Below are 288,358 nucleotides of genomic sequence, written 5' to 3'. Positions count from 1 at the left end.
TAATATAGTTACTAAAATTCACTCCTACATAGATGTGAGGACCAAAAGACTTAGCAGATTTAGACAGTTTCGCAGAAGGGCTTTTATGGCTTTCGGTAGGTCTTGGACAAGAAAAGGGTGCTAAAGTCCAGAAGTATAACTTTCTAAATCCAAGGACACCCACAAGTCAAGTATTTTTCACTATGGTGGGACAACCACAGACACATCTCTCTCTTACCATACTGAAGAGTTTCTTGTGTATTTTTACTCCCTAATCTTGGTGGCATAATTTATTTAAAAATAAACTATGCAACCTTCAAAACTATCCAACCCTTTAAAAATAACTATCCAACTTTTTACTCTGTTCCTACGATTTGTTTAGAACACAGTGGGACTTGGTTTCGCTGCCATTCAGAGAGATTTGGACTCAGTGGAGAATTGGCCCAAGAGGAATCTTATGAAATTTAAAACAGGGAGAAATGCAAAGTCCAGCACCCAGCAAGGAACAACACCATCCAGCAGCAGTCCCATCCACCCCCTTGGCTGGAGACTGGCTAGCTGGAAAGCAGCTTTGCAGAGAAAGACTTCAAAGTCCTTGTGGATAAGAACAGGAGCCAGCAACATACCCTCGCAGCAAAGAAAGATGACCAGCCTCCTCAACTGAATTAGGCAGAGCATCGCCAGCAGATCGAGGGAAGGTGATCCTCCCCTGCTACTTGGCACTGTTGAGACTACACCTGGAGTACTGTGTTCAGCTTAACACAGACACAGACTTATTGTAAGGAGTACAGACAGAAACTAAGATGATTAAGGAAATAGAGCATCTTTCATATGAGGAGAGGCTGAGAGAGTTAGGACTCATCAGCCTGAAGAAAAAACGGTCAAGGGGGTCTTAGCATCAAAGTAACAGATGGATGAGAATGAAGAAGTAGTCAGAGTCTTCACAGCAGCGACCACTGAAAGAACAAATTTTTTAAAACACCAGAAACTCAACCTGAACACAGGATTTTTTTTTTTAATTTTTTTTTTTTTTTTAATCATGAAGGTGATCAAACGCTGTTACCATCAGACCAGGGAGTCTGTGAAGTCTTCATCCTTGGAGATACTCAGAACTTGGCTGGACAGGGTCCTGTACAAGCTCACTGCAGCTGATTTCACTTATGCACAGCAGCTGGACTAAGATCTCAAGAGGTCCCCTCCATCCTGAATAATTTTGTGATTCTGCAGCTTGGAACTAAAAGAGAATCACTCCTGACTGTGCCATAAAAGGCATCAACCTGCAGGTATGACTGTCAGCATTTACCAGAATCTGAAGCAGAACTTGGGGGCAAAAAGCCAGTATACAAGCACAATGTACCTTATTAACACACTTTCTAAGCAGCATCACTCTCAGTTGTACAATACAGCACAGTGCACTAGTGAAATCACTGTACATATAGCCTTACTGTTCTCTGTTTAACAGAGTTCTTGTAGTTACCTACTCCTCTTTTAATCTTTAGAGTACAGTTTGCACACAGTTATTAACTCTGACCATTTCATAATAAACACAGTCCTGCTTGTCTAAGTTGAAGTAAGTGTGTGTTTCAAAAATATGGTATTTGCAGTGCAAATAAGAGTATTGGTGGAGAAACTGCATGTTGCTGAACAATTAGCCTTCAGTAATTTCATCCTGTATTGCCACACACAGATGTTAAAGTTTCAGCTATCCTGAAATAGTTGTTGGTTAGTGTGCTTAACCTGCACACAGCAATATTTTGTATGGGATATGCACACTGCAGCACTAATTTAATAGTCCAAAAATAAATCTTGTTCTGGCTAGGTTTAAATACTATTCTAACATAGTTTTCAGTTGGTACTACTGTAACACAGTTTTTCAATTGCAGTTTCATCTGCAAGAGTAGAATCAAGCCCAAAGCATCAACAGTGCTACAATTCATTGTGTTTTAAAATTCTGGGCAGTGCTCTCTAAACAACAGCATACCTAGTGTTTAGTTTTGATGGTAAAATCAATGTAGATATTGACACACTTCTGTTACAGCCTTGCCTGTGGAGTGCAGTCCCCACTATGACAAGGCTGCAGCATAGCTTTAAACATGATAGACAGAAGCAAAGTTTAAAAGGTGTTAATGGAGAAGTTTGACACCTGACTGCACACATTATTCACAGACAAGGCTTTTAAATGTTCATCTAATCAGAAAGTCATGAATCACGTGCCTATCTCATACCATGAGATAGGTATTTAAACATTAAAGAAAAGCAAATTATGAATTCTGAGCATCAGAATCAACAGTCTGTATAAAACTGTACACAGTTGCTCTATTAATACCACTTGGGTTTTAACTTTCAGTGCATACTTTGATAAAAAGCTTTTCTGCTAAGTGCATAACCATCATGTCCAATCTTAAAACATTATCTATTTAATAACCAAAATACTACTTGGCAATAATAATGCTTACTGTTTCCACATTCTTTTCATGTTCAGTCTATTGAAATAAATTGCCATGAAAAAAAGCCAGATGATAAAGTTTGTTCTTACCAAGAGAAGATGCTCATCTACATAAAATTTTTTAATTGTGAAATGAAATTCATGAATCATTTCCCATTGCAGTTGCCTTTAGGGCACATTTTACCTTTACTATCTGCAGTGCTGCCTTCCTTGTAACTGCGCTAGCAAGCACAACCCCAGATACTCATTAGGCAAGTTGGGTCTGTGTAGACCCTATGTCTCACTGTAGAAGCACGTCAACAGCACAGAAGCAGAACCACCAGCTCCAATTGTGATCATAATGCTCTTGGGAACGCTGCAGAATGGTTCAAAATACCACATGTACTAAGTGGAGAGTGTTCACTGCACTTTGGAATATGTCAGGAAGTATCCTAATGATCAATATTTGAGCAATACTACCTGTCTGGGCCAGCCTGCTCAGGGTATTTTCTTCTGATAAAGGACATGAACAAAATAACATCTGGAGGTCTTTTACAGCCGCCACCCTCTTTTTCAAAAAATGATTGTCTGACTGGATGATTCACTCTTGTAATTTTTCTAGTAACTGGCAACTTTCTGTTGCCAATTACTTAAATATCAAAATAATATATTTGCCTGAAGCAATACAAAGCAATAAAAATAAGAGTTGGCAGTTATTACTTACATTACAAAAAATCTTGATCCAAAGCGTTCATCCAATTAGCAAAAAAAAATAAATTAGCTAAAAGGTACACTATGCAAAGTGTTTCATTCCGTTTTCATTTAGATTATACTTGTGCTCAAGTCCAAAACCAAGTAGTGAGAGTGTCAGAGATCCATTTCACAGATCCTGCCATCTGGCACAGGATCTCTTGGAAGAGTCACAGAAGAATTGTTCAAGCACCAGATGCTGTCAGGGGAGACAGACTACTTCTGTGAGGGGCATGGAGGGTAATAGAACAGCCAGATGGCAGGGCTTGCTGAGCTGGAAGACATCTTTTCCCAAGCACAGCCTCTAGACTAACAGCATTCAGGCTTTTTAGGTTTCACTTAACCAAAGCACCCATCCCAGACCGCCTATGCTCTGTACAAGTAGCCAGAGACACAAGAACTCAGCAGGAACTTCTGGGCTGGGGTGGTAAGAAAGTAAGGGAAATTAAGTTAATTTAGAGTAAATAATAAAGGTAACAGATAATTCCATTGCTGAGTCCATTAAGAGAAAGGGAAGGTTTGCTTACAAAAGGGATGCTGCTGCTGCAGGTGAAAGTAAGGAAAATATCATTTGTTACACGTACTGAAAAGAGGAAAGAAGAGGGGAAGGTTGCCTGGCAATGAAGAAAGGCAGGCAGCTGTTGCAGGGAGAAGAGAGAGTTGCCTGCTGCTTTCCAGCACAGGAGGCACGGACAACCAAAGCCCAGGCACACGAAGGCTTGTATCAATACTTTAGGAACCCAAGAAAATAATAGCTTCTTGGCTTTCCTAAATTCAGACTTCTTAAATAACTAGGGCAGCACAGTAACAGCAGATCAATAGAATGATGCAGCTGCTGCTAAGGAGCTTGCAATACACAATGCACATTTTGGGGATTTTACTTCAGACTAGTTCAAATCTGAGCCCTACATCAAATGTTTCCATTTCAGCAGTTCAAAGAAAAGATATTGTATAAATTTTTTGTTTCCAAAGAGCAGATATTTCAACTGGATACACTGGGAAGTACTTCATCATCCTTTCATCTGTCACATGTGATAATGTTAGGTGGCAGGGGCAGAGACAAGCATCTCCTTTAGAACAGTGCCACAGTATAAAACAAATTTTGCAGTAAAGATGTCCAGGAAACATCATGTATGACTCTTAAGGATTAAGCATCTTAATCTTGCAAGTTTTAGCAAAGCTGTATGGTTTGGGTTCTTTTTAATGGACTTGGGTTTTATAATTTTACTTTGAAATTTTGAAGAAGTGAATAGCCCTGCTGTTGCTTTATTTTACTGTTACAATCTTGCACTGAAATGCTGTTACCATTAATAATAAAGTTTCTATTTCCTTCCAAACTAAGAATTTTAGTTTTCTAATCTCAATTTTTACAGTATTATCAACAATTCTGCAAACACAGTGAACTTTCTGTTCTGACTAGGATACAGACATACCAGCACCATTGCAGAACTTGGCTAATTGACACTGAAATCATTTTCCCCTCAGCATCTCATGTAATAATTGGGTCTCCACTGAACATCATCATTAGCCATTGAGAAATGCTTTTTAACATGCATATGCAGTGAAATATGATGAGTAGTCTGGCACAATCATTTTCATAATTGAGTAGCTGTTAGGAATTCAATTTTCTTATATAGAAGCATAAAATTCTAGGAAGTTGCCGTAGTTCTCTACTTCAAACTCTTACTCTTGAGCCATCTGCAAATGAGATTGCTGAAACACTGAAGTACCATTACTATGGCAACACGGACTGTAATACTAACTAAAACCTGGTTCTCATAAGAAGCAATGTCAACCAGACATGCAGACAAACGCTCTGTTCTCCTAGAAGGGCTCCTAGGTTCCAGGCTTCTACCCAGCCAGCTTTAAATTCAGCTTTCTTGAATTCAATTAACCAAAACCCACATTCTGTATATACCCTCAGACATATTAGACTAAGGTACCAAAATAAGTTCTGAAGTACTGCAGAATTAATTTACATGCCACAAAGAATATATTTTAAAATAACAGTGTTTTCTTTAAAGACCACAACTGTGGAATATCAAAACGATGAAATAAAAAAGCTCAGCATGAAGTGGTGAGCTCGATTCCAAGCTTAAGATGAAGAATTCCTCACCACTTTTTCTTTCTTTCAAATATGATCCTGTGTGTTCACTCCTCCCAAATCTTCTTACAAGATGACAGACTAAGATCTGTATCTCCAGATCTGGCCAGACTCGGCATTCCCTAGAATGTGTTCCCTCACACACAGCACAGCACCAGTGGTGTTGTCATCAATCACAGATGCAGAGAAAAGAATACAGATATGCTTATTTCTAAACCTGATAGCTTCTTGATACTTGAAAAGACATAAATTACTCTACAAGTATCTTATAAATAGTGTTCACTTACAATGAAAGCATTAATAATTCCAATAGTATACAAAAAGAGCTATGCAGAAGACTATTTACCTATCCCAGGGTATGGGAAGGAAAAACTAATAGAATGAACAGTTCAAAACTCTGAGAGGCACAATAAATTTAAAAGCTATATAACACTGTTGGAGATCACTAAGACAATATGATCTTGCGAACTACAGCTGTGAATCCATGTGGATTCCTGTCCTCCATAGACACTTGCCCCAGGCTACTATATTTCTGAAAGGGAGTGTCTGTGTAGAGATTTACACATTAACTTCACTTGATTTTCAAAAACTGCTATTCATCATTGCATTATGTTTTCAATCAGGACAGTCAAAGAAGCTAAAATGCTTCAACTGAAGCCACTAAGTATTTGCTAACTTGATACTGATGTCGATTCCAGGGTGAAAAGTAGCCCAGAAATTAACGATCTTGGTCGACCAATTTCACAAGAATTTTGAAGAGAACACTATTTTTTTTCTCACTTTTAAAATTCTTTCTGATACTTGAAGTTTTACTAGACCTCTCTCTTTCTCTCTACTTATACCAAAAATATTGTATCGTAGTTTCTTCCCACTGAAAGACGCTGATAATATCTAGGGAGTGGGAAAGACAGAATAACTAGAACATAATTTGGATCGCTGGTAATTTTACTTGTATCTGACAGTTCAAGCAAAAAAAAAGAGTTTTGCTCCCACTTTATCCTTCAGTATGCCAGGATGAATGGATACCGTTAACAATAATAAAGTATTTTATCCAGCTAGGAAACAGCTATAGTTTAGAAAGCAAGACGTTCAATCCATGTAAAAAAACAACACAAATACACTGTGTTTCTTTGATATAGTGTGCAGTAGTAACTCTTGTTAGGCCTTAAGTGTTCTGCACGCATGAGCATGCGTAGGAATGTCTTGTTTCAAAATAAACATTAGAAACTTGAGTAATAAATATATAATTATCATCTGGATAAAATCAGATGCCTAAATCTTACTGCCTCTGAATATAATTGCAGTAATAAAAGTCTGCTGACTGATGAAGAAATGTACTATTTATGCTGCAGGGATTGCAAATCAACACTTTTTTATACCCAGTGAAAAAAATACAGTCTGCAACATAAAACTTCTTTGGTATATAAAATAATTCACCTTTGGACTGTAGTGATTAATCCTTTTGGCTTTCTTCTCCTGTATTATCTCTTTCCTATGATTTATATTATTATCATGATAATAAATTCATCAATTCAAGATAATACTTGGTCTGCACTGGATAAAACATGTTTACATAAAATCCACATTCATTGTCCTAAATCACATCTTTAAGATATCTTTCCTATATAGTAAAACTTTGTCTCAGTAAATTAGAGCAAATATTTCCAAACATGTCTACATAACACAACCCTCAGAAACCTCCTATCTTATTTTAAAATCATATCTTTAATCTTATTTTGCTCACTACATCCCTGGAGTGAACATTAAAAAGAAGGCCTATTTTAGAGTTGCCAAGTGGGGATATATCGTCTGAACTGCAAATTTAAATTTAAATGCTTTAGATCTTCTAGGAAGATTAAAAATGCAAGTACTGTTCTCATCTATATTTATGAAGTACTCGTTGATAGAGTTTCCAAATTCTGTCAGTAGGGGTAGAAGAGCCTTCTCTCGTTCAGAGATGGTGTGGATACTGCAATGCCTTTCCGGTTCTCAGCGAAGGAGTTGTGGGCAGTGGCCTATATTCAACTGGGACAGCTCATTTTTACATTAGCAATCTAATTTTACATTACATCACTTTTTAAGAAAATAGCAAGGAAATACACAGTTTACTATACTATTTTCTATTGTAAAATATGAAGCTTTACTTAAACGTCAGAAATCCAGCAATTAAGGTTTCTCTGTACAGTCTGTTTCTGAATACTTTTGCATAAAGTGTTTAAATACCATCTGAAGATTCACTTTTTCATCCCACAACAGTACTGTGTGGGAACAGCACTGACAAGTGCTGCAGACTACTAGGACTGATAAAATGACCATGGACTCCATGATGTACTCCACTTGTGCCACAAAATGCTAAGTTTGTTGCTGCTGCCCTGCTCCCAGATTTATTTTTTTTTTCTCCAATCTTCTGCAATGTTCATTCTTCTTGTCCTTTTTCTCCCCCTTCAATTGAAACATATGTCTACCCCTTATCCTCTCTTCTTGACACCACGTGCACAGGCTGAGAGGGATCGTGAGCACATGAAAATCATTCTACCCCATCTCAACTATTACACATTGTACAACAGCTCCAAATGGGTGTAATGAGCTGCAACATATTCCTTGGGAAAAATACGGAGAAAACACCCAAACAAAGTCATTGTAGTGTCTATTCAAGGGTTTCATGGAAGTGGCAGCCATAGGGAAAGCTGGAACCCAGGAACAATAAACCATGATGAGTAACATCTTCAAATTGCAGGGCTGTAACTTTCATTACTATCAACAGAGTGTGTACAAGAAGAGAATGTTTATATAGCAGCATCACTTGGCTAAATCTGGACCAATGCTTACAGGAATAGAGGAAAAGATATTCCTGAAAGAAGAATTTGATATAAAACCTAATTTATTTACTGTGTCTTCCAATCCCAGCTTAGCTCATGGCTCAGACTGGAATGAATCTCCATCAGCACGGACTCTCTACCAAGGACCCCTATGAGAGGACAGAAGCTAGGGCACTTCAGAGTGGCTGCGCAGGAGGTGGTGATCATCTGAACATACATAAGAACGTATGCCTAATGAACATAAAACCCAGATTTTTCTCACTTTTTGCAAAACACAACGGTAGGACAGTCTGTAAGTATTTGCTAAGTAAGCAAACAAACCACATAGCTCAAATCACACTGCATACAGAAAATCTGCTTTCATCTGCTATGAGAACTACATAAATAAGAACATTCCTTTCTTAACTGGACTACCATCTTTATGCATAGCCAAGAGAATTTTTCTGAATTTACCCAAAAGCTGGCTTTGTTTAAGTGAGCTTTTGGTCAGTTTTACATTCATCTTGTACTTACCTTAGTTACCAAATAAAGCCAAATCCTGGAGATAAAATAAATTTAGACTAAACACAATATGTAAGGATATCAACTTGCTTACAGTGCTCACGAAAGCTTGTAGAAATAAAAATCATGCTGCCACCAATGCTAAAATCATAGTAACAAAAAGAGCCCGCTGGACTAATATCATAGCAGTGGACTAGCCAGGACTAATTAACACCAAAGTACTCAATAATAAAGCTTGTGCCATAAATTATCACTCTCAGAGCTACTCTTCCCACTATTCCCGTCCCAAGTGAATCCGATCTTTCCCATCCCTAGTTATCCTGGCAAGTACTACCTTAAATACAGCTATATTGCTTCTAGAAAACACTTCTTCCAGTTTCCGTGGGTAACACACACACACACACACACAGTGTGAGATACAGTCATACACGCATTCTGGATAATTCCTTGCACATTTTCTAGAATCTATATCAAATATAAAATATTGATAGAGAATCTCTGGAATAAAGCTTTGATGGTTTCACCAGTGCTACTACTTTCTTAGGAGAAAAACTATTCTAAAAAAATTTCCTTTTCCATTTTTTCTGTGAAGAAAAAGCTATCGTAGGTCCACTCTGTTGCAGCACTTCAGTCTGCGATGAACTTTGATCTGAGGGGAGAGTGAACATCATTTTCAAAAGGCAACATTAAGAAAGAGCTTGAATTACAAAATAAGATATAACTGAATGCTAGTGAGATTTGCGCACACAAATGGAGGGGAAAACACGTTGCTTTTCAGTAATAACCCTAAACATTTCTGTATGTCTGTGTGTTTGAAAAGGTATTGCTCATGTACCACCTAACCAAGAATATGTAGGCAGTAATCAGGTGCTGAGCCAGTGAGCCTCCTAGTAGTCTCTCTTAATGCTGTAATATTAATTAGTACTAAATATGTTCTTGCTGAATAGAAGGGGAGAATAGCCTAATTCATACCACAAAGTATTAGAAGAGGAAAAATATCCAGCTAATTACATAACATTTTTTGCCAAACAGTGAAGAGCTGAGATGGGTAGGTACACAAAACAAACACACACTTCAGATGAGCTATATCAAGTCACTTACGCAAGACGGATAAAGGTACTAAAACCAACAGAGAAGGAAGGCAAAGGCAATAATGCTCACTTTAAGGAATAATTTTGCATGTAGAGTGCAAGAAGCTGGATGATCATTGTTTTCTGTTTCTAATTTCTGACTTTCTAAGTATGAAGAAGAAACATTATTGGCTACTGATTTTGTTCAGTGTTGAACATTCAAATCCATCTCTTTTAGAAAGAAACCAGTTCCAGTCTCTTATAGGCACAGTTACAAGGAGCTGTTGGTACATGAAATCATACCTGCTCTTTCACTAGATATACAAGCCCTGTTAACCACAAAAGCACCACTACAGCTGACAGAACTACCATACTTCTAAGCCTTTGCCATTGCTGTGTCTGACGCACAACCTCACTACAAAAATCTCTATTAGAATAATTAGAAACTTTCAGCAGCTACTTCTTTATACCACTGAATTTTATCCCTAGTCTCATTCTTGGGACAAACTATTTCAGCAAAGGGATTATATTGTTTAGAAAAATGAATTTATCAAAGTTACAGAAAGCCATGTTTTTCCAATTCATGCCTGCAAAAGTCCAGTGGCAAGGTATCCTGCAGCAAAACTTTTATCAGTTGGAAAGAGATGGAATTAAGGAAAATGAGGACATCATCTGAGTTCACTTGTTTAATAAGCTCTAAGAAAGATATAATGAACGTTGGTTGGGTGATTCTAGATAGTGAAGTGCACTTTTTTCAACCATGCAGAAAAAAAATGCAATGAACTTCAAGTCACCTAAGCTTTCAGTAGAATGTTAAAAAGCTAAGAGGCAGCACCTACAGATGACAACTAATCTTTTCTACATTTTAGATCTTTTGCAAAATTCACACAGAATTTGCAAAACTACTGTGACATTTGCCTTCTCTTCCTGTGACACATCACTAAGAGCGACTAATAAGTTAATCAGCAAAGTCTTACATTAATTTGATTTAATAAATGCATAGTTAGCTGTTATTTAGTAATAGAGGTAATTACTTAGAATTGGCTTTGGAGTAAACTTCAGTTAAGTGGAATTTTGACATACAAACAAATGTCTAATGGAACTTCAGAAGCTCCCAATGAGTGCAGTAAGTCACCCTAAAACGTTTTGAAGCTTTATAAACAAAGCACACTCATCTCCTCTTGAAAAGATTTAGAAACAGGAAATGCTGAAGACATTTCATATTATTCTGTAAAAAAAAAAAAAAAAAAACAACAAAACGCTCCATGCTATTTCTTCTAGATAAATTCTAGTTAAAATTATATTCAGAAGAAGAGTGTAGCAGGCATAGGTGAAGTACCTCCACTTTCAATATAATTTGCAAACAAGGATTTAGCATGGCTTTATGACAAGAGGTTTGAAATTCACCTTTGAGCTACATTGCATCGTGAGTCACCTCAGGGCAAACTATCTGTAAAACACCCGAATCAGATACAGAAGGCACTGACAAAATTCTCTATTAAATCAGGCACATAACTGGTACCAGGGAATGACTGCTGTTCAGAAGCAGGTCTTCACCTCTAACTTCAATCAGTAACAATTTAGCAGTTAAATCCTGTTTATGGCTCATATGGGTCTTCCACGATGACCTATGTAAAATCACGCTCTGTTTAGTTTTACTTCACCTTCTCTTGCGGGATCAAAAATCTGTATACAAATTTACTAATTTATACATACAGCGTTAATAGTCTGCCTTACTTACCTTTGTGTTCCTGAAAATGTGCATGTGAGAAAGCACAGGCTGGTGCACTAAGCTTCTCTTAAAGATGCATTTTCAGCACAGCAAAACAAAATGAACAAACAGTTTGGGAGAAAACATGTCACAAAATCCTTTCCTATCCTAAAATATCTTCCCTCTTAGACAACCATTCCCTAATGGGATTCTAATAATGTTTTTTTTTTTCTTTCCTGATGGATACTGTAACGCTTAAATAATGTTTTCAGCATAAAACATTTTACCTAGAACAAATATTTTATACTCCACTTGCATAATATGAAAATCTCCTGAAGTAAAACTTTCACTGGAAACAAGTTTCAATTCAAATTTTACAGATAATCAGATTTTACATACCAACCGCTATTGAAGAGGTTCTGAAAAATAAAAATCAGTAAGCTTTATATGCATTAGTATGCATTTATTTGAAAAATCAGTATTTCAGACTCTTTGCAGGAATGTATTAATAATTATTTTTGGTCATAATCATTTCAGTGTGTTTATTAGTCAGGAAGCAAAATAGCAGTTACATTCCCGTCTAATGCAAGCATCTGGACCACATGGATGGTTTTAAAAAAAACAAGAAATAAAAGCAAACTCTGAAACATCAGTATGTTTCAGTTTTTGCATCAGTATTTGCTTCAGTTTTTCTTCAGCACAGAGTACTAAGGGCACACTCCTCCCCTGCTACTGCCACTACTTTTAGGAAGAGAATTCAAGGCATTTCATCTCTAGTCTGGGTAACTGCATCATGCTTTGCCCAGTTATCCCATACCTAACTTAACTTTTGGAGGTTAAAGTCCTTGTTACGTCAGTATGTGACACATACATCTAGTAGAGGAGGAGGGGAAATGTTTTAATTAAAATTTCTTATGTACAAAATGAGGAAAAGGTGCATGTCACCAGCAGCCAGCAGGAGAAATGGAGCTTCACCTCGACCCAGATAGAGTGGTCCTTGAAAGTAATATTTACCTTTTTCAGGACGCTCTTCCTCCAACAGCAGAATCAAAAGAGGGAAGAAGGTTACCCTCAACTTCATAGGAAAAGGCACATGGTGTCGCTTTTGACAACAACAAGAATTTTGATTCATGAACACCATGAGCTCACAATGATAGCCACAGACTAAACTTTGTGCTTTGAACACTGCAAGTGCAGAGCACGCTTTGAGAACAAAAATCAAAGGCTGAACTATGGAACTGGTATTTGATCTAGTCAAAGGAAAGCTCTGAATCCATTTTACCTCATTTTGGATAACAGAAAAATGTCACAGGAGAGGGAGAGGCTTCTAAAAATGCACAGCTCAGGGAGCCAGTAGAAACAAAAGTTTGTGTGTAGTCAGCCTTACAAAGCATACTTTGTTTTACTGCTGTCATTTAAGCAAAGATCATACATTACCTATGTCTCTCAGATATTCTGCTAAAAGTTTTGCGTACATAATTTAAAACTTGGTCAGATAAATTTAAGCATAGAACACTGGAATTAAATACACAAGTGAGAGACACTTGAGTATGCATCTGCATAAGAATGGAAAAACTAAGTCAGGGAAAAAGTTGAAGGCAGAGGCTCTGCCAAAAATGAGCATTCATGCTGCTGCCAGTACCACACAGGTTGAATCAAATTCAAATATAAACAATCCCATTTTTAAAAAGATTCTGCTTGGTGGAAACTTGAGAGATCAAAACAGTTATAAATCAAGCAGATATATTTAAGCACATTGTGAAGTAATGGGCTCTGCCTCTCAATAGAAAGTATGACTTTTCTGAGCCAGTGGGAAACTACACTGTAAAGACTGGAATATTGAAAATATTATTTAGGAGGACTAATAAAAAATGGCTTAGGAAAACAACAGCTCAAAGAATGTTTTAAAATAAAATATAATTAGTTCAGACTGCGACTGCTGGGAAGTCTATAACAGTGACATTTTCCACCTTTTTTTAATCCAGGCATACGATAGGAAAATAACTTTCAAAAAATACTTCATTACAAAATTCAGATGAAAATCACTACCCGTGGAGGTCTCCTATGATCCACACGTCTTTCTCTGAATGACAGTATTATTCTTATGAAGTATAAAAATACCTCATTTGACCTCTGTTAACCCTAAATTCATACATTTCCACGTCTTGAAAGAATTTTGATAGTACAGTTTAATGTAACTTCAAATACTATGCATCTCACAGTCTTGAGATATGAGCATATCTTCCTACACAGATGTTCAAAAACATATTTCGATGAAAGCTAAAAAAAACATTTAGAGACTTAACACTAGCAAGATGGAATTTCCAAAAGATTTGATCCTGTTATCGTTAAATGTCAGAAAGTAAATACATCTCAGCAACCAGACGCAAGCAGCAGAATGCACTCATGAGATGTTCTGGCCTTATCTTTGGTGAAGAGAAATAACACGTATTAACACGTATTCATTGCCTCTAAGTAAATCAGTTTGCTTGTCTTTTGTTTGGTGGTTGGTTGGATTAGATGCTGCTTGCAGCAAAGTCTGTAACGTGCTTCTTGTGAACAGGGGTAAGCAAAGATGAAGGAGTAAGGGTATATTTGCACCTTTGAACATAGTAAAGTAATAAGTAACATGAGGCAAATGGCTGGATGGGAAACCATAGCTGACAAAGGCACAAGAGCACACTAGATAGATATGTTCATAGATATCAGGGGAGCTTGCACGAGAAGGTTCTCACATCGTTTGTCTTTAAAAACAGAGACATACAGGCAATGAAAACAATAATCACATAGCAAAAAGAAACACATTGAAGCGGAAAGATAGTCAGTATGCATGAAATACATTATACTAGAAACCTGAGAAGAGAAGATTCAGCTAGGACATGTGGTTGTGGCTGAAGAAAGAAGAGAAAAGCCTGTCCAGGCAAGACAAAAGTAGCAAACGTTTGCTGAATAACAAATCCAGGGTGGCCTGCCACAATAGGAGCAGGAAGATCCACAGAAGCATAGGACAATAAAAAGATGAAGGAGGAGAGGAGAGGAGAGGAGAGGAGAGGAGAGGAGAGGAGAGGAGAGGAGAGGAGAGGAGAGGAGAGGAGAGGAGAGGAGAGGAGAGGAGAGGAGAGGAGAGGAGAGGAGAGGAGAGGAGAGGAGAGGAGAGGAGAGGAGAGGAGAGGAGAGGAGAGGAGAGGAGAGGAGAGGAGAGGAGAGGAGAGGAGAGGAGAGGAGAGGAGAGGAGAGGAGAGGAGAGGAGAGGAGAGGAGAGGAGAGGAGAGGAGAGGAGAAGGGCTGGTTTTCTGTTCCAGTAAATAAAAAAAGAAGCAGGTCAAAATATAAGAAATCCTGCAACAAGAATCAGGTAGTGCAGGTAGACCTACATGAAAAGCCAAGATCCTGGCTTTTGAAACAGCCAGGATCAAAAGCCAAGAAAGAGGAAGGCAACCTTAGAGACTGATGGAGAAAACAAAAGACAATCAATTGCAGATGAGTGAGTGAGCAAGGAAATCAAACCATCACAAGAAGAAACAATGGTTTCTATTGTATTTTAAATTTAGGATATAGATCTGATCAAAACTAAGGAAAAGAGTCTGGGTTACATATATTGAATATAAAACGACAAAGGGACAGAAATGAATAATAAATAATGAAAAAATGAGGAAACTTGTTAAACAAAGTAAATGAGCAGCTAAGAGGATTGAATCCTCACAGGAAATATGGAAGCTCCTAAGGGCGACCATATCCAAAGTATAAAGCCAATCGATGCTGCCTGGAAGGCCTGGGGAGAAGGCACAAGGAAGAGCAGAAAGCGAGTGGTATGCTTAAACAGCAGGATAAGGAAGGTTGTTAGAACAACAAGGCATCCTTCAAAACTATGGAGGCATGCCCAGATAGAAGAAATAGAGAGAATCATAAATTTTGGCATAGTAAATATAAAAACACAGTGAGGCAAACAAAAAAGATTTTGAGGCACAACTAGTGAGCAGAATCAAAACCAGTAATAAATCTTCCCTCATGCATATCAGAAGCAGGAAGACTGCCAGGAAGTTTGTTGGGCGAACTGTCGACTAATGTATACAGTGATCACTCAGGAAAGACACAGCTATTGCAAGGAAACTAAATTAATTCTTTGAATTGGTGTGGGGAAGTTCACATGCTGGATCTCTTCTTTGTTAATAGCCAAATAACTTGCAAAACTGCAATTACTGTAGAAGAGGTATGGAAGAAATTAAAGAGAGGAATTAAAAAATCCTCTGGACTATATGGCATTCACCCAACAGTTCCGAACCTCAGTTCCTAACAGTGGTGTATAATCTCTAGTTTCAAAATTGCCTTAGTAAGCTCAACTAGGTGGTAGTAATTGCCAATTTAAAATAAGAAAAATCTGGAAAGATAGAGAGAACTACAGAATAGAAAGCTGTAAGCCTGTATTGGGCAATTTATCAAAAAATGAAATATTGGATAGTAATAGCGGACAGAAAGTTAAAGGTGATGGTAGAGTCAATGTGTCTTTCTTTTGAAGTTTTACTTTGCTGTCTTACTAGGTTTCTTCAAGAGAGTGGGTTGACTGAATTTACTGGGATTTCCAAGACTTTCAACAAAATTTCTTGCCAAAGGTTTTTAAGAAATATAAGGTGTCGTGATGCATGACAGAATTACTGACATGGATACATGCTTGCTCAAAGAAACAGAGTGGAGCAATTAGGAATATATGATCAGTTCTCTGAACAAAACCTGCATAGTTAGCTACGTGGGATCTGGTATAGGATATATATTGTTCAAGGCATTCATAAACAAACTGGAAAAATTAGTAAGCAATGATGCAATTTTCCTTATGGTACAACATTCATTACAATAGGGCTGACTGAAATGAAATTTAGAAAGACCACTCTAAACTGAGTAACTAAGCAATAAAATGATAATTAGAACAGGTTGTTCCAGATGACAGTCCAAGTACAGAAAGAAATAAAACACAACTGGTCTTCTAGTAAGAACGAGGGATGCAGAAAAACCTGCCTGCAGAAACTCTTAAATTACACAAAAATGTTACGTATTTTTGCAATATGATTAAATACAAAACCTACAAGGCAACAGAGAACACATATTTCAGAGAAGACTATTCTAGAGTAACATACTGATTATCTATATTAGCAGGCAAGCTAGCACTGACTGTATAAACTCCTGTTTTCAGAGTTGTTCAGTACTCCAGCCATAAAACTAAACTTTGCATTGAAACGTACCTGAAAAAAATCTGCCCTAATTTTTGCTAAAAAAAGTGCACCCAAGATACAAATGATCACTGTGAATCTAACACAACAACAAGCTGTTAACATTTTCAAAATGCCTCTTGAGCACACATAACAGTCTTAGCAAACTTCTTTTTTATTGTTGCTTTATGCATTCTGAGTTAAGCCAGAAAAAAAAAATATAGACTCTGCACTACAAGTGAGTATTTTGGTTGCCTGCTAAATAATGTCTCTGGAGGGGACAGCATGAAAGCAAGGTGAGAAGACTAATTTTTGATGCCCAGCTTAGACAGTGAAAGAGTACAAGCACTGCTTTAAGTCAGCAATTGCAGCACTAACAAATTGAAGTGCAACTGCCCACAAAAAGATACAATGGACTTCACAGGTTTCTGTTAGGCAAGCTAGCAATGGAAAAAAGAAGTTAAAAGGAGACTGATTGCAAACAAAATTTTGTGTCAAAATCCTTTCATCTTAAATGTTCATTCCCACTAAGAGATAGCAGGACAACATCAAAGCTTTCATAAGACAGGAAAGAAAGTCAGAAAAACTCATATTAACAGATTGGAAGATGCAACTCAATTTGATGCTCACAGTATTTGGTTTTGCAAATGGTTCCAGTTAAATATTTATTTCTTATCACATTCAACTATCTAGCATAATTAACACATAAACATCTTTCTAAATTGCTATACTGTACATTACATATTTTCCTTTCCTCTGGAGAGCTCAGCATTTCACCTTTTGAATCCACTTGGTCCTCAAAATTCCACTCTGTACTACTAAGCTACTTTAGAGTAATATATTTTCTACAATTAAAATAACCAAAAATGAAATAAGTGGCAACCTTCATTGCTAGAAAGGCTGAACTGGGCTACAAATGCTGACATTTTTGGCTGACAAAGTAATGGGAGAACTCTGATATCTCCAATAAGCTGAAGTAACTCTAAAAAGGTCATGTAAAGGGCAAGAAAAATTAATCTCGGTTTTCTGTGCATCTTGTTAAACTCCTAGAAGCTGCAAAAGCAGAGACAAATTGACAAACCTTCCAACCTTTCTCTGATAAAATCCTGCGGCTATTTAATGAAAACCTAAAAGGTTACCAATTACTTTTCTAACAGGCTTGTCTTCCTCAGACTGTGATTTTAGTACTGTACTATGAAGTTAGCTTGTGGAAATGCTTCATGCAAGTGCCTTAGGTAAATCTGCATAGTTGTAATAAATCCACTGCTCTACTACGTGTTTTGGCTAGGAAAGAAGAACTTGAGAAAAGGCAATAGAGAGAGAAAAGCAGAGAAGGAAAGAGAGAAAAAATGAGCAAGCAAATACAAGAGCATGTATGCATATATTCAAGGTAGACACACTAAAACCCTGAAAAAAAGAATAACAATCACAACTTGTTGATCAATATGATCCAGTATCAGGCTTCAGGTTGTCTACCAAAATCAGCGGCAGTTACAGGCAAGAGCCTGCGCTTTCCACAATGGTACACATTTCAAGCAAGAGAGATTTCCAGGCTTGGTGTTAAATAATTTAACAAATGTTTATGCCCTTTCCTGACTCAAAACCTAAAGTTTAACCAATATTTTAGTAAACCTGGAATGAATACAGTAATTTACTAATGTTCCAGAGATGTGATCTTTTTTTTAATTTCTTGCTTTGAATGGCACAGAAAAAAAAGATAGAGAAAGTTGGTTTGGTCAAACAGACCTCACTTCAAAATAAAAAGTCACTTAGGTGACTGAAATTACTGAAGACCTGAAAACTGAGGTATGCAAAATATAATGTATGAACTTTTTTATTCCAGAAATTCTATTACCATCTTTCAGGGCATTAAAAAGTGATATGGCCCATTCAGAATATTTTTGTTTATTAGCAATCTTACTGTTTTCATAAGAGCCACTCCCAAGAGAAAAAGATAATTTTATGCTTGATTTCTTGAGTATCCGGTTAACAGACTCCCCAATTCTGTATCTTTTATTCACTGAAAATTCGATTAAGAGTTACTTGTAGTTTTATTTTAAAAGTCAAGTGTTTGTAAACCTTTTTCATCATGTCAGTTCTACCTGTTGCAAAATATGCTATCATGACTGATCTCAAACAGTAATAATAATTAATTATTAAGGACAGGATAGTGTCTAGCCTTCATAAATATCAAACTCAGCTTTACTGGTGAATTACTTGCTAGACTTTTGTATGAAAAAGTTTACACGTGCCGATTTCTAGAAGCTCCCTCACCTAGAAAGTTTCAACCTAGATTTGGTTTCTCTCTCTGTCCCACATTCTGTGAGAGCAGGACCACTCTGGCTCATCACCAGTTCACCCAGTTTTCCTTGTTGAAAGAGTGAACATTGGATTTTGTCTCTTGAAAATACTAAACAGTGATTATTTGGCCTTAAGGACTTCTACAAATAGATTTAGGTTTTCATATTCATTGCAATCTATTCTGTCACTGTAGCTGAAATAAAACACCTTGAGAAGAGAGAAGTCTCCAGGCAGCACCTCAACCACCTTAACCAGACTGCAATCATTTGACCAATTCTATGCTGATCATTAAATGAATTAAGAAGAATGCAGGGGTCATGTAGGGCACGGCCCATTTGTTTTGAAGAGTGTTATCATACTCAAGAGTTTGTGATTTCACTTCATTTGTCCTTCACATTCATTAACTCGCTACTGTTTGCCAAACCACCTTCTGCTTTGTCACTTGGATGACCTCATTTGGGGTCCTGATCTCTGTTTTGAGAACACTGCCTTAATGTCTGCACATAATACTGTTTTTATGGGATCTTTGATGCAAAAGAAACCATAAATGTTTACCTTTTTGGTTTACCAAACCAGACAAAAAACACTTTGCACTCTTAATTACTTCTTGAGCCATCAAGATGGGCCTCTTGTCTTTGAAAAGCCTTTAATGACTAGAATATATGTCCAGTACGTTTGCATATGAAATCACTCACACTTCACCTTCCTTTTAGTTTCAAGCAACTTCATAACTATTATTCCATTGTGTCAATTATCTCTTCTAAGTGTATAGATTGTGATTTTTCTGGCTGTCAGCGAACAGTTCATTTATCTTAATTAAACAGCAGTTTCAGAGGCAAAAGAATTTGGGGCCACCTTCCTCCTGGCAAGTCCTAGCACATATTTGCTGTTCTGACTCAACATTTTGTCAGTGCCTCACTGAAGCTGGATTATTTAAAATTAATATGTCTACAACCAAGATATATTAGTATTACTTTCATATTTTAAGTCTTTCTCTGGCTTCCTACATCTGTCCATGCATGCTTTATTTTGGATGATAATAGTTTCTTTTTATTCTGTGTGAAAAGCAACAAAGTTATTACTGAAACTTCTAGATCAAGATTTCTATTATTCGTTATTGCTTACAAGCTTCTGAATTTGCACTCCCATATTAAGAAATGCTGCTTGTATTGTCTTTTTACGTAGGTTGACTATTTTTTGTTATTCAGTCATAAGACATAATTATTTTAAACAGGACAATATCACAAATAGAATAAACCAGTATTTTTTTTAAAACACCACTGAATCATATTTAAGTAGAGAATCATTAACTACCTAGGATATGTCTAAAGATAACGCATGTGTTTGTGTCATCAAGGCCCAAGTAGTATTATTACAATTACTACATTGCTCTGAGTACAGACCATCAAATAACTACCATATGCAACTGAAATTCCCTCCCAAATCTTACAGTTTGAATGACATAAACCAATGCTTTCGAGATTAACATATTTCCAGCCTTTCATGGATGCAATGTCTTGATGGTAGCTTTTATATTCTTTGGTTTCTTAGCAATCCTTAACACCCCTTTTAAGTAAAACTTTGTTTACTTCACAGTAACTTGGCTTCTTTTTATATCTCTTCCTCATAATACTCAGAATTTCTTTCCTGCATTACAGCCTACTAGACTAACTACTTTTAAAATGAAAACCTTATTCTGATATATAGTAACACCATACCAGTCATTGCTATTTTCAAGGCAAAGTACTCGTAAAAACAGACGGAATTTTGCTAAGTCCCATCAATACATGCCAATTATATCTTCTATAAAACCTAGATTTTTCTCCCCATTTTTAATTCACCTTGCTTATTAGCCATTTCCTTCAACTCATCTGAATAACCTTCAAAAGCAGGTTCAGACTCTAGAATTTAATGGATTCTCTTTTACCCCTTGCGCTTTGAATATGCAAACCATTTCTAACATTGTGGAAGTGTTTTAGAAAAGAAATGTCTTAAAAAAATATTTTCAGAAGTGAAATATATATCTACAAAATTTTCAGGATGCAAACTAGAGCTGTAATGAAGTGGATCCGATCTTTGTTATCAATACAAGTAACTTGGCATTCCACGCATGATTTTTATAAGAGAAATAACTATTTGCATACAAGTTGTGAACACGCACTCTTCTTAAGCAAATGGAAATTACAAAGCAAGTCATTTATACAATAAAGTTAAGCCTTTTCCTTTTAGTTTTCCAGATTACCTTCTCAGAATATCAAGTACTCGTGGAAGTATTTAATACCTTTTTCAAAATACCAAACAAACACTGCATTTAAGAAACAAAAATGAAGACTTAATATTTTTTCTTAGACCTTCATATCTTCTCCAAAGTTTCAAAAAATGTATTCCTAGGATCCAAAAGGATTTAACTTCCATTTCCAAAACATAAAAACCTCGTATATCTCAAAAATATTTATTTTAATAAATTTACTTTTCTAATGCAGACCCTTAAAAAGTGCCCCAATATTCCAATATTCTTTTATAACAACATATCATCACACCTACCAAATCATATAACCCTTCTAAATGTAAAATTATTTAATCTCAGTATTACCATGGTCAGGTACCAATAAATTCTTCATCCCTTACATTTTAGCTCTAGTTTTGAATTAGTAAAAGTGTGTATATCAAGCATGCATGTCTGGTAGTGATGATACAACTTGTCAGCTAGAGAGAAGCTCTGGGAAGTAATCTGTCATCACTTTTCCTAAAATAAACTATAGCTTTCAGAGACTTCTGGAAAGTGATACTGACAGAAGTTATTGCAACAACAGGCTGAGTATCCTGCATCACAGCAGCAGGTGCTTTTTGTGTTTCCACTTCCTCTGGATCCCCCATCATGCCTGTACAAAATCCACCTTTCCATTCCCAAGTGTGGAATTTACCTGTAGCTTCACATATTACCTAAAGGGTTGTACTAAAAGTAAACTCTCGAATCATGATCTTGGAATTTAAAAAAAAAAAACTAAAATCTGGTTTAAAGGTGTCTTTTCACTTAATAAATTGGTTTTGTTCACAGTTCCCCACTCCTCACTGTCCGAAGACCAGATATAAAGTTTGGGTTCAGTCATTTCTAGATTCATATGACAAGTCTTTCCACAGGTTCTTACCTAGAACTTTAGAACCTTACCAAAGAACTTGATAGGTACTTCATATATACATATATATATATATATATACACACATACACACACACACACACACACACACATGATACTGTATAACCCATTTGGTAGTCATCTATGTAAAACACTAACCATCAGGAACTCAGGACTATAGCCCCGTCATTGTAAGCAGGTCATGTTTTAAAACCATATTAAAACAAGATGGCTAGAAGTAATTCTATATGCTACTTTCCCCATGCTAATAAATGATGACTTTCTGCCTGCAGAAGCATTCTAGCTTTTCATTTTCAAGAAACGTAGGCAAGGTTCTGCTGCAATTCTCTTACTACCAAGGACCATGAATTTTAATTCATATCTCATATTTTTGTTATACATGTCTGTTATCAATAAAATCTTTTGGTGCCATTTTCACAAAAATCCTCCGAAGGTTATAAAAGTCTTTGGGTTTTTTTTCCCTAGTCAGCTTCATTAGATCTTGTTGTCAACATATGTATAATCGATCTATTGTCACATACGATCATACAAACACCTGATGAAGTTTAAGAGGAAAAAAATTTATTTACACCAAAGGAGTATTTGCAATGTTCATTTTTTCCATGATAATGTGCTTTTATGACCTCATAAAGCCAAGTTTCAACAGTTATTCAAATCATTCTTTCCAAAGGAAGCCTGAATTCTCCCTGGAAAAACTAGAATATGATAGTAGCAGAAAAAAAAGATTAAAAACAGCTATATACCCTCATGTGTTGCACAAACAAGTGACAAACTAATGCCATGTAGCAACATAACACTCATATAAAATAGTTATGTTGACATCAGAAGTCTAAAAGGATACATTGAGAGGTATTGATGCTCACAGTTCTTAATAACACCAATAGAATTGGGAGGAGATCAAGCCTTTGACAAGAAAAAGATATATAAGTATAGCTATGATTAGTCAGTTACATACAAACCCAAACACCTAACTCAATCTAAAAAAATCAGTTACGATTATGCTTATTCTTCTTTATTAAAATTTCCATGGGCTATTTAACTTCCTTCTTCCTTCACTGTGGAATAAGAAAGTTATGAAGCTGCAAAAACTACCTGTGCAGCAGAGGCAAGGCAGCCCACTTTTCTGGTTGGCAGAACATGTTTCCCAGGCAGAATGGCTTGATTAAACACGTTTTGTGAGTAAAAAGGGTGCTTAAGTGCTAACCCCTTTTTTGCTTCTAGCTGAGGCAATGTGGTGACATGGACACTGTTTCACAACCCATACGCCATGTTCTTTCTGTCACCTGAATACCAAGTGCTGTTTTGATGGGAAACATAAAATTCTGCAGAACCAGTGCTCAAATGTACTTTTACTCCTTTTTTTTTTTTTTAATGCTGCATAAAGCAAGTTTCAAAGCAAAAAAAGGAAAAAGGAAAAAGAAAAAAGGGCCCTGACATTTTCGCATGCTTCTAAAAAACATTTACCATGTATTTCTCTCTAATCAAAATGCTTTCATTTTTGCCTATAACTACAGGCTCTTCTGAATTTCGAACAAGAACAGGCAAGAGTCTTCCCAAGAAGTCTTTTTCCTGTCATATTTATTTCCCTTTGATTTTTTTTTAAATGAAGATTCTATCATTAATCATAGAAATCACAAAAGTAAATAATTTGCAGAGAGAAAGAGAATTACATACCCTGTCTTGGATAAGGAGACCATAAACCAGAATATTTTTCTTTTTCACGTCCCTCGCAAATTTCTTGATCTTACTTAGTTCTTCCATCCCAATGCTGAATGAAACATTTTCTGAAATATCCAAGTGCACCTGCAAAGGAACAAATATGGGAAAAAAATATTTTTCAGGACGTGTTATTTTAGACCGACAGTTTTTAATATCTTATTTTTGTGTTAACCAAACATAAAAATACAGGCTAGCAAAGGCTTTTCTTAGTTAGCTTCTATTACTATTGAACTCCACTGCTTATATATTTAGGGAGACGAAAATTATTTCTATTCAAACACAGTGAAACCAATAAGCCAAACACATCAGAAAACGATGTTCTAACTGCATATTAAAAGTATTTAATTAGATCGGAAAAAAACTCAAAATTTTTTTCTAAATGCTAATCTATGTTTCAGATTTGTTGTTTGTTTTTTCAATCAGGATAGTCAAGAAACACAAATATTTTCTTAAGCATCCTAAAGGATTTCAAACTGGAAGTGTATTCTTTAAATATTTATTTTGAATTTACCACCTTTCAGTATAGTATATTAGTTGGCTAAATTGGATTAATTTCAAGATAACACTTCAAGTTTAAAAAGCAGAAGTTACCTCAAAAGAAGGCATGGGTATGACTATCCTGAGCTCTTGGGCAAGGAATGGCAGGTCTCCATGCAGGGATACTGCACAAACATGATGGGTCTTAGAGGACCCGAGCTGGTATCTCCGGGGAGGTACTAACTAGGTCAGGGCTCTCTGCATCCTTGCTCAAGGCTTACACATTCCCACAGTTCAAATTAGTTTACATCACAAAGTTTCTATTAACTGTAAAAAAATCAAAATTAAGGATGACACTTTGTACCTATAAAGTTTAAACACCTACTAACAGCAAAAATACCTTTTCCCTTAAAAGAAATAGAAAATGTTTCTCTGGCTGAGTGATTCCATGTATGTATAACTTACAGGTAAGTACTACAGAGAGGTAGGAGTATAGAGGTAAGACTAGAGATCTTTGCATGGGAAAATTATTTCAAGTTCCCTTTGTACCTTATGATCAATTTATGCTGACAGATAATAATAGGCTTTTACTTATTTTCCTTGCAACACTTTTTTAAAAGCCGTTTACCATCTAAATGCATATTTACGAGCAATAAAGCTACCGTCTTCTACAACAAAGATTAATTTTCAAACATACATTATTCTGTTACTTTTAACACCAAACAAGGTGAAGTACTGCTCATTTACCACTATTTATAAGAAATGTTAAAAGCTGTTATTTTGAAAGAGCATGACCGAGCACCTACTTACCATTATCCTGCCCCATAGCATTAATAAGAGATTTTCCTCAAATTAACTTTTGTACCAAAATGCAAACACTGGCAACTACAAAGGAGAAGTACTAGCATTCCTTTCTTAATAACTATAAGTAATAAGAACAACGGCCTCAAGCTGCGTCGGGGGAAGTTTAGATTGGACATTAGGAAAAATTTCTTCAAGAACCGGAACAGGCTGCCCAGGGAGGTGGTTGAGTCACCATCCCTGAAGATGTTTAAAAGACAGGTAGATGAGGTGCTTGGGGATATGTTTTAGTAGTACACAAGAACGGTTAGAGCTGATAATCTCAAAGGTATTTTCCAACATAATCATTCTGTGATTCTACGAAAAATCAAAATCACATCTACTCAATTAGATACTTGCATCTACAAATGTGAACACATATTGCTCAGAAAAGTAATGTCAGTTTAAGAACATAATTATTCCAGTTATAGCAGAATTGGAGAAGATATTGGTTTGATCTAGCGAAAACATTGCGTATTTACCACTATACTTTGTATTCCTCCTGTAACATTAATCTCCCTTTTCCTGTTATGTTCAAATACAGTAGTCCAATTGCTGTTTCAGCTTACAGATGACACAAAAATAACTCCAGTCAGGCACCAGGATAAAGGACAGACATTGAATTTGTGGTAATTTATAGGAGCGAATATGCACAAAAGTCATTATGTCTGGTGCAAGCTCATCCTGACACTGGGGTAAGTCTCCCCAAGCTAGTTAAACACACAATCTGGCACAACAGTAATACCTGTCATTTTTACAACTGAAGAAGCTGAACAGTAGAAGGAAAAATAAAACTGACTCCCTTAATTATCAGATTGTTACGGAAAAGTTATAGGTGTCCTGAAATCAAAGCATAAACAAGAACTCTCCAATTACACAAAAGTCTACATTAGACCGGTCCTGATTATGAGGTTATAAAGGAAACAGCTGCTTCCCTCATTTATCCTTTCAGTTCTTCACTACAAGGAACAGTTTTACTTTCGAGAGTAGAAAAGAATGTTTCCTGTACAGGTAGAACCCAAAACCCATGCATTTAAATATTCCTTAAAATTTTGGGTCACGTTTGCCTGAGAAATATTAATGTGTCCTTTCACATCAAAAAAGAAGTGTTTTACAGGACCTTTCACTAACAATGCATGCAGGTTCTAAGTTAAATGAAGTAAATAATGAAGAATAAAGCTGAGGACGACACTACTCATAAACCTTAGTGAAGAGGACACTCAACATTGGATTTAATTGAAGACTTCTGAAGGAAGTTTCTATTCCCCAGCCATACCATCTGTAATGAGTTTTAGGGATTGGAAGTTTAAAGGACTTAAATAGTTCCCAGAGATTAATATGATACAATGATTTGTTTAGCTAATTCTTCAGTCAATTAAAACATACTTTCTAGTCCTCCTACTTTTTCCTTCTTGTATTTCTAAAAGACGGTGTGGTAACTCCATAAAATTTTAATGTGTAGCACAAAATACCTTTTTTATATTCAGGGTACTTCATTTTTTTAAGATACTTCTAACAAATATATATGTGTGTTTTTATAATGTTAGCAACTGCTTCCACCTACTTATATAGGACTTTTTTTTCCTCATTGTTTAGTTTTGGGAAATTTCAAGTAGTTGTCAGGAAAAAAATGATGGATTTGGAGAAGTCAAGGGAGTAAATGTTTCATTTTTACCTGAGGCTACTTTAAAAGGTGTTCACCCGAATAATTTGTGCATTCAGCAGGCTGCTCAAGCAAGTACAGAATCACAGAATCACAAGGTTGGAAAGGACCCATTGGATCATCGAGTCCAACCATTCCTAACACTCCCTAAACCATGTCCCTAAGCACTTCATCCACCCGTTCCTTAAACACCTCCAGGGAAGGCGACTCGACCACCTCCCTGGGCAGCCTGTTCCAGTACCCAATGACTCTTACTGTGAAGAATTTTTTTCTGATATCCAACCTGAACCTCCCCTGACGGAGCTTCAGGCCATTCCCTCTTGTCCTGTCCCCTGTCACTTGGGAGAAGAGGCCAGCTCCCTCCTCTCCACAACCTCCTTTCAGGTAGTTGTAGAGAGTAATAAGGTCTCCCCTCAGCCTCCTCTTCTCCAGGCTAAACAACCCCAGCTCTCTCAGCCGCTCCCCATAAGACTTGTTCTCCAGCCCCTTCACCAGCTTTGTTGCTCTTCTCTGGACACGCTCCAGAGCCTCAACATCCTTCTTGTGGTGAGGGGTCCAGAACTTAACACAGTATTCAAGGTGCGGTCTCACCAGTGCTGAGTACAGAGGGAGAATAACCTCCCTGGACCTGCTGGTGACCCCATTTCTGATACAAGCCAAGATGCCATTGGCCTTCTTGGCCACCTGGGCACACTGCTGGCTCATGTTCAGTCGGCTGTCAACCAGCACCCCCAGGTCCTTCTCTTCCGTGCAGCTCTCCAGCCATTCTTCCCCCAGTCTGTAGCGCTGCAACGCTACAGTCTGTACGCCGCTGTTAAAAATGGTGCCATATGCCCTAATGAGTTCAAGATCTAGTATTCTGGAAGCAAAGCCCAAGTTTCATGGTAAGGCTGTGTAAGCATTATTTGCATTCATATCTATTTCTCCTGAAATATTGTCCAGAATATTTACAGCTACAATTATAAAAACAAAGGTCTCAGTCCATGTCTCACACAAAAATTCAAGTCCAGGGTTGAAAGTAGCTATGAACTGGGCACAAAATAAGCATGCTTTTAACACTGGACTATAACCTAGTTGATTAACAATTCTAACTTTATCTGCACACCCCAAAAATATAACAGCAAGAAATGCATTTTTATATTCTTGATAAGGGGCTAATGAAAACATTCGCAGTCCAGAAAAGTGCATTGTAAACATCCATTAGCCTTGTAAACGGGCAACAGAATTGGAGTCATATCATTAATCTGATTACCAAAGGCAGAAATAATTTATCTTTGAAAATTTAGTAATATTGAAGCTCTACTCTGAACTTCCTCAGAAATACGGTCAAGGAAAAAAAAAAAACAGCCTAGAAATAAAGTACTATATATTTAAATTCACAAAATCACAGTAGCTAACTCCAAGACAAGAGCAATAGATTAGGATATAACAATACATTTGTAAAAGTAATAAATCTTCATGAGATCTCATTTATCTGTTAGATCAGCAAAGAAATTTCATTACTTAAGTTTCAGATTAAGCCTAAAATTGAGAAGTAAACAATCAGTTTTACCTCCAGATCACTAGACTACATACTTCAGAAACTATTCAGACCCCACGTAAAATAACCACTTATTTCTTTTTCAAGAGCTTCATATACGGAATCAGATTTTAGAATCACAGCATGTTGTGTTATTACTGGAGAGCATAATTAATACAGTCCAGAGGCATAGTCCTCGGTGACACATGGCATTAATGACTCATGCCACTCAATACCTCTCATTCTTACCTATTAATGCAGAAAACATAATGACAGAATTAATTGGATCTGGTTACACTGCACAGAGACTTTCAAATCTACTCATATTTTCTTCTTTTTAACAATCTGAGTAAAACACAAGTCATGTGCACCTTCAGCTGTAGTCCACATGAACTGTTAAATTACTCTGGCAGCAACATTCAAATAATCGAGGATTTCAGCCAAAAGTACACTTTAAAACTTTTGCCACATACCAAAATAGATTTTTCAGTCTTACATCTTAATAAGTAAAGTAGGTTTTAAAGTTATATTGCAAAGTACTTCAAAGTTAGGGTTTAATACTTAGACCAGAAAAGCAACAATAATTTTAAAACTCTGAATAAACCACACAGCATAGAAAAAAATAAAACCACTTAATTCCCCTCAACTGAGCATTCAATCAGAGTACATCATTTGCAGCATTCCCAGCAGAGATGGAGCACAACAGTAAAGCAGGAGTTAATAGTTCAATATGACTAGCCACAATGAGTCTTTTAAATAACTATATAACTAACAAATTGTCCTTACTAGTGTTGGTTTATTTCCTGACAGCATGCAATACATTTGCTGAAGTGCAAATGATGCTCTTTAAAGTGCAATTTACAGTTCAAATTTACAGTTTTATTTAGAGCTAGCAGCAGTTTAAGCCTAGTCTTACATTTAAAAAATATTTCATTAGATACATTCTGCAGGAACTTACAGGAGTTACCTACCGAAATAACGACAACTGGACATAAGAGAGGAATGTTTGATTTTTCCAACATATCCACTAGTTGCCGGGTTTCTCCAATGTCATACTTTTTATCCTAAATTAAGATAAATGTTTAGATTACTGAAAACATCAAACAACGATTTCATGAAAACGAAATTCAAAGATCTGCTATTCACTAAAAAAAGACACATCAGGTTGTTTTGTTTTGGGGGTGTTTGGTTGGTTTGTTTTAAGATATTTGTAATGCTTTGGTCTGGTAAAGTTATAGCTGTTTGAAAAAAAAAGAGATTAATAATATTACACTTAAGAAATATATACAGAACAAGCTTAGGGGTCTTGACTGGTCTCAGATACGGTTCATCTAAAACCTTACTGTTCCCATACAAAGACGCAAATACAGACTGCATGGTATGCATGTTTCTTAAATGGGAAACACTAATTTAGACCATGGCAGTAACGCACAGCTACATGACTACACATAGGACACAGCTCTCCTTGAGACAATTCATTGCAATACAATATCTCTGAAAGGAAATTCTGAATTACTTTCAGTTGCATTCATCTTGTTCAAGAATTCATGGCTGGTTTAACAACATACTGACAGAAGTGCAGAACCAGAAGAGAAAGAATGTACCAGTATCTCAAACACCTAGTTTGGTCCACATCAGAAACCAAAAATTGGAATGGATACACCAAGAGGACACAAATAAACAATTTATTATTCAAATACGTAATTATTATTTACCGTTACCAATAAATTTAAGTACAAAGCTAAACAAATGCGCCCTTACTACTTACATTTATGCAAACAAAACTGTAGCACTCTCCTGAAAAGTTGTTTTGTAGGTGGCTATCATTTTTGCTTAGAGACATTGATATAGCTTGAACCTGATTAGAAAAAAAAATATATATATATTACCATGTCAAAAACTTGACTTCAGCCTTAACTATCTGCTAAAGCTTCCACCATTTTGGCAGAGTTTGTTCATTCAAATGACTTAAAACCTGCAATTATTATTTCCACTAAAAGAATGAAAAATTTCTCAAATTTTCAGGTGACGCAACAGTGAAACATGGAGTCCAGCACCATGCAGTCTTCTGCAAGTTTATGCTGAAGCATACTGCCAGAGGGAGCCACTCTAAAACCAGCCCTGGATCTATCAGACACCAGCATTGCCACCTGTGTTAGGATGTTCAGCTGTTCCAGAGAAGAAAACACTTGTTCATATGATCAAGACGATCTAATGACTTTTGACCTCCAAGAAAAATCTCTATAACGTTCAAACACATATATACATTGTCTTCACGCAACTAACAAAATAAATGAAATATGAAGGACCAGATGCACAAGTATTCTAAGATTCTGCATATGACAAGACTCATGTAGAATTTCTCCTGAAAAGTGTTTCCTCACTGAATACTTTAAAATACTCTCTTCATCACAGAAATACTTATTTTGCCATCTTTAACAGTAGCTAAGAAATTACCTTACCCTAATTAAAATAAGAAGTGGATTCTACTACATTATCATCTCCAGGATTACCTAAAGTATAACAGCATAAAGTAAACCAGGCAGCAGGTGAATTTGTTCCCTAAGAGAAGAAAATAATTTTGAAGTCAATAAAAAAAATAACCTGAAAAAAAGGCAAGAAAATCGTCATGTTGTTTCTATTAAACCGGCAAACCTCACTGTTCCACTGCTCATATGAGCTTTATTTCCACCCAGAAGACATATTATGCATAGCAGCAAACAAAAAAGGAATCCACTGCTGTGTTCCCTCCAAATGTCACTTCCTCCACAATCTATCAGAAATACCCAAAACTTTTTAAAATGCTCTGTACTGTTATCTAAAGCTGTATTTGTTTATTACTGTTTTACCTGGGGAGCTAACTTCTTTGCAAAAAAGGAAGGTGGTTTGAAACCTGAAAGTTGATATTTATGTATTAAAAATTTTAGAAACATTTTGGGCTGAAAATTTGCTAATGCAACCCCAAATAGTTGACATTTAATCTTAAAGAGGTTTAAAAAATCACAGAAGGAAAGAATTGCTTAAAATACTTTTAAAATTCAATATTGCATAAAATTCAATATTGCAGGGCTCTTCTCGCTTAAACTTCTGCAGAAGTAAAACAAGATATCCCAGTACCTTCACAACCTCTCACATGCTTAGACAAAGAAGAACATACCACATGCCAGAGTCTTTTCAGAGGTAAATCGGACATGACTCAAGGGAGAAGGCCTGATTTTTTTTTTCCTTGAGATATTACAATGCTTAAGTATTCCAGAACATTTCAAAATTAATTTAGCATGTCAGAGTTTTGATTTAACTCGAACAATTCGACAAAGCAATACACTGAACCTTTGTTTTACAGACATATCGTCCAACAAAAATTAAATCAGATTACTCTCTTGGAAAAGTATGCAAAGCTGCAAAACTTGAAGTGTCAATACATCATCAATTAACTAGAACTACGTACATTTAACTTGCATAAAACAATTACCATGCTATACGGAATCAAATCTCTCTCACACAAGGTTATTGTGCTTCACCTGAGAAACCATAGGTTAGTAAATACATTCTTTCCAAGGTGCTTCAAATTTAGGAGTTCTGTATATTGCTAAGCTTAAAAATTAACTCTTAAAGATTTTACTGTTCAAAACCAAGAGACTCAATACATATTAATCTTGGTATATGTTGAACCTAAGGGTTCATAAAATGAATGACTAAGTCTGTTTCAAGGAACAATGCAAGACTGGGATCTTGACAGAGTTCTTCGGCAGCTGTCACTTTGCAGGAATGTTTTTGAAGTGTTGAATAGAAATTCAACAATAAATTTCATCAGGAGGAAAACCAAGATGGATCAAAAAATAAAAGAATAGTGCTAGAAATCAGGAACTGATTTTTTTTGATGGCTTCAGTCCCCCATTATCAGTAGGAATTCCTTGGTTTTATGCCCTCATTATCTCTTTTGTGACAGTTTTACGTGTGTTTTATTCAAATGCATGATAGGTTCGCATACCTGAGCAACCCAATAGTTCACTGGTTTCGCAAAGAAAATTTGGAAACATGTTGTAAATTTTAACAAAAGTTTGTGTCAGTCTGATTGGAGGTTGCTAAGTTTGGAGCTACAGTGTTGGGTGATCAAACATAACTCACTCATTGACTTTTCTCACTGGCTTTGAAGTGTTTCTCATGGCATTATAAAGTGGTTATATGAAAACATAACATATAGATATAGATAAGCAACACTTAAAGAAGTTCATTTTTCTAATATGGCTAAGTGATGTCTTCCTGGTAATTGCCAAATAGTTTAAATGGAGGGAAAAAGAAAAGGAAAAATGCAATGGATCTGGTATCAGTGAAATGGAAACAGACTTCTGCTCTATTATACAGCTATTCAACTCCGCTAGTGTTTTGCACTTTAAAATGTAGATATTTAATAGATATGATTTGCCATACTAAATATCACTTTTTTTGAAACAAAACCTGTTGTACTTACTTCTGTTTGGCTTCTCAGAGATTCATGAATGAGAAAACCTACTTTTGCAACAGGTTCCTTCACATCAGTAATAACACAAACTTGTTGTGATAGGCTGTCTGCAACCAAGAACACAACATTAGCACTTCATGCAAAGATAAATCAATCAAAATTACTAATCTGCTACATATCACCCTCAGTTCATACATTATTGTGTCTTGACAGAACCTTTTCAACAGCTGTAAATTTAATTCTAAGATGAATTATTTCAAGGCACAGTTAATATAACTACATAATTCATAAAACATACATCTCAAATATAAAGTTCATATTATATTTCATATGATTTTGTACAATCTGAAAACGTCAAATACAGCCTTATTTCCAAAGCATATTTAAATCCGAGACTTCTATGAAAAGGTATTTGTTCAGGTCCACGTTGCTGAAACTAGATGACAACCAATAAACTAATTTTTTGAAAACTTCATACCACTTACAATTTCAACAGATCACTAAATGCAGTGCCAACAACCCTGAGAAAGCAAAAACTACTCAGGAGAAAGCATAAATCCTCCTCCCAACAACATGCACTACACAATAGCCCCTCCAAAACGTATTGAAGATACTGTTCAGGAAGACAGCAGATGTAAGAGTTAACCTCCTTATCAAAAAAGTTACATAGTCAGTGACTACGATCTTGGCATGGGAAAGTTCTTAGATCTTTTACTAGTGGGGAAAAAAAAATATTTTTTATACCAAGAACAACAGTTTCAAGTTATTGCCTGATCTGCTCCATAAAGCAAGTACTTCAGAAAATAAGTATTTTGTCTTTTAATTGACTACAGCTTCAAGATTCAATGGGCATTTTCCTTTCTTTAAGCAAACAACTAAAAATAATCCAAGTCTGAAACTCTAGTTCAGTATTTTATTCTTTAGATGTTGAATTAATACACACACCAAAACATAAGATTTCCAAAGCCTTTGGGGTAGCCATTCCATTAAGTATCTAGAAATTTCATAAGTGTGAAGTTTAATTACATTTAAAGTAGACTTTAATGACACTTCACGGACAGAAATATACCAAACACCACCACAAAATAAATTGATAGTGAAAGACATAAAAGCAATTATTAAAAATGTGGCCTAAGCACTCTTAAAACAAGTCTGAATATAAAGATACAAATTTATTGCATGTGGAAAGGTTTTTTTAAAAATTACATACCACATAGTAAGTTGAATCAGATGTATTACTTAAGTAAACATCACACTTTCTATTGTCAACTCAAAGGCTTCTTTACAAAAATAGATACACAGACCTGAAAATTAATTTTAAATCTGCTGCAGAGTTAACGTTACTGGAAAGTGACTTGTGATTTTTAAACATTTTTTTATGAGCAGGTAAAGTGAGTTAACCACTGAAGATCCCAAAAGATAATTACAATGACTTTATGGATCATGAGCGTTTATTATGTCCGATATTTATAACATGACAATAAAAACAGTGATAGCAACTGGCTTTGTATTAAGTTAGCAAGGACGGGGCGGGAGAGAGGGGGAAGAGAAAGAGAGATAACAACAAACGTCTGCTGATAAACCATCACAACTAGATGAAAGCGAGAATTAAAAAAATGCATGGCCAGTTCTCATAGGACTGGAAATCACAGAATACCACAACTGTGGGAGAAATTATCTTCCCATAGATTCACTGAGCAAACAAATATACTGAACATGCATCAAAGTTGGCTTCTACTTAACACAGAATACGTTTATCGTCTAAAAAGTGGGTCAATGGAAACCATATTGAGTTAATTTCTTATCGGCAGAAACCAGTGTGTATACTGAAATCAGACAGCAAAAGCCACTTGAATTTAGTGCTGTACGCGGAATGTACATCGATTGCAGATACAAGATAGATGTATATATTAAACTAGACTGGCATATCAGATTTCAAGAACTTGGATTCTATGGAACTAAGTAATTTAATGAAGAAAGTCAGATTGGAGCCATTACAAAAATCCACATGTGGAAGAAGGCTGTGGAATAAACAAAGGCACTATAACTTACACTCAGACATTTCTGTTTAAAAATAAGTAGGTTATCAATATAAAGTGTCAAAAGTAACCTCACAAGAGGCTGCTCAAAGACTGCAGCTATGAAAGCCTGTCTCATTCCTCTCCCCAGCCTTCTTAAACCTCTAACTTCCTGTAACGTACATGAGAAAGGAGAGAAGACTAGCAAAGAAGCTACTAAGATGTGCAGGTTAAATTTAAAATTGAATGAATTGTGAAGAGATATATTTTTAATCTGGAAACAGAAGGCAATGTTATATGGGGAAAGTCTATTAATAAAGTAAGAAAAAAATGAAGTAATGATAATACACACATTGAAAAGATGCTGCATGCTTTTAAATAATCAATAAAATGAATAAAAGAAGCCTGGCAAATCATTGTTTATGAAATCATTACAGCAACAAAACAGTTCTGTTCTAGTTGAAGTTTAAAACTCAGTTTAAAAGTAAGAACTATTTCAGGTGGCCAAAAAATATACATATTAATTTAGACAGTCTCTCCCTTTGCTGTACTGTGGAAAGGAAGGCTGAGTAGAGCCTTCCTCCCCAAAACTGCCGCTGTCCCACCTCTGATAAGCTGATGGAGCTCTCCTTCACTCAGTGCAATTACTCTGGACTCAGTGAGCGGCAGCTGGAGTGCAGGCTTGTAACTCCACAGATTTCATAAATTCTGCTGTTAGTAAACCAAACCATGTGCAGCATTTCATTCCTGGTTTTCAGAAGTCTGTTTGGGTGAACTAAAGAGTCATTCTGGAAAAGCAGGTCATGGTCATGTCACAAAGAACTTTAATACTCAGCTAACAAAATCTTGATTTTCATTAGACCACTGGACAATTCAGACTGGAAGAGACTTTCAGAGGTCTCCAGTCCAAACCCCTGCTCAAACCAGGATCAGCCATGCGGTCAGGCCTGGTTGTTCCACCTGTTATTCCCTTGAAATAGCCTCTTGAAAACCTTTGAGTGCAGAGACTGCACAACCTTCCCAGGTAACCTGTTTGCTGCTCAATTGTCCTCACAGTGAAAGCATTTTTTCTTCTACGTAGTTGGAACTTCCCTTGGTTCTGTTTTTGCCTCTTACCTCTTGTCTTCTCATGATGCACCACTGTTCTACTTTTTTCCCTGCTTTCACACCACACCTTCCAATCAAAATATGTTGATTCATCTTCCTTTTCCATTACCTACTTTAAAAGTATTATTTCCCCGGAACCCCCCTCTACCCAATACATGTTTCCCATTTACTCTCAGCTTCTTCCCAGCTGTACCTGATTACAGAATACCCCTTCCCATACTTCATCCCATTCAATATCCGCTCAGAGCATATTTTTGCATAAAGTTAAAAATAGTTACAACTTTATACTGCCAAATTCTGTTAGGTTAAACATTAAATTTCTCCATCAGGAAAGGGGTAGAAATTTCCTTCATTAAAGATAAATTAGACATAGGATTTCAGAATTTCTTCCATTAAATCTCCTCTGTCCAGCAGAAAACTTACTCAATTTTCTGTCTTTCGTGCCCTTCCTGAAAGCCTTAGATCACATTATCATTCAGTAACAACTGTTATAGTCTTTATCCTAGGATCTCACACAAAATTATAAATTAATACGTGTGCATGTTCATGGAACTACCTTAGATTATCTATTAAGTGTACTCTAACAAATGACTTAAAAATTTACCCTGAAAAGCATGCCACAAACAACCAGCAATTAAAATAATACTTTATTTGAATGAAGATCATAATATCCTAGCTAATTAATACCATAAGAATAAAAATGCATCTGAATGGCAAACAGGTTTTAGCCTAAAGACGTAGTTTTTTTCCCTTAATTGCACATATATGTATATACATAAACTTGTTTTTGTAAACATACATTCATACCATGCTATTCTTGGTCTTTGATTACAATTGCTACTGTTTTGGAAGCACATCAAAACACTTTTGAAGTCTGAAGCAAATTCAAAATAGTAAATTAATTTATTGGAATTCCATTTTCACTTTCTACACAGCAATGGCATGACAGCTCTGGAAATTAAGTATGCTTCTCCCTCATATTTTCAGTATCTCATCACAGAGATGTTTCTACCAATGTAAACACAAGAAAAATTAAACAAGTGTTTAGTTCATTCACGCTCAACGGAATAAGCTGAAATTGTCATCGATATAACATAAGTGACCAAAAATACCTATCAAGTTTCTGTTTATTCATTCCATATTTCTCCATAGCCACAAAAACAAAAGCCAAATTTGACACTTCCTCAACTAACATTAGCATACAAGAGAGGATGATTTTTTGGTAGAAGACAAGGAAAGAGTTATTTTCACTTGACAATCCGCATTCAGAGGAGGATCACCCCACCTGTCAGTCTATTTTGTTGCCTTACAGCAGAAAATAGCTACTGGTTAATGAGAGTGCTCATGAAACTGCAGCCTACCTTGTGTAAGACCTCCGACCTTTGATACACAAGGCTTATGTCAACTTTTTTTTAATAAAAAGTCACATGGATTCTTCACATATCACAAAACCTAGTACGTAGCTCCCAACAGTCATAAACAAGTTGAAGGCACTACGATATTTCTCTTGGCACTTGCAAATCATAATTGTATCTATATATAGCCAAATGCAAGCGCAAGTATTCAGCCTGCAAGGGCACAGTCTTGTGATAAAGTGATTTAGAAGAAGGGCCTTTAAGAAAAGAAAAAGAAGAAGGAGGGAGAGTCAAATTCTAAGTTACAAAGGTCTATGGAGAAGCATCATTTAAAGTTTACATGTCAGAACGAGAGCTCAAAGAAACCTACCCCGAGGGCAGTAATCCTAACGAAAATTTTTCAGGATGTTTTGTATTAGCCTGATCTTAACTGCATTTCTAGATGAGTCAACCTTATTGTAAGAGGATGTTTTCTTACTTCAAGACTATTAAAAATAGGCATGTGCCACCTTGTCTGCATACTCTGTAAGTTCATACCTGCTTAACTAAAGAAAGGCATTAAATCTACTGTTTATAAAACAGATTATGTTAGGACTTAGACTTCCTAATACAGCTGCAAAAGTGACTTCAGGAAGTAAGCAAATTAATAAGACACATCTTAAGAAAATAGCCTCTAAAGATAACTAACTTGTTAGTCTATTTATATTGGCGAAATGTTTCTTTGTATTGCCTTGACTATGAAAGACAGATATACATATAAATATCTAAAGTAAAAAAATCTGTGCGTGCATGTATGTTTTTCTTATTTCCACCTGAGACAACTTTAGCAAGCTGAAATTTGACAGTTATTATGTCTCATGAGGCCAGCACTTAAAAAAACTAGCTGTGCTTCTATGAAACATTTAGGACCTGTTACTAAGGTAGAATTACATTTGTAATATAGCTGACTAAAGAAACAGTCTCATAATTACAATGACATGATTAACTGCATTTTTTCAGACATCATTTAATTGCCAAACACATAATAGCATAATATTTTTTCTTATATTTAATTTGACAAATTAAAGAATTATAATTTAATATAAGGAAAATAAACAGAAATACAAGAGTACCTCAAAATACACAGGATAGCAAAATAACATGTCAAACTGAACCACAAGAAACCTGTTCCTTAGAAGAACTGTGTAGAGGAAGTGTAACATAGTTTACAACTGTAACTATAATATTCTAGCATAAAAATGTAAGTATTTAAAGATCTGCTGAAGTTCATAATTCAAAGCAAAAAAACAGTACTATTTCAAACCAGAAAGGGGACAAGTGGGTGAACAATTCTCAACAAAACAAATATTTTTAATATAGCTTAAATGTGTTTCCTAAATAAAACTATTACATTAAGACAAATGGTATCTGTCGTACTCTGAAGTTGAACAAAACTAAGCTGATGTCACTAATAAATACAACTGTGGATGATGTGAAATTTGGAACTGTAGTCACAAAATTAAATGTATGTACTCAAATGTTCTTCATCACTTCTGAATTAATTTATTCAGTGACAAAATGTACATCCAGTAAAGTAAAATAGATTTCCCATAGATACCGCACAACCCGCAGAACTTAGCTATTATGACTTCTGTAAGAAAGAGACAACAATCGTGAGACTGAATGACGCAACGTGAGCATACAACAGGATGATGCTCAAGCGGTAAAAAATACATATTCCTGTTAAACATCCCTTCCTTTAAGTATGGCATGAACTGTGAATAAAATGCTTACCTAATATTAATTTACATGGCTCAACTGTCCTCTATAAAGTAAGTCACGTTATATAAACCTGAAGGTCTGTTATTTGAAGCCTTTTGAATGGCACAGGATAGGTAAGGCCCTCAAACTGCAGGCTTGGAGTGTCTATGATATCTATTCAAAACCCCATTAAAGATAATTAATTATGGAAGACAAATCTGTTATGGGGTGTCCTAATTAGTTATGGAGGACTCTCAGCACACTGTTTGCATAAGGAGAAAAGAATACACAAGGCTTTCCTTTCCTGAAATCATGCAATGCAGCAAAAACCAAATCTAAACTTCAAGGAACTTAAGTTACAGTTTTTCATACAGACCGGGCATAATAAAAGACCATCGTAGTTACTGAAGCAGATGTATTGTGTGCTGCCATAGTAACAGAACATTAGGTAAGTAAAGATCAAGTAAGGGATTAGCCTGATTAGCGTCCATGCAAGGCTTCATTTAAGCTACACAAACATTTATCATAACCAACAGCTGGAAAAGATTGTATCGGCTTCAGAGAAAACAAAAAAATGTGATAACATGATGAAATACACACAAAAAATGTATGTATAAACAGTATGAAGAGAATGACTGGTCATTTACAGCACTTTTGCTCCAGTTATAACAAGAAATAGGTGAATGTTCCTTCCCCTTGAATCAGTCACATCCTCATTTTCTACTCAAGCAGTTTTAGGGAAAGCTTCCCAAATAAGATCCTTGGAACGTATCTTATTTTTTAAATAAATTATAACTATTGTTCTTTAATGACTTATGAGATTAATGAAGCCATTATATACACAGGAACATGGGAATTCATTCACACAAAGGAAGCAGTATTGTTTCAGGTTTATAATTTATTGTATGAAATAACTTTGTATCACACAAAACTAGCATAAAGTACTAAAAAACAGTTTTAAGCAAAATGTCTCAAAATACTACAGATCATCTTGTTTTTCTTTTCATCAAGCAACACATTTTACATAACATGTCCATCCAGCTTTCTTCTTGCCCACTACAGAAGAATGTACCTAGTAAAGGATCAAATGAACTGCAAGAAGATGAACAAGAACTTTTTAAAAACATAAATCAGCACTAGTTTTGATTTTTGTTTTCCTTTAAAGTTTACACATCCTTAGTACATTCTGAAGGCCTTCTGATCTAAATAACTCTTAAATAATTCAGTAATACTGAATAATACGATTTAATAAATTGGGCTTTTTAAAAAAAGCACAGTCCGCAGTTAAATTTAAGGAAAATGGGAATGAAAATGGATCTACCTGATCCAGTAGTGGCTGATAAATTGCCATGAAAAATGAAGAACGCATATGGTAAATAAATATGGAAAAAAAACACAGGAAAAGGGGAAATAAGATCAAATCTAACACAGAACTGTTAGTTTGTTGAGATTTTTTTCCAAGCTGAATACTGAACCTTTAGTCATAATGAGATCAACATTCATTGAGTTGATTCATGGCTTTTACATAATTTTATGCTGGCATTACTGGCTTGACTGACAGAAGTACAATTCTTGTTACAGCAAATATTTACAAATATTTTAACAAAACAGCACATCCAAGCAGCTGAATCAGCTTTATAAGTTGCCTTACTAACACTACCATCACACAGAATTTTTCTTTGGCGGTCTTTACTATATAGATAATACTTAAAATCATAGATAATATTTAAAATTAAAAGATGACTGTACTGTAAAAGCATGCATACACTCTACTAGAAGTAAGAATTCAGTGAAAACTGTATAATGGGATCTATATTTAGACTAGGGAAAAAAAAGAACTTCAACCTTTCTTTATAATTACTTTTGCACTTCTCAAAGATTGAAAGTTTCCCTTTTTTGCATTGAACTATTATTCAAGGTAAAGTATTAGTTCCAATTCCTATTTATCAAACAGATAAAATCATTGCTTAATTTCATATCATACTACACCATTAAATTCCTCTTTTGCACAGTGGTTCATCCTATTAACTATTTTTTTGTCTTGTGAGTCATTTTGCTTATATGACAACCACAATAACAGTATTTGAGTTTAGTGTTCATTGCTTAGACCCCCGAGACTTCTCTTCTCCAAGCATCTGTAAGTCCAAGCCCTTGCAGCATCTCCCCATATGACAGATGTTTTACTCATTATCACGGCTTTTCACTCTGCTCTCTCCAGTATACCTAAGTCTCTGTTGCACAGGGGAGCCCACAATTAGATCCAACACTCCAGATGTGACCTCACCAGTGCTGTGCAGAGGGGATCACTTCCTTCAACTTGCTGGCAATGCTCTGCCTAGCATAGCCTAAGGGGGCTTTGGCCTTCTTTGCCATAAGTGTGCACTGCCAGCTCCTGTTCAACTTCTTGTCTACCAGGACTCCTCACGGTCTTCTCTGCAGAGCTGCCTTCCAGCTGGTCCGCCTGCTGCCTCTAATGTTATTGCTTTCCCATTTTGCATCTCCAATTGTTGAATTTCATGAGACTCCTTTTTATCCGTTTCTCAAGCCTGCCAAGGTCATTCTGAATGGCAGCACAACCACCTAGTCTACCAACTGCTCCTCCCAATTTTACAACATCTGTATACTTGCTGAGTGTGTGCTCTACCATATCATTCAGATCTTTACTGAAGATTTCAACTAGTATTGACCCCTAAGATCAGTTAGTGACTAGTGACTGGGCTTCAGCTGAAGTTTACTCTTGGAGCCTGGTAGGTCAGCCAGTTTTCAATCCACCTCACTGTTCACTTTTCTAGTCTGTACTTCATCAGTTTTTCAATGAGAAGTCATGGAATACAGTATCAAAAGCCTTGCTGAAATCATACAAACCATGTCCATTGCTCTCCTCTACCCATCAAGCTAGTCATTTCATTGTAGAAGACTATCAGGTTGGTGAGGAGTAATTTCCTCTTCGTAAATTCAAGCTGACTACTTCTCATCTTTAATATGTTTGGAAATCCTAAGCTTGAAACTTAGAGGATCATGGAACCTCTAAGAATCCTACCCAAAACAAGATGTTCAAAATTTCCATACCTCCAGCCACGGACAAGAGCCCAGTCCCTGTTTAAACCAGAACCTCCAAGATTTCCCAGCCCTAGCACCCTGATATGTGCCTGAAAAATTCAGTCAGGTAGTTCAAGAAATGCAAAATAGTATAAAGTATTTGTCCACTGTAATAACAAGAAACTTCAAACTTGTTGCATCCCTGGAGGTTTAGAGAAGCAGCATACATAACACCACAGTAATGTCTGAGCTCTGATCAAGCTGTCTAGCTTGTCTATGGTGACAGAGCTGAGTTCAGCATGGTCTAAGCTACCAAAACCAGAAGATAAAGCTGCGCTGGATCTTGTACCAACACATGAACCGCCAAAGTGAACAACTAGCCACTCATCATGCCCTAATAGGACATGGGTTTCGCACTATTTCTCTTAAATAGGAACCACAGCCTTTTCACTGGAAAGAAGGTTTTAATCCAAAGGGAAGTCCCTTTCTCTTCATCAGTTTCTGGGCTTCAAGGAGTCACGTAAGAGCTCTCTGAATCAGTGCCTATCAGTTTACAATAACCATCAGTATGCTCATTATAAGGCAATTAAGATTTCTTCCTTCCTACATTGCTTTTAGATTGAGTTGATCTAGATAAAGATTAAATCTAAACTTTATATTAAATTGCTACAAAATAACTGTTACCAGTACAGGAAAAGGTTAAAAGCCAGTTCAAAAAAGTATTTATAAACTAATGGAATATCTCAGTATCATATAATTGCTTGCTGCATGCAAAAGATTGAAAGGCCCTAAAGTGTTATTATTTCATTTCCCACATACCACTTAGATTAGGAAGATTGAACATATTCAGAATTGAACTGGAAATTTTAAAAAAAATTGTTTATTCCTTATAAAGCCATTCTAAATTAATCCTTGCTTGACTCTAAGATACACAGCTTTTTACAAAGATCTCTGTTCTCAGAGAATAAAAGTAAAGAACGCATAATATAAGTATTCCAGTGAACAAGCTAAACCAACTTGCCAAAGCACATTTTTATTCATCATAAAACTTGTCTTAAAGACACTTAAAACTATAGCACACAAGTTCTAAATTAGACTCAGGAATATGCAAACTGACAGCCACAAGGACAAACACATACCCTTAATAATCGACTCAGCTGCATACAGATCCCATTTGTAGGTCACCTAAAGGACAGACAAGTCTCATTAGATTTAGCACAGCAGGAAGGAATGTAAAACCAATAAAACAATGCCCTGAAGGCAATTTGTTACATTTAAAATACCATAAACAAATGGTAGCGTCAATTTCTTAATTCTGGTAAAATATCACTGGCAAGCCAAGAGAACAGAAATTGCAGAAATTACTTGAGACTCCAGAGAAATCTTTTTAAAAATACTTAGATCTGCTTAGAATTCATTCGAAACCTACAGTTATTTTCAACCCTTTGAAGAATCATAAAAACTTGATATTGCATCTATTCTCCCACATGTATTTTCATAATTCCTTAAAAAATGTATTTCTACTCTGTAAGTTTATTGTGAAACAAATTAATTTTTATAAGGCTTGTGATGATAAAAAAGACAGCCAGGGAGAGACCTCATTATTTCTTTTACTAATATAGGTGCATTTTTTCAGTAGTGCAAGACAATAACTGTTAATGAGAATCCAATTCATCAGTGGGAGTCAGTGATACTATAGCTCTGGCTTTGCATGAGCTTCCAGAGGATTAAAAACCATCAACATCTTCTTGAGGACATTAATCAGATCAAGTTAGATGGACAATAAGATGATTAATACTTGCTTAGAACTTGCAAAACACCCACCTTTCATGTCTGCCTTTGCACCCTTAAGAGGTTGACAACCCCAGTATTAGGCTTTGCAATAAAATGGCAGAAGACTAAAACTAGCACTTACCTTAGACACTAACAGTCTTTGCTAGCAATGTCTTCAAAATGACATACAGCAACATGGACTGATACAATAATTCCCATACATTTGCCTCTGGTTTTACTGTAACTTCCTTTTAGGTTAAATAAAATATTACTACATTTTCTGCATTTGTTTGTCCAAAGTCTGAGTAACATTTTTCTTTCTTTTTTGAAATGCACTGAATAGGATTCCAAAAGTTTCAGTGCTGGAAAGTAAACCTTACAGCATGAAAAGACCATTGTAGATATCAGCATTTCAGTCTCCAAGTAACCAGTTATTTGATTTTAACATAAGAATTCTTCTAACAGCTTTCCTTTCCATCTCCTAAATTGTGTATTGCAGTCAGATGAATAATATCACCTTTCTCATTACTCATCATTTCTCCAAGGAATTATAGCCCTTTAAAATAAAAAATTAACTTACTTCCCTACAACTTGTACTGAAGAAGAAGCAGCCAGAGAATGAATCTAGCCTGAGAAATCTTAGGTGTCCCAGTTTACATACTGTTGGGAGGAATCAATGTTTTGAACTTCACTTTAAGGATAAAGGATTACTGATTATCAATTTTGTTGCAAGGTTTCTTTCTAATTACCTGTTTCTAGATGGCTTTTACACAGAACTTCCAGTAAACCTGTAACAGATTACCACTTAAAAACTTTTCAAGAAACAAGACTACCTAAGCTGTGTCAAAAGTGTCCTCACATCCTCTAAGGTTCACAATTTCTGAGATACAAAACTATTTTTAATTAGTCTGAAGAAAGCACAGAAGAATAAAAAATTAAGAATAAGTTTTAAAATAAATTCTAAATCCTAAGCCAGATATCAGCAAATAATTTTTAATGTGGCATCCTAGAGGAAAAAAAAATATTAGCTAAGCCCATACCACACTACCTGAATATATTTCTTTCATAATCTTAGATCCTATAAGCTAATTTCAGATACAAGCTGCTATAAGCTTTATGAAACTAGTAAAGTCAGAGAGAAAAACCTTGCTAGCTACCACAAGTGACCCCATTTCTTACCAGTCAGGAAGGCAGTGACTGTCTGCTCCTCTTTTAATACTGAACAAGATGCTAAATCCAGTCAACGTTTCTATGAAGGTATGGACATCCATAATGTCTCTGGATATTCTCATGTTGATGAAGAGGTGTTCTTGCAATTTAGATGAGATTTATTCAAAAGGCAGGCAACCACAACAGAGAGCTTCTTGATTTAACTCTAGCCATTGACTGTTTTAGTGTTAATTCATTTACAACAACTTTTAAGGCCAGTTAACACAATAGTACTGTTCTGAGCAGCTATACTGCTTTGTTGTTTCAGTAAAGTGGACTTGCATTCTAGCCCAGCCGGAAGCAATTCAGATACAGCCAAACCAGGAAGAACATTTGGACTGCCATATTATACCAGTAAGTAAGATGGCCCTATCCACTCTTGCAGCCCAGGTGAGGTACAAAAATCACAGCAGAAAACTAAGCAGGAAAGATCATAGAATCATGATGTTAGAAAAGAACTTTGAGATTATCAAGTCCAACTGTACCTGTCTACTACCAAATCACATTCCTAAGATCTCCATCTACTTGCCCTTTAAATACCTTCAGGGATGGACACTCAACCACTTCCTTGGGCAGCCTATTCCAGTACTTGATAAGCCTCTTGGTGAAGAAGTTTTTCCTGGTGTCCAATCTGAACCTCCCCTGGCACAGCTTGTGGCCATTCCCTGTCCTCCTATCACTTGGGTGAAGAGACCAACACCCATCTCTCCACAACCTCCTTTCAGGCAGTTGTAGAGAGCAATGAGGTCTCCCCTCAGCCTCCTCTTCTCCACGCTAAACAACCCCAGTTCCCTCAGCTGCTCACAAGACTTGTTCTCCAGCCCCTTCACCAGCTTCATTGCTCTTCTCTGGACACGCTCCAGGACCTCAATGCCTTTCTTGTAGTGAGGGGCCTAAAACTGAACACAGTATTTGAGATGTGGCCTCATCAGTGTTGAGTACAGGGGAAGAATCACATCCCTGGTCCTGCTGCCCATGCTGTTACTGATATAAGCCAAGATGCTCTTGGCCTTCTTGGCCCCTGGGCACACTGCTGGCTCATGTTCAGTCGACTGTCAACCAACACCCCCAGGTCCTTCTCCTCCAGGCAGCTTGCCAGCCGCTCTTCCCCAACACTGTAGCACTGCACAGGGTTGTTGCACCCCAAGTGCAGGACTCTGCACTTGGCCTTGTTGAACCTCGTCCTGTTGACCTCAGCCCATTGATCCAGCCTGTTCAGAGCACTCTGTAGAGCCTCCCTGCCCTCAAGCAGATCGACACTCCCTCCCAGCTTAGTGTCATCCGTGAACTTAGTAAGGATGCATTCGATCCCCTCATCCAGGTCATTGATAAAGATATTGAACAGAGCTGGACCCAGCACTGAGCCCTGGGGGACACCACTTGTCATCAACCTCCAGCAGGATTTAACTCCATTCACCACTACACTTTGGGCGCAGCCATCCAGCCAGTTTTTAACCCAGCAGAGGATTCGCCTGTCCAGGCCAATGGCAGCCAGTTTCTCAAGCAGAATGCTGTGAGAAACAGTGTCAAAGGCTTTACTATCCACAGCCTTTCCCTCATCCACTAAGTGGGTCACCTTGTCATAGAACACAATCAGGTTAGCGTGTCAGATGACACACTGGCATTCTCTCTCACTTTGCAGAAGAGAGATCTTCTATATCTTCTACATTACCCGTTTCTATTCCTTTTATATGACATTACTAAGCTATGGACTTATCAAATTACCATTTGATCTTCTTTTCCATGCTCTTCTCTGAATGCTCTCTATTTATCAACAGCTGCACAAAGTATGAGGCCAGATCTGACCATAATACTCTAGAAGCACTTGTAATACTAGAATATCCCTTTTCTAATTTCGTTTTCTTGTTTCTGTATCTGTGGTTGACATAAGGTATTTTATCCACAGTGGAAATTTGCTATACTCTGTGATTCCTACACCACTTTCAAAGTTACTGCCTTCCTAGAACAATTCTCCAAATATGGCCTATACTATTTTTGTCTCTAAAAACTCTTCTTCATATTTGGTTGCAGCAAAAAGCATACCTTTTGCTTATATTGTTTGCCAAGCAATCCTTATCAATAGGTTACTTCCGATCAATCACACTTTTATTTACAAATCCTTAAATCTTTGTGTTGCCTGCAAACTTTATCAGACAAATGTTAAATAGGTTCAGGACAGTAATAGTTTCTGTAGAACTGCACATGGTGAGAATTATCTTTTGAAATATATCAGTTATCTAATTTTTAATGTATTTAATGAGGATGAGTATAATTACAGTTATCCTGCTTTTAATTAAGATGCCATGAAGTAATAAGTCAAATTTCTGCCAACCTCATATTGTATCATCACAACAATCTTAATCAGCCAAGACTATAATCCTATAAAAAAGGCTTGAAGTCAATTTGACAAAATAAGTAGATTCCATGTTGGTTGACATTAATTACATTATTCTCTTAACTCTTTATTAAGCTAGTTTTGCCTGTAGCAGTGCATCCTTTTTTTTGTTGATCAATATCGAACTCACAGACTTCTAACTACTCAAATTCTCTCTCTTCACATGACAACATTAATTTTCACTTTGCCCTCTTGAGCATAGAGTGTTCCACAAGTTTATCAATGTTATTGCTGCAATCCAGAATTTTGCTAGGCCAAGTACTAAAACTCAACACAAATACCTCATTATTATGGAATATGAAAACATCATCTGTTTATTTGGCAAAGGCAGAATAGCCTTACGTATTGAACATTTCTCTACATTTCTGTATATATACATTTCCTTAGTAAAGTCTCAAAATCATCAGACAAGGGATTGGTTGGTTGGTTTCCTATGTGCCCTTCTCTCTCAATTGTCAGGCTACAACTTTTCACTTCCCCAAAGTTACTTCCATTTAATATTCAATAGTCTTCTTTAAACTGATTCAGGCTGATGAACATTTCAGATTTACAGAATTGCTAAATTCAAAACTCTTTACTAAACAAATACAATCAAGTTATGATCACACATTGCACAAAATGCATTTTAGTTTAATAAGGAGTTTCCCTCTGTTATACTAAGTTATCATACAGGTGACCTTTGCATGGATATTTTTGTATTACTAGAAAATAAACTGTTGGTTTTAGAAATGGTGAGGATTTTTTGCTCTGTCATCATGAAGCCTTTAAAAGTGTACCAATCTTTTAAAAATGTTCTTACAGTGCACTTTTCATCTGCATTCTACACACATATATATATTACACTCCAACAACTGCATTCTTGTTACATGGTTTTATACTTTTAAGAGGATGTTGCCCCACAACATTTAAGGTAATTTTGTTCCAAAGGTGTCAAGCACAGAGAAAGTGAAAATGCAGTGTTGACAGTGTCATTCTGTTTCTTTTCTGACATTCTGATCCTAAATATATTATAAATAGGTATATAACAACTACATTTATAATAAATCTTATAAATATTTATTACACTGAAGTAATTTGAATGTTCCTGCCTGGTTGTTTTCACTACAAAGAATGATTTTGATTTTGTAATTTGCTACCAAAAGTAAACAAACTACGTCTTGCTTTAGCTCCACTGGTGACTTCAAAATGTTACTTTTTCTAATGCATTGTAAATAGACAGCTCTTGTCAGAATAATTCGACTTACTTCAAGAAGACAGTACATATGCACATCTAAGTAACTTTTTCCCACAGCTCTGGGTCACTTAATGGTGCGTGGGTTGTGCACCTAATAAATAAACTGAATTCTTACAAATATCAGGTCTTCTCACTAAAGACTGAAGATTCGCATAAGATGAAGTGTTTATAATATTTGGACTTCCACTGTTTGGAAACTGTTCTCCACCTGTTCATTGACTGCAATTTTTGTTCCACATCCTCTGAAACATCAACTGAAAAATGAGAACTGAAATAAACAATCCTTGATCAGGATGGAATATCTTTTTGCCTTATTGAAAAAATAAGACGGAAGCCATTGGAAGGACATCATTTACTGGTACATGAAATATAAATTATCTCAGGCTTGGAAGCCTTACAGAAAAAAAGCAACTACATACTACAAATTGCAATATTATGACAGCTAAGAGAAAGTTCTGCTTCTGAAAGATGATCAGTAACAAACAGCAATAGCTCCTAACAATTCCATAGGCAAATGTCACTTGAGAAAACTGTCAGTCTTCTGCACTTCATTAAACTGCACAGACTTAGTACAACTGCTTATTCAATAAGCTCAAGGGCACAACATTCATTTAGAGGGATCCTGAAAGGTTAGAGAAAGGGACTGACAGTGATCTTGTGAAATATAACACAAACACAGCATCCTGCATTTGCGACAGAATAACCCCACGTAGCAGTCCATGCTGATTCCAAAATATTCAAAACAGCTTTGCAGAAAAGGACCATCTGAACAGGAGTCAGCAGTATGTAGCAGTGCAGAAAACTGACTGGGCTGTATTAGTACGGAAGGAGATTTCATTACAGGGAATACAGGAATTGTTCCTCTGTATTTGGCGTTTTTCAGAACACACTGGAGTACTGTTTCTAGTTTTGGACTCCCCAGCATAACGTATGAGGAACAGGAGGAAACCCTGCACAGGGCTACTAAAATGACGTGAGAGAATTTAGCTTGTTCAGCCTGAAGTACAGAAGATGAAGGGTGGGGAAGAATTATAATTAACAGCCATAGAGAAAAGTAAACTGGACTTTCCTTGCAGATCCTTCTTGGCCTTTTATCCTTTCCTAGTGCAAGAGGCACCAAGGAAAATGCTGACCAAATACTATGAAAAAACAGTCTTCTCCATACAGGGGGATGTGCACTGGAATTGCTTTCCCCAGACAGTCTGTGAAATCTCTGGTTTTGGACATATTCAAAACTCAATGAGACAAGGCTCTGCACTACCATATCTAACTAACCTGACCCCACTTTCAGCAAGGTGTTGGACCAGATGATATCTAGATATATCTTTCAATCTTAATTATTCTTCCATTCTTGGACAAAAGACTACATTGCATCTGCTGGGCATCAGTAGTATCTATAGATAGTGAAGAACTAAATAAATATTATAAAGAACTCAACAAATATTATGACTGTATGTTGTTACCCTTCATCAATGTACCATGCTTTGCAATGAGAAAACCAAAACACCCAGCAAGCAATGTGATGTAAATATGCATGATAGAATCTGTCCCTTAGAAAACTGAATAGGAAAACAGACAATATTCTGTTTCAGAAATGTCCCCAGAAAGATACTCAAAGAAGTTGCTCTATGCAACCAATAGGTAAATTTTGCGACTAAACCGCACAGGAAATTTGCACTACAGATTCAGGAAATTACCTTTGTCTGTAAGACACACTGTCATATTATTAGGAATCATGTCCCACTGGAGGAAATCTGCTGTCAAAGACAGATGGAGTGATTTGAGCTGCTTCCACATTCTTCAATGTGGTAATGAATAAAATAAAAAAGAGAAAACACTTAAAAATTGCATGACAGGACAGCTACTGAGAAAGAATAATGCCCCACCATCCAAAACAATTAAATGGGATACTTTTAAGCAGTAGGGATGTATCCTTTGGCACTTGTACACACACCTACTTGTCAACTACCAGATTATCAGACAAGGAGAACAATGTTTAAAAAATGTTAAAAGATTGTTTCAAGAGGTCTTAAACATTACAGTTTTACTGAATGAAATGAACTGCTTTAAAATAAAACAGTTGTTAGACATGTATTTGGCATCACAGACAAAGTAATATCCAAAAGCAGAGGAAAATAGATAAAAGATACAGAGAGAGGAGGAGAAAGCTCATCTCATAAAAGAATGTTATTAGTTTTAGAAACCATGGATTTATAATTTTACAGATTTTCAGGTTACTGAAGTACCCAACTGGTTTTCCTACTTCCAGATAAACACTGTCTTCATTGATTATCTTGGTAACATCCACCCAAGTCTGTCTATAGCAATAAGCTCTAAAAAAAACCCTCATGATAATCCAAAAACAATTCTGAAACTTGGAGGAGAAAAGTCTAACTATTACAACTGAAAACACACCTGAATTTTTATAATAACATACAAATTTTATTAATTTTCAAAGATATATAAAAAATAGAGGTTATTACTGCCTTTACCTTCCAGAGGTCAGCTGTTCCTTCAACAAGTTTGGCATTTGTTTTACAGTATTTCAGAGCCAGATGTAAACATTCAGTTCCATAATCTAGGTCGTAGTCTGTACACTGTAGCAATTAAAAAAGAATAAATATTCTTAATTTAGTCTTACAGAAATCATATTTCTAAGCAATGACAGATTTTATTTCATTAATTAAACCTCACAACTCAACAGTCCTGTCTGGAATAATGCATGCTGTATTAGGTAGGTAGGTTCAGGATGGATCAGAAATAAAAAGTCCAAGAAGTTTATACCAAATTCTAGCTATCCAGCAAAGTGTTACAGAAGACAACAAACAATTTATAACCACAAATTATTTCAATTTAGTGCTTCAAGTATCTTGCTACATCTTTTTGTTGTTAACTAAATTAATGAGAAGTTACATGTATAAAAAAATAGTCATCAGCCTTCTGGTGACAAACTTTTAGAGTATAGGAACAAGTTAGTAACTTGTAGAAGCATGACACTTCTCAAATGCCTTGTCGGTTTTGGTTTTAGCAGCACCAAAAAGGGTAGTAGTAACTAAGACCTTCTGTATGCCTTACATGTTTCCCTCTACATTTTTTCTCCAGTTATCTGCACACAAAGTAGCAAAGTTGCACACTGCTCCATGAGCCTTCCGAATTAAAAAAAAAAAAATAAATATAAAACAGAAAAATGTTGTCCACTAATTAGTCATCTAGAAGAGGCATTCTTGTCTCAACACACCCTTCCCAAGCAGTCTGGCTTCTTACAGTTAGTGATTATAATACTCCTATTTATGGAAAACTGAGTAAGGAGCAGAATGTCTCCAGCCAAAACACAGGTAGGTACAAAAGCAGGAGCCAGAGGCTGGACTACCTCAAGATTAATTGGCCTGGTTAAAATAAAGTTCTAGTCTATTTTAATAGCGCTAAACTACCAGTCCACCTAGAAACATTAAAAACATGCAGCAAGGAAGGATAATTCAAGATGGGGTGTTTCATAGAAATGGATGGTAAGCCCACAGGCTGGATAGCCCAGTATCCAGTCTCTTTCCACTGTCAACACCTGCTAGACAGAATAATTAAGTAAGAACAAAGCAATCATATCTTCTGACTTTCCCAGAATACTCCCTTGGCCTCACATAAAGCTATTATCCTGGCTTAGGAAATCCCTAAATTCACAAGTCCCAAGGGGCATGTTGAACAAGAAGTGGCAGCCTTAACAGTCCTCAGTGAATCACAGCAATTGTGAACTGAGTACTCCATTCAGTTTTGGGACCCCCCAACATAACGAGGACATGGAGCAAGTTGGAACGGGTCCAGAGGAAGGCCACAAAGATGATGAGAGGGCTGAAGTACTTCTCCTGTGAAGACAGGCTGAGAGAATTGGGATTGTTCAGCGTGGAGAAGGGAAGGCTCCAGGCAGACCTCATAGCAGCCTTTCAGTACTTAAAGGGGCTGTACAAGAAAGCTGGAGAGGGACTTTTTACAAGGTCATGTAGTGATAGGACGAGAGGGAATGGCTTTAAATGGAAAGAGGGAAAATTTAGATTAGGTATAAATTTAGATTAGGTATAAGGAAGAAATTCTTCACCATGAGTTATGAGGCACTGGAACAGGTTGTCCAGAAAAGTCATGGATGCTCTGCTCCTGGAAGTGCTCAAGGCCAGGTTGGATAAGGCTTTCATCTACTCGAAGGTGTCTCTGCCCATGGCAGTGGTGGCGGAACTAGATAATCTTTAAGTTCCCTTCCAAATCAAACTATTCTATAATATTCTATAAGTAATCAAGATACAAGAAGAGTCAACAGAAAATATAACAGAATAGGGAACTCTAGGTCCAAAATACATAAAGTGGAGCGATCTCTCAAGTACAGAAGTTCAGAGATAATTTGCCAATGAAACCAGAAAGAGCTTACTGACTTAACGTTAAAGTCCAAATACTTATTGCCAAAATATTTCTTGTTTTGTTTTTAAGGAAAATTTTCTGGTAGAATGCAAACTATTTTCTACTAATACAAATAACATACAGATTAAAAAAAAAAAAATTTTTTGCCTCAGATGGGAAGAGAAAATTTCAGAAAAAAATATCTGTGAAAGAATTTCCTTTGAATTAAAATCAAGTTACATTTTAAAATATATGTGTAACAAACCATACTAGAACAAGACTAAGCAATTCCAACTTTTTAGCAAGGCATTAATTACAGATAATTAGTAGGGTGTGGAAAGTTCTATAAATGGGTTTAAGCATCTTGAGGGTATTTCTGGCTTCAAGGGATGAAATATGACACAAAGTAATAATTAAAAACATATTTCACTAACACTTGTACATCATGGCATTTACCACTCTAATTATCTATAATTTTTTAAACCTAAACATATTGTCACAATGTACTCTTCTCCAAGTCTGATACACTGATGTCAGAGGAGAAGGATCAAACAGAAGTACCAGCTCATGACCAGCCTACTTTATGTATTAACTGTATGCTAAACAGACCTACAGGTGAAATTTCAAAAACTTGAAAGCTTCTATATTGTTCTAAGAAATTCAGTTAACAAATTAAGCGTTATCAAGGAGTGCCTGTAATAAGAAGTTGTATAAACCTGCTGACCTAGGCATGCAAACATCCCATCCTAAGTCTTCCGATTGTATTTCATTGTCCATCCAGAGCCATTTTACATTACAACAATCTGTTCAAAACTCTTACTGTTTTCAAAGGCATTCTAATCAGTAGTTTTGAGGACCAACTTTTTGGTAGGTAGTTTTTCGTTTGTTTTCCAAGACTGGATGTTTGAATAAAGTGCTATGGATGGAGTGAGATCCAGATTTTAACATTACACCAATTCTTCTCCTGGCCCCTAGATCAGTTTGAAAATATTTTGATAAATAATATTACTTCCTGAAACACAAGCCATACTATTGTTCCTTAGTTGTAAACATGGAACTAGGAGTTAGAGAAAAGAGCAATTACACAGCCCCTATCTCCCTGGTACTTACTAGTAGTCCATAAGTGAACTCGTTTCCAAAATAATACTTTGAACAAGAAAAACTATAAAGCAGCAGCATTTAATATTAACAACTGCTTTTACTGTTAACATGCACTGTTGTAGCCCTACAATACACTACAATACACTGTTGTGTATCTTCACATTGATAAAGATTTTTAATGGATATATGGAAACTGGTAACTATACAGCCACTTTCTTAATTTTTCATTATTACATAGTTTCATAACAAGGAAACAATATTTTTTTATGTATTAACTGAAAGAAAAACTTCAGATTTGCTCCTTTACACAGGAAGGTTTAAAGCCTGTATAAGGCCAGTCTTTTACACAGCCAGTGGACAAAAAAGTGTAATCTTTAATACTTTTTCCATTGTCAGCAAAAAGTGTCTCCTTTTTCCTCTGCCATGTAAATCCATTGTAGAACAGTATCAGAACACTTGCAATTGACATGCATAACTAATTAACAATAGCAGAGCTTTATGATTTTTCCAAATCAAGTTTCCACTGCTGAAGTACCATAGTATATCAAGAATATTCATCGTCAGGAACATCTGACTAAATTAAAAAAGAAGCAGACACAAGCTCTTGCTGAACCTGAATTTGCCTTTTCTTACTGTAGTTTATAAAGATTTTTTATTTTTGCTGTATTGATTACTACGGAAACCAAAAAAATGCTTAATCTCCTAGAGGATTTACAGCAAGTCCTCAGCCTACACCAATACAACACAAAAATAAGAAATAACAGAAGCAGCAAAGAGAAGAAGGAAACACATGAACAAGAAGAGTGAGATTAATATGAGTTCAGGTAAGCTCGTCTCTGAAACAATTTCTTCTGTTGTTAATTATTAAAACTGCTGTGACAAACATCCAGATGCACTAGTGCTTTACAGTGAAGTCATGACCAAATTAAGCAAGCTCAGGTTTCTATAGACCTGCACCTACACCCTAAGGCCTCTCACTCCAGTAACTCCAAGTGCCCTCTCCGTACATGCCATGATTCTCCTGCACTCTACATCAGATCCCCTCAATACTTCTCGACTGCACACTGAAATATTTTTGTATTCAAGTTGCTTCTAAGTCCACTAAATACCCGTTGAAGAACTTATGCTAAAAAAAAAAAAATATTTACTTAGATTTAGGTTCACCATGGAATCATTACACTGAAATAAGGTAACTAGACAATTACAAAAGACTGCCATTTTCTAACTCTGACCTCAAAACAAAACAAAAGCTGAAGTATAATCACAAGACTAGATCCTAGTTCCAGCATCCTTAAATGACTGGATGAAAGAAAGATCAAGTTTTAAAATTCTTTGAGAAAGCAAAAAAGCTAAATTTTCAATTCTTAAATCCATGCCTTAAGATACTTGCAGATACCCTACAGGAATATTATGATAGGTTTGTATCATTGCCTCAAGTTGTACCAGGGGAAATTTAGATTGGATATTAGAAAAGCTTTCTTTAGCAAAAGGGTTATCAAGCACTGGAACAGGCTGCCCAGGGAAGTGGTTGACTAACGGTCCCTGGAGGTATTCGAAACATGTGTGGATGAGGTGCTTAGGGACATGATTTAGTGGTGGACTTGGCAGTGTTAGGTTTATAGTTTGACTTGACAATCTTTTCCAACCTACACGATTCTATGATTCAAGCCCACTCCTTAAGTCTTAACCTTATAATGTATGACAGAAAATACTGTCTGCTACTGTTTCTCTCTCTGCAAAAGGAGAACTCCAAACCAACTAGTCATTCTGTAAAAGAAGTACTCAACTTTACACTGAAATCACAAATCCACTAATATTATCTTTTTGAAAAGCCCTAATTCTGTTTGAAAATCAGATGGAAAGCCCTAACCCCTATGTAGCCAGAATAATCCATAATTCAGTCTTTCCAGAGAATGAGGTCTGCTATGTTCTCCTAGACAAATCATGATCAGCCTGTAGAGAGAGGGGAAGAAGTGCAGCTTTGCTATTAAGGAATAAAAACTTAATCATAACTGGAGGTGCTTTGCTGAGGAAAGAATGGCATTAGTAGGCATAAACAGGAATATGTCAAGGATTGCATCCACATTACCCATTCAGTGTGCACGAGAGGCTCTGTTTGGTGCAAGTCTTTCCTGCATCCCAACTCAGAATCATACAAAATACACTTAACTTCTGCTGGAGAACTCAAAGTCATTTCCCTTCTGTTATAATCAAGGTGAAAATTATATGCAAGGACTACCCTAGCAGTCAGGATTCAGCATGCATTGCATTCATATGACTGACAATTGGGATGAGTATCATTGCTGGTGAAGTTGCAGTTTACACGTACAATCCTGAAACAACACCAAATTTCCAAAAATCAGACCCTTCCCTCAGTCTTTCTCTTTGTGCCACACCAGTAGATATATTCTTAATGTTACTCCAACAAAGTCCACACAAACTAACATAATAAAAATGAGAATATAAACTAGGTGAGAATAAACAGTGGTACTGGTATGAAGATGAACTATCTGATGCAACTAGGAGCTAGCAATTAACCAGACTGACCTCATAAAATAGGCCTTGACCTCATAAAATAGGCCTTGAGCATGAGAAAGTATTGATTTTTCTGATAACAGAAAAGGGTACACAAGTAGTTTGGAGCACACAGCTGAACATGGAATTCCAGACCTCATATACAATTTCAGCTTTTTTTAAAAGTTATATTTCAGTTACAATGTCAAGAAGAAATCAGAAAATAATATTTTATGTGACAACAGCAGTCAAAATACTGTGTTAGGACTCATTGCTTACAGTTTAAAAATTATCTTGTATTTTGGAAAAATCATAGAAACACAGAATTGTTTGGGCTGGAAAAGACATCTAAAGGTCATCCAGTCCAACCTCTCTGCAATAAGAAGAGACATCGTCTACTACATTAGGCTGCTCGGAGTCCCATCCATCCTGACCTTGAATATTTCCAGGGATGGGGCCTTTACCATCTCTCTGGGCAAGTCGTTCCAGCATTTCAACACTCTCATTGTAAAAAATTTCTTACTTCTACTCTCTTCATTTTAAAACCATTACCCATTGTCCTATCACATCAGGCGAAAGTTTGCCCCTATCGCTCATTCCTACAGGCCTCCTTTAAGTACTGAAAGGCCATAATAATGTCTCATTAGAGCCTTCTCCAAGTTTAACAATCCCAATAGTCTCAGCCTTTCTCCATAGGAGAGGTGGTCCACCTCTCTGACCATTTTCGTGGCCCTCCACTGGACCCATTCCAACACGTTCATGTCTTTCCATGGACCCCATGGCTGGATGCCGTACTCCAGGTGGGGTCTCTCCAGAGCAAAGTAGAGGGGCAGAAACACCTTCCTCAACGTGATGGTCACACTTCTTTTGATGCAGTCCAGAATATAGTTGACCTTGTGGTCTGTCAGGTCATGTCCAGCTTTTCATCCACCAGTATCCTCAAGTCCTCTGCAAGGCTGCTCTCAATCCCTTCAAGTTCCAGCCTGTATTGATACCAGGGGTTACCCCAACCCATGTGCAGGACCTTGCACTTGGCCTTGTTGGACCTCATGAAGTTCACACGGGTCAATTTCTCAAGCTTGTCCAGGTCCCTCTGGACGGCATTGTGTCCCACAGGCACATCAACGGCACCACTCAGCTGGATGTTGTCTGCAAACTCTCTGAGGGTGCACTCAATACAACTGACTATGTCATTAATGAAGATTAATTGAACAGTACTTGGAAAAAAGTTAAATGGACAGGACAAAGACAAGAAAACCTTGTGCCAGTATAGACTAACCTAAATACCCTGTGGCTGTCTAAGAAAATGTGAGGAAGTGATTTTTCGTATTCTCCCAGTAAAGAGATTTGTAAGTTCATCCCATTGTAAAATTAAGCAACCAACAGAGAATTTAATCAGGCTTAGAAGCAGAGGTGAGTCAAACTCAGGCCAAGTTAGAATGTATGTTTTATTTTAATTTTTTTTATATTTTTGTAATTTTTTTTGTTGTTTTTTCTTGAAATTGTACAAGATAATAAATTGCCCATTTCCTTGTCTTTCAACACACTAAACTGCCAGTAGCTATGCGATTAAAAGCTGTAGCGTCACTACCTTTTTTTTTTGCTCTCTCCAAACAAGCAGCAGATGACAATTTATATGGGTGGTCTCTCATATGCTGAATACAGTGATTTTCACTCAGTATTCAGCATTTTTTAAGCCTGTGCCAAATATGGATCCAGTACAGGTATCAGGGTAAATCCAGTAATACTTACAACAATACTCTTCATAATCCAGTCTGATTTCCAACTTGGATAATTGCAGTGTGTCTCCCTAACATACACCCTCCAAGCCAAAATGCCTTTTCACTGCTACAGACATGCCAAGTTTCACCCAGACTGGAGCAGTTTCGCATTATTGCACCAAGCAGTTCCAAGGGATAATACGTGAATTCACAAAGTGCCTTGAGATCCTATAGGATGAAAAATGCCATAAAATGGAACTAATTATCACATAAACAAAAAAAAAAAACACCTTTTTTTTTTTTTTTCCCCCTTATGCGAGGCATTAGAATTTCTCCAAACATTCTTGTGGCAGAAATTAATTAGGGCAAGGTGGGGATCCATTCAATATCCTGGCTCTACCATTGCGCCAAGGAACTAATCAAATACAGAACTATCTAAACTAGCACACTTTTCTCAATAGACCACCAATCTAGCTTCGGGTTTTCAGTAAATGGAAGCATTATTGACAAAATTAATTTAGAATATTTATCTGAAAAGAATTCTGTAGAATTGGGTAGGTTTTATGCATAGGGAAGAAGAAGAAAAAAAAAATTTATTCCTCTAAATGTCCAGATCAAACTGCTTAAATAAAAAGATGACAAATGAAGTAACCATAAGATCTCTTTGGAAAACATCTCAGAACTACAACCTGAAGACTGTACAAATTAGGATATTCATTTAGGTGAGGGTGATAACCTCATATTTAGGCAATGACCTGTATGAATCAGCCTGAAGAGAAGCAAATCAAAATCTTCTGCAAAACCGCTTTATTAAAAACTAGGTCCATTGCAATATTGCATCAAAACCAGAAAATTCCCAATTTTCAGGAGGAATGAAATGGAACAGAACTCTGTTCTTCTGCAGCTCCAAAGAAATTATTTGTAATTGGGAATAAAACCAGACATAAAATCTTAGCCAAAAAGGACCACAACAATGAAAGGGCGCTGTTAATAAAGTAAAAACTTCTCAAGTAAAGAGAAACGAGATACTAGTTTTTCTTCCAAAATTTGGAAGCTGCACAGATTTCCTTGTCAAACAATCAGATCTAAAACCCTAATGAGCCATGGACAAATGAGCAGAAAGGCTTCCTTTGTTAGGTTATTTCATATGCTTAGATTGCACATGGAAAAACTCATAGATATTCCCCATCTTGATACAATTATACCTCCAATTAAAATCTGTATTATTATACCATCAAGGGAACTGGAGTAGGAATTTAAACAAACTGAAATAATCCATGCTAGTTCACTATTCAGTCAAGTAGGTTGACTTGGACCAACCAAGTAGATAGTAACACTAAAACTGTACTTACCTATTACATTTTATAGGCAGCTGGAAGTATGCTGCCTTTAGGACTCCATACAAAGAAAAGCACTAACTCGCAGTAGTGTCCTCATATAAGTAGTAGTTTACTATTACTTCAACTAGCTCTTTTCTAATTGTTGTATCACTTCTTGATTCAGTATTTCAGAAGAGAGTTGAATAAAATGAAGAAATTCCATAGACACAATGCAGAATTACGAAATGCAGAATTAGGAGTGCAGAATTAGGAAAAAAATAACAACTATGTTACACGACATGTACTTAGAAGGCCAGGACATATAACTGCAAAATAAAAAAGCAAAGTGGGTGACCAAATCTGTGGATGGTAGAAAAGGAAGTGGATCTCCATACACATATAAATCATATAGAAACTGCAAAAAACATTTAAAGACGAATGAGGCAAACTGATGATCCTCACAACATAATACACTTAAACAGTGTCCACCGCTTTTTAAGAACAAAAAAAGCACATTAGAGCTTATGATAAAATATCTTACCTACATTTTTCCATCTGTTAAAAACAATGATTATCTCTTTTTCAGTGTTTTTAAACTACAAAAGCAAACAGCTCTGACCCATACTACCAATTCATGATCGAATAACATCAGGCAAAAAAATTAAGTATCTTTTTTCCTCTAAGTGACTGTTTACAGAAGGAAAATATCAAGCTGTTCAGTCTTGCCATACTTACATGCCTTGGCTTGCACAAAGTTTAATATTTAGTGAATGTTAAAAAAAAAAAAAAAATGAGGTGCCTTGAATATTCAGATATCTTTAGTATTAGGAGGGAGGTGAGCAGTGTCTTTTTTCAGGATTCCAGCACTAGACTTAAGTGCCAAAATTCTGCCTTGTGTTTTGACCCTTTGGTCCTTTTTCTGAATATGACCCTTGCTCGCAAAGTTGCCAAGGTTTCAGTTAACAATTTGTCCGCTACTGTTCATTTAATCGCCTGTTGCTCCTGGCAATGTTAATTTGACAGACACTGATTTCTTTAACAAAGAATGAACCCACAGGAAAATCCCCAAATCAGTCTAGACATTTTGCCTCGAAGGACTTGCCTGACCTATGCCAAAATATTACTAAACTGCTACAGCTGACTCCACTTCCCCACTACAGAGGATGCTAAAATGCTTCACACATGTTTGAAGAAGAATCTCAGTAATGTTTGCCCTTTCAAAAAGCACATTAGAAGTTTACAGAATCCACATGGAATACACTCCCTATTATTTACATACAGGAAAGACAATACTCTGAGCAAATACTTCTACAATGGACCTAGCATTAGCCAACTTTCTTTCTTACTCTGGCAAAATTTTCCCTGAACATTCTCAAGGGGTTGTTAGACAAGAACAATTCAGAACAATTCATGAAGGCTTTGCTTTTACAAAAAAAAAAAGGTTTTCCTTTTCTTCTACTGAGGATCAAGTTGGATAGTTGACAGAATACCTCTTTTCCCCATCTCAACTCCATCTGAGGACATCTTGTAATGATAGTTTGGGAGTGGAAGAACATCTGCCTCCCAGAATTTAGCATCAAAGTATTTGTTTGATTCTCCCTGACACACTATTATTTTGCATCTTGTCATTACTATGCTTATATATAGCAGCTCTTTCCTATGCTGTAATCTCCCATAAGTAAATGTGATTGCTTATTATCCAAAAAGTGGGCAAAGTTGGCTATGAGCATATGTATTAATTCAGAGTAGTTCCAAAAAGTATTAGTCTTTACGTAGTTTCTACACAGATTAGATAGAATCCCTACGGTCATTCTGTTCCATGTGGCCATCTGTAAGAGTTGAGACATGCATCAGAGAAACATCTCTAAACATGTTGAATCTCATCCTCATTCAATAAATAGTCCTCCTTCCTGTTCCTTTTTTTATTCCTTTTTTATTTCAGCTTCGTTGTTCTGATTAGCTAAATATAAATTTCCGTCACCTACAAATCACTATCAACAGATGATTAAACTAACAACATATGCAATACAAACATGCCCACAGTCTTCCCAGGTACAGAAGACATTGAGGCTACTTGTAAAACAACATATTATCGGGAAAAAAATGTGTACCGAAATTATTTTTTTTAAATTAAGATTGTTTTTAACCTATCACTCTATCGTTAAATAGTGAGCAGATTTTGCCATGCCATCCACATGTGAAGGATTCCTGCAGAATAGCTTTCTAAGATGTCCCACCTTTTCTTCTGCTGTGAGTAGCCCTTCCCTCTTTCAAGGTCCTCGGCTTCACCAAACTGGTCACATTAGTGAACAATCCTATTATATCTCCAACATTCAGACTGACAACTCTCTAACCATCACATCAACTTCCCTAGGCTTTTTGATTACACCTCTGACACAGAAGCTAGTCAGGGTCTTCTACACACCAATCCCATTCTGCCTCCATTTTCAGTTGTTTCTCTGCCAGACCAGGAAAAGCAAAGCTTTTCAATTGTTCCTGCTGCCTTCCTTACTTTGGCAGATACATTGCAAATACACAATGCTCTAAGTTTGGGTACTTCAGCCTTTGCCTATTGCGGTTGTGTTACTTTGTATACTAATGTGACATGACACAACAAGATGCTTTGTGTTAAAGACAAAAGACCTCTGTGCCTTTCACAATGTGTCAGAAATAGGTATTACAGAAATCAGTCTCAGTCTACTCTGATTAAAGGAAAGAGGTAGTCTACCTGACTTCCTGATACTCTAATTCCTTAAAAGATACTGCTCCAGGGGAATGTTTGACTTCTAGTAAGTGAAGCGTTCCCCGCCCCTCCCAAGCTTACAGGATCATACTTCACATTTGCTTCTATTTAATTTAAAAAGCTGAACAGAAACATGAAACTACCTTAAGCAAAAATGAACAAGTCTGGTCTAAGGAATTTATCCTTTATTTGCTATCTTTGGAAAGAGTCGATTTTCAATTAACACACTTTTCTGATTTCTCTTAGGGCTGATAAGAACAGAAGAGAAACATGCATTTGCAAAGACCAGGAATTTAATTCTCATTAATCTAAAAAAACCAAAACAAATCCAACTGGCTAGTTTTGTCCCAGGTAGGTTAGAATTGCAGCAAATCATGGGTTCTTTGATTTTACAACTTTTCCACAAGCTTTACTACTTATCACAGATTTGCAATTTTTATTTAAATAGTTTATCTTGTCCTCTACTAATATTTACTAAAGGTTAGTGGTACAATTCATTACAATATGCAGGAGACAAGAACTCACAAATAAGGACATACCAGAATCAAGAGCACTGATGCAATATTACATTTATCCCCTTCCCACATTTATGTGGCCTTTTACCCAACATGCCAATGAAAAGCCCCTGGCTAAGGTAAAGCCTCCACCTGCGAGATACCACACACGGTATAAATACAGTTCTTTCTACACTTGCAATTCTTTTCGTCTGTTACTGGTCCATTTTGTGCCAAGCACACATCATACAAATAAAAGCTGTAAGAAGGCCTGTATAATTCATCCTTTTCTTGCCTCAGGGCCATCTCAATGCTAAATTCCAAAATCCTACTACAAAGTAAATGGCTGTTTTCCCATGCTTCATACAACCAACAGAACACAGCCATTTGCAACTGAAAGCATTAAGCAGAATTACATAGAGACAGGTGCCTCTATTTGGCAAAATTACATTAGCTGTAATAAATGAATAGGCATAAGTGCTCTATCTAATGACACGTAAGTCAGAGTAGTGATTCTTTTTAAGATCAAGACATCATTTTAGCTCCACTGGCTCTTGTGGGCTCTGAACAGTTGCTTAATTCCAATATTGACTGTAAATGGGTTTAGTCTGGTTTATGTGATGGCTAATATAGAGGCCAAGAGGTATCCTTAGTTACAAGTAAAATGTATAACGATGTAAGAGAAACTTTATAAAAGTGTTAAAATCAGTATCACTATTCTGGAGTGGAAGGAGTAGCTCTTCAGCAGTGGTCTTCTGATCTTGCTGCAATGGAGCAATTATCATTTGAGGTAGAAAAATACTGAAAAGCTTTCCCTTTCCTGCTGCACCTCCACTTACTTGCTGCATCACAGAAAGGCAGATACAAAATACTCCAATTTCTTCTTACACCAAGAAACAACAATGGTTCTCAAATCGCCTGCTTTGCCCCCAGTAAAAAAAAAAACCAACCAAAAAAAATAGGACACTAGTCTTTTTTCCCCTCTCTCCAGCATTAACACAGACATACTAAAAAAAAAAATAAGCTGTTTCCACTACTAACTGATGTTAAAACTGATGCATGATTTCCCCATCAGGATTAAGAAACATTATGGAATTGTGAGAGGAGGACCATCCCAAAGAACAGAAAATTTCAAGTCAATACATCTAGCAAAAGGAGATATGATTACTGGCAACAAGGAACCCTTTTGAAAATAATATAATGTATACCTTCACACAGAACCTAATTCTCCCAGGCAACACAAGCAAAAATTAGGAATACAGAAATTATTTCATAGAACACTTCAGAAGTAATGGATGGAATATTTAACCACGTTTCTGGCTAACTGACCAAACAAGACTCTACTTTGCTGTCACTTCAGTCAAACAGTTCTTCTTCTTTTTCCACAAAGTAGTTGTAAAAAAGAAAACTCAAAGACAGAAAAATCACATAAAAAAGACAAAAGTTCTGGGTTTAAACCTTCAAAAAGCCATGTTAAAGGGTGCCTAAACATCATATATGTGAGTAATGAAGAATGTTTGTTTTAATGAGCTCTCAAAGTCATTACAAAGACAATGGAGTGCATGCAATTCTTAAGTGAGAAAATTTAAATGGTTTCAACAGCACTACTGTAAAGCATAGAAGTTAATAGTTACGATGTTAGAAATCTTGACATCAGAATTAAATCAGAAAGTAACATATACCTCAGCAATTATATGTTTGGAATATATACGTTCTAGGCAACACGGAAGAGGTAAAGAGTGAAAACTAAATTGAGATCTGGCACACAAAATAAGAAGTGTAACAATGAAATGCATGCAAAAAAACTGACTGAACATCCTCAAAATCTGTGCTTGATTTTTGGCACCAAATATAAAGGGAATTTACTGTACTATGTACACATTTTAAGACAATATTGTAAACCAATCTTTGGCACTTGTTATATCTACTTCAATTAATTTTATGTAGAAGGCATGTATTTTCCCCTAAATCATTAATATCATTGTTTAATCAAGCAAGAAATGGATTTTTTTTTCCTACAGAAATTATTTTTAATTCAATAAAGATCATACTAAAGTATTTTTACATATTTTAACAGTCTTATAACTTATGCCTTTCTAGTTCTAAATACATTCAAAAGAGCAATAAATGGAGAAGGAGCGCTAGTCTGCTCTGCTCAGATTGGTGCCAGACAAGAAAAGAAAAAAGAAAGACTATAGACGGCAAACCTGTAATGATCAGAGAACTGACCTTTAATTGAATGTTGTAACTTAGGGATCAAGATACTCAGACATCTTACATTCAATAAAAAAAAACGGATCTGGAAGTACACTCTCCAAATCTACTCACACGAGACAATGCACTGAAATACAGATGGAGTTTAAAAGCAGTATTCCACATTACTCAGTGTAACTGTAAAGGCTGTTATCTGAAGCAATCATTCAAATGGACAGTTTCTTTCTAAGGAATGCACGTTTGACTGTTGTTTTTCCCCACACTGTTGTTGCATAAAGGTCACAACTGTATAAAATAAACAGGAATAGTATTGTGATTCCATGCCAAGTGGGCCAAAATTAATTCCATTCCTAACTTTGTGAATGACTCGCAACATGAGTAACGAATTTTTGGTTTGCTTTGTTAAACTGTGCAATGATACTTACCTACTTCACCAGGTTGCCGTGGGAACTAATAATGGGGATGTTAATACTTAGGAAGAATCAAGAGCTGCATCTATTCCTCCAAAAATCTGTCCTACAGTAGCTTGACTAAGTTTTTCAGGACACCAATTATCTTTTATATTTGTTTGTACAGTTCCCAGAACAATAGGGTCTTAATCCTTGACTTGGACAGCTAGGCACCATTGAAGCATAAATAATTCGGAAACAATGTGAGTTGAGAGGTTTAGCGAAGTGTTATCCTTTCCAGAGCTCCAAGGCACAGAGTATTTAAATTACCAGAATTTGGCCAATGCAAAGGGAACTGGGGACAAGGAACCATAGCCTTGGTTGCTCGCTAACAACTTTGGTGGCTTGTTCTTGAAAGAGCAGGGATACAAAAAGAAGACTGATGGAATGCATATGTGAGAAGAACACGCTATTAAGAGGGGCATGGGGACTGCAAATATAGTTGCCTTTTGAGCAAGGCATTGAGGGCAAAATCTTTTAATGTATTTGCCAGCTCCACTGTATCTGCAAACTAAGAGCAAACAAAGTAGGAAAAAATAGGGGGTTGTTTTTTGGTTGGGGTTTTTTTTTGAGGAACAATATAAACGTGCAATTTACCAAAAGAGATATACAAGAAGAAGAAAGAAACAGTTGTATAACTAACAGTAGCTGTTGTCTTTTGAGATGTGTACTACACACATGTATGGTGCCCTTATCACGAGTATATGCACTATATTCAAGCTAGAGTCTTTCACTTACAAGTTTCAGCTGTATGTTACCATCAACACCAAGAACATCCCCATTTCCCATTAGAAGTAAAAAGACAAGCTAATCCTATCCCTTGAGTAGTTCTTCATCTTAGACAGCCCTTCATCTTCAGCATCTAAGAGCAGCTTCAAGTACTAAGCATTATGAGTATGACACAGAATTTCTGCCAACATTTCAAAGTAAAACAATTACTGAACAACTCAGCCACTGTTTATTCTTCATCATCTGTCCATGCATTTGTTCTAGTGTTGGTGACTTCTAAGCTATATATTCTCCGAAGGTGGCTATCACTAATTTAATGGCTTGTTTACTCCAGAAAACAAAAACTGATGGGAAGCATGACTGTCAGCATTACTAGAGTGAAAAATAACTCCTTCCAAGTGACAAAAGAAGAAAAGCCCTGTTTTCAGTCACTCTGGAAGATACCTGCAGGACAGGCAATTTCCACAAAGTGACGAATGAAAAGGAAGCAGAATGATGAGACAAAAGCCCAGAATGTTTCCAGTAAACTGTGAATACAGGGTGGAACAAACAAAAGCAACCATTCAAAGGGATAAAAGGGTCTATTACGCTACCCACAATTTTTGCTTTTCTTAAGTAAAGATGACATTAAAGCAATATATTAGGAAAAAATGAGAACTACAACAGAGACTACGCAAATATTATTTTCAGGCACTAATCAACGTATGTGCAATACACACACAATGTAAAACAAATTAAACTTATTTACCTGGATGTAACAAGCTAATATTATCCCAATATTTTAGAACAGCCTGTATCCCACCATATTGTTATATATAAAGTCATTGTTACACTGTGCATCCAAAACTCCTTGTGACGCTCTCAGTCAACAATACGTACCCAATGTATTCATAACTTCAAACATATCAGCCCACTCATGTACATAATCTATTTAATGCATAGTAAAAAGTACAGCAAATCAGTCTTTCCGTTTAGATCACAGAATCATAGAATAGTTTGGGTTGGAAGGGACCCTAAAGATCATCCAGTTCCAACCTCCCTGACATGGGCAGGAATACCTCCTACTAGATCAGGCTGCCCAAGGCCCCATCCAGCCTGGCCTTGAATACCTCCGGGGATGGAGCAGCCTGTGCCAGTGCCTCACCACTCTCATGATGAAAATATTCTTCCTTATATCTAGTCTAAATCTGCCCCTCTCCAGTTTATATCCATTCCCCCTCATCCTATCACTACAAGCCTTTGTGAACAGTTTTCTGAACACCATCCTCCAGCTTTCTTGTAGCCCTCCTTCAGGTACTGGTCATTGTAGGATCTCCTCGGAGTCTTCTCTTCTCCAGGCTGAACAACTACAGGTCTCTCAGCCTGTCCTCATAGGGGAGGTGCTCCGGCCCTCTGATCATCTTTGTACCATTCCTCTGGACCTGTTCCAACAGCTCTATATTCTTCTCATGTTTAGAAATCAAGAACTGGACACAATACTCTAGGTGGGGTCTCACAGAGAAGAACAGAGGGGCAGAATCACCTCCCTTGCCCTGCTGGCCACAGTTCTTGTGATGCAGCCCAGGACACGGTTGGCCTTTGGGGCTGCGAGCACACATTGCCGGCTCATGTCAACCTTCTCATTGATCAGCACCCCCAGGTCCTTCTCTGCAGGGACGCTTTCAATCACATCATCCTCCATCCTGTAGTGAAATCACGTATTGTCCTGACCCAGGTGTAGGACCTTGCACTTGGCCTTGTTGAACCTCATGAGGTTCATACAGGCCCACTTCTCCAGTTTGTCCAGGTCCCTCTGGATGACATCCCATCCTTCCAGTGTGGCAACTGCACCACTCAGCTTGGTGTCATCTGCAAACTTGCTGAGGGTGCACTCAATCTTGCTGTCAATACCATTGATGAAGATATTAAACAACACTGGTCCCAGAACAGACTCCTGAGGGACACCACTCATCACGGATCTCCATCTGGACTTTAAGCCATTGACCACTACTCTCTGAATACGACTATCCAACCAGTTTTTTATCCACCAAACCGTCCACCAATCAAATCCATTTCTCCAATTCAGAGAGAAGGATGTTGTGGGGGACCATGTCAAAGGCTTTACAGAAGTCCAGATAGATCACATCCGTCGGTTTACCCGTGTCCACTGCTGTGGTTACCCCATCATAGAAAGCCACCAAGCTGGCCATACAGTACTTGCCCCTGGTGAAGCCATGCCAGCTGCCATTAATCACCTCCATGTCCTTCATGTGCTTTAGCATAGCTTCTAGGGGGATCTGCTCCATGATTCTCCCAGGCACAGAGGTGAGGGTGACAGGTCAGTAGTTCCCATAGTCATCTCTCCTACCCTTCTTAAAAGTGGGCACAATGTTGCCCTTCTTCCAGTCACCAGGGACTTCTCCTGATTGCCATGACTTTTCAGATATCATGGAGAGTGGCTTGGCAACCACATCTGCCAACTCCCTCAGGACTCTGGGATACATCTCATCAGGTCCCATAGACTTATACATATTCAGGTTCCTCAGGTGTTCGTGAACCCGATCCTCCTCTACTGTGGGAAGGGGTTTACCCCCCTGGTCACCACCTTGCTGTCCCATGACACAGGAGTGGTGAAGAGAGCAGCTATCAGTGAAGACTGAGGCAAAAAAGTGGTTAAGTACCTCAGCCTTCTCCTTGTCTGTTGATACAAGGTCACCATTCTCAGCCATAAGTGGGGGTACATTCTCTTTAACCTTCTTTTGATTGACGTATCTGTAGAAGCCTTTCTTGTTGGTCTTTACTTCCCTTGCCAAGTTCAGCTCCAGCTCTACCTTGGCATTCCTGACTTCATCCCTACACAACCAGGCAGTGTCCCTATACACTTTCCAGGTTAGATCCCTCACCTACCTTGTATTTGGCAGTTTGATAACGGAAATACTTGAATAGATCACAATGATAAAGCAGTGTCAGCAAAAGAATACAGAGAAGTAATATGCATAGTTTGATGCGGTCTGAAATAAATGCCGAATTTCTGTTTTTGAAAGAAAAGAAATAGTTCTTTCTTTTTTTAAATTAAATTAAGTGGAAAAAAGTCTTAGAAAGTTTCAAAGTCTTACCTGTTGGTATGCTTGATAGATTACATCAAATAAGAAAGCCTGAGGCATTTCACTTGCTCTGTACCTGGCACGTTCCAATGAGTGGTCTAAAAAGCCATCTGGAGCAGAGGCAATAACAGTAGAAACCAGAGGACGAATTGCTCCTGCTGCCTATGGAACAAGACACAATAAGAGGCCTAAATGTTATTAATATTCATGTATATCAGTGAGCCACAGTCAAAACAAGTATGAGCTTTCTCTACTTTATCTATCATACACCTCATAAAGCGACAGTTGTACTACTTAGCCTGTATGAGACTTTTTACATCAAAACAGCAACAGAAGAGCACATAAGAACACACTGAAGGTCAGTTTACAAAAAAACTAGTCTTTGATAAATGTCTACTGCAAATACACATATGGATCTAGCATGTCCATTTTTTCAGACCTTCTTATACATAGATACTACATGGTTTCTGCGAGGACAGTTCTAGGCACATTCATATACGAAACAGCAGGAGACACATTTGGGAGGTCTTGACAATCCACAACTTCTATCGTTTTCATAAATTTCCATTTTACTAAACTGCTCAGAAATAACCAACAAGAAAAATTTCAGAAAATTGAGATTGTTCCTCCATGTTAAATTCACCCTGTGAAAAACTGAACATCCACACTTACCAGTGAAGTCACTAGGAATGCAGTACACACCTCAGAAAGTATTCACTAACCAGCAGGATTGTGCCCTAGAATAAATACTCAAAAGTTTGTATTTCAGTTTTGGTTTTGCTTAGATCTGAAATCAATTATACATGTATCTTTGATCTTTTCACCTATATGTAGTATTACAGATCTATGACATCTCTGAAAGAGAGCTCTCCAAGCTGTATTTAGTCATTTTGATACAAGAAAATTACCCACACTTTATTAGTCATTTATCAAAAGCTCACAATTTTATATGGAGCTAAAGGCATTTGGAACAAGAGTTGTCCATACAATAACAAAGAAAAGGATGCAATGGTAGAACATTGCTTATGAAGTCACAGGGCAAAAAGCACGCTCCCTAACAAAGCTAACTACTGAGAATGGTGTCCTTACACTGTACTGTTTATCATCTATTTTTAAGAATAATTGAAAAGAATATCTGATGTTGTTACAAAACCTTTGGAATTATCCAGCATCTTAAATCAGTATACCCAGAAAAACACTCCTAATGGCAAATTCTGACCCTTTTCATTGCAATCACAGATGATCTTCTGAGGTCTAGTGAGCTTTGACACAGAAAAAAAGATAGGTATCTTATCACATAAAAAAGAGCACTGTTATTGTTGATTTCATTTATGTCCTGTTGGCAGATCCCTCCCTCATACATAAGAGACCTGCCCATTCTTCCAAGATTTCCGACCTCGCATAAGCACACAGTGGCAGAATGAGACACCAGAAGCACCAAGTCTTCTTTCTCTTAGAAGAGAAAGAACTGGTTGTCCTCCCTCCCCCTTTCACACTACTGAACAATAAAACAAAGAGGAATGCAGTCCGCATGTTGAGAATTTTATAAGCTCTAAAACAGCTTCTTAGTTCATTCTTTTATAGAATGAGGACAGAAATGTTAACCAATTTCTCATGCCCACAAAGTTCTGATAAACATGAGCTACCCAGGCAGGGAGAAGAGAGAGAGAAGATTCAAAGTATTCATGTGACAGAGAAATATCTGAACTACTTTCTCAAAATCTGAAGGCAATTTTTCTTTCTGATAAATGGGAAAAGATATCTATATATAAACACCACATGGAGGAAAAAACTACCATCCAAAGGCAAAAAATAGTAAAGAAAGATCAGCAAGAACCATGAAATCACAGAAATGTCTGTAAAGGATCTCAAGATATCACCTAGTCCACCTCTCTGTATTAGGCAGGATCAATCTTAATTCTGTCATAGAACAGACAAACTGACAAAACTAACACCACTAAAATTTTGGTAATAGGTCAGTGTATTAATGAGGAGTCAAACTTAACACATGTACTTTGAGGAAATGCGGGGCACAGCAGAAGTAGAGAGAACGAATTATCTGGAACTTGTCGCTTCTCTATTTCCAGGACATGGGTTATTACCTCTGTATCCCAGCTGCTGGGCATTTGGACTATGTTATTTGCCTCTGCCGTTATATTCTAATTAGTCACACACATACATAAAAATCATAAAATTAGAAGGTCATGGGAAAAGAGACAGAGCAGTATGCTAACCACAGCTTTTCTGTAATTAGTTAAGTCTTTTTTCTTTTTTTTTTTTTCCCCAAAACAGTTACCATACCAGAAAACCAGTAAGCAAAGGAGGACTTCCAATATTTTATTACGATTTTTAACAATCATGTCATGTTACATTTTAAGCATAAAACAGACCAACAGAATACAATGTGACTTGCATAACCAAATCTCACAACTGAAACACGCACTCTGAGGAACAAAAAACCAAACTGCAATTCAATAAAATTGAAATGCTCAGAATTATATTCTTAAAAGAGCTCTGAAACACATTGTTTTCTTGACATCTGGTTTATTGCACAATGAAAATTCATGAATGTCTGTATCTGTATCTGTGTTACAATACTGAACCACATCTCCTGCTCTGCTGAGGCCCAGCTCTTCCAGATGATTCAAGAAGATCTAATTCTAATAAATCCAAACACGTCATTTTTTTAACCCACCCCAGTTAACCTCTCAAGTAAATGAAAGCTTCATGGCACAAACAAAATGGCATTTTTCCAACAACTATAGGTTTGCTTTACCTTACTCCAGAAATGAGTGTGGCAGGCTTAAAGTTCCCCTCCATTTCAAAAGAAATTATAAGTTGGGCACAATAAGATGTCTTCTGCAGCAAGCCCACTCAAACTATACTTCACACTGACTAAAAAATGTGATATGTAATAAAAAAAAATAGATTTATAGCTGACTTCTGATCATGCAAGGGAGAGCTATTCTACCAATGTATTCAGTAACATGATAACTAGCAATCGCTTGATAAAGAAAAGCTTTTATTCCAAAAAAAAAAAGACAACTCAGCCCAGAACTGCTGTATGCTGTAAAAGCAGAACACAGCAGATTTCTTGTACCTGTTAAAGCCATGAAGTTTCTATTGCACAGAAAACGTTCACATGATGAGCAGTTGGGGTCCAAAAGCTGTGAATCCATGAGCTAGAGCATACTTGCTAAGGTACAGCATCAAGATAAAATCTTAAAATACGGAGGCAAGAAGGTACAGAAACTGGTTGGTTGTTCTGCACAGTACTGGCTCATCTTTCTGCAGGACCTTTCTCTGTCTCAGCACACACATACAGGCTCCCTGAATCAGGTGGTATGACCCAACAAAGGGCTGAGTTTACCACCTCGATGACACAAGAGCTACATTAGTTCTCAAGGCCACTCTCACACTGGGTGAAACTGGGATCCAGCAAAGGAAAACATTGGTCTGTGTATGCCCTGCATTGTTTTCCTATGGGACAAGAAGGCTGAGTCCCTAAACACGGGAAACCTTGTATCTGCAGTACTCCTGGCAACATACCTGCCAAACCCAAGCTGCCTTGCACCGACCTTGGCACTCGTGCTTCTACTTCCAAAACTGGCTAATAGGTATCTCCACTCATGGTGTAAACACATTCGGCACGTTCAAAATGAAGAACGGAGCTGTGAATTTTGTTCTTACATACAGACCAAAGTGAGGAACACTTTGAAGATGGATGGCTCGCTCAGCAGTAGTTCCTTCTGGTCAGCACAAGCATCACCCTTACTCAGCACAAAGCCTTTTCTGAATTCCATTCCAAGGAGTCTCGCAACGAACTGAATGGGGAATTTAGGTACTTAAGATGAGGCTACAGATTACATTTTTTAGTTCAGAAACTTTAACATTAGAGCCAATAATACAATACAGTACTACTGTACCTAAAGGGGCTGTCACTCCAATGACTCTAGGGTATAAGTGAAGAACACAATCATCATGCTCGTCTATGTCTATTCAGTTACAACATCACATATTTTATTCTTGCAAGGAATTTCCATGTTGTTTTTCTGGTTATAAATCAGTAACAAAGAACTACTTCCATATTAGTAAAGACAGTATATACTGAGTCTCAGATATTTGATTGTTATTTGTTCTAATTCGAGAAGCTTTGTTTTGCTATTTATGTTAGGAATGTACAGGTATTTGGCCCAACTTCCAGGCAAGAGGTTCAGATATGAATTTAAAAAATGGATCAAATAAAGAAAATCTGTCCTTATTTAAAATTACAATTACTTGTTAATGTCACTATAGTTTTACAGATCTTTTTTGCACTTTGAATTAGCTTACCACAAAATAGAAATCCTGTGAGTCTAAAGCAAGCGCTTGGGCTTATACTAACATTTCCCTACGCAGAGCACTCATTTTCCAGTTTCTAATAATTCTGACCCAGATCTCAAGTAGATTTGCTTGCAAAATTACACACAAAATGCATCATGCCTTTCCTGAATGCGAAATGGATAGTTAGTTAATGGATAGTTAAACTCAATTTCTTCAAATGTCCACTTTACAGCCTTCACTCCACTTCAAAGACAGTCAAACACTAGTTTGGGTGAACCTGGCACATCCAGGAAATACATAAACTCCCCTTCTTCGTGTATTTTGTTAAATAAATTAGCTCAACTGTCCATTTGTTCAAAACTGAACCAGCTTCTAGGTGCTTTTAGAAACAAAAGGTGCCTTTTACAAACCATTTTAAACAACACAAATCAAAAACATTTACAAGCAGGTTCTCAGTTTTGTATTAATTTTTTTTCCAAAATGGCATAAAGTATAGCATACATTCAAGATTTTAAGATTTTATAGGAACTGAGACAATGGTAGAGCATGGAATGCAACATGCAGGTCAGTATAATAGGGTATCTTAAGTATTTTCAATAGCTTCAAGGTGTAGTAATTCACCTTTCCACTAAACAGTAACACCGTATCTTTCTCAATTTATCATACTTTCATTCTGCCAAGAACTTGTTTAGATGGGTGTATTCAGTAAATACATAACCAGGGTGTGTTTTAAGATCAGAAAACACAGGCAGTCCAAGGCGAGTAAAATCCAAGCAGTATCAATAACACCTTTTACTACAAAATGAAGTATGAATGTTTAGGCCACAGAAGCCTACACATAACACACCAACCTGGCCAAGAGAATGCAGTACACCTTGTTTTTTACTGAATAATCATAAAACTGAAAATCTTCATATTAGTTTAAAATACCCAAACCCATTAAAATTTCCAAAAGGATTAAGTAGGGGTGAGATGGAGTTTATATCACAAGCAAGGAATTATTCAGGTTACAAATGCTTCCAACATACGGCGTATTATTCAGCCAGGACCAACATTCCACATCTAGAATGCAATCTACCAAGAACAAGTTATCAAAGAGCCAGAAGCTCCAACAGAGCATGAAAACCAACACATCCACATCACTGATCTGGTCATTTCTGGTTGCCAGAGTTGAAACAGAACAATGCTAAATAGCTGCAAAGCTCAACAAGTTGCATGATATGAACTAGGAAGAGGAAAAAAAAAAGTTACAGTGACACACAATGTCACAGTGGCACAAATATCTTACAAAAAAATACCACAACTACAATTCCTTTTGTTTTACAACAGTGTGGTAACAACCTCAGATGACCACAGATCTTGCAGGCCAGCATATTAAAACAAAAAAAAAGTATGCTATGTCTTTGGCACACCCCTGTCCCCAGTAATCCTCAAGGACTAATGCAGACCCACAAAGTTCACTTACACAGCCAATTTGCAACCCTGAGCTTCAAGTGAGTGGGAATCACAGCCTACAACTATGGAGTCTATTCCCAAATGAGCAGACTCTCCGACACCTCTAGCATGACTCCCTTCTACTTTGTAATTACACCACTTACCTTCTCCACTCATAGCCTCTCTCTTCCCCAAAATAAATCTTCCCTACACTTTCTGTCTTCTCAGCTGTCTAGCAGCACTAAGTAAATACACACTTTCTATCTTAATCATCCTAACTGCATTAGATTCAGTGTTAGAAACAGACCTGATGTCAAACACATACAAGCGTAACATTCTTATGAAGAATGTCCCTATTCTCATGTTTCTTCATGTTTTCTCAATATTCATATTTATTCATTTTAATTCTTTAATCAGAGTTATTTTGAACTCTCGTAAGCAAAATAGTAGGATCACAGAATCACAGAATCGTAGAATGCCAGGTTGGAGGGGACCTCAAGGATCATCTGGTCCAATCTTTTTAGCTGATACATAGTTTAAATGAGATGGCCCAGAACCCTGTTGAGCTGAGACTTAAAAGTGTCCAGCGTAGAAGAATCCATCCATCACTTCCCTGGGGAGATTATTCCAATGTTTAACTGTTCTCATGGTGAAAAATTTTCTTCTGGATGCCAATCGGAATCTCCTCAGGAGCAACTTATACCCATTACCCCTTGTCTTTTCTGCGTGACTCCTTCTAAAAAGGGAGTTTCGATCCTCCTGGTAGACACTCTATGTACTGTTACATGGTAGTAAGTTCTCTCCTAAGACTTCTCTCAAGGCTGAACAAACCCAGTTCTCTCAGCCTTACTTCATACGGTAGGTTTCCTAGTTCTCTAATCACCTTAGTGGCCCTTCTCTGGACCCTCTGCAACCTGTTTGCCTCTCTTTTGTATAGCACGGACCAAGACTTAGTCACCTTGCCTTAGAAAAAATAAACATGTTTTGCATATACACACTGGAAATAGAAGCATATTAGAAATACATTTTCATCACTTAAAAGTAGGTGACTTCTTCATATGCTGGAGATTGTGGGGCTAGTCAAATAGCAGGACAAATACATGCATCGTGGAACTCCATTAAAGTGAGTCTGGTAGAGGTGAATTTGCTAAATACACGAACAATTTTATCTTGCTTTTCCATGAAGAGAAGGATTTCCATTAGGACACTGTTGAGCTACATAACAAGAACAATCCATGTTAATTTAGAAAAGCTAGGTATATTAACAGTTTACAAATATGTCCTGGAATGTTTTTTATTTATATGTAAACAAACAATACTACAGGAAAAGTATTCTTTTGCACAGATCAAACTACTTGCCGTGAAGGGCATTCACAGCCAGCTACAGTATGAAAAAATACAGAAATAAACACAGTATCTGCAATGCACGAAACAGATAGAAGCATGTATTCCAATTCAGAGATCTGCACCCAAAATCAGCATGCTTCAACTGCATAGTAATTACCACTTAAGTTAGAAGAATTGTCTCTACTGAAAGATTTCTTATGTCAAGCTTACCATCCAGAATCTTCAAAGCAAAATTCAAAAACTCAATTATAAGATTAAAATATTTCACATATTTAAGATTATGCTCTTTTCAAGTCTTTTATATTGTATATATCTAATAAAACAGTGTCATATAACTATCTTTGTAAAATAAAGCAACTGGAGAATTTCTTCCAATGAGCATTCAAGGTATCACATTGAAATCTTGCATGTTTTTTCTTATGTTTCATTCTTTTCCTTTTCTGCATTTTCCATCAAGCTGTTGTCTATGGCTATGTTTTATCTTTTCAATAACTAAAAGCTTTAATTTAGAAGGAGTTCTATCATGCCAGTGCAAAGATGGAAGCATTTCTTCCTCCAACCTATAGAAATCCTGGCAAAACTATTCTATTTGGATGGAAAAGATTGAGGCATTGACACAGTAACAATACAAACTAGGAGCTACCACTCCTGTACAGAAGTACAGCTAACTACAACTTGGCTGTAGGTACAGAGTTTTCTAAACTTAGATGTGAGCACATGTTCAAGCCCAAACTAGCAGAACTTCCCAGCTGAAGTGATTCACCTCTGCATATAGCCCACAAACTTCATAATCTCATTCTGCAGCCAGAACCCATCTACCTGCCATACTGAAAGGCAAGGGGTTCAAGTAAAATTTGTCACCATCTCTCACCGTAACTCCTTCTGTTACACATTATGTCCCAAAACCTCTCCAAAGCAACACCCCAGCTAGGTACTTCTTGAAGAACTAGATATGGCATGCAGTCAGGACTATAGGACAGCCAGGATGACTCAGCAAAGAACAGCAGACCACAACAAAGGTAGAGGTACTCCCATTATCATGCAGAATCAGAAATCTGAGTCCAGGACGCATCATACTTTCACTCACACTCACACCTGGACTCTACCATGAAGCACAGACATAATTTGTGTAGCAGTGCTGGGGGGGGGACAGGATTCCTTGAACCTATTTGTTCTACTGACAAACAAGTACAATTCACAAGCTGGGCCATGATTCTATAAGAGATTCATGCTGAAGTAAAAAAGGTCACCTGCTTTCTGTCAGCTATTTTCCTGTTTATTAAAAAGAAAACCTAACTTCTTAAGTTACCTTATTTTGAATTTTACTGGGTAGGGAAACCCTCAAAATTCATAGCATCAAGGGCACACCATCTTTGATTCTCGTTAGTGAGAATAAAAATTTCTTCCATGCAGGCAGTATCATCATGCAGTCCAATTCCAGCTATGTTGATATATTTGAACCATCAGCATTAAATTGCCCAAGGACAGCACTGGTTGAAATGTTAAACAAGCCTGGTATAGCACAAATAATAAACTTAATAATCAGCCAGACAAAATGAAAGTTAATTAGAACAGATGTAAGGAGTTTTGAACACTATGAAAAAAAAGCTTGTCTGCTAAACTTCACCTAATTTCCTTAAAGTCTGGTCACCCAGCTGGCTAGGAGCAACAATCAAGCTAACTAGAATTGGTCAAATGTTAATCTTAAACCAGCATCAGGAAGGAAGAAGTTATAATTGTGTTTATTCCTAGCTGCAAAAAGAAAGGATGTTTAATCACAAATTTAATATACACTTCGATCCAATGTTAATGAGCTGACATGATGCTGTACATTGAACTGACTTCAAAGACAGAACATGTCTTAAACAAATATAATGTATATTTATGACACAGTTTAAGAAAACACTTCTTCTAATGAGGTCACCTTTATCAGAATGTATTATCGGAGTAATTGGGGATAGTACACGTACATCAAGACATGTCAAAGCCCCAATTAGCTTTAGCAAACTAAAGATTACCAATAATAGAAACTGCATTTCTTAATTATTTCGCATTAAGAAGAGTGTGACTAGTAGGTCCAGTGAGGTTATCTTCCCCCTCTAGTCTGCTCTGTTGAGCCCCCACCTGGAGTACTGTGTCCAGTTCAGGGCTCCCCAGTTCCAGAAAGACAACTAACTAGTGGAAAGAGTCCAGCAGAGGGCTATGAAGATGAGCAGGGGACTGGAGCACCTCTTTAATGAGGCAAGGCTGAGACCCCATGGTCTGTTTAGCCTGGAGAAGAGAAGACTGACAAGGGATCTTATCAATGCTTAAAAATATCTGAAGGACAAGTGTCAAGAGGATGAGAGGATGGAGTCAGACTTCTTTCAGGAGGGCTCAGTGACAGGACAAAGGGCAATGGGCACACACTGGAACAAAGGAAGTTCTACCTCAAGATGAGCAAAACATTCTTTACTGTGAGGGCAACAGAGAACTGAAACAGGCTGCCCAGAGAGACTGTGAAGTCTCCTTCTCTGGAGATATTCAAAATCTGCCTGGACACGTTGCTGTGTAACCTGCTGTGGGTAAATCTGATTTAGCAGATTTAGCAGAGGGGTTTAGACCCAATGATCTCCAGAGGCCCCTTCCAACCCCAACCATTCTGTGATTCTGTGATTAAGGTGTTGTTTTCTTCTTGACACATTTTTTAATAAAGTACTTTAAAGTTTGTACAAAGTCTGCATAATGCTACCAAAGATTCTGACCAAGTTTATGATCGTGACCACACATAGGTGGTGTAGTGCTAGGATAGTGCTTCAGGCTTTCTTACAATGCATTTAATCTTTTTAGTTGTCAACAACAGTTGGACATTATACACAATTATGATGGATTCTATAACATGTAAACTTCAGTCTAAGCAATTTTAACATTCCAAAGCAAACCACAGGGCCAGTATGCTACCAATAGTTTTCAATATTTTTAGAAATATTTTAAAGTATGCTACAGCTTCAAATTTTGGCATTCATTCAACATAAGATGAAAATAAGATGAGCTTCCAGCAGCATTTCTTCGTTCTAACTAGTGCTATAGTGCAAATCTAGATGTCAAAAATTAAAACACTTTTTGCTATAAAAAGTAATTAATCACAATAATATTTGCCTCTAAAACTAATAAAACTATATTTTATTTTGATCGCATAGTATTATCTAACATTAACAAGGAACAAAACAAATCTTAGAGTCAGCAAGCCATATTTCATACCCCAAATATTGATTTAGATTGCAAAAAGCTATCAGTCAGTGCACTGTGCCAAAGGGCTTTGCATATCACAGTAAGTCAATATAAACAGAAGTTAACATTTGTGTTCAGTGGAGTAGAAATCTTGTAGCTACGGCCATGGGAATTACAACTGCAGTTAAGCAGTTTTATTTTACATCCAGGAAGTCTACACCATTATAAAATCAACAATACCATGATGTGACAGCTACTGATCTACCGTCATTAAACACATAATTTTCATCACATCATTAAGAAGAAAAAAAAAATCATGGGTCGTGTAGGAAGACTCTTGCACAATTTAAACAACCAAATGCAAAACTGCAATGTTTTATTAATAACTCTTTCCCACACAGTCCTGAGCAACAAAATCCACAGGTACTATAATTTGTGGTTATGCATTTCTCTAAGCAACTCTGTGATTGCTTATCAAATGCCTTCTGAATTCACTCAGCTGCTTCCCTCAGAACTGCTCACGTCCTCTCCTTGCAGAAAACCTTGCACATGAGCTTCTTGCACTTACAGCCCATTAGATTGAAAACTTCAAGTCACCTCTTTAAACAAGCTTCATCCAAGACCTTCTCTGTTATCAAGGGCTTTGTAAAATGGATCATTATAATTTACCATGCAAGTTTGGCTCAAATAGTGACTCTAATACACGTATGTATCAATTTGATACCTCATGAATTCTGTTCTACATGCTCCAGTGCTCCTTAAGGCAGTTTTAGTTCTACCTGTACCACAACCCCTTTTGGAAACAGGATAAGCACAGAACCAGTCCAGCAAACCATTACAGCATATAAAACAGGCCAAGTTTGTTTTCAGAAGCTTCAACTAACCTGCAGGGCTGGTGCTGTTCCTGCTACAACCACCCAGATCACAAACTCAGCCAAAACGCAGCTGGGAGCATATCTGGATGAAAACTTAAGATATCTTATCAGTGTAATATTGGGGGAAAAAAGGAAAAACTCGAGGTGTGCATGCCTAATCCTTATCCAAGGAGATATGTCTAAGAGTCTATTCCGGATCTTGCCCTGTAGGAGTGGTTAGAATGATCCAAGGCCTTTACTCAGCTGTTCACACATGCTGGACAAGCTGAGATTGCCCTTATGTTAAGGAACAACTCCTTATTCCTCTGATCTGCTGCAGGAAGGAGAAATCAGAGTGACTAAATATACTTTGCTGAAGGCTGCCTCATTTCCCAAAATCTTTTTTTTTTTCAGATGAAGCATACAGATTTTAATTAGCAGGAAATCAACAGCATTGTCATATACATAGTTTCTCTAAGTCTAAAGGGGGTACATTTAAAAGACAATACATAAAAAATTACCTCAGCCATCACCTAAGTAAAGGAAGATATGTTCAAAACTTGTTCTCAGGATCACCTAATCTTATGTAACTAAAAGTAAGGCAAAAATTACTTCCAGAACCAAGAAAAAGTGTGGTATTAAGTCACCTTTTTAAACAGGATTAACTACTAGTTGTCGTAGGCACAGCTAGCTCTTAGCACAACACAGAAGTGCTACAAAGAAGAGAGATTACAACTTAAATTTCTTTCCATGATTTATGTATTTCAGTTGGCTGAGTTGCATCCTTCCTAATGAATGCAATGAATCATCTAAATCACTTAAACTGAGACTGGGAAATGACAGAGTTGTTTCTCCCTTTCCTAGTGCTTTCCCACCACCAAACACTATATCTTCTTAGGACTACGACTTAAAGTATTTGCTAACAATACATTAGTTCTCCATTCATCATAGGGAACAACTAAGAACTTGGCTAAAAAGGTTATAACTTTCTATGGGACCAATAATGCCATAACCTATGGAAACATCGGTATGTTTCCAATTGTTATCCATTACTACAGAGCTGAAAAACTAAATGTGTTGCATAACTATTTTCCATAGAGCAGCAAAACCACACTTCATTTCTCCACGCATTCAGTAAAGTTTCAGGGCTACTGAATTCTAATCTTCACAATAATGTGGCTCTTCAAATGTTGTTTTCTTCAAAAATTGCTATTAATATATTAACATCCCTACAATTCATGAACGTGCATTGGTACATTGACGTAAGTCAGAATCTCCTAAACTACAGAAATTATTCCATCAGTAGAATAACTGCCTTCTTGACAAGCTTTTATGTCATCAGTTCCTGATTCTGCTTTTGCACAAGTATCTGACAGGACAGCAGGAGCCCCCAAGCATACAATGAAAGCAGAACCTCTGAGAATAAAGACACAAGATGACTTCAGATCCCAGTGGATAAATATAAAGCAAAAGCCGTCTGTTACTAATGCAGTCTTTACAGCCGGCTAACATCAGGCTGAGTGTAACAAAGGCAACAAAGATCATAGGATCATAGAATTGTTTAGTTTGGAAGAGACCTTAAAGATCATCTAGTTCCAACCCCCCTGCCATGGGCAGGGACACCTCCCACTAGATCAGGCTGCCCAAGGCCCCATCCAAACTGGCCTTGAACACGTCCTTCAAAGCCCATCTAAGAAATGTAAAGAGCGTGGAAGAGATGAGTGGAACAAGATAGTGACTGGGAGACAACAAGCAGAAGGGATAGAAGAGCCTAGGTCCTCCTAACTGCTTTCATCATCACATATTGAAGTCCAGAAACAGGACAGCTTCCCAGATCTAAAATATCTTTTGTTCCGCAGTTCTCCTCCAGCTTCTATTTAAGCAAGGTTCCATCTGAAACGGACTACGACCTGTGATTTAAAATCAGACCCGCAGTGATGGACTCCTTACTTCCCTGTTTATCTGGAATTGCGAAATTACACACCAGCCTAGGGTATGCTGTAGGAATGAGGGTGTTTTTCTGTGTGTAAAATATTTCATGTATGGCAAAAATAAAAGAGATAAGAAGAAAATATAAAAAGGTAATTGCTTCTAAGTGAAAAAGAACAGAAAGCAGAACTGTTCCAGCACTGTGTTCTCGACTCAAGTATACCACAGCAGATCAGCCTATTAATCCATTAGTCCTCCTTCACCCTCAGTGGAGAAAAAGAGGCAGGTTTTAGATTGCCACCCACCATATTTTGCTAATATAACTCAACAATCACACATAAAGTATTTTACTTTGCTATGTAACTGGCGGGGAAAGAACAGCATCTGTATGGGTCCATGTTTTCTGCTCCGGTCTTCTGATACCATAAAACTGACAATCACAGCACTGAGACTGAGTAAACCCAGAGACAGGAAGAGACAGAGCATAATAAGCAGTGTTTCCTGCATGGGGGCATTATTTTGACCAACTATGTACGTGAATAGGAGTCCAAGAGACTGAGTAGCACTGTACATCTGTATCAGCATTTTGTTCATGTTTTTGCTAAAGCTCAGACTAAAGGAATGATGTTAGACAGCTTCCAGAAACCACCTTTTAAGAATGTCGTTTTGATTCAGTCCTCTCAAAGAAATAAACCATACTTTCATTTCTAGTTTATGTTAACTACAGAAAGAGTCTATGACCGTATGTGTCTTTTTTTAAAGAAACCTCAATAGCAGAACTGACAAGTCCTCCCCTCCCACCTTCCTGATATTTTTCTTGTAAGCAGTTTTCTTTTTAGTTGTGTTATTTAAAATGCAATGTTGGCGATGAGATACTGCTAGAGGCTTTGGACTGATGCCTTCTAAAGCTTCCATTTTTCCCAACTTTTACTAGCAATAAAGAATTTGTTTCTAGAAACATGTAATTTTAATTACAAAACTACCCCAAAAACATAAATGGAATTTAATTGGTTACAAAGTAATATTTTTCACATAATCAAGGGACTGTTTCAGGGATTCAAGGCATAATTTATTAGTTCTGGATAAGGTGCACAGTTTGATTCCTACAGGCAAATAACAAACTGATTAGTAAGCATAATAAAGCAGTTTATTTGTCTGACAATTGGCAGCCAGAAGTGCAATAAGTTACTTGATCAATTGCCATTTTAAAGAACACAAAAGCTTCTCATAATTATGCTATCTATACGGTATGCAGATGAATAACAGTATAGCATTACCCCTATTACGCTAGTGATTTAATATGATGTTGCTGCCAGGTTTTGTACCTTTCTACATAATGCAAAAGGAAGTAATTACTTTTTGTACTGAAAGATTGAAGAATTGACTCCCTCTTAGATATGCTAGGAATTTGACTATAGGAAGAACTACAGTGATAACTTCTTTCAATCAACTTTTATTCTGATTTTCAAAACCACACATGAGTTTTGAGAAACAGCCTTGGCTTTCAGTTATTTCTTAAAAATTCTGTAGCTTTCAAGTGAAGATAGCCACCTCTCTCTGGCAGGAAGATTTTTCCAATTTGTTACATAAAATGAAGTAGTTCTCATGTTCTTACTTTGTCATGTAACATAAATAGCCTTTCTCTGATGACCTAGCCTCACTGAATTCAGTCCGGCTAAGCCAACACAGGAAGCCAACAAATACCATGCATATTTCAGACAGACATTTTACAATGGAAAAGGCTAAGACAAAATGTATAAGATCACCTTTTTGAGATCAAATGATATTTCAGTGATCTAGGTAAGGAAAAATTTACCAGACAGAAGTTCATCTGAGCTAGAGTACACGGGCTTCACAAGGTCAATGGAAATTGCCTTTGTTCCCTACTGCTTTACTGAAAATGTTTTACATACAATTAAAAAGAAAATCAGGGGAAAAAAAACACATTAAAATCACACAAGTTTCAAGAAAATGTGGACAAGTTAAAAAACTTAAACACAAATTATATACCAGAACATGCAAAGACACCTAAACACAAACACATTCAGAAACCAGTTATTCTCATTTCAATTCAACATCAGTACAACTAATTCTATTCTTTTACTACTCTCAAAGAATTTAATTTAAAATAGATTTACAAAGGGAATCTGTTTCAAAGTCTTTGGCAAAGAATCAGTTCTCAAAAGCAACTTCGTACTATATAAGAATGGTCAAAAAGCTTCTTAAAATTCTAACAGAATTTAAGTTTTAACGACTGGAAATTTATGCTCTATATCACTGAAAACAATAGAGCAGTTTTTCTATTTTATTTCCATTTCTCATTAAACCAATCTACAAAAGCGCAGACCTACTAGTAAGATCAATATATTTAAATTACTAACAGAATATTCTGAGAGACCTTAGATAAAATATTTATTATGAAAATTAACAAGTCATACATTTCTCTTCAACACTATAAGCTTTCAAAAAGAAAAAAAGTGGAGGAGTGCTAAGGAAATACCACAATTAGGTTTTTCAACTCTTTATGCCACTGTCAGAGTTGTGAATCATCTGTCAATTAGCTTATCTTTTACCTCATTTCCTGAAGATGACAAGCAGCGGTAGATTTCCCTAGCCTTCTAATACCCAAACAATCTGCTGTCACTATGACTTCTAGCTCAAATCATCTCCTTCATGTAGGGAAGCATTCTAGTATCTTATTAGTGGAGAACTGAAGTACAAGGTAAAAACAGCAAACTATACAAACAAGCCCTTGGCTAAGTCGTGATTTCTTACATCTCTATCTCAGTCAGCCAGTTTATCCACCAGTTCCTCTTGTTGCTGATGCAGGCCTCGAATAACTCCACCATTCTACTTACATAACATAACTTCTTCCAACTCCCCCCCTTCACATACCGCTTTCTCAAAAATCTTTCCGGTTCCTATGAATATTCCCAGTCCTCAGACACAGCGATGACCAGGAGTATCTCCAACTTATGGTTGGAGGCTGCCCGTTCCACCTTTTTCCCAGAAATCTGTAATGTTTACAGATTCTAGAAAAAAATAGCATTAATACAAAGATAATTCTCTTGCCACTTATTCAGGATTTGCATATAAGTTTGAAATGAAAACATAAAGTTTACAAGTCAACCAATACAGCACTCTCTTTGGCTATTACTAGTAATCACTAACTGAACTACTTAAGCATTAGGTGAGAATTCTGCAAGGAAAAAAAGTTGAACCATCGTTATGTAGTCTACCTTTCAGTGAACAAATTGCCAGTTACCATTCCGTTACTGATTGTCTCTATGTTAATAATTATTTACCATAGCAAATAACGCCTGTGGCATTTAAAAACGCCTCCCTCTTCCATCTGACCTCTCTGCATAATAGGGATTTTGAATCTGTTGTTTAAAATACAACACACTAATACAATTGCTAGAAAAATCCTCATTTATCCATCCTCAATTTATACTGTACAGTACAAAGAACATTGTAGAGGTGTGTTGCTGTATAGTACATACCCCATGTTCTTTAGCAGCCATAACCACTTTTGAAAGAATGTCTTCTTCAACAAATGGCCTCACAGCATCATGGATAATCACTACTTCTGGTTTCTGGAGCAGCTGGTTGGAAAATTCATTCTCTGCAAATACTTTCAGTCCATTGAAAATTGACCGGTGACGAGTTATTCCACCTTTTACTATCGTAACTCTTTTGTGGCCATATTTTTCAACTATAGACTTCATTGTTTCAATATTTTCAGGAGATACCACCACAATAATATCAGATATCCAATTTATCCTAAAAGAAACAGAAAAAAAAAAAAAACCACAGAAAGTAGACATGAATAACTAAATAAAAGTACAGATATCCCCACGAAACAAAAAAAAAAAATCTTATCAGAAGAAACTCAAGAGGGTTAAATAAAGTATCTCTCAGTATACCATGTTTGCATGTGTGTATTAGCACTCCACCCCTAAAGGGAAAGCTACATGAGAGATCTCTACTGATACATGGATGTGGACCAAGTAACTGGAATTCTGGGAAGGGACTTGCTTCCAACAACCAGTTTGCAGAGGAAAGAAAGGAAAAAGAAAAAAAGCACCTTCTGATAACCTTTCAAAAAGCCTTCAAACATTCAAACGTTTCTTACTGCAGCCTCATTCCTGACTTCAGACATAACTTACATAATAAATCAATCAGCTACTGAGCTACTGTTATTCTAGCTTTCTCTAAATTCAGTCTCCAATAAACTGGGGGGTGGACCTGGAACACTCCATGTTCTACTGTGCAGTACACTGTGTACAAGTGAATAAGGATCAAGAAAAACTCTGAAACAAAGATCACTATCAAGACATGCACGAGCAGTAACTGACACATTGCTAATGCATCAAAACTGTGAGACTTGAATATTGACAGGAAACATTATACCTGTAGTTTGGAGAAAAATAAATAAATATATACACACACGAAGGTATCTGCTCTAGGAGGCTAGGAAAATGCAAAAACAAAGCTATGCTACATAAAGCTACTATAATATTAAGAGTATATTTTTAGAGAACTTCAAGCTTCTACTGTTGGTATCAGCCTAGCTCTACAACTGAGGGGTGATGTGGGAGGAGAATGACCCACACCCCACAGGATTCAAAACAGCCATAACTGAAGTTAGGCTTTAAGTCATGCTCATGTCAAAGGACTTAGGAAGACAAATTATAGTCACACGTGGCATACTGTATTTCAAAATAACAGAAATAACTATAATTCAAATCCATCTACTGGAATGTAGCATTTCCCAAGTGCTATGTAGAGAGCACAAAAGAGGATTTAGAAATGTTTTATTTCTGTGTCTCCACAGATGGCAGGACAGTTTTACAGCATAGCAGACAAGAAAGTGATCAGGTAAGCAATGATTACAAAAACAATTTAGCATTTACTATAGTAAAATTACTCATGGGTAGCCTACACATCCAACTACAAATGAAGAGAAGCAAGTATGGTATATTCTCTTAACCAAAACTAGTCAAGCTATTGAAGCTAATCTTGCAGACAGAAGACTGACTATAAAACTGAATACTTCCAGATAGAAAAATAAAGAGTAAGAAATCCACAGTTCAGAAATATACAGACTCAAGCTATTGATTTCTGCAATAACATATGAGAAGGCATTACTTAAGAACTATCCTTACTCCAAAAGTGAAGTCATCTGTGATACAAATAACTCCCCTAAAACTATGTGAAACAACAGAACACCTTCCACCTTCTTAATTTTTTTTGTAATTAACAGAACTCCATGGAAAATTATCTCAAAAAAAAAAAAAAAATGGAATTGCTATTAGAATTCTTCACAAGAAAATCTTTTTCCTTATGTTCTTTTTACTATTGACAAAGGCAGAAAATACAGCCAAACCAACATATTCTCAGCATTTTTTTAGTATTGAAGTTGTTCAAATGTAAAATCTGAAGCCATGTGGTTTCAAGTTTCATTTCAACTTGTCACTCAGCACAGGTTCATCGAAAGTTTTTCAAATATCTTAAATAAGCCCTGGCATAGTCTTACGTTTAGCCACAAAACTTAGCACCTCTGCATGACTTGAGCATTTCATAGAATTAGGGTAAACTAATTGGATTCATTTTAGTTCTTCTTTTGAATATTGGAAGTAAGTCATTTAAATAAGGCAAAATTCAAGAAGAGCTATTTCACATTAAATAAGAACTCTGCACTTCTGCTTGCAGAGACTATAGCCTTGCACAGTTCCCTGAGACGGAGGACGGGCTGCACATTCAATAGTGACCGTGGAAGCAAAGCACTGACATTTCCCATTATGGAGTCAAAAGAAAAAGATAAAGCATGTAGCACGCAGCATCTTTGAAGAAGAAGGGAAGAGAACAGAGGTACTGGCCAGCCTAGGACAAATCCCTGCACAGGGTGGGTGGATGGCTCAAGGCCTCCAGTGGCACAATACACCGAAAAGTGACAGGATGCGGTCACAGCTCCACCCTGTGTCTGGATAAACACATTTATAAACTTGAGTATGCCCTCCTTAAACCATAGTGGTCTAAAGTTCTATAATCAGAGCCAAGATTTAGAGATACAACCTACTTGTATAAGAGTATAACGATTAATTAGATACAAAAACAGCTTAGGCTTTGAAGCCTAACATGTTCCATCAGAACTAATTTATAAACTCATGAAAAGTACTAATTCAGTAAAGTATGCTGCAAATTATCATGAGTTATAACTAAGTCCCACACAGATGCTCATTCTTTTAAAGATCTACTTATGAAAATGTTGCAAAGTGTTTTAATGAAGTAGAAATACCATCAGTACATACTCAATCTGAAAGAAAAGGGATCTTTTTTTTCCTCCTTCAATTTGTCACACTTTTCTTCAAAAAAAAAAATTATACTAAAATAATAAACAGCTCAATAAACATTTTCCATTTTATAACTGTAATGTCAGATCAAGATACTGAAAGCTTCAGAAAGAATCAGCACAAGACATAAAAATATCAGAATACCATACCCCTATGTGCTTTAACAAGCATTAAATACAGAACTCCAGTCCTTCCATACAACATAGACTGTACTTCTAAAGTAGAAAATCAGGTCTGATGAAATGAAACGAAGTATTAATAACAACCCCAGTTATAACTCTACAACTGCCTTGGGGGGGGGGGGGGGGGGGGGGGGGGCCTCAATATTAGTAGAATATTAGCAGTCACTGCTGCGATGTCCATAGTAGTGTAAGAGATGATCTTCCACTGCTACAGAAACTCTTCAGAGTAATCATTATGTTGCTTTTGCTAATCTTATCATTCAAGCACCAAATGATGAAAAGAACTGTCAAGAACAAAGTGCATTTGCCGAATGCAAGCATAACTTCCTTTTGCTCCATAACAGCTTTGTTACAACTTTACTGCTATATGAAAAAACATATGACAATATTTGTCTTTTACAGTACAATAACAGAAGCAGGGATCTTTTAAGTATGAAAAGTATATAAAGGAAGGTTTGAGCATCTCATGTACAGAAGCCATTCATTTTTTTTTTTTTTCATGAAAGAAAGAGTTCCTTATCAGTCAAACAAGGTAACAAAGACATTTTCATAAAATTAAAACATGTAGATAGTTTGCTATGATTATTTTTCGCTCGTAAGCTGTTTCAAGAATAAGCTAATAATAAATGGACAAAAAGAATATCACACTAGATACATTTAACAAAACTGTAATTGTGTGACCTGCAGAACCAGTGAACATGCATCACACAAAGGGGAGAACTACACAAGAAACTACAACAGACACTTCCGAAGAGGGGATTCTTTGGAAGCTTCCCCCAGGTGATGCTTTTTTTAATATCAGGCCACCTGTTTTAAGAGACTACATTACAGCAAACACAGTAAACAAAGCTGTCTGAAACGTTTATGGAGAAAATTTATTCTGCCAATAAACATACTATCTCTGCTTTTCTCTTTCATAACTTCTTGCTATACTTTGAACAACTGGTGAAACATGAGCACACCAAGAATAGCAGCAGCTTACTTGTTCCACAATGATTTTTAAATCAACCTTTACCTTAGTCTGTCTGCCCTCCATAGCTTTAGCAAAATACATGTGCACATGTGCACGCAGCGCTGAGACTCCTCCGTCTCAGAAAATGAATTGTAAAGCATCTATTCTAAACAAACATACCTAAAAAAAAATTAAAACTAAGGAAGAACTCCACTAGACTGTACAGAAGCAAAAGGAAGGAATGCAATTCTACTTCTGTTCAACTTTATGCAAAAGCCTTGCATAGTTCAACAAAAGCAGAAACAAATCCAATGGGAAAAACAGACATTTAAGTTCTCCAACACGTTACAATTTTACCCCCAAGGCAGGACTGGATCGTCCTATCAGCACCACTGTAGTGGCAGTAAAAAACAATCATTTCTCCTCACCCTATTTTTTTCTCACCTTCTCTTCCTAAGGGCATCATCTTTGATTATTATTGGCAGGCCAACATTCTACATGCTGTCATCCTATGCAACAGGATGCACTGCTCATTCATTCATGTCTGCTCTTGCCTTGTCTTGCCAGTTTCTCCACATCAATACTGAAGATTTTCGCTACTTTCAGCCTAACAGTGTAAAAATATTACTCCTAATTTTTAAAAAGCACATGACAAGTAGCTGCAAATTCTTGATTTGTTCATCTATTCCTGTCTATATGTTGTTACATTTTTCTCCAGATTAAAAAAGCTATAAAATTGCTCCAGTAGCTGAGATAACTTCTACTGAACTAGTCATCACAGGCTCACCCATCAATGATTCATTTAACTACAGCAGGTAAACAATAAACTTTTAGGTAAACACACAACATGTGCCACTTCCAGGTGACACATTATGTGACAAAATGCAGGTCCTCAATATTACATATTTATGCACGCATTCACACAAAGTAAGAACAAGGTCCCTCCTTTGACAGTTTCAAAGTCAGAAGTAAAACTGTTAAGGAGCAAATTAAAGCTTTAGATTACATCTGCTCCCAGCTCCCCATACACAGATGTACCAGCCAACACTCCAATTCAGTAGAGATGGCAGAAACTTCTGCCTGTGAGAGAACTGGCACTAGTTACTGCACTTTTAAAGTTAAGTGAAAGCAATAGGATGTTACAATCAACTTGGGATCACGCGCCTGGTTGGACCGTACAATTAGAATTCAACCTTCTAATTTTTTGCAGCTTTAGGACATAAATATAATACTGTTGCTCAAAGAACTCTTATTTCCCAGAGCTTATTGGCAGCAGAAGTGAAAAAAAAAATCCTAAAATTTTAGATGAATAATGTTTTATTTTCCTATGAATATCACTTCCTTCGCAAACCTCACTTTGTTGCCTTTTCCAGGTCTCCAATCCTCTGAGGATATTATTCTTCTCTGTAGATTCCCATGACATTTTGGCAGAAATTAGAGCTGTGACAACCTTTGGATTGGAGGTTTTGCTTACTGATGCATTTAGCTTTGTGACTGGCTGCTGTTGAAAATTTAATAAAGAAAACAAGCAATATTTCTTTCATAAAGTAACAAGTGACCTGAGGGAAGCCTCTCTGGGTGGGAATGGAAAAAGAGTCCCAATTTTCATGTTGTATAAGTTTCCATGAGTTAGGAACTCTGGGACATGTTGGCAATTACACTTCTTTTCACCACCCTCTACTCCTCCCCATTTATATTCTCTCCAAAATCTAAAAGTTTGTTTTTCTGCAAGTCACTGCCAAACATCCAGAATACATCTGACACTCTGCTCCTACCTGCAGTGTTTCAAGTGACACTAAATACAAGACTTACAATATGTCAACATTTGACGATAATATATTAACTGTCAGTCACACGCCTAGAACTCAATTGTCTAATGAAAAGGAAAAAAGCTTGACTGCTAGGATATCCAATTACTTACATTGTTTGCTCCAACACAGAAAAATAAGTGTCACATATGCAGTCTCACACCATGTGAGCTATCAGCTTCTAGCCCAGTAACCCTCTCTTAAACAAAACCAAGTGGGCTTTGATGCTGCCTGCTGAGGCAGGGCATTCCACCATGGACTACTTTGGTGAAGCATCATGCAGCACTGTAGACCACAAAGTTCATCCTACTATGAAGAGCAGATCTTTTTTTTGAGGTCTCTGGACACTATTAAGACCACCTCCAATAGCTGTGGCAGAAGAGATCTTTTATCGAGGCCCTTGGATAGTGATGGCTGCCTCTGATGCCTATGGTGGGCTTGTAGCTCACCAAAATCAGCCGAAACAAAAAGCAGCTACTATTACAAAAAGTGGAATATTTTGATTTAAGCTAAAACAGAGTTACGTTCATTCAAGTAACTGTATTTTTTGAAAGTCAGACAGAATGTTCCTCTGATAACATTGGTTTCTTTCACCATGTTTTTTTCAAACAGTGTTTTTCCAGACAGTTACATCTTGTGTTCAGTATGATCTGTGCTGAACAGATGTCTCTTCTTCTATCATCACCTCCATTTGCAGTCTCTCCCCGTTTCAAATGCAAGGTCAGGCAGAAAGCTGGAGCCTCCTCCAAATTAGCAAGAGATCTGACTTGTGTGAAGTTCATAGTAACATCAGTCCTTGGAAAGTAGTAGAACATGCATAAGATTTCTGGGAAAATGTATATGCATGTATGTAAGTTGGAAATATATTCTGTAACCAGCTCTTACCTCGCTGCACAGCATTGATGGAGATCACTCCCTCATGGTTGACCAGGCCTGATAAAGGATGCTTGTTTTCTGAAACTCCAAAATAAGCCTTAAGAGAGCTTATTTGTATCACCCACCATTGTCACCTCAGGTACTCCCAGCATGGCCACCCCTCAAAGCATTCACTTGCATTCCAGTGGGATTCACGTCCCTCCCTGCCCAGTCAGTGTGGGTAGTGAGCACAGGAGCAGCTAGGGACACACTGACCTGGAGCGGTGTTGCTCTCAGCTGTGTCCAGGGAGAGGAAGCAGGCATTCTCCCCATCCCAGCCCAGCTCTGTCACTACCACCCCCAGCAGCTCTCCTCTCCACTCAGCTCTACTAGTTTCTTGAGGCTGTCTTGCTTTCCATTGCAGCCGGAGATCTGTTTTGAGGCCCTCAGCCTCAAAGCTTAAGGGCGTCTGTGACTGCAGTGGCTGCAATATTGAAAACATCAGTGAATCACAGAATCGTAGAATGGTTCGGGTTTGAATGGACCTTAAAGATCACCCAGTTCCAACCTTCCTGCAATAGGCAGGGACACCTCCCACTAGATCAGACTGCTCAAAGCCTCATCCAGCCTGGCCTTGAACACCTCCAGGGATAGGGCAGCCACAACTTCCTCGGGCAATCTGTGCCAGTGCCTCATCACGGAGAATTTCTTCCAAACGCCTCCTAACCTTCCCCCTTCCAATTTAAAGCCATTCCCCCTTGTCCTATCACTACATGCCCTTGCAAAGTCACTCCCCAGCTTTTCTCGTAGTGCTTCTTCAGGTACTGGAAGGCTGCTATAAGGCTCTCCTCAGAGCCTTCTCTTCTCCAGGCTGAACAACCCCAACCCTCTCAGCCTGTCCTCATAGCAGAGGTGCTCCATTCCTCTGATCATCTTTGTGGCCCTCTTCCAAACCTGTTCCAACAGTTCCATATCCTTCTTATACTGCGGATTCCAGAAATGCACACAGTACTCCAGGTGCGGTCTCACGAGAGCAGAGTAGAGGGGAAGAATCACCTCACTCAAACTGCTGGCCACGCTTCTTTTGATGCAGCTCAGGATACAGCTGGCTTTCTGGGCTGCAAGCGCACACTGCCGGCTCACTTCGAGCTTCTCATCGATCAGCACCCCTGAGTCCTTCCCTGTAGGGCTGCTCTCAATCACATCATTCCCCATCCTGTAATGAAATCAGGCATTGCCCTGACCCAGATGTAGGACCTTGACCTTGTTGAACCTCATGAGATCCGCATAAGCCCACTTCTCCAGTCTGTCCAGGTCCCTGTGGATGACATCCTGTCCTTCTGGTGTGACAACTGCACCACTCAGCTTGGTGTCATATGCAAACTTGCTAAGGGTGCATTCAATCTCGCTGTCTGTATCATTGCTGAATATATTAAACAGCACTGGTCCTCGTACGGACCCCTGGGAGGCACCACTTATCAAGTACAAAATTTAAGACTCATTTTGGACTTTTAGAAAGCAAGCATTGTTCATCAGAAGTGGGCAACATGAAGGAGTGATCTCCATCACTCCTGAGCAGCAAGACAAGAGCTGGTTATAGAATATATTTCCCACTTACACACGTCTATAACTGTTTCCACAATTCTTATGCATGTTCTACTACTTTCCAAGGACCAATTTTAATCTTACTATGAGCTTCACAACAATCAAATCTCCTGCTTATTTGGAGCTTTGGAGTCAGCTCTGTCTGACTTTGCATTTGAAACAGAGAGGGACTGCAAACAGAGATGATTATAGAAGAACAGACATCCTTTCTAAGGCCTGGGCAACGCGAGGTAGGGATCTCCATCAGTCCTGAGCAGCGAGACAAGAGCTGATTACAGAATACATTTCCCACTTCCATGCCCGTGTATAAATTTTCCCAGAATTTTTGTGCATATTCTGTTACTTCCCAAGAACTACTGTTAATGTTGTTACGAATTTCAAGACAGTCAAACGTTTTGCTGATTGGGAAGCGGCTCCAGCTCTGCACGACCTTGCATTTCAGACAGGGAAGGGCTGCAAGCAGAGGTGAACACCGGCTAAAAGAAAATATGAAACAGAAAAAGCAAGCATGCTCTTAGAGGGGCATTCTGTCTGACTTTCAAAACAAAACCACAATGACTTATATGAAACTCAGCCCCGTTCTCAAGCAGCTCAGGGCCGCCCCAGCTCCCTGCACTCGACGCTGCTCCTCGCCCCGCGGCGGGGCGGGGAAGGGCCCGCCCGCCTCGTTACCTCTCCATGGCCCGCACCGCGTAGCTGACGAGCGGCCTCCCTTGCAGGGCGCAGAACTGCTTGGGGGTGGCACCGCCCAGGCGCTCCCCACTCCCGCCCGCCGGCAGCACGGCGGCCACCGGCACCGCGGCGAGCCCGGCGTGGCGGCTCCCGCTGCCGGGATCCATCTGCGATCGCCCACCCGCCTTGTTTATTTGCCCGCAACGTCCGCGATCCATAGAATCCAGCGCGCGCCTGCCCGCCCCCAGCAGGCCCTGCTCCTCGCCCCCCAGCCCCCCGCGCTGCGCGAGACCCCGGGCAGGCACGCGGACGGGGCGGGACGGGATGGGGCGCCTCTACGGCGGCACGAGAAGGGCCCTTGAAGTGCCCGGCGCGCGGGGGATTCCGCCTCCGCCGCGCACGCGCCGGGCCTCTCCCACCGCTCCCGGGCGGTGCCGGCAGCGGGAGCGCGCGCGGCGGAGCGGCTGCGGAGCGGCACGGGGGCGCGCGCTGTGGGCTGTGCACTGCGAGCTGTGGGCTATGGGCTGTGCACTGCGAGCTGTGGGCTGAGCGCTGTGGGCTATGGGCTTAGCACTGTGGGCTGTAGGCTGAGCGCTATGGTCTATAGGCTGTGGGCTGTGTGCTGCGGGCTGTGCGCTATGGGCTGAGCACTATGGGTTGTAGGCTGCACGCTGTAAACTGTGGCCTGTGCCCTATGGGCTATAGGCTGAGCACTGTGAGCTATGGGTGGAGTACAATGGCTTATAGGCTGTGCACTGTGAGCTGTGCACTATGGGTTGCACACTGTGGTCTATAGACTGTGTGCTGTGGGCTGTGCGCTATGGGCTGAGCACTATGGGTTGTAGGCTGCACGCTGTAAACTGTGGGCTGTGTGCTATGGGCTGAGCATTGTGGGCTATAAGCTGCACACTGTAAGCTATGGGCTGTGCCCTATGGGCAGTAAGCTATGGGCTGCATGCTGCAAGCTGTGCAGGCCCATGGGCTGTGCACTCTGGGCTGTGGGCTGCAGGCTGTGCAAGGCTATGGGCTGTGCGCTAAGGGCTGTGTGCTATGCTCTATGGACTGTATGCTATGGGCTGCACGCTATGGGCTGTGCTCTGTGAGCTGAGTACTATGGGCTGTGTGGGGCCATGGGCTGTGCAGTATGGGCTACAGGGTTTGTGGGACTGGGCTACAGGCTGTGCGCTGCGTGCTCCGGGCTGTGCACTGTGGGCTATAGGCTGGGGGGGGGGTTGAACTGTGGGCTATGCTCTGTGTGCTCTGGGCTGTGTACTGTGGGCTATAGGCTGTGTGGGGCTGTGGGCTCAGGACTATGGGCCATGTGCTGTGTGCTGTGCACTATGGGCCGTACACTATGGGATATGGGCTGTGCCACCACTGCCAGGCAAGGCAGAGGGGCTGCAGCCTCTGCACAGCTCCCCTTGGGCTCCTCCGCTCAAGGCGGGATGCTCTCGCTCACTAAGGGAATAAAGACCTCGTGTTTGGAGCCGAGGGAAAGGTGGATCTGATACCAAAAATGCCAGCAAAATAAGTCTCATTTTTAAGTTTTAAAAAGCAAGCATCCTTTATTACAGTGCTGGACGTGAGATAATTTCACCAATCATACCTAACGAGACAAGACCTGGTTACAGAAAATATTTCCCATCTACATGTATATGTATAACATTTCCCAGAAATCTCATGCATATTCTATTATTTTCCAATTATTAATTTTAATGTTATTATAAACTTCACAACAGCCAAATCTCCTCTAATTGTGACAGTACCGGTACTCTGTCTGACTTTACGTTGTTTAGATAAGACTATAAACACACAGAAATGATTACAGAAGGCACATCTGTGCAGTATGTATTACACTTAACGCAAGGTGTTATCATTTCTCAAGAGAAAGTGTCTGGAAAAAAAGCCCCACAGTATTTGAAAACAAGGTGTCTGAAAAACTGCAACTTTCAAAAATACAGTTACTTAAATGGGACTTAGCTGAGGTTAGAAAACTGGTTCTACTTTAGCTCAGCTCAAACCAGGATATTCCACTTTAACCATAGTAACTACTGTTTGTATCAGGCTGAATGAACCATGTGCCTGTGACTTAATGCAAGCCCTGGCCGTGAGAGGACTGCTGCTCCACAGGCTGTCTGGAGACACCTGCTAAAATCTGGTGTCTGCTGCCCTTAATCCTCAAAGGGAGAGGTTGAAATAGTCAGTTCACAGGAAGAAGCTGGAGTTTTAGGCTCATCTACTGTGCTCTCATGAGACCTCACCTAGCGTCTTGCATACAGTTTTGGAGTCCTCTGCACAGGAAAGACATGGATCTGTTGAAGCGAGTCCAGAAGAGGCCACAAAGATGATCAGAGGGCTGAAGCACCTCCCGTATGAGAATAGGCTGAGAGAGCTGAGATTGTTTAGTCTAGAGGAGAGAAGGCTTTGAGGAGACCTTATTGCAGACCTTATTGCAGCCTTCCAGTACTTAAAGAGGAGCTGGAAAAGCTCGTGAGGAGCTTTTTATTGGAGACTGCAGTGATAAGACAAGGAGTAACAGTTTTAAGATGAAAGAGAGGAGATTGGTGTGGGGTCCACAGCAGGCTGAGGACCCCTGCTTAATGCACCCGGAAGGAGATCATGGGACGGGAAGTGGGCAGACAATATAGGACCATGCATGAAAGTAGTACTATCCATTCACAGATTGTTTATGTATAAGCTAATCCAATCATGCGGAGACGCGTGTGTTAATCAAGGGTATAAGAGGCGCGTGTAAGATCAAGCGCGGGGCCAGCCATGTAACTTCAATAAAGAAACTTGCTTCCACATCACCGTGTCATTTCTTGACAGCGACACATGTTGATGTTAGATTGCTCTGCAACATCCCACTTTTTCATGTTTTTTCCAGTGTGACAAACATTCTGAATGCCTGTCCCAGGTCTTTGTACTTCCGTTCATATAAGAACACAGACATTAATCTAGTCAATGGTAGATTATTTTCCAGGATTTTTTCTCATTTGTATTATTATAAAGAGCAGAATAAGGTCTTTTTTGTTACCAGGGCTCCTCCCGCTGTGTGGTGGTTGTAAGGGGTGGGTAAGTAGGACGTTCCTAAGTGTAAACACAACCTTCAGAACTATTTTCCTTCTTGACATTATAGTTTTGCACTTCTTCCCTTATTTCGACAGTCTGTTGTGCCTAGGATCTTCTTTCTTGCCCAGCCAGTGTTTCCCCACTTCATTTGTTTCATGCATAGTAATTTCTTCTGTGAAGGATTAAAAGGCAACAAAGACTGAGGAAAGAGGATCACATGCCAAAACTGGTTCTGTTCTTGTTCCGGAGCCCGTTTGCCTTATTATGCTAGGTGGGTGAAGCTTGATGTGAACAGAAGAAGTTATATTTGATGGATGCAGACTTTAGTGTCATCAAATATATTGCATATTTATGGTGAGATATGATGAGCCAGCCAAACAGCACTTTGAAGCTGCTTTTGGCTGCATTTGAACGTCAGATGGTTCAGAAGTTTTCATTCTTTCCACAGTCCCTATGGAGGCAAAAAGATTCTTGTCTTGCGTTGATAAAACCTGTTAGTGTTTGAAGAAGTCCTTCAGTGTAGATTCTTGTGGTCTTGGTTAGCTGAGCTTGTTACTGTAATTTCTCCTATTATTTTCTGGTTTCTTAGATAATTATACAGAAGGAAGAACATGTTTAACATCATTATCAATTTATGGTGTGTCTCAGCATGAGTTAAAATTGGGATTTTCAGTTTTACATCTTTTTAATATTCATTTGTTAGTAACAGGCAATGAAATGCAATAGCATCTTGTGAATACATAATTTACTTCAGTTCCATTAGATTTTACCTTTTTTATTGAATCAATCTAATAATTTGGATACTAGGCATATATGTGCATGGCCATATAAACATTTGAAGTGGGGTAAAAAGGAAGTTCACATATATTGGGAGAACAATTTTACACAGTTTTTTATTGGATAAGGAGAGGCAGAGGCAATATTTGCCTCAAAGCAAGTAAAGAGCAGGCTAATCCATCATTTCTGTGCAGAGGTAGAACATCTGAAACCACAGAAGTAGTTTGCAATTATGCAGTAAATATGCCAATCATATGTTTGAAAAGTGGGTTTTTTTCTTCTTTTATTGATGAAAGAAGATATGTACAAATTGGAATCAAATTACAGAAGTGAAATTCACCTGAAAATTTAACCAGTGAGGAAAAGGAAATCATCTGTTTCTGTGGCTGAAATCCTTAAGAGTATTTCCAGAGAACAATAAGTTATTGGAGTGCTAGAAATCATAGTGGAAGGTTTTTGTGAAAAATGAGTAAAAGAATAAATTTTTTTGGTTAAAAATTACAATTGAGTCTTCTATAGATGTGCTATAAATTAACAGAGAATTTGTCTGTCCCTTTATCAAAGTCATTTCTAAGCTCTTAAAGCAGTTTTTAATACAAGCAAAATAAGATTAATTTACCTTTTTTTGACCAGCACCAAGTTTCAATGTTGTATGTTTTAAGGGGAAGTGCATGCAGTCAAGGAACACTTGGCAAATTGAAGTGAATTGCAAAAGCAAAATTACCAAAGAAAGACAATACCTCCTAGTATGAAAGTGCAAGTTCTATAAAAGACAACATAAAGCTAAAAATACAAAAGACTTGAGTGCCATTCTTGCAGCTAATGTGGTATATGCAGCATTCTGAGCAGTGATGCAGACTTTTAGCCAGAAGCTTGTGTTTTCAGGATTGTATTTCACTAATTTTATCCAGATACATACTTTATTACTTCAGTAATGGCAAGCCTTAAAATGAACATCCAGAGCTGTGTGATAGCACTGTTCTATGCTTGTCATAATCTTTTACTTGTTGCCTGCGACTGAGACCTAATCAACCCTCCACGTAGTCCTCTTGGACTGATTTACATCTTCGCTGATTCGGTCTTTGTTGCACAGGAGCTGCCTCAGAGTATTTGTTCTGCAGTGGCAGTGGTTCCCGAGTCAGTATCATGTCATAGGGAACACATAGCTTAGGGCAGTATGATAGGTATTGGAATGTTGAAAAAGGCAAATCTGTTTTCCTTCCAAATCATAATTAACACCTTTGGGGAAACCTTATCTTATTTCATATGAGCCTATTTTATGTTGGGGTTTTTACAAATATGATTGCAAAGGGTTATTTCTTACTCTGAGATTCTGAGACGAAAGGTACTATAAACATGTGGAATACTTACATGAAGCGTTGTGCTGTTGGTTTGCTCCTATCGCCGTATAGAGCTGAGATCAAAAGAGCATGTATTCAGTAAGGGAGTTGTGCACATGCGTAACTTAAATGATGTAAATAGTTGACTAGCAAATATCAGGGTGCTAACATGCCGAATATACAGTGTGCACAGAATCACCTATAAATCAGATCCCTAAGGGGAATTCTGGCAGCTTTTGCCTTCATATGCAAATCTGCAAAGTATTTCTGATGTATGGGTTTAGTTTTTGAGAAAATAGTTGAACGAGCTGTAAACTTTAGTTAATAAAGTAGAAAATGAAGTAGAAGTGTTCCATGTTTTTTATTTTGTTAATAGTTGAGGGCTAGATAGAGAATATGAATGCTACAAATGTAAGTGTGATGGAAAAGGACTGTTTCCATAGTTGACTATCATTGTAGGTGAGTATTGAAAAACATGTTGAGTTTCACCTGTGTCATGCGTTTTATGTCACACATTTGGCATTGTTTTACATTATTTTGGTAGATAAATTTCTTCTAGAGTCTATGAATGTTAAATACACAGAGGAAGCATCTTGCTTATGTTCTGAGCAAGTGTTAGAGAAAAAAAATTGACAGAGCTTTAATTTGATGTTTCACATATTTTTTAAAGCTTCACCCTAAAATGTTATATTGTCCCTGGAGAGCACTTGCATTCTGTACTTGATGATCCTTTAGGCTACTCCTTTGGGGTATGAGAGGTTAGTTCTGAATTAATGAGTATTTTGTATGCACAATGTAAAAGAATTTAAAATTTAAAGGTAAGAGATTTGCCCCATAGGCTCTAATCCAGTAATTCATGAGAGTAAGAGTCCCTGACTGCAGCAGTTTTTGAGAAATTCAGAAAGGTTAAAGACTTGAAAAAAGTCTTCTACTGCTTTGGGGAGTGCTTTGGCAAGTAGATGATGAGGTGGAGGCCTCATGTAATTTTTCATTAGAAAATGGTTGGGTGGTCTTAAACACTTGGCTCTGGGAAAGTCTTCATAGGTTCTAGGCATGTTGCTGAGACATTAAATAAAGCTGAGGCTGGGTAGGCCTATCTTCTCAGCTTTAACCTCACTATTTGTTGTGCTGGTTTATAGGAATTGTGTTTCAGGGTGTTGTACTGTCACATTGCATTGTATGATGACCCTAACAAAGATTAAGACATGGAAGCTGAGGGACAGAAATCCAAGAGGCTTTTTTCCGATGTCGCTGTGATTTAGCAGCAGGCATCAGCCATTAAGAACGGTGCTCTATCATCTCAGTAAAAAAAAGAAAGGTTTAATTTATACTTTTCTGACAGGCATCCAGTTGTGTCTGGAGAAACACTTAACTTGGAGAAAAGACTAATGGTAATTTCCTTTTCCCAAAACAATTCAAAGCAGAGATGGTCTATGAACTGATTAAATATATAGTATTAAGCCACAGATGCCAGTGGTACAGAATGATAGGGTGAAACATTAGAGAATCCTTAGGACCTAAAGTTAGATTTTGAACGGAGTTGGGATTTTCACTGCTTTAAATCTTTTTGGTGTGTGCATATTGTCATGCCATATTTTATTGCTTTACCATGTTGTGTGTTATCTCCATGGAATATGAGACAAGTCACCAAACTTAAAGTGATTGAGAGAATCAGTTAATACCAATGTAAATTAGCAGATTTGATATAAATAGGAGTACAAGCTTTACTATTTATTACTACACTGAAAGTATTGCTCCTCTATCTCTTGTTATATTAATAATGGTCTTTTACTTTTAGATTGCCATAAATGTTATTTATTAGTCCCATGTCTGAAGAACATAGATGAATTCAGTTTGCCAGAGTTCATATAGGAGGGATTCCATCCATGTAAGGTTTTGCTTAATAAATGAAAACAGGTCCTAGCTATAACATCAGGGATTGAAATTCCAGCAGGTAAGACAAGATAGTATCCAACACAAAAAATGGAGTTTGTCTTCGTTGTACATCTGTATGGTACATATTAAACAAAACAGTTATGTGCAACTAGTTCATTTTTCTCTTCTTCTCTTGAATTTCTAGTGTTACATTTTAATCTTCTGGGCAGTTTGTAAGGGAAGTGTCTTAAAATGCAGCCTGCCTTGTGGAAAGGTTTGTGAATCTTTTGTTTCTTTCTGAACAGTTGATTTATAATTAGCAAAACCTGCAGGAAGGCAGTCCCTAAAAACAGTAGTGCTGTCGTAATTCTTTGCCTCATCCTTTGGTGGCTTGTCCAGTTCTAGCATGAAAATGTCAGATTAGAAAACCTCAATTCTTTTATCCTTTTCAGTTTTTAGAAAGATTGATGTTACGGATTTTTCCCAGCTGCAGCAATGTGGCTGCCTCTCTTCTAGCAATTATATAGAGACTCAGCCTGTTTAACATATACCACTGAGCAACCATTAAAGGTTAACCATTTTCCAACATACTAATCTAGCTGGATGCCAGCCAGCTACTTAATGAAAAATATTCTGTATGCTGTTACTGTTTCTGAGTAATGCAGTCCAACTCATCTTACTTTAAAAATTCTTCCTGATATTTACCTGTGCCGGTACACTTGTGTTTCTGCATACATTTTCTTCGCTACTGAGCACTTCAGAAAATGCATTAAGTAATGCATCGTGTTTCTGTGTGAACAGAATTGTGATACAAGTAGTATAACTACTGGGGGGGTGGGGGGAAAGAGTTTGGTTGTTCAGACACTGTGGGAAATAGGGTTTAGATTTTGCCAGAGCCAGAAATTTCGAAGTGGAGGACAGAAGCAGGCAGATTTGCAAGGGGCTGCTGTACTTGAGTAGATAAAGAGTACCACAAAGTACTGCATCCTTAAGTTAACACTTGATTAACCTAAGGAGTTTTTATGGGTAACACTCTGTTATTCTGTATATAACCTGTGTTCTTAATGGTCTTGTTCACAAAATAAGATTACTGTAACTTTATAAGGGTTTTATTTAGCCCACCACGACATTAAACTTCACAGACTGGTTTATGCTTTTACTAAGTTTCTTTGCAATTTCCTCAGCAATTGACTTTTCACTGGAGCTAAAAAAACAACTCAAATGTAGAACTCCTGTAGAACATGACTTTTCCTCCAGTAGTCAAAATTTTAAAATTATGCATCCAGTCATTCTAAAAAGAGGTTTAAAATATTTCTGCATCAAAAAGTAAGTGTGCTCTAGTAAGTATAGTTTGAAACACAGGTTTAAACAATGAGGCAATTATACACTGTTGTACAAACACTAAAACAGGGCAGTGGACAAGAAATAGACAAAGTAGTCAACAAAACATCTTTAGGTGATTTAATTGGTTTTTTTAACATAAGTAGATAGTAACAAATGTCACTTGTCAGTTTTTGATAGCAGTTGTCTTTGAAGTTTAGTAAAGAAAACTATATTACTGTTGCAGTGTATTCTGACTAAGGCCTCTTTTCCAGGGAGCTGATTTTTCTCCTCCTCCTTTACATTCATGAAGTATCATATTCCACAAATAGTCCTATTAAAGTCAGTGGTCCTGATTTTCATTGATATTAAAACATCCTCTGTATTTCTCTGTGGCCTGAACTCCAGCTAGGTAATGTTCCACAACCTCATTCTCTATAATATGTTATTTTCATGGCAAGTAGTTTGATGAGCGTTAATTAAGAATGAAGAGTATTTTCTTGTCATGGAAGTACTGTGAAAGGTAGATGTTTGAATATTAACCCAGTGGTAGGCGATATCAATTGTAAATCACACTTTTCTACTGTGTCAGTCCACATAACTCATACGATGAGTGAGCTGAAAGATTGGATCTCTTTCAGAAAGATACATGAGCAGGGTTTCAGTTGTGAGGGCGACGTTCAGGCAAAATTAACAAATTCAGTGACAGAATGTCTGCTTAACTCATAAATCTCTAGAGAATTTTCAGTTTTAGCCTGGAGCGATCTTTATATGTACGTCAATGAACTTAAAATCAAAGCCCTTGCCTGGCCTACGGGAAAGGAAGTGCATCATGAGAACAGGATACCTTCCAACACTAAGGATTCCTTATAATTTTCCACTGAACACCTCCAGGTTAATACTGTAGCAACGAGACCCTAAGAGTGGAATGTGATGAACAGTCTTTTCTTGATTAATGCTGTACTTCTTCAGAAAGAATATAAAGGTTAAGATTAGGGGGAATACAGTGATCTACTAGTAGGAATCTGTTGGGTATTTTGAAAGTTGTAATTCAAATGTCTGCTTAATTTCCAAGTAAATGCCTGAACTTGGATTATGTGGTTTTGATTCTGAGGCTGCTGGAAAGGAGAAAGCAATGAAAAAAAGGAACAAATAAACTTCTCAAAGGGCCTTTCTAGTCTAGACTGCAAGTATAAGGCCCTTCTGACTTCCACAGCCAATAATGTCTTAACAACACATACTGTCTACCACTGCCCCTATACAGCGTGCCTCTGAGTGCTACCATGCTCCCAAAACAATCAGCACATAGCTAGGTTTGTTTCTAGTGATGTCTAAGGAAAATCAATTTCCATTCATGATAAAGCAATTTACCCCTTAGATAGGGACAGTTTTCACCAATTTGAATGAAATTAAATAATGATGGCAGATGAACAGGTTATTTCTAATTTATTCACAGTATTTTTTCTAAGGAGCATGTATGAGAATTTATTAGGTTCTTTTTAAGATGTTTAAAATGCTTTTTAAGAAGCCCTTGGACTTGGTGATCTGCCCATATGATAGGATATTATTGAAAAAGTCAACCTCTGTATATTCTTAGTGTAATAAATCTGGACTATCTAGTGGTCTAATTGTGTAAAAACTTATGTGATCTGTCTCTGTACTGTACTTTTGAAAAACATTTATGTGCTTCTTTTATCTATCTGGCTTAGTATTTCAGGTGAAAACTAAGAAAAGTCTAGCCTGTTTGTCTTTCCTTTGTAATTCTGAAACAAACATAAGAAGATGTGTCATATTTAAAATTATTTCATTTTAAGCAGTACTGATTTTTTCATTGAGTCTTTGAAAAGCTTTGGTGAGATTCTCCACTGTAGATAAAAGAGCGATGGCCCATATCCTACTCACTGCTACTTTACATGTTGGAGACTCTCCATATAGAAAAAAATAGTTGGATGTACTCATATAATGCCTTATGTCTGGATTCTTGGATAGACTTCTGTGAGTTCACATATAAGAGGATGAAACAGAAGACAAATTGTATAGGCCAGGTTAAAGCATTCAGAGCTAGGAGATGAGTCACAGAGAATAACATTATTCCTTAAAAAAATTGAAGCTTAACATATTTCTAACACCGCTTTCCTGCAGTTCTTCCCCACAAAAGGCCAAAGTCGTGGCCAAAGTTGAAACCATGGCTAACTCAGGTGACACTTATGTCAGAGACTAATTATGTGAGACAAAGTTAAGTCGCTGGTGGTTGTAAATAATTACAACAAAGCTCCTACTGGCTTCCCTCATGTTCCCTTAAATATGCCAGACATAGAGATGGGCCCCATGGTCTTTCTATAGCATGTCCAGCAAAATTTCATGATGTCATCTTAATGGAAATAATAATTAGATTATTCTCTTTTAGGTAGTTCTATGTGAAAAAAACAAAGTAGGTGTTATGTCTATTGCTAGATGCAAATTTCTATTAAATGTGCATATTGTTCTTTTAGTCAAACTTCACTGACTGAAGAGTCATGAGCAAGCTAAGTTGTGTGGTTTTTTTCACCATTCTTATTTCTGGGAGTCAAACACAGAACAGGCAGGGCAACTTAACTGATGTGTGGTGACTATTGGCTTTGAAAATAATTTTGGTTAAATTTGCATCCATTATCTCAATCTTTTGTGCTATTATCATCTTGAAGAAGTAGCTGGAGAACAATTTAAAAATGGATAGATGTTTCACATTTGGAAATGATCTTTCTCTCATAAAATGGATTGAATGAGACTATAATGTCTGTTAAAATAAGAAACTAGCCTATCTGGACTGGACTGATATGCCTAGGGGCAACGTCATGCCTCCTCTCTCCCTGCTAGCTCCTTTATTCATTGTCTGTTCTCTTAAGCTTAAAAGAAGCAACTTTAAGATCAGATAATTCAAGTGTAAATGGTCTCTGATCTCATCATTCTGATATTTTCACAATCACAAAACCAAACTTGAAACAACTAGTTCATTAGTGCAATGTAATTTAACTGCACTGCTATGAACATCACTTAAAAATTAATCACATAAAAGATATGTATATATCTTTCTTACATATAGCAGATACTAAAGAGAATTGTGAAATTAGCTTTAAGGAAAAATCATTAACTTTTGTCGATAAAGTTTGGGATTCAGTAAGTCAAGTAGTAGGAGTGATTTTCAAGCAGTTCTACATTAACGACCAAGAACCATCTCTGCCAGGGACTTCATGATAGATCTTATGGAATTAAGGTGCAGAGCAGAATGAGATAGGAAAAGGTCAGAGAGAACATGTGTGAGACCTTATCAGGCAAGACTTTCATTACTGTCTTCTTGTGTAATCTTTTCTTTGGGTGCAAATGGGTTATAAAAGTTAATGATTTAAGAACAGCAGAATCCCATGATGAAATCTTGCCCATAGTATTTCAGTAAAGTTTGAAAGATTAAGAACAGGTGATTCATGGACTGTGTTGAAGGGTAGAGTGCTTAATATATATATTTCCTGATGCATTCTATAAGATTTGTGGATAATGTGCGGGAATTTATTGGCTCTATGGGAAAGATGAAACTGCATGTTATTCTCACCATTAGTCTTTGACTTGATCATCTCTAATGAAAAGAAAAAGATTTGTAGTGTCTTAGTAGCTTGTAAAACTACCTGAAAATACACCACTTCTACAATGTACAACTTGAGATTTGTTAAATAAGAACCTGGATTGGGCCACTAGTAAGCACCATCTGTTAAATGGCCACATAAGATTTTTTCATTAATGCTAAATATCATGGATAGATTTTTTTATACGAAATATTGTGCTCTCACTTTTTAAAATTAGATGTTGCGACTGATTAAATGTTGTGCATCTTCATACATAGTGTCAGACGATACAGTTTTTAGCAGTGTTTATTTTAAAAAAAAACCAACAAACCTTTTGAAAGGAATTCACCATATCTGTCTTTTGATTGCACACCTTTAAACAAAAATAATACAGAGTGGAGAATGAAAAAAACCCACAATTTTTATGTTGCTACTTCAAAATAACTCCTAAGTCTATGAATGTTCAAAATGAAAACATATTTACCAAGAATGCTAAAATGTCTATTTTACATTATCTACAAAATGTATGTTCTAATCCAGCCACAAATCATAGGAAAATACTGTGATACATGGGAAAAGCTATGAACATAAGAACATTTTGGAGGGAAATAACGCACATAAAAGCTCATTAAATAATTACAACAACAAATAAATAGTTTGTTCAGCTTTACTTTTTGATTGCTGCCATGGATATTTTGATTTTTGGTATACTGAGATGTGAGAAAGATCAGCATGCAAGGCATTTTTTTAGAATGAATCTGAAAGCAGTTACTAGATGTTGTATTTTTAAGCTGTTGTCAGAATTCATAAAACATGATATAGAAGGCAATAGATGTGATAACTGTTTTCATGAAAACAAACAGCAAAGCATCTTTTTACAAAATAGACTTCAATGAATGTTCATGGCAAACTTTCTTTGCCTCCATGGCTGGAGAAAATGTAAAAGTTTATCATGTGGTTTTGGAAGGCTTGTGTTATTCCCCATCTTGAGCATCAGGAGAATCACCCAAAAGGTCCATACGCTGAGAATGCCCCTTTTGAATTTGGCCAAAGCAATAAGCATGTAGTGTCAACTGAGAACACAGCAATGGCAGACTTGTCTTTAAGCAGTCAGAACGGTAAAGCAAATGGTTACAGGTGAGTTCAATTTTGGCACGAGGAGAGGGAGACGAGAGAGGAAAAAATGTCTGACTTCTAACTTGTACTGTGTTTGCTGGATTTACTGGCTCTTTTCCTCTCTTTGTGATGCTGGATAGGTTTGGCTTGAGAGGTTCCCTCAAAGTTGTGGCTGGACTCATTGTGCTGCCTGGTGTATCTCTTGCACTTGCAGGCTGTGACCACAGTTATTTTGTAGGTTCTTATACTTCCATCTTGACACTGGAGCTGGATCCTCTGGGTGCGTGTTTTGTCATTGACACATCTCCACTCTTGCGAGCTCCGCCTGCTCCAGTACTTGGTTCCATAACCTCCTCCAATCCAGTTGGGGAGCAGTGGCAAAGGGAGGCATTCACCAGCACACACCAGTTCCTTCAGTGGATTGATGCTGGTGCACTGGCCATCTGAAATGTACTTGGTGGATCTCAGTTCCCGACAGCCGACTTGAACACGATCTGCAGAATGCACAGAATAATATACACTGAATTTCAGAATGGAGAGATTTCCTTAACCAGTCATGTTCACATTAACATGCTGTGTTTTGCAGAAGTTAAAAGTAATCTTTACAGGACATCTCTTTACTGTTGTGTCCTCCGACACAAGGGCCTCAAGCACTGATGGTATCTCTGGGAATTACCACAGTATAAAGAAATCATAGTGATATGCACTTCAGCAGTTGTGGTAGAAGAGGCAATTTTATTCTCTATCCTTCTTCTCAGGGACATACCTTTTAGAAGAGAAAAAATGCCCCAAGGGAAGAAATGTTTCCTGCTTATTCTCAGTCTAGGGAATCTGCTATGATGATTACAACAATTATGTGGGATCATTAGCAAGAGGGAAAGTAGTGCTTTGGAAACTGTTTATAAGCTTTGAAATGAATTTCAAATACTGTGTTTCTTCTCATTCCACAGTTACAGTGGACTGAGTCTTCCATGAGTGCTGCTGCTCTGAACATGGATACTGCAAAAGTGATAACAACTGAAGTTACCAAGGAACGGTGTTCTGCACACAGAGTTTGAATGATTAGCAGTAGCGATTTCAGAGTGGTCGTTTGCCCTCAGGGCAACACCATCTTTGTATCTGTAGAAGTCTTTTATAATGTAACTAACAGAGAGTATGATGCAAATTCTCTCAGTCAACTGACACAGAATCAACATGCAGAGCTTGTCGTACAGGCATGTTTGTACCCGTCTGTATGAGCAGCTCTGCATCCTGCAATAAACACAACTGTTTATTTCAGTAATTACACTTTGAAATAAACGCCCACAGTGCGCTTAATTTTAATAAGCAATCTTTCCTGGCTATACTTTCCCTCTTTCTGAAGGACAATTACGGTGCAGATTCTACACACAATGCAATTAACTAACGCCTTTAAAATAGAAGTAATTACTAGAAACATTTCAGAGTGAATCATAAAAGACTTTGAAGGTACATCTACATATCACAGCTACAGGCTGCTTCTCTTTCTACTTGGATTTTTGGAAGGCAGTTCTGAACAGAGGCACTGACTTAAGATTATTTCACCCTGGCCCCAGTGTCTCAGGCTGGGCAGTCAGAGGGACTGTAAATCTGCAGACTGATCCGAGGGGCTGTTCACAGGGTTGTTCTCCTGCCTGCCTTGCAGAGAAAATTCAAGCTTGCCTTCCTGCAGCTGCACTGAAGAATGTACCTGGAAGCAGCTGGTCACAGATTTGATTTTGTCTCTCCTTCTGCTTTTTATGTCTTTCCTGTCTTTCTCCAGTGACAGCTCATTGACGATGAATGCCTACTGGGCTGCTCCAGTAATCTCATAATGATAAGATGTTTCCTGTGCTCTTAAACCTTTAGCATTCATAGAAGCTGACACACCTGGCTTAGCTGAAAGGTATCGGTGTCAATTTTGCCTTCACTTTCCAGGGATGACGCTATTTTTATCGAATCATTGTGGGTGGGTTGGTGTGTTTATGTGTGTGTATCTATTTGGATTTCTTTCAGTCGAAGGAGGCGGGCAGGGGAGGGAACAGATACATGGGGATCTGGAAAGCTTTTGCTGACTGTATGTATCTGACACACATACATAAAACCCGGCAGGAAAAGACTAGATACAGAAAGGCAAGTCAGAGCAGAGATCATAGGTAAATGATGAGCTGATTTGTTTACTTTTGCTGGAGGTGTTAAGCAGGTAAGTGCTACAACAGGAAGTAAAACTAAACAGCAGGAACAAAATTCTGAGGGTTTTTTATTGCATTTGAAAAGTAGCCCGGACACCTCCCCTGCCCACAGCGGGAGGGCGAGTTAAGAAAGCGAGCACTTTGCAAATGCCACTCAGTCCTTTATAACTCATAAAACCCAGCGTTCCTGGATGACCCTTGCTCGGGAAGTAACCTGCAAGGCTCTCCCCGGGGAGGGAGGCTCTCCCGAAGAGGCAGATCCCAACCGGGAGCCAGCAGCATCTTCCCTTTGCCCCGCAGTGCTGGTCCCTCTGACTGCAGGCACGGGCTGGGGGCGAAGGGGCTTCGGGACACGGTGGATACTCACTGTTACGGTCGGATCCAGCGCTGGTGTAGTGCCTGCCCCCATTCCTGGCTTGATTCAACGTGCTGTTGCTGCTGGGACTCGCTGCTGCGGGTTTCACGACGTGTGAATAAAGTATCTCTGTGGCATCGTTCTTGAAAGCTGAGCAGCTTTTGGTGAAGATGCCGGCTAGGAGAAAGCCGTAGAAGTGGATGGCAGGGAGAAGCATGGTTGGTTCAGTCTCTGTCTGGCAGAGCTCAATGAAATCTTTTTCTTATGCTTCGTCTGGGTAACTCCGAAATTGCTCTTGAACGTTTGCTTTATATAGTCGGAGAGGCTTGGCACTCATTCAGGTGTAAAGTTGTGGATAGCTTCAGAATGAAAACCCACAAAAGGGGTGGGATCCCTACATGAGGCTGCGAAGACCTTTTACCAATGGGAGAGAGGGCTGCAGTAAAGGAGGAGTTAGATGCACTAATTGCAGGATTCCTATTTGGGGCTTTTGAGGGCATCAGAAAACTCTTAAGCACCACAAAGCAGCATTCAGGCTGAGACCTAGAAGCTGCCGGCTCTGCCCTAACGTTCTGTACAGCCCTGTGTGCCCGGCGCTTTTGTGTGATGTGACTAACACAATGTCAGAATTGGTCTTGTCGTTCCTGTTATGCAAAGTTATGTCCCTTCTTCTCAAAAGTCACTTTCAGAAAGCTTGTCAGCTCCGTAAGGATGCAAAAGTTTATAGAACTCACGGAAAACTGCTACTTACACAAATGCTGCCTGCTATATAACAAGATCACTTAAAAAAAATATTATGAATAATTTAAAGCTGCCTCTAGATGCTTTAAATTATGCTGCTTTGATCAGCAAGGAGCACTGCTCTAGAAGCTACTTGTTTTAGGGGAATAATTGCTCCCTGGTATGCAGAGTTACAAGTATGTATTTCTGTATCACCATGCATGAAAAGCATCTCCTCTAGGCTCCTTAGTACAAATGTATTCATATTCATAGCCTCTCACTGTGCTCATTCACCAAACTTGTCTTTTTTATTTTTGTGCATTGCCTAGAGCATTCTTATATTTTTAATATAGTATTTTGTGTGATAAAGAAAACAAAGGGGAAAGAATAGTCCTTATTTTGACATACTATTGTACTGCATCACACACTTAGTTGATTTTACATAAAATTACATGGCTCAAATCCAAATACTAGTGTAATCGCGGTGGTGTCGGTAGGCTATTGCTTGTCTTCCTCGTGTTGAATGCTCTCTAGATTTTCATCATAAATAAAATAACGATGATCAGCAGTTAAAGCTATAGTGTTCTAATTAAAAGGAAATCTCTCTTGGGAAAAAGCACAACCACATTATGCAAAGATTAGACTCCAATCTCACTTACAGTCTTTGAGAATGGTTTGATACCGATAGAGCATCCTGGATTTTATTTGCTGTAATGAAAGTAAAAGTGGAACACATGTCAGTTACCTCTACTGTCAGCTACTCAGAGAAGACAACTGTCTCATCCTAGTCACAAGCAGATATTTGTCTGAACCACCAACGCTTCCCTCTTGCATCAGTAAGAAAATTACCCTGGATTTCAGCAGGAATAAGGACAAATCCACAGTAACTGCCAAACTGATAGCCTTTTCTTAAAAGACAGAGGAAAATCAGGAGTGTTGCAAGGTGAAGTGTTTTGCTGGCAGGGCTGTGTGTGTGGAAGTTGAGTTGATTGCCTGCATCTATTATGACTGGCCCAACCCAGTTCTGGAATAACAAGAATGTTGCAAGGCAGAGCGAGATCTTTCAGCACAGTAATGCATGGAGGAGTGGGATCACTGCTAACCTCTGACAAAGCTCCAAGTTCCATTCTTGTGGAATGTCTTATTTAACCACAAAAGCAAAGATGTGCTTTTCCCTTCCCTTTAAAAAAAGGTAAAAAATGAACTTTTTCTTAGGCAAAGTACCAAAGATGATGTGTACATTACAGGCCAGTGACATTTGAGCATTATTTTTCTTCAACAGCAGCCAACACAGGTAATACATTGTCTATGTTCAAGTCCTACTTCTTTTTTTCTCATATTCAGTGATCATACACATTTTCATTCATCTTACCTCTCCTGCGCTGAGCAGATGTAATTAAAAGCATGGGACCCATTTTCCATTTATCCACACTACCTGTGGATACCAGTCAGGGGACCTCTTCCCAGCTGAAGGATTTTCCCACATTAGATGAGGCTTGGGAAAGTCAGAAGTTTCCTTGAGAGCCGTTTTCTTTGAAATAAGGCATATAATCTTCTCACAGGAAAAATGTGTGAGACCTTGGAGTGGCTATAGGGCTGGGTCTGCAAGGAGTTTGCTAAGCCTCAACCCTTTTAGCTTTCAATGAAAGCTAAAAATCATACTTTCAAATTTGGACTATATGAAACCATTAAGTTTGTCACATACTCCTCTTGGTCTTGTCACTTACAGAAGGAAGACCTGGAGAGAAGCCTCTTACAGCCTTGAAAAGGAAAAGTTTGGCCCTGAATTTGCCACAGAAAAGATAATACAAACTACCTCATTTTTCTGTGCATAAACACTATTTTGATTTCATTTGTATTTTCCACTTGTTAAAAATATTGCATGAAAATTTCATTATTTCAGTTCCTTGGTCAGTACTGTCAACCTCCCTGCTTTGAAAGGTAAGAAGCACCTGAGGAGTTTATCTGTTAGTTTGATTTATACTTCGTTTGTCAAACCTAGAGCTTGCAGCCTTTCACTTTTTCATGAGTCTTCTTCAGCAAGATTAGAAGTCGGATGAGGGGAGGGGGTGCTGGTCTGCCACATCTGGTTATTCTTTCTGAGTGAACCTCACAATCAGAAGGTGTTTCCAAATTCTTAGCTTGGAATGGGTTCCTAGACTTAAAATATTTTTTGCTATCATTACATGGATGATTGTAGTAAGTCATAAAAGGTAAAGATAGAGAGATAGACCTGTGCAAGGTGTGGTCTGTCCTTATTCTAGTCAGAGTCGATGTCTTGTGTAGAACATTGCTCTGTACTTAATCTGTAATATTGGCCATAAGGAATATATTACACAAGGTCTTTGAAGTCTGCACTGGCTTCCTTTTTGCCTCTGGGCATAATTCAGGATGTTCTTATTGATCTATAAAACCCTCTACACTTTGAGTCCTAGGCAATAAATTCTCTATCCTTTATCTTCAATTACGACGCTTAAGATCAGCCAGGGCATACTGACTATACCTGAGAGTCTAGAGAGGTTTAATGCCCAGTGTGAAGGGCCCAGGAGACTGGATTTCACTGATCCTACGGATCCATGAGAGCTCCATTCTGAACAGAGGTCATTGTTTATTCAGATCCTTGAACAAGGACTGTGAGGAAGGCACAGGAATGAAACCCCTTAACCAGATTAATTTAAATGTTTGTACGTTTACCCAGGGATAAAGCACTACATTTAACTACACCTTTTTTTCAACTTAACTGTTTCTGGTATCTTAACAGCCTTGCTTCACTCTTAAGAGAGAATGGTATCTGGAGTTGTCCACACCTTATATCTTGCTTTCTCCATTTTCTGTGGTGGGAAAAGAAAATCACACTTCTCTCAATGGATGCAGAATAATACAAGGCACATGTTCTGTAAAGGTCCGTAAAGAGAATTCCCTTCTTCATGGTCATTTATAAGTCTGTCAGGATCCCATCCTCTGTGTTTCTTAGACACTATAATGATGTCCAAAGGGCAAAGTTTTGTGTGGAGTGCACACACCTGTCTAGCAGCACAAAACAGCCACAGGGAAAAGAAGGGTATGCACTGACAAGTACAAATGACTGCCAGAGAGCCTTGTCTTTACAACCCACATATTCACTGAGGATGCACAAAGTAAGAAGGAATTCCCAATTTTTCATAAAACTTGGGCCTGCCCAGGTTTAATAATTACAGGAAAAGGCCAGAAATAAAATGAAGACAGCACAGAAAGAAAGGTTCAAAGTTCATTTTTATATTTTTATTGTTAGTCCCAAAGAGAAGAGCATTAGAGCATTGCACTTCTGACTTGTTTCCAAAGGCAGATACTTTGAGAATAAGTACAGGCTCAGATAAATGACTGCAAAAAAAGTAACTGACATTTATTACTTTGCACCTTAAAACAGAAATGACTGTCAAGACATTTTCTGTTAAGCAATGAGCGTATTAGTAATGTACTTCAAAGCAACATAAAATGTGATTTGGAGCATGATAAGAGAACTTGTCTGAAAGTGAGGTAAAATTGTAATAAACACAACTGTTGGGAACTTGTAAGCTGTTGTGCAACAAGTTATCATAGTTTTAAAGAGAAAACATTTTATAGAACCAAGATACACCCGCTCTGCAAATTTTCAAACCAAACATATTTTGAATACTGAGGTTTTTCTACAGTAAGTGGTACTTTTAATGTTCTCAATAAATTACATTTGAGGGATTCAATGGAAAACATATATTCTCATTAGTGAGAATGACTAATTAGTTCTGATTTATGTCTTATTCATCTCCCTAAGATTTCGTATTGCAGTTTCATTTTTTTCTACTTGCTCTTATACATAATGTAGGCAGAATAATTTAGGTCAGGCTGTGGCTCCAAAGGAGGAAATTTATCACTGTTATTGAAAAAGACAGGAAATGGGAAAATATTTGAGTTTGTTCTGAAATTCTAGGAAAGTTTACAGTAGAGTGAAGAACTGTCTGCACTAATTATAATTGTCACCTCTTCTTGAGCATTTGCAGTAAGATTTTTAAGACCACATTGAAGACAATGTGGCTTATTATCATCCAAAACATGTTTTATGATTTTCTGAGTACGTTGAAGAAGGAAGCAAAACAAAACAGGGTTTTATAAATGAAAAAATATGAGAATAACTGTTTATTTGGGGTAACATTTTCAGAAACTCTTAGGTGACAAATGCAACACTTCTATTTTAAAGAGATTTAGGGCAATAAAGCAGGATTTTTTAATATACCTAGACGCTGAAGTCAACTGGACTTCAGTATCTACATACTTTATAAAATGTTGCCCTAAGGAGTGAAAGTCCTATTGATTTTCAGTGAGCCAGTCACTTAAATGCTTTTGAAAGTTTTACCCTCAGGTTAAAACTCTGAAACTCCTACTCAGTGTTAAGCAGGCAAAGGCCCATCAGTATACCCCAGTTGCAAATAAAATAGAAACTGAGTAAAGGTTTTGAAGTCTTTCTTGTTTCTTTATGTGTAATTAACTGAACTCTTAATATATCACTATGTTTCAGTAAACTGCTTTGTGTTTCTAATTACGTGGTCTGAAATGATTACAGTGTATTTAAAAAATGCACACTCTACAACAAACCAGCTAAGAAAATCTGGCATAGTTTCAGGATTTCCTAGGCAAACACTTGCCAAACCTGTTGTTAGATCCAAAGTCGTAATTTAAAAACAAGCCTACAAGGTATCTGGAAGAAGATCCCTCTTTCCTTCCTTCTGCTCCATCTCCCACCCCCTAACAAGGAAATTGATTTACCTTATCAAAACAGAGCAGTTACCTTCATTTGTCTCCTGGTAAGAAACCCATCCCTGCTATGTTCAGATTTTAGATTTGACAAGTGCAGATTCCTGTTACAGAAAAAAGTTACCTTCACCAGGAATATTAAGAGTCCAAGTTCTTCAATCAGATAAACAGGCACAACTCCCTGCTGAAATTAAGGAAGTACCTGAGGGCAAAACCTGGCCCCACATTAGAATTTTAATAATTGAAATACTGTGTAATCCTTTCCCTGCCAAGAGACAGAAACGGCCTATACTGCACCACAAATTCACAGATGTACATTGCACTTGGTATCAGGGTTTCACTTGTAATCCATGAGAATATCATCAAACAAAGAGCATACAGCTTATTTTACTAATATGAATCCATCCAGTATTATGGTGCGTTTGTACTGTACTGAAAATGTCTTAATTGCACATGTTGGATCTGCTGTAATCCAGCAAATGTTTCCCCAGTATCACTCCAAAAAGTTTTAAACACTGGGAATGCTAATTGAAGTGGAGATCTGTCTCTTTCTCAAAGGATCTATAAGTGTATCATGTGTTGGTTTCTACTCTCAGCTACTGATATTTCCTTCCTACCTGAAGTTAGTTTCAATCACTTAGTCCTCTTTTAGTCCCAAACTATTTTATGAAATCAATGAATGAGTCAGCTGAATGAAATTAAGACACAGAACCAAGTATCACCTGCCTACGCAAACACTACAGCTCGTTCCAGTCTTCCTTTCCAGCAATTTTAATTACCTTGAATTCACATGTAAAAGAAAATGTAACAGAAACAGCTGATAGATCCCTGCCAGTTGACGGTCTTCTCACTGGAATGCTCTAGATTGTCTTTTAAAAGACAATTGTATTTTTACTAAACTAAGCCTAGCATAACTTACTATGACTACAGTACAGCCTTAATTAATAAAGTGGCAAAATGCATACCAAGAGTCAAGTTTCCAAAATCCTAGGGTTAAGTGCTTAACAGTATTTTAGGCTTTTTTACAGTGAGAACATGTTGTTGACTCACATAAACAAAAATGTATTATCTAGGAACACATACACATTCAGTCCGGGGCTAAGACTGTGAAAAATGCTATTCCCATAAAGTTGGAGGTGGGAATGAATATTCAGGACATTCCACCCATTCTCCAGGTTCTGTGTAAGTTTTAATATCAAAACACTTCAGGGAAGAGCAAAGAAATTTGCAGCAGTAGGTGTTGGGATTCCAAAATCTCTTCTTCAGTCCAAGTCAGAAAAAAAAAAAAAAAAAAAATCCTCACATTCTGAGACTCCTTACAGGAGAAATTTCAGAGGAAAAAGAAATTCTAACCAGATGTTTGATATGCTCAGTTTTGATTTTTTTCTTTGATTAATAGTGGCGGTTTCTTTTAATAGTGGTGGTTCAACAGCAGCAGGATAATCCCTGCCTTAAGCAGACATTAGGTTTTAAAGGATTACTTATCTTATCTCCTCTAAGCTTAGAAGTCTCCAGTATGCCTTTATGGTAATAAGAAAATATTAGCTGCACTTGCTTAATCACAGAGTTTTAAGCAAAACCATCCTCTAGCCTGAAGTACAGTGGGATTCCAGTCTTCAGCTAATGTTCTATATCTATATGATCGCAACAGATTAGAATTTCAAATTAAAATGTCGTTAAATTAACATGACTACAAAACAACTTAACAATGAAGCTGCTGTTCAGCAGAGATAATCAGCAACGATGAATTTAAAATTACTACTTCTCCAAAGATTAAACTTTGCCTATACTGTTCATAACTGACCGTAATAGTCGTTCTTGTCACTACTGCACCTGACATCAGTGTCCAGAAACTGAATAGGGACCATAACGAGCCCAAGTCACTCCATATTCAAAGCCTTGTTGCTATTTATGTCTGTAATCTTTAGGCATCGAAGACATTGTTTTTCCAATGCAAAATATGATTGTTGTGGACAACATTTATTTTGAGACTTCTCTTTAGAGGATTACAAACTGGTTTAGATGACATATAAACAGTGTTCAAGAAAGGAAATGTCAGAACATTATGTTTGTTCCCTTGGACTTTGCAATTCTTCAAAGTTTTTCAGATGGCTGCTTTTCTAAAATGTATCCTAACATGGATACTTCATACAAATAAATCTTTCATAACTGTCAACATATGAATTTGTTTTTCAGGAGGAATATTTCCAACGGATTTTCACTCTGAGGAAAAACAGGATAGCACCCTTCTTTCTGGTAGCTTTCATCTAAAATGTAGCTCTCATTTTACACATTCATGCCTGCCTGTTTAGAACAACATAACTATTTTTACTGTAAATGGAAAATCCTGCAGGTGGAAAACCTCTGGCATGATTCCTCCCTGGTGGTAGCCAGATTGGCCTCCTGTAAATCCAGGAGCTGCATGTTTCCTCTTTAAGGCTGGATGCAGCAAGCCCCCTTTGTATAAACAGCCATTAAGAGATGGTGTTTGGGTGTGAGCCTCTGACACGCATAATTTTTTTCTAGTTACTTGCTACCTTTGCTACGTCTATGGAAGGCATCTTGCCTTCCAGATTCCGTTCAGAGTTTTGCATTCCAGATAATGATTTTCATCCACCTGTTGTGTAGCCAAATGGAATGATCATCCCATACTGACTCACTTCTTTACCTTTTCTGATGCAGCTCAGGCAAGCTGTTGGGACGTACAAGGTGTAATAACGACTGCCTGGCGTTTCCATGTCTGTCCACCTGGTTCCTCTGTGCAGGAAGAACCTTTAGCATCCAACAGAGGAGACAGAGGGTTGGGAGGGTATCTCTCCACATATGTTTTTTGCACTGCGGAAGCTTAAAGAGAGGAAAAGTATTTGAGATGCTTATTAAGGCTGAATACTTGCACAGCGTCATATAGAGCTGGTAGATCAAGCAGGTGCAGGAGGCATTTTGGGGACACATTTTATAAGATATATATTCTGAGGAGATTCTGTTAAGTAGTAAGTGGCAATGCATTTCTCACCCATCTATACAAAAAAATAAGTGGAAAAGAATTTTATTAGTTTCTTTGACAGATGAAACTGTTGCTGTAGAGTTCCTTGCATAGTATAGAACCATATCTGTGAGGTTTTTTCCCTTTAAAGAAATTACTTAAATAAAAATTAATTAAAGTTCCTTCTGCTTCTACATATAAAATAAGTCATACCATAATTTCTGTTCTATAGTTGTAGAGTGTCAGTAAATGCTGTTATATCTCAAATGCCTACATGAGCTTCTAGGTTGTCCCTACTCTAGCCTATATCCACGTTTACATCTGCTTCTTACATGAACTGTATCACATCTACATAAGTAGCGTGTTATTAATTGTGTTATTAATACCTATTCTGTGCTCCTTCTAAAAAATAATATGGAGAACATAAAATAAGGATATCTTACTCAAAGTATTTTGTTCTAGGCCACCCAGTACATAATTCTTGTTGAAACTGAGCATCATTATAAGGTTTGTTAAAAACACGCTGAAACTAAACTACTGGAACTAATTTACTCGATAAGACTTTAACAACTTTCTCTGTTCTTAAGTGAAGAAAGCAGTTATTTTATTACTATTCATTTAATCAACAAGTATGAACAACAATGAGTGTATATAATCATTACGGAGCACAGGTGTATATGATCATGAAAAACTTAATTTTATTTTACATTATAGAAAACAGTTACTGTCAAGGATAAACTGTTTTAGATAGATTATTTGTTTCGTAAGTTGTCAGAAGGAAGAACTATGCATGCTTTTGCTGCGCCTTTAACTTTCTTTAAGGGTGCAATTCAAACCTCACTGAAGTCAATAGAAGTCTCTCAACTGTCTCAAATGGAGTTCAAGTTGAAGAATCCGTGCAGTAAAACAATTAGCTGGCAGTCTTCCGATAATCTGTGTTCATGGTGTGCACATTAAATTAACTTAAAACATCTGTCCAGTAGGTGGCATGTGAGATCTCGTAGTCTAGAAGGTAAATAAAGCAATGGCATCTCACCACCAACATAGGAAAATATTCCACTAGTTTGGTCTAAAGGGCCAATATGAGCTATAACTGTCTATATGCAGCAACAAATGTGGTCTTTTTATTAGCTTTTATTTAATTAGAATTATTAGATACACATTTCCATGTTAAAAAGAACTCATCGTATTTATGAATAGCATTGTTATAAAATATTTACTTTATTCAGCTTGTTTAAAAGTTTACATTTCTCAGTTTTTCCATTACTTACTGTTTATTATTAATGTCAGCAGACTTGTGCTTAAAATGTGGTAGAAGTCCTTCTCCGGCCATCATTCTAAACGTCTGACAGAGGACTTTTTCTCATTCTCCCTGACAGTTTAGTCTGCTTGTAGGTCAGTAATGAATGCATCATCCCCTAGAAGCTTCCTTCCCTACCTATATGCATTGCCTCCTATGGACATTCAGCACTGAGAGTCCAATTTCAACCTCGTGCCACATGCAGTAATGCCACTGTAAGAAATCTGGGATTGTCCTTGAAAGGTAAGCTTGGGAATCCTCCATTCCCATGAGTCCTCTTTGTATCACTAACTGTTCTTTATTTTGATACAATAGGCAATGTAGCAGTGACTTAACACCACATCACCACATAAGACTAAGCACCACTTTGTGAAACTACAATATGAAAGAACTTCAAAATATCTTAATTATCCCACACACAAAGATTAAAGGAAGGAAGACAGTCCCAGGAATACACAGGCTGCTTAATGTAATCATACTTCAGGATTACTCTTGGTTATTAAGGTCCTTTTTGGCTAGGGATGTTGCAGAGTATTGAAGTCGCTTTTTGTTTGCCTTATTACCTTCAGCAAAACATCTGAGGAGCAGGAACACTGAGTTTGCTCTCCAAATCTAGCCTTCAGCTTTGTGGCAAACATAATCTTTGCGGCGCACATAATCTTTGCATAGTAGAAGTTCAGGCTGTATCCTGAACCGTAATTGGTTTGGGCTCCAGCATCAAAAGTTGGTGGTGTACTTGAAAATATCTCATTAATCTAATTTTGTGATTTGGGGGCATTACAATGTTTTTTATGTCTAGGATTTGCGTCTATACTATCAAGCATGTGTGGATCTCAGAATATTCTCAAGGCCTAACTCTCCCATAATTCACACCACAAACCCTTAAACTAATACTAAGACATTACTTTAGTATGAGCGCCAGGAGGTGGAAAAACTCTCGCTACACGCAGAAGCACTGCTTATACGCGGTGGCTTTGTGTGAGCCCAGCTTTTGTTCAGGCAGTCTGCCGTGCTTGCACTCGGGCAAAATCCATCATAGTAAATGTTCATCAGCTAGTGCTGGGAGGTTGTTTTTCTTTGTAACAGCGCAGATTATTTAAAACCAAGCTGTGAGTGGGCTATGTTCAAAAGTATAGGTGGAAAATTTGTGGGACATGTGGCTTAGTGTGCGCATGTGTACAGTCGAACCCACTTTTCAGTTTGTAGTCTAGACAGGGCCTTATGGCTTGGATTTGGAAATACTGAACCTCACAGAGATGAAAGTAGGGCTTAATACCCTAAGGCAGATGGGTTGGAATGTGGAGAAAACCTAATAATGCAGGTTACTTTAAAGTCTACAGTAGAACTGTGGTCAATCCTGCTCTTTTAAATGGGGAGGGGGGAATTTCATCTCATCAAAATTTGGCATATATAATTCAAGATAAATAATTTTAATCTCTAGTGACTGTGGTTTGGAAACAAAATTAAGCTTCTAATAAATTTCTGTAGATTTTATTTTCGAATGTGCTGCTAAACACAACTTCTCTCTTTGACGCAGCTGTCATAATAGAGTCTTTTACATTTATAAAGTGCTTTTCATCCTGAAAAGTCCCAAAAGACTTTGCAAACTGCATTCATTCAAAATTACCTAAATGTGAATAAACTGCATGGAGAGCAACAAGCAGACATGGAGGCAAAATACATACCCTGGGCAACATAAGTTTTGGCCCAAACTAAAATTCTATTTCTGTTGAAACAACATTACTTTTTTTTAACTATATGAAATGGCTTTTTCAAAGTACTTGGTTGATAGCAAACTTTACCAGTCCACCAGTTTCTGCCTGGGAAGGGAGAAACTGTGACGTTGTTTGGTAGGAACCAGAATAGTAAGAGCCAGGGTGTCTTAAAAATAATGCTTGGAGCGTTAGTCTTTCCTTGCGAGATATATCGGGATATTAGTTCCAAATCTTGTGATTTGCATGCAGATGAGACATTTGTCAGGTACAAAGCCTTAACAAGGCTGCAGACAAGCAAAACCACTTTCCTACAAGAGAGATGAATGGAATATTGCTAGCGATCGTTTGCCAGACTGGTATGCCCTGATAAAAATAGAAAATACCAAGCATAGCAGTAAGTCAGAAAGAAAAGAAGTACTGCATGCAGGCAGCTAATGCAAATAATAGTGTTAGGTGAATGTTTGCATTAAGATCATGAGTTTTTTCCTTACAGTGGAAATAGAATGGAGGACATAGTGAGTGCTCATTTTTTTAGCTTACAAACCTGTCATATACTACTGCATTTTGGTATCCAGCCTGTTCAAAGTTCCAAAAATGCTCAATACAAGTAAGGATTCAAATGTCCACTTCTTTAGAAGAAGAAAATCTCACAGATTGTGCATAAGTGAGGCAGGATCTCTTGCTGAAGAGTAGGTGCACCACTCACTGAAATGCAGTTAGATACGACTGGAAAAATAATGGACTTAATATGTGGCCTTGGAAATCTTAAATCAAATTGAAATGACATTTTTGTTCATCGAGACATAAGTCTTAACAAAATAAAAATGTATTTCACCAGAAGAAACAGATTATTCTGATTCTTGTTTTATGTACTCCATGCTACCTTACTCCTGCCAAAGGGCCAGTCCTTATCCAAGCATTTAAAGAAAATTATCTATAGAATACTTATGGACAAAGCACAACTCATATGGTACAGATAATAAACATGTATATAAAATACTTTTAAATGTACATTTTCTTTTTCACTTTCTAGTTGTAAAGTATAATCTACATACTTTCCTTCTTTTGTATGAGTTTTTGGAAGAATTCTTTCAAAATTGGACCATTTTAATTTTAAAAGAAAACAATGATAACAATCGATGTGGTTCCTTGGGACCTATTGTTCATTAAAATTGTTTTTTTTTCTTTTCCACATACAGTCTACGGCCAAGTTGTGTGCTGTTCTGTGCCACAGGCTGTAAGGACTTCTATACAGTATTTCTTTGTTTCAAGGATAACTGTTTAGATAAATACTCTATTTCTTTTTAAGTATGTGGAATGCAAATTTTTATTGTTTCTGAGATTATCGTTGCAGGAGGAACTTTAAAAAATGAAAACTGATTTTGGCTGAAGTCTTTAAAAGAGCCAAAGAAAATAATCTCTCCAACTGATTCATGAGGATGGTTTAATTTCTATCAGCTTTACAATTTCCTGAAAAAGACAGTCACTAAAGCAATGCGCTAATTATCATTAGAGCCCAAGAATATGAGACTGTGGAAGCCACAAAAAATTATGCAAATTATTCCTTCTAAAGGCTACAGATACAGCAAAATATTTGATGCACACATGAAAAGTATTTAAATGTTATTTGTTACTCTTTTTAAAATGGCAAAGTAAACAGAGCATGGATTCAATTTTACCTCATTTCCCAAAGCTTTTTTAATACTGGAAAGCCAAGGGAGATTGCTAGATGATAGTATACAATACCTACATGGAGGCACTTTTCTACTGGACTTCATAACCTGTGTTTCACTAAAGAACGTGTTTCAGAAAGGCACTGAAATATGAAGGCAAACTTCAGTAAACACAGAATAAGTCTCTTCTGCTAATTTGGATCCTTGCTATTAAGAATGTATGACTTATCTGTAGTCTGCAGGTTTGGCCACAAAACTATTTCTCACCTCTAATACTACTCGGAACTTTCCCTTGTAAAGGTACAGGCACACGAGGTTTCAGCCCTTCCTAAATCTTCTTTTATTTCTTTCTCATTTATCACTGTTCAGTCTCTCAGACAGCTAACAAGCTACTCAGCTGAACACAGAGGAGTTACTTTTGTCTCTAAGAATATGGTATGAGGCCCACTATATACAGAGTGCAAAACATCAAGGCATTCATGACAAAAATCTAATTTAAGAACAGTGCTGTCGAATTCTCAGCAGAATCAGAGTGAAGAATACCTTAATAAAAAAAGTTATATGTGTCTCCATCACTTATAATTTTTGCTTCATCATGCAAATAGATCCTGCTGGAAAATTAATTAGTTGAGGTGGAACCCATCCACCCCTGTTTATTTTAATATATAAAGATCATATAACCAGTGTGCCCATTTCAGGCCATTTGATGATTTTTTATTGGATGCTGGTCATTTATACCTCTACATGGTCCAATTATTAGTTCCATCTGGAAGCATCATACAGCAGATCTCCAGAATCATTAGACTGATTTCAGTAAAATGTACTGGTTTATGAATAAATAATACAGATATTGTCTTTGATTCTAAAGCTAAATACAAATCAGGAGGTGGCACTTTCATGAAACTAATGTGTTCCTAGAACTTGTAGGATGAAGGTTGGTGTCATTTGATGTGAACTGGGGCAAGTTTACGTGTTCAGGCGAGTACTGTGGTTTCAGACCAAAATTTCCATCCCCTAGAGGTATATTTCTTCTGTATTTCATCAGGGTAAACTCTTGAATCTGCAGAAGGCCTTAGCAATTATACTGGTGCCCCACGTACCAACAGAGTGCTGCAGTCCAGGTGCATACCAAGGAATAAAGGCAGTGAATGCTGACATTTTAAACTACTTCAGGGTACATACAGATGCTCCTCATGTTTCATAAGCGCTGTAGATTTCACTGAGAAGTAAAAAAAAAAAAAATAAACAAAAACAGATCATCTACTAATAAACAAGGATTAAATACAAAGATTAGAAAGTAATGAGAAAATTTGAGACAGAATATAGTGCAGAAAAAGATGAAGCATACTATTAAACTGGGCTCCAAATAGCTGCACATCATTGCAAAACACTTTAGTTTCAAATTATGAGCTCTGCTTCAACCATTGCACAGAAATCAATGACTTAAAGCCAAAAGAAGCCTGAGTTCTTGGGGGTTTTGCTGTTTGTGGAACTGTTACTTATTTGTCATTCTGGGCCATTTCTCCACAAAGGAAGTCCATGACTCCCCATGAATCATGCTGCTCGAGAAGTGGATAAAAGATGGATGAGCCTGAGGCACAGAGCTGTGCTGAGGGGATGTCTGCTGGCAGAAGGACTGATATGCACAAAACAGGAGCAGAGGGACGCCATGGAGCAGTGAGGCCAGTTTCTGAACCTTCTGTTAGGTCCAGAACCTTCCTCCTCATCCAAAGTGGATGCTGGAAAAGACATAAGGAAAACAAACATTGACATTCAAAATTAACTGAATCAGTCATGACTGTGAGTGTGGGATCTATACATTATGGGGTCAACGTTTCTTTTACCTCCGATTATTTATTTGTCCAACAGAGAAATAGCTTGCTGGCAATATTTCTCATACTGCAGGGGAAAGAGGAAACAGAAGGGGAGAATACCTTGGTGAGAGCAGCGGCAAAGGTGACAGGAAAAGTTTGCAGATCTATTTATGTTATATTAATCTATTGAACATTGTAGTTCTTACTGATTCAACAGATGTGGCTGACTACTTGGTACAACCGAGAATCAGACCGTTGATTTAAGAACCAGCTTTAGACTCCTAATTTTGAAAAAGGATCAAAAGCATTGTCTTAAATATCAAGAATTTGTGAAGCATTTTGTAAGATGGCAATATAGCCTATTGCCATGAGGTCTTTCAGTTTAGTCAACAGATACATAATGAATGACAAACTACAGGAACCATAGAGCCTATTTTTATTTTATTTACATTTGGTTCTTCTTGTCTTATTATTCTGGTAGTAGAGAATTTATAGTGATATTGTACACTTTTGTAAACACAGAACCAAATTCCATTCAAATACACACCTGTAGCCCTATTCAATAAAAAACTGAAATTCTCATCTTCTGGCTTTCTGTGAGATTTTTTTTAGTCTGGCATCGTTTCTCTCCCTATTGTTACTACAGACTCTGTGGGGTACCATAAGTGAAGATTCCCCATTGTTAGATCTTCCTTTTGTGCTGTCTTTTGTCCTGGCAGGAGATAAACCATCTCCTTCACTTTGTCTGGGACACAGATGCGTATGGGCAACATTCTTCTACTACTGAGCCATTAATCAAAAGGATCTATTTTTCCACTTTTTAGTGGCTTCCCTTTTTCAAAATTTTGTCATTGAGTAGACTGTTGAATATTTTCTATTTATATAAGCCTGACCTTTTCCCAAACCAGCTTGAATTTATTAGTTTAGTGTTGGTATTCTCTAAACAATGCAGTTTTTCTACACTTTTAATAAGATACGGACACTTAAGAGCTTCCTGCCTTCATGGCTGATTGAAAGACAAAAATGGGCAAAAAGTAGTTCAGCAATAAAGAGCACAATTAACCATTATTTTCTCCAGTTATGACGTTTTGATAAAATTTAAAATTTGTTTTTGAGTATTCAGTAATTGAAAAATAGTTGTGAGTCTCAAAATCCAGGGTATGGGTGAAATAGATTTAGAACCATTCCTCGTTCTTTCAGGCAGCTCCTAAAGGATATGCTGTGGGACACCATCTGGTGGATAACTGTAGTTAAAGCAAATCCTTATACTTGCAATCAAGTTCTTTTTTTATTTTGTTCTATGAAGTTTATAGTTGCTCAGGTGTCTTACAGTTTCCCTGGCCTCATCTAGTCTCATGCTAGAGGAAGGTTAGAAGTACTATTCCGATACAAATCCTTTGCGAGCATGGCCTCTATGTAACCCAGATGTCGAAAGACCTTTGCACTTGACGTACTGAAATGTAATTTTGTATATCAATAATGCTGATGGCTGCATTTCACCATTAGTATTTTGGCCTTTGCTTATGGAGAGTCTATCACACCTTTCTTCACATCACAAAGCAATATTAAACCATAGGAACTAGGTTCCTTTTGGTTGAGATTAAACTAGAAAATATCCTCCAAAAGTACTCCTAATGCTCTCCAGCCACAAGACTAGGCTAGAAATAACCCTAAGTAAACCTTTTTGAAAGTGAGGTGTGGATGTTAAGCTTTCAGGACTAAATCTTTCATGCCACAAATCCTTTCCTATTAGCCTGTGCTACTTACTGATGCAGACATCATTCATGCGGCTTACCTGATCCGACCTGCAGAGCAGAGACAACCTAGAAGGGCTTTGTGAAGCTGCCTGGAAACTTCAGTCCATCGAGCAAAGTGACCTTCAAAATGGAAACAGAGATGGGTCAGACTCCTGTGTGTCTGAAGATTTACAACGTGGTTCTAAGATGTGTAATGTAGAAGCAAAGTAAAAAGCCCGGATCTAACCTCTTCTCCTTAGTCAAACAGAATCCAGAACAGTTAACTTTCAAATCATAGTGGGTTTTTTTCTAGGAGTAATAGGAGAGAGAGGTTTTGAGAGACTTCCCTAGAAACAGGGTATCCTACTGAATTCCTTAGCATTTGGACAATGACATTACTGACAGACATTATACATTGTCTTTAAAAATGCATTTTGTCTGCTACTTTTCTATTTCTCGTGAAGCAAGCGAATAAAGAGATAGAGTGTCTTTTATAAAACTTAAAAAAAAACCCCATGGAGACAGAGAAAGAGTTGCATCTGTGTATAATTATAGCTAATGGGCTGAAAATTTACTGATCTTTTGTGAGCGCATCCTCCACAAAACCTCACATAATCATCCCCATTTTATGCCAACAAAATGAGTTTTATAGCTGGGACTTTTCTACATCATAAATGTAAAAATAAACCAATGTGTTGGGAAATATTATCACCACGACTGTATTTCTAAAGGGCTATAATACATTGCTGTGTGCTGATTTCTAGGTTAAGCCTGGCTGTAATTTGTAAGCACATACAACCGTGTAGTACTTTCACCTTACAAGATATAAAATCTTAAAATATACAAGCTGTATATTTAAAATGAAGGAACCACAAATTCTTACAATTCAGAAAGCAGCAGTATTCCTGTAAAGAGAAGGCATCACTTACTGAAATTGGTTTTATTAGGCACACTTAATTTTTACTTTTCTGAGGCCAGGATAAAGTAGCACTGATTTTCTTAAGTTATTTTAACAACAAACTTAACTGTTTTAAATAGAGCTCTTACTTTCATTCTAAGAATGTAAGAAAGGCTTTGCTGGCTCAGGTCAATGACCAGCCCAGTTTTCTGCCTTCAGCAGTGACAATAGCAGAGGCTATTCGTAGAGAATAACAAGCCCAGCTGTTTTCAGAGGTCCATTCCTCCTTCTCTTCCCATGATATAACATTGTTGGGTTAGGGATGACAGAGGTGTATCCCTTCCCTATGATGATATTGTCCATCTAGTTGTCTAATCCCTTTTCAAACCTGTTGACACAGTTTCCTTCTACAGTCTCATGTGATAGTGAGCAGCAGAAGTCCACTACCCCGTGTTTAAAGAAATACTTTGTTTTGTCTGTTTTAAGCTGATGCCCTGTAATTTTTATTACATCCTCGTATTACAGGATAGAGTGAACAGAAAAACTGCATTCACCTTATCCACTATTTTTATGACTTGTAGCTTTTCATCAGTTTTATTACCAGCCTTCTCCTTTCACTGCTGAAGACTCCTAATCTTTTTAGACTCTCCTCATAGGGTAGCTACTCAATCTCTTACTTATTTTAGTTAACCTTAGAGCTACATGTGTTATACAGAATGCCAAGATATTTGTGATTTTTTTTAGAGCTTCTCAGCAAATTCTAGGATCCAGTTGCCAAACTGGTGAAAAGAAAACTGAAGGTTTCCATATCAACAATCTGATAGTTGCTTTTTCTGATAGTAATACAAGTTAGTTTTCCGTATTGCTTATTCCTATGGGTTCTACAAAATAATTCTGGAGAATATAGTTTGATTTTCCTCCTTACTAATGTCAATCTGCTATTTTATATGTAATGGTATTCATTAAATTCACATTTAAAATTTTGAGGAGTACCTTTTTTTTTCCTATAGCAGGATAATGTATTTAGCTGTGTTTCAGTAATACTTACACTTCCCTCTATGTGCTATCTGGTTATTCCTTTAATGCATTTATCAATCTACTGCTCTTTTAATTATGTAAGGCTCTTCTGGAATGTCTTTAAAGTTTTCCTCAAAGACTCTGAATCATATTGCCTTGTCTGACACTCACTATTTCTCCTGCTTTAGCAGCTTAGGCTGAACACTGCTTTTGAAAATTTTCCTTTTCGCTTTCATTTGAGAGGTGTTTTTTCCCCCTCCTATGTTAGAGGTTTAATTTTGCATTAGTATCAAGTATTATGTACAAGTACAGAAGCTTATGGCCACAGGTAACTACCTTCTTTTCTCCCAGCAGAAAAATACAAGAATTGCGCTGACTGTTACTGATTTATAGAGTACAAAGGCCTCATTCATTCTCATTTCAAGGTCATAGCTATGTGATCTTCTTGACAAGTTTGAACAACATGTAGATAAGCATCAAGAAGTCCTCATGAATAACAATGACTAAACTGTCAAGACGGTAATAGTATGATTGAAGAGCACATCCTCTAAAAGCAACATATACTAAGGAATGTGGAGAAAACTTCCGTGCCTTACAGTTGTGATAAAATGGGATATGCCATTTTTAATGTAATGGTGCCATGGATTACTGATTGAAATCAAGTCTTAAACGAATGGCTTGTTTAGCCAAGAAGAGAGGGGGGGTTGACATTTTGAATAAAGCAGAGGGATGTGCAGGAAGCTCAGAGAATATAATATTTTTGTCTGGTTCCTTTGTTCCTCTGTGGGAGGCCACTGTGTAGCACTCAAGGAAATTCCTTGATGCTGCTAAGTTTCATATAGGCAGATTGTAGGGTTGCACAACTGTCTAGTTCTGGGGTGGCAAAAATCCAAACTGACCTATACTGGCGGTACTGTTTGAGTAATTATTCAGGTAAAGGTACTGCAAACACATTTATTCTTTACTTTCCTGTGGTGTCCAAAATGCTGAAAAAATTCATGGTATGCCACAAAATTCTGAGTTCCATGCAGCACACATGGAACCACATGAGACTGAAACAAAAACATACCTACAACAAGGTTCTAAAGAGCAATAAACTAGGTTTATTTAATTCCTAGATAAATTCATAGAAGTAGGACACATGTGAAAACCGGACAGTAAAGATTCCCATGCCCAGTATGACTAGGAATGTCATGTATACTAATTAAGAAAACAGAAACAATAAAATAGTTTGTATATATTTTTGAGGTGAATACAATTCACAATAGAACAGGTTTCCACTCTCAGTGCCAGATAAGCCTGGCCAAAAAGGATAATTGATTGGTTTTATGCACCATTGCACAGTGTCTAAAGGCATTCATAATCTATGCTTGATTGCATTTTGAATATTGCCAAAATGAAAACAAACCTCTCACTGTTGTACAAGATCATAATATTTATATTGACAATTGAGAACTTTGAATAATACATAGCCCCATAGTGTCTTTTCTATGAAATTAAGACTCTTTTATGTCGAAAATCAAAAACAGATTGCACAGTCCAAATAGTTAGGATTTTGTCAGCGTTTTTCAATTAAAATTGCTTGTTTGTATAAATTGTGTCTTTGTCATATAAATATGAAAATAGATTCTCACAGTATGGACTTGGATTCAGTTCAACTTCCATTTTTTTCTTGTGTGTTCTTATAGTAAGCTATCTGCTCTCTCAAAATGAGATATAAGGGGAGTTCTCAGTTTGTGAGGGTGAGAGTATAAAGCAATGTTCCCATTTAAAAATTACTTCTCTCCAAAATTAGTATTGAATATGGAGACATCTTTCAAGAGGAGTGACCAGATTCTCTTTGATAAAGCACAAGCTGAAGAAGAGAACTTTCTCCCTCAGAGAAACATTCCGATTTTCAGCCAGAATTTTGAATAAAAAGTTGTTCCAAACTTTCTGATGAAACATGGAAACAATCACCGTATTCAATGAATGCCCCAGTCAAGCCGGAAATGTAGGATCCACTTTTAACATACCAGTTTTAAGGCACTTCAGAAGAATTCTTCTCAGATTCAAGCTCCACTATACGTATTCAAGTCTTTTAAATGTTTTAAAAACTATTATACTAAAATAATATTTTGAGGCCACTTTCTTGGTTTTTTTCTGATTGCCCTGCTGTTAGGGCTTAGAATTGAGAGTCAGCAGATGTTAATTTTATTTCCATTACTGCCATTCTGTGCTTTTAGCATTCTGTGCTTTGAATTCTACATAAGTAAAACATGGATAAAAATCATTTCCTTGGTATAATGCTTCAGGATTTATCAATGAAAGTATCTCTTTATACAAACTGATGAGATTAATTTTGGCTACTGGGCTTACAAAAAGGCTGTAAGGTATCAAGATACCCTAATGAATTTTGAGACCTAAAATGACTGATCTTTGTTTAAGGGAACAGTTTAACAAGCTTTCATATGCATGGAAGGCAAACAGGCTATTCCAAGCCAAGGCAAAGGCAGCACCAGCCACGCGCGTCTTTTTTTAAGGGAAGTTTTCATTGTCAACAAAACTTAAGGAAAAAGAAACAACCAAACATAAGTGGAACAGCCTGAACCATTGCAGTACATCCAGTGGATCAGCTGTTACATTTAGCTCATAGGAGGCTTAGATTGAAATTCCTGCCACAAAACTGGCAGAGGAGTGATTTGGGGCCACCTGTCCTCATTGGATTTCGTTCATAGGAGGTCTCAGAAGAAAGCGCACATGGAAATATGAGTGCAACTAGCATGTTGTGGCAACTGGATGGCCTCTGGTACAAGGGGATTCCCTTTGAGTATAGTGCCCTGCTCAAAAATTACCTCTGAATGTCCTTTTCATTCATTACAGAAAACATTTTTATATTGGAAAAGGGCACTGGGCTGCTCTGGTCTCCCAACTCCCACAGAAGAACAGTTGCAAATTGCATTTTCCCTTGGCTGCCTTAATTTACAATCTGCCCTGCAAACTCATTTCAGTTAATCCCCTTCTAGACACCTAATTTTCCCAGGGCATTGACCACAGCAAAGTCACTCAAAATTCTTTGGTTTTTTAAGTGAGAGGGTTCCCAGTAGTGAGGCACAGCTATGTTTTGTAACTCATATGTCTCCCTTTTAAATCTAGATAAAGGCCTTCTGGTTTTGAGTGTCAGATAAAAAGGAGATAATCTTTCCTGTGTGAAGAACGCCATTGAAGTAAGGCTTTGCTTTCCCCTCATTTTTACATGGTTACATTTCATAATGGGATTGTTAAGACAGGGATACTTACTTCTGTTTGCTTTTTATCTTACCTTCCACAACTTTTTTTTTTTGTTTCTACTTGTCTACCGTTCCTCCGTTATCCCTGTGACACAAAATGGCACAGGCTATACAACATAAGTGATACTGGATCACTGATCTAATTGCATATGCTAAGAGTTAGAGGATAACGAGAAGCTGCACAATTAATAACGTTAAAGAGCACCACTGAAGTCCTGAAGGCAATCAGAGCGTTGAGGACAGAGGTGGTGTGTAGTGTCATCAGAAGGTCTGCAAAGGCCCTTTGTCCACACTGGCTGTTCTGCAAAGGTTGTGAGGTCTGTCTTGCTGAGGTGATTGAGGATGCTTTGAAGATACAGAGCACCATTTTGGAATTCTGCTGCAGGATATCTTGGGTACCGGTTCCAAATGGTCATTTGTGTCATTTTTGAAGCTCTGTGAGAATTCTGCAGAATAGCTTTCTACCTTCGTTGAAGCTATTTCTCAAACACTAACTGAGACTTCTTTGGTGGTTTTTTTTTTGGCAGTACAGGAGAAGATCAGAGAAAATTGTTCAGGATATGCTGTTTAATTTTTGCACACACATTCTATGCCAAAGTTGTTTATGTATGTGGTTAGTACAGTAACAGAGGGAAAAAACAAACAAAGCAAAATAACACAAAATAAGCCCCTGGAAACAGAAAGCAATGAATGGCAGTTTAGCTTGTTTTTACTGGGGTTTCTAGTGATTATTTGGGGAAAAACAGTATTTAACTACAATCCCATCTACCCAGGAGTTAAATATTTAACATTGCTTATTAGTGACCCAGCATTAGCCCCCAAACCCATAAGATTTACTGGCAATTATTAATGTCCTAATAGTACATGTGTTAGACTGTTCTGAGAGTTAAGATGATACTGTATGAAAAGCTTGCAGATATATATTCAACTCCAGTAAATTCTGAACAGGAAATCTTGTAGAAAACCATCCCAGTGCAGACTAGGCAATGTTTTGTTCCTGGCCCTACAGAATATATTAATCCAGGCATTTACATACATAAAGTGTGTTTTAAGAAATTTTTTTGTTGTTTTTCATGCCAAAACAGAGGGTTAGATTTAAAAGTTATTCAGGTGTCTAGAGTTACAAACAAGTGTCTAATGTCACCTTTCAAAATGTCTGGCACAAATCAGTTTTCTTAGTCAATCAAGTTGCTAAGCATTGATTTTTAGGATTTTAAAAAAACTTACTAGAACTGCACCTTGCCCCAGAGCACCAAAGGGAAACTACAGTACCAGAGAATATTTTTAATTGTCCCTAATTTTACCCCAGACTACTGCTTTTTCTCCTTGGGAATGTCAGCTATTAAGGCTGAAGAATGAATAAAGTCGTGTGGAAATAGGATTCACACTTTCAGCTTAGAAATCTGACTTTTTCCCACATGGGATATTTACAGTTCATACAGAGGACACTGGAACAGGGTGTAAAAAACTAAATTCCTGGACATAAAGAATGAATTAGAAAGTAACAAGAACTAGAAGATTTTCAAAGGATGGGCGTTTGTTACTTTCATTACAGTGCATCAAATTGGGAACCAAAACTGCATCAATATAGTGATAGCTTGGCATGAATTTCATGGAATACATTTTCTTTGCTTAGGTTTAAAAAAACTGGAGAAACCAAAGATCGAGGTTATCCTTCTAGATGTACTTATTTTTTCTTTATTGTGTGGACTATTTTAACCAGGGTGCTTTTTATATGCCTTACGCAGTTAAACTGAATCAATACTAAATATTACATCATTCTACTTTAAATTTAATCTATGATTTTTTGTTGTAACCAGGGAAAAGAATTTTGAGATAGAATAACTTGAATGCAAATAAACCCCAGCTGAACTGTCTGACAAAATGGTGATGGTTCTGGAAAACAGTATTACAATAAGCAAGATCAAACTTATGCCACTACTGAAAGACCGTAAGTAAACAAAGAAATAACTAGAAGGCATCCAGTCCATTTTGCAAAAGTATTCAAAAATTCTGAGCTATGTCCTTGTTGAACATTTATGTGAAATGCTTCGCTTCAAAGTTGTCTTTTTTAAATCCAGAAGTTCAACTTCTAAAATTCTCCTTTTCACTTTGAAGTTACACAAGTTTCCGGGATCACTAAACCTTCCTAAAATTGTTTGGCTTTAGCAAAACGGTACATTTGAGTAATATTTTTCAGGTGAAAATCCACTTAGCCACTTGAATGAGCTAAAATAATAAAAGCCAGTGCTATGTATGTGTGAGTGTCTGACCAGAATTTTTTTATCATGTCAGACACACACTCACACCTTTTAACGGAAAGCAAATCTTCAGCTTCCTTAAGACAAACATTCAGGTAGCTCTGACACCTGCAGCTACTGGAAACATTTGTCTAAGAAGGAATCGACCTAGTGGGAGCCTGGGGAAATATAAATACAGTAAATGGATTCAAAATACCTCAGCTGGTGCTTATAGATGATACAATCATGAAATACTACTCTTTGCTAATAAAAAAAACCCCTGGAATTCGCCAAAAGTTAGCTTACTGTAGTGGCGTAGCAATTATCAAATATGTTTAGAAGAGGAGAAAGCTGTATTATGGATTAAATCAGTGTTTATACACTGAACTACATGAAAGTAGAGCAGCTCTCTAAGATGACAACTCCTTTTAAGGTCTGCTGGTACAGGACATACCTATCACCTTTTTAAAGACACAGCTTCAACCCATATGCGATTTCATAACTGTACAGGTCTTTTTAAAAAGAAATCACAAACTCAGCCTGACAGGCTGAATGTCAAATTCTCAAAGATACCAGTGTCCCTAAAAGCCTGAGTAGTTGTTCAAAAGCTCTTTATAATTCATGCATTTTGATTGATTCCTCTGCATTTGACAGTTCCAAAGAGTACGTATTGGATTCAAATTGTGCTCTGCTACAATCACAGAATCACAGAATCACAAGGTTGGAAAGGACCCATTGGATCATCGAGTCCAACCATTCCTAACACTCCCTAAACCATGTCCCTAAGCACTTCATCCACCCGTTCCTTAAACACCTCCAGGGAAGGCGACTCGACCACCTCCCTGGGCAGCCTGTTCCAGTACCCAATGACTCTTACTGTGAAGAATTTTTTTCTGATATCCAACCTGAACCTCCCCTGACTGAGCTTCAGGCCATTCCCTCTAGTCCTGTCCCCTGTCACTTGGGAGAAGAGGCCAGCTCCCTCCTCTCCACAACCTCCTTTCAGGTAGTTGTAGAGAGTAATAAGGTCTCCCCTCAGCCTCCTCTTCTCCAGGCTAAACAACCCCAGCTCTCTCAGCCGCTCCTCATAAGACTTGTTCTCCAGCCCCCTCACCAGCTTTGTTGCTCTTCTCTGGACACGCTCCAGAGCCTCAACATCCTTCTTGTGGTGAGGGGCCTAGAACTGAACACAGTACTCGAGGTGCGGTCTCACCAGTGCTGAGTAAAGAGGGAGAATAACCTCCCTGGACCTGCTGGTGACCCCATTTCTGATACAAGCCAAGATGCCATTGGCCTTCTTGGCCACCTGGGCACACTGCTGGCTCATGTTCAGTGAGCTGTCAACCAGCACCCCCAGGTCCTTCTCTTCCGTGCAGCTCTCCAGCCACTCTTCCCCCAGTCTGTAGCACTGCATAGGGTTGTTGTGCCCCAAGTGCAGGACCCAGCATTTGGCCTTGTTAAACCTCATCCCATTGGTCTCGGCCCAGCAGTCCAGCCTGTTCAGATCCCTTTGCAGAGCCTCCCTACCCTCCAGCAGGTCGACACTTCCTCCCAGCTTAGTGTCATCTGCAAACTTGCTGAGGGTGCACTCGATGCCTTCATCCAGGTCATTGATAAAGACATTGAACAGAGCTGGACCCAGTACTGAGCCCTGAGGAACTCCACTTGTGACTGGCCTCCAGCTGGAGTTAACTCCATTTACCACCACTCTCTGGGCCCGGCCATCCCACCAGTTTTCAACCCGGGAGAGTGTGTGCCTGTCCAGGCCAGAGGCTGACAGTTTCTGCAGCAGAATGCTGTGAGAAACTGTGTCAAAGGCTTTACTGAAGTCCAGGAAGACTACATCCACAGCCTTTCCCCCATCCAGTAGTTGAGTGATTTTGTCATAGAAGGTGATCAGGTTAGTTTGGCAAGATCTGCCTTTTGTAAACCCATGTTGACTGGGCCTGATCACCCGGTTCTCTTTCATGTGCTTCATGATAGCACTCAAGATTACCTGTTCCATGACTTTCCCTGGCACTGAGGTGAGACTGACAATGACTGTTACTTGTTCAAGTTTCATACCACTTTTACAAACATACTCTCAAGTATTTTTCTCCCCACTACAGTTATGTGAACTAGAACATGTCTTTGTTAGTCATGGGCCTAAATAATGCTAATACATATTGGTAGGCATACCATGCCTCTACATGTCATTGCAGGATAATACCATGAAAAATGAGGTCATAGGCATAAGAAAACTTCAATCTAAATTTATTAAACTGTTCCCACATGACATTGAAATAATCATGCCTAACAGCTGTACAAAACCCTCTAAAGTCAATCAGAACTATACAGTTTGTGAGAATCTTGCATTTCACAAAGATGCTCTTCAAGCACCTTCTCCAGACTTTCATCATTCAATGTTACTTGCTTTTTTTTCCTCAAGCATGAAGGCAAGAAAGCAGAAATAGAAGCAGAAACAGTTGTGCTATTTTCATTCTGCTGCTGTTGGCAATAACTTAACAAATTCATGAATGTGATTATTTGAACATAAGAGGAAAATAGTGGACTTGGTCTAGAAGGTCTGTTCCAAGCCTAGATCCTGTTTTCTGGGCAGGACTACATCGTAATGGTGGCTTTTGCCATGTACACATATTCAAGAGACAACTGAGAATTAATCCATTCATTGCATTTGACGTACTGCTACAGTGTGTACATGTCATTTGATCCTAACTCTTTTAGCAGCTTTAGCTTCTTTTTAGTATCTTTAGCTTAGGTACAGTAATTGATATATGGTCGTCATTAAAGAATAAGAACCATAGTAGTAATGCAGTGTGTAAGTAATTCCCTCACACGGCTTAGGTCAGTTGAGCTTTGAAAGACCGAACAGAAGTTACAGGGTCTCAAAACATCAAATCAGTGAGAGAGATGAGTCAGGGTTCTTCCAAGGGCAGAAGGCAGGAAGAAACAATTTCAGTGCCAGGTAGCAAATAAATTTATCCCATCTTTAGATTAAGATGCATGATCAGTATTACATAACTTAAGACTTTTTGTATGATTTAGATAATACTTTTAAGAGTTCTGATGTTGTGATTACACTTCTTTTGCCTTGATCAACGTACATATAAGTTCCTACATGTATAAACTCAAACTCTTCTTCAGACTTCAGTTTTACTTTGAATTTGCATGTAACCGTTTGCATGCATTTCATATTACAGTATGAATTCACCACAGGACATGTACTTGCCATGCCATATCTACGTGGCATTAGCTGAACAATTAAGTTGTTACACCTTTTTTGTTGTGGTTGGTACTGGGAATGCCAATGCTCTCTGAACATGTTTCCTGAACCCCTATGGCTCCACAGCGTTTAGGGGCCAGCAACGGTTACAGACCTTCCAACACTCAAAGTAGTTCATTTAGAACTGCTTTTGTGCGTCTCTGCATGACACAGTCTTGAACCATGTAAACATTGCCTTGTTGCCAACATACTAAAAAGAGAGAATACCAGAAGTTTACATCTGAATATTACTTCGGCAGTCATCACAATTAATAAAATTCTTGAAAATTAAAACTTCAGGGCTTTTTTCAGTATCTGTAGGTTATGAAACCAGCCCAGTAGTAAAGAATTCTCTGAACTAATGGACACATTTCCATCAGACATCAGTAAAAACACTACTGACTTCTACATGTAGAGACCTCTGCAGATATTATCCTTTTAGAAACAGTTATTACTTAAATGCTATGGTGGTCACTTTTGTTAGGAACCAGTATAAAAAGTTTTAAACATGCATAATACTTTTTAATGAAAAATACCAATGTTAGCAACTTGATTTCAAGTACTGAATACAGTTTTACTTACGTGACTAACAACAACACTTTTATAATAACGTCTCCATTAAAATATCATCCAATGAAGCCTCAAGCACTCCTAGAGTGTACATCAGAGAGGAACAAAAATTCCAGTTATCATGTCCGGTAAAACATATGTGATCATAGCAATGGAGATTTTTTTTTCTGTTTTTATATGTTAAGATAGTTACAAAACATTGTGGAAGTGCACATAAAACATTATGAAATATTAGGATGTAGATTTCTGAGACTAGAGTGGTAGGGTCAGTTGACATGATGTTGTTTACAGACATACAGAAGAGCTGCAGCAGACAAGAATTTATTTTCTAACTGTCAGTCAGACTTGGAAGCTGAACTGCAGGAACATTCTAGCATGTAGAATGGCCAGAGAATGATGTTAAGACTTGTTTATGTTGAAATGAATGGCACAGCCAAATTCTGCTGATAGAACAGTAAGGCTAAGCATTTATGTATCTGTTGGAACACTTCTCCATCAAGCCTGTTTCATTTGTGGTGGCTGTGGTACTTATTCTCCATGAGAATCAGACTGAAGCTGGATTTGAATGAGCTAGTTCACCCATATGATGCAGTCTGATGGAACAATTTTGCTGTAGTCTGCACGTGGATTATTTTGCCTTACACTTACCATCATGTAACATATATTAACTTACATTACACATATTACTAGAAAAAATAAATAATGCAAATCTAGTCTAACCATTCATGTTAATCACTGGCTTCAAACTGAAAATAGTCAGACTGGTTTAAATACAGTTTCAAGCTTGTATTATTTATTGGAACCCACACACACATATTATCCCAAAATTCTGCTCCTGAACTTGTTAGGGTCACTATGATGTCATCAGGGCCATAGATTAACAATATGAGCAAGAGAAGTCATTCAAATGCCTGAATGTTTTAAACAGCTTGGAGTATTTGAAACATCTGCACAGGGCTTGTGGCTACTGGACTTATGGGAGACCTGCACTGTTCTGGAGCAAGAGCTGGAATGCAGGCAGGATATCCTACTGATCTTTCCTCAGGCTTCTGGGTTTCACCTGATAAACACTGATAAAATACTTCCTGTAATGGGAAGAAAAAAAGGAAATACGCATTTACCTACAATATTTTGCATGTACTTTACACCTTTCCAAGTGAAATTTATTTACAGCCTCAAGAGCAAGTTAATTGTACCAGTTCCTATGTAGCATTAGTATAACACATGCAGTTTTAAATCTACCACAGGTTATTCTCTTATTTTATGATGGATGTGCTGCAGTTTTGCAGAACTGTACAAAAACATGAGATGGAAAACAATTCTGTAATAGGATGTGCTTTCTTTGGGGGTCAGATTAGATGACCTCTAGAGATCCCTTCTGACATAAATTAGCCGATGCAAGAAAATGAAGATGCAATTTTCAAAAATACCTTAATGAAAAAGCCACACAGCCTAGTATCTTTGATGATAAGTATTTAGTTATAGAAGAAAGAAAATAACTGTGCAAACGTCATTCTGTAGTAGCATGTATTGTATCCATTTCTTTTAAAAACTGGTGAGTGTAATCTTGCTTTTTTATTTTTTCTTTTTAAATATGTATTTTGGAACAGGGCAACACCTAGTCAGTGTAAAATATGGTGACAGTTCAGTCTGAATATAAAAATATTAATTTTCTGCTGAAGTTCTCTTAAACTTAGAGGGGATTTGAAGTGTCAACTCGCAGATGCAGAAAGAAATAAGGAGATTAACTTTATTTCATTTTAAATAGTCTCTATTTGGCTCCATACTATGTCTGGAGCTACCAGTTATTAATAGAGACCAGCACCTCAAAAAAAAAAGAAAACCTGTCAAACCAAACCTCAACGCATATATGTTCCACCTCTGTGTTGGAATGCAACAAAATATCTTCTAGAGATTTCCTCTCTCTGCATACTTTAGATTACTGAATTTGCTTGTCATATCATGTTAATTGGACTAGCTGATACAATTTTATTATTACAGTTGACCTTTTGTTTAATAACCATTTCACCTTTAACAATTCTGAAGTGGTAGCTTTACCCTGTTGATTGAAAACTCAGAACTCAAATGCAAAATGAAAAAAATATGGTTATGTGTACCAGTTTCTTCTTCTCCAGTACATTTCCTCTTTTTATGCTTTTTAAAATACTAGAGATATTTTTAGAAGCTAAAATGGGTGATTAAAGACATTTCTGTTTTCAGTTTTATACTTTTAAGATGTCTAGTCTTTCTTATTTGAGGTTTCTATTGGTTTAAATCTACCTTGTTGAAATGGAAGCCATCCACATATTTTTTCTATGAAAATTAGACATTTGCAATATAATACTTGTACTGTAGTTCCATTCCTCCAACATACACACTACATTTAGCTTCAATGGTCTGAACAAGCAAAGGCATGCACATAATTAATTCCATGAGGGACAGCTTATTCATATATTTGCACACATAGCTCTTGCTCTTTGTATATCAGTTGCACATAATTTACAATGACTAGTTCTGCTAACTTGAGTGCTGTGTGCAAATTAAATTCTAAATAAAGCTCCACGTTTGCAGATATATTTTTGTTGCAGCTTGATCAAACATTTTCTGTTGTCCTACATGCACATAAGTGTGCGCACCCACACGCTGGAAATGGCTTTTTCTGGTTTTCAGCTTGTGCTATGCAGTAAAATGGTTATAAAAATAACAACATGGTAACAGTTCCTTCCACATGTGGATGCCATAAACATTGTGTATTACTGTACAACAAAACACACTGTCGCAGCAGCAGGCCCATTCCCGGAGTGAGGATGGATTACCCTTTCGCAGGCATCAAGGTGATCTGCCAGTTGCAAATGAGTAATTCATATGGTGTAAATTAGTTCTAAATTAAAAGTCACAAGTGTTTTCCTGATAGGTGTCAATTTTTTGTATATTATATCAAAAATGGTGTGGTCATTAGCAGTAGGAAAGACATCTTCCTTCTGTACTCAGCACTGGTGAGGCTGCGCCTCGAACACTGACTGTGTTCAGCTTTAGGTCCCTCAGTATGACAAAGACACTGAGGTGCTGTAGAGTGTCCAGAGAAGGCCAACAAAGCTGGTGAAGAGTCTGGAACACAAGTCATATAAGGGGCATCTGAGGGAACTGGGGTTGTTTCATGTGGAGAAAAGGAGGCTGAGGGAGACCATATCACTCTCTACAATTAGCTGAAAGGAGGCTGTAGCAAGGTTTGTGTTGGTCTCTTTTCCCAAGTAACAAGCGATAGGATGAGACGAAATGGCCTTGAGTTGTGCCAGGAGAGGCTTACACTAGATATTAGGAAAAATTTATTTACCAAAAGAATGGTCAAGCACTGGAACAGGCAGCCCAGGGAAGCAGTAAAGTCATCGTCACTGGAGGTGTTCAAAAAACATGTAGAGGTGGCACTTTGGAACATGGTTTAGTAGGCATGGTGGTGTTGGGCTTTTCCAGCTTCAATGATTCTGTGATATACATACACAGGGGTTTGGTGCTTTAAACAAAACACAAAAACCAGAAACACACAGAGGAAAGTAGTTAAAAAAAAAAAAGAAAAGAAAAAAAAGCAGCCCATTTTTTCACGTTTGTGAGTGAATTCGACATAGACTTCCCAGAAGTAAAGCAAGCCTCCAACTTCCCACAGGCTCCACCTGGGACCTCCCTCAGGGACACCCCACCCTGGCTGCTCACATAGCAGGGAGCTGCCCTCACTCCCTGTAGAGCTCCTTGCCCCGACATGAATCGTAGAATCATAGAATAGTCTGGGTTGGAAGGGACCTTAAAGATCAACTAGCTCCAACCCTCCTGCCATGGGCAGGGACATCCCACCGGATCAGGCTGCCCAAGGCCCCATCCAACCTGGCCTTGAACACCTCCAGGGATGGGGCAGCCACAGCTTCCCTGGGCAACCTGTGCCAGTGCCTCACCACCCTCATCGTGAACAAATTCCTCCTCACGTCTAGTCTAAATCTTACCTCTTCCAATTTAAAGTCATTCCCCCTTATCCTATCACTACAGGCCCCCGTAAAAAGTCCCTCCCCAGCTTTCTTGTAGCCCCTTTCAGGTACTGAAGGTAGCTAAAAGATCTCCTCTAAGCCTTCTCTTCTTCAGGCTGAACAACCCCAACTCTCTCAGCCTGTCCTTGTACGGGAGGTGCTCCAGCCCTGTGATCATCCTTGTAGCCCTCCTCTGGACCCGTTCCAACAGCTCCATAGCCTTCTTATGCTGAGGATTCCAGAACTGGATGCAGTACTCCAGATGAGGTCTCACAAGAGAGGAATAGAAGGGCAGAAGCACCTCCCTTGACCTGCTGGCCACGCTTCTTTAGATGCAGCCCAGGACACAGTTGGCCTTCTGGGCTGTGAACACACATTGCCGGCTCACGCTCCTCATCAACCAGCAATGATCTCAAAGGTCTTTTCCAGCTTAGCGATTCTATGATTCTAAAGCAACACCTCTTGTTCCACCCACAGATTTTGTCTGTGTAGAAAGTAAAAACGCATCTCTTTGTCCCATATTTTTCCCTTTCCTGACAGCTGTGGTCAGGCTCCTGGGCCATTTGGAGTTCTTGGGCAAATGGCCTTTGCCCTAACATCAGCAGTGAGGAGTAGGGACTGGTGCTCATGGTGAGTCCCGCCAGCTCCTTGTTTCCTCCATTCCAAACATGCCACAGATCCAGCACATTTGTCAGTGCACCCACGGTTATTTTATGTGTGTTCAACAGGCCTGGAAATGCTGGGGGCATTGTGCAGCCAATACCGGCTGCTCTAGACTTGTCCATTAGTGCTTCTAAGCTGTTTTGGAGGTGTAAATTTATACCAATTTAGTGCTTTAAATGATAGTGATCTTACTGATGTTGGGCATGTTAACTTGTGTAGCAAAACCGTTTTTTCCTGATAGGCATTTTTTATCAATCAGTAGTAACTGACATCCTCAATCCTTATGTTACTAGGATTCTTTTTTTTTCTAAATGATAGCACATCAGTAACATACTCTGAGAATTAAAACAGTGTCTAGGTTTTTCAACACTAATGTACAAACAGAGTTTTCTGGATGCATAAATTTAAACTGTTGTGTAAATAGAGTAAAGTTGCATAAAATACAGTATTGCAAGGCAAGCAGTTTTCTTGTCGATGACCTGTAGTAGGTTGTGTGGCCTGAGTGAGCAGCCCATTCTCAGCATACGTTACTTTTTCCCATCCTGTGAATGAACTATGAGCCTCCAGAGGAAAATAAAATGAGCATGTTGGAGTATTTTTATCAATTTAAAGTAGAGATCACTAGTTTAATCTCTGTCTTTCTTAGACTACATTATAGTTCGAAAGGTTCTGTGATGCATATATTAATTTTGGTATGCAAATTAGTTTAAACTGTTTTATAATGTAATGAATTTATAATTATGCAGTATATTATGCTGACAAATGTACTGTATGCTGTCAGGCAGTAGAAAAACAGCTGAAGATCTGTGGCTTTAAGAAGAATGTGGATGTCTTATCATTGTATCTGGCTGGACAGTAAGCAAAATATCTCTGTTCGGCTTTTGCTAAAAGCAGAGCACACAGTAATGGGTAAACTTTCATAGTGATTTCTCTAATAGATATACTCTGAACAAGATTTATGTGTGAAATATCAGTAAATTATATTTATACCTAGTCCATAAATATTGTATAGAAAGAACTGGTGAAGACATACACAGCAGAACCATACTCACAGTGGGGTGGTTGACTGCCTCAGTCCTGGGTATACAATCCTTCTCCAGCATCCCAGAATTGCTTGTGGACCTGTTAAGTTCAGTTGTTGTGCATGAACTTCTCCCACGGGGAGCAGAGGAGTGTGGCGCAGTGGGCTGATCTCTGCCTGTTCTAACTGGCTTGTAAGGCTGGCTGGAAAGGGTGTCAAGAAGGCAAATATAAAAACACAGGACCTGCCCAGTCAAAGAACTGTCAAATTTCTGGTCTCCCTGAAGACATCTGTTATTGCAGCAGTAAAACTCCTTGGTAGCACCTTTGAAAATACCTCCATCTCTGCTGTTAAGAACTGAAGGGAGGGCAGTGCAACATGATGTGAGTACAAGTACAGAAACACTCGTTGGGGCTGGCAGTACTGATCAGAGAACCGATCTCCTCTGAGAGCTTTGTGAAAGAGCTGAAGATGTAGGGCAGATGAGGAGAAGAAACCATGCTAAGAGAAGGAAAACAACACTTTCATGAACCTGTGGGTGATCTGGGTCGATAAGATATATTTTGTAGGATCAACATGATGAGAGGCTAACATGGAAAGATGGATACGTGACAGGGCATACTTCAAAGTTTTGGAAAGCATACTTTGAATTTCAGGCTGGGGCATAATTCCAAGTGTTGCATACCTGTCTGCAGCCTCACAATTGCATCTAGTGTTTGTATGGCTGATATCATATATAAAGAAGTAAGGTAGCATTAACAGTTCAGGAACAAAGTTTTCAAGGTCTTTAGGTCCTATGAATGCAACAAAAATAAAAGGTTTTCCAGTGTTTTCTAGCTTGTTTTTAGTGGAAATCAGATTATCTTGAAAATCTAAATGTGCCCACTGGTATCTTTAAATTCCTTAGCAGGTCTCCTGATTTACATCAAGAGAGTATTTAAATGCTTTGTGAAAAGAAAATGTAAAACATATAGTTACTGCCAAAATTACTAAAACATGTATTTTAGAGAGAAGAAAACATAAAATCTGAGGGAGAAGTTTAAACAATGAGAAAATTACAAGATGCAATATATTTTCTAAATATTAAAATAGAATTATTATAATTAATATATATATAAAGAATTAAAACTGTGCATACAGTCTTTATAGGCAAATTGTCTGATTTTAAATACTTAAAAGTGTGCCCTCACTGGCTTTGAAATATTTTTTGGTATGGAATAAAAAGAAATGTTCAGGTGGCATATACAGAAATGATCTGTCTTGCCTTGGAACTATTTTGAGAAAGATGGTGCAAGCTGGTTGCTTTGATGATTGAGAAGTGAGCTCCTTTTATTCTATAGCAATTTATACAAACCTTGAACCTTAGCCAATCTCAGTAGCAGATCATGCCTCCTTAACTGCGGGTTTGACATAATTTTCTGCTGGCTGAAATAAGAAAATGATAAAATAATAATTAAAGTCAATCAAATGAAAGGGAATGAGTGTATATTTTTAAATCACTATTAAAGGGACATGAAAAAAATGTGCTTTTTGGACACTGAAAGCTGTCATCCTAGGAAAACTGATTAACTTAGCAGTAGGTAGGAAAAGGTTGCCAGAGGCCAAAAAGGATCAGATTGTAAGACACTTGCAAAGCCTGGAAGGCATACGGAAAGGGACAGGCTCTTTTAAAATGTTAAAGGAATTAAGCTCTTCCTGGGGCAAATTAAATGCCTTAATACCAGAAAAAAAAAACCCAAACCAAAGAGATCAAGGCTTGGAGATAGTCAAGATGAGGCTGTTACTAGAAGGGAGTAAAGCCAACTGAAACATAAACCTATAAACTGGGTATAGAACGACGGTGACAAAGATTGTGAGGCAATTTTGGCTTGGCTACCTGAAAAATAATTCAGGGGTGTACGGGTAAAACCACACAGAAGAATTAAATAGTAGCCCTGCCAGAGCTCTGTATGTCCTGGCAACACTCATCTGCTTGTTTATACTACACGCAGTAATGTCTTTTCTGGTTACTTGTGACAATAGACACATAAATGTGTATTTGCAGTGTTTGTTTCCATGGATTATATGTGGAAGACAGAGAAACAGTTTAACAAAGTAACAGCATGGGATAATTTGATTTGCAGAAATAGAGAATAGAAGTACAGCACCTCAACTTCGTAGAGTTCGTTTTTAACAGATTTTGGTTTTTTCCAAGTGCAAGATAATAAAAGGCATCCACTCCCCCTTTTTCTTTATCTTGAGGTTTCGTTGGGAAAAAAAAAAAAGCAAACATGGGAAACTAGAGACTAGGCTGATGAGGCTTCACAGTTGGAAAACAGGCAGATCATTTTAGGCTGATTACATGATGTTAATTTTTAACGTTCCTGTTAGTTCTTTCTGAAACACTGGTCCTGTATGATTTACACTTGCAGCATGTGAAAATGCACAAGGAAAGTTTTATTAAAGAAGTCAATTTTTTTTTTTTCATGTAAAGGCCATCTATAATTATTCTAGAGGAAACCATGGACATTTATTTAAAGCAAAGAAAAATAAGGAGGAGCAATTAATGAAAATTACTTGGCAACCCACTAATATTCTCTGGTAATTTGTTATTTACAGTGCACTAGCAAGCTCAAAATGCTAGATATACAACTAAATGAAAAATCCCACCAGCACATACAAGATAGTTTCAGCCTCGGTGGATGTGCAGTTTTATTTAAAACAAGGCTGTTACTGAATATGAGTAAATACTGGGTTTATATGCAGACAGGAGAGATGAAAGGTGAAAAAGTGTCAAAAGATTCCACAATATGAAAAATAATATGAAATGTACCTTTTGATGTGCTCGGTGGATGTCTCCTGTTGGCTTCTCTGGCATTGTGGCTGGACAAGCCACAGCGCACCTGCAAAGCAGTTCTCCTTTTAGGTTTATGTCCCCAGGATGCCAAACTTCTAGTCCTGTGTTCTGAGCAGTTTCTACAAACAGCAAAGTAAGTGGGACTCATACTCCCTGGGAAAACAAATGCTGTAATGGAAAGAAAAATAATGTATCACTTTGTTTGCTCCCATTTCTTTACCACCTGCTGCTTTGTTATGCTTTCGGGTGTGCAGAATGCTTACACTGTCTCTGCCGTCTTATTCTTTGTGTCTTTGTCTGCTACGATTTCTACCGAAGTGTGGCTTTTTAGTGCTTGTATAATATTATTTATTAAAAAATCAACTGTTTATAAAGTGATTAAGCACCATTAAAGTTAAGAAACGTGTTACCTTTTTTTTCCTTTCACCAGAGGACTAAGGAGTATCCCAAGTCTATCACAATTTCATAGGTTAAGGTATTTGTGGATTAACAACAATAAGGTAACAAGGTATTCCTCTAAAGAGCAGAACAATACGTATATGCTCCCTGATTATTATTTTTTAATTTTTCTAGCATAAAGTGTTATGTAACTGTCAAGCTAATACATTATTTTTAATTTCCAGGCAAATTTAACCGACTTAAATACGACAGTTTTGAAGAAACACTATTTGTTTTACGTTACGAACTATAAGCTGATATATTTTCCTTTAGATTCACATCAAATTTATAAATTTTGTGTATTTAAGAAGCTGATTTTGTGCTATTACCTAGCAATTAAAAGAAAGATTGAGCATATTTAGGACTAAGTTATTGGCAGAATTGCCTGATAGCATACTGATACCTGAGGTCTGGGGTAGCAGTTTCCAGTGTAGCTCGGGGATAGTATGCACTGCCCACCAGAGTGAGCAGCTCTTGGAACAGATGGAGAGGTGATCTGCCTGTAAAGTGTTCTTAGAACAACTCCTGGTCTTCCTTGATTTTGAGGAAAGGAGTGGACTGCAGGAAATGTGTAGCTCTGTTTTTATGCCCTTGCAGACGCGCGTAGTCTGTCTCCCGGTAGACAGGTTGTTGAGATGAGATTCCTTTTTTGCCCTCATGTAGGCAAGGGAGACATATAACTCCTTCGAATGGGCTTCTCCTTACGCCCAGGAAGTAGCACTGCTGTACTGGGGTTGGTGGGGTATCTTGTGCCATTATGCAGGCTGTTGTGTCACCTGCACTTGTTTGCTTTAAGGGAGATTTCTAGGTGAGCGATAAGAGTATGTCATTGAGCCACATTAATTTCCCTTGTTTCCAATGCACTGTACAGTCCTAAATCAGTTACACAAACCATGTACCTTCCTTTCCCCACCTGTGCAAATCTAGATTATACTATTTATCATATCCTGTAGAGGTTTAAGACAATGCTCTATCAAAGTCTCTGGACAATACAGTTTCCAGCCAAGTCTCGGCATATTGTATCTTACACAAAATCATCTACTTGGCAGTAGAATTATCTGATTTAGAAATCTCCAAATATATAGGTAACAATTATTAAATGGTTGAATTGAATCCAAACCTTCACCATTATACCACTGATAATTAAAAAGCAAGAAAAGTCATTAAAAACATGAATTTCTAACCTGCTTTTAAATATTATACAGTAGTTTATGTGACTCTCACAATAGGCTCAAGTTCTTAAAACGCCAGAAGTGCTTGCTCAAGTAAATAAGTAGCTCTGTGAACAGCAGAGAAAATAAATGTACATTCCATGTCACTTAGGCGTGTATGTATATCTGCTGCCCCAGGCTAACATCAGTTACATAGCATCTTATGTTGACTTCATTGAAAGGCCTGTGGTTATCCAACTATTTTCACAAAAAGCAAAAATGTGGATACATCAAAACGTTGATCTAAAACCACAGGTATATTAAGGCTTTGTCTTGTATTTTTAAAGGACCCTAAAGGATAAAAATAAATGGTCTGATGACAAAGTAGAACCAATCTTGCTTACTATAAAAGATAAATAAATCTGATATTTACACGGTTCTCATTTTTCTCCCTAAGCAGTAACAAAGAGCATTCTTCTGTTGTCCCATATGACTTGCGTGGAAATGTCATTTTCTATATAACTTGCGTGAAGAAGCCACTCACTGGTTTTTCTTAGGAGAAGTCTTGGCTAAATGTTCCAACAGGGGAAGCAAATTGTTCTGAACAGAGAAGATCTGAGATCTTTTATTCTTTCCTTAAAAATGCATCACAATAATTTCTTTCACAAAAAAAAAAAAATAGATTTTATACGATGCTAAAATCCTTAAACTTGTCAAAGATAAGCGCCACTGCATACTACAGGTATGTATGGTCTTTACATTCTACAGGATACAATAATCATTGTGAAGAATAACATTTTTTTATTTGTAAAACCATTTTTTTCTGAGGTGAAGCAAGACTCAGAGAATGCTATTATTTTGAACATCAAAATACATTTTCTCGGAGGATTTCAGAGACCTTTAGGAAAGAATAAACCTCCATCTTATTCTCTCCCTTCAAAGTTTTAGATACAGTTAATACACAGAGCAAGGCACATTTGTTTTAAAATCAGTGACGTAATTTCATGACTGAAATCATTCCTACACTAACTTTGCATCACAGAAATCAAAGTAGTGTCAAGAATAACATTCTGGTTTTTAAATTGTAGGATAAATACTCAGGCACCATTAGCATTCCCAAATCTCAACTATGACAATGGTCAGCTTGTATCCCATTGCATGTAGTTTACCTTGCATTGAAGTCAGGACAACGCTAGGACTGAGCTTCTGCATGCAAGGGGATGAGATTTTCATTTTATCACTGAAGATAACTCTTTTTGGGGAATATAGCCATGCATACATTTTTTTTCTGTAATTGTAATTAATTTTGTAAGTCTGACTAAATGTCATTTTTGGAAATTTTGAACAAGTATGTGCTGTTTGGACCTGCTGCTGAAGAAATAATTTTAAAACTAGATGCTGGGCTTATTCCAAGGTTATGTTTTGGAAGTATTCTTAAATCAACATAGAAGTGTTTCATCCTACAACAGTGTTCTCAAAATAAAAAAATATTTCAAATTTGATTTGAAATAAAAGAAAGTGTAAACCAGTAATTAAATGAAATCTGTTTCCAAATACAAATATATTTATAGTTCAAAAAGTGAGGTAGGGCTGTGTTATGTGTATTTGATTTGTAATTAGTATTTGTAATGAAGGCTCAGCTGTCACGAGAACCCTTACACCAAAAGTGAGAAATACGAGAAACTATATATAGTTAAAATAGTTTTCAAGAGATCGTGTTTATACTTCTCCAAAGTTAAATTTTGACTGACATAATCATTTTCCTAACTCTAATTTCAGATCCAAGCTTTAACCTTCTTGATCAGAAACTACTGCTTGACTGAACTCTATCTCAACAATAATGAACTGACAGATATATCAGGTACCAATATTCCTTTCTTGGATTGTTGAGCAAAGGCTTATACTTTCTTTTCCATGTCTTGGCATTCAAATTTATAAAAGTGGATGACAACAAGAGGTAGCTTAATGGTTGAAAGCTCCTATGTTTGCAGAACAATACATGTTAAACATTTTCTTAGAGATTTAATTGTTCTAGCATAATTGAGTGGCAATAATGTAATATGTTTATCCTGGTCTAAGGGATGAAATGACATTCAGTTTAATGTCAGGCAATTGTAAAATATTTTTGGCCTTACGCAACCATATTTCATATTGAAAATGAACACATAAAGCTCTTTTTACACAATGATTTGTGGTCCTCTTGCTGACCAGGTACTCCATAATTGATAGAAGTACCTTTGGAGAGCCATTTGTGTTTATATGGTGAAAAACTGATAGCAGCGTTGACAGACTTAACAGGAAGATAAAGGGGTAATAAATTCGTCAGTTGTCCCAGCTGTAAGGCAGTTGGTCACTAAGGTTCTGCAGTTTCTTCATGATATTGTTGCATTTATCATCAGAAGTGTCTGCAAAGATACTAAAAAATTGTTTTATTGTAAAATTGCATCTGTCTTACACTGCTATTTGTTTTGCTTGCTTTTGTAGATTAAAGTGGCCATACCACACTAGTAAATTTGTAAATGAAGAGGCCAAAGCATAATAAATTTGTGTATATTCTAGAAGTATTAAAATGTTAATATTTTACTTCTCTCTGTCTCTGTAAAATGTTGGGATGAGAAATGATGTTGATTAATTTCTGTGAGATTTTTGAGAAAACCCAAGGAAATTTGTTATTTCCTTGGAATTCACTATTTATTACTTGTGAGGCAAAGGTGGCACTAGGGATCTACTAATGTTTGTGAGGCAAAGGTAATATTAGAGAAGGGTAAAAGGAAGTGGAGAAAATCAAAGATTACTTATAGGAGGAAGGAAGAGAGTAAGAAGAGAGGATGCACTTGATGTTGATTTGTTGAGGCAAGGGTGATGGGGACAAGTAGGAGGAAGGGGAATGAAAAAAGTTGGGCGTATGTTCCAAGTATGTTACTAGAAAAATGAAGAGGATATTGAAATCTCTGATAATTTTTTTCTTACTAATCTCATGCAAGGTGTCACCAAAAGGCAGGCATAGATGAATAAGTAGAATATTGAATGTAGTGTGCATCATAACACAGAAATTATCTAATAACGGCAGTCAGGAATGGTGAGAGTAAAGCTTTTTTTTCCCATTTTATTCCAGGAGCTCCGAAACATTCACGTGTGCTACAAATTCTGTTTCTACACAACAACTAGTTAAAAATACTTGGCAAAACAGTGAAGGAATTGAAAGGAATGATAAACTTGCAGACCCTGAGTAACACCTTATTTTTATTTTGCAAAACAGCGAGCAGTAGTGTTTTAGTGTTTTTTATCAGGATGTTTCTTGTCTGTTTCTGCATAATTTGCCAATAGCTTTTGAAGCTAATTATCAATTTCAACCAAATTTGACAGAAGAAAGAGATCTCTAAGACATGAAAATTCCAAAGAGAGTACCTCAACTAAGAAAAAGCTGCCGAGTGAGTTCAGAGGTTCTCTCCCTGGCTGCTGGATAGCGAGGCTGCTGGATGAGAAGCTTGGAGGCAGCCAAAGCAGTTTACTGCTACTATTTTCTAAGGGAACATGGGAATACAGTGAGATTATCACAAAGGTGAAGGCAGTTAAGAAATGGGTGTTATTGCTATTGAGAGTGTGAGTGATAGGTTATAGAACCCAAATTAATTCCCTATTAATTTTGTCACTCGTAGAACTTACTTTCTGCTTTTCGTGGCAGATTCTCTTGATTTCTGGACTGTAACAATAAATGTACATCAGACACTAAGTATAGCAATATCTGTTAAGTACCATACTTCTTGGTATACTGGAAGGAAATTAAAGTAGCGTAGGCACTGAAATTTTGAATAAAGTTATACAAAGTGGTGTTGGTGCCATTAAGTTACAATGTAAGAATTACCCTCTGGGGAAAGTAGGATTATAAGCTATTAACCTATTGAAAGTGAGAGTGTAAGCGATCTTTTTTAATGGTTCCTAAAAGAATGTCTTTATAGGTCATGCCAAATTCTCAGTATGTTGAGAAAACCGGAAACATGTTTTGTGTTTTAGTGACACAATTAATGGAGGTGAATGTCATCGAGCCGTACCTTCTAATGCATGCCAAAAATTAAATGTCTGATTGCTGAAAAGGAAGATGTAGCTTCAAAGTTCACTTTTAATTGAACTCGACACTGGACCAAAATTAAAAAACAAATCCAAGTGTTTAGTAAGACAACATGCCACCCAAGTTATTTTAATTCTTTTCATTATATGCAAGGTCGAAAAAATAGTCCAATTAAGAATGCAGTTGTTGGAAGTGATTAGGCGAAGTCTGGACAGACTTCCTATGTATGAATGGTGCAGTCACTTGAGCTTAATGTTATAGCCCTACCAACTAATAAGGAGCTCCAACAAGCACAGGGAGTTTGTTGTACTTGTTGCAGCCATTTGTGAGATATGAAGACACATAGCTGATAGTTAAAGTGCTGGTGAGTTATTATGAATGACAGTCACAAAGACATAGTGAAAACTGGGTGCATATTGGACCAGCCACCACCACAGTAAAGCAAGTGTTTAAGAGAACTATTGCACAGTATATAGAATATAGCAACCTACCCTGATTTAAAAGTTATTCTTTACTTCAAAGATGCGAGAATAAATGCTAATCATTGGAAGAAACTTAATAATTTTAATAACCTTAACTTTACAGTCATTCCTTTTTGACCTCTGCAGTCATGAGAAAATTGTCAATGTGTTTATTTCAAGGAGATTTCATAATAATGAGTTCTCACATTAACAGGACTCTACTGGTTTAATAAAATGCACCTCCATCTTTGAAGAACATGACAGCAGTAGATGAACAAACTAAATTTTCAAAGTCATATCCTGCATATCATATCATATTACTATATAATTTATTTGCCAACTTGCAATATTCAGAAATATGATATGGGTGCAGACGTTGCGCTGTGTAGCTTTCAAAAGTCCTGCACTCATAAGTCACCTTTATAAAATAAAAACTGGTTTGGGAATGGGAAGGTTCTCCCTATGGTGAAGTAGATCTTTTTTATTGCTGGACTATCTGATTTAAAAAACAAATCACTTGCTAGTCTTCTCTGGATGTGCATCAACAATCTTTTATCTTCTAGCTCTTGGGGACACTAGAACTGTTAAAATAGAGCAGTTTAACACTGTTATTTTTCACTTCAGATATAGCAACCAGCTGCCCAAATGTTGTGTTTCGCTCCCTCTCTTGTTGTTTTTAGCCACTTTGCTGCACTGGGTTTGTAGCATACCGCCATTCTTTATCAGGCATTTAAGGAAGACACCCAGTTTGTAAAGATTTACTGAGTGGTTTGCTTGGAACTGCAGCCTTTTGGGAGGTGATGAGTGTTTCTTTATGGGCTCACCTTGTGCTCACTTCTCCCTTCTGAAATCCAAGATTTTTGTTAGGTACTCTGTAAATTGCCTTAACTGATTTATTATCCGCAGCTGATAACATCTTGCTGCTAGACTTCAAAAAACTCCTTTTTTTCTTCAATATGTTTCTATCACAGTAGTTCCTTTCTGCCCCATGCGGGTTAGGCACTCTTTTCCTATGCTCCAGATAGAGAAAACAGACAAAATTGTGGAGGAAGAAAGCATTATCCCTAATTTGTAGAAGTAACATTGCATGACCTTGACATGAAAGTAGATAGCAGAGCCAAGAATTCATCCCAGATGTTTTGTAAAATAAGACCATCTTGATCCATGCAATGGTTGGATTTATTGTAGAAACGAGCAGCAGAAAAACTCATATGCTCCAAAACAAACCTACAAATCAGTGTTGATGAGAAGGGACGTGCTCCAAGGAGTGTCCGGATTCAGAGGTATTTAGTATCAACCCCAGTTTGTGCCTTGGAACAATCTCTCTTGAATCTTCATACCACTCCACTACCAAACGTGCCTGCAGAGATATACCTGAAACATTTTTCTCTCTGGAATGCTATCACATATTTCTTGACTCAAGAACAGACTTATCAGGTATACACCTAATATTCTTTCTGATTAACCCTTTCTAGAAAAAATAGCTACATAGTACTTTGTTCGGTAAAAATGGAACTTGCTTTTGCTGCCACCTTGTGGGTCTCTTACTGCTTCTAAGTACAGTCATTTTTTTAGAAATATGAAGAATTGCTAAATTACATCAGCACTGAGCCCTGTTTAGCAGTCATGCTTATCCTGAAGAAGACAAACCAACATCTTTAATTTACAGATCTCTGTGGAATATTTCAGGCTTTTTATTCTTCTAGTATCTCCCATTTGCTTCTTTAATACTATCTTTCCTTCTCTTACTCCTAAACTTACACATAATAGGATTTTTTTACTATAGAGTGAATATTAGCCACACTCTCTCCTCAAAAAGATAAAAGCAGACCAGTGTAGACCTTCGTAGAAGTTGTGAAAATTATTAAAGATTTTTTTCTCTACTCTGATCTCAAGGTAGCAGCCTTCTGATTATTTTTACTGCCTTAGAAGAATAGCATTTGTATGAGGAGAGAAATAGCATCATTATGTTTTCGTTTAGGAAAAAAACAACACCCAACAACACTTGTTTCATTTTTTGTTTGTTTGTTAGCTGGGAATCTGGAGATGAGCCAGTTTCTATTTTAGTCAAGCTCAGATATCACTCTCGTGAAAAAAACTGATCTGGCAAATGTTTCACATCTGGCAAAGCTGCAACACAGCGTCAACACCTATCGCAAAGGTTTGGTTATTCAGGTAATGTGAACCTGAAGGTCAGTATTTTAGACAAGTAGCTCATGGGCTTTTGGAACTTAGTACCTCAAGTACTTAATGAAAGTTTGTGGGACCCACATTCTCAGGAATTTAGACCCTTTTAAATATTTTATTTTTTAAGTTTCTTGAGTTTTCAAACTCATCATCTGTCAAAACATCAGAAGACCGGGTATGTACATTTGATATTGTGTCTATGGGATAAAAGCTTTATATCAGCTATGATAAAGCCTTAGGTATCCTAAAGCTCATCTGGTTTTAATATCACTACCCCTACAAATTTCACACCTTACTTCTAAGCTGTTACATCTAAAAGACTACTATTATTTAAAATAGGCATCACAAAACAAAATATAACAAAATCAAAGGCAAACGTTTAGTGGTTTTTTCTGTGTATCGAGAAAAATAGAAAAAAAAAACCCTGAAAGGTTTAAAGAGCGTGATGGCACCTTTATTCTGGTGTTGCCTGCGGTATTTTGCATACTCTGCAATAAGACAGTTCTTGCAGTGCATGTTTAGTTGAGTAACTTTACATGTGTAAAGAGGCTGTACTTTGTTTACCCAGCATAAGAACAATTCAAATTTGGTAATATTTTATACAAAATCTTTGGCTATTAGTGATCTTGAGTTTTCCTGCCCTGCTAAGTTAGATGGTTTTCTTTTGCTGGGTTTGCTTTTTTGTGATGTTGTTTGTTTTTTCTGTGTACATTTTGTAGACCTGTTCCATAACCCTCTGGCCCAAGACCCAGACTATCGGCTTTATGATCTGCTTCCTTCCTTCAGTATAGCTCCTTGAGAGGAAGAGTAAGGGTTTCTTTCCACTTCTCACAAAGCACTGACAGTTGCTTTTGATTTTAATTAGTTTGGTAAAATAGGTAAATTAATCTTGCCTGTTCTGTTGCATGCATTTGTCGATAAAGCAAAAGATCTAATGAACGGATGCCCATTTTTTTCCAAGATTTGTCAAGCAAGGAGTATTTGCATGGCATACATAGTTTATTTTGCTGAATGTGTTTGATTTCTGTCTTTTTCTTTATAAATTGTGTATGTTTATTGTATATCTTGGTCTACATATTTTTGAGCAAGACAGATAAAAGACTTGTGCTTAGAAACATGTACCTACATTTGTGCATTCAAACTAGTATATTCACATGGGTGGGCGTGTTTACCCAGATTGGATACTATCCTTATCTGTGTGGAATCCCCAACATAAGAACGATATGGAACTGTTGGAATGGATCCAGAGGAGGGCCACGAAGGTGATCAGAGGGCTGGAGCACCTCCCACACGAGGACAGGCTGAGAGAGTTGGGCTTGTTCAGCCTGGAGAAGAGAAGGCTGTGGGGAGACCTTATAGCGACCTTCCAGTACCTGAAGGGGGCCTACAGGAAAGCTGGGGAGGGACTTTTTAAAAGGGCATGGAGTGATAAGATAAGGGGCAATGGCTTTAAATTGAAAGAGGGAAGGTTTATAATAGATGTTCAGAAGAAATTCTTCACTATGAGGGTGGTGAGGCACTGGCACAGGTTGCCCAGGGAAGCTGTGGATGCCCCATCCCTGGAGGTGCTCAAGGCCAGGTTGGATGGGGCATTGGGCAGCCTGATCCAGTGAGAGGTGTCCCTGCCCATGGCAGGGGGGCTGGAGCTGGGTGATCTTTAAGGTCACTTCCAACTCAAACCACTCTACGGTTCTGTGGCTCTATCTACATATCTGTGTGTACAGTTAAAAAATACGTCTATTTCTTGATGAGGTATGTACTGACCAAGCTTTCAAATATAAATCTTCACAAATCATCAAGAGATCTTTCACAGCTTGCCTACTGTAAATTCTGAAGAAAAAAAAAAAAAAAAGTCTTAACGCTAGCTAGGAGATAAATCAGTCAATCCGTAGACATACCACAGTGAGCCCAGAAAATCAGCTTTGGTGATTTTTGGCTCTCATGTTTGGCGACCTCTGAGATTGGCAGGAGAACTGAAAACTACTGAAGAGGACTGAGAAAGGTGATGATTCCTACCCCAGTTCTACCTTATAAAAAGTAGCAAAGAAAAACAATTCATCCGGAAAATCGGCTCCTAGCCTCTAGGAGAACCAGGATGCAGGACTTGTGCAAGGCAGCCACAGGACACCCGCAGGTGCTGGCAGCCTGTGTAGCTCTGTCATGAAAGAAAGCTGGTAGATGGTCCACTGTGTGCATCAGGGGGTGATGAGGAGTAGCTGAATCTGCCCCCATGTCCCTGTCCTTACACATTCATTTTGCACTGGTTCCTCCAGCCTCTGGAATATTTGGTCTTGTCTTACACCTGGGATTAGCATGTCTGTCAAGACAGTTTTGCTAATGATTATTTTTGACTAGAGAGTAATCACTGAATCTTAACGTGCTGGAGAATACATGTTGCATTTACAGCTCTAGAAACAGGTCCATAAAACTTCCAGGAGTTAATCTCCTAACTATATTTATACTGTGATCAGTCCTGGTTTAAGACTTGAGGCATTAATTTGTATCAAGCTGTAACCTGGACTTACTCTTTAGTGAAATACTCCTCTAACATTACAAAGCATCCTCACCATCTGTGGAACGTTATCACAGCACAGTTCTGGCTGTCTCCTTTACGCAAGACAAGCGCTCACACTTCTCTTACCTCCAGGCATGACTACAGCAGTTCCTTCCTAATTGGTCCCATAGACACCATGACTTAAAAACTTCCATGAATTCAAAATGCTTCTTCCAGAGTTATTTGTTCTAAACCTTTAGCTCACTTCTGTTCCACCTTGAAGTACAAGATTAGTATGCAGTTCATATCATTGAGGTTAACACCCCTTCTTTGAATTAACAGTCTCAAACTCTTTGTTTAAAATTTAAAGTTATTTTGGAATTAAAGTGCAAAACAGAAAATTTAAGGCTTTTCTTTTGATTGCACTCCTACAGTTTTCTCTACAATTGAGCAAGGGGAATTGAATTGGCCTTGAACTAGGGACTTTTTTTTTGCTATTTATAGAGAAACTTCCAAATCTTTACTGACTCCTGCAGTAGAAGGTATGAAAAAGTACGAGAAGTCTTGCTTTCTAGTTTCTAAGTTTAAAATTTCTGATTCTATGGGACCCAAAATTAAAAGCTTTATCTTACTGGACAAGGCTTCACCCTAAAACCCTTAGGAAGTATCGCTCCATTTTCCCACTTTGAATTGTTGTGAAATTATGCAGGTTTAAACCACTGTTGTTTCAAAATTTGTCACAAGAAAAGGTCAATCACCTTCTGCATGCAGATAGATAACACCAGCCTTTTGACTTGGTAGAAAAAGTGAAAGCTTTATATTCCTTTTAACAGCAGTTACACAAAGAAAAAGAGAGTCAGCTCTTCATTTATAACCACAAAAGGTCTTGCGTTGTGCAGTCAATAGCTTTTGGAAAGAGAGTCAATACATCCCTGAGGACTGCAGTGGGAACTATCAGCTGCGCTCCACCAGCCAGAAGACTGATGACGCCCTCAGGTGTTGATAGTAACGTAAGGAAAGGTATATATTTTTAGGGGACTGGAATTAGGAAAAGTTCTTTTCATTCATCTGATAGAAAGTTACTGCTTTTAGCCATAAAGTATAAATGCATCAGGAACTCAACCAAATTGCTTCATAAAGTAAGTGGTGGTAGCAGCAACAGCAACAAGTGAATTCTTCTACTAAGAGTATTGTGGCAAATAAGTTCTATTCAGTCCCTGAAGTTCCAGAATTGTCTTTAAAGATGGATAAACAAATACCTTTTTTTTTTTCAATGTGTCTTGTGTGTGTTTAGTTTTACTTTCATTTAATTAAAAACACCTCAATACACTTCCAGTCTCTCAGATGGTGATCAGCATCATAGAGTTTTGATGCCCTCTAGTGCTTTCATAAAATAATCTCTTGAAGAAAGCACTTTCTTCTAAATAGTATTTAAAATTTTACATAGCTTGCCTAGCTTTGCAAGCAGATTCCTTTTAATGCTTCCTAATCAGTAATTTTTTGACCTTTTTTTTTTTTCTTTTGGCATCCCTGGAGCTCTTACTTCATTTCCTCTTCTCATGCCTAAAAAAATACCCTCACCAGGGAAGACATGCAGTAAAAATGAGCTTTTGAAAAATTTTCTGGTCTTTTGTATTTAACATAGTTGCAACTCTGTACTCTTCTGATGAGACAACCTGCCCGCTGCCGTCTGAAATTTAATATTGAAACGTATTCCACAGTTGGAAATGGGTGTATAAAAATGCTATTTATTTATAAGATCAAATACTGATCACTGAAAATAAAAGCATGCTCTAAGTATTAAAGCATCAGAACAGCTGTTCTGTGTTGTGGCTCAGAACATTTTCTCCTGCCTGGATGTTCAAAAATACGTGCTCTCTGGAAAAATACTGACTTGTAGAATTAAACTTTTTTAGTCTGTACTTGATGTTACTTTTATTCTGTTTGGTTTCAAAATCACAGAAAGAAATTTAAAACTTACCTCTGTGTCTGCATTGAGGCAGTGTAAAGGTTGCATTTTCATCTGATGACATTTTAGATGCTATCTTTATCAGAGCAAATTTACAAACCTCAGATATCAGGCTTTTTTTTTTTACTTTCAAGCTCTACATGTGAAAAAAACTTGAAAAAATTATGGAAGGAAATAATAAAAGCCTACATATGATGATATCCTTTAACAATTTGATTTTAGATAGCTGTTCACTTTTGAGTCCAGCTCTTTACAATCAGGCTAATTTATGTTTAAAAAGTAATTCTTACCTGCTTTCAGTAGAGTTAGCTGTCCTCATTGATAGAAGGGATATACAGCTTCTTCTCTGTCTTATTTATGTAAATGCTTAGGCTTTGCAAGGTATCTTATGATGATAAAGTGCGTTAGACTCGGTGGAGACAGTCCTATGGCTTTTATTAGGTATGTATTCCTTTGGGTAATCTTTAAGATGAAATTTATTAAAGATTGGGTTTTAATATTGTAGCTGAGTTAAAGGGTTTTGTTGTAATATGAGGTTCTTGCAAATTCTGCACTAATGTCATGCATCTGCCACTTTGCTCTCCCCGCTGACAGCTGCGGCAGGATACATGGACAACATAAGCTCACAGTATTCTGGATTCAGAACCTGGAGAAGGGATATTTGCGTTGTGGCTGATTAAAAGATCCACCTCAAATTAAATGTGCTTTTGATGAATGGGTATCATATCACTATGAAATCATACAATTAGTTTTACAATTAGTATTGAATCAGAGCATTTAAAGTACACCCCAATTATAATTTTTGTGGGGAAAAAAGCAACGAGAACAAAATAACATTTTATGGTTTATTATAAATGTATTTTAAATAATTTGTGGCATGGGTTTTTGTCTTTACAACCCTGTGATCCTAACCTTTTCTCATTTTGTTTTGCTTTCTTAGATTTGTTAACATAAACAGACTTCCAAAAACTGAAAATTTTCAAATCCTCACTGTTAGTGTCATCGCGACTTCTAACTTCACTTTCTATCCAGAGTGGATCTAGTCAATCCGCTTCAAAGTAGTCTGGAAACATTCAGATAAAGTGCTTTGTTCTTTTTGCAGAGCACCATTTGAGAACCCTGAAGATGCCGTTTTACTACGAGCAATAGCAAGAACTCTAATGGAATTTTCCTCTGTTGACTGGAACAAAGTAGCCACCTGTCAAGAAAGACAGCTTGAAAACAAAGCAGAAGAACGTCAGGAGAAGCTGACAGACCAAATTAGATGAGTGCTCCCTTCCTTAACACAAAATAATTCCTCTCTCTAGTGGAAGCCTTTTGAGTAAGTTAATATCTCTATAAAACAAGTACACTAAAACATGCCTTTAATTAAATGACCTCCCAGCAAAAAAACGTATTAGTGTAACATTCCTTTCATCATCAGATATATAACATGTAAAGTAAGAAATTAAGAAAATAAATGATAAATAGTGATGTTACAATAAACGTTGCTTGAAATGCAATTCTTGCTCTACTTCTGTTAAAAGAAATCATTAAAGCTAAACTTGTAGCTAATTGTTAAGCAATTAAAGATAAATAATTTCATTCTTTTTAGTTTCTGCTGGAGAATTAAGACTTCCCATGTGCACAAGCAGTAACTTCTCTCCTTTCAAAATAAAGATTTGAGAAAGCAGCCACTAAGCTTTTCTCATTTCTGAGAGGGATTAAAGTTTCGATTTGCTCATTTGTGTGCTGCATGAATGCACCAAAACCTCTTAGTTTTATGAGGATACTCATTGGGTCTTAATACAGTAGAGCCATGAGGTGTTGAGCTTGCTGGTACCCAGCTGATGCCTGTGGCTGCTGGTACTCCCCCAGGCCGTAGGCCTCTGCTTGCAGATCCTTTTGGAGAGGACAGGACTTGCTAAGCGCAAGGCAGTGCCCCAAGGCTGCCAACCGATTCTAAGTCAGTCGGCAGCCTTGCTGACCACAAGGGTCACACAATGCTGTAGTGCTACACCTGACACTTCGGGCGCTGAAGCCTGTTACCATTAAAGAAACTAGTCAGAGATATGCACATAGATAGAAAATAATACATCTTCCTCCCTCCATTCTACCAAAGGCTTAATGTCAATGCTATCTAATGTATCAAAGCCCTTTTCCAGCCTGTTGCTTGTCTTCCGAGTTCCTTCTTTATAAGTAACACATCACATGAGATGTTTCCTCCAATTCATGATTAGGCAAGAGCCTGTTTATCAGGACCTATCAACCAGGATGGTCCAACAGATGAGCTGTCACCAGCTTAAGCTGAGGAAGGCAGAGGCAGCTCTGGAGCATCATCGTGAACTAGGACCCTAACTTGGATTGCAGTTGCTCTCCTTTGAGTCTTTGTGCAAAAAGAGGGAACTGCAGCAGCCTCTGCTCCTAAAGGTTTCAAAGCCTTTTCGAGTTAGAATGACAACACGACTACATAAGCTGCATCATCCATCCCACACTTCACACTAGTTTCCAGTGTTCATACTTCCTCCTACTGCTTGGGCTTCTCTTCTTTATCAAGAAAAAGCATTGGCTGACAAGAAGAAAGCAAGATTCATGCTGTGGATTTTACCATGCTTGCAAAATCCTGATTCATTTGCCCTAAAGGGGTTGCATTTTCAGAGAAATCTTAAAGAGCAACACGTCCCAGCAAGCCCAAAGTCCTACTTGTAGAACAGGGAACCAGCAGCGCTTCCACACTACCAGATCCAAGAGTGGACAGTGACTACATCATGACTCCATATCTAAGTTCCAGGCATGCATCTCTTGCCTGCCAACCAAACTAAACTTGTACACCTGAGCTCCAGGACGCCCACGCATATCGACGGAGAATGACACCGTACGTCCCAACAGGTATTAACAGACACAGTGAACAAAAATAGCCACTCAGCTCCCTTCTTTGAAAAAACTTCCCTTTATTCCTCATGATTTATTCTTCTAATCCTCAAAATTAAAACACGGTTACATTCCCTGCGCAGGTGTATTTATGTATCCTCACTATTACAGTTTTCAAAACGTTAAACAAAAACTTTCAATATATTAAATAGTAAAAAATTAATAGCATTTTTCCTCTGTTTTGAGGATAGTCCTTATTCCTCTAAGATGAAGAATGTAGCCATATTCAAAACACCACTTATTCATTCAACAATTTGATAATCTCAAATTTTGCCATCCTTGTGCAGCAAGCGATATTTTGGGTTGTGGCATTCCCACTGATTCATGAAAAACAGAAGCAAATCCAAATGAAAACAGCACAATTAAGAGAAGCTATTTTTTAGATATGGTATTAACTGAAAGCCTAAGTAAAATCCCAGTTGTATCACTGCCCACATGAATTTTCCCATTTAATTCACTGTGACCATGTTCAGCATGAACAATATCAAACATCGTTTATGAAATAATTCATATGCAATATCCCAGTGTGCTCTAAGGCATCTTTTCCTGATAGCTGAGACTTAGAAACCATGATTCTTGTCAGTCAAAACATTTTAAATCATTCTAGTCTTCCCTTCATGAGACTTGGACAAACTTGAAATAGTTTTGACCAAAACAATAGTGAAATAATTCTGTTGAAACACATTTCACAGTCAGCTCGAAACTTCTGAAAGAGTAGTATCATTTAATAAGATTGCCACAAAATAGACACTGTGCACTCACTAGTCAAAAATATCTACTGTAATGTAATGAAAAGTTGAGAATTCAGATTATTATCTTCAGAAACTTAACTGCTACTGAATTCCTTCAGGTAAAGCTTCACAAAATGGTGTAAAAAAAGCAATTTAACAGCTGGCTTCTCAGTGCTTTTAACTACAGTTCTGTGTACTTGCAGAAAAAAATATTTAAATCACAATTAAAATAGATTTAGGTTCTGAAAACACAAGCAATCCAAATCAAATGCTTTTCTTAATCACTAAGTGGCTAATAACCACGGATACTCATAGATTTTCACTATGCTTACTGCTGGTCTACATACAGATGGATCTATGCCACTCTAGCGTTTATCAGATGATAAATACCTATTTTGACAATCTACAACAGAACTCAAAGGATTTATAGACAAATTAGCGAGTGTTTCATCTCACGATGAACAGAGATGTGCTGTCTTTCACAGGGAGCCTTGCATAAGCCATGCTGTAAGAACTCAGACACCGTCAGTGTAAAAAATTCTTTACGACCCTTGAGGTACACGGATGCAGCCAGAACTCTCAGTTCCTTCCTATCCTGTTCTTACTCTTCAGGCTCTTCATTTTTTTTAAGAGCAACGTCAGCTAAGTCAGTCTCACTTTCCAGTAGACTTTCAGGGTGTAGGGCTTGTGCCTCCGTCTCTTTGGTTAATTCAAGTTGTTCCATTAGGTCAGCGGCATGATTTGGATCCACTTTTTCAGCAGCATCTGGAGCAGGATCTGACTGCTCTTCACTTGCAGAACTACCCTCTACAAGTTGTGCTTCATCTAAACAGAAGAGAAACCACATCATCAGTAAACACTGAACTCATCTGCAAGCAAACATTTTTATTACTGAAGAATAATAAACACTAGGAAACATTGCATCAATTACAGAAGTGATTCATTTAACCAAACTTCATCTAAAAAGATCAAAGACGCTAGAGTTCTGCCTAAGCTGGCGTACGATCACTCTGAAACTAACCCTACACAAATCTGTTGTTCATTTATCTTCAGCTTTGCCATACTTCTTTTGTATGTAGAGAAGCAGACAGGACACTACAGCTACTTTAACTTTCAGTTCACACATGCTTTATTGACACTATTCCTACAGTTAACTTTTCAAAGGATGGCTGCAGGCAGTTACACATAGAGTGCTGGTGGGGTTTTTTGTACACAATTATGTAGGAATTTTCGTGTATAACAGACTGAAGAAATTCTTTGCAAATGAACAGTTGACCAAAATAACTCTGGTTGAATTGAGTCATCCTAAAATTCATAACCTGATTGCATGGAACAGAATCAGCTGTTGCACCTTTACTTTTCAAATAATGTTTTTGGAGAAAAAAAATTGTTAAATAACTTTTTGATCTGATTCTACTAGGTAGGGGTTATAAACTAGCAATTCTGAAAAAGAAAGTGGGGAAAACACCTACTTGAGGGTGCAGGCACCTCCACAAGTAGTTCTTGGTCTCTTGCTCCCCTTTAGGGCTGATAGCCAGCTGAAAACAATGCCACAGCCAGCCACAACACTGCCCAAGCCCTTCTAAGGTCACATTGGCAACGGAGTGAACTGCCTTAAGCACAGGCTAAAGCACAGACTTCCTTAACACTCACACCTGTACAGTGGGAACTCTTAAAACTTGGTTTTGCTTGTAGTTGCAATTGTGGGATTTTTCTGATGTATAAGATTTGTAGGGAGTATTAGCTTTTTGGAATAAAACTGCTGTTGAAGAGTTTTGATGAATCACCATTCACAGGGAGACTTGAAGCTAGGGTGAATTCACTGTCTTGCTGACAACAGAAAATTTGATAATGTCTACAGTGCCTTGGCCGTGTAGTTGAAGAAGTTAATGAAGAGTAACATGCAGATATTGCAGTAGTAACCTGTCAAAAAATCTTAGCTTCCGTTTTTGAGAAGGAAGGGAGAAGAGCCATCCACCAAGATCCCGTCTCTCCCTCTGAAGAGGGCAGCACCTGGGCACTGACTGGTTCAGTTAATGCGAACCTGCAGGTGTGTGTGTTTGTCACCAGCGTGAGGCACCACGCTGCTCACCGCTCATCCTGTTTTGCTGTACTATTATGCAATATACTTAACGATTTCTAGTATTCCTGCCTCCAACTTCCACATGCAACAGCAACTCTCGTAGCAGGATCATCACAGGAAGCTGTTGAAAACTTCAATAATTACTAATTTGTTACTAATTTATATCCTGCTATAGTTTTTAGAGTCCAGCCGAAGTGAAGAATTCTACTGTTATAACACAAGTGTGATTTGTCCAGTGCTCTTCTAACAATCCTTAAAACAAGGGGAGGGGACTATTAAGGTTTAAAAGAGAAAAAAGTTACTTCAATTTTCCTATTATTTCACTTACAGAAACATTGTATCAGAGTACATTAAAGGGAGTGTGTGTGCAATACAGTGTTTTTTCTGTCATTAATTATTTTCTAAGTGAAGGGAAATATACTAATAACATCGTTAACATTTTAAAGAGTAACACTTTCTTTCATTACATTCAAAGTAAACAACAAAATTAACTTGACACTGTGATTATGAAGAAGAAAGTATTACAGAAGAATTAACATCTACGTTGACTTTTGCAACTGGAAGGAATGGGCTACTTGCTTATTATCCAATTGTCCCAATACCTCCAATAAAAGGCAGAGCAGCATGAAACTTCTGCATTATTTTGATCAAGGATTTGGATTTTGAAACAGTACCATGTAATTCAGAAAGCTTTAGTCATAGAAACCCGTGTAACTCTAGCATTAAAAACCATTAAGTTTTAGCACTAAATTTTATAAACTTACATCACATTTGAAAATTGAAAGACTCAAATTCCAACAAGTGCAGGGATGCTTCTATGCTACAACAAAAATTTTTCTTTCAGCCTCAGCTGTTACAGCTTTTAGCATTGTTCCTTGTGATGCAGTTAATGCAGCATCAGTTTCAGCAAGCAAACTATAGATTCTAACCTTTCTTTTGCTTTTTTTCTTGTTTCCTTTTTTCTTTGGCAGCTTCTAGTTCTTGTTTCTCGTGAATTTCCTTCAGCGTCTTGCAGACTTTTTTGTGGGTAAACCAGTGTATTTTCTGGCAGTTCTGGTCGCAGTACATCACCTGAAAGTTACCAGAGCTATCAATTCATCTGTATGTACTAAAAAAAATATACAATATTCTTGTATTTTGTAGTGTTTCAAGTTAAATCTCTTAAAGTATATTACTTTATGGTATTTTTAAGCAATTTGTAAGGTCATATGGAGTGATTTTAACCTACAGAAAACTCTATAGTGAATAGTTTGTTTTGTTAACTCTGAACATTCAGAAATTTACTCTTTTTTGATTCTTAAACATGTACACTTGGAAATCCAAGTACTCCTACTTGTGAATTTCAGGCATCGCTCTCAGAAGTATATGGCTTGCGCATTTTCAGTGCAGGTATTCACGCCATTCCTCCTAAGTCTACACAGTAAACAGTCAAGAATTCAAAATTCTCAGCACCTCAGTGGTACCATTTTTTTTTCTGATTAAATTGTAACTATTTACGGATTCTTACCATTTTACACACTGAACATCTTTTGCCTGCTCCCTTTCCCCCGCAAGTTGTACAGAATTCAGCATCCACAAAACCCACTTGGCCAGTAATAGCTTGTGTAAGTACAGAAAAAGCTGTGGGATCAGAACCCTGGAAGGTAAGACGAGAGGGGGTAATAACATCAAAACCCACTATCGTGAAGAGAGACACACAAGTGAAAAACAAAACAAGCAACGCGAGTTTCCAAGCAGCCAGCTGTACTCTTACTGGAGATGCCTTTGCAGCCACGACATAAGTCACAGAATTTCAGCTAACATGCACAACTTAACACTTATAGTTAGCTAATTTTTTGTATATAAAGTTAACTTAGTCCTTAGATTCTGTAGAAGAGAGGTTTAAAATTATCATTTTATACTCCGTAAATTATTAATAATGTTATTAATGAACTCAACATTTTTCACACAGTCATCTACTTGCAGATCACACACAGCAGGTTTATGTCGATCAGTCTCTGTGCTGGCACACAGAAAATTACTCTACTTGTCACTGATCCACTGTTGTGCCCAGTGTACTCAGGTAGTACAGACCAAATGGTCAGAAAACAGAATCTTCAAAACAATTATTTGCATACCATTATTTTGATATTATTTGCAGTATCTTTCCCATGCCATACTAGCAGTAAGATTTAGTATATTTTACCAGTACCCATAAATTAAGAATATTATTTCGGGCAATGATGTAAACTTTGGAGGAAAAAAATTGCAAGCAGCTCCAGCTCTAAGTAAATCCTTAAACTGCTGGACAACTATGGAATATGCACAATCCTAGTGCCTATGACAAGGCTGAGATGCCCAGACTGAATCCAAGTACTTGTGCATGCCAAATGTCAAGCCTTCCAGACCATTAAAAATTTACAGCATCTCCTCCTTCCCAGTTCTGCATAATGGACCCAAATCCAAAATAACAAACCATATTTCTTTAAAGAGAGAAGGCGGAAAAGACTGTTCTTGTAAGAAAAAAGGGACAGGAAGTAAAATGTTTACTTTAAAGCAAGTCTTAATGCATCACGATAGCTTATGTTTTCACACTGTGTTTATTTTTCTGGCTTAGACAAACAGTAGGGATTGCATTAAGCCTCGGGATGTTTTAGTAGACTGGAGCCACTTAAGATGGAGGCTATTTTTAATTCACTAAGCATAATCCAAACACATCACAAAATTGTTCCACTTCCCCAGTGTTAGTGCCTATAACAGCCAGCTCTCAGAGACCAGAGAGACCGTTCTTAAAAAAGAATAGTAATTGTTGTGTAACATTTATATAAATTAATCAGTAGTATTATAAGGAAGAGTGTGTTAGCAATGGCATATGAGGAAAACTGAAGTTAGATTTCATACTTGTAGTTATGATTTCCTAATTTAGATACACATTTTGCTCTATATTGCATCTCTCCCTGTGACAAAAGGAGCTTCCCAGAATGTTTTTTCTTTTCCTATCAACATTTTATGAACACTAGAAATAATGAATGCATTAAATCTAGGAAATTATTTGATCTTAAATTGAATGTACACGTTGTGAAGAAAGAGTGCAAAATGAATTTCATCTGTGCCTGAATCTATAATTTGTAAAAGCCAACTGGCAAAGAAAAACTGAATAGACATCCCAGAGCAGGAAAAGAAAGCTCCGACACAAACTGTTTCAATTTGCTTTAAAAGATGAAGTATTTAAACATTTGTTATGGGCACAGGAAAGAATCAGCAGTTGATGTATTTTAGAGCATTTTCCTGCAATACTTAAAAAACCCCTTTAGTTTGCCAGAGAGTTCAGGGACATCAAGAACCTTTACTTAATATAACACATTGCAGAAGCTGAGAAACAGAAAAGATGGCTTGTTTAAGCTGAATTTACTATGAAAGCTGCTTAGAACGTGATAGGAAAAACTTACTATTTCAACAGGCGCAATACTTCTCACGAGCTGCTGGAGCAATGTAGCTTCACAGTAAGGAAACTTGCGGATACTTTCTCGAATTAGTTTCTCTTGATATACAGGGAAACCATCTTTCTCTCTCCCTTTCAAGAGACTAAAATTTTAAAAATCAAAGTCAAGTAAGAAATCACACAGTAAATGTTCTAAAACACATACACAGAATGCTGCCCTCTGTCCTCCTGACTGTCCTCTTTCAATATACAGAGAAGAATTACAATTCAAAATAATTTGGCAACTTCATACATAGAGGTGTTTAAAATGCAAATGAAATTATTTTTATTTTTATGCACAATCATGAAACACAGAATAACTAAATGTACACTCTGAAACCACTACTCACTAATTCAAACACACAGAGAAAAATAATAACCCACAGAACAGCTGGTATCTACATCAGACTTAAGTTGCAAAATGCTTTGTTGTGGTTAAAAATGAGCATTGTAAAAATAAACAATGAAGAATACAAGCTACTTTAAAAATAAAAATTCTGCTTTACTTATGTTTAATACCATGTTATAGTTTTGATGCATCTACATCTACCTGGTTCCCTCCTACTTGTTATGTGGATCACTGATAAACTACTCGATTTCAGTATGTGAAAGCTGACTTTATAATTTATTTTCAGTATCACAGAAAACCACAGAAGTCTATGGGGAAAGTGATCCTTCTGAAAGTCAGGCCACTTACTTTGATACTTAAGATCACGAAGCTGGTTTTGTAACTGAGTGGGTGCTGAAGATCTGCCTAAGTGACTTAAGAGTCCAAGTCTCATCCAGAGCCAGTGGGATTTGCAGTTCTTGGTTGCTTAATTGTTTCGAAAAAAATCTCACCCTGTATGACTACAAAATGGTAAAAGCAATGCTCCCAGATCATACCTATCTGACACTGAGAAATTATTTTATCAAGCCTATAACTCCCCTTTTTCTCCACCACATGTTGCTCTCTGCTGCTTCACGGTGTATGTGAGATTGCCAAGCTCTAACCAGGTCCAGCAGGGAGCTGAAACTCTAGGAATGTGCCTTTGTATCCCAGGAAAGGACAATGCCACTTCAGACAGAAAAAACTGACTGCAGCTGTAATAATCTTTCATCCAAGACAATCCAGTCTATTATTACAGTTTCCTTTTTCTACTATCTGTAAAGCTGGTTCATACATATGCCTTCAGACCTCTCTGTAGAAATACATACCTTTTGATAAATCCATCTAACTTATCCTCTCGCTCTTTTAAGAATGTAATACATTTCTGGAAGATGCAACTGATGTAGTGCATTTTCATAGCAAGTACTTCATTCATATCTTTCTGCTTCATACATTTCTCACAGATTAGATCCAGAACCCTGTAACATTTCTGCAGTGCTTCTACTTCGGCCAACAGAGGGTTCTCTTTCACCAGCATCACAATCTATGAGAAAGTTAGAAGTGAACGTAATTCAATTAGGAACTAATATTTTTAAACTTGTGCATTAGCATTAAGGATTATATAGCTCATTGTAACTCAATTTCAGTGGAGTTTCTAATATTCCTCTACTTCTACCTTATGCAGTCGTCTCATTCTTTTATCTGTCATTATGAAGTATTACTATATAGTCTACTCTAATTCAGAGTTCCCATACAAGAAATCAAGTTTGCTGTAAATAGGAAATTAAGCTAGTCTGCTATTAAAATGGTAAGGATTTTTCCAGAATAAGAACCTAAAGAAACAAAATCATTTCAAAAGAAACTGCTACAGAAACTACCTTACGCTGTCCTTACATCACCTTCCTTTTGAACACCTAAAACTGGACTTCCATGATTTCAGTAGTTTCGCAGAACACATCAACCTCACATAACTTTGGAGTGCTTCAGGTAGGCCAGTAAAGCACTGAACTTAGCATTTAAAGAGGAAATTATACATTCTACTCACTAAACTGTAACAGCTGCCACTGCTGCACTGTTTCTAAGTGCTGCAGAAACTTGATTGGCAACTGTTGACAAATTCCTGGCTTTGAATGGCAAGCCCAAGGAACCTGTCCTTGAATTTAGGTGTATTAATTTCTCTGAACTACATGAGAGGAGCAAACCATAAAAGACACTCTTTTCAGCAAATACACCAGGAGGTAAAAATAAACACTTCTTGCCCACAGTTTCAGAAAGAGCAGCAGCAGTAGATGTTACTATGGTGAACCAGTGATGAAGGCAGGAAAGACACATGCTGAGACAAGCATTGAGAGAACAACGAGATTTTGTTAAGATGGGAAATTATTTTATGTTTCTGCTTCAAGTGGGGCTGGGGAAAAAGCCAAAAAAGAAAACTATTTACGGTTATTGACGCAAAAACTAAGAATCTCTCCACTTAAATTTGTTAGTTCAAGACTCTGCTGTACATCAACACTATAAAAAATAACTTCATTTTCGAATCAAGCCCAAATGTTGAGTCAAATTCTTTCTCATTTTCAGAAGCATCTGAATCAGTGGATAATGCTTTTCATCTCAATAGGACTCTCAGGAGAAATGAATGTTTTCTGACATAAAGACACAGATCCCATGCCAACAAACACATACAATTTACATATTACTCTACCTTAACGGGATGCATGTTAGTAGTAGTAATAATTTTATGCAGAGGCCCAGCTAATTTCACTGGCAATTTTGGTTCTTTATCTAAGCCTTGTGGTTTAGTATAGTAGTCCAGCCTTTCACGTGGAAAGAAGTTGTTGATGACAGTCACACAGTCATGTTGACCTAGAGGCACACAAGGAAGAAAAATCACCAACGGAATGAAACAATAATGATAACAACAAGGCCTTCTAAGTTTTCAGACCTGAAATGGATAGTAGTGTATTAAACTAAAGCAGGAGAAATTATAAGAAGAGAACACGCTTAAAATTTATGAAAATAAAAAAACCCTGCAATGAAAGTAACAAGATAAGAGAAGTTACATCCCCTTCTTGTTTTCTACATCTGTAGATGGATACAATGGATTACTTGGCTAAAGGGAAAATAAAATTTAGCTTCTCTAGTTCAGGACCACATTCTTTAAATTGATTGATTTATCTTGGCACTAATCCTATTAATCAGTAGACGACACAGCCAACCAAGTATCAGCATTTAATACTCTCCACTGTTTCAGAAGCGACTGTCCTAACCTAACAGAGCACACTGTAAGGCAAGTGACAGGGAAGAAGAATCCTCACCTCCCACACATGGACAGCTGAACTAATGTCGATTGGATAGAGAATAAAAAAACCAGCCCAGGAATGGATACCAATGTTCACACTTTTACAGAGCAGCATATCTTAGTATGCCTGAAAATATTTATTTTATCTTGGTGACATGATAAGATCTTAAACAAAAATCCTCCTAAATTATGTTGCAGATAACACTCCCCATTCACTCATAAGTTGATTCAGCAGCACATTGGAAAAGACTCTCCAAATCCAAAGTATAATTAATCTGAGTGGACTTCTTTGACGTATTGAGTGAATAGGTAAGGTATTGCTGCTTGAATCTCAAATACAGGTCCTCATTTTTGGTTGTTGGGAAGTTCATACGGACAGCAACAGCTGAGTCACTAAAATGACTCCATTTTTTTCTGGTAATATTTTACCACATTTCCTTACTAGAAAACAGAGAAAAAGTGGGTTATTTGGGAATGTTAATCTAGGAATCTCCCAGCACTGATAAGATGGGTAAAGAAGTAAAAAGCGTTAAAAAAAAAAGACAAGGAAAAGAAATATAACAAGAGAAAAAGGCCTAATGCATGTTTTACCCAGGACAACACAGAACACAGGGACGGCAAATCCCTGTTTGTTCCTGACTAGAATGTTATTCTAGTCAGGTTGAGTTCAGTAAGTACTGACCACTTCAGAACAGATTCTGAGACTTCTCTGGCTCCTGCACACACAGGGAGAAGGGCAGGAGGTAACTCACCATTAGCACACAGCATGTTCATGGCAAAGCTCAGATGAGAGTTTCTGACTCCTAGAGCTACATTGAGTTTCTCTGCACTAAGGAAGCTCCAGTTATGCACTTGGTACTGCAGAAGCACATACCTGCCCTTCAGACACCTCAAACATTACCAACCTCTCCTGATTATCTGAAAGGGAACCACACTGCAAAAATTTGTGCACTTGCAGAGCAGCGGCATCTGTTCTTAGAGGTAAGACCTTTTGTGCTTCTATGAAACGCAGCATGGGAATAGAACTCTCTTACTGGATGAGATGTGGAAAAAATGCTGAAGAACTCTGTCAGTTCAGAACAGGTCACTAAATAATGTTTCTCCAATAAAAAAGCATCAGAATCTAACAATTTGCTTCTTTAGGAATTTGAGAAATGATAACAAACTTTCACCTTACCTACAAAAGCAGCCATCTGAGCTGCTGTCCTTCCCACAGAGTTGACAACATCAGTCTCTGCCCCAGCCTCCAACATCATCCAGGTGATTTCTTTGTTTCCTGAATTTGGGGAAAAGATATGGGAAATGAGAGAGAACAAACCAGAACTTGTAATTCTTTATGTTGTATAAAACCAAAGGGTGAATTTCTTCAAGACCAGGAATAACACTGAGGGAAATTAATGTTCTTAATGTCATTATTTTAAGAACGGATTAGTAGAAAGGCATAGTGCTGCCTCTCTATTTATGGTTCCAGAGGGTGAAATTCAGGCAGAGAGTAACTGCTGTCTGTAATGAACATTCATGTCCCCATGGAGCTTACAGGAGTCATATGCATATAACTATACTAGAGCTGCTTGGTCCCTCTGAATAGCTGTATAGAAGCAAATTCTACTAATCTAGTTTGACAGTTCAATTACAACATTTGCTATTCTAAGAAGAAAAACAAATCCAGTACTATTATACAGCAGGAGCATAGAGAAGAGAACAGATTGTTCCTTTCCCCACAGTGGGAACTGGGTGTTCAGACTGGGCCCAATACCAAGTAAAATGAAGCTAAAATTTGATGGGAAGATTAGATGCCTTAATTAGTGCCCTTCAGAGACTAATAAGGACACTTCTCACCACTTGTGCTGGTTCTGCTTTCAAAGTATTCCTACTTTACCAGTTTTTGTCCATATACTCAGTATAGAAAAGTGAACATAAAGAAAGAAGGGGGTGGTGGATGGAAGCGAATGTTTATGATTTAAAAACAAAGGCACTGCATCAGTAGTGCTCATGTACCTTTTGCACTGACAGATAACAGATGTTAAAATCAATATGCAAGAGCATTCAAACCCAAGATAATGGGTTAAAAGCTCAGCTGTGAGAAAATGGTAAAACTCCAGCATGTGCCACAAAGCTGCAGTCATTTAACAATTTCTAAGAGTTTGTTCCTATCTATCTGCTGCAGCACTGATACTGCTCAATGCCACGGAATGCTAGGATTTCCCAAATCTTTTTACCAATGTTCTGACAGAAAAACAATCTGATCATCCAGATATGGTTCATATACACACATATGCCTTTGGCTTTTTCATACTTATGAAGAAAGAAGGCAGAGTTTAAACTGCACGTGCTAAGAAACCTTGCTTCCCTAGCATCTCCTTTTGGGGAAGACATAAGTGGCCTAGTAGAGAAGATACTTCAAATAACCTGATAGTCCCAAATCTAAACTTTCCCCTAGAAGGAACAATGATTTTTATATAACGTGTTTTTCTCACTCAAGGAAATAATTGAAAAAAGGACAGCAAGAAGAAAGCTGCAAACCACCATTGGAGACAGGAGAAGATATATACAGCCTTAAGCACTTCCCTGAAAAAAACATAAGCAATAAGAGAGGGAAAAATAATGTGAGAAAACACATTTTAAAAATGTACTAAATACATATTTAAAAGCTCACAAAATAATGGCAAAAATTATGTAGAAAAAAGGCAAAATTCGAAAAATCCTGGATTGATTTGACAAGCCTCAAATATTAACTAAAAGTTCATGATTTGTAGTCATAAAAAAAGCAATGCGGTGCAGCATCGTTTTCAGTGTAACACAGTATAATTAAACAAAGTATACCACTGCATAAGAAAACTGTCACGGGAGACTGAATTTTGAGATCCATAACAAACAGGACAAAGTACAGATAGACTACATGCCTCAGAACGCTGAAAAAAAAATCAATATTCATGTGAAAAAAAGATCCCAAGCCTGAACAGTAGCTCTCCAACTCCACTGTCCCAATGATTCTACTGGTCTTGACATATTTGCCTGGTTCCCATAATTTACATTATGGGAAATGAGTAATTGTACCACCAACGTCATAAAAATCTGTGCCATAAGCTTAGTAAGAATTTACCTGAAAGGCCAGCAAACATCAGGGCAGTATATCCATGCTCGTGTTCATTGCAGTTAACATCAGCTCCATGTCGCAAGAGCAACCTGCACATGTCTACTTTCCCTTTGTATGCTGCGTGCATTAGAGGGGTCATGCCATGCTAGCAAAAGAAAGAAAAAGGAAGGAGCATATAAAAAATCATTTGTTATATCTCTTGGTCTCCATACTACTGATAATTTTTACGTAGAAACAGTAGTACATGCATAGTATGACTACCAAAGCCTCACATAATGTATGTTAGTAAAAAAGTTCACAAAATCTTGATGAAAAAATACTGTTACTATGATGCAGTAGATTTTCCATTTCTGTGTCGCTTTCCTGATTCTGCTGTGCTATACTTATGAAAACAGACAACTGTTGAATAAATAAGAAACATTTAATGCCAATTTGTCATTAACCTTTTGTACAAAGAGAACTAATGCTTCTGCTAGGTGGAGAAGCTTGTTTCATAAAATTTGTCAGGTTCCTAAGTTACTACTTTCCCCCCCTGCATTATACAATAAGCAACAAGAAAATTGGGACTAGGCTGTTGTTGGTTTTGCCATAACAAAGATATGAAGTTCATGAAACCCATCTTTCTCAGTGTTAGTCATGATTACTGGTAATTGCACTATCCTCCTCTCTCCCGTTTATCCACCCTTTTTGTTATTGTGCCTGTGATCTTGCATCAGCCACAGCTCTACCTGGACTTCAACAACCACCCAGTCTCAAACGTTGTCTTGTGATAAAAGTGCTCCAGCATAAAACCCATTAACTTCAGCAAGGAAGGTGCTGTGTTTTTATTGGAGTTACTCTGGTGTGCTTATAAATGCAAAACTGGGCAAACCCGACGGGAAAATTTCAGTATTGGGATGAATTGTTAGTGCAGAGCCGAAGAAATCACTTCACAAACATGAAACAACTTTGTGATTGTTTTTACTAAATTTCATTAGTGGGCCTATAAAGGTAAGTAAAAGCTTTCTATCATAATATATAAACTACATCCCATTATACAGGCAGCAATTTTTATGGGCCAGTCCCAATCTGGAGCCAGCATAGATTCACCTCCTTTAGCAGTGCAGAAAGTATTGCTGTAAGATGAAATGAACATAGCATGGGTTCTGACTGGCAAAGGAGCTTCAGGAAAACAATGACTAAGTTTGGTTATACCTTGAATGGCAGTTGTTTCAATTAAAAAAAGAATTTGTCTGAAGATTATGGGACAAAGGAAAGCAATGAGTTTTTTTGTTGCCCTCTCCTCCTGGGAAACTTCTTTTTCACAAGCCTGATTAAATTTTTATAGTGTCAGGCTGTGCTGTGGATCAAAACTACATAGCAAGGAGAAAACATATGGACAGTTGTTAGAAAACTGGATTTAAAGTCACTCTAATGTCAGCATTCCACATTCACAACAAACAGAAAACGGACAGGATAGACAAAAGCATATTTGGAAAACTTTAGTATCCTGTATTATGTCGCTACGCAGAAACTGAAATGACTACAGATACCTGTTGTCCAGCAACACTGTTTTCTGACAGATAACATAGGGAATGTTAATACAACATACTTAGACTACATTAGCAGACAGTTTATTAAGCATGCAGGTGAAAAAAATTATTCATTGTTCCAGTATGGAACATTGGATGAACATTCCACTTTCTAGCAGCTACTATGTAACAGTCTTCGGATGAAACATCCAGTCTTTTAACCTCACTCCCTAGGACTCCACTAACAGAAGTAGGGGAAGAACAAAGCAGGTCAGTCTATTTCTCTTCTGGGAGAGCTGTGCTTCCACAGGATGAATGAAAACAAGTTTATAAAGATAATAAAGTGGAAAAGCAACATCCTGCCTTATAGGAACTGTGGATGAAGTTTTCAATAGCACTATTTCCTCAAACTTCATTGACCAGAGGAACTGGGGAAGGCCAGGGGACAAGAGTTGGGAAAAACAAACAAAAAAATACACAGACCATCTCATACCCCGGTGACCTGCGCATATTTGGCAGAAAACCTGACTATGTTATGAGCATTTAAACACTCATGCTGACTGTATAATAATATTACACATGGCCCACGCATTCTTCTAAAATCCATTGTATTGTGGGTAACACACTGATGACTGGCTACTGAAGTAGCCACATAGACTTGCGTTACTGAAGAGAAAAGAAGAATCCACTGGGTCCCAACACTCCCTGAATCTTATACTTCTCATGCTCTCTTCACCCTTCTCAGCCATGGAAACTTGGCCAAGATGTGGCACACACAGGCTGGATCACACTGGAGCAGCTCCCTCAGCAGGTATTGGGGTACACTATGACATTGCATGGAGGGTTGAGAGGACTGTAGAAACCTTAGCTGAAAACCTGCTGTAGACACATGTATGCTCACAGTTTTAAAGCATCCACCTCTTCCTTCTCCAGCTAATTTTGCAACGAGGAACTCAGCCCCACATTAATATGGAAATTTTATTTGCCTTATTTTATTCTTTAGATCCAGGCAGCTGTACCAGTTCTATTCATTCAGAAAATTACAAACTAAACACATAGACTGTAGTTTTGGCTTTCATTTGAGACAATATTTTTGTGACATGACTAAGAATTGGATAGTAGGAAAAATTTCTTCCCGGGGAAGTGGTGGAGTCACCATCCGTGGAAATACTCAATAAACACGTCAATGTGGGATTTCAGGACACGGTTTAGTAGGCATGGTAGTGTTGGGCTGCTGGTTCAACTCAATCTTAGAGTCTTTTCCAACCTTAATGATTCTACGATTCCAACAATGAAACACATGATGCAAAAAGAGTATGTGCCACAAGGAACACAAAAGTACTAGTTGAGGAATGTCTTCAAAATCAAGTCTCCTAAATAAAAAGGAGGAGCACCGCTGAAATTAGACCAACTCATTAAGACTGGTTCAGGTAGGTGTTTGGAATTGGATTGCAAAGATGTCTTTGACTTTTAACAGAACTAGTACCAAATGCTGCTGGTCTAGAAATATGACGTGACTTTTCACTGGATTGAAGTCTTCGGAAATTTCACTCTTAAAGCTTTTGAATAAGATTGCCCTTTACCCATCTTAAACTCACTGCAAGTAGGATTTGGATTTGGAGTCAACAGATTCTCGCACAAACAATTTTATCTATATCTACTATATAAAAAAAAAAACATCAAAAAAATGGAACTCTCCTCAGTAAAGGCCAAGGATCCCGGCATTTTCTGCTGGCATAGGAAGTTCACACTGAACACTGAGACAGACTAACTAAAGGACCCTACACTGAACATAATCAGTATGACTAAAGCTACACATATCTTGTACACTAATAAGCAGGCTGCTGCTGTAATTCCCAGCAAGTATTCATTTCTGTAATTAGTACATAGAAGTGGACTATTTCCAAAAGATGTACGTTTTACAGACACGAACAGCTGAATTACCAAAACTAGAGAAAAAAATTAATGCTGATAATGCCAAATGATGGTTCTGTATATAAGAATATTATGAATGACCTAAAAATTATTTTAAATATAGAAAAGCTGTAAAGCCTTTTCAGGTCAAGACTCTGCTTGATCTGCAAAAAATATGGGATTATAGTACTACACTGCTCCTTTGCAACTTTAACTGTCGAGACGACTGAAGAAAACTTCCACGGTGAGAAATCCCATGTGCTTCCTCTAGACTGTCTTTCTGCAATAATCTGAAAGATCTTGGCCACACCCTGCAAATGGATGGAGTTAAAGGCAGCAGATTGCCAACATGAAGTCACAACAGTATTTACAAGCTCTGGGCTCCCAGGGGAAATAAAATTCCTGAACACTTTCTTCCATACTATGTTTCCAAGTTAGCAAGCACTCCATCTAAAACAGGACAAAAAAAATTACTAAGTAGCATGCATTTAAATTAAGTTTATTTGTGTTTATTTTCCATCAATTTCCATTACCCATCTCTTTGTCCTAATATTTTGGGACACCTGAGCTTAAATACGCCTGGAGTTTCAAAGCTTCCAGAGTCAAACTGGTAAAGACAAGTTTTATAGAAGACCTATTTATTTCTTTGTTTTCATAAAGACAACGATTAAGCCTAAAAAGCTTTTGTTTCTTCAATTACCTACATCCACAAACACCACCACTAAAAATTATTTGCTCAGCAAGGATGCTGGGAAAGAATAGGACTGTACCTGCTGGATATTTACACCAATCTGGAAGGAAGATTGGCATCTGTGAAACTAACTTGAATAAGCAGATCTTACTCTGCTTTCAAGTGACCTACTGCTCCCAGTACAGCACTGCAGATAGAAGGTGAACGTGAGTCTTGGCACAGGGCCAAGCAAAGCAACTAGAGAAAGAATTTGTTATTTTTTTATAATGTGTAACAGCAGCAGAAGCAATGCTGAAACACTGTATCCAGCTCATGTACACACTTTTGAAAGAAGAAGCTGAAACAATTAGAAAGGATTCGGAGCAGAGTTATGATTACAGCTCGCTTACTGAAGAAACACAATTTCAGGTGTGATACTTAAAATGCCATTGCATTCAGAAGATGTTAAAATGTGACTTGGTCCTTGTCTAAAGGTACATAGAGAAAAAGATTGTCAGTAGTTTTTAATCTAGAAGAAAGTAGATCTAGGCAGCTAGAATATATGGTCAAAACAAAAATTAAAGGGATATGTTATGTGTTTATTTTTTAAAATCAGGAAGGGCAATATGCAACAGCCTGCTTCTGGATGTCACGGGTTCTCTGGCCTGTGGAAATTATTATATAGTGACTGCACGTTTGCTGTACCACAAACAGAAGAGAATTACATTAAACCTGTGCTCCTCTGAGGATTCTCTCATATAAAGAGGCCTTTGAGGAAAGGAGCGAGGCCTTAGCTCCCAACTAAATTGTGCTCTCATTTCAATATCTAAGCACTTAATTTTCAGGGCTCTGTTTCTTAACATTAATAAAATAAGTAACAGTAGTAACATAAATAATAATGTGAATTTTAGGATGAACAGCTAAGGCAGCAGAGGAAGAAAATACAAACTGATGCATTCAAAGCAGCCTTCAGTTGTGGCAACACCGAATAATAGATGAAGCTAACGTTTAATGGGGGTTTCACGCACACTATTTACATATAGATATTAGAATAACACTTTAGAGGAGAATTGGCTTATAACAGAAAAATTCTGAAAGTTGACATGAGATGACTGATGGATTAAGAACCCTAAGCAAATCTGAACCCCATCCTGTTCAATACACAGCATTACACAGCATTCTTGGGGATAAAAAGGAGACTGCAATTAGTCCATAGCAAACACTTTTCAAGGTTTATGTGACTTGGCTGTATTGAGCCAGATATAAACATTAGGCAAGTATTGTTAACACTACTTCTTCTTAAAGAATGCCCTGAGGCATAACTCAGTTATGGTTTCTATTAATAAACCACACCCTCTCAACAGTAATCCTGCATGTTGCACTAATACTGCATCAAAGGTGCAGTCGTTCAGCACTTACCCTAAAAGAAAAGCCTTTAAAGTCCATACAATAAAGCACACTTGCAAATATATTTACGCACTGTATCTCGGGTACCTAGAGTTTACTGCAAAGCTCAGTTTGAGTAGTTTGTCAGAAGCTTGTTGAAAGTCATATATTAGAAATTAAGATTTAAATATTTAACTGTATTTAAAAACAATTAGCAAACAGGTCTATTGTCAAAACAAGAAAGGCTAACAATATTCCAGGAAGACAACCAGTAGGTAAAGTGATAATTTGCCTTCATTCAGCATTTGCAAGACTGCATCTATAGCACCCTGTCAAATTTTGGGCCTTCTGGTACAACAGACATGGATAAACTGCAGCAAGTTCAGTAGAACACCACCAAGACACAGTGGGAATTCAAGCACTTGTGCAGTGAAGAGAGGCTGCAGGAACTGGGCTTGCTCAGCTTGGAGAAGAGACAGCTTGGTTGGACCAAATAGCTGCCTGCCAGTGCCTCTGGGAAGATCAATGAGAAGACAGAGGCAAACTCGTCTGTTATGGTGTCAGGAGGGCAAGAGACAATGAATCTAAGTTGAAACAGGCTCAGACATAAGGGAAAAGTACTTCCACCATAAGCACAGTAAGGCAGTGAAACAAGTTGCCCAGAAATATTAGGCAGTCTCCATCCTTGGAGGTTTTCAAGGTCAAACAGGATAAAGCTTAGAACAACCTCATCTGACCTTGGAGATGAAGCTGCTTTGAGTGGGAGGCTGAACTAGACACTTTCTGAGGTTTCTTCTAGTCTGAATTTCCCAGTGATCCTAGGAAATAATATAATCAAGAAAAAACACAGACTGGCATTTAAATTGATAAATTACACCTTGATCTAACGTGGGTTGTGGGCAACTACAGTTTTGCTCACATGTTCCACTTTGCATTAATGTTGCATGCTACAGAGAGACACTGTAAAAAGGAAACATACCAACATCACACAAGCTTTTTTTTCCATGAACTCTGTCCCAACTTCAGGTAGCAACTCAAGAATTTTGTTTTCTACATGTCTATCACATCTGCCTCTGAGCACATTTATGGTTCTGCAAAGATAAGGCTTTGGTTGATGAGATGCAAGTGTGAGACAGGGAGAAGTATTCTTCATCCACAGTCTGCCTCTACCTAAGTGGAGGGACTACAGTTTGGTGGAGGAAACAAGAAGTCAGGCAACATCCCTACGTGTCTCACTGCAGTATTCATCTTACCTTATAGACAACAAAGTTCATGCTGGAACTTGAGAAACAATACAGCATAGTACTTCAAGTAACATTAATCTCTAAACTTTCTTAAAGAAACTAAGAGCTCTTCAAATGTTCATTATTCAGCTGCAGGCTCGAAATATCCCCAGAATAACTCTGATTTCCAGGAGTCTGCATAGCAATGCTATTTAACAACAAGAAGGCCTTCAGACCTTGTTTTCCTCGCTAAACCCAGTGTAATGCTTGTACAGTTTCACTGTACCTCATCCAAGCAATTGACACGGACATTCTTGCTGCCCAGTAGCCTTCCAGCCTCCTCGGTGTTTCCTTTAATTAAAGAAAAAAAAAAAAAAGACACAAAAAGAGAGAAAGGGAGGGTGAGAAAGGGAATAAACTGAGAATCAAGAGGAAAAAGATCAGTTCCATTCCTGATTAGAATCAAAATCTTTGTAGATTAACCACGTGGAATGTAGATTAACCACCAATAAATCAATCGTATTTAGTGAAGAGTCTCAAAAAGAAAAATGTTCTATATCAGAAGCTAAAAGTCAAGAAGTCACAACATCAAAGAGTAGTCTGAGAGCATGACTAGAAGCAAATGTCAATTTTTCATAAAGTAGCCAACCAACACACGCAAGAACAGGACATTAAAATGGCTCTTCATAAACTGCATCTGAACAATTCTGAATGAGTAAAATGATACTCAGTATTTTAATACATTCTGTACTTAGACCTCTTTATGAAGCATCTTATGCCCAGTCTAAAAAAAATATCTAAATTCTCACACAAGGGAATAATTCCATTTCAAAGACTTCTCTGGGCTGAACAAAATGTGTTATCATTTACTCACATCTCCTTTCCTGCTTAAATTTAAACTTTGCAACATTCTACCTCCCTGGTCTAGAAAAGAAAGAATTTGATTTTAGTAATAAGGAATACAGGTGGAATGCACAAAAACCAAGGCAGCTTGCTCACTAACACTTCTAAAAATTGCATAATTAGGCTGAAGTATGAAAAAAATCTGTGCAAGGAAAAATAGGCCATAAAGTTTTATTTTTCAATTTGCTACAAGAATCTTTTGAGTTAAGCCACAGATCCAAGAATGTGATTTAAAGCCACTGAAAACCTATCAAATAATATCAAAGAAACTTTAACAGGCATTCAAACAAACAAAAACAAAACAATGTTCAAAACGTCTAAGTTTGGGATTAAATCTATTGAAAATTTATATTGCAAAAAGAATCTTCCGATCACCGATTCAGTCAAAAGTGAAGTTCTTTCAGGAGTAACGTGCTTAACAAAAATAAGCATTACAACCCACATTTTCAAGACAGACTTCATGTTTGTCTTGACTACATCACAAGGAGGTGCTCTTCCTGCAAATTTTCAGCAAAGCAGCTCTTGCAACTTAAGTGTTGGCTCATTTTCTGTGAAAAAATATTACAAATACTAGAGATAATTTCTTTTCATAAAGGTCCTGTGTTTAACTATACTAAATAGTTTCAGAAACAAACAAACAAAAAAAAAACCACGTGAGAAGCTTCTTAGGATCTGGTATAGTTTTCAGAAAAACATTCTGGCAAAAGAACAAATACCACAAAGAGCAAGTCTTCAAGCAGTGATCTTCAAAGCAAATTTTAATGCAAGTAAGGCAAAGCAAAGATTGCATTTATAAGTTTAGAGTTCTGTATGACAAAACATTGAAGGATTTCCAAACAAGACACTAAACCGATAGAAGTTAGACTTCCAGAATTAGCTAGAGCCTAAAGCTGGAGCCAGGCTGTTCATAGTGGTGCATGGTAGGAAGCCAACAGACAACACACAGAAGCTGAAAGAAAAAGAAGCTTCAGATAGAAGGAAATCCATTTTTTACTATGAGCCCAGGGCGGCAGCATAACAGGCTGCCCAGAGACACTGTGCAGTATCCATCCTTGGCGTTTTTCAAGGCCTGATCAATTGTTCCTTCTGATCTGCTAAAGCCCTGAGCAATCTCGTTTAACCCCACAGCTGACCTGTTTTGAGTAGGAGGTTGGCCCAGAGATCAGAATTGTCTCATGAAGCTCATGAGAAACATCAGGTAAGTTAGACAGACGCATCTGCAAAATGAAGGCCTGAAACTCTGCTTAAAACGAGTCAATCAAACTGATTCTCATCCACAGTAAATTCACTACTGATCGCCCTCTCTTTGTGTCAGACAAAAAGGAACTTTTTAACACAAGGCGGAATGAAGCGCCAAAACTATCAATTTCTTATGGGTTCAAATTGCCTCAAAACTACTTATGGAAATGTGTGGAGTGTATCAGAGGTTTTTAGTTTACCTCTAACTAACAAAAACGCCTCAGAAGTATCAAAATACAGCTGGGAATATAACTACCTAGACACGGCTATTAAATTCACATTGCTGGACAATGAAATCCAAGTGTTACGACAAGCATGACAGAAAGCTTCACAGCAATAAGCACATGCACCACATAACATGCTGAAATTGCAATGCTCACATGAAGTGCAAAATAAAATAGCATAAGAGATAAGGGATGTACAACACCCTGGACAAGCTCAAGTTCTGTTAATTCAAGAACATGCTGTCTGTAAGGACAACCTGGGCTGGCAACAGCACAGAGGGAAAGCTGTAACAGGTTAAAGAACTGACTTATACCCAAGAAAACATTTTTTTTTTTTTTCCAAGCATATTAACACAAGTCGTTAGATAAATATCAATGCATATTAATAATGTGGATACACACGAGAAAGATGTGAGCTTTCCTTGGCAGAGTTAGACCCCCACTGTTCGGCTTCCCCAATCTGAGCTGCACAGGAATACCCACCCTCTCCTCGCATGGCAAGCAGCTCCCTTTGCATTCCCCTGCTGGTACTGATACTAAAATGCCAGCAAATAAACTCTCTAAGACTCATTTTGGAGTTTTAGGAAGCAAGTATTCTTTAATCACGCCTAGGGAACATGAGGGAGTGATCTCCATCAATCCTGAGCAGCGAGGCAAAAGCTGGTTACAGAATATATTTCCCACTTAGGTGCATATGTATAAATTTTCCCAGACATCTTATGCATATTCTGTTACTTTCCAGGGACTAATTTTAATGTTACTATGAACTTCACAGCAGTCGAATCTCTTGCTGATTTGCAGGTGGCTCCAGCTCTCTGTCTGACCTTGCATTTGAAACAGGGAGACACTGCAAACAGATATGATTATAGAATAAGAGACAGTTGTTCAGCACAGACCATAGTGAACACAAGATGAAAGTGTCTGGAAAAACACTGAAAAAAACCGGCATGCTATAAAAAACTGATGCTATCAGAGGCACATTCTGTCTAACTTTCAGAAAATATAGTTACTTAGATGAACTTTAGCTTAAACCAAAATATCCCGCTTTCTGTAACAGCGACTACATTTTGTCGGAGCACAGGGGGCAGCGCGAGGGCGCAGCCGTGTTCCCCGCCCCGCAGCCGGGACCCGGGGCGCCTCGTGGCCCCATGCGGGGCGGCCGGCACCGGCCCCAGCGCCCCGCCCGCCGCCCGCGGGGCCGAGAGTGAGAACGTCCGGAGCTGCGGCCTCGGCCGGCGGGGCAGCGCTACTGCCCGCGCTCACCTGCGGCGATCGCCGCCAGCAAGTCCTTCTCCTCCGCGCTCAGGTCGCCTTTCCTGGGAGGAGCCATGGCGCCACCGCAGCCCCCGCGGGCCGTGAGGAGGGAGCAGGATGGGGATCGGGACGGTACCAGCCCCCCCCACCTCCACCTCCCCGCCCCGCATGGCAGCGCCTCGCGCAGCTCCGGCCGCGGGGCGAACCATTCCCGGCGCGGCGAGAGGGGGGAGCGTGTGCCGGCCGTTCTCCCTCTGCCGCCTTCCCAAACTATCGCTGCCCCAGAGAAGGAGCCTGTTCCTCTGTTATCTCTCTTTTCGAAGTTGAAAAATGGGGTTTGCTTCTTCTTTTGCTCCTCTCCTTTCCAGCTTCTCCTCGAATTCTCTTCCACACACACCCCTCCCCCGCACTCCTTATGGCGGTGCCTTGAGCAGCCCCGCCTCGCGTAGCCCGGCCGCAGGGCGAACCATTTCCGCGCGGCGGTGGGGGGAGTGTGTGCCGGCCGTTCCCCCTCTGCCGCCTTCCCAGAGAGGCGCTCCCCGAGATAAGGAGCCCACTCTTCTCTTATCCCTCGTTTAGAACTTGAGGAACGGTCGTGCTTTTCTTTCACTTCCCTTTTCTGGCTTCCACTCGATTTCTCCTCCACCACCTCCCTCCCGCGGGGGCGGCGGCAGTGGTGCGGTCGGGCGGAGGGGGGCGGCCGCCGCGGCGCCCGTGTGTCAATGTGTCTGTCCTTCACTCCTCCATTGTCAGCCGCCGCCGCCGCCCTCCCCTCCGCGCAACCACCCGACAGGTGCGGCGGGGGCCGAGGAGCCGCGGCGGGGCTGCCCGGGGGCCTCGTGAGGCGGGGGGTAGGGTGGGGGGGGCGGTGATCATGAGTGGGAAGCGGGGGGACCCGCCGGGGAAGAGCCGCCCTGCGGGAAGCGCCTGGGATCGCGGCTGCTTCCCGGCCTGTTCGTGGCGTCGCTTTGTGGGGTGGCTTGGGTTTTTTTTCCCAGGTGGGAATACTTGGGTTTTTTTCGCCTAGAGTGGGCGAATAAAGCCCCGGTTGCGTCGCGGGCGTTGGTGAACGGCGAAGGGAAATAAGGCGCGTGGGGCGTTCGAACGGTGCCTTTTGTTAGCGCCGAGCTAAAATTAAACCGTCGGTGGAAAAATGATCTTTGTGACGGATCCAACTTTCCACTCCTCCGGTCGAAGCGCGGTAGCGCAGAGCCTGCAGATCCCCAGCAGGGAGAGGCACCTAGGTTTAACATCCTTGGCTTCTGCCTGCGTTTGTACGACAGAGAAAAGCAGAACCCCGGTACTTGGTGGTGACTTTTTACCCTCCTTTGTCCTGCTCTTCCGTGTGTAATTTTTGTATCCGTTCTTTTAAGGAACCTCTTTTTTTTTTAGCGTTGCTGGTCTTTTAAGGGGTAGCTTTATCAGCAAGCTGGGTTTTTTTTTTGTCTTAATACTTGCAGGTGAACTCACGGCTACTTCTTTATTGGAATCTCTCTCATGCTGATATTGTTCGATGTTTTCATGTTTGTTAATTGTTTAACTGACACCGACTTTCAGCAATGGTGAAGTCCTGCTGTTTGCTTCCTGGCTCATAGAGGAGCATTATCTCTTTATAACTATTTGGGTACAAACCCAAATTGTGAACCCATTTTATTTTAACAAAGCAGTAAAATTAAGTGTGTTTTCCTAATTTTGGAAATCACTGAAATACAGGGATGTACCACCACCTGCTTTTATTTGAAGCAACAAGTGTAAATAAGAGAGCTGCTTTGGACTTTAGATGATTACAGATTCTCTTGACTTTTTGTAGAAAACCAAAAATGCCTTGGACAAAATGCCTTCAAGTCAAAAGTGTTTTGTATATTCTGGTCCAGAGAAATACGTTTGTGTAGGGCTATCAGAAGGCTTAGCTGTGAAGGCTGAAATTAAGGTTTAAGTACTTTTTTATTGGTTCACTGCAGGATGTGAATTTTACCCGCTGTGAACAAATTTTGTGATGTTATAGTACCCTGGTAATCTCTGTGGCACAATTAAATAACAAGAGCTTCCTTTCATATTCCCCCCAAAATCTGTCAGGCATTCAATGTATGAAAGTATGCATATTGTGTTATTTTTTTTAATGTGAGAACATTAGTCCTGTCACTGCACCCCAGTTCCCAGGGTGAAGAGGCCAATGGTAATTTTTCCTTGGCAGTTTCACTGGAGCTCACATAGTGACTTAAGGCTGCAGGAGGGCAGTAAAATACTTGACACTGGTTAAAAATGTTACTTGCCCTTACCTATGGGAAGCTTCTGGATGACCTTCAGTCCGGCGGTTTGCAGATATTTCACAGTCTTCCGTTTATTGCTACGAGATCGTGGTGAGGTAATGAAGAGGCGTAGCCTCCATTTTATGTATAGAAATTGAAGCATGGAGGCAGCAAGCAATTTTTCCAAGGTGGCGTAGGGAGTCTGTGTCAGGGCATGCAGACGGAATCTGAAAATGTAGGTTCTGTGCTTTTGTGTCTTACCCCTTAATTTTTGTTTTGTTTTGTTTTGTTTTTTAATCTGTTGTATCTGATTGATACACGTATTTAATTTGTGGATTTTACTGTGTGGTAATTAATAATTTAAGTTGTGGGTGTTAGAGAGGAAAAGGACGTGTTAACCTCACTGCGAGTCAGTATTGTTTAGATTTAAAGTTGTAAGTCTTGCATATAAAAAATCCTTATTTCCTCCTCAAGTTGTACATCTGGTACTACTGATTTGTGAAGCAGGTACAAGTGGTGATGTTTTTTCTCCTCTGGTTTGCTGGTTCTAGTGTGTGTAGTTCTGCTCCTGGGAATTTATGATGGCTCTTGTAATCCATGTATAGGTGATCTTAAACACCTGATGTTTTCTGCAGCTGCTTCAGAGCAACGTCCGTGCAAGAAAATAGCAAGGATTCCTTTCACTGAGTGTTAGGAATACAATATACAATACGATAAATACCTCTTCTTGGGTCAGATCAGGGGTGAGTGACTGCCTTGTGCCTTGGAGAGTGAACCATGAAACTCTCTGTCTTTGGACACTGAAGAGCTAGAGATGCTGAACTGGTTTCACAGGTTTCAAGCTGTTTTCTGTCAAATGACTACCCTCTTAGTTCTTGGAGACTTGCTTGAGTTACGCCCATATGCTCTGCTGCTCTGCTAGCAGTAGCATGGATCAAAGATCCTATAGCTTCTTTCTATGCCAGGGCTTAGCATGGTTGGAAACTTGGTCTGGTCCTCTGTGTTTTATTTGGGGAAAAATAAAATAATAGGTAGAAAAAGTTCTGATCTTCCTATGGCTTTTTCTCTTAGCTCCCATCCTATTGGTCACAGATAAGGTCTTTGCATTGTATCACATGTGGTGGGTTTTTTGTCTTCAGTTAAGCTCTGCATCTGTAGCATCCTGTGGTTATAATTTCCACAGATGCTTGAAAAAGTACTTCTTTTTATGTTTTTGAACCCGCTACTTCACAGTTTCGTTTGATTCCCCACACCCAACCCCCAGTTCCTGTTATGAAAGATGATGAAGAATTGTTCCCTGTTCACCCTTGACATGCAGTCATGCTTCAACAGACCTGTATTTATTCCCGCCACTGTCTTTGCCAAGCTGAAGTTTTAAGCCTCTTTGATCATTCCTATATAAAAGACATTTAATATGGTTCTCATGTGCGTTTTGTAAAGTGGTTTAGTCCACTGCATAGCCTGGGCTGTGGGAAATTTCCTTCACATGGAGCTGAGCCTTTCAGACAACTCTTTGCTGAGTTTTGGTCTGCTATCTCCATTCCTGATAGTTATATCCTGGCCAAAGTGAAGAGTATCTAGTAGGATTATTAATTTAGATCAAGTTCATGCAAGTTCAAAGGTTTTTTATTGCTAGAAATTCTGTTTTATCCCTCCAGATCCGTAGATATGTTACTTTTCCCTCCTCAGTTGATTGGCATTAACTTCCTTAAGTATTTTTATTTTATTCTAATGGGGTTTTTTTGTTAGGTTTCATCTGGTTTTGGATCTCAGGACAGCCATTGGATCTTTGTTATGATCTGTCGATGTTGTAAGTCTTGCTTTGTACCAGAAGGTAGATTATGAAACGATCACAAATGAGTAACTGAAAGCAGCCAGGGACCGGCTAGCATGATGTATGTTAAAACGTAATAGGTGTATCTTTGAATGACAAGGTATTCCTCTAGCTGAGGTGCTCATCTGAGACATGGAGAGAGAACTCCATCTGCTACCAATTCCCTGTGGGTGCTTACACAAAGTTAGGCTTTCTCTACACTGAAATTTAAGAGCATATCCCCATGCTTGACTCTACCTATATCCAAAGCCTGGCAAGGTGAGACCTGTCCTTGCTTCGTCTTCTCTTGAACCCTGATTTAGAAGTATAGAATCACTAGGTTGGAAAAGACCTTTGAGATCATCAAACCCAACTGTACCTGTCCACTACTAAATCACATCCCTAAGCACTTCATCTGCCTGTCTTTTAAATACATCTGGGGATGGTGAATCAACCACCTCCCTGGGCAGCTGTTCCAGTGCTTGATAACCGTTTTGGTGAAGAAATTTTTCCTGATGTCCAACCTGAACCTCCCCTGGTACAGCTTGAGGCCATTACATCTTGCCCTATCACTTGGGTGAAGAGACCAAAACCCACCTCTCTATGACTTCCTCTCAGGTAGTTGTAGACAGCAATAAGGTCTCCCCTCAGTCTTCTCTAGGTCAGCCTCCTCTTCTCTAGGAGAAGACTTGAAGGATTCTCAAGCATATGGGACAGAAGGATGCCAAAATATTCTCCAACAATCTGGTTCAGACTGTTGGGTAAGCAGGGTTGAGGTGAGCAATGTTCTCCATCGGGAAATATAGGACAGAGCAGCGCGAAAGCACCAGCTTGGGACTTGGGTGTTCGTGAAATGGTGTAGTCTTCCTGACAGGTTTTATTAGTCTGATTTAGTACAAGCGCTGGTTGTTTGCTCTTAGACCTGATCTGACTGAGCTGAGCCAGAATATAGCCAGCATAGCAGCCATGTACAGAAGTTTCTTTAGAGAAAATTGTTCATGAGCTTGTGCAGACTGTGAAGTGCCTTTTTGAGTATATGCTTTTATTTTTGTATATATCTTTAACTGCTAGTCATTCAAGGACAACCCATGTAATCTTCCACAGATTAATAGTGCAGAGAAGGAATTTTGAGGCACCTAGCTATAGTGATGACGAGGGTAATGCGAGTGCCTTAGATAAAAGTGCATTTGTTCTCTCTGGGTAAAAGCTTCTTTTAAAAAGACTCAGTATACTTTCATAACAAAACCAGATTTGTGTACCCCTTGCTCCGTTTAAATACTAAATGTTGGATCTGTGATTTAGGAAAAAAACTAAATCGCAGGTTGTTTTCATATTCTCTTAGTTGGTTGTTCTTGATGATTCTGATGCATTATATATTTTTGGGGGTTTTTTTTTGTATAAGACCTTAAGTTATTATAATATTGATTAAGAAAAATCCAAGCTTTAAACAATTTTTTTCATACATATGAATTGCGTGTAGGTAGGTACCTTAATTTTTTGTAAATGTACTAGAACAAGCAGCTTTTTGCTGTTAAAGCACTGAATGTGTTTAGTGACTGCAGAGCAATATGTATCAGAGGACCAGCTGAGCACCTCTAGGAGGCTAAGTTCTTTCCCATTTAAGCTTTGCACATGGTCACAATAACTCAATCATGCATTAGCATGGTTTCTGTAAGAATTGATTTGCAGTGGTTTTTCAGAAAGGTGTTGCTAAAATAAATTCCAAACTTTGTAGATGTAAAGTAAATTAAATCACATAAAGCTGTGAAGAAAATATATCTCTGTGTGGAAGGATATTGAAAAACTTTACAGCACATATAGACCCTAATCCACCTTTTGGGAATCGTGTGATTCCCCCTAGGAGTGTTATATGTAAAGTAATTCCATTCTGGTACGTTGCATGCAATAAATATTACCTGTAAATGAACTGCCATGGTTGCCCGTTAAACCGTGGGTTTGATTTCTTTTTCTACATGATCTTTTTGATTAAATACGAGTACTCCCCTCAACAATAGTACTTACTTTTTAATTTAAAACATTAATTATCTGTTCAAAGATAACTAGAATACTCAGAGGTAATGCTGGTGTGTGAGAGGAAAATTGACAAATGTAACAGACCTACTGCTTCTCCCTAGAGTGAGAGGTCTGTGAGGTGGAAGAATAATCTGCCATGAATGAAACCCCTTTTCGACTTGCCTTGTCGTACTACTTAAATCTAGCTGTAGATCTTATAAGAGATTACAAAAATCAATATAAAAGTTATTCCAAAATAAAAAGCAATATAGAGTCCAGTGACCAAAGGGAGGGTACGAAGATGTGGTGTGGTGGCCATATTTATGGCAGCATCGTGCTCCTCAAGCCTCTTACGTGCTGTAAAGCTGAGAGTGGAATGCAACATTTGAGTTTCAGGTCTTAACAGCTTTTTGTTCTGCAAAATGTGGTTGCGTACTGCAAGCACAATAAGGTGAAATTATGTATTTTTTACTTATTGCTGGTGAACCTTCCAACCTGACTGTGATGCGGTTGGATAGGTGCAAGTGGCAGGTCATGTAGGTGAGACTGCAAGACTAGGAGATGCTTGATGCGTACTTCCTAGGCAAAGGGAAGTTGTTAAGACATAAACTGGTCATGAGTTAGTATGGGAGCTGAAACCTGGGAAATGCCTGCTATGCACAGTAGGAGCTTTTGTTCCTGTTGTATAGCCTTGTTCCCAGCCCATCCTTAGATATGCTTTTATCACTAAGTACATTTCTAATATAGTAAAAATCTTCCTCACATGTGCCATATAGAACAAATAATCTTTTGTCAAGTTATGTAATTTGGTTTGTAAATTCCCAGAAGTCAGGAAAGTATTTCCAGGAAGTAAATCAGTAGTAATTCCTATCATAATTGGGACTTTGTTTTATAAGAGTTCTTTTTTGCTGTGTGTCTAAGAGCTTTTGAAATTAGAGATGCGTTTTTCCTCTAGTATTTGCATAGAGTTTTTTGTAGGGATCTTAAAACTCATTGAGTGTTTCCTTCATAGGCATGTTTTTGAGTCCTGAATAAGGATTTGCTCTGCAAAATCCAAGTTTTTCTTGGGTTGGTTGCAGAAGTTTTGTATAGAGATTGCTTGCATTATTGCAGACTCATAGTAGCGGTCCAAGATTATTGCTTTTAGTCAGTCTCTAAGAAGGAAGGATTGCCTCTGGTGAGAATTAGAATTAAGTACAGACAGGTCAAGCGAGGAAAAACACAGTCTGGGACAGAGAGCTTGGTCAGACACAGGAAGGAAGAAGCTCTTGTGTTGTCTTGAATCCCAATGAGTTACACCCTTCTACAACTCCTTCATTTGCTGCCGGCAGAGCAATAAAATATGGCTTTGAGGTTGAACTTCATTGTAATAACCCTTATTTCATGTGTTTTCCTTCAATATGTTTTCTTTTCATGCAGAAAAAGAAGTCTAAGCGGTTCAACAATTTGTAATTTGCAAGCTTAAGCCATACTTTCATTTTAGGTTTTGCTTCCATAGTGTTCCAATAACCAAGATGTTCCTGATTTGGTCTTTTTAACATCCTTACTTTTTTTGGCAATTCCAATATAAAATAGTCAGTTCCCATTAATAACTAGGTTATTGGCTACCTTGCTACCTTAATTAGCATTCCCAACAATTGGTTAATAAAGGTTCATATCAACAAATTCTTCATCTGAAATATCAACTCTGTTTTTGCAGCATTGTCAAGAATTCAGGAAAATTTAACAGCTATAGCAAAGCCCCTTGTTGAGAGTCATGTTGAATATCTGTTTTCTTTTGGTTTAGATTTTTTAAAAAATGAGCTTGAGTTGGCACTTCTGCTACCTTTGCACTTTTTATCTTCCATTAGCAAAGCACATATGCCAAGTTTTCTAGTTTTTCAGCTGTAGTGTGCATATCTAACTAAACAAGCGATGTTTGAAGTGGGATGCAAATATGTTGGTCAGCATGAGCTTGAACAGTCAATTTGTTGCCTTTGAGACTTTGGCAGTATCCATGACTGAAACAGATCTACATTTGGGGATTTAGCATCATTTCACTTAACAACAACAAAAATATTTCTAATTTTATCTGAATTGTGTGATAGTTGCTGTTAACAGGCATTTGGCTTTTGAAAAGCTTCTCTTTCTTTCAAAAGTACAGGACATGTAGCAATGACTGGTATATGCCTGTTTTTCACTGAAAGGTAATGTAATTTGTAGAATCTTTTTCTATATCCACATTCAAGAGCACTTGGTTAACTGGCATGACTTTCTGAAGTCCTTGAAGAAATCAGCCAAGCTTTTCATTGTGTTTTCTCATTGAAAAGGAAAAAAAAATTCTTTAGCTGTCTCATCAATAAACCTTTTCAATTCATCATATCTTGCATCCTTATAGGAAGTGAGTTGTAGAAATCTACTGTAGCATTTATTGGCATTCCTGCTTTCTTAAACGTACATAGATACATATACACCTACAGATACACATCCCATGGAACCTTTATTAGGTTATCTGCAGAGATTGGTTGCTGATATTGGTCTTTCCAGTGCATGAACAGTGATGCTGTAAACTAGAAAATAGATTTCTCTATTAATAGTGTCAAATATCGTTGTGCTGAGCTGACATTGATACAGCCCAAACAACTGCAAAGCGGATGTATGATATTTTCTGCCAAAGAATAGCCAGGCTGGCTGGTGTAGTGATGTATTATGCCTGTTACCAAAGATATTAAACCTATTCTGGTTAGAAATTCACAACTCCTGCAGAAACAGTCTGCTGCAGAAACTGGGTTGGGCACAGGTGGGTCTGATGCTGAGCCTGTTCTCTCAGTGTATTTATGGTATGATGGATTTGGAAGCTTCTTGGCCAACGGTGGAAATTGTGTGAATCATTTCAGAAAGATAAACAAGCAGGTCTGCTGCATGAACTATAGAACTGAATAACATACCACTAGAAATTGTCCTGTTGTTAATTTTGGCTGTGTAATTAAACTGTCATCTCTGCCTGAGATGATTTTAGGTGCCACTGAGCTGTAGGCTTTCACACAGGTTGCCGGTCTGCAGGTATGAATTTCTGTTGTAGAAACTGATGGAGGAAGTTTGATCTAGTTCAAATACCTAAGTGGCTAAAGCTGAAGCTGTGAAGCTGTTCATGAGAGACTACCTTAAGATCTCGCCCTGAGATGAGTGAGCAAAATATTCTAGATAGGCTATTTTCTGGAAATGTTTACTTTTCTCCATTGATTGTGAAAAGAGGCAAGGATCACAGGATCAGACTTGGGTGTATGTCATCATATTTTTAAATGCACCACATTTTTGGGTTCTGACAACTGGCTGTTTGATCAGAAAAAGTGGATATGTGTTTTGTCTTAGCTGGTTGTCTGCTAAAATAATTGACAGTGAAATATGTGAAATAACTGATAGCATCAATTGAAATATCAGATTTTGTACTGAGCTGACTGACAGCTGCTTGTGCTTCTATTGCTAGTGTATTGGCACGAAGTGCTACTGGAACTGCTGCAGTGTAGATGGCACTGCCCGCAAGTGGGATTTGTTGCCTCTGTGATGGAGGGAAGTAAAATGTTATATACATGCTCTGGACTACATCAGGGTGAAGCAGATGTCTCACTCAATAACTTCCTAGCTTTTTGTAATGTGATTATGCTGTTAGTGCATGATGCTAATACTGAAAAATAGGTACAAATTAGTGACGCAACAGGCTAATTAGTCTGCTTTTCAAGCTCGGGTGATTTATATTGCTACTTTATTTGACTTCTTTTTGTGACAATGTTTCTTAATTCTGAGATTCTGGCCACCTGTGTATACAAATATATTTTTGAGAACTGAATTTTGATCTGATTACAGTTATGATCAAAATTGCTTATAAATGCATATTTTTGATGAGCAAGAAGGATTAAGATGTATTGACAGCATTCATAAAAGCCATTGCTTGCAGTGCTGTGTTTATACATAGACTGTGAATTCTTTGAGTTAGTTTAATGGACTTCAAAGCCTCCTGAGCCTGGATTACCAACAAATACATATTCTTGGTTTTATGCATTTATATTTTCAGATAAATGTTGCATTTAATGTCATTTATATCCAGATACATGATGGAAGAAGTTTAAATAATGAAAATAAATATTTGCATGTCAAAGCAGTCTGAGCATTGACTACTTTTATCAGTCAGTCCAGAAATTTGTTAACCAAAACTAGTGTGTTCTGTCAAAATGTTCAACCCACTCTGAGGAGGAGGAAGCAGCTACAGGGAATGTGGATCTGCTTTTGGGATGCAGTGATACAAGTTAGTTATGGACTCCTTTTCTGTGCAAGTGAATGCTGCTAACAACATAATCGGTGTTAGCTGGTGTGTTTGGAATAGCTGACATGGTGCAATGCGTTTTGCATTTCCACTGCTGGCTCTTTGTGCCATCTCTTTTTAGCCAGAAATACCAGAATCGCATATCTGAAAGCTGATTTGCTGTCTTGCAGGTAAAATGTCATATGTTAATTTGGTGAACTCCTTTCCTTTGCACATGCTTTGAAGAAATAATTAGGGAGTTCTAAGTTAAAACCTGCTTTACTCCTTATAGCAGTTGTCATTTTATAAAACCAAGGCCTTCACTGCTTGCAGGTGTGAAAAGAGTTGTTGGCTATTAATACATCCCTCCTCCAATTACTGTATTCATGGAATAATAAACTGTTAGCAACTGGGAGGCACTGCTTTCTGAAGAACAGGCATTTTGTATTTTTTTAATTTTTTATTTTTAAGCTTAGCCCTTGTAATTTTTAAGACAATTTATGAGTTTTCAAGTGCTGCAACTCTGTGTCCTAGAGAAACCAGTAATCTCCTGTGGTAACTACTCACAGATTTCATGCCCAGTTCTTGGCTGGAGAATCTTACACCAGTGCAATGTTTTATTTAGTGTGTAGTAAGTTTCATTCTCTTGGTATTTGTTTGTACTTGCTGCAGAATGAAACCAGTTCTACTTGTTTCATCTCTGTTTTCTCTCTCCTACTAGGCATACTAATAAAGGACAAGGGCTTTTATTGGAGTGGACACTTACTCTTTACTGTGGAAAAACTCTGTCTTGTGATTGGAAAAAAAAAAAGAAAGGAAAAGAAAAAAATATTTAAGTGCCTTCAGAACTTCTGGAAGGCTCTTTTAGGAAAGGCAGGGCATTCAGTTCATGTCCATAACTTGATAACGTGACAGCCACTGTTGACTTTTAAGTGTGAAATCAAAGGTTGGTATCTAGTTACTTTGTGTGCTGTAATGTAAAGCAAAATTATTCTGTAACAAGATGTATTTTTCAGCAATAGGCTTGTGGATTAGCAGTACCTTTTTTTCATGTGAATATTAAAACATTACGTTGATTGTATTTACCCTGCACATATTATGTGATTATTCCCTGCATGTGACATGTCCCTGCATATTGCCATTGAGGTTGTTTATGCAATAAAGTCAGTGAAGGGATTTTAACCTGGGGAGGCTCTGGCTCTGGCTTTACTGTTTGTAATGAGTGGGACCTTTGGGATAAAGGTCTCATAAACATTGCAGCTCTGCTGGTGGCCCCTGTGGGCAAAACAGCAAGATAAACCTTCTGGCTGCCATTGCTGCCCTTCCTGCTGATTTGTACCACAGCTGGAAGTTACAGTCCTCCAGGTTATTAGTCACTTCTTAAAACCCCTTATGTTTTAGTAACAGAGGGCAAGAGTTGGAAAATGATGAAATAGGACAATTGAACTTGTGTAAAGAAAACCCAGATTGTCTCACTAAGTGTAGGGGCTTGGTCTTGCTGTTTGCCTAGATGTGCAGTGAAGGAAGGAGCAGAGGTAGCTTCTTAGTGCTGTTCTGGTCCTGTAGTCAGCACTTGGGACCCAGGGAATAGAAGTTTTATTTCCTTATTTTTCAACAGTATCAAAGCGAGCTTTAGCAGGAGGTAGGGCGTGTCGCCACTGCTCTTGATGTTGTGGGCCAGTCATCGTTTTGCCTCAGACACGTAAATAAAGTGCTTTTTTTTCATACTGGCTAAAACTGGGAAATGTCAGCAACGGAGGTGGATTTCATAGATGGATTTAGGGTGCTCAAACTGTGTTAAAGCCAAAAATGCTTCACAGCTGTTGTGGCAGTGAACACTGCAGCAACCATGCAGGCCGTGTGACCGACATGCATTGCCGTTGCCTCTCGCCACATGTAGTTGTTGGGAATTGCCTGTAAAAAAGTGGAGCTGAGAGTCCCCACAGAGACTTAGTGTCTGGGTGGAAAGTGGGAAGCCTGCTGAGGACTTGGCAAGAACCAGTGGCTACATTGTATCCGCTCTGTCCTGTTTTCTCCATACATTGCTCTGTTACTCTGGAAATGATTTATGAGCTTTCCACCTACAGATTTTGTTAAGCTTGTAATCTATCTGCCTACTGCCTTCCCAGGGAGTGGAGACAGCTGCTGGCTCTGAGCTTACATGTTTCCTCTTCCGCATAGGTGCAAGGGCAGCTCTTCCTCCATTCTGCTCAAGTTCGGTAATTTGCTTTTAACAGAACTCCTTAGCTTGTTGCTGAAAGAAGAGGAAAACCCTCTTTAGATTTTCTCCTAAACCTGCAACTGTAACAGTGAGGGGATGAAAATGCCTACTAACATTGATGGATGAAAAAGACCCAATAAAGCCTATTAATGTCCTGGATATTCTACTTCTTGAGGAGAAGATAGGTTGATGCGTGGGTTGGGTTTTTTTCTTCATAGAAACTCTACCCATCTATGCTTTCATTTTATTTGCAATAAGTGCTCCCGTCTTGGATGATGTCTGAGCAGGGGAAGGAGCTGGAAATCATTCCTGCCAAGCATCTGTTCCTGTGAAAGCTGTTTGGTCCTGTGTTGATGGTGCTCTGGCAACTCTCTATCAGCCTATCAATCAAACATCATCCTTGTGAGTCCTTACAGGAGCAACAACATCCCATGGAGCAGTGCCACTGGGGCCCACTGGCAGGTTGTCTGAAGGGTTCCCAGCTGCCCCTTATGGACTCCCTCACCATTGTTGTCCTGTGCACAGAGTTGTTATATCTTGATAGGAAGTTTTATTAAACGGTTGGGGTTTTTTAGTATTTTCTGGCATTGATTTCCCTCTGTGTAACTAGAGCAGGGAAGTTTCGCTTCTGGGAAGCAACAGTTCTTGAATTCATCCTGAGGATGTTAATGTTTGAAGAAGCTCAGATGATGCTTAAAAGAAGGGTAAAATGATACTTAGAAAAATACTATTGGTTTGGATAAAGGTATTCGGTGTTTATTTTTTTTTAATCTGAGAAATATGTTTCCAAGAACAAGAGTTTCCAATGTTTTAGCTTGGTAGAAACTTCATCTTTATCAAGCCTTTCAATAATTTAGGAGTTAATCATAAGAATTTCCCTGTGCTATGGATAAAAGACTGCATTTTTTTAACTTGTTAAGCACGTTCAAGCTTGCTGAAGCTGTGAATTAACTTTTACTTCATAGTATAAGTTATGTACTTTGAGCCTGTTTTGTAGAATCCTGTTAACAAGAATGGGAGTGGAATTTGGGAAACTTTTGTCGTGCGTGGTTTTATTTTTCTGATGAATTTTCTAACTGCAAGTTAGTTATCAGCAGGCTTAGACATTTTGAGGTTTGTATGGAAAATGAGCTTGTTCCAGAGCGTGGTGCCTGGTTCTGTTGTCTGGCATCTCCTGCTTGAGTCAGCCCAGCCCAGATTCTGACATCCCGACTTATAAAATAAAAAGTGTTTGGTTATGGAATTCAGGCATGTTGGTTTTTTCGAGAGGTTTTCTGGATCCTAAAGGAGATTCAAAAGTAAAACATCTAGTGTTGAGCCTCTTCCATAGAAGAGTGGAGATTGTGAAAGGAGAGCTAAGAAGCTATTATTTCCACATTTCTTGCTCTTTTTCCTGCTGGCAATTCATACTAATCCCGGAGGGTGTTGTGCTGCAAGATATAAGTTTTACTGGTGGTTTAGGATTCAGAGACTGTTTCCTTCCTACCCATACCCATCCTTAAGATCTCTTCTGAAACCATTATGACTTCTTTAGCTGGCTTTTCAAAATTTGCCTTTGCCTTTGACCTACCCACATCCTGTACCTTTCAAAATGGGGAATATATGTAATAGTCCAAGGTCTTCCATGATTTTAAGGCTTTTTAGCTGTATGACACCTGAGAGGCAGGCTGCACTGCAACGCAATCAAATCTGCTGTGCAAGTATATATGCTGCCACCTTGAATTTACAGCCTTCAGCTGTCACTTCCCTGTTGTTGGTGTGTTCTTGATTAAAAAAAAAAAATATATATATATATATTTTTGCCTTGCATTCACTTTTGTAAATTTTAAACTATCATCCAGGCACTTGTGGTGGCAACAGCACTTTAATGTCTGGTTTGTAGTATCTGGTGCTATTTGTAGTATAGATACGTACTGGGCTTGTCATATTGGATCACTGGGTTGTTTTGGTCAGCCTTGTGCTGCTGGTCCTTGATGGAGGTGCCTGGGCTCTCCCTGGGCCTGTGCTTGGAGTGCCTTATAAACGATCATTTGAGTTAATTACAGTGCAGTGCATTTAAAGCTAAATATAGAAGAAGGCAGAACCTATGTTCCTAGTAATTAACTATCCAAGAGTCTCCTGTGTTGCACTGAACCTTTAGTCATTAAATCTCCAACAAGTGGTGAGTTTAACTACTTTTTTTTAAAATCTTGTTCCCAGCTGTCTTAAAGGGTGTGTCTGAATTCCCAGGGAAAGCTTTCAAAATCCAGTATTCAAGGTTCAGGTAAATACAACTCTTTTTGCAGTTTAAAATGACACTGCATCAAAGGAAAGGAGAAGTATAGTGCCAGAAATCTAGCAAATGCATTTATATTTTTGTACCAACTGGGAAACCATACCAGTATGGCTGGATTGAGGGTCAGGTGTCATTCATTTCATAGCCCCTAAGGAGTTAATTTAGGAAGTGGGGTGTGTTGGTCCCAGCACACCGCACATTTGTACTCTATGAGAGCTGTTAAAAGAGGATTAATTCTTGCCTGCTGCGTGGCTTGCTTAATGCTTTCTTTTCAAACCTCGTGGATTCTTTTTGCAATCATTTGTAATGAACATCTTTAGACCCAGAATAAGGGGTAAGGTATCAGGGCCAAGCATAAAAACAATCAAGGATACCTGAGCAAATATCATATTTTATAGATCCATCTCTTACAAATAACTGAAGGTCAGAAAGACAACCCAGATAGAAATGTCAAATCTAGCTGGTCACTGTCTAGAGGCTGGGCTGTTGCTTATCCCTGCTGACTGCTAAATTATCTGCCACTGAGACAACTAAGTAGGGGAAAGAGACTTTTGAGCTCTGCTGTGAAGGGAGGTGTGGATCCTACTGCTCTTTAAAAGCTACCATGATAGTGTGATTTGCCATTTTTAACAGTCTTTGCAGATGGGCAAATTATATTTTCCAGCAGGCTATTTAGTATTGCAGTTGATTCAGGATGCTCGTTGGCATAGCTTTAAATCTCAGTGATGTATGTGAACCTGTCAGTTTAACCTTTTGTTGCATTTTTATTTCATATGACTTGTAGGAAGCAAACCCAGTCTCGACTCTAGGCTTTACTGGCTATTTCCAGTGCATGTGGGCAGTTTTTGACTGTGGATAAATAGTAGACCTAGACCTGAAAGCTGTGATTTGCCAAGAAAAACATTTGAAATGCTGCACAAGTGGCCATCTTGTGATGCTGTAACTAGAAGAGGTATTCTGGTAAATGGGAACATACTGTCTAGCTGGAGCATTTAACAGAGTCGTCAAATGAACTTTCAGAGAGCATTCATTTGGATAGTAGCTTGTGATTGGCGTATTTCTAACCATGGAGCTTGAGTTTCTCTTTGTGGTAGGAAGAAGTGTTGGCAAATGTATGTACTTTTAAACTAGACCACAATGAAGAAATAAAAATAATGCACAGTTTTGTTAAACTAAAGTTATTAGAACATGCCCAAAGGGCAAAGCTTCTTACATGGTAAGGCATAATTCTGGACAAGCACGTTATATGTAACACTGACCTAATCACCTACAGCATGTGAAATAGTTGGCCTTAAGTCCTGGTGATCACTCTTGATGTTGGCAGGATAGGGGGATGACCTGTGACGATTGCCATGTGCTGAAAAGCTTCCTTATGTTTGCTGCTGTTTGCATTCAGCTGCCAGTTTAGCTGCTCATTGTACAAGCTGTGCCTCATGTGATTAAACTAATTATATCCAAAGCTAAAAAAACAGGTTTGTTTTCTTTAGGTAAATTGGCATTAATACGTGATCCCTTCCCAAACTGCTTAGTGTTGCATGTTGGGTTTCGCCATTGATGTCTGAAGTAAAATAAACCAAATATTTTTTAGTGTAGTTATTGTTATATGATGTGCCATTTAGGTCCTTAACTTAGTATATGCACAAAATTGATGAGGGGAGGGATTTGGTTGTCTTGTTATTTTTAAAACAACTATGTTTTTAGGAACCAAAAGATATTAAGATATAGTGATGCTCGGAAGAAATATTTGAGCAGGATTTGATGGTTAAAACATTGTCTTTGTGGTTAGACCACAGTCATGTCTTCAGCAGGATGGCGTGTAACTCTGGTAGTCCGACTGCCTGGTGGACATGCCAGAGGGCAAGACCTGTGCTGTGCTGAGCCCCACCAGGATGGTTTCCAGTCCTGTCCCTTAACAGCTTCCATGCCCCCTAGCATCCCCGTGAGGTGCACGGGCAATGCTGCCATACCCTTGCCCCAGCAGTGAGTACAGAGGGTTTGTCACCTTCCTGCTTGGGTTTGAACTTCCAGGGTGTTTTACAGAAGTGCTAAGAACCAGGTTTTGAGAGAAGTATATTTTATCAAAGTTATTCTTGGATCATAGTGCTCTGCATCTCTAAGATAATGTGAATTATTCTTTGAATATACATCAAGATCTTTCTTTCACAGGTTAGGCTCTTACTACAGTGAATGTTTATTTTGTCTTTAGGTTAAGCTGTTGCCTGTAAATACCATAGTAAAAATACACTGTTTTCTTTTTTTTTCCTCCAGAAATTTTATGAATAAGAATCAGAAGCCGGTGCTAACAGGCCAGCGGTTCAAAACTAGGAAGAGGGGTAGGTTATGTTACATGTTCTTGACTTTGTTTTCCTCTTTGTTAAAATGACTAGAAACAGTGCAGGTGATATAACTGAAAGTTCAATAGAATTTAAGGTTTTTCTCTCCTTCTCTTCAGCCATGTTAAGAGCACCAATGTTACATTTAACTAAGCCCTATGAATTACTTTATTTTCTCTGTATATCTTAAAACTTTCTGTGAGTTTTGATTTTATTAGCTGTTAAGTATCTTAGAATTACTTAGATTCTAACTGAGTTTATAGTATATTTACATATGAGGAAGAAAACTTGTTAGATGCTGGTTTCAGTGTTTCTCAAAGTCTTTCAACTAATAAAGCAAAATATGAACTTTTATTTCATGTTTGTGTAAAGAAAATTATCTGGCTTTTTTGGTTTTAATTTTGGTTTTATTTCTTCGACTCAAATCAATGTCATCTCTATAAATAAACCTTTCATATATAAAAAGGAATGTTCTCACCTTTCTTCACCATGAGGTGGTCAGACCATCCCATTTGCCCTGCTTTCTGTAACAGTAAAGGTCAGAAAGTTCCTTTTTCACAGATTATTTCTGTTATGTTAGTGTAGTTTGGTTTTTTATTGTTGAAATAAAATAATTAGCATTGCATAAGTCCCATTTTACTAATTGTGATACTGATTTTCTGTAAACTTGACCAACACACCCTTTCTGTAAATACAATTTTTAAAGAAAGCTTAGAGGTGCTGATCATCCAGGCATTCTGTACAGTGAGTGTCATCCTAGCATGCTTGCTCACACGGCACGCAAGAGTTCATTCGTCATGGATTAGGTGTCTAAAGCCCAGCACTTTGGGGCAGAGAGAGAAAATGTGTAATAAATGATTGCTTTGTGAAAAGAAGGCTTAGCTATGTGGCTGTTGCAATAGCAGATTGTTATAGCACAGACAAGGTGGAGTTCTGTCTGTCATGCAACAGACTTTCCACCTTGACATTCCTGTTCCTGGTCAAAACCTGACACCTGTTACTAACTTCTTGTAACAGGAAATGTAAATAAGAGAATTTTTTCAGCATGGATAAGAGAAACAAAGAGTTTGCAGCCTTTCTCAGAAAATTACAAATTCTGTTGTGATTCTGAGGAGCTGAATGAGTGTCTCAAAATCTAGAATGGTCATGAAGCTTGGATGAGAATTGTAAAATAGTTTGTTTTCAGTGATGATAAAAGCAGTGGCAGCTTTCTCTCATCTTTCCTCACTTGCACACATTGCTTCCTCTGTTAGTTTGACCAGTGCTGTCTCTTAAATTGAAAATATCCTTTCTGTGATGTACATATAACATTTGTATGTATAACTAATTAAAAAGAAAGCTATATTGTTTATAATTAAATTTCACGATGCTCCAGTAATTAGTGGGAATAACTTTCTGTCGGCATGGCCCAGAATGTTGTGTAGTAGAAGCTATATACTGCATTATCTAGCAATTGTGTTGATGTAGCTAGAGGAGTGGAATTAATGATCCCTAAAGAAATATCTCTGTCAGATTGACCAGTAAGAGTAATTGGATATGCATAACGCTGAATGGATCCAATGTATTATTCAGTCTAGGTCAGTCAGTTACAGTATGTATGTTATTTGCTATAATTGTCTTAAAAAAATATTGTCTCTCATAAAGACTTTATTTTCAGTCCATGTTTTGCAATGTATTTGGCATAATGGATCCTAATGTGGATTTGGTCTTTGACTCCTATTTAATGCAATTAATTTTTAGAATAAATAAAGAACTTGTAATTCTGTGCCTATGTCTTGAATTTCTGTTACAGTGATTGGAAGTGATGCTAGGTAGATACTTATTAACTACGTGGAAGAAGCAAAAGACTTGCAAGGGCACTGGGAGATTGGGGCCGGGGAGGGGTCTTTGGTATTTTTGAGAGATTACTTAAATAGGATTGGAGATGTTAAATGGCTTTAATATAGAAATCTTAACCTGCAAACACTTCTTTATGCACTTAAAGCATAAAATCTCTTCTTCAGTAACAGTGGGATTCTGGTTACCTCAGTATTTTAGGATCCTGCTTAGAAATATTGTAGATACGTGTTATCTTTCTAGAGACTGAGGGCTTGAGGAAAAGAAATGTCTTCCTAGCATGTTTATTCCCTTCTGTGTGTATATACAGTTTCTTTTTGTACTATAGCAGTGTCACAGACTGCAGTGTCTTGGACTTAAATTATAAGATACATTTTTTTTTTTTTTATATCCTGACTTTCAGTATATCAGGGAGTTATGAAATCTCACTCAGGCAGTAGAGAGTGCAGTGGCTGTGGATTGGCAACAGAATTTCAGTCTTCTGAGACTACTCTGTGTGTGACACCGCAGGCAGATGGAGAGATCTGAAATGCACAAATGCTGGGGAGAATGAGCTGGTTGAGAGATGACTGCTGGCTCCTACCAGCTGATTTGTGTCTTGCGCTACTCTTTCCCCTTCTGCAGCTCCCAGGAGTGCTGCCATCTGAGGAAACAGGGAGGTGTGTCTCAGCAGTCAACCTTCTAATGAAAATAACTGTCTATGTGAACTATCTGGTCAGTTAGCTGCAACTCGTGTCTGATTATTAACAATTTTGAGGTTTCTGAGAGCAAAAATGGAAGAAAAGGATAATATTTTCTTTGAAGTCTTGAGAGTGTGCTTAGTGGCTAAAATATTTTTGAGAGAGTACTATGAAGGAGATGCTTGTAAATTCTACTATTAGTTTACCTGATAAAGGTATAAACCTTCCCTCCAGCATATATAGCAGAAGGTATTAAAACTATTTGAAGGAAGAAAAATGGTTTTGTAAAGGGAAGAACCTTCTGAAGGGAAGAGGCATCTCACAGTTCTATATCAAGTTTTTAGCAGTCCGGGCAAAGAAAATAAATTGTTGTTTCGTTCTTAGTATAATCTCTGTACCTATTGAATACTGCGTTTTTTGTGAGGGTCAGCAGTAGCTGGCGTTTGTCTAGGATTTGTGTTTATGGTGCAGGTATGTGGGATATGGGTTGCATTGACTGCACTGTACTTGCACACATGCAGATTGGTGTCTCTCTGTCTTCTCCTATGGGAGAAGGGGAAATCGGAGTTGCAGAAATGTTAGTAAATGATAAGGAAAAGGTATGTATCTGGGTAGTCCTTCCTGGAGTATTAACAAGAACAAACAGTGCATATTGTTTAAAGTTATTGTTAAAGTAAGCTGTTAGGCAATATGCAAGACTCTAGTTTTTTCCTATGCTGTAGATAAAGTAGAGTTAATACCTGCTGAAGTACTGGTCCAAAAAGGTAAATGGCATCATAAAAAGAAGTTAAGCAAAGTAATGCACGTTACTTTCTTTGATGAAGATATTAGCTAGTAAAAAGTAAATATTAACACCTTTATAATCAGCAGAGGAGCCAAATGGAGCATCTCCTTTTCTTCTAGAGAAATACAGTTGTGGGCCTTCTGTTGAAGAGTTAAGGTTAATTCTTAAGGAGGAATGTATAAATGTACTTTGTCATTTCCTTAGAAGCAAAAGAAAGGAAATAAGGATCTGGGAACACAATGAAAATGAAAAGCTGTGCATAGCGGTGCTGTATGGGATATTGTATGCATCACATCTGCAAGTTACACCTGCCTCTGCTAGCCTGTGATTGAAACTCTGCTTGTTTAGTAATTATGTACTCAACATACTGTCACCACTTCTTGATGATGGCCTCTTACTCACCCGGTTGTACTACATCAGCATATTCCTATTCAGTATATTAGCTCATTAGGAAAACGTTTCAATAAAATTATAAATAATTTCATGCAATGAGTTTGCCTCCTCTTCCTGTCTACATTTTTAGATTGTGGTAGACAAGAAAATAGTAGGGTACTGCAGATGAGAGAAGGACTTCTGGGGCAAGAGAGGAATATGTTTAAAACAGCAAGTAAATATTAATCCTGGTGTTTGTGTTTTTACTAGGCACTGTGTACCCATGATACTGACCATATTACGCTTTTCAGTTTAGATATGAGCATCTTAAATTTGTAAACAAAACGAAAATATAGTTGAAAAAAATAAAATTTTTTTTTTTCTTTTAGCTCATTTCTTAAGACAGAACTCTCTCTTTTTACTGGTTAATTAGTCATCAAGCATTTTTTTTTTTATCCTTTAAATTAAACATACTTATTTGGTAACCCAAAAGACAATAATTATACTCGAGTACTTGTTTATTAGTGGAGCTCTCTTTCAAGTGTGCAACTAAAACTGCCTGAAGTACATGTACTAAAGTATTTACACTTACTTCAATAAAAGGCTTGTTTGTTCGTGGGTTGGTTGGTTGGTTTGCCTGTTTTGGGTATTTTAGTATTTTAAGTTGGAAGAGCGTTGCAATAGAACATTTGGTAACTGGTCTGATATCTCAAACAGGATTTGAGTAGTGCACTTCTCTGTAGGCATTTCCCAGAGCAAAAGCATGTTCTTTATTTTCCCTCCTTGAATCTGGCTGGTTTCTCCATAGTGGGCATGCCCTGCAAATATGAGAGATGGTTGCTCAACTCCAGATCTTCTTCATAGATGAAAGTTGCTGTAACACATCCAAGAGCCTGAATATCTTCAAGGTCTGTGGTGAAGTCAAAGTTTGGGAAGTCACTTGCAGCTCAGAGAAGAGGCTACGCAATAGAGTAGTTTATTGGATGATGAGAATGTGATGGGGGGGAAGCTAGGTTTGCACAATGACTCTGTGCCTCACTTCAGGACAAGCTGGGGCTGAGAACAGGTGGTTTCCTCTGTGTTGTTGTTGGGTAGTCCTCAGCTTCGGTCTGAGAAGGTCATCAAGACACTTGGAGATAAGCAATAGAGTTAACAAGCCACTAAAAGAGAGACATAATGGGGAATTTGTGGAAAATAAGGTATTACCTCGTTTTTCCAGTGCTTCCAAATGCTGTTGGCTGTGTGCTGCCAGGGTCCTTGAAAGCTTTGGCTGACTAGTCCATTGAGCTTCCCAGTGGTCTGGGGGACAGTTCAGTGGGAGGGACTGCTGGTGCTTTCTGCATACGATTGTTATGGTCTAAGGGTTGCATTGGAAAAGAAGGGGGATAGGCAAGTGATTCCCTGAAGGTGGGAGAATGAGCACACCTGAGGTACATGCAGGGGAACAAGAAGAGAAATGTTTCTATGTTGGAAATAAAAGCTGACATGAGTAGGCATTTTTGTAAAATAGTTATTTAATAGCCGTAAGGCTGTTGTGGCAGGAGGAAAGAGTTTGGCAGAAGAAACTGTCAGAAAATAAAGTCTTGTGGGGGTTGCTTTTGCTTAATATTTGGGATAAAAGTCTGCACTATGAGTTACAAGGAACTAAAACAGCAGCCAGGAGATGTGTAACATCTAGAACCTCTTCTCCTAAAAAGCCTGGGAGAATTGCAGCTGGCACATTTCAAACTGCATTGGCCTATGTTTAGGCAGGAATTTTACCAATCCTCAATTGTTTTGGTAACTAAAAATCTCTGCATTTGTCTTCTTTTTATCTTTTTTTTTAAGAACTTGTATCGACATTTATGTTAGCACAGTGATAACAAACTAGTTTTGGGGTTTGAGTGTCACAAAACAACTCACGGTTCTGCTTCTGAAGCTCAGAGTTATTTTGATGGTAAGAAGTATTTTGAATGTGTCCTTATATAGAACCAGGACTTGTTTTGTTAAGAAGCTTCAAGTGTCTGTGGTAAGATTTTAACAGCCTGCAAGAAAAAGCAGCAGGAGGTATGGGTAAATCTGCCTAGCTTTGTCTGGAGGTTGCAGTTACATCTGCTGTGGCTAATGGCCTTGACATAGGGATGTTGTCTGGGGTCAGACTGTACCTTAATTGAGTTCAACCAGGGAGAGCTGTAGAAAATGCAGTGGGAGCACTGCACTTGTGTTTACTAGTGCTGTTTAGATCTGTGACTATGAAAGATAAGTTCTTGTTTACACTGTGTTGCCTGGTCCAAAGTATTTACACAAAACCTAATTTTATGAATACCTTTATCTCCTCTTTTCCCTAGGACCTGTATTTTTGAAAATATTTTAAATACGTGACCAGAGTTATTTAAAGAAAAATATCAAGAAATTAAAAGCAGAGTGTTCCTGTAGTGTGGTTATGTGCATGTAATTGACTTTCCATTTACTCTTCTATCACATTTAGGAATGCACAATGATACACACATTTGATAATATCCTCAACAAGAGAAGTAAGAGTATGAAATCTGAAAACAATTTCAATAGTTGCTTTTTCTTTCCTTTATTTATTCCAGTGTTTGTGTGTGTTTAGTGTTGGGGGTATGAGGAGGAGAGGGAAGCAAGGGTAAACACTGCAAAATTTCCAGAGGTCATAAAAGCCAAATAATCTTTTGGTGTGTTGACCAGGATGGAAAGAATATCTTTAGGTACCGTGGTCATTTCAATTGCTGGCTGATACAGGATTTTAACAGAAAGTTTAAAATCTGACACTTTCTCCTCTCCCTTCTCTTTTATCTCTGTTCCAGATGAAAAGGAGAAATTTGAACCCACAGTCTTCAGGGATACAATTGTCCAAGGCCTCAATGAAGCTGGCAATGACCTGGAGGCTATAGCCAAGTTTCTGGATTCAGCAGGCTCACGGCTTGATTATCGCCGCTATGCCGACACACTCTTTGACATTTTGGTAGCTGGCAGCATGCTAGGTAACCTGCAGCGTGCCTGATACAGAATTTTGATGATAACTTTGCTTCTTTGGAGATACCGTCTTCCTTTACAAAATGGAAATTATAAACTATTGCAGTTAAACTTATCTAGATACTTCTTGCATCTTGAATCATAGCATTGTTCATTGTTTATAGTGCAGTAATACCTAGGGACTTGATTGTGTGAGGCATTCAGTAAATATCGTAACACATTGATACTGCTCTGAGAAGCCTTCAGTCTGAGCTGAAACAGCATATAAATGCAACAGCAAAGGAAATGAGAGAGATGCCAGCTAGGGGAAACAGAGGAGTTTATTAGCATTAGAAGGTGTAATACAGCACTCCAAGTTATTAGCTGTTGCAAAGCTTGCTTTGTAGACATTACAACAAAGGCTAGCTAAGAGAAGAAGTGAAGGATAGTGAGAAGTGCCTAGTGAATGTTCCTGGGGCATTTTTCGCAGGTATCAGTAGCAGCTTGGGCAAAAACATGCCCTTCACCTTCTGTATCTTGAATAAGTTGGCTCTTCTGTCACGTTGGTTTGGTTCCTGATTCCTACTTCTCAGTATGTAAGAAGAAAAGATGTTTTTGTAAGACTTGATGTAATGCAAGGAACAAAAGCCAGTGGAAATACCTAGGAAAAAAAAAAAAAAAGCTCTTAACAAAATAAGCCAGGAGAAAGCTTTTGCAGCAGTGTTTTCATTATTTACATGGGCCTGGTAAGCATTAGAGAGGTTAGGAGGATGTTCCAAGTCCTGAAATTGGTAACAGAGCACTAGTACTTTTCTCTTTGTAAAGGACTTACATTATTGTGGTGTTTAAAGTAGTAGTTAAAAGTATGTGCAAGGGTTATGCTTCAGACCGTACTTATTTGGTTGCACTCAGTGCTCTCAAAAGAGCTAAGAGACCTCAGTGTGACCTGAATCTTTCAGTCCTATGAGGACTGTGATCTAAAGTGCAGCATATCAGCCAGCTGTCCCTTCTGTCAGGTGCCACCACAGCCTCACAAAGCTTGATTTCTGTTCCACTCTTTCCCCTGTTAGCTCTTACCCTTGCCTTTTGCCTCAGTGACTCACCTAAGTCTTACTAGACTTATTAAATCTTCTAATTACAGAACATTCTCTGAAGCGAGAAGTTATTTCTTATCTTTTGGATTTTTTTATTTCTTTTAGCTCCGGGAGGCACACGCATAGATGACAATGACAAGACCAAGATGACCAACCACTGTGTATTTTTTGCAGAAGAAGATCATGATGCCATCCGAAATTATGCTCAGGTCGGTAAAGGCATGGTTTATTACTGTTTTCCATTTATGTATCAAAAGGGATTACAGTGGAACATCTGCGTACTGTCTAGGCTGCTGTAGACTAGTTACAGGGCAAATGAAAATCTGGTTTAACTAGTAATCTGCCCCAACCTATAAATTTTTGGTCAGAAAATAGGATGTCCAAGATAATCTGATCACAAGTAGGAATGCTTTCTTTTACAGAAAGTGGTATTACTTATTTGAGTCTGCTGTTGGTACAGTATATTTTTAGACACCATCTTTATTATTTTTGTTGACCTTTTCTATGTGCAGCCTGAAAGATTTGTATGAACATATTTTTAGAAACACATGAACTACATGAATGACAAAATATAAAGCTCATGCTCCCAACCTTTAGTTGTATAACTAGTTAGAAATTGGGCATATATTCCAAGAGCTTTCATTTCCCTTACATGTATGATAGATTCCATGTGATTCTGGATACAAGTAGGACTGTGTAAAAATGCGATACCATTGAAACTCCCGTATGTCAAAAGTCTGTTCTTAATTAAGTAACGTATCTTTTTAAATAACTAGTTATTATTGGGATGCTGGAGACACTAATGGAAAGCATAAAATCCACTGTTCCTGCTAAGATTTTGATGGTGGTGAGTTGCTGAAAAGGTACATGGTTGCAAATAAAAGCCACCAAAATGAGTCAACATTTTGTAGTTAATGTCTGAAGAGGTGTATTCTTTTATAGACCTCACCAGATTTTTTTCGTGCATAATGGGAAATAGAGCTCTTATCGTATTATGAAAAAAATGGGGTTAAGCTAAAATAGTGTTTAGAGCTTTCTTCTAGGTGATTACTCTGACTTCCAAATGAAGCAGTAACGTGGCTATTGTTTGTGTGTTTAGTCATGGAAACAATTTAAAGAGTGAAAAGTCTCCAAGAAAAAAGATTAAGCTAGTGTTGGTATTTTAGCTGATTATTTGCTTCTGGAGTGTACTTCTGTCATTTATAGGGACTTGTAAAAACATACAAAATTTTGTTTGGATACAAGATGCTAGCTTACATTTTCATCTTATGCTTTATTTTATGCCTGATTTTATTAGAATGCTATGTCTTTGCTTCTCAGCATGGACACAATTTGATTTTCACTTGTCCTTATCAAAACCACTACTGTTTAGATGTTTGGATGTACTTTATGTTTTCTGAAAAGCGAGTTGAAACTTTCCAAACTTAATTGCTGCCCCCACCACCATACAGCCTGACAATAATGCCATTTGTTCCCCAAATAAACGTTTTTACCTGTGACAGCCATATGTTTTGTGCCCTTTGTACAGTAGTGAGAGGAATGCCTTTTTTTATTTAATTTCTTATCTCTCCTTTCTTCCATCTGAATGCACCCTGCACCTGTGGTGCTTCTGCTTTCATGATCTGGAGTTGTGTAATGTGAAACCAAGGGTGAAAACTGGAGAACAGGTGTTTGCAGGAACAAACTTACTGTAAAAGCTTTGCAAAATGTTCTTCCTCTTTCCCTGGTGGTAGCACGTTTTCTTGTAAGCATTCATGTTAGTGATCTTGACAAAGATCCTGCATCTACTGAAGATGCCTAGCAGTGCTGCTGAACTGCCTCATTCCACCAGCTTACACCTGACAACTTCCCCAAGGAGCTGCATTGCCAGAGGAAGGGGGCAGAGTTAACCACCTCCTCCTCCTTTCCACTACTTTTCATCTGTGGATAGGGTGAAAAGTAAAGTAGGAATAACATTTTGTGAAGTATGAAAAAGAAAACTCCCAAACTGCAGTAAATTCTCAGATTCAAACATTTTTGCAATTCTTGCCTTATAAAGAACTTTCCATTTGTGTACAAAGTAATAGAAAATGATGTTGTGTGGTCTGCTGTGAGATGGACAATGCAAGAGATAACTGCAGAAATATCATTCTGCTGGCTGCTTATTTCCTGGGAACAATGTCTAAAGGAAAACTGTACAGCGGAGCATTAGAGTGTAAGAAGCCAGCAGTGCTTACTGGGTTTTTTTTGGTTTTGTTTTTGTTTTTCCTGCTATAGAGATAATAAAAAGGAAAGAGTATTATATCATGGATTAATCAAAGATACCTTTTATGGATTCCGTAGTGGCAGTCATATTTCCCTTTGCCTTTTTTCTTAATCTTTGTTTATCTTTAGGTCTTCAATAAACTTATCAGGAGATACAAATATCTGGAGAAAGCATTTGAAGATGAAATCAAAAAGGTAATGTTGGTGACAGTCTCCTATTAATAGTTAGTAATTTTTACCTTATGTCTAATATAATTGCAAATGTACAAACGCTGTGCCGTTATGTATTTTATTTAGCTGTGCTGGAAAAGAAGATGGAATCTACAGGTAGCAGCTGTAGTCTGCAAATTGAGCTCTATTGGAATAGAGCTAAAATGAGCTGGGAGCACTTCGTGTAGACTAATTCTGAATTAATGCTTCCTTTGGTTGCTTTGACAAATATTCACCTTCTTGTCGCAGGCTTTTCTGTACAGAACTTCAATACCCTTGGGGGTGTATAGTTCTTGATGAGAGGAGATGTTACTGTCTGAATATAGAACAGTTCTCTGTGGGTTTTTTCCACAGAATAAGTGCAGATCTGCTCTGCAGAATATCACTTGATGTATGAATATTAAACCATTCCTGCATTGTGGAGTGAGTCCGACCCACAAGTTTTTGTATTTGAGGCCATAGATATGTGCAAGAAAGTCTTGCACTGGCAAATTGCTCAGGGTTTATCTGCTAGACAGTAGCAGATATTTGTGGATACTGTTTCATTTTGTGATACTGACATCTAAGGAAACCAGGAAATATGGGTAGAAACTTTTAAAAAACAAAGTACAGAGTTATTTTCTATATCTGGAATTCATAGTAACAGATGTAAATATCTTTTTCTAATGGCCTGAATACATAATAAACACTGCTGTGCTGTAAGTCAACAATCATACTGATAATGGCAAGACCCGTCCTGTGACTAAAATGCCATGTTTGTTAAAGTAGAGGTGTGTTTCCATATTACTTAAACATTAGAAAGACTACTGCAAGGTTCAAGTGAGGGTAAGTGTGGAACATAATGCCTCACTATCACCTCTAGAGGCTGAGTAAATTTGGCTCCGATTTGTATGTTCTTGTTCATATGGGAAATAATTTTTGCAGTTTTGGCCGGCATGCCTATTAACCGTTGTCGATTGCTCAATGCATCATTCTAAAGACCTAAATTTACCTCCGTCCCCACACTAATCTAGTGTTCTTGCTGTTAATTATTGTAATCATTGACATGGGAAGCGCTGACTCATAGCATTCAAGTTTCAAAGGGTGTTCAGCATATTAAGCAAATACCATGTCAATTCAAGCTGCCTGCTCTCTTCTGTAACTTGCTTGGTTTTGAATCCTTTCAGTTTCTAAGAATTCACTTTGCATGCTCAGTGACAAGTGAGGCTATCGTTAATGTATAATAATTCAACTCTTCATTTGAGGAACAAGTGCCTCTGATATGAAGTTTAACTATACAGTGGCTTGAGAGAAAGCAATATGTTGAGGTACAGTGTGACCAGACTCATGCTACTCATTTAAAGCCATTGAGAGCATCCTAGTCATGGCAGCATGGGGTCGAGGTGGGCTTGTTCACCTTGCATGCTGAAATCTCAGTTTTATGTGCATGCTTTTTGTAAGTTTTCAGTGTCTGATTACATCTTGTATGACAAAACACGAGATTAGGTTTGCATAGTGGCCCTAGGCTTGGGGGCAGGCGGTAATTTTTCCATCTGCCCTTCTGTCACCACCCTTAGTGCTGTTGTGAATCTTGGCTTGGCTCCTGGGGACCTGTACTTTGGTCATGTGTGCCGGGTGCACTGTGTTCCCTGGTTAATGCATTTCATCTGAGAATGAAAAGTTAGGAAGGTGTTTGTGAAGATTTGGGCCTGTGCATTGCAGCTGTGCTTTCATTGCCTCAAAACCTCTAAGGACTATTTGTAATTGCTTTCTGCTTACCTCCTCCCTCCCCCTGCTTGTGTGAACCCACATGTCAAGTGGCTGTCATATCACTGATGAGGCTGCTGGGGTTTTAATTATTTAATACCTTAATCACCTTGTGCAGTAATGTTTATGAGAGCAGCTGCCCATGAAGGGTCTCAAAAGATAGATACATTCATGTTTCTGGAAGGTATTTCTGCAAGATTTGCTGGTTCAAAGACTACTGCAGTTAGATGATAGTTAAAAAAGAATAGAGCAACTCCTTGATGTTCTTTCATGGGTCTCTGTCCTAGCAAGGAAAGTGATTTTTCTGGCAGATTCATTAGGCAGCTGGAGCACTTGGGGGAAAATTAGCTCTTCTTACAGAGAGTCATGCTAAAAAAAAACAAGGCCATATCAGCAGTTTCACTGTAAAGAACCAGATGGCATCAGTGGGACTTCTCTTTCAAGAGAGATTGTCTTAGATGGCAGTATTCATACAAGTATTTGCTTTACGTCTTCTAGTTCATAATTTTGTCATTTTATTTTTGTCATTGTTATATTTCATCATTATTATTTCCCAACATCTTTCCCTTTTGTGTCTGCTTCCAGCTTTCAAATGTTTTATTTCTTCATTTTCTCCCCACAAAATTGCAAATTATTCTTTTTTTCCAGTGGTATAAGCAAACCATATGTCTAAATTGTTACATCTAAATTATTTTGTGCAAGCAAATGATTTTAAAGTTCATTGCTCACCTGCTGGTTTTTAATATAGGCAGTTTAAGTTTGTATGAGTGCTGCCCAGTGTACCTGCATAAACCTATGACAACATTTTGCAATAGTTTAAGTCAAATTCCCAGTTCCAAGTTTGTGTTCATCATTCTTACATATCTCTTCAGGACAGTGGATGAAGCACGCAGTATTAGCTGTGTATGTAGTATGTCTGTAAGTTTAAGTAGCATTCTGTATAGTTTTTTGTTGTAAGAATTGGGAAAAAGTGGGAATAATTATATTTTTAGTCTTAACACTGGTAAATGTTACTGGTAGATGTGAGGGCATGTGAAGTACTGGGAGATATTATCAGGTCCTTCTCTTGTGTTCCTATTTTCTTGATGAAAGATCTCTAAATGAAGCTTGGATTTATGAAGTAAGAGGAGGGTAACACTGAGATCAAATGGGGAGTAAACAGAGATGCTTCAAGTAAGCTAAATGAAATGCAAGGTTCGATCAGTGTGTATCTGTTGTTATGTTAGCTGCTTCCTCCACTGCTGACAATTCAGTGCTGTCTACAGATGTGACAAACTGTCACAGATCACTCACTTCAGATAATGAAGATATAAAATGACATCACATTCCCTGTGTGGTTAAAATTCCTTAATTTTCAGTATTGAGGTTTCCATACCACAAGAGGAGAGCATAAGCAGTTGGTTTGTATGCTTTTTAATGTTGTGTGTGCATGTTTACCTGTGCTTATCTTTCATGCCCAAAATTTGTGCCTGAAACACTTTTTCTTTAAAGACAAAAATAGCTTGGAACAGTACATTAGGTCTGGTCTTACGCTTATTAGGCGTTCTGAACTCCCACTTAAATAGGTGGGAGTTCTTACAGCTATGATAGAAATACAAAATTGTGAGCCAGAACTGTGCATTTTATACCTGGAATCAGTCGATGTCTGTAACAAAAGCAGTATTGCCAGTGCTTGGCTAACAGCAGGGAAACATCAGCTTGGAGAACTTTCTGTGGGTGGTTTGGTACTATCCTGAAGTGACTGGGACATTTTGTGACTGCCCTGCTGAGGTTTATAATTGTGGTGGTAAAAGAGCTCTTAAAGTAATCGGCAATAAAAATCTGAAATGACAGCTTTGAACAGAAGATTTTGCTCTTTTTGATGCTTTTTAAGTAGGTTTATTAAAGGTTTTGATTCTTCCTATCACCCAGGCTCCCCCTAAATTAGGTTTTCTTTCACAATTTCTTGAAAGTATAGAATAATAGCCTTGAACAGCAGTAAATGGCATGTATAAGTTTATTTGAGCTGCCTTGCAAAATTACTGATAAGAATAAAAATTGTGCTAGTAGCAGCAGCAGAACTTTAAGCAGTGGGAGATGTGAAAACCAGATTCCTGCTCTAAACTTACTGCAGTTGGGTACTGTTAAAGAACAACAGTAATTCAGATTCGTTGCAAGAGACTTGCAAGAAGCATATTTCAATGGAAAGGGAAGAGAATGAGACCGTTAACTTCATAGATACATCATTTCAGACCTTTCAAAACATTTGAACAAGTACAGATTTCTCAAAACTAGAGTTGATTAAGTTTGGATGTTCTTCTCTTAGAATCCTTCTCCACCTTGGACTGCCTAACTCTGGCTTTGCAGCTGGATTTACTGCCATTATTGCTTTCATGACTCAAATCTGCCGTGAATGGGTGTAACTGTTCATGATTACTCATTACTGGCAAAACCTACTGGAGGTTAAAGCTTGGAAGCATGTTGAAACCTGGTCTGTTGTGTTCAAGTAGTCAGTGTGACTGCTTTACATAATAATCAAAATCCTCATCTGTTGCTTATATGGGAGCAGAAAGAAAGAGTTAAGTTGGCTACTGAGAAATCTAAAGTTGTTTCCTCTTTGTTAACAGTCTCTTTACTCACAGTAAAGAACAAAAGGTCTAATTCAGATTTTTTTTCTTGTGTAGATCTCATTTTGGTACAGTATCGTTGATAAAGTTTGTATGGAGAAAGCTTTAAATCCTCAGGTCTCCATTTTGCAAGAGTCCTATATTGAAATGCTATAAAAATGTAAAAATGTAAAAATGTTTCCAGTGTTCCCATTAAATGTAGTTCTAGAGTTCCTTAACCTGCACCATTATATATACACCAGTTAATTGCTGCATTTGACAATACATATTTAGAAATATATCCATATATTTAGAAATAATTTCATACATTTTTTGCTTTTCAGTTACAATTCATTGAAATAAAATTGAACCTTGAGATTTTGTTTTCATAATTTGTCTTTAAGTTAAAACTACGTATTGCAATCATTTGGCTAAAGGCCACTAAAGAAACCCAAATAATTTGTCTGTGGTTGAATAATTTAGGCCCGTGTAAGTTGTAATTTAAAGTTGCTGTTGTTATGTAAGTACTACTATATGAATGAGGCTTTTTTTCACTTCTGTTCTCTGATGCTGAGCAGAGCTATTCATAAAACACTGCATGATTTTTAATAACTTAGTTTATTAGTTACCTGAATTTTTAAAATATCACTGCAGTCAGAAAGCTTTATAGTTAATGATAAGCTGCTTGGATACCTCTGAGAAGAGCTCTTACTGTCCGTGGTAACAAACAAGCACAGGGACATGTCTGATATTCTGTCCCTTTGTATGAGTAGGCTTTGGTAATTAAGAGATACCCTTAATTTGGAAACCAAGTGGGAATTTTCCATCAGAATGAGCTGTTCTGCTATGATTGCATCTATTGCTCATTTGGAGAAGGAGTAAGGCTGTCATGGCAGCAGCAGGTAGCTGAATGAAGTGCTAGTAGCTGAAGGAAATGAAAATTCAATTCCTTTTTAACTCCAGAAATGGATATCTGCAGTCTTTTGTCATCTTAATTTTTCTTGTGAATTTGTAAGGTAGCTTCTGATGGAGTCAGCGGATTTCTGCAATGAATGAAGCTGCCCTTTGCTGTCTAGGCTCCTCTTTACCACCACCTGCATGGTGATTGCTAACAATATGTTAAGAAAACATTGCTGTTAATGGTGATGTTATTGACAAAATCTCATTTGGCGTAACTTTTCCTGATATAAAGGAAAAGAGACGTTATGTGCTTCATCAATACGCTTTGAAGTCATTAATTTTAACATAGGAAATCAAGATATTTCAATAGACATAAATTGCTATTTTTGGACTTTAAGAGATAAATATGTAGTTTAGATCCGATTCTCAAGATAGTGAGGTTTGCATTTTTTTTCCTCAAGCCAGTTGTTTCCTGTTGTAATTGGTAATGGGAATGGTAAGGTCTTAAAGCAACTCTTGTTCCTGTCTGTCGTTTTGTCAGCTTTATCAAGAATGTCTGAACTTGAAATATATTTCTTATTTTAGCCAATAGAAAATCTCTTGTAATTGTGCTGTGTTCCCTTCCCCAAAAGGAAAACAGGAAACTTTCTCATCCTTTTATTGTTCATATGAGTAACAGTTTTTGTAACCCAGAAAAGGAACTGCAGCTGTGTGGGGCTTAGTCTGGAGATGGAGGTGGCAGGATCCAGTCAGCAAATCTGTGATCCTGTAATTTCTATGGGTCTAAAGCCTCTAACAAGCACTTTTATTTTTATACATATATTTGGAGACAACAGGCCTTGTCTCCATGAGTAAGGCTGTAGTCCACAAGCTTGTGTCCTTATGGAAATTATTACTAGTTGGTGAAATGGTACTGCCATGCTTCAGGAACGAGTTTGACTTGATTTCTGTTAATTAGAGTGAGACTTCTTGAGAAATAAGCATTTGAATTGTCTGCTAATATTAGTCTCTCTCTGTTATCATTGCCTGTTGCTCAAATATATATGTTTTTTTTTTTCCTCTGACCCACAGCTTCTACTGTTTCTTAAAGCCTTTACTGAGACGGAACAGACAAAGCTGGCAATGCTTTCTGGCATCCTGTTAGCCAACGGGACTCTTCCTGCTACAATTTTGACAAGCCTCTTCACTGACAATATAGTCAAAGAAGGTAATTTTCTAGGTGATCTTTTTTCTTGCATTAGCTCTTTATAGTTTGGAAGCATGTAACTGTGTAACAGAAATCCGTATTTTAAAGCAAAAGTGTATACAGACAGCAGTGACCAACACAGTTTGTGGAATGTAATAAGAGGGCAGTCAGACAGAAAAAAATCAACAGAAAGCAAAAACAAACCCCAGAGGATTTGTATTTCTTGAAGTGATAGATATGTATGCAAAATTGTCGAATATGTGTATTATTTAGGTTCTATGAAAGTTGAAGTATAACATCTATTCCCAAGATATCTGCTAGCATTTTTTGAAGTGTTTTCGCTATTCTTTGCATGTGAGCATGAAGTGGGACAGAGAGCACATGCAGACCAACTGGATATTGCAGAAGAAAAAAAAAATAAACCCTCATTTTGCTTTCATACCAGCAGCGATCACTGTTTGATTCTCTTTCCCGTGGACTTACATTTACCATATGATGAGTAACTGTTCTTTCAGTCTTAGGGTATAATGCCTTTTGAGATTATTTTTTTTCTTATTTTTGAGGGCTTTTATTTAGTTAATTATTTATAGCCATCTGCCTTGGAGACCTGACTTTCTGAATACTTGCTCAACAATGTCTTTTTCTGCCAGTTACTGACTGCCTGACTGCCTGGAATAACTGCAAATGCACTGTCAAGAGTGAACAGTTTTCATGACATCTTTTTTGAATTTGTTAGAGCTATGTATTAGCTAAAATGTATTTGAACTTTCATTTGAAAAAGAAAAGGATTCTAACTTGATGTTCTCATTTGCAGTATTCAAACCATTGCATTTGTTTTCTAAATGCTGCAGAAAGAAAAGCCACAGCTGCAGCTTTGCTCTGTCATCACCCACAGCTTTCAGAATCAGATTTAAACCAGGAGAAGATTCAAACTAAAGCACTAATCCATGTCTTAGGGTGGTGGCCTGCAATGTTTTTAAATAGAAGTCTGTTTCTCGTTACAGGTGGACAAAGAGACATCTGAAAGCTCGAACTTTAAAAACTCAAGTGATTTGTTGTATTTTAAATGTAACATTTTAAGAATACAATTATTATGCACAAATCCTGGAACAAATTCAATTTGCATTATGAGCTTATGTTTCTAGGAGCCCTAAACGTTTTTTAGAAGCTTACATATACTTTTGGTTCTTGGTTTATGTATACTAAAAGTGTACCTGTGCTGGCATTTGAGGAAAAGATTGTTCAATCAGTTCTGGAATAGATTCTTTATGCAAGTATAATTAAAGATGCGAAGATAAATGCAAAGTGGGAAAAAGATAAAGGCTTAAAACAGGTAGATCATATAAAAATAAATTTGATACTTTCTTAGACTTACAAAAAAACAATGCTGAAGGCAAGTGAGGTTAAAATACATGAGGAAAAATTATTTGAGAGAGTTGTTGATCAACATGGCAGTTGTAACTTTCGCAAAAAATTGGCTGAAAGGGAGAGAGCATAGTGCTAATAGGAGATCTATCAAATCTGAGAACAAATACCTAATTAATTTTACATTTACCCTTTTTCGGTGTTGTCATTACTTTTACTGAGGTGTATTGAGGGAGGGGAAAGTATCTTTTGGGAATGGTTGATGTATTTTTAGCAGAGACAGAGAAAGGGCTAGACAGTGGTGAAACCTGGTTAGGTTTAAGTGTATCCTTCTGCTGAAAAAACAGTGTGAATGCAAAGGGCAGCTAACATGGTTAGTCAATAAAATTAATGGCTGAAGTTGCTTTCTGCAAATGTGGGGGGGGGGCACAGAAAAAGTGAAGAGCTATTTAGAAAAACCAACAGTGGCAGCACATGAATAGAGTATAAGAACTGGCTAATGATAAACTTGGGACTGTGAATTAGAAGTAGTTTGAAATATAGGTAGGTAGTGAAGCTCTAGAACAGCCTTACTCTGTTATTTGTACTGACGTAAAACTTGCTTTGTTTTAAGCTCAAGCTTGAAAAAAGGTTTAGGACATGGGTACTGGGGACAGTGCTTGGTGACAAAGACCAGAGAGCTGCATTCAGTGTTGGCATTCAACTCATAAGCACATCAGATATGCTGAATTATTGTTTGCAGGTTCAGAAATTACAGGTGAACGTTACTTCTAGATGCCCTGTTGGTTGACTAGGCTTCAGTCTTGACTAGTCAGCCCACAGAACTTACGATCACTGAATTGTGCTGGTTTTGCTTGGAACCTGCTGTGCAACATGTAAAACTAGCCCAAAGAAATATCTGTAGGTATCTCTTGTGTGGCGTTGTGCGTCTGTAACCCATGTAGGACTTCTCTAAGGATCATGCCTTATGACTAAGCTCTTGAAATAAGGTTGCCAAAACAATCATACCAATAAAGATCTGTAATGAAGTTTACACTGCTCTGGGAATAGTCTCTTCTGATCTTGTTTGATGACTCAGTCAAGATATCCCAGAAATAAAAAGAACAGATATCTATCTGTAAAGTGGCTAAGAATGATGAAGCTACTCCCTACTGGAAGGTCCCATTTAGCTCTGAGCTTCATGAATATTTGAGGTGAAACAAAGTCATACCAACTGGCTGTAGCATAGTATAATGTTATCATTATCAGCACCCTCAATAGCACTGTAAATGTTGATATGAGTGTGGTATGGAGAAGCATAACTGGTTTGCGGCACACCTTGAGGCGGCTCTCAATCTCTGAGACCTAGCAGCTTCCTTAAGCTTCCTGCACTTGCTGCTTGCAGCCGAGAGGCCAGAGCGAAGCTGTGGTGCTGCTACTCTAGGAATACATGCCAGAGGGAAATAGGAGATCTGGGGCTAATGGTTTCTTAGCTCCCCTGGGAGAGCTACAGCTAGCAGAGGTACGGTTCTCTTGATTAAAAGCAGGAAATAATAAGTTGTGCCTTGACAAAGGAATTTTTCCACTACCAGCTACTAAATCCTCCTTGGAGGATGGAGTGCAGTCAGTTACCTTGAGGTTGCAAAGTTATTTAACTCTATTCCAGGACTTGCTAAAAAGACTTTTACGATACATTTTTTGAGTTCTTATTCCTGACTATCCTTTATTTTATGTACCTTCATTTCCTGACTGATGTAAAGCATAATTTTTCCTTTTGCATTGGACTTGGTCTGTAAACTTTGTAGGTAGGAAAAATAATTGCAAGGAATCTTTGAACAAGTGAATGGGGATGAGCAATACAGAATCAAAACATTTTCAAACAATCTAACATACTTCAGAAAATAAGTACTGTGTTAAAGAAAAGAAAGAGCATTTCAACTCTGCAGTTTTGGTCTCGTTATAAATGTATTTTCATTCCATATTCTTGTAACAATTTTATAACCTTGTAATTATAACCATCTCTAAGTCATGTTCAAAATTGCTGAAGCATGTTTTGTGATTTTTCTTAAACAGGGATTGCTGCCTCTTTTGCTGTAAAGCTTTTTAAGGCATGGATGGCAGAGAAAGATGCCAATTCTGTTACCTCTGCTTTAAGAAAAGCCAACCTTGATAAGAGACTGCTAGTGAGTACAGTATATTTTCAATGCTCCTTTTCTGTCCTTGGGAAAGAGAAGGGAATGAAATGCAGATGGTAGTTTGCTGTAAGCATGTAAGCTCCCCCTCAGAATCCCTTAGCATTTTTTAAACATTTTGAATCACAGCACTATTGTTATGGCTGTAGCATTGATATAGGTTCAGCAATGTTAAATACCATATATATTTACATTCTGTCTCCAGTTTTCTTGTAATTAAATGCCTTTTGAAGAGAATGTATATATGGGGCTTGGGAATTAATTAAATGGGTTTTTTTGAGATCACTGCTAATGAAACACACACCACCAGGAACTGTGTGTGAGGCCTTTTATTTTTTTGAAACATGTTTTACCTTTGTAAATAATAAACAGAGTATAGAGGGTTGTGATTAGAATGTAAGTTTCCAAAGCAACACCTTTTAAATAGCGTGGTGAAGGCACAGTAAGCTAATTTTCTGCAATAGCCATCTGGGTAGCATAAACGGTCCTGCAGTAGTGAAAGCAGACCTAGCAGAAGTAATGCAGGAAGGCTTTAAGCCTATGGACTCAAGTCCTGTGTTCTGGGTTTGTAGCAATGGCCTGAGGTATTTAGAGTACATATGAATATGCAACAATGTCATGTGCCTTTCTCTCCCAGTTTCATTCTGAAGATCAATAGGGATTTTTTTAATCCTCAAAAAGATTGCTGCTGTGATAACCCAATCAAATGTGTTGCATCTTGTGTAGCACTCCTTGGAGAATTTCAGCGGTATTTCCTGTTTCTACCTCAATAATTAATAATAAGGCAAGAATATTCCCAAAAATGAAGCAACCTCCCCCACCCCTTTGTCACTTCAATTTGTATTTGATTTTAAGAGTCCAAGTCTTAAATGATTTGCCATGAAGCTGGGAAGTGGGCTAATGAAATTACACGGTTCATTAGAGAGGGGAAAAAAGCAAACTGCATTTTATTTCTGTTTCAAACTTGACTGATTTAAACTTTCAACTGTTGGCTCTCATTATGCTGGTATATTAAACAACTCTAAAGTATCAGATGATGTTGCCTAGCATAGATGCCTTTGTGAAAGTTTCTTCTTAATCTTATTTTCAGTAAGTGAACAGATTGAAGGTCTCTAGTTTCTTTGTCAAAAGAAGTGCTATCTATTCCACAAATCATAGTTAGACACTAAGAACAGGATGGTAAGCAAATGCTGTTGAATCCTTGCCAAGATGGGGCATTTGCTGTAGGGATTTTTAAGAATAATTTTAACTTTTCTAAGTAGCTGGGCTTTCATAAATTGTAGACGGACAGTGCCTTGGAATTAGAAATGCCTGTAGGAGTCAATGTTATCAGTACATAAGGGATTTTGTGATTTTTATTAAACGATTCATTAGTGGTAATCACTGCTCAGCAGAGTGGCGAGGTCAGGCCAGGGTGTCTGGGCCACTTATGTATTGCTAAGTGTATCTTTTTCTAAGAGGTAAGAGTGTGGACACACCGGGAGGTGGTGTTAAAAGTGCTTCACATATAATGTCTTTACCATCTATGCCTTTGTACTTTTTCTACAAGACTCTTGGAATCTGGAAAACGCATGGTTTCTCTGAGGACTGTTTTGAGCAACATCTTAAGCTCACAGCTATTTATAAGCACATGCATTTTATGTGGAGTGGGTGTTAGGAATTTTGCGTAACTGACCATCATTTTTCCATCCACTATCACAAAACACACATTATGAATGAAGTGTTGACTTTTCCCGTGTTAATACAAGCACTGGCTTTTAAGTGCAGTGCCAGGTAATCCTCACTTCGTTCTTCAAAAATGTTTCTTCCATTCTGTCAAGTCATAGTTGTTTTTTATTTAATGGAAAGCATTCCTGTCTTTTTAGGAACTATTTCCAGCCAACCGGCAGAATGTAGACCATTTTGCCAAATATTTTACTGAAGCAGGTCTAAAAGAACTCTCAGATTTCCTTAGAGTTCAGCAGTCACTGGGGACTCGTAAAGAACTTCAAAAGGAGCTACAAGAACGTCTCTCTCAGGAATGCCCTATAAAAGAGGTAAAGAGTGGGGTTTTTTACAGCTTCTGTTTATATAATTGTAGTCAAAGACTTAAATCAACAGTAGGTTTAGAGGAACAGGTATGGACACCTTGTAGATGTCCTCTGTTTTACTTCAAAAGATTTGAATTTATTCATTGGTTCACTTTCTGCTTAAGACTAAAGCAACAGAACATCCTCTGGATTTACAAGAGCAGCTAACTGTGGGGTGTTTTCTGTTTTTCTTTAGTTATGTTTGATGACAATGTAGTTCATTTAACTGCATTAACTGTTAGGTTGGATGAGAAGGACAAAAATGTAGTCAAGTAATAGTAAGGTTGCTAAATAAAAACATGGTAAATGCTTCCTTTTTATTATTCTTGTTCTAATTTTCTAATTGCTTCTGTGGTGTTAATTGTAAATGACTGCAAGTATTTGGTAAGTCAACATTGTTTCAGGTTGATTGGAAATGTTGCTAAAGACAGGAGTTTATTTCCTGCTCCAGGTAGTCCTTTATGTAAAAGAGGAAATGAAAAGAAATGAGCTGCCAGAGCCAGCAGTGATCGGTCTCCTATGGACCTGTGTCATGAATGCTGTGGAATGGAACAAGAAGGAAGAGTTGGTCGCAGAGCAAGCCCTCAAACATCTAAAGGTACATGCATGGGTGAAGAACAGAAGGGCTGCAGTGAATGAAGAATACATTGTACAGCTGTTAAGTTTTTACCTGTTTAAATCCAGGCAATTTGGAGTCTTGAGGGCTGTCACTAAGCACACCAAGTATTGGAGTGTCTTCTTTGTAGTCTCTCCTCCATTAGTCAAATTCATGGAAAATTGAGGTAGTTCAGATTACTGAATGCCTTGAGGCATAGAATGCAGAGAAACAGGGCAAACTGAGGCAGTCTTGGCCTGAGCACCTCTGCATTGCACTTTCTCTGTGTTCCAGATTCTGAGAGGCCGCTTAGGTGGGGACAGTGTTAAGGAAATGCTGTCTCAGCTCTGCTTGGACCTGACTAGCAAGCCTGCAGGAACTGCCTTTGTAATGTCTTTGCCAGAAGCAAAGAAGTTTTGGGAGCATGGTGAGGCAGCATCTGTGTTGGCTTTGCACAGGGCTGGTTAGATCCAGGCGGGACTGTGGAGCTCAGAATGTGTAAAATGGTTGTTGCCAATGTGGACTGTCAGGGCCAGACACTAGTAGGCCAGTTGCCTACTAAGCTGGGATCTGGCTTTAGAGCATGTGCACTGTACAGTGTGGATACCCTATCATCCAGCTACTGCTCTTGTGGATAAGAGAACTGAACACATAGAAAAATAGGCTGTAGTTTGCTGAGTGATGACAGATTGCAGTATCACAGTTGCATATTAGTTCAAAAACTCTTAAAACCTAGGAGTGGAAAAAAAACCAAAACCCGAAACCTGAAAACAATGCAGAGGCATTGAGCGATTGAAGTGGTTGATATTCCATATCTGAGCCTGAAGGAACTGTGCGATGCAAGACCCTTGAACTGAGAACAGGGGCAGAGAGACTTTTTGGCAGAATTGGTCCTTCTAAGCTGGTAAACCATGAGCAAGAGAATATTCCCTCATAGCCAGGCCTGCAAAGATTTGCCTCAGGACAGAGGCAATCTGATCTTTATTCTTTATGGTAAACTGGGTCTTAAGATTGATCTGAATTCCTTTCTTCTTCATGTTGGATGCTTCTTCGTACTTGGAGTTCCCATGTTGGTTTAGCTCCTAGTACTGCTGTCCTTTCATCTGAGTTTGGGTTCCCAAGAGCAACATCAGTCATCCTAGAAATGCAGTCGCTTGGAATCTTGTGTAGTCTTTGATAGTAAAATTGAATGCCTTGAAGTCTTCTCAAGTCACCCAGATAGCAGAAGACAAGATAGTTTCCAGCAGGAGAAGAGACATTGTTTGTCTTGCTCTTTTGATGTAAAAACTTGATCACGTTTCTTTGGGTTGTAACAGAATATCTACTGAGATTTGTTGTCTAGCAGTGCAAGGCATATTAACCAACACTTTTTGGAATAGTTGACCACTGGGAAAACAGAAGCATAGCTGGCTTTGTACAAATATTGTTGACTGGATGCTTTGTCCTATGATTTTCACTGGCCCAAGCCATCATCTGTGTGTGTAACCCCACTAAACTAGGTAAAGGCATCTTGTCTATAAGACAGGCCTCCTTCTAGCTACATACCCTGTCTGAAAACAGAGGACAAATTTATATGGGGTATTTACACTTTGCAGTTACAGGTAAGATTTTGGCAGAAGTGGTAGAAGTCGAAATTTAGGCTTTGCTAGCTGCTTCTTTACATTTCGGTGTTCAAAAGATGAACATTTGCTTCACATCCTTCCTTTATGGATAGGGTAGAGAAAGTTCTTGCATTCGTGTCTTTGGCATCTCAGCTGACCCAGTGTGTAAGCCAAATCCAGAAATCAGATTAATGCTGTTAGCGTGACACAGAGCCTGATTCCTGTGCCCTCCTGTGTGTAAGCATGCCCTGAAACAGTCGTGGAGTTGTCTCACCCTGATGGCATGAGTCAGGATGTGTATAAATATGTACTTGACATAGGACATGCCAGGTGGTGGAATTTATTCTCATATGACTGTATCTGACAGATAACTTTCACAAGGCACAGATGCCAAAGCTTTGATATGTAGGTCCCAGTCTCTTGAATTTATTAGATTTCATTTAGTAAGCTGTATACCAGAGACCCCTGAAAAGATGTATCAAGGTGCAGAAAACTGACCTAGTTTGCAGTTCTTAACAAGGTCTACTGGATGAGTAGCTTCCCCATAGACGTGGTGGGCAGCCATGAACCAGCAAATGCTGCATGTGCCATCTGCATGGCAGGACTGGCAGGAGCTGAACTCAGGAGGAGACAGGGCAAGCTGTTAAAACCTCAGTCTTAAAGGATAAGCACTTCATCATCCTGCTAACCTCCCTATAACACTGGGGCTTGGCCCCTAGGCCACCTCTGGTGTAGAGAAGAGACATTCTCCAAGGACGGGGAGAATCCTCCCATTTGTGCTGCAGGCAGGGCTGTTGGGATGAGCTTCGTGACACTGCAACTGCTGACCTAACCTGAGACAAATGGAAAATAATGCCACTTAGCTCAGCCAGCAATGAGATGAAGTTAATTTTATGGTTCCTTACGCAGTTAGTTGTGAAACTTAACAATTCTAAGTCTCTACCAGTTGAGGAATGCAAAGTAGTCAGTCAGATGTAGCATAATATCTTACTTCTAAACTGAAAAGATAGGGATTTTTTTATAAATTATTTAACACTTGTAGGCAGCAGCACTTTGCAAACCTGTGGATGAGAGTGGGTTCTGCTGGTGCTGTTAAATAAACTACAATGTATATTGCCCTACCTCCCTGCAACTTGCTGAGATACCAGCTGGATATTTCAAGGGCCGAAAAGGGAAAAAGAGGGAGTCTTGTTACCCAAAGCCTGCACCAGTTTTGCACTGCTTTTACCGAAATAGTTACGTTGTTTCTAAAGATGTGGCTATACCTGCCCTGTAATTTTTCCCAGTTACTTTATAAGGAAGTCTCTTCTCACAGTAAGAATACTTTCGCTGCCCAGCTGATCTTGTTACAGGTGTTGTGTGATTTCTTGCTCTATCTTTAAATTAGTAGCTGATAATTGTTTTGCAAAAGACATTCTGGACTCGGTTTTCATATTTTATTCAATCATCATGTGTTGGATATTTTTTTTCCAATGGATCATGTTGAGTAAAACTCTCAGGATTTAGCCCCTTTAAAGAAGTCCTGAAATGTCTGTACTTTTGAACGTGTCTATCAGTGCTGCTGGTGATGAGTGGTTTGTTACCTGACCACGTCAATCAGTGGCCCTGGTCACACAGATCAGATCTCCATGACATTAAACTATTGCAAATCCAGCTGAAAAAATGCCAGACTGAGAGTGTTACTGAAAACAGTGAGGAAAGGCTGAACTGAGCAGTACAAGAACAATTTAAATAGCAACCTTAAAAGATATTTGGCTGGGGGTTCTGAATACTGAGCGTAATTTGTCTTCTTTCAGCTCTGAAAAATATTATTAATATTACCTTAAATTTAAGATTGCAGTCTTAGCTGGACTCACTACAAACTAAGAGGAAAAGTAATAGGAGCAGTATGGGTATAAACACTGTAGTTTTTAAGGAAACGGTGAACAGAATATGATCCTTTGACATAATTTTTTATTTTAAGATCTGAAATTGGGAAAAAAAATCATAACAGAAAACTTCTAGCTCCAGCTTTTTTTATATTCATAAACTTGGGAAAAGAAAACTAAATGTACTGCTACTGTCTTGTCAGACTAAAGTTAGCAGTTAACGCTATGCTTTGAAAATATTGTTTTTTACCAAAGCAAAGTTTCTCGTGATACTCCTACACTGATAACGAGAACAAATAATGATGCTTGGTCACAGTTAACCTGGAATAATTTAATTCAGTTTCCTAGGACTTCTGAAACCTCTGTGAATACATAGATTCTTATTTTCATGTGCTTCATCTTTGGTTTGCTGTATGTTAGGAACATAAATAAAGCATTACTCCTGAATCAGCATCGTGATACCTTGTGAAATGTTCAAACAGCAGCACTCTGAGATGTGGACTTTTAAAACTGATTTTACAAAATTCAATATCTCTAAGTGGTACTGAATTTTAATTCACAGCATGCAGCACATCTTAAAAAAACTCCTGGATATTTATAAATATACATTGTACCTGTTCAAGTAAATGCAATAGGCAAGTAAATGTAAGGTTTTAGTGAAACATCTTTTAAGGGATTAAATTCACGATGCTTACATTAAACAATTTTATTTGTTTATTTTTATTTTCAGTATAGTGACATGCATTTTGTTTTTTACCCTTTCTTACTTTCAGCAATATGCCCCCCTGCTTGCTGTTTTCAGCACTCAAGGCCAGTCAGAGTTGATTCTTCTCCAGAAGGTGCAGGAGTACTGTTATGACAACATCCACTTCATGAAAGCCTTTCAGAAAATAGTGGTACTCTTCTATAAAGGTAAAAGTCTATGTCTGCTGTTGCAATATGGATTCTCTATGCCAACCACTCACTTACACTGTAATAGGAAAGAGACACTCTCAGGTATTGCATACGAGAAGGTTGTGTTGGGGTTGAACTCTGAAAGATCTTGTGCTTTGATAGTTCCAAGGAGCGTGTGGCAACAGCAAAGCTGAAACAAGGCCTTCTCTCTTTGTTGCGTTTATCCTGTAGTTGAAAAGCATGAGCAGGATCCAAGCACTGTCTGCAGTCTGTTCAAGTGCAGTTAAGTTCTTGTATAACACTAGTTCTAGGAAGGCTTTTCTATAAATTACTGGCAGATTTTAAAAGTAGATTAGAGCTTGAGTTTAAGAAACCTTGAAAGTTCAAAGCCTTTTGGCAGGAAGATTTTTCAGCGTTAGTTGGTTTGATTTTTTTTATTGCTCCCTTCCCTGCCAGTAGGAGCTTTACTTATTCTTATTTATCTTTTTCTTTCCCTGCCAGTTTCTTGCAGGTGCCATGGTTTGAGGGATTTAATTTTTATTGTGAAGTTGACTTCTTCGCAAGTTTATTCTGCTTGGGTTGTCATAGAGACTAATGGTCCTGCACTGCGTGTGGTGGGTGGGTGCCAAACAGTTTGTTCTGACATGCTTGCTATAAATAGTTGGAGGAGAAAAATCAGCAGGAGTAGAAAACCCAATATTGATCTTTTTTCACTCTGTGGGTCCAGGTACGTGTTCAAGGCAAACAAGTTCAGACTGTTAAAATAATTTCATGACTTCAGAAGGCAGAAGTAAGTAAATCATGTGGATTTATTTCCATCTTTGTGTCAATATAGTGTGGCCTCAACAATCAAGTGAAAAAGCAATACACCTTGTCCCTCTGCCCTGAAATTCTGCACTGTGTAAACACTATTAATGACCAAAGACAAACTTGAAATTGCAACCTGCAGCAAGCACTTTATTCAGTTTTCTTTGGAAAAGAAAATTCACTTTTTGGACATGGTGAATGAGTGCTGTAACTGCTGTGCAGTCAGATCATAAATGATGGTTAAACCAGAAATAATCTTGTATAGGATTCCCTTCAAAATTTTTGTCGATTCATTACTGTGTGAGCCTGCAGGAGCAACCTTGGCATTCCAAAGTATTTAAGAAAAGAAAACAAATCACTAAATTGTACATTAAACTTAGCTGGGTTCTCGGGGCATGTACCCATCTGCTTGGCTCACCTCACATGCTTTTGTTCTCACTCTTGGAGATGTACTCAAGAAGGCTTGTTAGTAAGGGTGAGAAGACTTCAGCCTCAGTACTGCAGGTGCCACTGTATTATTTTGGATTTGCATGATGTTTAGAAGAGTGTTTGGAGCTACCATATGGCCTGTTGGTGGAAGCTGTGAGTTCAGCATGTCCGATGTGTGCATTACTTGCCGTGCCTGTGTTCCTGCCTGGAATATCTTGGGCAGGCATGCCACTCTGCTATCTGATGCAGTCATGTGGCAGCATAGCTGCCAGCACTTCCTGGCCCTGTTTAGACTGAAGTAGGATCTGCCCTGTTCGGCAGACTTACTGCTGCCTACTAGCAACTCACCTGACTTTACAGCCACTAGCCCTAGGAAGAAGTGTTTAACACTTCTTCTAAGTGTTGGACATAGTAAGAAAGTCATCAGCTCCATCAGTTAAACAGGGTCCATTAGAACATGCTACTGCATTAACCAGGGACAATTCTGGGAGTGCTAGTCCTCTAATTCCTATTTCTCCCACATGATATTATCAAGCTTTAACAGCTTATGGCTTTGGTTTGTCCAGAGCCATGCTGCCTGCCACTGCTTCATTTCAGTGCTGGTAGATCTCACCCTCTCCTTCTCTGCAGTGCATACCTATCCACTAGAAACAAGCCATCAAGTCTTTTTAAAGGCATATACTTTATTGTAGATAAGTGGCTGATGACAGTATATCTTCTGTTTCCTAACAGTCAAGAAAAACAGCGTCCAAAAGCAATGTCAGTGGTGAGGGAACAGCAGATGTCCATGTTCCCCTTTCTGTTGTGCTTCAGGTATAACCTGCACAGGTTCTGGAGAGGTTTCAGGGTACCTAAGGAGCTTTTCTAGTCACAAAGGCATCTGAAGTATCTGTGGATGGGCAGACAAAAACACATCTGTCTACCAACATGAATGTGGACACTTTATTGTTTATCATGGGGCAGTGCTTGCTAGGCATGAAGATAGTCATCAGTGACGATAGGCACCAAATGCCACTCACTTTGGCAAAATTAGTTGTATGACTACTTGCCATCAGCATGTCCAACATCTTGTGTTTACATCCTTCCCATATTTCCATCATAAAGTAGCCCTTGGATTACTTTCCTGAGAATTGCCTGTAATTACCTAAACATATTGCAGGAATAATGGGGCTCATTAGCACCTAGAAGGTCTTGAAAGCCTTTGTTGTGTTTTTGTCGGCATTTTTGAGGGCTGGGGAGTGGTCTTTTTTTAATTCTGTCTCTAAACAAAGAGAAATAGCCACTTTTCCCCTAATGAAAGCCCAAGCTGTTTTCCCTTACCAACTCAAGCCTCTTACCAGCTTGTAGGTATAATCTGCAAAAGCAGTTCCATAGTCAATTAAAGCTTGTTGTCGTCATTACTTTGCGTTCTAGTACAGTATAAATAAAAATAAGGCATCCAGTTCTGTACTAGTCCCTGGCTGTGATGTTGCTTCTTTGGTTATCATTTCAAGCCAGTGCAGCTGTAAATCTGCCAGCTGCATTTTGACCAACAATTTAAAAGCCAGTTCCTGAATAAGAATTACTGAATTCTTCTGAGTGACACCTATTAAGTTTGCCAGCCTCCTTGCTAGTTATGTTTGCAGTGTAAGGTGTATGTATGGTTTTTTTTCAGTCCATTTAGTGTTTCCATTGGCTGTGGGTAAAATAAGAACTGTTGTTATTGGATTACATGCTATACATCGTATTCATTTGCAGAATCTCCTTTTATTTAGTTTGTGTCCAACCTCGAAATTTCAAATGTGAGTTTTTGATGCTATTGAAATTTTTACTATTCCTTTCATCAGGATAAGAATTTCACCCTTTGACAGCAAACACCCTTAGCAGGCACAAAGCCTCCGTGTACTCTTGCAGTAGGATTCAAGACAACATTTACAAAATAAAAAAAAAATAAATCACAAGTACATATGAAGTAGCATTCTGGTTTGCAGCAGCATAATTAGGCCTCAGAGATACTTTTTGGTTGTAACCAAAGGATGCAGATTGTCTTCTCAAATGCTGCAGGAATCCTGTACGTACAAGAACTGAATCTTCAAGTTCCACTCGATACATGAGTTTCATTTTTTGATGAAACACAATTATCTTTAAATATCTTAATTATTCAAGTATTTTATTTTAGTACAGGATGCAAAATTTTCCCAGAAAAAAAAATACTGTGAAGATCATGACTATACTGTGATTGACATTCCTTGCATTGAAAGAGATCTGTCCTCCCAGCTGAGTTAGCTGCAATAGAGTTGGATTTTGCAGGTGGATTGACTGTTGGCAGCTGACAGGGTGTGTGCTTTCCTCTTTACCGCTGATGGCTTTGCAGTTTGAGTCAAAAGCAGAAATTCATTCAAACGGGGTGATTTAGTACAAAGCTGAGACCTGAACATCAAGTAACTTTCCACTTAACCCTGCAGTAAAGATATTGAGCTCTTCAATCTCTCTGCTCTGCAGCTTCTCCCTTTCTTGAGAAATGGCCCTGGAGGCTCTGGCTGTGGGTGGTTTGAGCAGCAGTTGGCTGCACCTGCAGGAAAATGAGCTCTCTTGGGCTGACATCACCTGGGACTGCAGTGAAAATGATGTGCACACGCCCACAAACCACAGTGTTCAGCTTCAGCCGTTAAAATATATCTATAATCAACTTCAATGAGGAATAACTATATATATACAAAATGAATCATTCCCCTCCTCCTCCTGTCCCCCCCAGTGTTCCCATTGCTTCAAAGCAAACTAGAGGTATGATTAACTACACCCTGTCCTGCCTGATTGTTTAATTGAGCATCTCTGTGCTGACAGGAGAATATCATCTCTTATGAGCACTGGAGGCATGAATGTATTACAAATAATACTGCTCAGAAGTGAAAGGAAAGTTGCAGTTGTCCTTTTTGTAGTTGAATGCATTTTGTTCATCTCAGTTAGTGTAGGAAGCTTCTCACTATAGAACTATATACAGGCAAATTTTTCATCCACCTGGCTTGAGAATGTTTTGATCTTCCAGGCCCACAGTGAGACTGCATGCTTCTGTTATCAGGATTGGGGTTTTGAGTAGGAAGGGAGGGACAAGTTCCCCCTTCCTCTCTGACAACAAACCCACTGACCTTAGTCTGCAAATCAGGGGGAAAAAAGAAAAAACAAAACCAACTTAGATCCTATTACTTTTGGACCAAGATATGTGCCTGCCTGGAGGCTCTTCCTTGTTACAGTGTCATGATAAGGACTGTAATGCTGCAACAGGCTTCTGCAGCTTCTTCTATGCAGCAGCTCTGTGTTTTGAAATGTCCGCTGTGCCCAAGGGCTGGCTTGAGCCCTGGGGAGAGGGTTGCTCTACTCTTTTTCAAGTATTCTCTCCTGAAATCTCTCCTAATTCTCTTTGTCCCTGAGGATCATAATACTTGTCACACTGAGTAATTCTGCAGACACAGTTGTGTAAACTTCAAGACTCTGCGGTGAACATAAGCTTTTTACATGTAGGGATTAAACTGCAAGTTCATGAGAGTCCCTGTGAAATATTTTCAGGCTTGCTAAATTAAAACTCTGGTTTGTTAAATGCTGTAATGCCTTTGAGCTGCTGCTAAAGACTGCTGGCGAGCATTTAATGCAACATGTTTGAAACTTCTTTCTTAGCTCCAGTGTTCCTGTTGCACTGGAGAAAAAGTTCCATGTGGTGGGTTATGATTCAGGAAGATAGGGCTTTATGTGCCACTTGTAGGGTTCACTATGTGCAACTTCATACTCGGAGACAGCACAGTCCTGTTTTCCCTGTTTTAAGCTTTCTGTCAGTTGCAGCAAACTGCAGAAGAGGTTTTATTTAGAAAAGTGTCTGAGAGACAATGAAACTTCCAATCACATGCAATTTTCAAGGAAATTCCCTATTCAGTTACTGTTGGATGTCTTGGCATAGTTTTGATTAAGTTTAAAGGTATCCCTAGTTGCTTCCATCCCTTTATTGTTCAACAGCATGTGTGATGTGTCTACTTTGTAGCACTTGATCAGATGGTTTGAGGGTTTGATGTCACTTATTTCAGTTTGCCTTCTTCCCTTCCCTGCCAGATCTGCTATAACCTTTAGGCTGAAGCAGAAAGTGATGCTCAGGGTTGGCACGTTGGCAGGTGGATACTCAGTAGGTGGGATGGGACCAGGGAGCTCAAGGAAGCAGTGAAGAATTCAACATATAATCATGTTGATTTTGCAGAGCAAGGGAGGATAGTTTGTTCAAAGACAAAAAAGAATGGAAATTTTAATAAGATGTAGAAAGCTGTCTTTAGTCTTTTAATAGAACAAATACAGTTGGATTTTTTTTGCTCTTGCCTCTTGCATTACCTAACTGCCAAAATATAATTGTAGATCCCAGATTTTGCCTTCACAGCCATCAATTACTGAGATGTGCGGCTTGGCTGGATGGCAGAAGCTTTGTTCCTGGGGCTAGAGGTCTGTTGCTAGACCTAAATTCACATCTGTTGGAAATAATAAGTGTCCTTGCTGTTTACTAGGATTTCTTTATTATGAATCTCACTCAGACTCGCATTCCCTCACTGACAGCTATTTTGTTCTTGATGCTTGACAGAAAAATGTCAGCTGTTCAGTCCAAGCCAGTCCCTTAAAATGGGTGGCCTTAAAATTAGCTTAAAACAATCTAAAACTTTTAGGGAAAAATGGCTGGAAAAAAATCCCTACAGGCTGTCTTTTAACTGTTTGATCAGGAAGTATCTGTCACTGCAGAAACTTCTAAGACGTGCAGACTGATTTTTTTGGTTTTTTCCCCAACCACCTTATGTGGTGTATTTAAAGGAGATGAACAGAGAACTGCCCTTTACAGAAGCACGATATTTGGTACTTTATTTTAAGCCTAATAAGTTACACGTTTTATTGCATCTGGAATCCCTTATACGCATCAGATATTCTGTAGCTATAGCCTAATATATAGTAGTAGTTCATGCAAAGCTTGCTCCACTGCAATCACGTTAGCTTTTAATGCTACCTTAAAAAAATAGTTCTTCCCTCACATTCAAAATCTTCTAACCTCTCGAAAATACATTGATTTTTAACAATGATCTATATTTCAGCTGATGTTCTGAGTGAAGAAGCTATTCTGAAGTGGTATAAAGAAGCGCATGTTGCTAAAGGCAAAAGTGTTTTTCTTGATCAGATGAAGAAATTTGTGGAGTGGCTGCAAAACGCTGAAGAAGGTATGGATTCATTTAAAGAAATATGGTAGTCTCTTGGCAAATCAAATTTATTTTTCCAGGCTTTAGTTGTACCAGGCATATGAAGTATACAAACATAGAACAGAAAATAGCAGGCATGACTACTCCACATTGTTTCTAGTCATGCCTTAGCCTAACACTTGATGATTTTTAATGTTTGTGGTGTCCTTGTAAAGTCCTTAAGTCGTCAGGCACCACTTTTCTGTAGAGAAACTCTTCAAGCTCCTGCAAGGAGGGACACTGCACTGATGACAGCATGAAGTAACTTGGTGGTAGCACGCACAACCAGTTTTCTGTATCAGTGCCATTTTTGCTATTATCATCTGTGCTGGCAACATAAGCCTGACTGTTCCACTGCAGTTGAAATTGCTTTTAGCTGAGTGGTCAGGCTGAAATATGTCATCTGTAGTTACTGCTTTAAAACAGTTATTAAATAGAGGGGAATTAGTTTCTTTAGTCCTTAACTTTGTTTTTCTCGTGTTCTGTATAGAAAAATACTGTTTGTTTGTACTGAATATTTAAGTTATTTTTTTTTGCATGGAAAATGAATTCCATTTAGTTGGGAAGAGCAATCCATGTGTAACAGATAGGAATATAATTATTAATGTTCATTTGCATCCATTTAATGTAATTGGTTTTAGAAACTTTGAGGGAATATGTAGTAATTCCGAGGAGCAGATAAGACTGCAGCAATTCACATATGCAGGTAGCAGTGTAAAAATGGTAGGTCCTTTTCACACTTGAAGGTCTAATTAAGCATTTTTTTCCCCCTTTTAATCTTCTGCTTGTGTGCCTTTCTGTTGCTTGTTATTTTTATCCTTTCCTGCATGTCCCCTCTGCCAGATGTCCTTAGTAACAAAGTTCAGTACAAATGGAGACAAAATGTTTACTGTAAGAACTTGTAGACCATGTTTGCTCTGAGAAATCTGATCTGATGTGTGATATTAATGGCAGGAAGCCCTTTCCTGTCAGATAAAAACAGAAATACAATACAATGCGACGCAACGTCAGAAGTACAGTATGATGCGACGTAGCTTTAGGTGACAAAACTACCATGTATGTTCCTACTTCTAAATTATTTCTACTTCTCTTACTTGTATTTCCCTCTTACTAAATTACTTTTATGTTATACAAATAATAAAATTTTTTATTTGTACAGATTTCATACCTGCTGTAGGGTAACATCACATATGCCTTTCTAGATAGGCTGGGTGATGATGATTGATATTTGCATTGCAAATAGTTTAAAGAGTTCTTCCTGGATGACAGCAGTACAGCCTACTCATAGAGATTAAAGGAGTGAGCAAAGAGTGCTAATCCTTTATTAAACTCAACTCAGATATGCATTGCATGGCTCTGCAGATGAGGACTAGAATAATTCGTAGTGATCTGGTTAAAATTCTAGTGACAGATCTGCGTATCCACAGTGGAGCAGGGTAGACCTTTGTTTTCTGAAGCTCTGTTTCTTTCTGGCTCACTCTGTTTAATCCTTTCCTGGGAAGTACTAGATGTGATGAGAATTTTCATTTGAATTTGGAATGCTATCTTGTTATTTTTATAGAATTACTCGCATCACTGTCTTTGTGTGACCTACATGAAGTGTCTTACTTCTCTTGCAGAGTCGGAGTCTGAAGGGGAGGAGAACTGAGACGGTTCAACAAAGCACAGTCTCAATCTAGGTTAATGCCAAATGTGCTTGGGAATGCCGTACTGTTCAAGCAAAGAGGCTTTACTTCAGTGTCATACAGAAATCTATAGGCTAGGCTTTCCTTTTGTTTAGAAGAATTAAGATTTTTAATGGAGCCCTGAGGCATTAGATGCTTTACTTGGGACTCTACCTCTGGCTCATTGTACACTAACTTAGGCAAAGACATTCAGCAAGGAGCCATATAGAAAAAGTGAAATGAAATACTTATGGACTCCTTTTTATTAACGGTCTTTTTCAGGTACTATGGTATATGAACACTCCAATTTCTGTTTATAGAACCGTTTGGTCTGTGTTTGTAGCTCAATATTGGCTTGTGTATGTGATTTGACACCACCACATTTTTTTGAATAAATGGCTTTTATATCTTAATTTCATGGTATTATTGTGTATGTTTTCTAAATTTGGTTTGCTGAAGTTTTTATGATTCAAGTGAAAATTACATGAGACTGTCAAGAGACTGTTTTCATACTTTACTTAATCACAAAATTGGCATCCATAGTTAATTGGGATCACTGTCTGTTCTTTATTCCCATATTTCCATGTAACTTTGAACAGACTAACCAGATTCCATAGCAATTGTTGATTCATTCAATTTATTAATTCAACAAAAATCCACAGGAACAAACCTGCAAGTCCCAATTTGCATGTACAAACCTGATGGAAATGATAAGTAAGTAGAATAATATGCTGTTCTCAGTATAGAATACGCTTAATTATTGGTGATGGGTAAATTTTGCCAGAAAAAACATCTAATTTTGGAAGTATTAACTTCAGAGCATGCATGACTAGGAGTCATTACAGGTGAAATCTGAAATTTGTTTACATCAATGTGATGTTAAAATTAGATATTTGACCTGAAACACATAAATGAATATATAAACTTCTTAAGACCCATCCTACTTTCTTTAATATTCCCCTTGTGCCCTGATGTGATGCCATTTACAGTTTCAGTGCCTGGGACCTGGTTAGAATGTTGCATAAATAGAGCCAATGTGCAGGTTTCTACATTCATGCAGGTCTCAAAATTCAAGCCCAGAGCTAGAGGTCTGACATCGTAAAGATACTCAGCCAGTACTCAGGATCGGAGTTCTGGAATCCTGTGTTGTACCCCTTGGACGTGAACTCAACAGTGTAGGTCCAGTGCAGCACCACAGACTTGATCAGGCAACAGCTGCTGCTGTTTTATTTCTCACTGGTTCAGTTGCTTTGGAAGTAGTCTTCTCCTGCCCACTCCTCCCTTTGCTGTCTATGCCTCTGACCACGCTGGTGGCCCAGAATGACTAGGGCAGTGAGTCAGCTTGCTGATTCATTGCACCACTCCAGTTCATCTTCTCTTTAAGAAATGTTACTTAAAACACTCTGCATCTTTCCCATTAAATATCGAGTTAATCCAAGAGGTAGGAATGACTGGATAGTAAGGTTTAGAAAAGACAAGCGTGTATTCTTAGGGAGGGAAAAGCATGAAAGAGCATAATTAACCATAGTAGGAGTATAAACTGGAGAGGGGCAGATTTAGGCTAGACATGAGGAAGAATTTCTTCACAATGAGGGTGGTGAGGCACTGGCACAGGTTGCCCAGGGAAGCTGTGGATGCCCCATCCCTGGAGGTGTTCAAGGCCAGGTTGGATGGGGCTTTGGTCAGTCTGAGCTAGTGGGATGTGTGCCTGCCCATGGCAGGGGGGGTGGAGCTAGTTGATCTTTAAGGTCCCTTCCAACCCAAACTATTCTATGATTGTATTATTCTATTACACATTAGAAACCAATAAGCTAACAGATAGTACAGATTTTTCTACGGGAAAGTCAATACTTAATGCAAACCACAGATTATATGGTTGTAAATGTCTTAATATGTATCTGGCTTTACTGGAAACAGCAAAGAGCAAGTGGAAATCAAGTGTTGTTGAATGCCAGCCTTCCATGTAGAACAGTATTTATTTTTGTAGCAGGTATTGATCTTTTGGGAAGGGGAAATATGTCATGTGGGTATTTCCAGTAGGTTAGAGGAGACAGTAAGACAGTCATATAATAAAGCAGAATTGATGCATTAGCCATGTGCTTTCCATTTCAATTCTTGTTAGTACAGAAAATAAATTTGCCACTGCTGACGTGGGAGACTCTGTTCACACACTTTGCAGCTGTGAAATGGTAGTGAGTTGTTGTCAATGTGGAGCTACTATTGCTGAAAACATTTAAAATTCAAAATTGGGCTTTTCTAAGGTACTAATGAATGTTCATTTGGGCATAGGTAAAACTGCTTTCTGTATAAACTAAAACTCAGGTTGATTTCAAAGGTGCTGGCCTGGAATAACGTGCAGAGGACACCATGAAATGCTCCTGCAGTGAGGCTGGCGAGACATGGCTGGCTGGGCCATCTGCTGGGGAAAAAAATCATCGGCAGCAGGAGGCACTTCGTGGTGAGAGGCAGTGTAAGTCTTGAATGCCTGCTACCTCCGTGCCCTCAGTGTGGAGCATACATAAGCAAAGCTCTCTTGCTTTGGGAATTTTGGGTACCTACAAGCCAGGCATCTACTGAATTGGACTTGATCCTTATGGGTCTCTTCCAACTTGACATATTCTGTTTGCTGATGCAGTTGTCTCAGGTTCCCTTTATAGTTGCATTAGAGGGAAAATGGTGGTTTTAGGACAGGGCCACTGGCTAAGGTAAGACTTAGGGTGAGGAGTTACCTTCTGGACTGACAGTAGTTGTCCAGTTTTCATCAGGCAACTCCTAAAACCCAACATGTTCTGTGTTAGTATTGGGTCTAAAGTTTAGCTCCTGGGAGCCCCTCTCAGCTTGCCCTCACCCAAGCAAGACAACCTGTTATTTTGCTGAAGCAGTGTTTCTGATTCTAGTTTCCAGAAATTTTCCCCACTTAATCTTTGAGATGGGTTCGGATGGGGACTTTTCATTCACATGTGTATTTCTATCCAGCATATTATTTATATGCCAGAAACTGATCTAGGTAGGGGCACGAATACAAATAGACCTAGTGTACATCAGACTGAATTACAGTGCAAACATGTAATGATTAGGCTTTACAATAAGCCTAAGGTCTAGAAACTGGACAGAGCTTTTGATGTGACTCTGCAGGTGAAGTAACCTTCCCAGAATCTGCATTTCCGTTAAAAATGTCCCCAACCTAAAGCATTTCTTAACACAGCCCATGAATTAGTGTTTCTCTGCTACAGAAATGAAAGTTACAGTCAACACTAAATATATTATTCAAATCTGGAGTCTGTTGTCTTATAAAAATAAAAAGATCCTTTGTGGAAAATGTGCTTCACATAATATATTGCATTTGGTTTTGAAACATCAGTGGAATCTAAATGTCAGAACTGTTTGTATCTCTCTTACTTAATAAATTGCAATTGGATGTGCTTTAAAATGAGGATTATTGAATTTGAAGGTGATTTCTCCCTCCTGGCCTCCCCGTCTGAAATCATGTGGAGGTTTTAGGTGTGACTTACTTATATTGCTTTAACATTCCTCTGGCATGCAGGTGCTCTCCAGGAGGCGGACTGCATGTTCTTGGGGTAGCGACAGTGAATTAGGTTTTACTGGCTCCTCAGTCAAGGCACTGTTAAGAAATCTGAAAGGTGTTGATACCAGGTTCTTGCTGTTTCTGCTACCTAATTGCATTGCAGGCGTCTCTGTAAGTCTGTTGGTACCTGAACAACAGGGGCTCCAACCCCACAGTGGTTAATAGTCCTACACATCAAAACCATCACTGAGCCCACACTCCCTTCGGTGTTTCCAACAGCAATCCTGTTTACACCCTTACCATGGGCACATAGACATTTACCCCCAGGACACTTGGGCATGACCTTCCGTGCCACCATCCCTCTTACCTACTTAGTCTGCGCATCTTGAACCCAGTGGACAGACTCATGCCAAAAAGTGTGGTGGAAAAGTCCCCAGGCTCACGCCTAAGGCAGCTGCAGGCTGGAACTTCCCGCCTGGAGCAACCAGCTTCTGCCCAGCAAGCCCCTCTGCTGGGCCCTGGAGCCCAGAGCATGACCGTGCTTGGGACAGGGAAGGATACAGTGGGGATGAGGCAGCAAATACGATTTTTACTCAAATTCTCGGCAATTCTAGCAGTTTTATCAACCATTTGGGAAATAAAGGATGTATCTCTTCTCATTGCTCAGCCTTACAGATTTAAGTAGTTTTACAACAAACTAGCCACACGTCCACTAGCTACAGACATTAAAATAAGGACCAGTTACTCCCTAATATTTAAAAAATTCAGAGCATAGGAGATACTAGAGAACTGATATTATTAGATACATAAGTATCCTGGGCTGCATCAAAAGAAGCATGGCCAGCACGTCAAGGGAGATAATTTTCCCCCTCTGCTCTGTTCTCGTGAAACCCTACCTCGAGTATTGTGTCCAGTTCTGGAATCCCCAACATAAGAAGGATATGAAACTGTTGGAATGGGTCTAGAGGAGGGCCGTGAAGAAGATCAGAGGGCTGGAGCACCTCTGCTATGAGGGCAGGCTGAGCGGCTTGGGGTTGTTCAGCCTGGAGAAGAGAAGGTTCATAGGAGACCTCATAGTGGGCTTCCAGAACCTGAAGGGGGCCCACAAGAAAGCAGGGGAGGAACTTTATACAGGGGCCTGCAGTGATAGAATGAGGAGAAATAGCTTTAAATTGGAAGGAGGAAGATTTAGATTAGATATTGAGAATAAACTCTTAATGATGACAGTGTTGAGGCACTGGCACAGGTTGCCCAGGGAAATTGTGGATGCTCCTCTCTGGAAGTGTTCAAGGCCAGGTTGGATGGAGCCTTGAGCAGCCTGGCCTGGTGGGAGACGTCCCTGCCTATGGCAGGAGGGTTGGAGCTGGATGATCTTTAAGGTCCTTTCCAACCCAAACTTGTGGTTCTATAAGTTCATTCAACAAAGAACCCTGGGCTCTAGTAATGATTTCTTTCTAATTAGGCCCTGCCCATTGATGCTGTTGGCAACACAGATATAACAAATGATAAGGAGCAATTTTCTCAAGGTTTTAAAAGTCCCCCAATCCATTTAAAGGCAAAAGGAAGCGCTAACCAAGGTCTCATAAACGGAAGGGAGTAGAGGGAGTAGTTTTGTGCAACACAGCCCTAATTCACAGTTTAAGACACTAATTCATTATCTAAAATAAGGCCTGTGGGCTAAGACGAAACAGCCCTCCTCAAAAAGAAGCTCAAATAATATTATAGAGGTTAATTGCAGCCAGTCAATCGGTGCTGGCTGAGCTGTGCTGGTTATTAAAAACCAAAATGAGGACAAATTACGTAAGGATATATTTTCAGAAAAAATGCCACATCTTTTTTATTTTTTTGAGGGGGAGGGAGCAAATCTTCAGGGCTGGCTTATTCCGCTTCTCTACCAGGCTTTTGGGTATGTGCTATGATATTTAAGGAAAAGTACATTCCTGCTCCTTACCAGCCACATGGGCCTTTACCGCTTCTTGCAAACGGAAACAAATCTGGAGCAGGGAAGTTATGCCAACATCTGCAGAAGGTGTGAGAGTTGAGCAGACTGGAGTCTCGCCTCACCACTACTCCTTGCTGCCCTGAGGCACCAGGGGCCATGCTGGGAGAACACTGTCCTGATTACCCACCTGAGGTCATCCAGACAAGAAGGAGAGTAAAGACTATGTGCTTGCTTTCGCAATGCCTCTCCCACAAGGGATGCAAGAGAGAAATGCACTTCAAGGTCTCGGCCACTGCTGAGCAGGACCACACAGATGGCTCCATTTTGCAGACATAGAGGACATGTCCCCTACCCACTGGAGAAATGTTGGTGGACTGTATATGCCAAGATCCACCGTTATCTCCCAGTCAGCATGAGGAAAGAGGCCATTGCTGAAACTATTAATATGACACAGCTGCAGACGTAAAATTTTGGTATTTGGATCTGTCACTCCCATGGCTGCCAGAAACTCAATTGCCTCAGTCCCAATGTCTCATTTAACACTTCAATGTTAACAACTGCCACCGTCTCCTACACTCATCACTAGCACTTCTGTTGATGGGCTTACAAGACTCAAGTGTCTGCTTCCGTACCATCCAGTATCCTTCACCCTAAGGGGACCGCAGGGAAACTGCAAATTGCTCTGGAATGCCATTAGCGGGGAAAAACACACCCATGAACATCAATTTTCTCTGAGTTAGGAACACATAGAAATAAAAAAAAGAAATATTTGACCCAGATAGAACAAATGACTGTATCATGGCAACTTCATAATGATGCATTTGCATTGCAGTTCCTTCCAGTACATCAAATGCTTGAGATTTATCTGTTTATTTTCCCCCGATGAAGTTTAGGAACATTGCTGACAGGCCAACATAACTCTCTCCATATCATTACTAGTTATTGCTGTCATATTTGCATAATGCTGACAGCCATAAATTATGCCAGAAGAAATAACAAAACAGTATTGTTTCCAAGTACTCAAGCATATGACCAAAATAAGGTTTGCAGGCAGACCTGTTATTAGACCCACCGGTCTAGCTGGGAAAAATCAATAAGCTTTCAAGTACATCAGTCCTCCTCCAGGTCCAAAATAGAAGCAGCAGCCTTGAAAAAATGAAAACCAGTTGAGACCAACTGCTCTAAAATTTAGTTTGATTTGTAAGATTTGTAAGACCACCCAAGAGAAAATAGATGGTATCTCTGATGCTGAAGGATATTCTAAAGGGAAGTGGGCAGGCAAATAATTTCTAGTTTGTGAATGAGAGGACATGTCAGTGGAAGAAAAGGTTAAAAGATGCCAAAGAATTTTTCTCTTTTACAGGTGCTGATGACATGGAGAAGTTCAAATATAGGAGGTTCAGACTCTTCTACCTTTTCTCAAGGGTCATGACAGCACTACATTAGTTGGGGGGAAAAAAAAGGGTATGTAGGTGCTCATGCCACCATCAAGCCTGTCCTTTACTGTCCTGACGATCCAGGCCCTTGGGGTAATTCCAAGACATCTTCTGAAAGAGTCTGGAGATGAGACTATACTTCCCCAACCAGAAATTTCTCTTGTGCCAAGAGATGGAAGTAGTGTACGGATAGACCTGGAAAATCATACTTTCCACACCTTTCGAATATAAAAACATTTTTCTGTGGTTTTATTGAGACAGTGGGATTCTGGGATTAACAGAAACAATGCTATATGTCTTGCTATCACAGGCTTTGTATCTCCTGCATTTTGCTTTGAGTTTTAGACATTAATGAATCCAGAAACCTCTGAACCTGTTCCAAAAGAAACAATTAATGCCAATTTCTACTCAAAATGTACCGCATCCTGTACCCAGCTAGGAATGTCCTGAATACTTTCTCCTCACAAAATGCAAATAATTCAATGAATCCAACATGGAAACACCCATCAGATCACCTTTCACTTACTGCCCCAACATGGAAAAAAAATCACCTCTCACTTACTGTAGTATTTTAGCTTTCATTTTATGTCCAGTTCTGGGCTCCCCAGTTCAAGAAAGACAAGGAATTATTGGAAAGAGTCCAGGAGAGGGCCACAAAGGTGATGAAGGGACTGGATCATCTCTCTTATGAAGAAAAGGGGCGAGACCAGGGTCTGTTTAGCCTGAAGAAGAGAAGACTGAGAAGGGATCTTATCAATGCTTATAAATATCTAAAGGGCAAGTGTCAAGAGGATGGGGCCAAACTCTTCTCAATGGTACGCAGCAACAGGACAAGGGACAACAGGTACAAACTGGAACATAGGAAGTTCCACTTTAACAAGAGGAAAAACATCTCTACTGGGAGAACAAGGGAGCATTGGAACAGGCTGCCCAGGTAGGTTGTGGAGTCTTCTTCTCTGGAGATATACAGACCTCACCTGGACACGTTCCTGTGCACCCTGCTGTAGGTGAACCAGCTTTAGCAGCGGGGTTGGACTAGATCTCCAGAGGTCTCTTCCAGCCCTGACCATTCTGTGATTCTGTGATTCCTCGCCTTCATAGGTTGGCCCAGGTTTCCTAAAAGACTGGGAAAACATTTTGTCACCCTTGGCTCAACTTCTGGACATGCAATCAGGGCCATCTGCCCTCCTGGGCCACTGGCTGCCAAAGCGCCTGGGCAGCTGGAAGGGGGATCCCCTCTTCCCTTGGGGCTTCGACAGGCACCAAGCGTTCTTACTTCAGAACCCTCCTTGGTGCCTCTCCGGCAGATGCACAGTCTCCCTGCTGGCTCCAGGGGAAGCACAGCACACGAACCACATCTGCTCCCACAATTCCTCTGTTCCTCAGGGAAATCTGCATCTCAGCAGCCAGATTTGCAGCAATGCTGTCTCTAGGGATCCTGCACAGGCCAGCAGCTTGTCGGGGCAAACGCCAGCACCTGGAAATGCTGCAAAGACTGAGAGAGAGAAGGGAGTCTTCAGTACCAGATCCGAGAGAAGTACGGGATACAAAAAATGGGACAGAAAGATAATTTGGAATAACTGCATAACTCAAGGTCAAGTGCTATCACTTCTGCACCAAACAGCACATACGTACCGCGCTCTCAGATGCTGCAGCTCTTCCAGTTATATTCAGGTCCCTGTTACAGTCAGCAGAGATTGCTTTATCTCTGTTTCTTTCCTTTTGTTCCAGCTTTCAACTACATTTTGTGCATATTCATATTCACAGTTTCCTTTATATGTTTTCTCTGTTTTGTTTGTGTGGGTGAGCTTTAGTATTTTTATAACAACTGGTTATGGTTTAGTGATTTATGTAGCATCTATGTCATATTTTTGTTATGCTGTCACAGCAACTGAAATGACTTTTTTTTTTTTTTTAAAGAAACCTTCCTGAAACAGCAGCTGATGGTGCTCCTTCAACTGAAGAATTCTGAGGGCAAAATGCAGCTGAAATGATACAGGCACACATCTGGATGATTTATTTAAACGTAAGTAACACAATCCTCCCTTTAAGGACTAAAAAAGCAAATGGCCACGTGTTTATGCTCTGTCTGTTTGCATAACCTTTATACATTACTAACTTGAGTAGAATAGATGAAACACAAGAATCTGATGTAGGCAAGAAGAATTAGCATGGATAAATCAAAGATATATACATACTCAAGAAGTCCTAAAGCAACTGGTTCTCATGACTCTGAACTCCAAACGCTTTCCACAGGGTCTGGGAGAGGTTTGAAAGCTGTAAGTGGATACAGACAACTGACTGAAGAGGAACACACGGTGGTGCTGATGCTGCAAAGTAACTCTGATTTTTAAAATGAAAAAGGCACAGAGGGTAAATGTAGTCTTCTTGGGAATACTAATCCTAGGAGAGGAAGCAAAAGGACAGCTTCTTCCCACATTGAGGAAAGAATCCACTAGGGACAACTTTAATAGTATAGGTGGGGACCTAAATATAAACTAAAGGAAAAGCACAAAAACACTGCCTTCTACAAATTTAAATGAGAGAGTGACAGCAGAGCAACAACCTGCCACCTGAAGTCCTGCAACAGTGGGAGAGTCTGAACCATTCTATAGGTGACATTTAAGCTGGGATTTTGTTTTCATGATGAAATTCATGCTAACTGTTCTCACCAGAAGTCATCAAAAATAACAGGAACCCAGAGATATTTTGGAATTCTCAAGGGTTCTTACTTCATCCCATAAACCAGAAATGTTGGAAATTCAGATATTCCCCCAAGATGCAGACATCAGAAAAAGAAACCCCTTTCAGTTTTGAAGGAAGTATCGGGAAGAAGTATAATTACATTATTGACCCATCCCTCACCAGCCATCTTTCACTGCTGCGATGTGCACAAAATATATTCTTCCTCAGAGGCAAACAAAATGCCAGAAATCACCTAGCTCAGTAATATATAATATTAAACAGATCTGATAAAGCACTGTGAAAAAATCTCAGCTATCAAATAAAAATATCAAATGTGCTCTACTCCACAAACACAGAGGTGCCCTACAGCATTTGGTTAGTGCAGGGCACATGCCTTTGACGCAGGAATGTCAAATAGAACAAGCATACACTTTAAAAGAACTGTCTTAGCACCTTCTGCAGTTAAGAATTTATCTGAGTTTGGAGTAAAACCTGTACTTTTGAGGGATCTGCTTTGTTCTGTCAGACCTGTGACCTTCCTGTCCTCTGGCTCCGAGATGGAGATGACACTCAAGGCAGACATCAAGATACCTGGAAATACTGCATGAATTCTGAGAGCAGAGACTCATTGGGATGAAGTGACAAAGTTTCAGCCCCAGCACAGATGTAGCAATGAGAAACAGGTGAAAGAGATCTGAAGTCCACTCCCACCAGTCATCTCGGAGAAATACTTCTTATCACCAACAGTCAGAACTGACACTGGAAACAAACACTGGCCTCCTGTTGACATGGAGAGGGCCATAAAGTCTACTTGGATTTTGCCGTCCTGCTTCTATCACAATATTACTTGTAATAGCTAATAGCACTCACAATGTATTATCACTCATGTCAGCAATCCCACTGAACGGCTGCAAAGCAGCACTGCAGGTGGTCAGTGCTCCAGATCTGTCTACTCCTAATATGACTGATTGCTTGCTCTACCTAAATTACACAAAGAAATTTTCCTGGGGAAAATCAGCCTTCAAGAGCACTTTATATTGAGTATATCATACTCATTTAGGGCTGGATCCTTCAAATGATAGGTTCATATTTAAAGTAGATTGCTACAGCTGAAAAAGCTTTGTTTTTCAACAGCATCCCAGTTACTGCTTTGTCACCTGCTCTCTCTCTCTCTGTGGTATCAACAAGTCAAACAGCACCAAATACACTGCAAGCTGCCATGACTTGGGCTGCTTTAGGGGAAGTGTGCCATCAGTGTCAATATGCTTCTAGAAGAAAAGACTCTATTGTGGTTGGCAGCTTCCAGAGCTGTCATCTCTCACTCATACATAGAAAGTGAAAATAAAACACAAGATGATGTCAAAATCACTTTCTAGCTCATACGAGGAAGTAAACTAATTATTTTTAACTTGAATATCCACCATCATTTAAAATTCTGTGCAGAAGTAAGTTTAGATTTACCTTTACGTTTGCTTGGAATTCAGTGCACGTTCTGTAAAGCACCATCACTGCAAATTTTCTCTCACTTCAGGACTTTTCTCTCATGCATTTTTTCAAAAAACCCAAAAAAATAAAAAAGCAGAACAGCATAAAACCTGCTGTGTCCTTCCTTCATCCCTTACTATTTGCTTCTCTTACTCTCTTGAACAAGGGTTCTTGACCTATGAGAAAGTACATCATTAAATGGAAACTGTATTGGCACACTGACAGAACGCTCTTCTATTTGACTGTGTAAAAAGCAACTGCAGAGAAAAAATGAACAAACCAAAGTTAATACTTGTCTGATTCATATCATACTATTTTTGACTGATGGCTGTCTCAAGCAGCACCAACTGGAAACACGGAACACCACAGCTTCAAAAGGGCAAACTCTAAATTGGGAATGCAGGCTGGCAAGCCAGATAACAGAAAGAGGCAAGTTTGGGGAGTCCACGAAGAAACTTTAGTGAAAAATAAACCTTGCCCTATCACCTTGATTTTTCTTTTAGAGAAATTGTGCCAAGCAAATTCAACTGACAGAAAATTCCTGCATGCTTAAGAGATTAATTTCTTATTGCAGATACCAATATCTGACTGTCAGTTCATGTCATCTCCCTAATGCAAATGTTTGGGCACTGACAGCAGAAAGCACTGACATTGTAGTGATGAGCAGCTAACTTGTAGGATAAAATATGAAACTAAGTTTAGATTTGTAAGCCTATATATTGTTTAGCTTCCATAAAGTCAGAAATGTACTCCACACCAAGACAAACAGGCTGATTTTCCATCATACGTCTGTTACTGTACTGGACCTGGACATACAGCTCAAGAGCAAGTCAGTAAATTCGGAATAGGCATGGGACTTTAGGGTTTCACTGCCAAACTCTGTATACCATCTTACACTCCAAGTAACAAACAAGGTTTCTTTCTTCTATTTCATAGTTACTAGGTACCTGTTCCACTGTTAGTGTCATGTGCTCGCAAGAAGACTACGGGGAAATAACATCTGTGCTCATAGATGAGCATCCTCCTGAGCACTCATGTTGCTTTACTTATATATGCAAGGGCCTGATACTCTTTCAGTGCTATCATGGGAAAAGCCCAAATGATGGAACTGCTTCCCAGCTTGTCCCTATCTTGCGCACAGATGATGGTGGTGATGCAGCAGAACTGGCTGGTAGCAGCAGGTTAGTTTTGCTAACAAGAAGAAAGAGTTATAACTCTTCTATAGGCTCCTCACGCTCAAAGGTACTATATTCAGATTACTAGCAGCCCATGGCTGTAGGGCTTCTCTTTACAAGAAAAGAAACTTTTCTGTTTCTATGAAACAGAACTATGAACTTTTCTGTTTCTGTGAAACCTATTGAACTAGGCTGTTCAATAATGAGATATTTTAAAGAAAGATTAATTGCTAGGGGCACAGGGCATTATTACTGAGCCAACTGCTTCAAACTGTATGTCAGGTATCTAAATTAGTCATGGCCTTGGTTTAAGATTTGACATTTAGAAAGAAATCAGGTTCTTTAAATTTATCTTTGGAATTTTGAGCTCATGTTTTCCAAGTTAACTAAGTTGTTCATTTCTGAACGATTCTCACATCATCACAAGACTGCAGCAGCTAACTTGACTACAGTTAAGCCATACCAATGGAGCAGGATGAGCATACTGACTGCTGTACAGAAAGCATAGAAAGAAACAACAGATACACCAAAAATTTGGATTTTGTCTTTCTCTTCTTCCTGTGAATTTCTTTCCCCTGCGGATTGCTGGTTTGGATCAAGCATCTCCATTCCCACAAGTCATCTATCTCACTTTAGCAGAAAGTCAAAGGAAAATGTCAGCTTATGATGTCATGGGGGGAAAAGGACCACTCTAGCTCTCAAACAAATGATGTAGGAATGACAATGGAATGGGGTTTATTTAACCAAGATAAAAGAAGGCTGAGGGCAAATCTAACTGCAGTCTTCCAATCTCTGAAAGGTGTTAGAGCAAAGACAGAGCCAAATTCTTCTCAAGAGAGACACAGCAAAAGAACAGGTCGATGGCCACAATCTGATTCCTGATAATGGAAAAGTTTTCACAGTGAGAGTAGTCAAGCACTGGAACAAGTTGCCCAACAGGTTGTGGCCCTCCATCCTCAGAAATGTTCAAAACTTTACTGGACATGTCCCTGAGCAAACTGCTTTGGCTCATGAACTAGCCTGACTTTGAGCAGAAGGTTGGGTTAAACAATCGCTAGGAGTCCTTTCCAATGTGTGTTCTCCATAGTTCTATGACAGGCACAACACAATTTGTCAGAGAGCTCACATGCACAGGATGAACAGCAACACAGTCAAGAGACAGACCTAGTGACAAACACTTAGCTAAGCAGCTTTCATCACAACCTTGGTGTTCAAGATTTCCTTTGTGATGCACAGCTTTTTTCCTCATTATTCCACTCCCACAGCACAAGGTCTTGCTCAGACCATCCTCTACTGTTCTTCTACATACTTATAAAAACTTTGGATTTCTGCTTCTTAGCATATGATGTCTGATTACTTCAGAATTTCTTGGAACTCTCCCAAGGAATCACCTGGGAGGTCATTCAGCAGATGGTATCCATTTTCCCTTCAAACCAAAATGAAGTCATGATGGTTTCCACCTGAACCTGATAAAGAAGAAATCTTTGGGATGCAATGGTAATGAGAACCTGCAGCAGCCTTAGCATAAGACCAATAAAAACTGTAATTAATTTGAAAACTACTTAGTCTCCCACTGCTTACACCCCACTGTTATTCCACAGGCATTAACATATCCTGTTTATCAGAGTTACTGTCTTACATTTAATGTTGAAGTTTGCTGGCTTTATTTCAGACCTGAAAGTGGATCAGGTGTCAGCACACTGCACTGATAAACTTCCCACAAGAACAGGGTATGATAAACACTGTCTCCAAGAGGCCACCTTTCCAACAGTACCTGCCTCACCAGAGAGACACGCAAACGCCTTATACTGAAAGGCACAAGTAAGTTTGGATCGGGCTGCAGGAAACATGACCACTTCACTACCCAGATCTAGAATTCAGCCTTTTTATCTACCAGATTTAACTAAAATCGGCCCAATTCCAGGACATCCTTGAATCTTGGTCTTAAACAGAAGGACTGGGCTTTGGGTTAAATCTTTCACGTGCTACCATTCAAACTATCTTTATATTGCTATTCTCACCCTCCAGCTGTTTCTTTAATACATTACTTTGATACATTAGATGCAACAAACTCTGCTTATGCTAATCCATATAAACTTAATTCAAAATGGATTTTAAATGTGCTGAAAGGCACTTTACAATAAAGACAAGATCTTCAGAAAATCCCAAGAACTAACTTTGAAATCTATCAAATGAGTATTTGCTTCTACTGTTTTTAGAAGGCTGACCTCTGAAATACACCTTCCCTTTAAAGCCAGCGTCCTGGTGCTATTTTAGTTCTTTGCTCTTTTCTTTTCCCCCTCCCCTGTCTATAAACATTAGAGGGACAGACTTCAGCAAGCCTGTCTTTTATCTGGCAAGTGCTATCCATGGGACAATTCAAAAGACATGGACAATTGAATTAACAAGTATTGTTACACTCCATTGCATGGTAGATCCAGCAGGAATTATAAAGAATGGCTTAGAAAGTGAAGCTGGACATCCACCTGCTACATCCAGAACAATAACTTCATATTTGCCTGTAGCTGGTTTTGCTTAAAAAGTCTCTCTTCTGGGTAGTTTTCTGTTGGTTTAGCCTCAAGCCCAGCTTGATCAGCAGCTAAACATGAGCAGCAGTGCTCCCAATCTCCCACTGCCCGGCTCCTCCTTCAGGGAAGGGGGATGAGAGAAAGAGATGTGTGAGTTGGAAACTAAAACAAAACCAGCTTTAATGAAACAATAATAATAAAGTATATGCAAATATACAAAATCAAACCCCTCTCAATGACTATATGCCACCACTGATGCTGCAAAGCAAACATAGGGAAAGAGGTTCCAGGCTGGACTTAGTGGCACACAGGAGCTGGAGTTAGGAACTGAATTGAGGAACGTACAGATCCAGGATCAGGGGTAGAAGGACAAATGAGGCCTGTATTAGATGCCCGCCATCAAAGAAGAGAGCTTAACCCTTATGATCCCTCAGTTTTATACTGAATATGACATACATGGAATGGAATACTGCGCTGGTCAGTTTTGGGTCATCTGTCCTGTCTGCTCCTCCCTGCAGGTGTGATGCTTTTTTGCCCCTTTGACATATGGCACCCCACTTGAGGATGGCCTTCATCTCCATAGGGACAGATGTAAGCAATGGCCTTTCTGTCCAACGCCCTATTACTTTAGTGATAATCATAAATTTTAAGTGCTAGCACTACTAGAGATACACACTGTCTGCAAACATGTAGTTAACTTTCAGAAAATGAAGTTACTTAGACAAGGCTTAGCTGGAAAGTTAGAAAATTCATTCTGCTCTAGCTGAAACCAGATCATTTCCCAGCAGGGATTTAACTTTCTAGGATTAATCCAAGAGCTTTACACCACTTTGATTTTGTTCAGAAAGTTTGTCAAAGAATACATTCAGCGTCTGTCTTTCTAAGAGCAAAGATGAATGCACCATTATTTCCTCAGTAGATGTTTGTAAGCACTTGTTAGCTTTACTGAAGTGAACATTTCCAATGTCTTTGTGCTTTTGGAGGAGCTAATTTCCGACCTAACTGTGAGTTGCTCTAGCCACTGCACTTAAATGGTTTACTTTCCTGTCCTAATTTCTCAACTACAATGCCCCACTTCACTAAAAATTAAATAAATAAAGATGTATGGGTTTGTACATTTTTTTTTCTTCTCTGCAGAGAACAATCTCTGATCCAAACAACACAGGCAAGTTTATTCTGTATGCCAGAATGTTTTTCCCTTGTGTCTGGGTCGTAATGATCACCAACATGAACCACCACAACACCCTGTGTGTCTACCAGTAAGACAGCAAAGACCCATGTGACAGCTATGCCTACCCAGGATATTCCTCACTGCCTGGTGCCAGAAAGGGCTTTTTTAAGGCTGGTGCTGGAATGGCATGAACAAAATAACACTGCCAGGAACCTGATTTTATTCCAGGAAGCGGAGAAATTCATGACTGCACGCAAACACCATGACACAGCCAATTCATTACTAAATGAGTCACTAAATATCTGGGGTTTGTCCACAGGATACTTGCACTGAATTCAGCTTTCAAAACAACAACAACAAAATATCTCTGTTGTTACTGCAGATAACATTTTAAGTGTATCTTTTATTGACTAGGTTTTCTATCTGCTGCATTACTGATAACTAAGGTGGCCAATTGACATGGTTGAATAACTGAGGTGGTTCAGATGATCAAGAAAACACAGATTTCCCTTTTCAGTTACACAAGAAATGACTGGACATTGGCACCTCTACTTTCCATCATAAACAGCATTTTAATGCACAGAATTTGTGGATCCTAACACAGATCCTACAGCCATCATTTAACTTTTGACACACTTGCTGGTCCAAGCACAGGAACACGCTTTAATGGTCACCTGCCAAGGTAGGATAAACCCTTTATTTACTCCAGGTTAAGATAGCTGAAGCCCTGTCCCCTCATGCATATACAATGTTCAACTTAACACCAACATCTAAAAATGTCAACAGTATACAATAAATACTTTGAAAACAATTTAGACAGACAGCAGATCCTTGAATTGTTTTTTAGGGCTGATGCAGTAAGCGTAAAACTACCCTATGATACCTTTTCAGATATATAAAAGGAAGATGAGAAATTTTCTTAGGTGCTGCCTTATCATAGCAACAAGTAGGAAATGACTGGTTTTAACACTGTTATTTACAATTTTCCTATAGTTTCTCAAAGGAAGGAAAAAGATTGATGCTAGACCTCAAAAAAATAAATAACAAAACAAACAGAAATAACAAGACAAACATAGCCACCTAAAAGAACTGCGCAAGGTGCATTCCCTGTTTCTTTACAATCCTAACAGAATTAGCACTGGTTTTGACATGCCTGATTGTCTGGCAATGGAGTTCATAGAATTTAGACTTATTGTGCTCATTTTTCCTATTATCACAAGTATTTTGCTTATATATTCAAGCAGAGATAATAAAAGTCTAATAATTACTAGTACAGAGATTGCATGTAACATTCCTACTCCTGGAAACACGTGGTTTTAACACTCCCTGATTCTGATGTGCATGAGCAACTTTATACAAACAACAGGGAAAGAAAAATGACTTTACAAGACAAAGAGTGAAATGAAATACATGAAGTGCTGTCAATGGCTCATTGTAAACCTGGGAAAAATAAAGCGATAAAAATCAATTTCTGCAAACAATGTTTCACTTACACTGTTTTAAACATTCTATAACAGTAGAGGGTAGGGAAAAAAGGTCATGCTGTTTTAATTTTGAGACTATTGCATATTCTTTAAGAAAACCTTGTAGATACTTGAGACTTCATATTTCAAATTTGTGCCTCAGAAGTGACACAGACTTTCAGATTTCAGGCACATAATAAATAACATAAACCAGCAGCAGTAATGTGGGATCACAGCCTATGGAAACAGAAGATACATGCTTACAAGCTGAGTTTGCATTCAGAGTTTTTAAGCAGAAGGCCCTGTGCAGAAAACCTCCTAAAAATGAGCCAGCTGATATGAGGTCACGAGGAAATGAAGAGTAAACTACACAAAGTCCATTTGAAGCTCTTCTGACTATTAAGAAGTGGGCTGGCATCGAGCCCCAGTAACTGCGTTTTCACTCCCCTCTCTCCTTGTAGCATTTCCTTCATTGTTTTGTACTGTCTGTAAGTGCACGTCAGCAGCATTACAAGAGCCCAGTGTGCTCACCCCCGCCTTGCAGCTTCCCATGAAAAAATTACTAATGCACACAGTTCATCACTCCTCCTTTTGCCAGCAGTGCCATTGAAAGACACCAGAGAAGGGCAGAAGAACAAAAACTGTGCAAGGAAGCGGAGAATAAGCACCAGAAAAAGTGAGGGAAGAAAAGGAAAAGACATATTCTGCCGTCGGTTATGTCTGGCAGCTCTGGATTCATGAAACAGATGGGAGTGCAGAATTGTCCTCTACAGAGACAAAGGGTGAGAAGATAATTAGGATCCTCACTTGGACCAGCTACCTAAATAATCTTTTAAAAAAGATAAAAATCAAATAAACACTATCTGTACTTTCCCCACAGAGAAGGAGATTTCCCTCCAACCGCAAGAGAGGTTTTTTATAACCAACCATTTGTAATTACCCATTTAGAAGAATTAAGCCAATTTAGTTCCAGACAGAATACAATCTATGTACTGCAGTCTGATCAGGAACAGAAGCACAGCCCTGACCACTCCAAGAAACTACAGCAGTCAGCACAGGACAATGCTGTTACAGCAAAAGTATTATCTAAAGCTAAACCATAATACACCAAGTTTGCACTAAAACTAAAACACTTGAATGGAACTGGGGGGAGGAAAGAAGAACTAGACCTGAGCTATGTTTATTTGTCATAGTTTTATTTACTTAATTGAAGCCTCTGATTAAGTATACCAGCTGAACCATGCCCCTGAGTTTATAGTAGATACAAACCAACTGCATTAGTCATGGTTACATGCCTACCTGATCTGAAAAACCAAACTGTAATAGGTACTTCTCACCCACAAAGGGCTGTAGGAGCACCTAGAGAAGGAACACCATCATTAATTAAGAAAGTTGAGGTACACCTTTTAATAATTAATAGTGAAAGAGATCTTCTAAGAAGAAGGGCAGTGGCTCATAATAGTGAATAATTCAGCACTATAACCAAACGAACAATGGTACAGTAATGTGAGCATTTGCAATAAAATCCAACAGAAAATATTTGATACACTGATGGCTCCTTGTGTTCAGGAAAAGGTACACATCCAAGATACTCTTTCCTACTCAGAGGGCACAAAATTTCTGAAACCAGTCTTTACAACAAAATTAAAAGCAGCTGGTAAAATCACACTGAAGTAAGTGGCTTTATATTAGGCTTATGCTCTGCTAGATTTGGGCCCAAAGGATCAGAAGGGTGGTCCAGAAAAGGCAGTAGATCCAGTCAGCAAATCTGCATTCACAATAGGCCAAATTAGCCACAACATCGTCAGCTTAATTAGCAAGGGGAAAAAAAACACAACAGATTTTTCACTCATCCTGTCACTTCACAAAGCTCCCTAAGCAGGAATAGTCTGTGTCTGTCAAGTTTAGAAACAAACAAACAGGAAAGCTTTAGCAGCTGTTGAGCATTCAGATTTAATTTGTGGTCACAAGTATCAGAGAATTTTAATTTGCTGCCTGGCTAGCAGCTGAGAGGTAGATATACACCAGTAAAAATATAACTAGTCTTTATTATTGCATGAGAAAAAAAAAAATTGTATTGCATTTAATTGCAGAAGTCTGGCAACATATCAAAGAGCATGGAAAAAAAATGTTTAAAAAAAGAAACAAGAGCTGAGTGACAGACCAGGAAAGACAAAGCCTGCTGCTGTTCAGCCTCTCTCAGTTTCATTGCTGGCAAGGATTATTAGCCTGCTGCGGCTTCCCTTAGCAGACAGAGGCCAGCCAAACTACATAAAACAAAATGCTTTCTGAATTTCCTTCTTAAATTGCTTTGATGACAAGTTCCCATTAAGACCTGTTGTGAATTCATCAGAAAGTAGACGCAGCTTCCTCTGCTTAACAGAAACTGAGCATCACAACTTCTTCTCTGGCACCAGACCCTGATGAAGTCAAACTACTGTGCTATGTACCCTTACAGGCATCCCAAGGGAGGAACAGGTCTCCTAGGCTCTTTGTAAAGCCTGCAAAAAGACAAGATAATATCTTGGACATTGACCCTGCGACACATGTACAGGCTGAAGTAGCTGGTAGTTACTTGATTTGTTGTAGTTATCATTGCATAGCAGAGTCCAGCCCGTGGCGACTGTAGAGATAAGATTTTGGAGGGTGCTAGTGAACTGGGGCACCATTCCAGCCAGTTAAAAACAGCAACAAAAGCTTGCTACTGACTAGTAGGGAATTATCAGTAGGAAATGGCCTCAAGTTTCAACAGAGGATGTTTAGACTGGGTATTAGGAAATACTACTTTACCGAAAAGGCTGTCAAGCACTGGAACACGCTGCCCAGGGAAATGGAGGAGTATTTAAAAGACATGTAGGCGTGTAGAACCTCCGTGATGAGGACCGGCTGAGAGAGTTGGGCTTGTTCAGCCTGGAGAAGTCTCCAAGAAGACCTTATAGCAACCTTCCAGTACCTGAAGGGGGCTCACAAGAAAGCTGGGGAGAGAATATTTCTAAAGGCATGTAATGATAGGACAAAGGGCCATGGCTTTAAATTGGAGGGGCAGATTTAGACTAGACATAAGGAAGAAATTCTTCACAATGAGGGTGGTGAGGCACTGGCACAGGTTGCCCAGGGAAGCTGTGGATGCCCCATCCCTGGAGGTGTTCAAGGCCAGGTTGGATGGGGCCTTGGGCAGCCTGATCCGGTGGGAGGTGTCCCTGCCCACAGCAGGGGTATTGGAAATGGGTGATCTTTAAGGTCCCTTCCAACCCAAACTGTTCTGTGATTCTGTGTGGTGCATAGGGACATGGTTTAGCGGTGGACTTGGCAGTGATAGGTTTATGGTTGGACTTGATGATCTTAAAAGCCTTTTCCAGCCTAAATGATTCTGTGATTCTATGACTATGTTTTACTCCCTGTAAGCAGAAATACTTACCCCTCAAACTAGGTAAAAACGCAGATATAAGTACGTAAGGAGAGGCACAGTAGAAACATGACTGTTAACAAAAAATAAAAAAAAATTAAGAAGAGAAATAAATACACAGATGAGTTGCCGGTCAGACAGCGACAGCAGTCCAAACACTTTAATTCCCTTGGAAAAGTGAATGCCTGGATGCTTCCTTTCGGTTACCCAGGTTACACAATCCCCCATTGTGTACTGATATCGGCCATTCAAACGGATCGATTACAGCTCCGTCTCACTATGCAACGGAAACCCCTCCCTTCCTCCCTCCATGCACTACACAGCGGATGTGCCACACCCCCTCAGCCCCCCCACAGGTAAGAGCCAGCCCGCCCCCAGCCCGCAGCGCGCCGGGCGGTACGTTCGCCCTTACGTAAGCAGCGGACACAGGCAATAGGCAGTGAGCCCTTACGCAACCAGCGGAGAGGGACGAGAGGAACTGAGCCCTTACGCAAATAGTGGAGAGCGGCTAGAGGCACCGAGCCCTCACGCAAACAGCGGAGAGGGGCGGGAGACATAGAGCCCTTACGTAAACAGCGGAGAGGAGCGGGAGGCACAGAGCTTTTACGCAATCAGCGTAGGGGGGCGGGAGGCCCCGAGCCCCTATGCAACCAGCGGGGGGGGCGGAGCCGACCCCGCCCCCAACAAGCCCCGCCCGCGGCGCTGCCGGCAGCGAGGCCCCGCCCCTCGGGCGCCCGTAGATAACGGGCGGCGGCGCATGCGCGCGCAGGCTTATTTGCATCCGCACCTTGGCGCCCCACGGTGGCCAATCGGTGAGCGCCGCTCACCTGCTGCGGGCGAGCGGCGGGGCGGGGCGGGCCCGGCAGCGGCGGCTGGAGCTGTGGCGGCGGCGGCAGCTGTGGCGGCGGCGGCGGCGGCGCGATGGTGTGCGGGGGCTTCGCCTGTTCCAAGAACTGCCTCTGCGCCCTCAACTTGCTCTACACGGTGCGGGGAGCCGCGCGGGGTCCGCCTCCGCCTGGCGGAGCTGGCGCTGGGGCGGGGGCCACCCCTCGGCCGTAGCGCTGGGCCGGCGGAGGGCAGCGGCCAGGGCGGCTTTGTCACCGCAGGGACGCGTCTCCCGGGATTAAAAGCCAGGGCGGAGCGGGAGCGGGGGCAGTGAGGGCTGAGGAGGGGGTGCGAGGAGGGCGCTGTGAGAGGGGGGTCAGAGCTCGGCTGGTTGGGCGGGGCTGGAGGGGGGGGCGATCAGGGCTGAGCTGAGGAAGGGACGGTGCTGAGGCGGTGTCAGGGCTTGGTGGAGAGGAGGAGGTGCTGGAGGGGGCGATCAGGGCTGGACTGAGGAAGGGGCGCTGTTGAGGCGGTGTCAGGGCTTGGTGGTGAGGAGGAGGTGCTGGAGGGGGCGATCAGGGCTGAACTAGGGATGGGGGTTAGGGTTAAGGTGGGGAGGACGTCAGGGCTGGGCTGGGGATGGTGCTGGGGGGGACGGTCAGGGCTAGGCTGAGAGGGGGTCAGGGCTGAGCTGGGGAGGTGGCACAGCGGCGGGTGTCAGGGCTTGGCTGGTGGGGAGGAGATGCTGGGGGGCGATCAGGGCTTGGTTGGGGAAGGAGTGGTGCTGGGGGTGCCGTCAGGGCTGAGCTGGGGAGGGGGTGGCGCTGGCAGGGGAGGGAGCACCACCCATGTACTCGTTCTTGGTCTGGAAAGGTTGCTGTGTCAAGCCAGGATTGAAGGGGGAAGGGTTCATTTTGTTCTTTCTCAGCCAAGGAGCAGCACCTTGGTGTGTGGCAAGTACCGTGTAGGTGTGTAGGGCCCCATCAGACCCCCATACAAACCAGAGCGCATTGGTGAGTGATGGGGATGTGCTGGAAACACCCCTCCTCTGGGATGAGGGGGCTTTCCTTGGGATGGAGCCGCAAGTTAGCAAAGGCTGCTTTGGGGTGGTAGGATCATGTGTGTAGGGGGAACGTAGGAGGCTAAACTGAAATAACCAACTTGCTAGGGAGTTTCAGGTGTAGGTGCCTGCTTTGGGCACCTTGGAGGACCTCTTTCCAACAGAGACAGGAAAACTTCCATTTGCGGTATAGCTGTATGTTTTTTTCCTCATTATCTATTTTAAAATGGCACAGAAATAGCAAGAAACAGGTCGTGTAATGGCTTCCTCTCACAGCACTTCTGGAGAGGTAGTATATCCTCTAACGTTTTCTGTTAACACCTGTGTTTGTGGATGACTTTTGGCAGCTGGAATTCAGGGTCAGATGGTGCTTGTGGGCAGTTGTATCAGTGCTTTTCTGAAAGCTCTGCCTGATATCCACGGAAGGCGAGACAGGAGAACAGACAGGTCTAATGCCATTCACCAGAACAAACAGTTCTCGTAACCGGCGGTTACTGAGCCTAATGGTAATCACCAGGATGGTGCATGAATGGATGTACCAGTGCCTGTGCTGTGCTGAAACCAGAACTGGTTGTTGTTGACTCTCCGCTGTATGACATGACCTCATTCCCTCAGAAACGAGTGAAACAAAAATCTTAATATAGGAGAGGCTGTGCTACTGCATATGCTTCCTTGGAGGAGCTTGCGGAGTGGGGTATGTCCCTGAAAAATGCTCTGCAGCATGCTTAGTGAGCCCAGCCTACCTGCTGTGAAAGTCACCTGGGTTCCCTGTGATGCTATGGGTTACCTATGCTACCCCCAGTCAGAATAGAGGGGAGCAGGTGGGCATTGCCTCATTTGGCATCTGTAGTTGGAGGTAAGTTTAGTGTACGTAGACTGTCATGATGAAGACAAGGTAGAATCATAGAATAGCCCAGGCTGGAAGGGACATCAAAAGATCATCTTTGCCAATTGCCCCATCCCAACAGATGAGTTATAGGGGAATTGTCCCATCCAGATTTCTCCTTTTGATAAACCAAAGGTACATAGAATGGTTTTGGTCGAAAGGGATATTTTAAGATCATCCAGTTGTGTCCTTCCCTGTCTGTCCCTCCCACCCCCCCCCCCCCCCCCCCACCTTCTCCTGCATGGGCAGGGACATCTTCCACTGGATCAGGTTGCTCAAAGCCCCATCCAACCTGGTGTTGAACACTTCCAGGGATGGGGCATCCCTTAATTCTCTGGACCTATTCCAGTGTGTCGCCACCTTCAAAATAAAAAATTTCTTCCTAATTCCTACCTAATCTACCCTCTTTCAGCTTAAAATTATTCCCTTTTGTCCTATCCCTGTGCTCCATGATAAATAGCTCTTTCCCAGCTTTCCTGTAAGCCTCATTTAAATACTGGAAGGCTGCTGTAAGGTCTCCCTGGAACCTTCTGTTCTCTAGGCTAAATAACCCCAGCTCTCTCAGCCTGTCTTTGTATGGCATTGATGCAAGATGACTTCTTGGTGTTATTATTATTTCTTGAGTGACAGAAGAGTGCCTGAAATCCGGATCTTTTTAACATAATGAATGCACAAATCTGGTTTTGGTGTCATGTGAACAGCAGGTGTTTTTTTTTGAAGACAGCATTGTGTGTTTCTGCAGGCATGTATTAGCCAGGTATAAGGGGTCTGGTAGGTCTTCTGGACATGTGTGGCCTCAGCGAGGGTGGGTTGATCGTTGTAGTTATGTTTGCGTTACCTGTACAATATGTCTATGACCTTCATCATACTCTGGTGTCTCCTTAAGTAGAATTTACTTTGTGGGTGTCACTTGGTATTCTTTCATCTGACCTATGCAGACCATATGTTTTTGCTGAAGGGAGGAATGATTTCTTTGGTTTATAGTGCCTGGAATATCCAGTTGTTATTGCTTGTTTTGCCTATTAACCAGGGGCAAATTACAACACTGATGCTTTTAAATTCTGAGTTGCAGAAATAATATTTGAGGTGTTTAGTTGGCCTGGTAGAGTTGATCTAGCAAAATGTGTGGACTTCTCTGTTCCTTGGTTATACAAAAACCTGGTAGTACAAGACTTGGGTTGCAACAGCACAATGAATGATGTACTTATTTTTTCCCAGATGGAAAAAAAGTCAGAAGACAACTAGAGCAAGAAATTCATCACTTCTTTTTAAACAACATTAGTCCTTGGTAATAATGGGTGGAAAGGGAGTAGTGGGGATAGAAGGGCAAATAGGTAACACTTCTTGAATGTTTTCTGGCTAGCATTGATGTATCTGCATCACATGTTTGTAATGTACCCTCAGAACTGTATGTTAGGGGTTATGGTTCATATCCTTCTTTCCTTTAAAGCACTCCTAGAATAGGATATTGGAGCTCTATATTTTTTTCCCTGCTGTCTTGTTTTACTTTTTTGTTTGTTTGTTTGTTTTTGCTGTCATATGTCAAGAAATACGCATGTCCTGACAGTACTAAATCAGTTACTGGTTTAAGCCAAGACACCAGAAACCCACTAACCAAATTGCTTGCTTAACATTTTCTTTAAGATGGTACTTTGCTGATGACGTTTGGTTCTTCTCTGGACTGAGTTAATATCCTTAGGCACTGACTTTGTTTTTAAATCTATTTTATATTAATAATTCTGGCACCTATGCTGTTTTACTGACTTCAGAATACTTCCTTATCGGTATTGGAAGAGTAGACAAAAATAACTGAGACTATTTGTTGACTCAGTGTGTATATAATGACGTGTTGGTGAAATAAAGTCTTATTGTGGAAGAATTGTCTGCATACAAAGACCTTTAAAATACAAGTTTTGAGTAACCTGACTAATTTTGTCTTTATTCAATCATAATTACATTTCCAATGTAATGGGAAACCATACAAAGTGCTTAAAATGCCTATCCACAGAGTTCAGATGAATGTATGCAACTTGAGACTTCTAATCTTCCAGGTACGAGAACCTTTGGTGCTGACTCCACCAGTATTTGCTCACTTTAACCAGACTAGGATTTCCGTAGGTAGACAGTGTTCTTTCCAAGGAAGTTTTGAGTAATTGTGTTGAAGTGTGAACAGTTGGTATCTTATTTCAAATCAGGTTCTCAAAAAGGAAAGGGAAATTCCTAAGTCCTAGCTAGTGATGAAAGGTTGAAGAGGTTGCTGGGCCATGAGATTAAATATTAAAATTTAAAAAGAAAGAAATCTTCACAGTTCATTTGGATGGTGTGTGCTGTTTTTATCACCAATGCAGCTGCTTAATTATTGCTGCAGCAGCAAGCATGAACTGTTTGTCAGTATGTAAAGGTCTTGCCTTTGTTTTGATAAGCAGCCTTTCAGGTTTTCTTAGAGCCAGAGCTGCCATTTGATTTGAAGTGAAACACATGGTACCTTTACCATTAAAAGTGTGTATTGTTTAGTAGCACAGAGTTCATTCCACAAGAGCATCCATGTTTCCTCTTAACAACAGAGAGTACTTTTATCAAAATAATTTACTTACTATAAAACTTTGCTCTCTGAACTTGTTTTCTGGACTGTCCTGGGTCTTACATCATTTTTCAAAGCATTGTATCTGATTTTTTTTTTTTTTTTCTGTTGCTGTCTGTTATTCTATGGGTGCAGTATTTATTGAAAGTGTAACTAGTGCATTTCTGCCCTCTTTATCAAAATTCCCTTTCCTGTGTTACGGAAGTATACAAAGATGAATACAGAAATTGTCAGATTTGGACAGCAAGTGTTTGGCATGGTAGAACATTTCAGAATATTTGTCTTGGTTGCAGTTCCCAGTGCAAAGATGTGAGCATGTTGCATCTTCCATGCAGATCTGCTAGCTCCATCTACTGTCTCCCTGCATAGGGGAAACCTGGTGTTTGGGGCAGGGTGAACATCTAGATTTTCCAAGGGAAAGGCGATGCGACCGTTTTCCATGTGTTTTGATAATTCCTGACCTCTGTAGTGGCTACATGGAGCCAAGTCCTAGAAAACAGGAATTAGAGAAACAGTTCTTGTCTGATGTGCCAATTTCTTGGTAATTGAACCGGTGATCTCTGAATTCAATTCCAATTTAGTTTTTATAAGCTGATTATCAGCTGTAAGAAGCAACCAATAAATAGTCTGCTGTTTGCTGTAGCTCACAGTCAGTGTTTAGGAGTATAGTGTCAGGTGTTTGCCCTGGCAGCAGCCCGTGCACATTGTCCTAACTGGATTGGATGGCTTAGCAGCTCGGGCAGGTTGCCTTGAAGCCATTTCTGTTAGTCTCAAGGTCATCTTGAAGGCAACTTTGTAAGCTGTGCCATCTAGTCTTGATGTGTAACTAAAAGAGGTACAGAAACTCTCAAGTATGTGACTGAGAAGGTTAATGTCGGTCATGTCAGTTTAGTCTTGTTTGGTTTTTTTTGTTTTCATTGACTTTTTGGGAAGGTTTCTCTGCTCATGCTTGAGAACACAGAGTGACTACAGCAAAAATATAGATACATACAGACTTTAAGGCTTCTTGTCATTGCTTGGGAATACCCCCCAGATGTGTCAGTTTATAGCCAAAATGACAGCGGTTTGTGGTAGCAGGTCAGAATTGAGATGTGCTGGTTTTGTAGACCGGATATGAGTGAGTTTTGGTTTTTTTCACTTGTGCAGCATGCAAAGTGGCATTTAGAACTAGGAAGGCAGAGCATGTTTAGTGAAAGAACTGGGGAATGACAGGGCACAGAAAGAGGAGGCTACATGGAGTGTGGTATGTTTTGATAATGCTGATGTTTTCAGCCACCCTAGGTGACACTTTAAAACAAGCACAATTATTGAGAAGCCCTTTGAATGCCCTGTAGTAGCCTTGTGGCTTAAATTAATTGTGTTCTTTTTACTGCTGTTTTTATGTTGGGGGAGATCTATGCGTGAAAGAAGGATCTGTGGGATCACTGATCGTTCTGAAATCGTTTCACACCTCTTAAAAAACGAGTAAACAAGCAAGCAAAACTAAACATTTCAGAAGATATTTGTTCCTGCCACACAGTTGTAAGCTTGCATTCCCAAGGACCAGGGAGTATAAAATAGGGGTTAAATCTCACTGCCATTTTAACATGAAAGCAGCTTGTTACGTGACTGAAACCAATTATTTGCTAATAACTTGAAGCTTGAACTAGGCCGTCAAACTGAAAGAACTGGCTTTGTGATAAGAGACAGGAATGCTGCCTTTCACATAAATTGCTTGTTCCACGTCATGTGCCTCAAGGCTGTTCAATAACCAGACTGCTGATCACCCGTCATTTGAATAAGTCACATTAAGGTAGAAGAATTGTGTTAGAAATCCTTTGGAGGTATCCAGAGCTTTCCTTACTGCTTGGACTTCACTGTGCTCTCAGTGAAGTTGAAGTAGTACTGTAAGGAGGTAGTTGCTTCAAGGTTGGCTAGCTTACAGCTGTGGTGGAAACCAGTTTAGATTAGTTTTAGCTTGCTAAAGGTGCACCACTGTATACTGCCCATTGTTTTAATGTGGTATTTTTAGATTAAATACAGGGAACCAGAAGAATTGATCCACTGTGGCTGTGCAGAAATGGTTGGCCAAGTTGAAGGGGGGGCTGGTGAAAATCTTTACCTTCAAAATATAAACCGTTTGAAGTGTAAACTTTAAAGCCCCCCCTTAAAAGCAGTGGAACATGAATTTATATCTGGAGAGAGAGGTTAGGGAGGAAGCGTTTCATCATGTGTGTAATCTCTCTTGGTTTAGTTCCTGTTCCATATCCAGCCTGACAGCTATTCTGTAAATAGTTCCTTTGCTGATACTGGTGTAAATACTATGTAGTCTCTTTATCCCAGAATTGTGAGGTTGTGTTTCTTGAAATTTAGGTTCTGAAATGCAGTTTTTACAAACTCCTTTTTGGGCTTAGGCTGCAAGAAAACAGTAAGAAGACCAGCTTCTGCATATGACTTCCTTCCTAGCAAGCAGCCCAAGCTAGCTGAACTGCTGAAAAAGTTGCTAGTTAGTCAAAAGAGCAGATTTGCTTGTGGCTTGTTGTGGAAGGAAGGAGAAACTGGTTTCGGCATCTGAATTGTTTCTCAGAGGTGTTGTCTAGAGAAATAATTCATTGGTGTCTTGGTTTCTTTTTCTAATATAGCCTGTAAGCTTGTGGACAGGTGCGCAAGGGGTATGTGTGAAGAGAAAACACGCTTTTCCATTAACAGTAGTGGAAGCAGCTGTGTGCACAGGAGAGCTTGGATTTAAAGAACAGAGCAAATGAGGAGGTGGGTTTTTTTTTTGGTAGTAATAGTAATGTATGTAGCAGTAAGAGGAAACAAAACCTTGATAACTACTGTGAAGGCTAATGCTTTATTCATGTTAATAAGGTAACTGGAGAACAGGACAATCAAACTTGTGATGATGTTACCTCTGTGACAAAGAAATTCTTCTTTGTCTAGAAGCTGTCATATATGAAACATCTCTGAAGTTCAAATGAACATCTCTCTCTCTCTCTCTCTCTCTCTCTCTCTCTCTCTCTCTCTGTGTGTGTGTGTGTATATATATATATAAAGAATATAATGGGAGTCACTTTAAGTGGAGTCTGGTCCATTCCACTGATCTTGAATTTGTAGTCCCTTTAATGTTTCCTCTAGAAATGCTTACATGGGAGTAACATTTTGCTTGATTTTCTCAACTTGTTTTTTTTTTTTTTACTTCATAGAAAAAGTACTCAGTCTCATAGTGAAAAACACAGATTTTCACTTAGGATTTGTGCTACCTATAGATTTGTTACAGTAAAACATTTACTTAATTTCAAATTGAGGAGTTTTTATGTATTTGATTATGCTAAGCCTATGTTTGTGTGCATTTTATATAAGGTTGGTAGAGTTTGTAATGATGGAGAATACGATATATAGCAAATGAGGATATCAAGTTTAAAATACTAGCTGTCAAGCCCCTCACACAGACAGTTCTTATTGCTCTGTATTGCTTTTCTGGTTTGTGGACGGTATGTGCTTGTAGCATCTTTCTGTGAGATAGATTGCTCCAGCTTGAGATTGTAATAAATTCTTTTGCTTGTAGTGCCTGTTGGCTTTCTCTGTAAAGATGTCTTAAGTGAATGGGATCTTCTAAATCACTTTTGAGAAAAAAGCTTGTACTTCTTGGGTTGAAGCTGTGCGACTGCTTCTGAGGAATCATTCATCACTTTTAATGAGAGACTTTCTTACTACGTGTAAGAAGGTGTTTTGTTGATAAGGGATTTAGGAGCTGGTAGTCTCTATTTAATGAGCTAGACAATATGGAGTCCTTGGTAAGTGCTAAATCTGCCCCTAATCTGTCTGTTAAAACGTGAATTTTGTGTGGAGAGTGGCAAAGTTTTAGTGGTGGAAGGGCTGGCTGAAGTGTGTGGGAGTGTTGTTGGTTGGAAGGGCCTTCCAAGGCTCATCTGCCCAGGCTCCTGCTTGGAGCAGGATGATGACTGACACTCATTTGCCAGCTCTGGCTTTCTCTACTGAGTCTTGAAAAAGCTCTGAGAAGAAAGATCGCTACCTCTGAGTACAGCACCAAACCACCTTGCAAATGTTTTTTCTATTGTGCAGTCTGAACCTCCCAAGCTGTTACTTGTGATTGGTGCCTCTTGGTTTGTGGTTGGTCAATACTGAGAAGAGTTTGCCTCTGTTTCATAATGCACCTTCCGCTTCTGTTGGTATTAGATTATCCCTAGGCTGCTTCTTTGTCAGACTGAACAAACACAGCTCTATCACCTGCTTCTCAAACATCATCCTCGAGGCTCCAGGCCATTTTGGTGAATTTCCGTGTTCTCAAATTCCTTTTCAACTTGGGGGGCTTAAAATAAGACACAGTATTTGAGCTGCAGTCTCACCAGCATTGAGTTTCCTTTGATTGCACTCTTCTTGGCTTTCCCTGTTTGCAGTGAGAGCAGACTCTTGGCTCATATCCAGCTTGGCAAACAGTGTGATCCCCGAGTCTATCTCAGTAAGACGGTTGTTCAATGGGTCTGTTCCCAGGCTCCACTGAGGCACCCCAGAGGCAGAATTTTGCACTTCATGAGGTTCCTGTTGACTTATTTCTCAAGTATATCAAGGTCGATCTGAATTGAATCTCAGTTTGGAGAGTCAATTACTCTTCCTTGTTTAGTATCATCTGTAAATTTTCTGAGAATTCATGCTGTCTTATTGCTCAGGCTGCTGATGAATGTATTGTATGATATTGGCACCAGTATCAGCCTTTGTGGTGCTTTTTACCTGCTACCAGCTGGATGTTGAGCCATCAATTACTACCCTTTAAGCTCAGCAGTCCAGGCTGTTGTCACTCGGTATAACAGGACATTTCTCCAACCCATGCCTTTTAAACTTGCTTATGAGACTGTTGTGGGAAACCAGATCAGTCCTCATCACTAAAACCTGGCCTGTGATTTCATATATTTCTGGTTGACTTATCAAGCAAATATTTGAAGTGTTAGTAAGCAGGGCTAACTTTATGTAAGAAAATTCATGCAGGTAGAATGGAGTTTGGCATGTCCTTCAGTCTTCCAAGGGTGACACTATTTTCTTTGGAGAAGTTCTAGTGCTGAGAAACATGGCTTCAGTAAAATAAGATGTGACATTCGGAAGCCCCATAAAGAGTCCATATTCCTTAGTTTAATAGAAATAGATGACTTTTTTAATAAGTAAATAAAGCTTGTATGTTTAGAATATACATATTATTCCTTTAAAACTAGGTAAGGTCACTAACTAATTTTGTTTCAAGTATATTTTACTACCATGTCTTAGCAGCTTCACTTTTAGAAATACTGCATCTAAATCCTTCTGTTTCAAAAGACTGGAATACACACTGTTGAGTAGGCATTTCTAGCAGCTAAACAGTGCCTAATGACATGAGTCTTGTATTGGTTTACAGACTCGTAAAATCTTTCCCCAAACCAGCTTTAAGTAATTTTTCCTGTTTATAGTGGTGTTTGCTTACTTCAGTTTTTCATATTATGGTGTTATGAATGTATATATATGTATATAGTTTTACTGCTCAGCATTCAGTTAGTCTGAGAATGAAAGAATAACCATAATTTAATCTTTTAGTCAACATGCAGTGAAGGCAGGAACTTAATATTAAATCTGGTTCTGGAATGATTTGTAAACATGGACTCTCTGGTTTCAGTTTTGAAACATGGAGTCAGTTTTCCACAATTCTAAGTGGTCAAAATTGGAGTAGCCAATAAATATTTTGATCTGAATCGGGTATCTGCCTCACTGGATACAGCATTTTCACATAGCTTGCCAGCCACAGCCCGGTAGCCTGGATCTGTGATCATACTCAATTTCCAGATGTTTTAAGGAATTAAACAATGGTCAACTTTGTCATGTGAAAGAAGAGAACGAATAGCCTTGGTATTATGGAGGTAAAGCTTGAAAACGAGACTGATGGCTCTGAAACTGAGAAGCTGAACTCTTTTATGCTGTTTTATTTTTTCAGAGCTGGTCAACTGAACATCTGGGGTTCAGTGATGGGTTTAAAAGTCTGAGAGGCTTTTTTCTGCTTGGAGACCATAGGAGTTCTAGATTCAATATGTTTCTGCCAGAAAAGCTTTTTGGGCGAGAGGTTTGTGGTAATAACTTCTGGTGTCATACACAGTAATTTCATCAACGTAGCATTAGAATAATGGAAGCTGACATGAGCAACGGTAGCAAGAAGTAACTGGTAACCTGCAGTTCATACACTGCGTTTATCCAGGAGATGTTTTGGGCACAGATTTTGTTTAGGTCTTTTCTTTTTATTTTGATACTTTAAAAATAAAACCGATTTCATCTAATTGCTTTAGGCTTATTAGGAAGGGGGCAAAGAGCTGAACAAATACACTTTTTTGTATCCTGGAAGCAGATTGTTGAAGATAAAGATTTGCAGTCACAGCTCAGGCAGGAGAAAGAAGTATTGGCAAAAATCATTAGGAGCAAAGTTTCTTCTGCTTTTCTTTGTGAAATAAATTAAAATTTGACATTGCCTTTGAGATTTTTTTTATGAAATAACACTTTGAAGAGCTTTGTAGTGGCAGTGTGAATTCAGTGCTTAGAAGCTGGTGCAGAGCATGGGACATCAGCCAGCACTTTCTGATTGGAAATTGGATTATGAGCTTTCTTTTGTTGTTCACCTCTGATGCTTATGTGGAAAAATAGATCTTCCCAGTGGTATGAGACAGTGAAATAAAGTGAATGGGCATAGATGAGCACAGGTAGATCTTGCAGGTAACTGGCTGATTAGCAAGGCTGATTTTTAATGTAATAACATCTGGAAGTTGATAGCCTTGTGCAGCTTGCATTCAGAAAATCTGTCTGTGGCAGAGCTTTTTGTTGCGTTTTATTTTTTGTCCCCCCTCTTCCACCCTGTAATTTAGTTTCACAACATCTTGGCCTGGTGTTTTGGTTTTAACTGAATGTGGTGATTAAGGCTTTTGTTTAAGAGGAACAAAGGCAAGCATGAATTTATCCTAAAACTCTACCTGTATTCAATAATTCCTTTGAGTTCTATATTGGTGTTTTATCTCTTCACTGGTGAGAGACAGGTATAGGTATGACAAATATCCCCCTTTTCTTCTTGAACATTTTCTTAAACATCTCATGTGGATTACTGTTCTTGGTAAAATACGTTTTTTGACATCGGTTCTTGTGAACACATGAAAAAAACGCCCGCTGTTTGGATCTTGGTGAGTATTACTACTTGTTTTGCTAGCTTGCTTCATGTTGTCTTGGATTTCCGTGTTTTAAAAGCAGTATTACATAGGTCAGCCTTCTAAAAGGTACTGAAGACGAAAAAATGTGTAGACATTGCTAAAACCACCAAAAATGCCCTGTTCTAGGGTAATTGTACTGATATGATGGATAAGTTGTAAATTTCCTCTTGTATAACATTTTCATCATCCCTCTGGGTAAACAGTAAAGTGTCATGAGATCTGTCGTTTGAATGGAAACTGGTGAGCAGGTGGAAGGGCTTGCTCTTGTGTTTCTTGTTGAATCAAGCCAAGTAGCTTGGCTAGACTAAGCGCTTACTAGTGGGATTGGTTTTTGGGGGATGGGTGGGGTGTTTGTTTGGTTTGGGGTTTTTTGTAATAATACAACTTCTGGGTACTTTTTAGTGAGGTCAGGGTTCTGGAAAGTTAAAACATGGACATTGAATCACTGTTAGTTAGCAGAGAACATAATGGACAATATGTTATACAGATATCTAACTGTTTCAAACAAGAACATCAGGCATCTTGTATATTGGACATCTGAGTTGGCTTTTTCTGCAGCTTCCCTTGTGCCGCACCTCATTACAGATTTCTCTGCAGCTTTTCATGTTGGAATTTTTTTTTGTTCCGTGTTTTTGGCAGGGAAACAGGAAAGGCTGGAGCTTCCTGCCCGTATAAACAATAAATCCCATTCAACTAACTGGGACAGATTCTGCCTGCTTTCCTTGAATACCATCTTTAAAAGGAAGGAAACAGCATAAGAGTTTTGGGTATTGAAATAGGATTGACTTCGTAGTAGAGCTATTTTTTGAAGAAATATGTAGCAGAGACAGGGCACCTCTATTGTTTTACTACATGAAATCCTTGAGATATAGATCTAAAAAGTAGGTTTGTATGGCCTTGTTAATTGTTGTTGTTATATCATCAACTACGTAGAAGCTTCTCTAATGAATTAATACAGCTGTATTCCCCATTGCAGTACGTTTTGGCAAAGTGCACTTTTTTTGCATGTTCAGTGCCATGGAGCTGTATCATATTTGCTTTAAAAACTCTGCCTCTGGTTCAGAAAGCACCTGGAACTTTCATTCTCCCATTCTGTGAATTAAAGCCAATGATTTTAGCTCTTTTGTCAAGTCTGTTCTAATCCACACTTCAGTTCGATATCTCTTAGTCAGTCGCAGGTAATGCAACATGGCTTGACTTGTGGGTAGGTGAAGTTATAACAGTTCCACATTAACAGTGTTGAAGAATGTGTGCCTTAAAACATTGGAAACTGAAGTTATCTTCACAATGAAGTGGAAAATTGGTTTGTTTAGGGTTGTGCTTCTCTCTACTCTAAAGAAAAAATGTACCTTTTGTAGTAACAACTTTAATGTAAAGAATGTAGCTGTCTATAGGTTCATCATCTTTTGACAGGCAGACTAACTTTTTTGTTTTCTCTTCTTTCCAGCTTGTGAGCTTGCTGCTAATTGGAATTGCAGCATGGGGAATCGGCTTTGGCCTCATCTCTAGTTTCAGAGTGGTTGGAGTGGTAATTGCAGTAGGAATCTTCCTTTTCCTTATTGCCTTAGTTGGATTGATTGGTGCAGTGAAACATCATCAAGTCCTGCTATTCTTTGTATCCTTCTGATGCATTATGTGGATTACAGCTTGGTTCAAGCCAGGTAAACAACCTGATCTGTCAGCTGAGACTGATGTGGAAGGGGCTTCAGAAACCGAACAGAAATTCACCGTCTTATTTGGTCAGCTGCAGTCTAAATTAAACTCCTTTCCTACTTAACTTTATCCCAGCTTTATTTTTTTCTCAGTTGCTTGTGCTCTGAAGACAAAAATATTCACTCCTCTTTTTATAAACTAAAATATTTTAATTTTTTGCTAGGTCACTGTCACAGGTGCCTCTTACTGTGTGCTCAACCCTATACCACGCTGAAGTATGTGAACTATTAATGTTTAACGGTAGAGAAAGATGATACTTCCAGATAGTGAGCTGGTTGTAGCTGGCAGGGGAATGGAGTGGGTAATACAGGCTGTCAAGAAGCAATGTCTTTTCATACCTAGTTTTTAGTAGCGAACCAGCTCAAACTAGAAATGAGCACAGGCCTTCTCAGTGTCCTTTGCTGCTTACTGATGCTCTGTAAGCAGTCTGTGGTGCTGCCTTGCATAACAGAATTGATCTGTTCGAATGAAAAAAACAGATTTGGCAGATCAAATTCTTATTTTTCTGGTTGTGGTCTATAAAGAAGTAGTCATCTCCACTTTATGAACACATGAATTGTGTGAGATAACTATGTGCGGGCATCTGAATCGTGAAGACAGTGGCCGACTTTCAAAACGCGATCTTTAGTATCAAAGTTTGTTCCTTTTGTTTTATCCTGTTTTCATATGCATTAGTCCAAAATTGTGTGAGGCTGTGTTCCAAAAGCAACTCTCCTTTTTTTTTTTTAATATAGACTAAAATTATCTTTTGTAATTAATTGCAAGACTATGTCATTGAAGAAGAAAATTCTGGGTAAGCAATAAATACCCAGAAAAGTATTTTTGTTACTGCTTTAAATGAAGTATCTTGGCATAACAGTATGAATCCCTAAATCTGGAGAAACTGGCGGTAGGTTTTCCTTTATCAAAGCTCCTTTCACTGACTTCTGTGCTCGTGTTGTTTTGCTAGGCAGGTAACAGCTAACCCAGAAATACCAGCTATGTATAGTAGTAGCCAAAAAGAGAGAATGTATGATGATTGAGTTCTGGGAACATTATTTGGGTCATCTTCTTCACATCCAGTCAAAATTCACTTCTATAGTTATTTTGTTTTTAAGGACCTATTGTAATCCAATGAAATAAGAAATACCATTAGGCATATGTGTTATAAAAACAACATTGTTTTGAGAGTGTATCCTTAACTTACTGTTTCCAGTACATGATTATTCTTTTGCTAGTCTTTATTGTCCAGTTTTCTGTCTCCTGTGCTTGTTTGGCACTGAACAAAGAACAGCAGGTAAGAAAAGTTTCCTGACTTCCTAGTTAATCTATAGCATAAATATATGTGTAAGTATGCACACACCTTTTTTAATATATAGTCTTCCACAATATGAGGTGAGCATATTTTAAGAAAATTGGTGTTATCCTTTTAAATAAAAACTAAAACTTCAGGCAGTGTTTGGCTGTGGTAGGTAGAAAGATATGCATCGGAGTTCTAAAATTACTTTCAGCTGGGTTTTTTAATTGTTTTGGTTTTAAGCCTGATGTGTAGATTTATGGTCACAAATGTAGCAGCCTGATGTCCAAACTATATCATGTGTTCAGCAATTCCAGATAAGCTGATGAAATCTACAATAATCATAATGTAAAGATTATAAAGCCACTGAATTGCTCTTGTGCAACTGAGAAGGTTGTGACAACATTAGGAACAGAGGTGACCCTTAAGTTTGGAAGCAAAACTTCCATGGGGTATGGAGACTAATTCTTATGCAGCAAGAAGCAGGCAAGGGTACAGTGACTAAATAATCAGCTTCCTACGTGTAAGCATGCTTTGTTTGAAGTCTGAGCAGTCCCAGTTAGATTAGTTGCATGTCGCATTACCGGTGCTCTTACCAGGTTTAGGAAAAAGAAAGGAAGAAAATAAATTAAAACCATGAATGTGCTGTGGCGAGGTGCTGTTATTTCATTAGCTGCACACACTGTTTGAACATTCAAGTCATTCCTTAAATATGTTATCCTGTTAGACTTCTGGATCTTAAAGTTTTAGTTAAGGAATCGTCAACTTGGCCTACGATATTGGTTCCCAGTGAAATGCAAAATGGTTCAATTAATAGAATATGTATTTGCTTGTGCCTTTTAGAGTCAGCTTCTGGAGGTGGGATGGAATAACACTAAGAGCGCGAGAACAGATATTGAGAGAAATCTGAATTGTTGTGGATTCAGAGTTTTTGATCCAAATGAAACCTGCTCCTCTGTAAGTTCTCCAAGCATGACAAAACCTTACAACTTTATTGTTTTTGTCCAATTGTGTACAACTGTCTTCATAGCTCCAGGTAGTGAAATGTAAAATTAAGTGAAATTAAGAAATGTGTAAAGTGGTTGTTACAATGATACTAAGCTCTTCAGTTAACTTAGTTGAAACATAATCGTACAGTACCCTGCAAGGGTTGTAATCTGTTGTTGTTTATATACTAATTTTTTTTGAGTCTTAAAACTGCTAGAGTTCTGGCTGTGGCTGGCAGTCCCTTATAGAACTAGCTAGATGCTTTAAATCGGTGCAGTGTCATCAGAAAATGGGGTGCAATTCTCTGTTTGTATTTGCTACAGGACTGTTTTAGAAGTCACCAGTGTCAACCATGTGCACCAATAATAGAAGAATATTCTCAAATGGTGCTGAGATTTGTTGGAGGCATAGGACTCTTCTTCAGTTTCACAGAGGTAAATGAGTAGGAGGTTAGAAAATTGAGTGCTTTTCCCCACCACTTGTAAGCTTTGTTTTGTGTAACAAATAATTATAGGGGAGTTTATTAAAAGAACTCTCAGTACTATCTCAGGAGTCAAATAATCAGGTTAAATTTTTCCTATCTATCAGCTTAATTAAGTCTGCCAAAAGGAGGACTTGTCTTTATTCGACACTGGGAGTTCTTGAAGCTTTGTTGTTTAGACTACAAACCACAACTAGATAATACATTAAAATGTGGTGCTTTAAGTTTTGCAGAAAGTCAGCTGTCGGGTTTACTGTTCTTCAAAAGTAATGAAAAGAGTGTCTTTGCTTTACCTTGTTCCCTTGTTTTCCCCGCTTCCCCGACCCATGCACAGTGTCTTTGGGGTGGGTGTTTTCTTTGAATTTTTTTTGTGCCTCCTGTAGTGCAAAGATATAGTTCCATGTATTTTAAACATCAGGTTTAAAAGGTCTTTGACTCTTTGCTTTAGTATCCAGACACTACATAAACTTGATTTATTGATTGGTGAATAAAAATTCTCAGAGCAGGTCTTTCATAATCCCACCAGAACATGTGTAAATATTCCTTCTGTTGCTTAGCAGAGTTCTCAGAGGTTTGTAGATATTGCAGCAGCAAGAGAGATACGGCAGCTTAAACAGGTTCGCTCTGACATCTGCCCTCAGTTTCTCTACTGAAAATGTGAAGCTGCTGGAAGGGGGCAGGTGATTAAAGGGAAGAGGAGGATTTGAAAATGTACTAGAAAAATAGTCTTATAGTTAAGTAATAACTGTAAAATGAAACAGTTTGGAGGCCATTTATGAATATTTATCATTTGGGGAGGGGGAAAGAGTAATTTAAAGCTAAACATGCCTGTGAGAAATATTTTCCATCGCGGATGCAGTTTTGGCTTTTTTTGTTTCATTCTTCTCTCTGTTGCTAGGTATGAATTCTTTCTGACAAGGTACATTCTTTTTTCTAATTAAGAAAGCTGGCGCGTGGTTGTGCCATTTTAGTGATAGCAAAAGATCCTAAACTTGTGTACTGTAAATCCATTGTCAGGGTTTTACATTTTGCAGAATGGATGGAGACCCTCTGCTTAATAATATCTTTATTTTTTTGTTTTCAGATTCTGGGAGTCTGGCTGACGTATCGCTACAGGAACCAAAAGGATCCCCGTGCAAACCCTAGTGCATTTCTTTGAGTTTATAAAGGACCGAATCTTCTCTCTGCACCCTCCACTTCAAAATACTGATTCTCCATAGTTTGGTATTTCTTCATTACAGGAATTCTACATGTACCCAAAAGAAAACTTGATTTCCATAAGAAAATTACAGCTTTCATATTTAATTTCCCACTGTTTTTCTTCTAAGAATCTCTATATTGAAGTAGACTGGTGCATTCAGTAGCTGGGCTGAGTCAAACTGCTGCCCTGAGCTGATTAAATTAAGACTTTGGTAATTGATGTGGTGAACTCTATATGCAGTGAGATTTATAGCACTACTGGCTTCTCTGGTGTCCGAAATACCCAAAAGTGTTTTCTGCTGTATTAATTGATTGCAAAATTTCACATTTCCTCATTAAAATGTTAAAATATATAATGGCTGGTTGGACTGAATAATTTGATTAGTCATTAAGGCATTAGGATGAAATCTAGTCAACTTCTTTGGCTTGGTAATGGTCTCCCACTTTCTAGTTAGGGTGAAAATAGAAGGTAAAGATGTTATTTTATGTGGTGCACGTAAGTGTATGTCAGTGACTACTGTAGTCTTCATCCCAGTCCCCCTTCCCTGTTTGTTTTGGCTTTCTGGTAGCTTTAGAATTTTGTTGAGAATGAATATAATTCTTTACTTTTAAATAGATATCTTCACTATGAGAAGAATGGATGAAGAAAACCAGGAGAATGTAATCTGCAGCTGATTAACTTGAAACTTTTCTTTCTTGACAAGTGAATGAAGCTTGGTATTTGCACAACATCAGAATCAGTAGTGGTCTGTTGTCGTTAATGTAAGAAACTTGATGTCTGGAAGTTGTTGTACAGCTATTTTTTTCAGATGGCGTAAAATTATTGTTGTAATAACTCAGCAGTGTATATTCCTCTGTCATCAAACTAACAGTTGATTTCATGAGAGATTGAACGATGTATAAAAAAAAAAGAAAGAAAAAGCAATGGTCTCCAGTAGTTTGTTTTTTTAAAAAAAGTTAAAAATAAAGTTAAATTGGTACATTATCCATGTAGTAAGTGTTGTCTGAGCTGAAGGAAAGTATAGGCCCTCTTACAACCTGTAACAGAAGTGATGCATTAGCTGGAATGTCAGATGACTAAACGCCCAATATGTGTAATGTTCCATTTGTTTCTAATCACACTGAACTGCAGACCTGCACTGCACCTTTTAATTTGGTTCTTGCTCTCATGAGGAAGGCAGCTGCTGTAGCCTGAAAGACAGCTCTGCAGAAGGAAAAGGAAGGAAGAGTATTAAGGCCATCTGCCAAGGAACAGAGCAGCTAAGTGAGGTGGGAAGGAAGACGGTGACGGCAAAAAGTGGGTCCTCATACAGTTTCCCTTTGCTAGGGAGATGCCTCCTTGCTTCTGCAGAAGAGGCAAACAGAAGTTGAAATATATGCCCATCAGGGCACTTTTAGACTTCTCATATGCCCTGTGCTCCTGAGAAAGGAAGTGGCTCAAGGTTTCAGATGGGAAAAGTTGAACCTGAATGCAGAGGGAACTCAAGAATTTGCTAAAACCAGCTTCACTTCAGGTGTAGCTTGTTCCTCTTCTGCTGTCAGCGCCATCTCCTGGTGTTTGTTCTATGAGTTACTGCTTCATGCGTTGAGAAGTATTGGTGTCTATTTCAAGCTCGTATGTTCACTGTAAGAGCCCACTCGTACTGAAAGACTGAGAGCCTTCAGAGTATTACTGAAGCATAATGTAAATGTACTCAGCTTCCCTTTCGCCTACCCCGAAGTGCTGTCCTGTTTAAGAAAATAAGACACCATTCTTAATATGTGTTGAGGAAGTGACTATTTAGCAACGGTTAATTTTCTTATTCTAGACAGACACTGTATTTTGTTCATTACTGCAATAAATGAAAGGTGTCTTGTGGAGAGGATCTGTGAAGCATAAAATAATACTGCATTGCTGCTTCAATTTTGACTTTTTTTTCCTTGTTGCTTTCAATGCTTAGTTTTGGATGGGTCTGGTTTCATGAATGTGGTAGGTGATAGTGGGAGTGTTCATGTGCATCAACTGAGAAAGTACTGAAATGTTACCACTTCAGAAATTCATGTGTCACACAATGTGAATCCGTTTTAGTAGTCAAAAGACAGATCAGTGGATCATATGATTTGATTAAAGTTTTTCTATGATATTAATACTTTGTCTTTTGAAGATTGTGATTTTAAGAAAAAGAAACCCAACACAAACCTTGAAATTCACATCAGAGGTGTGGATTCACTTTCAGAATCTGATTCTTAAGGAGAGCGATAAGCACATTAAGTCTGACTTTGGCTCTTGAGGGGGAAGAGAGTAGCCTCCCTCAGGGGATGTCTGACTCTTGTGTCAGTATACAAGGAAATGTACTGCTCTGATGTGCTGAAATGGGGCATTTTAAAAAATTATTTCTATTTATCTTTGGTGGATTTTCTCTTTGAAGTTTGCTTTGTTCATTCCTTTGTCATTCCTCTTTGTTTGGCTTCCTTGGGCATTTTAATTTTTATGACTGCCTGAGAACTGGACTTGATTGTAACCAGATTTTATAGAACAAATTTACAGCAGCAGAGTATCAAAATAACAAAGCGGTTTCACTTGGAGCATTCTTAGTGCTCGCATTAGTTGTCTTATGACCTTAGTTATGTTGAAATGCTTTCTTTAAGTTGGTTATTCTGGAAAAATGTAGAAAGATGTCTTGTCAGCCTTCAAGACAGCTACGCATTTTTGTCACATAAAAACAACTGGCTATGAAATGATCAAGTAATTCTTCTGCATCTGTGAGAAAGCGAATCCAGATCTTAACTAACATATTGATACCACTGCACAGCATCTGCCTCCTTTCACATGTCAGATACACAGCTCTTAGCAAGGGTACCTCAGGTCTTTCTTTGGTTCTCAAAATGAATTTCTCCAGCCTCCGTCTGTGCTGTCCTACTTAGTGGTGTAACCACCTTTTTTGCTTTTTGTGGATGATGGCTGCTTAGAGAGAATGTTTCTGTGCCCACCACGTCCTTTTTTTCCTCTGTCTCTGTTCGTTACTGAACTGCTGAAGGAATACTCACTTGCATGTTTGGGGCCATTTCCAAATACTGCTTAAGATGTTCTGGTTGGTGGGGTTCACATAGGTTGCCAAAGACATGTTAGCAGGCGCCTTGCTTCTACTTTTGCTGAGGAATTCCCCTGAGCTGGAAGCCTTGCTTCTCTTACCTGTCCTACCCTCCAAGGGTATTCTTCTCTTGTGGTTATCATAATGACTGGAAGTGGTAGTAATGGTAATAGTAGTGGTAGTAATGGCTGACATTGCCAAAAGGCTGAGAAGATAGCACAGATATAGTCCTGGCAAAGTGTTTTATGCTGTTGCTACTTCTTGATTCTTAGATATTTGAGGTTGGAAAGTCTCCTTTTGGCCTAAGTCTTGAGGTGATGTGTACTCCCATGATGTTCAGCTACCAGGTTTTTTTTAGTTCTTACTTCTCTTGTCCTTTTTAGACTTGTAAAGCAATCACAAGCTGTAATGCAATCATGAAACCAACCATATACTCAATCTGGTATCGCTGCTATTAATCCTCTCAAAGCTTTACTGAATTCCAGTGTAAGAAGGAATTTTTTTAAGGGAAGCAATTTTTATCTTTAAAAAAACCAATCTTTGGATTGATAAGGGGATCCTTGGGGCACTTCAGAATTCAGTCAGTCTAAAAAACAAAAAAAGCCCCATATGTAAACCTTCCCATCTTCTAATTTCAAGTACTTTTCTGTAAGAGTTTTGCACTTCTTGTCACATAACTGTAAAGAAAGGGCTGATAATGAGAGCTCTATGTGGGTTGATGCTGGGGGAAAATAAAGGAAGATAAAGCACGCTGAGGAATACGGAGCTTAGCTAGCTGATGAAACAAGATAAAGAGCTGTTTTCCTGTACTGAGTTTGGGTTGGTAGAGTTAGTTTTCTTCATAGCAGTTTGCATGGTGCTATGTTTTGAATTTCTCAACAAAACAGTGTTGGTAACACAAGTGTGTTTTAGTTATTGCTGATACTTACACAGCATCAAGGGCTTTGCTGTTCCTCACACTATCCTGCCAGGCTTAGTGGTGCAGGAGAAGCTGAGAGGAGACACAACTGGGACAGCTGACCCCAAGTGACCAAAGGGATATTCCATACCATATAATGTCATGGTCACCAAAAAAGCTCATGGAAGGAGGAAGGGAGAACTTTTGGAGTTATGGTATTTGCCTTCCCAAGTAACTGTTCCCTGTGATGGGGCCCTGCTTTTCCTGCCTGCCAATGGGAAATAGTGAATGACTTCCTTGTTTTGCTTGTGGGTACAGTTTTTGCTTTACCTATTAAACCATCTTTATCTCAACACATAAGTATTCTCACTTTTACCCTTTTGATTCTCTCTCCCATACCTCTAGAGGGAGGTGAGTGAGTGCCTGTTTGGGTCTGTGCTGCTGGCCGGAGTTAACCCACAGCAGCCCTTTTCTTTCTGAAGTCCTTAGATGTAAAGTTGCAGTCTGTGGTCTCAAGTGATGCAGTGATTTTACTCTTTCTGTTAACGGTAAAGAATAATAAGGAAAAAATACAAAATGCAGCAATATTTTGTATGTAAACACTTGATAATGGATTTATTTTTAAAAAAATCATTTTTACATTTGGACCATACAGTATTCTTCCATATGCCTTAAATTAAAAGCCTTCAGCTCTTAAAAATGTTGCTCAGTACAAAAGTGCTAATGTAAAACTGTAGTGTTCATGTATATGAACCAGCACTATACATCACTAAACATCACTGAATATAGTCTCTTCACCAGTGGCAATGAATGGAGAAGAGTTGGAAGATCAGACTTCATAGTATTGCAGGGCTTCCTTTTTTCCCCTTACAGCTCAGTCTTCAGGAGCTTCAGTGCTTTCTGCATGTTTGAGTACACTAGAAATGAAATATTCATACATGTTATTTTTGTTGCAACTTCCTCTGCCAGTGACTACAAATACTGTTGAGAAAATGTCATTATTATTAAAGCTTTTGCTCACATCCCTAATGCTATATGGATTCTGATATGTTGTGCTCTACAGCCTCTTCCAATCATTTTGTGAACGTCATCTGTTTAATTTTGACTGGTGAGAATATATGTCTGTTAATGCAAGCGTGTGGGCATTGGCAGGGCAGAGACAGGAGCTGTGCAGCACTTGAGGTGTTTGTGCAGTAGCACACGACCCTTCCCTACTCCCAGAAGGTTTCCTGACCTGGCCTGGCAGGGATTGTGTGCAAAAATTCTCACTGCTGCTTACAGTGAACGCTGCTGAATTATGCAAGTCCCTGCTGATGTCTGCTTTCTTTTAACAGATGTATGCTTTTAAGGCTCCAGGGCTCTGCCATCATTCTCTTCACCTCAATGAGTTTAAGGCTAGCATCCTGTTTATTTTTAATCTTGGTTAACTGTCTTTCAGTAAGTACTGGTTGTGAGAGTCTGTAATGCCTGGTGTTATTCCTTATCACCTGAAAAACCTGACTGCTTTTAGAATATCTTCAGAATACTTGAGAAAATGCTACTTACACAATGCAGTGTCAGAGGGCTCGTATGCATAGAGACGGTTTGAGTATCTTCCAGTAATATCTGCTCTCACAGTCAGGGAAGGATCTGGAAAAAAAAGGATAAAAGCAGTTGTAGAGGACAGGATTAACCTTCAAGGAGAAGGAAACAAACCTTTCTGCACTTCTGCTTGCTTCCTAAATGTTTCTACAAGACACATCTGCTTCTGCTAACAACAGAGAGATTGTTCTTCTACACAGTCACTGGCGTTTCAATTTTAAGTGTTGTGTTTGCTGGTTTATTAAGAGGTTTAATTCCAATCAATGTTGATCAGCCTGCACCTTGTGCCACTGCATAGTACCTGAATTAACTCTATGAGCTGAAGCTGCTTTCAGGCCACAAAACTTATTTAAAAAGAAACAATAAAGGAAGAGTTAATACGGCAGTTGCTTTGATCTGTTGACAATAGTCATCATGATGTAGATTTATAAAGATATGTGTTAGTGATGCATGTGCAGTGTGTAAGGCTATGTATCTGTTCTGGGAGAGGGAATACCAGGATGTATGCATGGCCACTAACGCACCTCCAAAATGCAAATGCTTTGGAGGGGTTTGTGCAGGTTAGTGGAGCTCAGAACTGGATATTGAGCTTTGAAAATCAGCCTCTGATGCATTTGGGGTCACTGCTGTTCCTGCAGTGTCCGAGATGGTATTATCAATGGAAACCTGACAGCTTACAGTATTTCTAGAGATATGCAGATGAGCAAGGCTGAGCCAGTCTCTACCCATTCTAGTGACTGTGGCATCATGTCATTTTAGTGACATGATGGAAGAAGTTACATAATTTGTGGAATCAACAAGGGAGGAATGCTGGACCTGTAAAGCTAATGACCTGACTGGGGTTGCTTTGAAATTTGATCCAAAAAAAAACTAACTAGAAATTTTATATTCTCATTAAATAAATTCTTGTTAATAAGCTCGAGGATTTGAGATTAACTTTGATGCTTGAGATACTCACCTATGAATAAAATCCGAGGGACATACTGGCCATCAGGTGAAAGATTCTTGTCTGTGGTTTCATACTTAAAGAAAAGAGACACAGTTCCCAGTCAAGGAGGGCATGTTACATAAATATATTTCTTTCCTTCAGTGTACTTTGTGTTAGGAAATACAGCTCAAATAATACGTTTTGCACTTTAAGAAATTCCCTGTCTGAGATGAAATCTTTTAGCAGCTGGAGTTATAAATGGATAACAAATGGTTGATGTTATTACTAAGCTTTAAACTCCCTCATATTTTGAGGCTATGATAGCTACAGACTTATTACTGAATCTATTATGCTTCAGCACTTGCCATTTTTCTTAGCCAACCCTAGCTATTGAACTGACTAATTATAGCTAGAGAAGCTGTAGTTAAAAATGGGATTTTATTGCTTTCACTTAATGAAGTATAACTGGGAAACTTACCACAAGGTTCAGGAGAATGAATTTTTCAGCCAGTTTCTGTATTTCTTTATTTTCAGCAAAGGCCTTCTTGAGGGCTACAGTGGAAACAAATGGGAATGTAAGTGAAAAATATGCCCCTGAAATATATTGTTGTCGAAAAAGAAATTAAAACAAACTGATAGAATCAAAATGAGACAATTAAAACAAATGAAGATTTTAAGTTCATTCTGCTTTAAGATGATCAGCTCATATATGTTATGTTGTAAAGAGTATTTGTAATGGTACAAAATATCCATCCTTCCTTCACGTAGTGCAACTTGCTCTCAAATCTGTCTGCTTAAGTTTAAATTTGAGGATTTGACCTTTCAAACTTCCTATTCTAATATTGCCGTTTCTGGCTCCAATTCTTAAGGCTCTGACAATAAAACGTGTACAACTACAGCCTGAAATGTTTGAGTTAATGCTTGTTCAAAGATCGTTCTGGTGTTACGGGTGGACACAAAGGTCTTGCCATGTGGATCGGCTTGCAGGAAGAAGGGGCCTCAGGTAAATCCAGAAATGGGGGGAAAAAAGGAGTCCCAGCTATCGGAAATCCCACAAGAGCTCAGTTGCAATCTAATTTGATTTAGTCCTCTGCTGCATTCAGGTTTAACAATCAGTGATACTGAGAGCTGCATATGTTTTTTCCAATAAATTCTTGGTTTTCACTACTCCTGGTCTTGCTGTTGGTTTTGGCCAACTGTGAAGTGAGCCTAAACCTCCTGATCTGTGCTGATTTCTGTATCTGTTCTACATCATGTAATACTGAATCACTATTTTAATTTTATTTCTGCACATTGGCAAACATCTGTGTATGACAGCGTCTCAAAGAACACTCCGTGTGCTTGTGGAAGTTAGCATTTCACTAAGGCTTACTCAGCCAGCAAAGTGGTGGCTGGTTATTTTAAAGCAGCGTTTATCCAGAAACTGAAAACCAGATTATTTACTTTATTTTTTTTTCCAGTGCAAAGGACTTATTACCTTGGCTGTGCGGGCAGTCATCCAGATGGTGGATAATCATCAAGGGTTTGTTGCTGTAAAACAAGATTCCTCATTAGGAGCCAGGATGGCACGAGAGGGCACTGTGGAGTGTGGGGCAGGGCAAGGGGTGTGGTGTGGTACCTGTTCTTGGCACGGAAGAGGGCTTCCTCGTACGTCTGTGTCCAGATAAGCTGGTCTCCCCAGCCTGCAGGACAAGGACAGGTGGCATGTTAGAAGCCGGGGCAGGTTGCATCCCATCCACTGCCTGCATCTGCCATGAAGGGCTTTAACAGAAGTGCTGCCAGAGGGCTTTAAATCAGGAGTAAAAGGGGAGGGGGTACTAGGAAATACTAGAACATGTGTTTATAGAATGAGTTGCAAGAAAATGGCCAGCAGGACCAGGAAAGTGATTCTCCCTTTGTACTCTGCGCTGGTGAGGCCACACCTCGATTACCGTGTTCAATTTTGAGCCCCTTGCTAGAAGAAAGACATTGAGGTCCTGGAGTGTGTCCAGAGAAGAGCGACAAAACTGGTGAAGGGGCTGGAGAACAAGTCCTATGAGGAGCAGCTGAGGGAACTGGGGTTGTTTAGCATGGAGAAGAGGAGGCTGAGGGGAGACCTTATCACTTTCTACAACTGCCTGAAAGGAGGTTGTAGAGGAGGATGCTGGCCTCTTCTCCTGAGTGACAGGGGACAGGACAAGTGGGAACGGCCTCAAGCTGCATCAGGGGAAGTTTAGATTGGATATCAGGAAAAATTTCTTCACAGGAAGGGTTACCAAGCACTGGCAGAGGCTGCCCAGGGAGGTGGTTGAGTCACCATCCCTGGAGGTGTTTAAAAAGTGGGTAAATGAAGCGTGTGGGGACATGATTTAGTAGTAGACAGGTGCAGTTGAAGTTGATGATCTCTAAGGCCTTTTCCAACCTGATGATTCTATGATTATATGAAAATAAGTTATCAGAACAGCATAGGAATCAAAACTTTAGCAGACCGGAGTTTTTTAAATCTGGGTTGTTGTTTTTTTTTTTTTGTTTTTTACCTCTGGAGAGTGTCTGAGGCAGTTTTGGTTTAGCAGTAGTCTCCTTTGTTTCCTTCTTGCCCACATCCTTTGCCAGAGCACAGGAGACAGCAACCAGCAGCAGGAACACGGACATGCAACTCTTCTCCATGACTGCTCCTGGAACAGAAGGGAAAACCTGCATGTTCTCATGCTTCCCAGACTGTTGCTTACTTTGAGGCACACAGTGGATAAAGGCAGGTAGGTTAGAAGGTGAAGTCAGAAGTACGGAGCAGGGTGAGTCAGCGCTGAAACAAATGCTCCAGGCAGGGGTCTGGGCTTGGGGGAATGTCAAGGAAGTATGAGGTTTGCTTAGCAAATTGCCATGAAGGATCTCGCTGCTTTCTATTGCTTTGTTCACACCCTTGGGCTGTGGTCCTTTTAAGATGTGTATGTATGTGTTAATTTCTTTCTTTTCTTTTTACATATATTAAATTTTCTCAGTAAGACAAATGAGTTCTAGCAGTTTCAAAAGTATTTACAAGCCCTAGTAAGTTCACAGTCATACCTCAGTCTCCCAGTGTTATACTAACCCAGCAGCAAGTGCTGAAAAATTAACTTGTCTTGACTCTTCCTCCATTTTGCCATGCGAGCAGCCCACATGAGAAGTCAAAGTGTTAAGCTAAGCTTTATAGTAAGTCATTGGCACAGGCACAGCTTAATGCTGTTGATGAAAACTTCTGATCCTGTCTTTCCCCTTAGAAGTATCATCTAATCCTTAAAACCAGTAGAATCCATAATAAAAATTGTGAGGAAGAGCCGCTGTGCAGAACGGTAAGAACCGAAATGCAGCATGTTTAAGCAACAGAACGTAGGGGGCTTTTTCTGAGCCAGGCTCTGGGTCACGGACATGGAGATGAGACACGTCTGATGGGAAGCTCCTCAGCTTTTCAGCTGACATGCTTCTTTGAAGGAGTAAAACACTTTAACAGCATGACCTTATGTTTTTTCATTAACTTTCCCACTAGAAACTAGAACACCAGCGAAAGAGTGTAATAAAAAAATCTAAGATAGTCCAAAAGAAATATAGAACATTCAAAAGATTCATTCAAAATTTACAACAGGCTGGCTGTTTTTAAAGTTCGGACTATGAAAATGAAACTGCAGGGAAACAGAAGCATTTTTCTGGGTAGGAGATGTTAGCTGAATTTTCATCAGTGGTACAGTGCTACTGGGATGTCCAATAAACCTCAAATGTCCAACAAGCCACTGCTGCAAGAGCATGAAATAGGACTTTTGCAGCAGACTGCCTTCCTGCCGTAAGAAAACTCTCCTTGGCAAGGAAGAAATTATATAAAGTTAAATAAAACCCAGTGGATGTTCAGGGTTGCTTCATGAGTTGTCTTGTCTAGAGCTGTGTAGAGGAAGTAATGCTTCTTTAAAAGAACAAAAAACCCCAGATCAAAGCAAAAAGAAGGTATGAGACAGCCATGAAATTAAAGACCAGGCAAATGTTATGCTGTTGCTGATGTAGAGTGCAGAAGGCAAAGACAGAGGAACATTAAGCCTGCTTTTTCAAAACTTCTCCTGCAGAAGGATATGTGCACTTTTGCAGAGTTTTCCACCCTCCTCCTCTCCTGGCTCTTTTAACCTGCAAAGCCAACATTTCTGTACACATTTTCAATTCACAGCAAGCTGTGCTCAACTCTACCTGCATTCGTTCCATTGATCCACTGCCCCAGCCCGAGGTAACACAGCCACACAGCTCACCCAGGTATTTTCTAAAGCAGTAAGTGTGCCATGCCTTACCTTGTTTACTCTTCCAGAAGCCTGCCAGGGTGCAAAGCTGTTCCTGGTTACAGTGTGAACGCTGCTGTTCCTGCTGCCTACTTATGCACCTTCACACACCCCAACTCCACCCACAAGATCTGAATTTGAATACTATTTCCAAAGAGCTAAACTTCTAAACTTTCCAGTTTTTACGCCACTGTAGGATTCTGAGTGAAGTTTGGAATTCAATAACATTACAGTTTCCCGTCAGATGCTGTATCTAAAGCTCAAAGATGTTTCTATAGACTTTTAGCACATTTCCTGAAAAGTGATTTAAAAAAGTTGGCAAAGATCCAAGTCCAGGTAAGCTTAAGTCAAGACTCCTGTTTTACCTGAAGAGTGATTTGGCTTTTTTTGATTGGCTGGAGAATCAATACGAGTTATTGTTCTTTTAGTCCTCTGTAAAAGTTAAATTGATGACTCAGAACTTCAGATGTTAATTAATTAATTAGCTATGCACATTATACAGATATCTGTGCACATATAACATCACCGAGGAAAATTGTAATAAAACCTATGAAGGTTTATTGTATATAATACAATATAATATAA

At 38.6% G+C, this 288,358-nt stretch overlaps 7 protein-coding genes and 2 long non-coding RNA genes across 13 annotated transcripts in view; 4 read left to right on the top strand and 5 right to left on the bottom strand.

Moving 5' to 3' along the window:
- Positions 1 to 95,224, bottom strand: part of CRPPA (CDP-L-ribitol pyrophosphorylase A) — a 115,843-nt gene extending 20,619 nt beyond the window's left edge. Inside the window, exons 1-9 of the mRNA XM_054059292.1 lie at positions 94,844 to 95,224; positions 85,917 to 86,196; positions 69,329 to 69,478; positions 51,062 to 51,166; positions 43,098 to 43,143; positions 32,709 to 32,806; positions 30,006 to 30,095; positions 29,209 to 29,301; positions 23,694 to 23,822 (exon numbers count right to left, since the gene is read on the bottom strand). Of these exons, the coding sequence (XP_053915267.1) occupies positions 23,694 to 23,822; positions 29,209 to 29,301; positions 30,006 to 30,095; positions 32,709 to 32,806; positions 43,098 to 43,143; positions 51,062 to 51,166; positions 69,329 to 69,478; positions 85,917 to 86,196; positions 94,844 to 95,061 (1,209 nt within the window). The 5' untranslated portion in view covers positions 95,062 to 95,224. The remainder of the gene's footprint in view (positions 1 to 23,693; positions 23,823 to 29,208; positions 29,302 to 30,005; positions 30,096 to 32,708; positions 32,807 to 43,097; positions 43,144 to 51,061; positions 51,167 to 69,328; positions 69,479 to 85,916; positions 86,197 to 94,843) is intronic.
- An 11,889-nt stretch (positions 95,225 to 107,113) lies between these two features.
- SOSTDC1 (sclerostin domain containing 1) lies at positions 107,114 to 110,856 on the bottom strand. Its single transcript, XM_009570827.2, has 2 exons — positions 110,496 to 110,856; positions 107,114 to 108,433 (listed from the first exon to the last, which is right to left on the bottom strand). Exons 1-2 carry the CDS (start codon positions 110,698 to 110,700, stop codon positions 108,018 to 108,020), a joined length of 621 nt encoding a protein of 206 aa, XP_009569122.1. The 5' UTR covers positions 110,701 to 110,856; the 3' UTR covers positions 107,114 to 108,017.
- Positions 110,857 to 134,259: 23,403 nt separating this feature from the next.
- LRRC72 (leucine rich repeat containing 72) lies at positions 134,260 to 162,523 on the top strand. The gene is given in 10 exon segments (XM_054057896.1): positions 134,260 to 134,326; positions 143,870 to 143,978; positions 147,411 to 147,480; positions 150,349 to 150,430; positions 151,685 to 151,798; positions 156,006 to 156,051; positions 156,053 to 156,093; positions 158,614 to 158,647; positions 158,649 to 158,800; positions 160,854 to 162,523. Coding segments are annotated over 10 exon segments (879 nt in total). The 3' UTR covers positions 161,018 to 162,523.
- A 1,310-nt stretch (positions 162,524 to 163,833) lies between these two features.
- On the bottom strand, positions 163,834 to 185,878 carry ANKMY2 (ankyrin repeat and MYND domain containing 2). Its single transcript, XM_054057504.1, has 10 exons — positions 185,531 to 185,878; positions 182,188 to 182,252; positions 175,204 to 175,342; positions 173,278 to 173,376; positions 171,504 to 171,664; positions 170,131 to 170,345; positions 168,902 to 169,037; positions 166,981 to 167,109; positions 166,403 to 166,544; positions 163,834 to 164,215 (listed from the first exon to the last, which is right to left on the bottom strand). Exons 1-10 carry the CDS (start codon positions 185,595 to 185,597, stop codon positions 163,992 to 163,994), a joined length of 1,377 nt encoding a protein of 458 aa, XP_053913479.1. The 5' UTR covers positions 185,598 to 185,878; the 3' UTR covers positions 163,834 to 163,991.
- Positions 185,879 to 186,181: 303 nt separating this feature from the next.
- On the top strand, positions 186,182 to 238,403 carry BZW2 (basic leucine zipper and W2 domains 2). 2 transcript variants are annotated; one of them, XM_054057505.1, is made up of 12 exons: positions 186,182 to 186,314; positions 202,640 to 202,704; positions 209,184 to 209,360; positions 210,531 to 210,634; positions 212,799 to 212,864; positions 219,182 to 219,317; positions 222,714 to 222,823; positions 224,698 to 224,868; positions 225,353 to 225,499; positions 229,739 to 229,877; positions 236,186 to 236,308; positions 237,946 to 238,403. In XM_054057505.1, exons 1-12 carry the CDS (start codon positions 186,244 to 186,246, stop codon positions 237,972 to 237,974), a joined length of 1,338 nt encoding a protein of 445 aa, XP_053913480.1. In that variant the 5' UTR covers positions 186,182 to 186,243; the 3' UTR covers positions 237,975 to 238,403. The 2 variants fall into 2 exon arrangements, with proteins under 2 accessions (XP_053913480.1, XP_053913481.1); XM_054057506.1 differs by lacking the exon at positions 202,640 to 202,704 and having other exon boundaries at positions 186,221 to 186,314.
- A 1,874-nt stretch (positions 238,404 to 240,277) lies between these two features.
- LOC128851127 (uncharacterized) lies at positions 240,278 to 259,454 on the bottom strand. 2 transcript variants are annotated; one of them, XR_008448393.1, is made up of 3 exons: positions 259,298 to 259,454; positions 258,820 to 258,880; positions 240,278 to 246,389 (listed from the first exon to the last, which is right to left on the bottom strand). It is a non-coding gene; the product is annotated as an uncharacterized LOC128851127 (long non-coding RNA). The 2 variants fall into 2 exon arrangements; XR_008448392.1 differs by having other exon boundaries at positions 259,376 to 259,446.
- Positions 246,551 to 256,748, top strand: LOC128851128 (uncharacterized). Of its 2 annotated transcripts, none has more exons than XR_008448395.1 (3): positions 246,551 to 246,697; positions 246,815 to 246,920; positions 251,505 to 256,748. It is a non-coding gene; the product is annotated as an uncharacterized LOC128851128 (long non-coding RNA). The 2 variants fall into 2 exon arrangements; XR_008448394.1 differs by lacking the exon at positions 251,505 to 256,748 and adding an exon at positions 247,151 to 249,486.
- Positions 259,455 to 259,667: 213 nt separating the features above from the next.
- On the top strand, positions 259,668 to 277,925 carry TSPAN13 (tetraspanin 13). Of its 2 annotated transcripts, none has more exons than XM_054057501.1 (6): positions 259,668 to 259,791; positions 272,815 to 272,982; positions 274,276 to 274,356; positions 275,200 to 275,313; positions 275,667 to 275,777; positions 276,909 to 277,907. In XM_054057501.1, exons 1-6 carry the CDS (start codon positions 259,729 to 259,731, stop codon positions 276,981 to 276,983), a joined length of 612 nt encoding a protein of 203 aa, XP_053913476.1. In that variant the 5' UTR covers positions 259,668 to 259,728; the 3' UTR covers positions 276,984 to 277,907. The 2 variants fall into 2 exon arrangements, with proteins under 2 accessions (XP_053913476.1, XP_053913478.1); XM_054057503.1 differs by lacking the exon at positions 259,668 to 259,791 and adding an exon at positions 268,077 to 271,340 and having other exon boundaries at positions 276,909 to 277,925.
- A 1,598-nt stretch (positions 277,926 to 279,523) lies between these two features.
- AGR2 (anterior gradient 2, protein disulphide isomerase family member) lies at positions 279,524 to 287,885 on the bottom strand. Its single transcript, XM_009570832.2, has 8 exons — positions 287,786 to 287,885; positions 286,019 to 286,156; positions 285,121 to 285,184; positions 284,980 to 285,032; positions 283,981 to 284,054; positions 283,533 to 283,596; positions 282,539 to 282,622; positions 279,524 to 281,910 (listed from the first exon to the last, which is right to left on the bottom strand). Exons 2-8 carry the CDS (start codon positions 286,146 to 286,148, stop codon positions 281,861 to 281,863), a joined length of 519 nt encoding a protein of 172 aa, XP_009569127.1. The 5' UTR covers positions 286,149 to 286,156; positions 287,786 to 287,885; the 3' UTR covers positions 279,524 to 281,860.
- Between the last annotated feature and the right edge of the window lie 473 nt (positions 287,886 to 288,358).

The sequence above is a fragment of the Cuculus canorus genome, chromosome 2, assembly GCF_017976375.1.
Source record: "Cuculus canorus isolate bCucCan1 chromosome 2, bCucCan1.pri, whole genome shotgun sequence".
In the NCBI taxonomy this organism is placed as follows: Eukaryota; Metazoa; Chordata; class Aves; order Cuculiformes; family Cuculidae; genus Cuculus; species Cuculus canorus.
The sequence above is the reverse complement of the archived record's forward strand: the minus strand, read 5'-3'. Positions and strand labels throughout refer to the sequence as shown.

Bases quoted from the DNA above. Each gene is read 5' to 3' on its own strand.
- SOSTDC1 (XM_009570827.2), bottom strand. From the start codon at position 110,700: ATGCTTCTCCCTGCCATCCACTTCTACGGCTTTCTCCTAGCCGGCATC. The intron at 108,434-110,495 runs GTGAGTATCCAC...TGCATTCTGCAG, and splicing joins CGCTGGATCCGACCGTAACA to ATCGTGTTCAAGTCGGCTGT.
- ANKMY2 (XM_054057504.1), bottom strand. From the start codon at position 185,597: ATGGCTCCTCCCAGGAAAGGCGACCTGAGCGCGGAGGAGAAGGACTTG. The intron at 166,545-166,980 runs GTAAGAATCCGT...GGTAACTTTCAG, and splicing joins GATGTTCAGTGTGTAAAATG to GTGATGTACTGCGACCAGAA. The intron at 164,216-166,402 runs GTTAGAATCTAT...TCTTCTGTTTAG, and splicing joins AGAAAAAAAGCAAAAGAAAG to ATGAAGCACAACTTGTAGAG.
- BZW2 (XM_054057505.1), top strand. From the start codon at position 186,244: ATGTGTCTGTCCTTCACTCCTCCATTGTCAGCCGCCGCCGCCGCCCTC. The intron at 209,361-210,530 runs GTAACCTGCAGC...TATTTCTTTTAG, and splicing joins GGTAGCTGGCAGCATGCTAG to CTCCGGGAGGCACACGCATA. The intron at 224,869-225,352 runs GTAAAGAGTGGG...TTCCTGCTCCAG, and splicing joins AGGAATGCCCTATAAAAGAG to GTAGTCCTTTATGTAAAAGA.
- TSPAN13 (XM_054057501.1), top strand. From the start codon at position 259,729: ATGGTGTGCGGGGGCTTCGCCTGTTCCAAGAACTGCCTCTGCGCCCTC. The intron at 274,357-275,199 runs GTAAGAAAAGTT...TGTGCCTTTTAG, and splicing joins CACTGAACAAAGAACAGCAG to AGTCAGCTTCTGGAGGTGGG. The intron at 275,778-276,908 runs GTAAATGAGTAG...TTTTGTTTTCAG, and splicing joins TCTTCTTCAGTTTCACAGAG to ATTCTGGGAGTCTGGCTGAC.
- AGR2 (XM_009570832.2), bottom strand. From the start codon at position 286,148: ATGGAGAAGAGTTGCATGTCCGTGTTCCTGCTGCTGGTTGCTGTCTCC. The intron at 285,033-285,120 runs GTACCACACCAC...CTTGTTTTACAG, and splicing joins CTCTTCCGTGCCAAGAACAG to CAACAAACCCTTGATGATTA. The intron at 284,055-284,979 runs GTAATAAGTCCT...TTTCCACTGTAG, and splicing joins TGACTGCCCGCACAGCCAAG to CCCTCAAGAAGGCCTTTGCT.